At 40.6% G+C, this 288,358-nt stretch overlaps 12 protein-coding genes and 2 long non-coding RNA genes across 20 annotated transcripts in view; 7 read left to right on the top strand and 7 right to left on the bottom strand.

The window, feature by feature from the left end:
- The window catches only part of LOC134859183 (putative leucine-rich repeat-containing protein DDB_G0290503), an 8,306-nt gene extending 3,204 nt beyond the window's left edge, over positions 1 to 5,102 (bottom strand). Inside the window, exon 1 of the mRNA XM_063875526.1 lies at positions 57 to 5,102. Coding sequence (XP_063731596.1) covers positions 57 to 5,102 — 5,046 coding nt within the window. The remainder of the gene's footprint in view (positions 1 to 56) is intronic.
- Positions 5,103 to 36,468: 31,366 nt separating this feature from the next.
- On the top strand, positions 36,469 to 52,164 carry atl2 (atlastin GTPase 2). Its single transcript, XM_063875433.1, has 14 exons — positions 36,469 to 36,646; positions 41,487 to 41,653; positions 42,289 to 42,501; positions 44,562 to 44,693; positions 44,868 to 44,972; positions 45,073 to 45,123; positions 45,220 to 45,276; positions 45,651 to 45,743; positions 45,988 to 46,126; positions 46,237 to 46,364; positions 47,099 to 47,155; positions 47,241 to 47,312; positions 47,494 to 47,925; positions 49,877 to 52,164. The coding sequence occupies exons 1-14, from the start codon at positions 36,574 to 36,576 to the stop codon at positions 49,994 to 49,996; spliced, it is 1,839 nt and encodes a 612-aa protein (XP_063731503.1). The 5' UTR covers positions 36,469 to 36,573; the 3' UTR covers positions 49,997 to 52,164.
- An 800-nt stretch (positions 52,165 to 52,964) lies between these two features.
- On the bottom strand, positions 52,965 to 85,098 carry LOC134859111 (equilibrative nucleoside transporter 1-like). 6 transcript variants are annotated; one of them, XM_063875435.1, is made up of 14 exons: positions 72,163 to 72,289; positions 71,809 to 71,907; positions 63,617 to 63,686; positions 63,349 to 63,430; positions 62,460 to 62,674; positions 61,415 to 61,554; positions 60,471 to 60,605; positions 59,200 to 59,297; positions 58,786 to 58,867; positions 57,847 to 57,932; positions 57,469 to 57,577; positions 56,734 to 56,819; positions 54,819 to 55,018; positions 52,965 to 54,632 (listed from the first exon to the last, which is right to left on the bottom strand). In XM_063875435.1, the coding sequence occupies exons 3-14, from the start codon at positions 63,643 to 63,645 to the stop codon at positions 54,521 to 54,523; spliced, it is 1,374 nt and encodes a 457-aa protein (XP_063731505.1). In that variant the 5' UTR covers positions 63,646 to 63,686; positions 71,809 to 71,907; positions 72,163 to 72,289; the 3' UTR covers positions 52,965 to 54,520. The 6 variants fall into 6 exon arrangements, with proteins under 6 accessions (XP_063731505.1, XP_063731506.1, XP_063731508.1 ...); XM_063875436.1 differs by lacking the exons at positions 71,809 to 71,907; positions 72,163 to 72,289 and adding an exon at positions 84,934 to 85,098; XM_063875438.1 differs by lacking the exon at positions 71,809 to 71,907 and having other exon boundaries at positions 72,163 to 72,255.
- Positions 85,099 to 89,115: 4,017 nt separating this feature from the next.
- On the bottom strand, positions 89,116 to 113,617 carry pgbd5 (piggyBac transposable element derived 5). Its single transcript, XM_063875556.1, has 7 exons — positions 112,884 to 113,617; positions 106,823 to 107,253; positions 102,123 to 102,257; positions 99,232 to 99,406; positions 96,862 to 97,059; positions 95,562 to 95,667; positions 89,116 to 94,865 (listed from the first exon to the last, which is right to left on the bottom strand). The coding sequence occupies exons 1-7, from the start codon at positions 113,260 to 113,262 to the stop codon at positions 94,670 to 94,672; spliced, it is 1,620 nt and encodes a 539-aa protein (XP_063731626.1). The 5' UTR covers positions 113,263 to 113,617; the 3' UTR covers positions 89,116 to 94,669.
- A 692-nt stretch (positions 113,618 to 114,309) lies between these two features.
- On the top strand, positions 114,310 to 123,011 carry cog2 (component of oligomeric golgi complex 2). The gene is made up of 18 exons (XM_063874607.1): positions 114,310 to 114,474; positions 114,870 to 115,031; positions 115,556 to 115,621; positions 115,707 to 115,787; positions 116,163 to 116,266; positions 116,485 to 116,593; positions 116,748 to 116,927; positions 117,031 to 117,155; positions 117,690 to 117,816; positions 117,929 to 118,068; positions 119,129 to 119,190; positions 119,272 to 119,423; positions 119,542 to 119,718; positions 119,855 to 119,927; positions 120,409 to 120,551; positions 121,351 to 121,490; positions 121,688 to 121,871; positions 122,017 to 123,011. Exons 1-18 carry the CDS (start codon positions 114,418 to 114,420, stop codon positions 122,107 to 122,109), a joined length of 2,175 nt encoding a protein of 724 aa, XP_063730677.1. The 5' UTR covers positions 114,310 to 114,417; the 3' UTR covers positions 122,110 to 123,011.
- A 6,089-nt stretch (positions 123,012 to 129,100) lies between these two features.
- Positions 129,101 to 133,462, bottom strand: agt (angiotensinogen). Its single transcript, XM_063874608.1, has 7 exons — positions 133,213 to 133,462; positions 131,428 to 131,873; positions 130,931 to 131,297; positions 130,715 to 130,839; positions 130,449 to 130,597; positions 129,737 to 129,893; positions 129,101 to 129,649 (listed from the first exon to the last, which is right to left on the bottom strand). The coding sequence occupies exons 2-7, from the start codon at positions 131,833 to 131,835 to the stop codon at positions 129,473 to 129,475; spliced, it is 1,383 nt and encodes a 460-aa protein (XP_063730678.1). The 5' UTR covers positions 131,836 to 131,873; positions 133,213 to 133,462; the 3' UTR covers positions 129,101 to 129,472.
- Positions 133,463 to 135,728: 2,266 nt separating this feature from the next.
- Positions 135,729 to 142,475, top strand: LOC134858424 (CUB and zona pellucida-like domain-containing protein 1). Its single transcript, XM_063874289.1, has 19 exons — positions 135,729 to 135,812; positions 135,913 to 135,966; positions 136,061 to 136,153; positions 136,495 to 136,533; positions 136,618 to 136,716; positions 137,384 to 137,425; positions 137,646 to 137,744; positions 138,526 to 138,558; positions 138,653 to 138,751; positions 139,256 to 139,288; positions 139,399 to 139,497; positions 139,576 to 139,611; positions 139,690 to 139,834; positions 139,997 to 140,202; positions 140,795 to 140,970; positions 141,075 to 141,305; positions 141,382 to 141,542; positions 141,969 to 142,213; positions 142,302 to 142,475. The coding sequence occupies exons 1-19, from the start codon at positions 135,761 to 135,763 to the stop codon at positions 142,346 to 142,348; spliced, it is 1,989 nt and encodes a 662-aa protein (XP_063730359.1). The 5' UTR covers positions 135,729 to 135,760; the 3' UTR covers positions 142,349 to 142,475.
- A 124-nt stretch (positions 142,476 to 142,599) lies between these two features.
- Positions 142,600 to 146,611, bottom strand: ikzf5 (IKAROS family zinc finger 5). The gene is made up of 3 exons (XM_063875604.1): positions 145,911 to 146,611; positions 145,298 to 145,471; positions 142,600 to 145,218 (listed from the first exon to the last, which is right to left on the bottom strand). The coding sequence occupies exons 1-3, from the start codon at positions 146,041 to 146,043 to the stop codon at positions 144,272 to 144,274; spliced, it is 1,254 nt and encodes a 417-aa protein (XP_063731674.1). The 5' UTR covers positions 146,044 to 146,611; the 3' UTR covers positions 142,600 to 144,271.
- Positions 146,612 to 146,671: 60 nt separating this feature from the next.
- LOC134859228 (uncharacterized) lies at positions 146,672 to 160,933 on the top strand. Its single transcript, XR_010165060.1, has 3 exons — positions 146,672 to 146,903; positions 147,535 to 147,639; positions 159,991 to 160,933. It is a non-coding gene; the product is annotated as an uncharacterized LOC134859228 (long non-coding RNA).
- A 3,370-nt stretch (positions 160,934 to 164,303) lies between these two features.
- hmx3a (H6 family homeobox 3a) lies at positions 164,304 to 167,461 on the top strand. Its single transcript, XM_063875110.1, has 2 exons — positions 164,304 to 164,945; positions 165,913 to 167,461. The coding sequence occupies exons 1-2, from the start codon at positions 164,657 to 164,659 to the stop codon at positions 166,527 to 166,529; spliced, it is 906 nt and encodes a 301-aa protein (XP_063731180.1). The 5' UTR covers positions 164,304 to 164,656; the 3' UTR covers positions 166,530 to 167,461.
- A 5,928-nt stretch (positions 167,462 to 173,389) lies between these two features.
- hmx2 (H6 family homeobox 2) lies at positions 173,390 to 175,511 on the top strand. The gene is made up of 2 exons (XM_063875191.1): positions 173,390 to 173,865; positions 174,531 to 175,511. The coding sequence occupies exons 1-2, from the start codon at positions 173,595 to 173,597 to the stop codon at positions 175,076 to 175,078; spliced, it is 819 nt and encodes a 272-aa protein (XP_063731261.1). The 5' UTR covers positions 173,390 to 173,594; the 3' UTR covers positions 175,079 to 175,511.
- On the bottom strand, positions 175,305 to 257,048 carry LOC134858949 (uncharacterized). Its single transcript, XR_010165022.1, has 4 exons — positions 256,817 to 257,048; positions 236,105 to 236,179; positions 176,702 to 176,782; positions 175,305 to 176,295 (listed from the first exon to the last, which is right to left on the bottom strand). It is a non-coding gene; the product is annotated as an uncharacterized LOC134858949 (long non-coding RNA).
- A 1,159-nt stretch (positions 257,049 to 258,207) lies between these two features.
- LOC134859002 (G-protein coupled receptor 26-like) lies at positions 258,208 to 262,657 on the top strand. The gene is made up of 3 exons (XM_063875270.1): positions 258,208 to 259,342; positions 260,043 to 260,156; positions 261,041 to 262,657. Exons 1-3 carry the CDS (start codon positions 258,672 to 258,674, stop codon positions 261,309 to 261,311), a joined length of 1,056 nt encoding a protein of 351 aa, XP_063731340.1. The 5' UTR covers positions 258,208 to 258,671; the 3' UTR covers positions 261,312 to 262,657.
- Positions 262,658 to 273,867: 11,210 nt separating this feature from the next.
- Positions 273,868 to 287,189, bottom strand: LOC134859235 (carbohydrate sulfotransferase 15-like). 2 transcript variants are annotated; one of them, XM_063875615.1, is made up of 8 exons: positions 286,954 to 287,189; positions 279,626 to 280,241; positions 278,509 to 278,848; positions 278,109 to 278,246; positions 276,759 to 276,915; positions 276,422 to 276,578; positions 274,411 to 274,558; positions 273,868 to 274,300 (listed from the first exon to the last, which is right to left on the bottom strand). In XM_063875615.1, exons 2-8 carry the CDS (start codon positions 280,064 to 280,066, stop codon positions 274,110 to 274,112), a joined length of 1,572 nt encoding a protein of 523 aa, XP_063731685.1. In that variant the 5' UTR covers positions 280,067 to 280,241; positions 286,954 to 287,189; the 3' UTR covers positions 273,868 to 274,109. The 2 variants fall into 2 exon arrangements, with proteins under 2 accessions (XP_063731685.1, XP_063731686.1); XM_063875616.1 differs by having other exon boundaries at positions 278,154 to 278,246.
- Between the last annotated feature and the right edge of the window lie 1,169 nt (positions 287,190 to 288,358).

The raw sequence follows: 288,358 nt of genomic DNA, 5'->3' as shown, positions 1-288,358 counted from the left end.
CTAGGTCAAGCTAATATAACATCCTAAAATGTGAATTTAGAGTAAATCAATCATACCTGTAGCTGCCTTTTCACTCTGATTAGCCGCTGGATCTCCTCCTCAACTGCGCTGGTCCTAGGTCTCTCCTCTGCTTCTCTTTGGAGAAACATCTTATCCATTTCGTCCTTGCTCACCATCTCTGCCACTCTTATTTGACAGCTGTTCTCCTTCTCTGTCAGCTCCTTCTCGTGGGTTTCTTCCACGGCCTGATATTTTCTCTCAAAGCACTTCTTGCTCTGGGAAAGCTCTAAATCTTCTTGGCTCAGCAGGTTCAATGTCTGCCTTTGACTGGCTGTAGCCTTGGTCTGAAGTCCCATTAGCTCCTCGAGGGCTTCAGAGGTGCTGACTTGGTTCTGTGTCAGCCTGGCATTTTCCTTGTTCAAGTGTTGGTTGTGTGACTCAGAAACCGACAGCTCCGTCCTTAAGCTTGTATTCTCTTCTTTGAAGTCCTCCTCAATCTCATTTATCTTGGCCTCCATCTCCTCCTTCTCCGTCTTTGCCTGGGTCTCAAGGCCCATTAGCTCATCGAGAACTTCAGAGGTGCTGACATCCTTCATCGTCAGCTTTGCATTTTCTTCCTTCATGTGGTCGATGTATGACTGAGCAACCGACAGCTCCGTCCCTAAGGTTGTCTTCTCTTTTTTAAAGTCCTCCTCTGTCTCATTCATCTTGGCCTCCATCTCATGCTTCTCCTTCTTGACCTGGGTCTGAATGTTCTGGAGCTCTTCCAGATCCTGAGAGGTGCTGACTTCTTGGCCCATTATCTCCTCGAAAACCTCAGATGTGCTGACTTGGTTCTGTGTCAGCCTGGCATTTTCTTCCGTCATGTGGTCGATGTGTGACTGAGCATCGGACAGCTCAGCAGTTAAGCTTGCCTTTTTTTTTTTAAAGTCCTCCTCCATTTCATTTATCTTGACCTCCATCAGCTCTTTCTCTGTCTTGGAGTGGGTCTGAAGGCCCATTAGCTCCTCGAGGGCTTCAGTGGTGCTGACATCCTTCATCGTCAGCCTGGCATTTCCTTCCTTCATGTGGTCGATGTGTGACTGGGCATCCGACAACTCCATCCTTAAGCTTGTCTTCTCTTCTTTGAAGTCCTCCTCAATCTCATTTATCTTGGCCTCCATCTCCTCCTTCTCCGTCTTTGCCTGGGTCTCAAGGCCCATTAGCTCATCGAGAACTTCAGAGGTGCTGACTTGGTTCTGTGTCAGGATGGCATTTTCTTCCTTCATGTGGTCGATGTATGACTGAGCAACCGACAGCTCCGTCCCTAAGGTTGTCTTCTCTTTTTTAAAGTCCTCCTCCATTTCAGTTATCTTGTCCTCCATCTCCTCTTTCTCCATCTTGGCCTGGGTCTGCAGGCCCGTTAGCTCCTCGAAGGCTTCAGAGGTACTGACATCCTTCATCGTCAACTTTGCATTTTCCTTCTTCTGATGGTCGATATTTGACTGTGTATCCAACAGCTCCATCCTTAAGCTTGTCTTCACTTCTTTGAAGTCCTCCTCAATCTCATTGATCTTGGCCTCCATCACCTCTTTCTCCATCTTGGCCTGGGTCTGCAGGCCCGTTAGCTCCTCGAAGGCTTCAGAGGTGCTGACATCCTTCATCGTCAGCCTGGCATTTTCTTCCTTCATGTGGTCGATGTATGACTGAGCATCCGTCAGCTCCGTCCTTAAGGTTGTATTCTCTTCTTTGAAGTCCTCCTCAATCTCATTTATCTTGGCCTCCATCTCCTCCTTCTCCGTCTTTGCCTGGGTCTCAAGGCCCATTAGCTCATCGAGAACTTCAGAGGTGCTGACTTGGTTCTGTGTCAGCTTGGCATTTTCTTCCTTCATGTGGTCGATGTATGACTGAGCAACCGACAGCTCCGTCCCTAAGGTTGTCTTCTCTTTTTTAAAGTCCTCCTCTGTCTCATTCATCTTGGCCTCCATCTCATGCTTCTCCTTCTTGACCTGGGTCTGAATGTTCTGGAGCTCTTCCAGATCCTGAGAGGTGCTGACTTCTTGGCCCATTATCTCCTCGAAAACCTCAGATGTGCTGACTTGGTTCTGTGTCAGCCTGGCATTTTCTTCCGTCATGTGGTCGATGTGTGACTGAGCATCGGACAGCTCAGCAGTTAAGCTTGCCTTTTTTTTTTTAAAGTCCTCCTCCATTTCATTTATCTTGACCTCCATCAGCTCTTTCTCTGTCTTGGAGTGGGTCTGAAGGCCCATTAGCTCCTCGAGGGCTTCAGTGGTGCTGACATCCTTCATCGTCAGCCTGGCATTTCCTTCCTTCATGTGGTCGATGTGTGACTGGGCATCCGACAACTCCATCCTTAAGCTTGTCTTCTCTTCTTTGAAGTCCTCCTCAATCTCATTTATCTTGGCCTCCATCTCCTCCTTCTCCGTCTTTGCCTGGGTCTCAAGGCCCATTAGCTCATCGAGAACTTCAGAGGTGCTGACTTGGTTCTGTGTCAGGATGGCATTTTCTTCCTTCATGTGGTCGATGTATGACTGAGCAACCGACAGCTCCGTCCCTAAGGTTGTCTTCTCTTTTTTAAAGTCCTCCTCCATTTCAGTTATCTTGTCCTCCATCTCCTCTTTCTCCATCTTGGCCTGGGTCTGCAGGCCCGTTAGCTCCTCGAAGGCTTCAGAGGTACTGACATCCTTCATCGTCAACTTTGCATTTTCCTTCTTCTGATGGTCGATATTTGACTGTGCATCCAACAGCTCCATCCTTAAGCTTGTCTTCACTTCTTTGAAGTCCTCCTCAATCTCATTGATCTTGGCCTCCATCACCTCTTTCTCCATCTTGGCCTGGGTCTGCAGGCCCGTTAGCTCCTCGAAGGCTTCAGAGGTGCTGACATCCTTCATCGTCAGCCTGGCATTTTCTTCCTTCATGTGGTCGATGTATGACTGAGCATCCGTCAGCTCCGTCCTTAAGGTTGTATTCTCTTCTTTGAAGTCCTCCTCAATCTCATTTATCTTGGCCTCCATCTCCTCCTTCTCCGTCTTTGCCTGGGTCTCAAGGCCCATTAGCTCATCGAGAACTTCAGAGGTGCTGACTTGGTTCTGTGTCAGCTTGGCATTTTCTTCCTTCATGTGGTCGATGTATGACTGAGCAACCGACAGCTCCGTCCCTAAGGTTGTCTTCTCTTTTTTAAAGTCCTCCTCCATTTCAGTTATCTTGGCCTCCATCTCCTCTTTCTCCATCTTGGCCTGGGTCTGCAGGCCCGTTAGCTCCTCGAAGGCTTCAGAGGTACTGACATCCTTCATCGTCAACTTTGCATTTTCCTTCTTCTGATGGTCGATATTTGACTGTGCATCCAACAGCTCCATCCTTAAGCTTGTCTTCACTTCTTTGAAGTCCTCCTCAATCTCATTGATCTTGGCCTCCATCACCTCTTTCTCCATCTTGGCCTGGGTCTGCAGGCCCGTTAGCTCCTCGAAGGCTTCAGAGGTGCTGACATCCTTCATCGTCAGCCTGGCATTTTCTTCCTTCATGTGGTCGATGTATGACTGAGCATCCGTCAGCTCCGTCCTTAAGGTTGTATTCTCTTCTTTGAAGTCCTCCTCAATCTCATTTATCTTGGCCTCCATCTCCTCCTTCTCCGTCTTTGCCTGGGTCTCAAGGCCCATTAGCTCATTGAGAACTTCAGAGGTGCTGACTTGGTTCTGTGTCAGCTTGGCATTTTCTTCCTTCATGTGGTCGATGTATGACTGAGCAACCGACAGCTCCGTCCCTAAGGTTGTCTTCTCTTTTTTAAAGTCCTCCTCCATTTCAGTTATCTTGGCCTCCATCTCCTCCTTCTCCATCTTGGCCTGGGTCTCAAGGCCCATTAGCTCATCGAAAATTTCAGAGGTGCTGACTTGGTTCTGTGTCAGCTTGGCTTTTTCTTCCTTCATATGGTCGATGTATGACTGACCATCTGTCAGCTCCATCCTTAAGCTTGTATTCTCTTCTTTGAAGTCCTCCTCAATCTTATTTAACTTGGCCTCCATCTCCTCCTTCTCCGTCTTTGCCTTGGTCTGCAGACCCATTAGGTCATTGAGAACTTCAGAGGTGCTGACTTGGTTCTGTGTCAGCCTGGCATTTTCTTCCTTCATGTGGTCGATGTATGACTGAGCAACCGACAGCTCCGTCCCTAAGGTTGTCTTCTCTTTTTTAAAGTCCTCCTCCATTTCAGTTATCTTGTCCTCCATCTCCTCTTTCTCCATCTTGGCCTGGGTCTGCAGGCCCGTTAGCTCCTCGAAGGCTTCAGATGTACTGACATCCTTCATCGTCAACTTTGCATTTTCCTTTTTCTGATGGTCGATATTTGACTGTGCATCCAACAGCTCCATCCTTAAGCTTGTCTTCACTTCTTTGGAGTCCTCCTCAATCTCGTTGATCTTGGCCTCCATCACCTCTTTCTCCATCTTGGCCTGGGTCTGCAGGCCCGTTAGCTCCTCGAAGGCTTCAGAGGTGCTGACATCCTTCATCGTCAGCCTGGCGTTTTCTTCCTTCATGTGGTCGATGTATGACTGAGCATCCGTCAGCTCCGTCTTTAAGGTTGTATTCTCTTCTTTGAAGTCCTCCTCAATCTCATTTATCTTGGCTTCCATCTCCTCCTTCTCCATCTTTGCCTGGGTCTCAAGGCCCATTAGCTCATCGAAAACTTCAGATGTGCTGACTTGGTTCTGTGTCAGCTTGGTTTTTTCTTCCTTCATATGGTCGATGTATGACTGACCATCCGTCAGCTCCATCCTTAAGCTTGTATTCTCTTCTTTGAAGTCCTCCTCAATCTTATTTAACTTGGCCTCCATCTCCTCCTTCTCCGTCTTTGCCTTGGTCTGCAGGCCCATTAGGTCATTGAGAACTTCAGAGGTTCTGACTTGGTTCTGTGTCAGCTTGGCATTTTCTTCCTTCATGTGGTCGATATATGACTGAGCAATCGACAGCTCCCTCCTTAAGCTTGTGTTCTCTTTTTTAAAGTCCTCCTCCATCTCATTTATGTTGGCTTCCGTCTCGTCCTTCTCCATCTTGGCCTGGGTGTGAAGGCCGATTAGCTCCACGATGGGTTCGGAGGTGCTGCCACCTTTCATCGTGATTTTTACAGTTTCGTAAGATGGACCACTACTTTGACCAGGGAAGATGGGAAGCAGTCTATTGGAGGTAGTAGCTCTGGCTCGACGTAGCTGCCTCCTGAGGTGAAGTCGTCTCTTCCACCATTTCTTTTTTTGCTTTCTGCTGGTAAGCGTCTGAAAAAAAACATAAATGTATTATTTTTCTGCTTTCTGATTTTAATTAATTTAATAGCACTCTGATACAACTAGCTAGCTAGTGAAAGTGTGGTCCAACATTTTTGTTTGTCATCAATCTCACATAGCACCATTAGCTTATCCGAGGGATAAAAAAGCCCTCGGATAACTGGTTTTCAAAAGCGGGTGATTGGGCTAAAACCGCGAGCCTAGCTTTTTACAACCGTCTTTTTTTTAGAAAGGAATTGTTGGGCAACTTAGGACATACACTTATTTGCATTTTAGCCAAGTCTTCAACACTCATGCCTGTTTGTTACAGCTAGAATTTGAGATTAGCTTAGTTTAGAATAGTATATGTTTGACAGCCTTTCTGTGCAGCGTCCACTTGTCTGACTGTGAAGACAAGAGGCTGTAAGGTTATTGCTGCATTTATCAAGGTATATTCCCTGTAATTCCATTAAAAACTATGTTTTTATGAGTTTGTGCATACAACCGAAATTAGACATTACATGCAAGCCTTGTTTGGAGGTGTGTATTTAAATAGAAACTCAAATAGCTGTTTCCCCCTACTCTAGGTCAAGCTAATATAACATCCTAAAATGTGAATTTAGAGTAAATCAATCATACCTGCAAATGCTTTTTCACTCTGATTAGCTGCTGGATCTCCTCCTCAACTGCGCTGGTCCTAGGTCTGTCCTCTGCTTCTCTTTGGAGAAACATCTTATCCATTTTGTCCTTGCTCACCATCTCTGCCACTCTTATTTGACAGCTGTTCTCCTTCTCTGTCAGCTCCTTCTCGTAGGTTTCTTCCACGGCCTGATATTTCCTCTCAAAGCACTTCTTGCTCTGGGAAAGCTCTAAATCTTCTTGGCTCAGCAAGTTCAATGTCTGCCTTTGACTGGCTGTAGCCTGGGTCTGAAGTCCCATTAGCTCCTCGAGAGCTTCAGAGGTGCTGACTTGGTTCTGTGTCAGCCTGGCATTTTCTTCCTTCATGTGGTCGATGTGTGACTGAGCAACCGACAGCTCCTTCCTTAAGCATGTCTTCTCTTTTTTAAAGTCCTCCTCCATCTCATTTATCTTGGCCTCCATCACCTCCTTCTCTGTCTTGGCCTGGGTCTGAAGGCCCATTAGTTCCTCGAGGGCTTCAGAGGTGCTGACATCCTTCATCGTCAGCTTTGCATTTTCTTTCTTCAGGTTGTCCATGTGGGACTGAGCATCCGACAGCTCTGTCCTTAAGCTTGTCTTCTCTCTTTTAAAGTCCTCCTCTGTCTCATTCATCTTGGCCTCCATCTCATGCTTCTCCTTCTTGGCCTGGGTCTGAATTCTCTTGAACTCCTCCAGATCCTGAGAGTTGCTGACTTCCTTCAGCGTCAGCTGTGACTGAGCAACCGACAGCTCCATCCTTAAGGTTGTCTTCTGTTTTTTAAAATCCTCCTCAATCTCATTTATCTTGGCCTCCATCACCTCTTTCTCCATCTTTGCCTGGGTCTGAAGGCCCATTAGCTCATCGAGAACTTCAGAGGTGCTGACTTGGTTCTGTGTCAGCTTGGCATTTTCTTCCTTCATGTGGTCGATGTATGACTGAGCAATCGACAGCTCCGTCCTTAAGGTTGTCTTCTCTTTTTTAAAGTCCTCCTCCATTTCAGTTATCTTGGCCTCAATCTCCTCTTTCACCATCTTGGCCTGGGTGTGAAGGCCGATTAGCTCCACGATGGGTTCGGAGGTGCTGCCACCTTTCATCGTGATTTTTACAGCGTCGTAAGATGGACCACTACTTTGACCGGGAAAGATGGGAAGCAGTCTATTGGAGGTAGTAGCTCTGGCTCGACGAAGCTGCCTCCTGAGGTGAAGTCGTCTCTTCCACCATTTCTTTTTTTGCTTTCTGCTGGTAGGCGTCTGAAACAAAACATTAATGTATTATTTTTCTGCTTTCTGATTTTAATTAATTTAATAGCACTCTGAATACAGCTAGCTAGCTAGTGAAAGTGTGGTCCAACATTTTTGTTTGTCATCAATATCACATAGCACCATCGGCTTATCCAAGGGATAAAAAAGCCCTCTGACAACTGGTTTTGAAACGCGGGTGATTAGGCTAAAACCACGAGCCTAGATTTTGACAACTGTTTTTATTAGAAAGGAATTGTTGGGCAACTTAGGACATACACTTATTTGCATTTTTGCCAAGTCTTCAACACTCATGCCTGTTTTTTACAGCTAGAATTTGAGATTAGCTTAGTTAAGAATAATATATGTTTGACAGCCTTTCTGTGCAGCGTCCACTTGTCTGACTGTGAAGACCAGAGGCTGTAAGGTTTTTGCTGCATTTACCAAGGTATATTCCCTGTAATTCCATTAAAAACTATGTTTTTATGAGTTTGTGCATACAACACAAATGAGATATTACATGCAAGCCGTGTTTGGAGGTGTGTATTTAAATAGAAACTCAAATAGCTGTTTCCCCCTACTCTAGGTCAAGCTAATATAACATCCTAAAATGTGAATTTAGAGTAAATCAATCATACCTGCAGCTGCTTTTTCACTCTGATTAGCTGCTGGATCTCCTCAACTGCGCTGGTCCTAGGTCTGTCCTCTGCTTCTCTTTGGAGAAACATCTTATCCATTTCGTCCTTGCTCACCATCTCTGCCACTCTTATTTGACAGCTGTTCTCCTTCTCTGTCAGCTCCTTCTCGTAGGTTTCTTCCACGGCCTGATATTTCCTCTCAAAGCACTTCTTGCTCTGGGAAAGCTCTAATTCTTCTTGGCTCAGCAAGTTCAATGTCTGCCTTTGACTGGCTGTAGCCTGGGTCTGAAGTCCCATTAGCTCCTCGAGAGCTTCAGAGGTGCTGACTTGGTTCTGTGTCAGCCTGGCATTTTCTTCCTTCATGTGGTCGATGTGTGACTGAGCAACCGACAGCTCCGTCCTTAAGCATGTCTTTTCTTTTTTAAAGTCCTCCTCCATCTCATTTATCTTGGCCTCCATCACCTCCTTCTCTGTCTTGGCCTGGGTCTGAAGGCCCATTAGTTCCTTGACTGCTTCAGAGTTGCTGACATCCTTCATCGTCAGCTTTGCATTTTCCTTCTTCAGGTTGTCGATGTGGGACTGAGCATCCGACAGCTCTGTCCTTAAGCTTGTCTTCTCTTTTTTAAAGTCCTCCTCTGTCTCATTCATCTTGGCCTCCATCTCATGCTTCTCCATCTTGGCCTGGGTCTGAATTCTCTTGAACTCCTCCAGATCCTGAGAGGTGCTGACTTCCTTCAGCATCAGCTGTGACTGAGCAACCGACAGCTCCGTCCCTAAGGTTGTCTTCTCTTTTTTAAAGTCCTCCTCCATTTCAGTTATCTTGGCCTCCATCTCCTCTTTCTCCATCTTGGCCTGGGTCTGCAGGCCCATTTGCTCCTCGAGGGCTTCATTGGTGCTGACATCCTTCATCGTCAACTTTGCATTTTCCTTCTTCAGATGGTCGATATGTGACTGTGCATCCGACAGCTCCATCCTTAAGCTTGTCTTCTTTTCTTTGAAGTCCTCCTCAATCTCATTTATCTTGGCCTCCATCACCTCTTTCTCCATCTTGGCCTGGGTCTGCAGGCCCATTAGGTTTTCGAAGGCTTCAGAGGTGCTGACATCCTTCATCGTCAGCCTGGCATTTTCTTCCTTCATGTGGTCGATGTATGACTGAGCATCCGTCAGCTCCGTCCTTAAGGTTGTTTTCTCTTCTTTGAAGTCCTCCTCAATCTCATTTATCTTGGCCTCCATCACCTCTTTCTCCATCTTTGCCTTGGTCTGAAGTCCCATTAGCTCCTCGAGAGCTTCAGAGGTGCTGACTTGGTTCTGTGTCAGCCTGGCATTTTCTTCCTTCATGTGGTCGATGTGTGACTGAGCAACCGACAGCTCCGTCCTTAAAGTTGTCTTCTCTTTTTTAAAGTCCTCATCCATCTCATTTATCTTGGCCTCCATCACCTCCTTCTCCATCTTGGCCTGGGTCTGAAGGCCCATTAGTTCCTCGAGTGCTTCAGAGGTGCTGACATCCTTCATCGTCAGCTTTGCATTTTCCTTCTTCAGGTTGTCGATGTGGGACTGAGCATCCGACAGCTCTGTCCTTAAGCTTGTCTTCTCTTTTTTAAAGTCCTCCTCTGTCTCATTCATCTTGGCCTCCATCTCATGTTTCTCCTTCTTGTTCTGGGTCTGAATGCTCTTGAACTCCTCCAGATCCTGAGAGGTGCTGACTTCCTTCAGCGTCAGCTGTGACTGTGCATCCGACAGCTCCGTCCCTAAGGTTGTCTTTTCTTTTTTAAAGTCCTCCTCCATTTCAGTTATCTTGGCCTCCATCTCCTCTTTCTCCATCTTGGCCTGGGTCTGAAGGCCCATTAGCTCCTCGAGGGTTTCTTTGGTGCTGACATCCTTCATCGTCAACTTTGCATTTTCCTTCTTCAGATGGTCGATATGTGACTGTGCATCCAACAGCTCCATCCTTAAGCTTTTCTTCTCTTCTTTGAAGTCCTCCTCAATCTCATTGATCTTGGCCTCCATCACCTCTATCTCCATCTTGGCCTGGGTCTGCAGGCCCATTAGCTTTTCGAAGGCTTCAGAGGTGCTGACATCCTTCATCGTCAGCCTGGCATTTTCTTCCTTCATGTGGTCGATGTATGACTGAGCATCCGTCAGCTCCATCCTTAAGGTGGTTTTCTCTTTTTTAAAGTCCTCCTCCATTTCAGTTATCTTGGCCTCAATCTCCTCTTTCACCATCTTGGCCTGGGTCTGAAAGCTGTTGGGCTCTTCCAGATCCTCAGAGGTGCTGACTCCCTTCAGCTTCAGTCGTGACTGAGCAAACGACTCCTCCGTCCTTAAGCTTGTTTTCTCTTTTTTAAAGTCCTCCTCCATCTCATTTATGTTGGCTTCTGTCTCCTCCTTCTCCATCTTGGCCTGGGTGTGAAGGCTGATTAGCTCCACGATAGGTTCGCAGGTGCTGCCACCTTTCATCGTGATTTTTACAGTGTCGTAAGATGGACCACTACTTTGACCGAGAAAGATGGGAAGCAGTCTATTGGAGGTAGTAGCTTTGGCTCGACGAAGCTGCCTCCTGAGGTGAAGTCGTCTCTTCCACCATTTCTTTTCTTGCTTTCTGCTGGTAGGCGTCTGAAACAAAACATAGATGTATTATTTTTCTGCTCTTTGATTTTAATTAATTTAATAGCACTCTGAATACAGCTAGCTAGCTAGTGAAAGTGTGGTCCAACATTTTTGTTTGTCATCAATATCACATAGCACCATCGGTTTATCCAAGGGATAAAAAAGCCCTCGGACAACTGGTTTTCAAAAGCGGGTGATTAGGCTAAAACTGCGAGCCTAGATTTTGACAACTGTTTTTATTAGAAAGGAATTGTTGGGCAACTTAGGAAATACACTTATTTGCATTTTTGCCAAGTCTTCAACACTCATGCCTGTTTGTTACAGCTACAATTTGAGATTAGTTTAGTTTAGAATAATATATGTTTGACAGCGTTTTTGTGCAGCGTCCACTTGTCTGACTGTGAAGACAAGAGGCTGTAAGGTTTTTGCTGCATTTACCAAGGTATATTCCCTGTAATTCCATTAAAAACTATGTTTTTATGAGTTTGTGCATACAACACAAATGAGATATTACATAAAAGCCGTGTTTGGAGGTGTGTATTTAAAAAGAAACCCAAATAACTGTTTTCCCCTACTCTAGGTCAAGCTAATATAACATCCTAAAATGTGAATTTAGAGTAAATCAATCATACCTGCAGCTGCCTTTTCACTCTGATTAGCTGCTGGATCTCCTCCTCAACTGCGCTGGTCCTAGGTCTGTCCTCTGCTTCTCTTTGGAGAAACATCTTATCCATTTCGTCCTTGCTCACCATCTCTGCCACTCTTATTTGACAGCTGTTCTCCTTCTCTGTCAGGTCCTTCTCGTAGGTTTCTTCCACGGCCTGATATTTCCTCTCAAAGCACTTCTTGCTCTGGGAAAGCTCTAAATCTTCTTGGCTCAGCAAGTTCAATGTCTGTCTTTGACTGGCTGTAGCCTGGGTCTGAAGTCCCATTAGCTCCTCGAGAGCTTCAGAGTTGCTGACTTGGTTCTGTGTGAGCCTGGCATTTTCTTCCTTCATGTGGTCGATGTGTGACTGAGCAACCGACAGCTCCATCCTTAAGCTTGTCTTCTCTTTTTTAAAGTCTTCCTCCATCTCATTTATCCTGGCCTCCATCACTTCCTTCTCTGTCTTGGCCTGGGTCTGAAGGCCCATTAGTTCCTCGAGTGCTTCAGAGGTGCTGACATCCTTCATCTTCAGATTTGCATTTTCCTTCTTCAGGTTGTCGATGTGGGACTGAGCATCCGACAGCTCCGTCCTTAAGCTTGTCTTCTCTGTTATAAAGTCCTCCTCCATTTCAATTATCTTGGTCTCCATTGCATGCTTCTCCTTCTTGGCCTGGGTCTGAATGCTCTTGAGCTCTTCCAGATCCTGACAGGTGCTGACTTCCGTCAGCGTCAGCTGTGACTGAGCAACCGACAGCTCCATTCTTAAGCTTGTATTTTCTTTTTTAAAGTCCTCCTCCATCTCATTTATCTTGGCCTCCATCACCTCCTTCTCTGTCTTGGCCTGGGTCTGAAGGCCCAATAACTCCTCGAGGGCTTCAGAGGCGCTGACATCCTTCATCGTCAGCTTTGCATTTTCCTTCTTCAGGTTGTCGATGTGGGACTGAGCATCCGACAGCTCCGTCCTTAAGCTTGTCTTCTCTGTTATAAAGTCCTCCTCCATTTCAATTATCTTGGTCTCCATTGCATGCTTCTCCTTCTTGGCCTGGGTCTGAATGCTCTTGAGCTCTTCCAGATCCTGACAGGTGCTGACTTCCGTCAGCGTCAGCTGTGACTGAGCAACCGACAGCTCCATTCTTAAGCTTGTATTTTCTTTTTTAAAGTCCTCCTCCATCTCATTTATCTTGGCCTCCATCACCTCCTTCTCTGTCTTGGCCTGGGTCTGAAGGCCCAATAACTCCTCGAGGGCTTCAGAGGCGCTGACATCCTTCATCGTCAGCTTTGCATTTTCCTTCTTCAGGTTGTCGATGTGGGACTGAGCATCCGACAGCTCTGTCCTTAAGCTTGTCTTCTCTTTTTTAAAGTCCTCCTCTGTCTCATTCATCTTGGCCTCAATCTCCTGCTTCTCCTTCTTGGCCTGGGTCTGAATGCTGATGAGCTCTTCCTGATCCTCAGAGGTGCTGACTCCCTCCAGCGTTAACAGTGACCGAGCAACCGGCAGCTCCATCCTTAAACTTGTGTTCTCTTTTCTAAAGTCCTCCTCCATTGCATTTATCTTTGCTTCCAACGTCTCTCTCTCCTTCTTGGCCTGGGTCTGACAGCCCACTAGCTCCTCGAGGGCTTTAGAGGTGCTGACTTCCTTCAGTGTCAACCTGGCAATTTCGTCCCCCATGGCCACGTTCTCCAGGCTCAGCTTTTTGAGTTTCCCCTGAGCTGAGAGAAGAAGTTCATGCAGAGGATGCAGCAGGTATTTAGGAGACATTGCAAGATGTTCTCCATTGTTGTGACCCTGCACAACATCTATCTTTGCAGATGCAAACACTGGTGCATGCCACTTGCCAAAAAAGGGCCGAGAGAGTTGCCTTTGGAAAGGCTGCTGTTTGGGAAGATGAATAATATGATCAGCATTAAATTGATGCAATGTTAAACTTCAAATTACATTCTAAGGTCGCGTTCACACCAGCCCTCCTTAGAGCGACTGAATCTAATCCTGGAGCGTTTCAGCCCTTGATGCGGTTTGTTTGGGTTGTTGTGAAAGCAGTCTGAGACCTCTGATGTGAGCTAAATAACCGTGTGTTTTTTATTTTTTATTATCCAGGCTGTGTGCAACCAAAATGGGCTTTTGTGATCACCTCACTGGTCCCCTTTGTACAGCAAAAGGCAGTGGTACAATTTCATCATGCTTCACATGAAGCATCCACCTTCCTGTAGAGCGTCTCTCATAATACGCATGTGTTATAATGTTTTAAACGCACGTTGTCTGATTTTATAATCATATGTGCTGCCCGCTAGAGTCTGTTGGTATGCTCTCCGGATTAACAGCAGCATGAAATTAACCTGCTGATGCTCCACGGTGGGGACTAGGCTAGAAATTGCAGGAATTTGCACTTTATGTCTGACATATTGTTGAACAGCATTTCCGTGCAAATTACTTTAGTTTACAGTTCATTGGCGAACAACAGAAGCAGTAGTAGTATGAATTTTAGTTGAAATATAGCCAGTGATGCATGATGTCCAATTTAGTGGACAGATGATTAATTGTAATTTCCAACCAATATAAAATCAATACTTGGACAATTAATGAATTATACAATTTTTATACCTGCAAGTGTTGCTCTCCATAGAAGGATTGGATAGATATTAAAGAGTGACTAGGTCCATCTGGCTGTCTGTCGTCCATCTCGGTTTTGAGATATTTATCCGTGAAAGGGTTAATCTGTAGAAGAGAATATCTTATTAAATAGATCAATTATCTACTATGAGAGCAGGCATTCAAAGATTTGTCTCTGTAGATAAACTCAAACGCTGAAACATTTCAGCTCTCAAGACAAACAGCAAGTAGACGCTTAAGGATGACTCAAAACAAAAAGTCTTACCTCTTGTATTAGAGTCTCACTTTGCATCTAGTCTGACAAAAGTATTCTGAAAAACTGTTGTTTCCTATGTCTTCCTGTGTAACTAAAGATTCTGTAATGAAAGCAAGTTGACCTCTGTGACATTCTATGTTCTAGAACAAGTTTCTAGAATCCCTGCCACGGAATTATCGGATGAGGGAATGCATGTGTTCCGTTAAACACTCTAGGCAGTTGATAGTGATCAATAGTTCCAAATCACTGACTACAAACTCTGACACTCAAACAACTCAAAGCTAGCATTTCATTTATTGATTCATTCAAGTTCTGATTGAATAAGCAACAAGGAAATCAAGAAACTGTGATCACTACTGTGTGAACTCTGATTTAACCATAATTCACCAATCAGTAGTGTCTTCACACTGTAGCTTAAACATTTATATTTAATTGAATATGCTCATTCTTGCACACTTGATGTAAATAATATTCTACGTTTAAATGTTGTTAGCTGTATGTTGGCCCTTCATAGTGTATATCTGACAGATAGTCTATAGATATATATCTTTCACTGTCATTATGTATATATTTTACTTTTAAGTTACATTTTATGTTGTATTTTCAAAAGTTTATTTTTACTGTTTAGGTTTTTTTATTTTCTACTCTTTTCATTTTCACATTATTTGCAATGCCTGTTCTGTTATTTCTCGTCAGTAGTCCCTGGACAGATGTTTTAAGTCACCCTAAAAAGTCAATTCAATCAGTAAAAACATGCAACATACAATACTGTAAATACAAATAAAAAACAATAAATCAAAACGTGCATATTACATAGCAAGGAGATAGCAACAGGTTAAGGCACAGGCAGTACAGACAGACAGTGGGTTGTACAGTAAAGTGCAGTAGGTTAGTTGAGTGTTGACAGAGCTGATTCCTCACTAACCATGTTTTTAAATGGGATTTAAATGAACTGAATGTCTGATTGTTGCTGTACCTTCACAGTGGCCAGTTAAACAGGACTTTAATTTGTAACAAAGCCTTCTTACTGGAGAGCGGTATTATACTTCTATAGTTAATCAAATATCTTTAATACTTGACCAACCACTGATAGTACACACTGCATAAACACTCCAAGCATATGTAACCCATTTGAAATATAGGGCTACCAGACCTATCTATGTCATTTAGATGTGTGTATGAATACATGTTGCTTATGCACGGAGCATTCTAAAATGTACACCCAGGGTGATGAGTGGCGCAGATCACTCCGCCTCTCTCTCTTTCTCCCTGCAGACGCAGACAACTATCGAGCAGCTCTGAGCATAGTTGTGCATACTTAGAACTATGATAGTCAACAAACTATAAGTTGAGTAGAAACCCTGTGAGAATCCAAAATAGAAGACGACAACCAGTCGTTTTATAAGAGTGGAAACTTCGGTTGTTTTTTTGAGATGCCAGCAAGTCAGATCCAATCTGGCTTGGGATTGATGGCGAGCCAAGCCCAGTGAGTGTGTGAGCTGTCGCAGAAGCGGTGTGGCCTACCGTTGAAACTGCCTACAGAGGACGTTGGCTTTGAAGAAATCCTGCTGTACACACTCTAACACATTTCAGATAAGGACTAGTACACTATTAGCTCCACCCGGGGAGAAGGAGCAATAACAGTACACACACGCAGAACTGAACTGAATTTATTCTTAATACAAGGGGAAATACTCTTTCATTCATTCTACTTTTATTTTTATATTGTTGGCAAAATCTGTTGTGAATATTACGTGATATTGCTGCCAATAAAACTGTCAACTGTTCAACTCAATCTAACTCTTCCCAGTGTTGTTCACGGCATACCACTATTCGGGCCTTGGTAGATGTTAGTGACTCTGTTCTTGTTTTGAGATAGGACTAGAGGTGCTACACATAGGAGGACATTACAATGACAATGACTTTTTCTTAAACACAATAATAAATGGGCTGATGCTTTGGCACTGGTACCCCTTTTCCAACACTGTGATAAAATGTCATTGTTGGACATTACAAAGACACTCCTTGAAACTACTGTACACATCAGACTGAAGCAGCTGTGCAATATTATTTATTCAATGTATTTATTATTCTAGTAAACCAGCAGATGTACTGTATCTCTGTAACTGTTAAGTTATTGGTGAATATGTTCCCTTTATAGGCCACATGAAGCTTAGCGCAAATTCAATCAGGGAGATTGTCTCTATATCCTTTCATTCACATACAGTATTTCTTTCTCACTTTTCCCCAGCCTAACCTAACACCTTTGTCTCTATTCCCAAAAGCCAATCATAGCTCATAGTCAAACCTTTAAATCTGCTATCTCTCTTTCTGACAGCTGTCATTTCAGGTTACTCAATGCAGCCCTCCTCCACCCCTTCCATCTCCCTTTCCTCCTAATCCAGGGGCAACACATCAAGCTTCGATCTCCATCAATTCCCTCATGCTTCCACCACCACCAGTGTCTGGACCCCAGGGGGGCTCTATTGTGCTGGTTTCCCCCTCCTGAAATATACCTCGGCTCAACGAGGACTAATCGCCAAACACTATTACATTCATCTGTTTATTCTTGAAAATAAATGCAGTTCTTCCCTGTTATGGTGGGATAAAAGAATACATGTCTTCATATCTTTAAAGCAGCATTAACTGATTGTTTTGGAGACCTGGGGGCATGTGTTGCGGCTAATGTGTTTGCAATTGGTAACATACAGACACATCTAGAAAATACGACAGCAATCATTTTGACTCTGGTTTGAAATAAACAGATTTATGTTGTACAATATTCATTCAGAAATTTGGTCTCCACCAGCTCTTGAGTAAAGATCTTGCCGTCCATTTTGTTCTCATTTGACAGTCTTTTACTGGAGTGTCTAGAGTTAGTTAATCAGACGTTTCCATTGAGACCACCTGCTTGCTGCTGAGATTTTTTGCCACAAGGTTTGTGAGGCTGGAAAAACAAACACAAAAACATTTATTGACCCTGGAACGCAGTGATGTAGGGAGTAACAGATTGCATGTAACTGGATTACGTAATCAGGATACTAAAAAAGGCAACTGTAGTCGCTAACAGTAACATAAAAGGTTACGTTTCTAAAAAAGAGGGATTAATTGCATGATAACCAAGTTACTCAAATACAACAAAAAAAGCATATTGTGTTTGTTGTGAGAAAGATTGTATCTTTGTGAGCTGTACTGTTCTGTAGGCTAGACTTTAAGTGTGAATCTACGTCTACTGCCTGAATTTGCTTTATGGTATTCACTTTCCTTGGTTCATTTCTTATATACTGTATGTATATTCAGAAGGTGAACCTATATGTCCATAAAATAGTGTGTGTTAGCTTAACTGTATCTATTCAACTAAAACGGAGTATTTTCTGTTAGCTCAGATTTTATTTCAGCTTTTTTAAACTTTACTTTGTGCTCATGTGTTTCATTGTTTGTGTTTAAGTTACTGCCTGAATATACTTAATGAAAGGCATATTTTTGATACTAAATATCTTGATTTCTTCTTTACCAAGGTTTCATTTGTTTGCAATTCATATGTAATTTTTCTTAAATGGAAGATGTACGGGTTGATGATTTGATATGTTGAAGAAATACACCTACAGTATTCAAATTGGACTGTATCGCTGAAGAAAGAAAACAATATAATGAGCTACTTTGGACTCTATGCTGTTTGAAGCAAAACAATACCTCAGTCTTATCTGTTTTTTGTTAAAATGCAATGTCTTATAACTTATTAAATACATTTTTTTTCTCATTTGTGTGTGTGTGTGTGTGTGTGTGTGTGTGTGTGTGTGTGTGTGTGTGTGTGTGTGTGTGTGTGTGTGTGTGTGTGTGTGTGTTTGTTGCTGTGGTGGTTGGGGGGTCCACAGGATGGGAAGGAGCTTCAAAGCCCGGGGAAGAGGTCCCTTGCCCCCCACTGCATCCTTGTTCACATGAGAATCAATCTGGTGCCAGTGTTTGATGTGAACCGCAGATAAAAGAAACAACACAAAGAATGACAGCGGGGAGATATGGAAAGATGGGGCACAAACAGAGAGGGAAATTAATGGGTAAGGAAGATTAAAAAATGTAGAGGTCTGAAGATGTGCCAGTGGGCCACATTTAGGATACGGTACCAGTGTACAGAAAGAGGTCGCACACAGACTGAACATTATTACCGGGAAACACACTAGAGAGGCAGACAAACAAATCAAACCAATTGATTGACAGAAACATGTCAGTAGGAGGACAAAGTGAAAGGCAGACAGACGCGATCTGTCTTCGAAGGGCGAAATAAGGTTCAAAACCAGCGTGGTGGACACCAGTGATGCGTCTCCTCGCACAGTCTCCCCTTGGGATGCCAGAAACTCACATTTGCATCACAACACAAACTGCATTATCATCATCGCCATCAACCATTATCACGAAAAATCATATTGAGTCCAGAGCAAAGCCAGCTTTTGATAAAGGGTTCACCCCTCTGGTATGTGGAGGTTATCTCTCTGTGTCATCAAAGAGTTGTAAAAAATAAATGTTGACATTAACATATTGTCACTCACATGCTTACATATTGTGTGAAAGTTAGCATAAAAGCACAGTAATAAATCAGAAACACCCTTTTTAAAACCACATAATCAGAGTCGGGAACGCCCCCCTTTGCTGGTCCATCAGCCGGTCGTCATGCTCCTCATGGGACAGTGTAGGAATGTTGTTTTATTTGTATTTAGTTGAACAGAAAAGTCAGAGCTCTGTTATCTCAGGCCACATGGGAACAATGAGAGGCGGAGAGAGCAGCTTTTTGGTCTTTTCTTGTTTTTATTTCAGTTGAAACAGACTCCGACATTGTTGTTCTTTCTGCTAATTAAGCTGTTAGAGAGAGGGGCTGGTCGGACAGGGCCCTGCTCGGCGGGGAGGAAAATAGTCAATGGGCCGAAGCCGAACAGGAGACATTTATGGGCTGCCTTAAGCCATTGTTTCCCCCCACCGAGGATCTTTTCAGGCCGGCCGCCTCTGTCTCGGTGACCTGTACAATGAGAAGAATGCCACTCCGAGAGCCCAGAGTCGGCCACAAAGAGTAGCCCCGCCAAATGAGGATTTCACGGCACTGGGTCAAAACCTGACACTGCCAAGATTCCACGGATAGTTTTCACTTCTTCCAATCCTCAGACGCTCGCACTGTGTGTGTTTGTTTATCTTACGAAGGTGGAGAAATGTTTTGGATGTAGATGTGAAAAAATGTGTTATTATACCTGGCCAAAAAATCTTATTCTTTTTCTGATAAAGTCAACATGTAGATGCAGCAAAAGCTCATTCAAAGCCCAGTTTGTAAATGTATTCGTTAATAATGAAACTAAGAAAAAAGTTGTATCAGAAAAACACCCATGGTAGGTTACTTAGAAGTGTGAAACTTTATTTTCCATCAAAGTATGTCTCCTCAAGATTATAAAAATGTTAGTTTCCAATTAATATGCTTAAAAAATGAGATTGGTTTCTTTGATCAACTTTTTCCGAGCGGCCTCTGTATGTTAGTCCAGCAGCAGTTGTTGTAGCCACCTGTTCCTGTTACAGAAGCTGTCGCCCAACCTTGCAGATTAAACAGGTGAGATTAAGGCAAAGCTCTGGGCAGCTTGCAGAACATCCCCTAACACAAGCTCCAAACACCCCGTCTGTGAGTGTGTACAAGTGTGTTTGTGTGTGTATGTGATCCTGCTCTGGTCCATTTGATGGTCATCCAAGCGTCTCTGTGTTTACTTGGACAGCGAGGCAGATCCTTCCTCTCTCTCTCTCTCTCAGTGTCACACAGCTCTGTCGCTGGCCTGGAGATACATTTTTGATCTGCTTAGTCGCGCAGAAAACTTTTTTTTTTTTCTTCAAATTGTGTTTTTTTTAGTGACTTAAAACAAAACATTTCTGTGTCAACACCACCTGCTTATGTCTCATCATTGTGCCAGTTTCTGCTCCTTTAGCAACTGCCATGTGTTGTCATAATGTAACTCCATTTACCACAAAGTGTTGAACAGCACTTTCAGACGAGCCAGCACCTCGCATATCAAAGCGGCCCAATTATAGAGTCATTTATGTGTTTGTCAGGGGCTTCAAATGGGCACTGGTTTTTCGGGGTAGCCATATTGGCGAGGTCAGGCGCAGCATCTGAAATGGCAGCTTTATTATAGCAAAAGCCATCCCTCTCTTAGATGAACACCCAAGAAGAAAAAAATGAGGAAAAAAAGGAAGAAATAAAAAATGACAACTTTGTTCTTTACAACAGTTTGGCTGAGCCTGCCTGTCTGGCTGCTCTGCGGAGCGCAGCAGCATGTGTTTCAGGGATTGTTCTGGAAGCGGGAGTGCAGAAACAGCAGGGAGCAGAAGACAAACAGGCAATTCGTGACTCATTAAACACGGTGACGGTGGCCAGCACAGTGGAGGGGTGTGAGGACCCGCGATCCAACCGGGCGATAAACCCCCCCTGTACCAGCTGGAGCAGGCATCTGTCAGCCGCACGCCGCACAACGCCACGCCACCGATTATCAGCAACAAGCCATATCTGAGTGCCGGCCACAGCCATTTCCCAACACCCTACACTTACATAACAGCCCTGATTGGCTCACATGGGACCTGCAGGTCCACTGACAGGCCTCAAGGTAGAAGGTTGGTGCAGGCCGAACCTTGGCGGAAGGGAAACCATGTCTCTCTTTCTCCCTCTCTCATATACCAGAGGTCAACCCATGTCATTTTTGTCATTTCGTTATGAGCAGCAGGTTGGCAGTTTGGTTTGGACGTCCGTCTGCTAACAGTGGCCCATGATACTAAAGTAAAGAAAAGACTCCAAACCCAGTGTAAAAACCTGCTCCCAGGACCATAGATGAAGTCCAAGTAATATTCAACACATCCTTATGGCAATGTATACAACTGAGAGTTACTTGACGTTGGCCGTTGTTCTTTAATTTGTCCTTGAAAACTAAAAGAGATGCATACACATTCATTATTGAGTTCAAAATATCTTTAAAGCATCTTTAATCAATAATCTTTAATAAACTTCTGGACAAACACACCGTACACTACCTTTCTTGCACCAAACCACATAAAAGTCATCAAATACCATGGTGAACAAAAGTAGCATGGAGTATTTAGCTGCCAAAAATGTAATTTGGACACAAATTTATCAGGGCACACACATCTCAAAGCGAATGCTAACGTTTTCCTCGTCTGGTTAGCAGTAAACTGGTTTGTAAACAATTTTTGCCATACAGTAATGATGTTAAATATGTAACCTTGTCTTTTTGGAATAACAATTTAATTGAATTCAACTCAAAATCCTGCTCCTGTATAGTGCACGCACAGATGTTTATAGAAGCCAGGTTAACTATGGACAAATCCACTGCTCCAGTTTTTCCTTCAAAGCGCTCCTGTGAGCCGAAGAACAAATTGTTCATGTGGATGAACCAAAAGATAGGTTGTGTGTCGGTTGTGTGTCGGTTCACTAGTGGCGAGTCTTCTCATCATCAGTATATACTCTGAAGATGATAATATGTCCTTGTTGTTTTCAGGATATTTCTGCTGCCCCCAAATTGGCCAAGCAATCAGTTATTGCAAGTTTAATTATTGCATACTATTTATTTCTCCATCTGTCTCAATAATAATAAGAATATGAATATCAGAAGAGAATTTATTTTCTGAAAAAATAAGGTGCTAAACCACGAAGACAACATAACTCAAAAATTACTTATGACACTGTGGGTGCAAGGTAATCAAAATCCTCCGTCGCCTTGAAAAGCTCAACATCAGCACAACTTTGCTACGAGGTAAAAGTTTGCTCTCAATAGAATTTAACGAGCCGCTAACTGCCTAATTAAAAGCTGAGAGCAGATAAAAGCATGAAATATAGATAAGCTGGAAACGCTGCCTATAGCTCCACAGTCCGTGCAGAGGAAGACAGTGATGTCTCCTAAAGCCACCATCAGCAGAGCAACTAAACCAAGTCTCGTCCTCCACCCGGTTGTGAATGTTTAATAAGAACTAGATGCTAAACATGCTGCCGCACAAGCCATGAATTAGTCCGAGATGCCTGCCAATGGCACAATGTAAAAAAGTGTCAAACTTCGATGAAAAGCCAGAGTTAATGTGGTACTTCAGAAGCCCATGGTACTTTCCAGGACTGAGGGAATGGGGCTTTAACAGCGCTCGAGGTGTGACAGAAGGGGCCTCTCCCTCTCCTCACCGGTGGTAGCCAGGGTTGTAATTCTGACTTTAGCAGCCTTTACGACTCCCTCTTCTCATTTCTCTGGAATATGAAAACATCAGCATATGGCCACCGACAGCACCAGGGCTAAGGAGTCAATTTCCCCTAAGTAACATTGGGACAGGGGTGACATTCATTTTGATACTGCACCCCTGGCTAAGAAAAAGGACAGAGGAGGGACAGTAAGAGAGACGGAGAGAGAGATGGAGCTACAGAGACAGATGGTGAGACACACAAGGACAGAGAAATTCAAAGAGAAAGAGAAAGATGGTTTGACTTTTATTTTCTTGCACCAGCAGGTCTTCATTGCCTCTCTGTCTCGTTGTGTTCAGTGTGCAGTTCACAGAGTTTCATGTGGCTACCAGGAACAGAAAATCTGTCCGTCAGCTGCCAAAGGTTCCAGCTCTGCTCCGTTCCTCAGAGCGCTCTTAAAAACCCGCTGTTTCACACCCATGAATTACACTATTTATGGCCCCGGTTAAAATGGGCAGTTTCTGGGCACGCTGCATGTGTGTGTGTGTGTGTGTGTGTGTGTGTGTGTGTGTGTGTGTGTGTGTGTGTGTGTGTGTGTGTGTGTGTGTGTGTGTGTGTGTGTGTGTGTGTGTGTGTGTGTGTGTGTGTGTGTGCATGAGCTTGGGTGTGCCATGTGGCAGATGGGAAGCAATATGGCACACCTCTGCCCGGACAGATGTGGCACAGCACATCTCAGTGAGCCGGGAGAGGAATCGAGAACCTCATGAACATCTGGACCTGTGGCAACCTTCACCCTCAGCCAACAAGCTAACTTTACCTAGCTGCTAAGGACCAAAGGAGCAGAGGAGGAAACAACGACTCGTCACATGTCACCAGGCACTGCGATTCCTCACATCGCGTCTTAATATCCAGCGGCTTGTTTTGACGGATGAGGAATCCCACCTCCCTCAGTGAGAGCTGTCAATCATTTGCTCTGTGGAGTGGAGCGCTGAGGCCTGTCCCAACATGGGCCTGTCATGGCCTGCTGCACAGGAGTAAATTCCCACCACTCAGGGGGCCGCCAGGCTGGGACAGACTTGGGCTTCTACGATGGCCGGGTACTGAGAAATATAAGCCAGGAGAGACGGTGGTAAAAGCAGTAAAAAGGTGTCTGCCTTTGTCAGCCCGCCAATCGGTGCTGACTCAAATATCTACTGTTAAAGGATTGGCACACATGTTGTAAAGTCATTCATGGTCAAGTCAAGTGTTGGATGGATTGTCTTGAGATTTGGTAGAGTGAATTTCAATCACTTTGGGGACCCCTAACTTTTCATCTATGAGGTCCATTTTTCTTATTTGAGAAAAAGAGGGCGGACAATAGATAATGCTCCCATGACAGGCTCCAAACATCACCTGGTGGTAAGTGTATGTATGATAATGGAAGCATTAATGAATAAAAAGGAGGAACACTGAAACAGGATTTAGTTTAAGGATGACAAAAATGGCAGCCTAGATGAAGCAGTAGTAGGCCACAATAATTCTCAAATGCATCTTTTTCAGTTCTAGTTAAATCGCAGTTTCTTAACTCTATTGATATCAATTCTAAAAAGTCATTTTGAAAACAAGTTTCCCTCCTGCCAAGGCTGTGATGAGAAATACAAAAGTATTTTAGTGCAGTGTGTTTCAGAGATTATATCCAACATTAGGTAAACGATAATAACCCACCGAAGCTCAATTAAACAATCAGAGAACAATTTCACAGTAGAGCAGACAACAGCTAATTAGCTGACTTCCCAGAGTAAAACAAACATTTCCAGTTCGACTGTGAGCTGTAACATACAGGACACAGAGACGGGACAGCAGTGTGATATGGTCAGAATAAATATTAGTTCATTTGTTAAATTACATTAAGAGTGGGTGTTTTATTAGTGTTGTAGTGTAAGAATGTCTCATTATGTCCATTTAAGTAACATAGCTAGAATCACATTGTTTTAAGTTTCCACCTGGATGAATAAACAAAACCGTGTCTTGAAAATGAATTAAAGATGTTGTTTCTTTAATGCACTGAACAGAAATGTTTCCTTGTCTTCTGAAAATCTTGAAAAAAAATCCCTCAACAGCAGCAGTAAGAAAGAGTTTGTTTACCTCAGAGTTCAGATGCTTTGCTTTGTGACTCAAATGTTATGTTAAACTTTCAGTGGCACAACTGGGTCTGTGTTTATTGGAAAATAAGATATCATCAAAATAAAATAAACTCCTGGTGAATTTGTTCTTTTCTGTTCTTTACAATTCAAACTCCTGCATTATGTCAGTGGTCAAAGATCAAATCATTTATATTGTTTCCCGCGCCATTAGGAAGCTCCTGTGGGAATAAGATCAGACATATGTTGGACAGAGGTGATCCGGATGCCTCTAGACTGTAGCCCAGATGTCCTCACGTTCACACAAAGCAATCAATATGGATCACATCCTCTCACTCTCGCTTTACAAAAACAAAACAACGAACTTTATGGACTTTATCTCTGTGTTGCTTAAAAACAGACAGATGCACAGTGATTTGATATCATCTTGATTTATCACCCTCTGGGGGTCCAATCCTTTCATTTGTATATACACTGAGCATGTTTAATTAACAGTAACATAACTTTAATTACATATCATTTACAGACAAATACAACATTTTCACAAATATGTTGTAGTTTTTAGTGATTTACATCCTTAGACTCTATCAATTTACAACACACAAAATAAGTTGGAATAAAATCATTTTACATGTCAAATGATGATATTACATTTAGATTTTATTTTGCTGTATTCAGTGTACAAACAATATATTTCTTTCCAAGCTTGAACTGTTCTACTTTAATATTTGTATTAACTAAAGATTCTTAAAGTGTTTAACCGCATCCCCATGAGATTTCCTGAGTTCCAACTTTATTTGGAATAGAAAGTATCCCATATATACAAGATAAATAAAGTTTAAAAGGTGCTAAACAAAAACACAAATGAAGGAATGAAAATCAACCTGGAGGCTCCTTTCCTGTCTGTGTTATAGGTACTATTCTTTCTCAGTTTTATAAAGCAGAGTCTAATCTCACATCACATTACAGAGGGAAAACTGACCTCCTTCCTCCTCAGCTCCCTCTCCCTCTCAGTCAGCTCTTTGAATAATTAGTGATGTGTGTCAATATTGCGGCCCATAGTAACCATATGGTGGGTGCAGGCAGACAGGCCATTGTTTTGAGCTGTGAAATATTGTGTATCCCTGCGAGGGCTGGAGCCAGCAGAGGCAGGAAGTGTTGTCGGGACTGACAGGGACATTGTGCGCCTGAATGGACGAGTCCTCGGTGGCAGGGAGCACCGCGGACCCAGACAGAAAGTCTTGACCCTGGCAAGAAAGGCTGATTAGGCATGGTGCTGCAGGCCTCTCCTTCATCCACCCCCAGCTCCACCTCCACCAACACCACTCTCACCCACTACCCCCCGCTGGAAGCCGTTAGAGCTCAGGCAGAATACAACAAGGCCACTTAACTCAGCGGCGCCTTTTCAGTGCACACATAAAAACACTCATATATTCATGTCAGGGGTGGAGAGCAGAGGAGTGGGACAGGGGTTTCGGGGCTGCACCGTCAGTGTGTGAACCCAGGAATTATTAGGGTGTGTGTGAATACAGAGCTTAAACCCAGGGTCAAATGTAAGTTAGAGGGCAGGTTTCTCTTTAGAGATCAAGATGTTATGTTAAATGTCTGTTCCCTAGTTTCTTGACTTAAAAAAATGTGTCCTTGGTGATGTTGCGAATGGAGCTGCTGTCAAAATGTTGGGCTTGATCTGACAATAAACTATTATTATATCGCATCGATTTGTGGGAACGACAGTGTAATACAGAGAGTGTGAACCAAACAATGCTTCTTAGGTAGCTCAGAAGTATAACGGGCTTTTTTTGGCCATTTCCTTTCAGCACTTTTCAACATGCATCAATACTAAATGATGTCATTAGCGTGCTGTGTGGAGGACAGATTGGAAATTATGCTCAGCTTTTGTTTTACACTCCTCACATTGCCACAGTGTAATCAGACAAACACATTAGTTCAGATGTAATCGAAGGAGGCCAACATTATCCTGCCACATTAACAAGCTGTGACGCGCAGGAAAACCGAGCAGCGAGTGCATCCTGACACTACACAAAGCTTTAACACACACATACAACCCCCCGACAAGTATGTGACTCTTAACTCTGCAAACATTTAAATTCAGGAAATCCTTCAAAATGTCGAGGAGAGACATTTAATCGCGATGCTTCTTCTTTGGTAAACATGTAAGCTCTATAGCAAACATTTCATTTGTTTTTTTGAAGCAGTTAACAAATGAAATATTACAGCTTTATGATGCACAGAAAAGTAAATCACAAAGCCACTCAATCAGAAATACACTTTTAAATGATTGCAGGACCAAACAATAAAGACTAACTTGATCTTATTTTAGATTTTAATTATGGATGTAGCACTGTTTTATTTCTTCTGCAAAACGATCTGGGTAGCTTCAACCAAAGAGGAGTCTTCATCTACTTTTGTTTCATTTCAACGCAGAGTCTTCTGCTCCTCTCTACTCCATAACTGCCTGATCAAATGCGCCTCCATCAACATCCCCTTCTCCTCCTCGTCTCTCCATCCTTCTCCTCTTTCATCCCGTCCTCCTTTCCCCTCTCTGCCAATTACCTCTCCGTCAGTCTGTCACACTTTGTAGTCCAATAAAGGCCTCCTAAATTGATGCCCATCCTGCCTTTATCCGCCTGATAAAGAACAACAATTAAGGCTCATGTCTCTTTGCTCAGGGCCTTTTGATGGCGCACAAAGCTGCACCCAGAAAGAGGGAGAGGTGGTGGAGCCGCACTCGTGTTTGTTAGCAGCTCTTCCTCTTATTCTCTAACAAATGTATGCACACATAATGCAGGTATGAAACAAGGACAATTAAGTCAAAATCATGCATTTCAGAGGACTCTTCAATTACTGATGAGTTTAAACTGGTCTGGACTCGACAAAAGAAGACACCTATCAACCTTAACTCTATTGACCCGGGAATTCACTTGCAATTTAGGCCTTTGATTTGAAATGACTTGACATAATTGAGTGGGATCTTTACTGCCACAAAGGACAAAACATGAACATATGGGTGTGATATTGTAATATGGGTGAGACATGGGTGTACAGGGTCGTTTTTATTGTCATGTGTTTTTCATTTATGTCATTTGAACTGATATCAATATCTTGAACTGATACTGAACTGGAAAATAAGATATAAAGTCAGTGGGTGAAACAAACTTAAGTTTGACACAGCACCTTTTAAGGTCTTCAGAGTAACAACACATAAAAGGCATGTTTTATGAAGAATATGTATCTTGTAAATGATCTTACTGTCTTCTCTGCACCTCTCGGGTCCTATGTTATGCTGCTACATGCAAATAAAGTAAATTATTCATAAGACTCTGTGTAATCTCCAGGTTGTCCTTGTGACCGGTTCTCACTTGTAAAATGTATCTTAAGAGACTCCCCTGTTTAATTAAGTTTAAATAAACCCTGGGTAAAGTCTCGAAAGCATGGATAATGATGTTAGTTTATATAGTGTCATAAGAGAATAAGATTGTGATTTTGTTTATCAGAGCTGTGCAATGTGAAAAATCTACAAACAGAAAAGTTTCTGTTTTTGAGGAAAAGAGAAAATAGTTTGAAAATGATTGATGGGATTTGAAACAGCAAAATGTGGTAAACAATCATATTTACTCAGGGTATTTCAGATTTGGTTGATGAGAATTAAAGCATAGATAATTACTGAGTGAATGCTCAAACATTTAGAACAAAAAACTGGAACATTTAAAAAACACAGCGTGATTCCTGCAAGGATGTTCAACATGTTACCGTGTTGTTTATTGAGGACTTTTTTTCTGTATGCCATGACACCAGGGGGTAAACAATAAATCTGAATCGTCAGTGGAAGTAAATGGAAGAGGTGTGAAGGAAAGCAGAAGACGCAACTTCGTTAAAATCCGTCTTTGGTGTGTGAAGGATTCAAAATCTGCACCCTGTTATTAAATGGATCGGAGGGGAGGTGAACACCAACTTTTCTACTCAAAGAGAGAAAAATGTTTCTCCGAGGAACTTAGATGTTGGATAACCTGTTTTTTTATTCAGCTTTGACTATTTTGTAATATTGAATAGCACATGTTTCCTTGTTTGATGGCTTTTTTATGGTCAAAATGTTATAGCAGATCATAAGAGTAACACAACACCATATGTCTCAGACAACAAGACAACATATGATCTTTCCTTTCAAATACAATTTAACCATTACGTTTTTGGAATTTAGCCTTTTTCTTCCAACATGTGTGAATCTTTACCTCAAGTTATTTAGATCATCATAAATGTTTGTACTTGAGTAAATAAAGGCTACTTAGCTGCATTCAACGGCTGCTTATTTGTTTTTAAGAGCTGTTCTTCGGCAAACTCCTAACAACTGTCTTGACATGGCAATAAAATACTGATTTGAATTGAAATGAAAGGGTTTTTTGTATTGGTGTATATTGTTCTGAAGTGCCTGACGGGTCTTCGTGTTCCCTGACTCGGATGTGTACAAGTCCTGTTGTTCTAGTATGTTTGTATTTACTCTGGCTGTTGCTTGGTTGAGGCTAATTTTGTGAGATCATGCCGAGGCTGAGCTCAGCAGTGTAGTTACCTGGGAGGCAGGGCTTTGGGAGTGAGTAATGTTGCTGAAACAAAAGCCCTGACAGCAGAAGTGTGGAGAGAGTGATGAGGCTGGTATGTTAGCTAGCCTGGGCTCAGAGTCTCCTCCCAGGCTTTCCCTTTCAGAGTGCTGCCCCTGAAGGCCGGAGCCCTGGAGACACTGGGTTCCTGCAGAGGCCCGGGACCTGTTTTACCTCTGGTCACCCAGCAAAATGTTGGAGCCAGCTTGTTCACAATGTTTCTGATTCACAAGAACCTGATGTTGAAATTCTCAGGTTTTAAACATTATAGCATAAAGGCAATGTGAGGAATTGAGAGCTAGTGCAGATATATTTTAACTCAGCTGCAAGTACAGATTTTAGGTACTTTTAATGGATTTCTTGCTATGTGCTATATAAATATATAATTGTACTTGCTTATGTACAACAAACATGTAAAAGCTTGTATAACAATAAACAAAACTGAACAGGGACAGGTAACATGACAAGTGCTTTTGATACTCTACTTTTAATACCTGAAGGAACAATTTTTAGCTAAGTATAAGGAGGAAACATTAAGTAATTCATTAAAAGAAACCTGCCAAATATTGTGTAATGCTACATTTATTGATCATTTTTCTAGTTGCCATTGTCTACTTACTGTCAAAAGTAGTTTCAAAACCTATCAAGACTTTTTTTTTCCTGTGTAGTTCTTTGTGTGTGTGAATACGAGAATGAAGAAACTCACCCATCATACAGTTTATTCTGATAACAATACATGACTTTAATTAAAAAGTCTCCCAAAGTTACTTTGAGAGACTTTCTGTTAAACACTACGTCTATGACATGAGATGACACAACACAGCTTCTCCTGGCTCCTTCATCTTTTCCAGCCTTCGCTAAGGTAAACGTCATGCAACCATGGGATCGGCTGCAGGCTCAGTGGGGCGTCCGGCTGTGACATGATACTCAACAATCAGACACCATGACAACCTGACAGCAATGCTGTTGATTCAGCAAGCAAACTGTATGAGAGAGCGGACAATCAACACGTTGCTGAGTGGAGGAGACACAGTGAGGTGAGCGAGGGTCAAAGGTTGTAAGTTAATACCTGCAGAGAAATAACAGGAGTTTGAAAAAAAGGTCTCTTGTCAAAAATTATGAGGTTGTTTAAACTTGTATGATGATAATGTTCTATTCAAAATCAACTATATTACTAATGCGCAAGTGTGAACATGTGCAAACTATTAGACGTGTATTCAATACTTTCTAATAATTGAATGCACTGAAACTCCTATTTTTGGGGAGACCTGATAAGAGACTAACAATCCAGCCTGCTGGGGGGAAAAAAGCATGAACAAGTTCTGCTTAATCTTTTCTGGACATGATACCTCTCACTCATTATATTTGTTGGAGATGATAAATGCTGATTTAGTTTTTTCTTGGATGTGTCTGTTGAAGCTAGGACCTGCGACTAAATGGTCTAAGAGAGGAATTTCAATATAACTAGGCTGTGCGAGATTTGCTAAATAGTACAAGTATAAGTCATCTTTACCCTCTACTTACTTGTACAACTGTGGAGCCTTTACGTTATACCTGACTAAATATGCTCTAACAGGCCTACACTGACACCTTGTGGTTGTATAGTGGAAATAATACACCTTACATTTTTGAGTATTTCTTTGCATTATCTGCAATGTCAAAGAGATAGCTTTACTGTAAAAGTATAATACTTAGTACTCTCATATATGAACATTTATACAAAAGCATCCAATAACTGATGGTGGCCATTGACTTGTTAGACAAGAAACAGACTGAAGGGGTGGGAATATATATAAACACTTTGAACATGCATAAAATAAATAACATTTCTTTAAATTCTAAAACGTAATGTATTACATGCACATCACAATGCCATACAATGTGCTATATTACATAACTTAATGCAAATATGTTCAACTAAGAACGTTATTTTAGCTACTGTAAAACCAACCATAAGTCATTGATTGAAAAACATTTGGGGTTTTCTGTATTTTTAAAGGAATGTATAAAAAATGTCCAAATGAAGATACAATTAAGAGTGTTGAAATATTTTAATCATATGGCTTCGTGTCTCTGGGTGATTACTATTGGAGGTTCATCAGCTTCTGACTCTGCAAGCATTGTTTCGGCCTGGGTGCTTAGTGTGAAGCCCTCATCCACAAATCCAGAAATGTCAGATGGGGGAGCGTAGAGGTATCTCCGATTGAAATTCTTACAGCTGTAGATGGATCTGAAAGTGACCTGATGCAGAGTCCTCAATATCCAGCTGGAAGAAGGATCTTCAACACCTCCGCTCAGGTTACATGACTCATTCACTAGAGGAGAAGAGCCTTCCTTTGTGGAATGAAAGTCAGCGCCACTGCTGTCTGGCTCCCACATCTGGAGACCTTCAGGTCCTGGTGTAGATTTAGAGGGACCACATTCAGATGAGCTACAACCCAGCTCAGAGAGATTGCAGGCTGGATAGTAAAGGTATGGCTTTTCCCCGAGGAGTTTTTTTAGATTACGTGCAGCATATTCATCATCACTATTCAACGCATCAAGGCAAGTGACTGTTGGCATTCACGCTGAAAGACAGGAGATAAAGGAAAGCTAACACAACAACAATTGACAATCAAAATGCAAAATGTAGGTTTTCTGATTTTGTTATTGTGCCTTATTTTGCCAAGATATTCATCCTGCTTTAAGTTAATATTTGAAGCAGTTGTTGAAGAGGCATTAAGATTCTTTACTTTGGTAAAAGTGTTATGTAATGTAAAAATCCCTTAATTACTCCACATTTTATTTACACTGTGTATGAAGTATGAAATGTCATTGTATGGAAAGTAAAGTAGCTCAAAATGATACTATATTTTACAACACCATTTCGTTAAGAATCTGGGAGCACTATTGGATTAGGAAAAAACAATACTTAAAATATTGCAGCTATTGGACAATAGCTACCTGGCTTCCTGTGGTATTCTACACAACAATTAGTCTTACTGATCCATAATAGATCTCTAAAATGCCTTACTTGGTTGGGGGTGTTTCTCCATAATTGATCTTTGTATCTTTATTGTCTTGTCAGGATGACAGTTGCTGCTCACTCCTCGCTGAGTCCAGTGTGGACATGAATTCTGTTCAAAGAACTTTAAAGCATGTTGACATTCAAAAAAGTCATTCTGTAAGTAAACAGAATATAAACGTATTAGTTGTGTGTCTCTTGTTGTTTTCAATGACCTATTAATTATGAAAATAATTCAAATGTGCAACAGACTCGTAAGTAAACAATGTCTTAAGGATGTTCTCATTATTTCTCATTGTTTAATGCAGACATATTCTGTTCATTTTTGTATTTTTGTACCCCTACTGTGATATGTTTGCATGATTTAATGTTCAAAAAGTGTCTTTTTCCCCTCATACTTCCTGTGCTGCAGCACCTCTTTTCACCCTCAGTGTGAAACCAGAGCCCAGTCTACACTGATCGGTTAGCTGGCCAGCTCTGTTGTGATTGGTCAACAGCTTAGAGATGTCCCGCTCCTTAGCCTATCACGTACAATGTGTTGGAGCACGAGCCAATTGAAGCGCTGGTGTTACATAGTAATGCCATAATTTTACAGGAGTAAACAATCGAGGCGTTTCAGGCAATATGTGGAGAGAAACCCTTGATTTTAACTTTTGCAGAACATTTACAGACCATTGACATGGACAAAAACCTGTATAACATACAAAAGGTATAGGAAAACATCCCAAAACTTAAAAGGGTCTCTTTAAACCAATTCAGGTAAGGACAACTTGTTCATAAAGATTGCTATGCAGCTTGTGATATTGGTAGAAGCAGCCTGTATTTTAGGTTGCAGACACTAGAGGGAGCCCTCTTTTCAATCTTTACCATTTCATGAGCTCAAATAGATGTGGATGTAAAGCTTCTCTAAACTGACTGCAACATGACTCTCAGGGACTTGTTTTCAAATATGATATGAATTTTGATGGGAGGGGAAAACATTTAAAGGTAAATAGCCAATAAAATAGGATGCATGGGAATATACAGGGGATTCTTTAATAAGAACAGAAAACTTTGCACTCCTTAAGCTCCATACCATCCGAACACATATACTGTACTGTACACACATCTGGAGTTTATTGCTGGTCAGGGGGCTTGTCACTGTTCACTGACCCTCTTTCTAAATTTATCAGGACCTGGGTCATCACGTGTGTTTCTCATATTTCTGCTGGCCGATGGGACTGGCTAAGAATAGAAGAGCAGTGACACAGATTAACTCAGCAGGTCTCTCTTTACTCTCACTCTTTCTGGAAACCAATTATTTTCCATCTGTTGCTCTTCTTCTCTTTGTGTGTCTTGACCTTTTGTGTGCTTGACTGTTGGACTTATTTAGGATAGTTTTTGGAAGATGGGAGGCCAAAACAGTCCCTAAGATGTGATCTGTTTTAGGAAGCTCAATGTATGATTTTGAAATGTGAAGAAGCACAGGAAAAATAGGAGGGTTGTTCAGTGACTCCTAAATGTCAGATCTAATCCCTGGATGGAGCAGGTTCTCCAGGAAATGTGGGGTTGTCCCTCAGAGAGAGGGAGTGTTGATCCAGCAGTCGTCAGACACCCAATCCCAGTTAGCTAACTAAAATCTGATAGGCACATGTGCGGGGTTACTTAAGGTGCCCTATGAATGCTTTCATGTGTAAATATAAATGTACTGTGTGGTTGTGTGTGTTGAGGTCATATCAGTGTAGCAGAGTTTAGAGTTGGAAATTTACAACAGTATCTTTGATTACTTTCTCCAAACAGCAGCTTTGTCAGGAAGCATTTAGATTAGCTAAATGGCAATGCAAACAGGCCAACTCAGAGACAGACAGAGCCACTGGCATGGATAGCAACATTGATCTTTTTCAAATTGAAATCTACATCAACATAGTTAATGTAATTACTCAATTAAATATATTATCATATCTTCTCATGCAGCAAACTGAAGCCCAAGTTTTTTCCAGCCGAGTGTTATTATGCCATGGGATTGCAAGGCTTGAAGAAAACTGCCCTCCTATTTAAGCATCCCTTTCAGCACATCATCTTTCCACAATGTCAGGAAATAATTTGGGGATGTGAATGGCTGTGTAAATACATGAAGAGAGTTTACCCAAGGTGAAGTGCTTTAATGACTCCTTGCTCCGCAGTCATCACTGACAGCAGTTAAACACCATAAAGTTACTAAGCGGAGAACAACATATCTGCACTGTATCACAGATATTTGGTTGGATATAAGTCTTATCTTTCCCGAGGACAGCTCTGCCTGTTAAAGTTAACCTTCACCAAGCTACACATAGGCAGGAAGTGTGGTTCAGTGTGTACATTATCAGGCCTACTGGTGACCACAAGAGGTTGGTGTTGTGAGTGAATGGATAAATTAATGAATATTATCACATTAAACAAACTAGACATGCTAGCTGCTCTGAGCAGTGCTCACACACAGCGGTGCTTTGAGATAAAAGATAAATTTCAAGGTTTCTCAACGTTCAACGTTTTATTTGTACAGATGCCCAGCAGATCAGCTGCACTATGTTGTGATTTGAAATCTTATGTCCGCTCTCCTCCAACAAGACACGAGCAATGAGCGTGGTGTTACAATAATAAATTTACAGATAAACAATAGTTCAGGCAATAGGAGAGAACTATTTAACTATTGCAACATTAAGACTTGACATGGAAAATATCATACAAATATAGGAAACATCCAATTAAAAGGTTTTTAAACAATTCGTAAAACTGTTATAAGATGAGAGTGTATAGGTAAGAAGCAGCTGTATTTACGTTAACACAGTAAGGCTTAATTTACTTAAGCTAAATAGATGTGTGTAACTTTAAACGACTAGCAATGGACTAGATTGTTGTTAAATATGATATAATATTATGTATGTGGTACTAAACAATGTAAAGTAGACATCACATAAGGATCAGGAGTATACAGGAGTCTTAATACATGAACAAAAACTTTTGAGTCTTTAGTCCTGCCATGCGCGAACACGTATACTGACTGTACACACACTGATTATTGCTGTGGGGTGCATGTTGGACCCTTTTAATATCGACTTATCCGGCTTTTCTACAATTCGCTGGGATGTAGAAGTGGCATCCAATGACTGGCAGCTCCTACTCCTCTTTCGGGAGCATTTTTTCACCACTGGCTCTTATGGGTCTTACCTTTTGTGGCGTGACTGTCATACTAGGAGTTGGAATGGCAGCCAGTCCCAAGATTATCTGTTGTGGAACCATGATATGAATGTAGAAGAGGAAATTGGAGGTTGTTCATGACTCCTATTCGCTATCCCTGGATGGAGAAGGTCTCCGGACAGTTGGTTGCCCTGAGGGGATGTGATCCATGCAGGTCTCATGAGTACCCACCGAGGAACCTAAATCTGTAGACTGCGTTCCAAGGTCCCTAGTCATGTGTAGATGGGTGTGTGTGTCTTGAGTCAATCGTGTAGCAGTTTAAGTTGACAATACAACATTCTTTGTTTTTCTCAACGTTTGTAGAATGCAGTTGATTTGGGTCCTGGCAACCAGAGAAGACAGGGCCTGACTGCCCTCTGTAGCACGATCTTTCGACCAGTCCTGTGATAGCCGATTATCGTCTGTCGTCAGCAAACTTGATGAAGTGTTTTCAGCCGAGTGTTTTGCCACTGATGCAGGCGTGAAAGGAAGTCAAAGATCCTTCGACCACACAACCCTGAGGGGCTGTGTATACTGAGGGTTCAAGGGGGAGGATGTTGTATGTTCCCATCCGCATGCTGGATCTGACAGCAGGTAACTCATGAATCCAGTCACAAGGGAGCCTGTTGACTGACCCAGATGTCTGAGCTTAATAGTGAGCTTGGAGGGCACAATGTGTTGAATGCTGAACTGTAGTCAATGAACAGGCAGATTCTCCATAGTGTCATCTGGTCCACTGGTGGAGAGGAGTGTGGAGGGTGAGGGAGATGGCATACAATCTGACTGATGTTTATCTTCTCAAAAGGCCAAGGATAACATTTTTATGTTTATAATGTTCAACATGTAGACCATTGCAGTTTAGCATTTGCGCATCATAGACTGTAGCCAGAGTAAGCATGCTAACATCATTAAAAATAAAACCAGCACACAGCGAAGGTTAATGAAAATGTAATCAGTTTTGCAGGTATTAGAATATTATAATCCAAAGTATTTGACGGTTAAAATTTGAAGCTGATTGTTGCAATTCTTATAAATAATAATAATAATCAGTTTTCAAAACAATGTTATAAAGTGCTTTAAAAGACCAAAAGGAAAATGGTTAAAGAGTTATACAATATTGGATTTAGATAAATAAACTATAAGTTTGAAATAATTATGTATTATTTATTCAAACAAATAAAATAAATAATAAAAAAATCCTTTGGTATCTCATGAACCCAGTGAAAGGTCATATCCTGGGGTAGACATCTATACGAAAATAATATGTTTTTAGTTTTTAAATGTTTTTACATAAACTAAATCTCTAGTCCCATATCCGATATTTTTCATCACAATGATCGTATTGGACTAGTAAAACCCTGTATAAAAGCGTTGAAAACACATGATGTTTTGTTTTCAGCGAATTTGAACATAGTTTGCATTCTGCTGCGGTGTCTCTGACCCAGCAGCAGCAGCCTCGTGGAGGCTTGAACTTCAGCAGACGTTAGGAGCGTGAAGAAGAAAAAAGCTCCTCTGACGTCACACACGTTAGATTTCAGCAGTCCAAGATGGCGGAGGTGAGCGGGTTGAGGAGTAGAAATCACCTCGAGCCCAACTGCAAAAGCCGAGTCGCTGACGAAGGTAAACCCTGGTTGATTTTGTCAAATACATGTATGACAGTGAGTCGATTAAGCAGGGTGAAGTTAAGAAGCTTTGGATGAACATTTAAATTGTTTTTTTCCCTATCGTCTTTGTGAGTGGCAAACTCGCTTTTCCGTTAGCTGCTGTTTTCAGTTTGAAAGGTGTTGTGGAAAATATGGTGCCCCGTGTCAGAATGTGTCTCCTCTAACACATAGTAGGGAAACAGTACAAACTGTGCCGAAATAGGCTTAAATAAGTTACGTGTTGTTAGTGTGTGTTTCGCGCTGTCAAAACAGGTTTTCCCCTGTGTAACTTAAGCTGAAAAAAGTGCTGTAACGTATCCAAGTACTGTACTTAACTACAATTTCGATGACTTGTATTTTAAGTCATTACATGTTTTGCTACGTTGAACTTCTACCTCACTACAATTTGGAGGTAAATCTTGTGCTTTTACACCACTATATTTATGTAATACCTTAAGTCACAAGACATTACCTGGAGTAACGTTCACAAGCTACCCTGCAGCTTACAAAGTAATTAAAGTGATTTTATATTTACCAACTTTGATAAACACTTTAATATATCAATATTTATAATCAAAACATTTAATATATATTATTCTGAGAACTGTGATTGCAGGACTTTTACATGCAATAGAGTCACAGACTCTAGTACTTTTACTTTTCCCTCCACTGTGTACGAAAGAGATTCGGAGCCGGATACAACATTATCCGTGACACCTGTCGGCTCATTTGTCCAGGCCGTCACTTTCACCTGGCCCTCAGAGGACCAGCGGATTATCTGTTTGGTATCTTGTCTGAAAACCTGCATGTAGATTGCGTAGTCACCATGATTTGGTTTCATGTGCATCGTTTTTAAACTTTGAAACAGTCCACTTTGTGCAACAGGGGTTTCTGCCTAACTAACAACACATAGGTTAATCTTTTCATCCCACTAAAGACTTGTGTATTTTTAAAAGCCCTATTATTAGTCTGTTATGTTCACCAGCAGATTTATCCACGTAATTGCGAGGCTAACTTTGTCCTCTGAAAACAGCGTGTAGCTGAAGTGATAATGAATATCTCACGGTGTTTATAAGTTGTTCACAAATGTGGCCTACATGAATTTCTCTAGTCTCAAGCTTTTTAAAGTAAATCTGTTAACTATTTCCCTGGCATTAATTCTTAAACTTGAGTTCTAAGGATGCTTTTTTTCATATCAGGATCCCAGATATTTTGTTCGTTAACCACCAAATTAACATTTCGTATTTGTAAAAAACGATTAATTTCCCTATCTGTTTCACCAGTACAATGGATTTAGAGCTATTATGTCATCGATGCTTTCTTGGCAACCTGGAGGAAACTAAATGACTGACCTGAAAAATCACTATTGCCATTTCAAAAGAGGAAAACACTAGCTGATATAATTTTGCTAATCCAAAATAACAACATAAACAAAATGGTTAAAGCAAATGTACTCCAGCACACCGACAGTTATTGTAACCTTTCTCCAAACCTTGTAAAGACGGGTAGGCAAACAATAAATCATCAGTCTCCAAGGCTCATCACTGAGATATGACCAGGAGTCTTTTATCATGATAACCTTTATTTGTGCTTTTGGTATTAGCCAGCTGACTCTGTGGCAACAACATTCACTAACTCCTGCTGCTCTTAATCTGCACTTTGTACGCGCAGTGTCCCAATTAGTTTGCTTGCTGCAATTGAACATTTGCCCTCTTTGACTCTTGTCCAAGCAGGCCATGAAAGGTTGTCTATTGCGGCTGGTGTGAGGAGAAGTCAATGTACCCGCATCTTAATAGGCTACAGTGGATTCCTCATCCTCATTTCACAAACTTAAGTTCCTGCAGTCTTGTTGTCTTGATAATAACACAAGTTCTTGGTAGTTTCTTTCAAATCATTTGAAATGCATAGCCTTAATGTCACCAGACGGTGTTAAAGTCTGCATTTGAAGCACTGGTATTATAATCAGTGTGGCAACAGTAGAGAGAGAGGATTTGGCATCAATTTGCCCTGCTTTCTAAACAGCACCAGTGTTCACTCTTACGACTCAAATGTGAAATGTCAGGACAAACGACATCAGCAAATAATTTACATAATCTTGCTTCCAGAGCATTTGTCACTGACAAACTTGAAGTAGGGCATTTTCTTTCACTCAAGGGTTTCACTGGGTGTTCATTCCTACACCGATAATGAAATTGGCTCATCACTAAAGTATTAAAAGTCCCATATTTAGACAGCTGGTTAAGTTAAGTGGACCATGCCCTTATCACGGTCTGCCTCAGATATAGTTCAGGAGTCCAGGGAAGGGAGTGCTGGTTTGGGACGCAGTGCTGAGATGTAGGCTAGCTTACGTAGACACACTCTATTCTTGCCATGCATAGTTAAAGATAGACCCCCACTTAAGTGTTTATGGCTAATGCTTTTTGCTTTGTGTAATTTACAAACTCATACCTTGACAACTTTTTGGTTGGAGTGTGCACTATGCAGACAAACATGTAGGTCATTTAACATCTGCTCAGTGTCTCCATAAGATAAGAAGCAATGTGGCTAATTTTAGTTCTGCCCTCTTTTCTGTGAGCGCAGGAGTGGGACAGTGCATTAGCCACTTTATCATGAAGTGTGAGTGCACCCGTGATCGGCAAAGATAATGGGTTTTCCCTGGCTGTTTGCATGCTTATTGTGTTCTGTCTCTCGCACACATTTCTGCTGCAGCACAGACTCCTAGCAGTCCCAGCAGAATAGCGTCTTTGTGCGGGTGAGCAGTGTGTGCCTCTTCATCCTGCTGAGTGCTGCTCTGGACTACATGGGAACCTGCACTGCCACACACTGATGAAATCTGCTGGGCTAATTTGTGTGCAGAGCAGATTACTGTAACGGCTCTGCCCTGAAAGCGTTGCTGCTGCCGTTTGGGAGATGTTGCACTTCCAGGTTAATCTGTAAATGCCCCACTTGTTTGTTTGAGCTACAATTTCACGTATTGTTACTGCCCTGTTACCACTTTGAAACGGTCAAACTAGCAAGTACTTTAAGAAATGTACATATAAGAAGCACAAGATGTAGAATTCTTTGTAGTATGAAAGGAAAATGACACAAATATATTTGCTGTGGATATTTCAGTTTTTGTTTATTAATGATCTGAATTGCTTTTGTTTTTCACCCCCATGTCACTTGTTTTTTGGCTTTGGCCTGCAGATAGAGAGCTTCCATTTTTATGATAGAGGCACATTTGTGGTCAATGGAAATGCTTATTAGAGAATGCTTAGCTATCTTGTACTGATAAAGGAGGTGTGATCTCTGGGTGTTTTTCTTTCTAAGTTGAGTACTGGTAAATCTAATTTGTGTTCTCACTGCTAATCAAACTACTAGGCACTCTCGTCTGGGGCCCTGCACGAACGACCAATTTGTACTAAACCAGTTTCTACAGCATAAATTCTCCAAAACTGCCTCCTTAAGCCCAAGGCACACTTTTATTGATATCTCAATCAAACACACTGACTGCAGGGAAAAACAACAAAAGCAGCTGACCCAGGACATTCATATTCAGGTGCTTCTGTTTCTTGTCATGTGTCGTGTTTGATTTCAATATCTTTGGTGGTTTGGACTGTTTTTTTGAACGCCTGCGCAAAAGTCACCTCATCTTTTAGAACTGAAACGATAAACCGATCAGGTAGATCAGGTCCTGTGCTCATCAAGGATGGTATTCGTGGAAAGGATGTGTCATGTTGGTTTGCCGAAACCTTATTTGAATATGGAGAGACTTAATCTCGGGAGAAACTTGGTATGGATGAATGGCTAATCATCATTGAAATATTTGAATGAGCAATGCTTGATAATTGTTGTCCTACCTGTCAGGTGGTTTTCGGCCAAGGGTTTGCCACTGTCCTATTTACCTCAGGGAGTGTCGTCTTAGTCCTGCACCAGGCATTCTTTTTAGGCTATACGATTAGGCTAAAGGAGGTTTTAAAAAAATGAGGATCTCCTTCTGTCTGAAATCCCAGAAGTAGGCAAAACAGGATAATGCAAAACAGCATTTTTTCAGGCTTGTGTAAAATTCTACATAAAGGTCTGAAACGGCTAAAAGTAGAAAACTGTTTTATTTGGTCTCTACAAAGATTTCATTTAAACTTAATATCTTGGCTGTTGGACTGTGGTCACACAAGACAAGACATTTGAAGATGTCACCTTGGACTTTGTGACAGATCCATCAGTTCTTACATTTGACAGTGCCAACAATAAATTGATAATCATAATCAGATCAATCAACAATAAATCAGCCTTAAAAAAATAAGGCCACCAACACAAGCTGCTTTTCTGTCATGCCTTACAGTTTGTGGCTCAGCAAACTTGCTTATACTGCACTGTTTTTAACTGACAGGAAGGAAGGAATCCTGTCATTTTAAAGGAAACGTGCTTTACATGTAAAGACTTTCACAGAAACATCAAAATGGCTGAGAATATAAAGTGAAAAAACTGCCCTATCTTTTTTTCTTGTGTCCCTTTTTGAAAGTCCTTTGTGATTTTCAGAACAAGGCAATTCTTGCGCTTGACCTAGATAGGAACTCCAGGGTGGGTAGCAGCATTTAGCCCAGCACAGAGAGCTGGATAGATCCACCCAAAGGCCATTTCACTTGCCTCAATCAGTCTCTCACGTAAACTACATTATGACAATCAAATGTATTCCTCAGAAAAATTCCTCAGATAAGTCTTACTGCTTTACCGCTCCTCCACATTAATCTCTTCCTCCTTTCCTGCACTGACACGATGTTATCCAGCCCCTGTAATTTAATCTTTCTGTCTCGACTCTGTCCGGTTATCTAAAGGCTTGAGTGGTGTGGAAGATGTCCCCACTGTACGGCAAAAGAAAAGGCCTCCTTTAGCCCAGCCTGAAGACCTGGAGGATGATTTTCTCCCCAGGACCTTGGCCTCAAACTCGGGCAAAAATGCGCTCATCAGCCCCTCACCAGCTGAGGAGACTCAGGAAGAAGAGGTAAAATGTTAATGTATTTCCTGCCATATATGTATATTCCTGTCTATGTCAAAAGGATCTATCTAAGAGAAACAATTCCTTATTTGGGGGGAAATACTGTACATATTAAGGAAGAGAATAGGCAAGTGTAATACCATTAGGGCTGCACAATTAATGGACATGTTATCAAAATCACAATACGGAATAGTGCAATAGAGGCAAAATCTGTATTTAAAAAAAGGATTTTAGTATGCAGTATTGAAGTCCTGTATTCCACACGCATGATTTTTTCATGCAGATCTAAAATCTAAAATAAAGTAAAACATGATCATTTTAATCTATATGTGAATTACATTTCAAAAAAGATAATTCCCTCTAATATTGTTACCTAAATAACAATTAGAATATCAATCAAAATGATCAAAATGAGGTTTTTCTTTTTTTCTATTGTGGCATCTTTAAATCTAGCCCAGTCTTTTCTGTTCGTCAGACCTCTGAAAGTGTCCGTCTCGCTCTCCCTCAGACATTTTGTTTGCTGATCTCAGCTTTCACTTCCCCGTCTCCTCCCTGAAAGCTGCCTGCTCATCACTGTAATCACTTAAATGCTGTCTCGGTGCCAGGGAAAGCCCTGATTGATTGCAAACTCATGTCTTCAGGCCGCGGTGGAGGAAGATAAGGCCAGGCCCATCCAGATCGTCGTGGCCAACGAGGACGAGCACAGCTTCGAGCTGGACGCCGCCGCGCTGGAGAGGATCCTCCTGCAGGACCACGTCAAAGACCTGAACGTGGTGGTGGTGTCCGTGGCCGGAGCTTTCCGGAAGGGCAAGTCCTTCCTGCTGGACTTCATGCTGCGCTTCATGCACAGTCAGGTGAGAGGAACGAGGGGTGAGGATTTCATTCAGTAAAAGTTAATCAGTCAAGTGGGCACTTTGTGACCCTGTCATCCCCTCTGCCTCCCCCCTTTCAAGACTCAAGTATTAACTTGATCAATTGAATAAACCAGTAGGCCTTGGATGGTCTCTTTTTACACCGAAATGACCTATAATGAGAAATCAAGTTGATGCGATATATTATAACTCTATCCATTTTCATCTGGAGAACAGCTTCAGTTAAATTACCAACAGAACTTGTTCACACTTGTAGTAATTGTGAAATAGCTCTGCGGACGGTGTGTTTACATGAGCTACGCAAACACGACGACTCATCCTTCTTGTGGGTTATTATTGTGTAACGTTCACAGTGAGTGGAAACGATGCAGGTAGGCTGAATGAACAAAAGCCTCCTGTGGTTTTACTCCCCGTACTGGCATGTGCAGCAGAATATGACGAGCATACACGAGCGTTTCCGGGTTTGGTCTCATACTGATATTCTTACTCAACCAACTGAATAAGAAGAGCGGTTTAACTGGTTTCCACCTATCGTTACCCATCATGATTAGATTTCATAATAATAATCATTTAGGTTCATCAGAGGTTTCGGTCCAATACACATATTGCCCCTGAGTTGTAGCCGACCTTTTTAAATGATGTGTAATTATGAATTATACAAAGTTTTACATTGCAAACCCACACACACATTTCCAAGCATGTGCATCAACAGCTGTGTGCTCTGACACAAGTATCAACAACTAGTCCTTCAGAAGGAGCCAGGATCACCTTACACACACTTGCACTTAATCTCTTCATCTCTCTCTCTCTTACTTACTTACACACACACACACACACACACACACACACACACACACACACACACACACTCAGGAAAGACGGAGAAAGGTTTTTCCCACAGCTGTTGGGCAGCATGAACGCAGGCATTCATGCAACTCTGACCAGATCTGCACATGTTCACATATCTCTCCCACAGACTGATGCTTTTTGTTCAGACTGTTGTCCATTATATGCAACTCGTATCCAGAAGTTGATGTTACAACTCGCAGTGGGATGAGGTTAATATTATTGGATTGCAGGTATTTGTTGTTATCAAATGAGATTGATCATCACATTGCTCAGTCACATGATCCTTGTTGAGTCACTCGGCACAGATCTCCTGTTCTAGAAACCAAGAATCAGTGTTCATGCATACTTTGCATTTCAAATCAGGCATTTGTTTGTGAGGCTTGTTTACACATCGTATTTGTGGTCAGCGGATCTCATTACATGTCCACATTGTTCATCTTTTGGGCTTTCAGTGACTAAGATTGCTTATGAGTAAAGCACTTGTTGTTGGCTTCAGTCTCAGATTGAAGCCTTGTGCTGCAGTGCTTGTTATTGTGGGGCTCACATGTCATCCAGTGTGTCCTAGAGTAATCTCTTCACACCTGTTACTGTGTACACACCATGCGCATTTAACCATGAGGATGACGGTATAACTTGGGTCAATTGTGATGCTACGGTGCTGCAGATTAAATCAAGAGTACGTTCCTTTTACAGCGATCTGATAATGATTCCAGTGAATGTTTTTCGCTTAACCTACATCACACCTTTACATGACTGGCTTGTTATGCAGTATAAGTCAGGCCTGATGGTGGGTTAGGGTTAAAGGTTACAGAGTCACAAAAAATACTTTGATATGTCTCACTAATCGGGTTGGGAAATATTTTGTATAGATAAAAGATCTCTTGTGAGCATAATTTAAATTCAGTACAATTCTACAGTACCTTTTTTAGCACAACAAAATAAAATGCATTCTCTCAGCTGGTAGTCCAAGCCAAATGCTGATGGGACTTCAGACCCCCATCCCTCCCTCTCTCTTTTACCATTATCTCTTCCTTCTCTCAACAATCTCTGCCTCTTACTCCTCTATCAATTTACCATCTGCACTTCTATCAGTCGATGAGGAATTTTCCACCTTTTCGCCACCTAGGGAATCATTTTGTCGTTCTTCTCGCCTCACCCCCTCCCTGTGTCCTCCCTCTTCCCCTCTGCAACAGGGTGAGTCGTGGATGGGAGGAGATGATGAGCCGCTGACTGGGTTCACTTGGAGAGGAGGCTGCGAGAGGGAGACCACAGGAATCCAGATCTGGAGCGAAGTGTTTGTGGTTGACAAGCCTGATGGCAACAAGGTAAACAGAAATGAAAACACTCATAACCAACCACACAATAAGGCGTTGGGAGAATCTGCTCAATATCGATGTGTTTTCTCTTTGTGACGTTACATGCACAAACAAAGCAGAAACCCAGGCCCTGCCAAGCTGACGGTTGCAGCATGTTACATTTGTCCCATCTCGTCCCAACAGGTTGCTGTGCTGCTCGTTGACACTCAGGGAGCATTTGACAGCCAGTCCACCATAAAGGACTGTGCTACTGTGTTCGCCCTCAGCACAATGACCAGCTCTGTGCAGGTGAGACTCCAAAGCCTGTCTTGTCTGGGGAAAACCATGCTTTTTTTTTTCATAAAATGTCAGCATTTATGTCTTGTATGTTTGTCTTCCTTCTTCTCAGGTGTACAATCTCTCCCAGAACATACAGGAGGACGACCTGCAGCACCTGCAGGTTGGTGTTGTGTTTTTCTCCTCTCAGAGAACAGGAGCACCAAAGCGACTTTTGTTTGCTGATCATGATTTTGTGTTTTTATTCTCCCATATGTAGCTCTTTACAGAATATGGCCGCCTGGCAATGGAAGAGATCTACCTGAAACCTTTCCAGGTACTGACTCCTCTGTTGACTGCGCACTCTTGAACATGCCTGTTGTCCTAATCTATTGATATAAACCATTGAGAATGATCCTAGTCCATGAAATATACTATAATTACAAATGTGGCTCCACAGCAGGCCATGCATTTATATTGAATGGAGCATTACTGCTGAGAAATACAATTTGAACTGTATCTGTAAAAAGGTTTAGTATGGACAATAACAGTTAATAAGAAAATCATAACATTTGTCATTTAAATCAGTTATAATTTTAACTCATAAGGCTTAGATCAGGCAATTCTTATACAGCTTATTATTGTAATTATTTTCATTGTCATCTCAGCTGTCCTTTTCCTTTCCAAAATCCATTATATCTGTATTTTTAGTCCCTGATGTTCCTGATCCGGGACTGGTGTTATCCTTATGAACACAACTATGGGCTGGAAGGAGGAAATCACTTCCTGGATAGAAGACTACAGGTGAGAAAACACAAGATATAAGCTATATTTGAACACATCATTAAAGGTTTTTATGCAGCAGGACAAACACTCACTGCTCCTGTCAGACACACCACTCCACTAACATGCTTAGCAGCAGAGTCTGTTTGGCTCCGTGTAAATTTGCTTAGTGAGAGCTTTGTGTACACACTCGTAGATCAGTCAATGACGAGAGGAAAAAGCACACACTTTCACTGTGAGAGTAAACGGTTTTCTGCTGACTCAGGTGAGACAGAATCAACACGAGGAGCTGCAGAACGTGAGGAAGCACATCCACTCCTGCTTCTCCAACATCGGCTGCTTCCTGCTGCCACATCCGGGGCTCAAGGTGGCCACCAACCCCTACTTTGACGGCAGGCTGAAAGGTGAGCAAACAAGAACAATAACACTAATCTAATGATGAAGAGTGACGGCTAAAGTGAGCTGGACTGATGTGTTGCAGAGGACAATCAAGGTGTGTGTTTGTGTGTTCCAGACATCGATGGGGATTTTAAGAAGGAGCTGGCCAGGCTGGTTCCTCTCCTGCTGGCCCCCGAGCACCTGGTGGAGAAGGAGATCGGAGGAAACAAAGTCACCTGCAGAGATCTCCTGGAGTACTTCAAGGTGCTGCAGGATTTTATAAAGTGCCGTAGATTTCACACTGAGAGCGACCGGTTGATAAACATAAAGCCCCTCATTATATAGAATCATAATCAGTCCCACAGCGGGGACATTTACACGGCCTCTGCATTTGACCGTTCCTAGTGTAAGGGGCAGAGGGCAGCAATTATGTACGGGGCCCGGGGAGCTGTGTAGGAAGCCATGCCTTGCTCAGGGACACCTCGGTAGCACTTGGTCTTGTCGGTACTTGAACTGGTGACCTTCCGGTTCCAAAGCCAAGTCCCTATGGACTTTTGCCAACACTCTGCATCCTGCTCTGCTGACGTCTATTTAAACATTTAAAATGACAAAAGATAAGGGTGTAGTAAAAGACATTGTTGTTGTTTTTAATAGTATTGTCCCGTAAAGAGAAATGAGATCATAGGCACGTCAAAGTAATAGTTTGTTCTTTTTGCTTTTTCATTATGACTTGCCGAGTTTACACATTTTCTTAAATTGTGTCCAAAAAACAGACACATTTCATGATGTAGGTCACAAGTCCTACTTAACTATGTCTCAGTGCATAGCAGTTTTAAATCCTTTTCCTTTTTGGTTTAAATCTTTTTTACACACCGCCCATTGTCCCCCCCAGAATGAGTCCTAAGAAAGTCCTTACCAGACTGTTGATTTTCTGTCAGAAGGTTAACACTGTGCAGGAAACACTGGTTCGATAACATGTGCTATATCTCATTCTGCAGGCTTACATAAAGATCTACCAAGGGGAGGAGCTGCCTCACCCAAAGTCCATGCTGCAGGTCAGTTACTGTCTGACGGGTCTTTTTGAAGTACGGTTTTAGGACCGTTTGAATCTTAAACTCATGGTCTGCTCCTGTTTGTCAGGCGACGGCAGAAGCCAACAACCTGACAGCTGTGGCAGGAGCCAAAGACATGTACGCCAGGAACATGGAGCAGGTACAGACAGGTTTTATTTCAACACTCTTCTGTATTGCATTCAATTACACAACCCAAGGATTGCCAAAGGTGTCATTTAGGGAGACTGGGGTGCAGTCCTGGTTTAATACTTTTTACAGGACGAATAAAAGTCCTGTCTTTCTCTTCTGTTCGTCACCCTTTCTTCCTCTGTCCCACTCAGGTGTGTGGTGGGGACAAGCCATACATCGCTCCAGCCGACCTGGAGCGTTTCCACGAGGAGTTTCGCGAGCACTCGGTGCGTCACTTCCGCTCCGTGAAGAAAATGGGCGGCGAGGAGTTCTGCCAGCGCTACCAGAGCCAGCTGGAGGGCGAGCTGGACGAGACTTTCTCCAACTTCACCAAGCACAACGACGGCAAAAACATCTTCTACACGGCACGCACACCCGCCACGCTTTTCGCCGTCATGTTCGTCACCTACGTGGTCTCCGGGGTGACGGGCTTCATCGGCATGAGCACCTTGGCGGCGCTGGCTAACCTGGTGATGGGCGTGGCGCTGATGTCGCTCTGCGCCTGGGCGTACGTGAAGTACAGCGGAGAGTTTCGGGAGGTGGGAACGCTGATAGACCTGGTGGCCGAGACGCTCTGGGAACAGGTGGGTCATCCATGTGAGAGGAGGGAGGAGTGTGTGTTTGGTCAGGTTTATATATCTGGAGTAAGGATAATGTGTAGCGGAAAAGCTATTTTTGTAATTGGTGCTTTAGCTTTAAGCTTGAACTCCGTAACTGACTAAAAGGAAGCTGGAATGTTGTTGATGTATAAAATAATCAACTGGTTATAAAAACAGATTTTGAAAAAGGTTTTATGAAACATTTGAACAGCCCTAGATAATAATAGTGATAATAATACACTTTATTTATATAGCACCTTTCATGCTTGACACAGCCCTTGTGCTTTACAGACTGACAGAAAATGACAATAAAAAGTGAGGAACATTATTAAAAACAAGGTATAAACAGAAAGAGTTGTATCACAGAACAATAAAACTTGAACAGTGATACTACTGAAGTTACAATTCCCCAAATGAAAAGCCAAATTAGAAAGGTCTTCAAATATTCCAATGGATGTTGCTGTGGCGTTGTTAGTCCACCAGAGGGCAGTAACTGGTTTATTTTTCAAATGTAAACTTGATACATATAAAGTTTAGGATGTCTGTTTGTTTTCAGATACAAATATGATCTCATATTCAGTGTATGATTTGTATAACTATTACAAATGAATCAAATCTAAACCATTTTAAAGCAGGTCAAATTTAATTTCAACATAAATCTGTTTTCTTTTCTCCAGGAAGAAAACAATATGAACATTTAATTAGTGTTTTACTGAACTTTATGCTGCTAGAACGCCAAAATGTCCCAAATTGGGAGCAATAAAGTACTTATCTATCGAACGTTGTTGCTTGTGCACTTTACGTTTTCCCTGAATTGTGTTAAAGACGCCTCAGAAACAAGAATCCTCTCACTTTTTATCTTCTTCTTTCCACTCCATGTTTACCATTGTTTTAACATCCATCTCAAAAACCTGAAGCGTCCTTCCAGCGGTCCCTCCTCACTGAAACTCTGTCATTACCTTCTTTTATTGTTTTCATTCCTCATCAGTTCTGTCCTCAGACCTGGCTCAGCAGCACAGATGTGAAGTGTGATAATCTTCCGTCTGTTTTGTGTTTCATAAATGTTTGGCATTCACAGCAAACCCCTCCCTCTCGTTTCCTCTGACTCTCCCTCCTCCCTCTGCTTTGTGTCTCTTCGCCCCTCCCTGCTTTACAGGAGACCCTCACAAAGGCGTACTATACTATGAACTTTTTTGCCCTTTTCTTCCGCAGTCCTTATTCCTTTCCTCCAATCCTCATCCCGTATCTTCCTCCTCCTGCTCCACTGTCTTTCTTCCTGTCCCTCTTGTTCCTCGTTGTAACTCTCCCGCTCCTCCCTGCTCTCATCTCAGGTGTTTTCCAAACTGTTGGAGCCAGTCAGGAGCCGCCTGGCTTGGCCCGTCTCTCTACTCCCTTCACTCCAATCAGGAGCCTCGCTGGGACTCGGAGCTCTGACTCCTCTCAACAACAACTACAAGAGGAGGATCTAGCTGCGGGACACACTCTGTTACAACCCCCTTTTCGTATGGAAACTCCTGCAGCCTGCTGCCTTCTTTTTGCTAATATTCAGTCCGAGGGTGCTGGATTATTTTAAGCTTTAACCCCTGGACTTCCTCTGAGCTTCACTGAATGTATCTGATACGACAGGCCAGGCCCATCTCAGGATCTCAAAGACAGGAAGCCGGCCCAAATGGTTTTTAAAAGTCTTGAATTTCTTTTTTCTTTAATGTTATTTTCCGTTAAGATTAGCTTCAGTTGCGTTGTGAATCCTTGGTTGTGTTTCTGTGGTCTCCAAGTTGGACGCTACACTTTGTTTCTGTTACTTTATTTGACTTTAATCTTATTTTCTTCCCTAACCTTTAATTTTACTTTCTTTGTCCCCTTTTAAGACCTTTTTCTGGACACTTTAAATGATGTATTCTCACCCAAACCCCCTCTCTCTCCTCCTCTCCTGCAGGTTTTGAAGCCGCTCAGTGAACATTATATGGAAGACAGCGTCAGACAGACGGTGGTTAACTCTATCAAAGCCAGCTTGACAGAATCGGGCTCGCACCACACCAAGTTAAAGACTCACTGACGCTCTTCTTCCTCCTCCTCATCTCCCCCGCCATGTGCACCGCCCTCGTGCCCACTCGCTCAATGTAATCAAACCTAGAACTGTGGAACTAGTTCAACACCAAAGCTGACCCTCTTTTAGCCCCTCCCCCACGAAGTACATCATCATCATCTCATCGCTGCCACCGTCTCTGTTTGCTGTCGTGGACCTGTAGGCTCGCTGTCTGCTCTTCATCGCCCCCCAGTGCCTCAGAGCAGACGCTGCACCTTATTAAGAGGACCGAGCAGAGAAGCCTCTCGCCAAAGCAGGACCTGAAGGCCTCTCCTCCGGTGTGCCATGCTGTAATAGATGCGTGTTGTACTGTAGGCTGACACACACACACACACACACACACACACACATATTTGCTGGAAGCGTACTGCACTCGCTTCAGGATTGAGCTGTAATTCAGGGAAAACTGACAACGCCGTGGGCAGCTGTAATCAACAAACGGATGCAAAATGAAACTTTTTTTTGTCTTACAGGCGAGAGCTCAATTTACTTCAGTCTGTTTATTAACATTTCCTACAAGCACAAGTAACGTAGCGACTAATAATGAGCTGATTGTGTTTATTACTTGTTTCAGTTAAATCAGGAAACGGATTTGATTGATTCTACAGAAGTGAAAGGACATTTGAAGCCATGTCATGTACAATCTGGAGAGACTTATACAGTCATGTCGGTCCACACAAGAGTGCAAAAATCAGACACATTTTCTGCATCATACATATAACGGCTTCACCTGCCTGCCTCCACTCATTCACAGCTCACTAAGTTTGTAAACAGGTAACATAACCACACTCTGAGCTCAGGTTGCTTCTGTCTTTATGTTGAATATTTTCTGAATGTAATCCTGAAGAGAATTGCCTTCTCGGCCGATTTTGACGTGTTTTTAACTTTAGGACTGACGTGTTTTATCTGGCCTTTAGCGTCCCGCTGCGAACCTGCCAGTGTTTGACCCGCTGCATGGTGTTAGGAGCTACTCTGTTGTAGCATTAAGCTAGCTAAGAGATTTTAGGCAGCCGGGGAGGACTGACATGTCAAACCATTTCATGAAAGCTGCACCAGCTCTAAATGTTAGCCGTTGCATTTTTAGCACCTTGAATATTGACTTTTACTTTCAGGAAGTTAGAGATATATTTCTTAAATTAGCTCAAACTCCTATTACACATTTGTTAAAGGAATAGTTTGCCATTTTTGGACAATATGCTTATTTGCTTCCATGAGTCCAAGTTAGGTGTGAGTATTGAAGCCATTTATATCTTAGATTGATTATAAAACTGCAGCCAGACAGGTGCTAACAGGGTGAAACTTGTGAAATTATACCATTTGAAATTAAATAATTTAGCCTATACCAGCACATTTAAAGCTCTATAATTCAAACTATGTGTCCTGTTAGTTGAATTTACCATTTAAATGTGTTAGGCGAGCTTTAGAGGTGTTGGTTGAACATTTTTAACTTATTTTTTGAGCAGCATCAGGCTAGCTGATTCCCCTTTTCCAGTCTTAATGCTAAGCTAACTAGCTGCAGTTTCGTATTCACCTGAGGCAAGACTAGTATCAATCTTCTAATCTAACTCAGGAACACAGTGAATAAGTGTGAATTGCAAATATTGTGAACTATTCCTGTAACCGACTAGTTAAGATTGTATCCACTGCCTTTTTCTCTTTTTCTGGAGTCAGAATATTTCTATTTCTCCAAGGCTGATCAAATAGACCTGAAACCCATCTTTATATCTGACTTCAACAGCTGCATCTCTTCTCTCTCAGCTCTTTCGTTGATTCCATCCACATTTCTGTACTGTAGTCTCTCTTTCTGTGATCACATATTACAAATCGGGCATGTGTGTGTTAAATAAAGTTTGTATACATTTTATAGTGAATCAGTTGACAATGGCTGTTTGTTCCTTGATCAACCTAACGCCAGTCTGTGGTTTAAGATGGATAAGTTGCTGCTGTAGGGTTTACATAGTTTATCTCCTTCCTGTGAGGACGGACGTTATGTGGTGTGAATATTTGGATTCTGATAGGAACATGTTTTGATTGTGGCGAGTGGGTCGGAGACATGTCTGTCTGCCTTTTAAAATATCTCCGGTAATTTATTTTTGAATAAAATGTTTACCTTAAGAATAAATCATAAATTCAATTTATTTTGCCTCCTTTTTTGTCTTTCTTTTGGGAGCTTATTTCTTGGGAACCAAATGAACAAATAATAATCTCAATGTTTTGTATATTGCATCAAATGACAATGTGGAAACAGTGCAGGGTTGGCACACAGTTTGGAATTTGATTTTTTTATACATTTCAAAGAAAAGAAACAAAGGATAAATATTGGAAAACAATATTACTCTTTTAATAATAGCACTAATTTGGGGTTTTAGATTTATGTTCTATGATTATGTGAAATACGTCAAATGTCTGAAAGTTAGTTTTTTATAAATATGCCATCTTTGAAGAAAACCTGTAATAAATTATACTTAATCCCAAATTGGGATTTTTTTTTGGTGGCAGCATGTACAACAGCACATAATTAGAAATATAAATAAGAGTAGAAAATAAACATCTCAAAATAAAAGATATAACGGAACAAAAAGAGTGAAAATATGTTATGTGAATATAAAAATATGTAGACTGACAAATAAAACGCTACATTACAGCTAACACAATAAAAGTAGATATTTGATCAATAAGGTCTGAGATTTTGCCTTTTTCTGAGACTGACATTAAGACGTCTCTGGAAAGTTAACTTCATTACTCCGTCACATGCAGAGGATTAGCTGTTATCAGAAGAGGGACGCAGTCACTTTGTTACATTCAAGCAAATCAATTAGCTGAGTCCAGATGTTTCATTAATATTAGCAGGCTGATTTGTTCATTGCCAGATCACCTCATTTCATCTGCTGAATGTTGAGCAGTGCATTTCTGTACATGACCAACAGGGGGAGCCATATTCTTAAAAATACAGTTTTATTTTTATCACAGAACTGTTTTAAGCTGCAAATATGATCAACACTTTCTGATCCATGACTCCCATACAAACTACTACACACAGTACGGAAGAACAGACCAACGTTGAGCTTTGAAACAAACAGGCAGTTAGCATGTATACAGCTGGTGTTATGAATAATAACGTGTAGAACTAAAGCAGACTTTAAAAAGAGCATCAAAAAGGCCACAAATATATAACACTGATAGGCACCTCCCAATACATGAGAACAAAACTCACTCTGCCAGAGCCGAGTGATGGAAGTTTGACCAGAATACTAAAAACTTCTACTGATACAAAACATATCTTGCATAAAAAAAATGAGAAAACTCAAGGGCTTGAGAAAACCAAAGAATGACCTAAAAACTCGTCCTTATCTCACTCAAAAATGGCACGTTTCACATCTTTGAAGGCTTAACATTTTGTCTTTGCTGCATTCAAAAATACATTGTGGCAAACGCCGTTTAACAGGAAGACACAGTAGCAGTATCAACGTCATCCTCCGGGCGGAAAATCTAGAAAGAAAAAATTATTTTGAGAACAACCAAACAGTCCCACGGTGTTGCTTCTTCATCTAAATCTACAAACAGACAGACAGCCATCTCTAAGACAATGAATATTCAGTAGTGGCTCAGATTGTTGACTAAAACCTCGTCTTTAGGATTTACTCTATGCTTACATTCATCGAGAATGTGTTTATTCTTTAATAGGAAGTTTACGGACTAAGGTGACCCGAGGTGACACTGAAAGCAGCGCGAGGGAGCGAAGGGGTTTGCACACGGCACGCCAATGAGCAGTTTGATGGGTCTAACCTCCATTCAGAGTTCATCATTTTCCCATGTCTTCATGTATTTGGTTTGATCAGAGTTAAAAGCTGCAACAGTACAGAGTGAAGTAATTATTTTCTAAAAGTAACGTTCAGGATCACAGTTTACAAACTGATGGTTAAGTGTACTGGTTGATGCAGACGAGCCGAACACCAGAATCTTTGAGCCTCATTTATAAAAGTGTTGGAACTTTATTTACACACCATCATAACTTCATGTGATTTCCAAAGAATGTGACTGATCATAAAAATTAATTGTAACTTTACAAAACATATTTGCTATCGAGCATTTTGTGCAGAATAACCTTTTATGAATGAGGCTCTATGATGCTTCGTGTCCAGTCTTCATTACGGATTTGTCATATCTTGGAAAATTAAAAAACATCCTATCTTCTACAGACGAGTCTGCTACAACTGGTTTACCTACACTTTTGGTTTTTGTCAAGTTGCCCTCTGAACTTCAATTCATCTCAGAGGAACAACATGTTTGATAAATGGCATCGAGTCTGGAAGGCGTATACTCAGTAACATGTTCAGTTTATATTGGATGAGACGCGCATCTACTGTACATCTGAGAAGACCGAGGGCCTCTAGTCTCCCAGTCTGCCGTCTCCTCTCAGTCAGTGGTTGTTGGCGGGTGTAAACGGGCAGTGTTTGAGGGTGGGGTCGTCTAGTAAGGGGTCTTCTGGAGCTCTTAGACCAAGGCCCTGAAAGCAAATGAGGCCGCGGCGCCCAGTGCCAAGCCCAGGGATAGGAAGAAAGCCATGATAGCTCCCGCCGTCTCCGCCTCATACTGTGGCACCTTCCTGCACAGAGACAAAGGAGGGACAAATCCATTAGGAAGGAGTGGTTCACCGTAAAGACAAGGGGAGACAAAGGAGTTAGAGAAAAGGGGATTTTAACTGACTAACTGGCCAATTATCAGAAAGAATCTCCCAGAACTAATATAATCCCGGCTCTGTGTACGCGTTTTGTCCAAGTGTAATTCTTACTTGGGTCCGAAGCACATGCAAAGACTGGCCAGGTATCCGTTGGAGAAGGCGAAGAAGATCATGAAGATGATGTACCAGGCGTCGTGGCCGAACAGCACGGGGAGTGATTGGCGAGGCTGGACGTTACACAGCATGAAGAGAGGGATGAAGACGACCCGCAGACCCACCAGGACGGGAAGCCAGATGCTGTCTTTCCCCGGCTGCAGAGAGAGAAACACTAACATCAGCCACAGGGACAGACTGTGATCAATGAGAACACTGGAACATCATTGGGGTCTTTTTATGTCCTGCAGACGCTGATATATATAGAGCATGTGTGTTAGTGTAGGGTGATTAGGAAGAGAAAACCAGCGTTTGGCTCAAATTGCAGATCGCTTTTTGGAGACCAAAAATCATAATTGTATTTTACTTATTAAATTGTCCCCCCTTTAAGAGTCCTTGCTCAGCAGACAGCTAGAGGAACAAAGATTCTACATATCGTCCAACCCTTATGTCTGCACGGACAGATTACTCTGGGCGCTTTGAAGGCAGAAAACGTTGTTACGATCACTTTTTGGGCTTTTCTTGCCTCTATTTGGAAGGACAGCTGAGGATAGGCAGTACAACTGGAGGAAGAGAGAGAGGGGAAGACATGATGCAGCAAAGGGTCACGGCCGGATTAATTCTCAGTCACACATGAAGCGCCCACTCTACCAGGTGTGCTCCCAAGGCCCCCTTGTGGGTGTCTTTCCCTAAATCCTTATAAATTCTTCTTCACTTGACGTTTCCCTTTGAGGTTAAGGAAACACGGTTAGAAAACAACAGGAAGTAACTGTCTCACTATTCCACGGCAGCCTTGGAGCCACCAAGCACCAACAGGATCCTGATCAGTGTAAGGATAGTAAATGCACTCACATGGTCTCGGAGCAGCTGACTGCAGTTATCCGACTGCACGCATAACAAGCGGCATTCCTGTGCAGGTCAGACCGAGCTAACTGTACAGAATGAATTCATTCAATTCTGGTTACTTCCTCTGGAGCGCAGGAAATTAGACTTGTAAAGTATTTGGTTTTTAGGGGTCTGTTCTAGAAGGGAGGCTACATTTTAACAGAGCAAAGAGGACAACGCATTCTAATTGAGGCCAAACAAGACATTGGTTACCAAGTGGTGACGGAGACAGCTGAAGTTGAACCTGTAAACATTTATAAAGGCAGTATAACAATAAAAATGGATGACAACAGACACCCAGTGTCTCAGGCTTCTTTTCCAAATCTGCCACCGTTCATGCAGCTGGTAAGACGGAGTCAACCGTCCCTTTTTCCTGACTCTAAACCGCTTCCTTTACACACTTTCTGCCAAATTAAACCTCTGATCTCATCAACAAACTCTTCTCCTCTAAGTGACTGATATTTTTACAACCACGACTCAGGGATTTATTTGTGTGTAAACATAATATGCAGCCAAAGGATTCTACTAAAGTGGGTCTGTTGTCCAGAGCCCCACTCTCCCACTAAACATCAGAACATCACAACTAAATATTTTGAATGCGGTCAATCAAAAAGGACTCTGAAGGAAATGTGTTTAAAACAGAATGCTGTTTCTCAATGGATTTGTTGGCAGAACTTGGTGTGGAGACAGAGTCGATGCATTTATCACCTGTATCACTACTAAATGTGTATTTTTGGAATCTTCTCAGGTGGTATTTTACAGTTGTTAGTAGCAGCATAGATGAAGTAACTGTGGGACCTTGGGAGAGACTAAGCATGTGTGACGAGTTTTGATATACATTTTTTGTCTGAATATATCCCCTAAACTTGCATTAGCTGCGCTCGAGCTCGAGAACAGCTCAGATCCCAAAGACGAAGAGCAACCCTCCAGAGAAGGTTAGAGTGCTTGTTGGTAAATGAATTATTTGTGTTGCCGGGTTGTTACTGACCCACATACAGACGGCCGTCAGACTCCTGCCGGCCCAGTCCATCAGGTTGAAAAGGAGGAAACACGACACGGGGATGAAATACATTTCTGAAAAAGGGACAAAAACAAACCAGCTGTTGTCAACAACAAGAAGCCCGCGATGTATGGAACTAAAAAACCTTAATGGAGTTAGACAGCGTGTTATGAAGTCACAGCACACAAAGTATCAACAGCCTTAGAAACATCTCAAAATACGTTGACACTTTGTTCTGCTTTGACTCCGGGGCGTGTGTATCCAAGAAGGCAAAAACTTTCTGTGCTCAAAAGCTGATAATGTTTCAGAGCTACATTGCTATCTAAACAACATACTTAACCAATATCAGAATGTCCAAAAGGCTGCTGTCAAATTTGTTAACTCTTAGTCCACTGCATTTTACAATTTAACAATGACAGTAAAAGTCTAATTTAGGGTTTTATGATGAAAAGTTAAGTTCAGCCTCAAGGGGAAAAAAGTGCAGAAAGAGATCCAAGTCAGTCTAAACTAATGTAGAGTTACCTCCAATTCTCACAATGCGGATAAAATATCTTCAGAAAAGAGATTCTCGCCCCACAAACACCCCCTTACTGTCTGAGGTAAGGAGTTACCTCTCCTAAGGAAATGTGTGCAGATAAATGCCGTCCCTTCTTAAATGTCCGGTTGTCAGAGTGACTCGGTAGCTCCTGCAGCTGTGTACAGATGTTAGAAAAGGAGACTCACCCCAGGCTCCTCCGTTTGCTACCGTCGACTTGACGTCCACCGTTACCGCCGGGAATGTTCCGATGGTGACGGTGAAGATGAAGCACACGGACAGAGCCAGCAACCAGATCTGAAAAACAGCCAGACAATACACACGTGATCAATATGTTGTACCCTATGTTTGTCCTCCTGGGTCCTACTTTTGATGGTGTTTTATTTGATTGTTTTTATTGTCCCACCGAGACAAACGCTGTATAAATAAACTCTGATTCAGAATGAAACTGGTTATGTTTAAGTTATGGGATGCTGAATGGCATCTAAAGTTGGTCAATCAAGACGTTTTGAAGAGGGAAAATTGTCCTCCATTTATTTTTGTGACAATAGGGAAAGTCCATTCACCTGTTTGAAGATGTTCACAACAGACACAGTGGGTTTGGCCTCTTCCTCCGTCAGACTCACCTCCGGCCGCTTCTCTTCTGTACTATCTGAGAAACAAACAAATAAACATCTGTCATTACGTTGGAGCTCAAACCGTCAATCCACATTTGGTGTGTGTTGGCGTCGGATCTCAATTGTAATGCAACATAGGGTCCCAATTACTGGGTTTCACACCCCAGTAATTGTTTAAAGCCAGAGTCACGCTAGTTCAGATGTGGCGAATACACAAAAACTAAAAACAAACACACTCAGTGGTTTTGGCTCCCATGGTCAGTCTGTAGTAAACAGAGCATACTGTGGGAGTAAGGGAGGGACCAGAAATAATCCAAATGGCAGGTCTGACGTGTTGGTTCAGGTTTTTTTTCCCCCAGGAAGTATAAGTGATGATAGTTTTCCTGTTTTTATTTGTGTTTGAAGTATATTCACACTTTTGAGGTCCTGATATTAAACTCTCATGGTTGAATCACCCATACAACAGTTAATCAACTGTGTTACAAAATGTGTGATTCTTTGACAAAAAGTAAAAAAGGTACAAGTCTGAGTGTATAGAAAACGGAACAGAAACAGAAGTATAATTCCCAAAGACGATTTCCTTTAAATACCTACACACAGCATAACATCAGTTATGTCCCTCAATAACTGCAAGCGTTAAGACAGAAATGACTGCTAACGCAAATTATATACCGTAAAGAACCATCAAACACACCTCAAAAAGCTAAAAAAATATATCTAGTTTTATAGCATATCAAACTAATGTTATACTTGGGTTTCGGCTTGATAAAACAAGGCCTTTAAAGAAATCCCTTTGGACATAAAGAAACTGGGATGAACCATTATCATAAACCAATCATTAATCCTATATCCTGTGGTGTTATCCGATTAGACCGTAACTGTCAGTACCTTTTTTGAGTAAGTCCATCTTGTTCTCCTCATCAGCAAGGGGTCTGGATCCATTACTCTCCATGAAGTACTGGAAAAACACCTGGAAACAAAAACAACAACATGATGAGCTGATTCCACTGAGTCAGTCCGCAAAATATAAGAGATACAGCACATCACGCTCTCTGAGATGCCGTACGTTTTCTCTGACAGATGTGTAAATCCATCACCTCACAAAAAGAAGGTTTTGGACTGATATCAACAAAAGGACACTAACCTTCAGCTCTTATCACATTTATGCAAAATATTTTCCAAGGCGGTATAAAGTGAATGACAGACAGATGGAAATGCACTGGAGGGGTTTTAAACATTGCCATGGACAGACAGTAGAAACAATTTCACAACAAATTTCATTTAGAGAAGACGAGCTCTCACCAGCCTGGGCAGGACGATGTAGGACAGTATGGCGAGGAGAATAACAACGCAGGCTGTGATGAAGTAACCGAAGGCGCTGTCCTGCAGGGCGGATCCAGCTGCACACAAACACAAAATGCACAGAATCATTAGGAGTTTTTTTCAAGACTATCATTAGTGATGATTTCACTTTTCTAAAGCTTTAGGCAAATGCCAAGGTAATCACAAGAAGTTATTTTCATTATTGATTACAATAAGCTGCTGGAGCCAGATAAATGACTTTCTGATCAAGTTTAACTAAGCATTTAAACGACAGCTCTAAATTTGTATGTATTTTAGACCAAACCATCAGAAGCACCATCTATATTTATATATGATTTGTTTGATTTGTGTATTTTCTTGTTTATTGGTTTTCATTATTAGGTTGTTAGTGTTTACTGTAGGCAGCTCTATAGAGTAATCAAACTGGAGCATTTATTCTTTAAAAAACATAACCAAACCGTAGTTCTCTAGCACGAGCGGTCAGGCTGAGGAACCGGTTAAGGGTTCTCACTCCTTCAGAAGAATAGGAATGAACAACGCTTCCCCCTCACAGCTCCATCAGCTAATAGTCAAGCATGAGAAGGAGGGATTTGTCTAATTTGATAGAGCACACGGTGTTTGGAAAGCCAAGCAAATAAATTGTTGTTTTCTTTCGTGAGATTTTGATAACAAGCTAGATGTTCTTGATCTAATTTAAGACTGCATACACGTGTTGGGAGACACAGCACAGAGGAAGCCAAATCTGTGCGCAACAATCCCGTGAGCCAAAAACCTTCCAAGCAACTTATTCTGTTTTTATAATTCTGTCCAGAGATTGAACATTTGGCTGACATCTTACCAAAACAAAATGTATGACTCAACACATTTAATATGGAACAACAATTAATACATCAGAACGTGCATCTTGAACTTTCGGTGAAGAGCATAAATAAATAAGCTACAAAAATTTATTTTCTGTCATTAAAATGTTTAAGACTAACAATTTGTTCAAGAGTGCTACAACTCCTAAGTAAATGTCCAGTAATGGTAGGCGTGTAGAGTTGTTATTTGGGGTGAACGCTGTGAAGCAACATTAGGATTTGTTTCTTCTCCCACATTCCTCATTGCAGAGATTCCAGAAATATGAATCATAATTCATCCACATTTAATGAGTTCAGCGTCAGCTTATCATTAATTGCAGTCTCTAGCCGTCACCCCCTTGTGCATCAAATTCAATGATAGGAGAAGAGCTGTGTGTGTGTGGGACGTACATGCCAGGGCGCAGATCATGGAGAAAGCGGCGAAGGTGCCGGCCAGCCCCTGTCCGCTCATGATGGGCGTAGTGTAGGAGGCGGGCAGAATCCCTGCCAGCCCAAAGAGACTGCTCTGGAGAATCGCCCCGAACGCTGGGAACAAGACAGAATGTTCAAGAATTAGCATACTTTCAAGAGTCGCTGTGACATGGAAAGCGACCCACAGCAATAAAAACATGGCCCATCAAATATAAACCACAGACCCCGTTTCAGAGCCAATTAATTGTTTTACATTACTGTTATTTTCCTTCTCTCACTTTACATTAAGAAGTAAAAAAAAGAGGTCTTTTCATATAACTTGAATCTCGCCGGTGGATTTAACCGCTTCAACATCGACTTTGGAGTTTAATGAGCTGCAGATATCTTGTAACATGTGTCCGCTGAGAGGAATGTCCCGACGTCGATATGAAAGCTTCGAGGTCACGACGTCCTCCCCTCCAAATCAAACACGATGGGCTGTTCCTCATGAGGACCTGGGGGTCAGGACCGGCCCAAGGGGTATGAGGAGGGGGGTGAGCTTATCCCTGCTGCTTACTGAGTCATTGTAAATAAACAAACCCAGTGGGATTACAGAATGTGTTCTGAAGCTCAGTGTGGTATGAGAGAATGTGTGTGTGTGACCCTATGAAAAGGCATTTCCCACACACACTTGATGCAGATGATGTTGATTAAAGACCAAAGACATGTGGAACTAATCATTTGCATTACTTCAATATAGTAACAGGTCAAAAAACTGTTTTGTCAGCCCTGTAATAAAAGCCGCCTTAATGAGGGTCATGAGGTTTAGTTTCCTTTTGTTTTGTGACTGTTGATAAAAGTTTAGACGGTCTTTTCAAGAAGGAAGAGAGACTCTCCTTGCAGTGACTTTTGAATGATGATTAGATCTGTTTTGAGAAACTCACAGTTAATGCAGATGATTTTGATCATGGTGATGGTGAAGAAGGGGAGAGGAGCCATGTCGATCTTCACTAACACCGCCGTCAACAGGAAGACCACCAGGATGACGGTCAGACTGCCAATGATGCGAATCTTCTGAGGAATCCTGAGAACAGACACGCAGAGGGAATGGAATGTCTGTTTCTGCACTACTACAACCAGTCAGCAGCATCTGCCACATCTATTGCTGTCACAATAGGAGTAAATCAAACAAATAAATGCCATTCATTAAAAGAAAATCGAATGTTAAAAGTGAATAAATATGCAACCCCACATATTCATCGCATCATAGAACAGTGTTTGGAACAAAGCGGGAGAAAAACCGGATATATTTTTGAATCTGGTAGGAAAAAAGATGAGGGACATATGGAAAAACATGGAGAAACCTTTTCCTGTTACGATGGGAAGAGGGTCACGGCTTTTCTAAGTGAGTTAAGTGAGGCTGAAGAAAGTGGATAATAGAGTGCACCGGGTGGTTATTCAGAATTAGCAGGCCTTGGTTTATCAGAAGAAGGGAAACACGACGGAGAAAGCAGACAAAAAAGGTCAACTGAATCTATATACTGTTGATGAAGTGAGGTAAAGCAGGAGAAAGAGAATACGGTAAAGAGGTAGAGTAGATGATGGAGGAAAAGTAGAGAACATAAATAGCATTCCTGGGTGTGTTTTTGCAGAATCAGCTGTGGTTTGGGTCCACCCCTGATCTCCCTCAATCCCATTCTAATTAAAGTAAACACGGCATAGAGACAAAGACCCACATAACAGGGTCTTGTAACTTATAGCGGCGAGGTAGGCAGAAAGAGAGGGTGAGCCAAAGTGCAGAATTTGAATGAACCGAATTTCATGTTTTTCCCTTGGGTGTAGCTTGTTGCTTCCTCTGGGTATGGGAAGTGAAAATGCTAGATGCAAGGCTGCAAATGACAGATCCCTAGAGTAGTTTTTTGTATGCGTGTTAGAGGAAAGAGAAGGGTGGTAGCTTGAAAACTGTGTAATGAATGATGATTATTGTACCTCTGGTGCAGGAAGGAGTTGAGGCAGGTGAAGATGAGCAGAGGCACCATAGCGCAGAGCGTCATCACGTTGTTGAACTTTGACTCCAGAACGTTGCGAATGTCTCCATTATCCAGAGTCATATTTCTATGAGTGGAGGGGGAGTTGGTGATTGTGGAGGGGGCGTCGGTAGGTGCGGAGTCGATGACTGATTCCTTCAGCCTGCTGGTGAAGAACTGATGGAAAGGATGGAGGGAAGCAGATTTGTTACAATGGTTATGAGCTCCTGCAACTTAGCAGCAACAGTGAAGGATAATGCAATGAGTATGGAGTCACAGGTTTGCGTCACAAGCATGTCATTTACAGAGAAGGAAGTAGCATATACAGTACAGCCACGGAAAAAATAAAGAGATCACTTCAGCCTTGTCATTTTCTGGTCAACGTCTTAAAGTGCATCTTTTTTTATCTAAGTGGCATTCCAACAAACAAGTGCTAAGCTACGTGAGCTTTATCAGAAATCCCCCTGAGGGTGGGGGCAAATGAACTCCCCCAGGACAATGAAATCGAAATTCCTCATTTAAGAAGTTAACCCCTTAAAGCTGAGAAAGAATGATGGGGAATTAGAGAGGCTGTACCCCTGGCATGCATACCCACCTGGCTGGAGTCAGGTCAGCCGTCCTGAGTGAAACCAGGTGGTATAGGAGGGAAATATAAACAAACAATCTTTCTTTTCTCAAAGTTAGGTGACCTTCTTCTCAGTGGACTTTAACCTCTTAATAAACTAATGGGTAACCGCACGGCCAACAACAGGCCTCTCCCTCTCACGTCCCTGTGTTATGTTATGAGGATTAACTGCATTAAGCTGAAAATGTTTTCATATTTAAGGATTGAAATTGGCCCTAAAGATTACCATAGTTGCCGTCATGAAGAAATTCCATGGTAAGAGGGTTCCCAGGCCAAGGATGAAGAAAATGATCCATACTGCATTGTATCTGGGAAAGAGACAAAAGGATGTTTACATGAAAGGAGTCATTCAACTTTATATCAAAAAAAAATTGGCTTTCATCCAGACCTAATTTTGAATATACTGCAAGTTAAACAGGAACTGAAAATAGTGTATTGACTGTAATGAGATATAAACAGAGTGTTTTCTTGTCTTTTCACAGGGTTTCTCTTACTTGTCCCGAGGTGCATTGAGGGCCGTCATGTTTCTTGTTAAGCAGTCAGAGGCACGTGCTCACTCCAGGTCTGAAATGCACAGATAACAAATATATGTTTCAAACGTGATAGAAGCAACGGCGACATGTTTATCATTGGCAGCCATATGTATCTCCTCTCGATATTATGATAGTTTAAATAGCCAGGCCATTTGTGAACAATTATTGATGGGCTGCACAATGTCATTTAAACAGGAAAAATAAAACAATTCAACAACGCCGTTAAATTTGTGCAATTCAGCTTTAAAATCAGCTCCAAATCTAGTGGAAGCATGCAAATACCAGTGGCAGACAACACCAAATTGGATGACACAGAAACAGTTACTTCCCATTTCTGTGTAGGCATCTGAGAAGCAGCGGCCACAAGAACAATGAGTGGTTAAAAGGCCCAGGCCAGCAAAACATTCAAAGAAATGTCTCCACTTCTTGAGCAAGTTACATAACAGTTATGAAACCCACAAGACTACTTCACATTAGTCAGAAATAGTCCTTTACCTCACAGAAAATTCCTCGCAAATGTGATACAACGTGCAAAATAAATGCAAACACATGACCATTTTCTAACCTTAAAGGAAAACCAACTTTTAACAAACTTACTTCACTCAGGAAAGAAAAAAGACTCCACTGGTCAGATGCAAAGCTAAAACAAAGGCTGAGCGAGCTGTGCATGCTTTATACCACGCAGAGGTTTTGTAGGTTGACACCCCGCTGTCTTCTGCTCATTGGACATGCCCCTGTTCGCATCTCAGTGTCCATCCCTCCCTCTTCCGTTCACCTCAAACTCCCTCTTCTCTTCGATCCTTCCTACACACTCTTACATTCCTGGCATACGCTGAGCATTTTGACGTTATCATGTCAACTCCTACATTTCTGTCAATTTCAAGTAAACAGGTTGAGTTTAAAGTCCTCACGATTGAAATGTCTCTTGCCTTTACATTCCCATCTCTTCTACACTTCTAGTTTTCAATCTATTACACCAATGACCTTCTCCATTTTGCCCCTTCTACTGCTTATAATTTCTCACCTCATTTAATCCGCTGTTCCTCTCCTGCATTTCTATTATTAATATTTTCCCACCTGTTGCTAACCTGGCTTTATTTTGCAACTCACATTTTGTTGTCCTGCTTTCTCTGATGCCCTTTCTTTACTTATATTTGAGATATAGTGATTCACAATTACATAGACTCAATGAATAATAACAGGCATGGCAAAAACGTCTGATTTGAAACCAAATGAATACATCTGATAACTCTGTATTTGTTTGCAAGTGTTTATATAGTTTACATATTTTATTCAGCATTATCATTTTCTCTTGATGTATTATTTATAGATATGTCTTTGAGTTCAATGATTTTTTTAAATATATATTGTCTCCTCTAAACTACTGACACTTTTTCTCTGTGTTGAAATTCAACAGACACTGGAATGGCTGCCGTACATGTAGAGATTAAGATTTAAGAAAAAAATTGGGAGTGGTCTCTTGATTTTTCCGGAGCTGTATGTCTGTAGAAGATTGTGGTCCTACGGCGCAGCCGTACTCTCATCTCCACCTTTTACTTCACCGCCAGCATCTCCCCCTCTCTAGCGTCTTCCCCCAGTGATCCTGACAGAAGACATGTGCTGAAATAGCTGGGTGACACCGTCTCCAAACAGAACAACTTCTCCTTCAAGACACTTCCTCCATAAAAAACACAGAGCAATTTGGCATCAAATCAAGCTAAACAACACAAGGCCAAGTATGTGTGTTCTCGGTAAATACATGAATCCTGAGCACAACTGCTCTGAAGGAAATGCACCGGTTGATTGGAAATTGGTATACAGTGATGTTTAAAGTACGTCAGGTAGAGTTTTGTTTCAACGCACACAGGTGAGCTGAAACTTCAAAGGATTTCTTACTATTCCACTTATCCAAGGGGGGCAGTAATCCCCCAAGAAACACAGCATTGCTTCAGAAAAAAGCTACGAGAATAAAACCTACATATAAATAACATATAAATAGCTGTCTGGTTATTGTTGACAACTATTGTGTTGTCCCAAAAAATCGGTATAATACCCTATAGTGATTAAACTTGTGATTTAAACCAAATACAGGTTTCACAGTTTTACAGGAAATCAGCTTTTCTGCATCATCCCGTTTCTAAGACCTTCATGATAGTTTTAGACTGGCAACTCCAAGGTGCCCGGGCTGCTCCTCCTTCATGGAGATAACAGCACCCCAAGGCCGTTAGCCCATGCCATGGGAAAATACACAGTGAGAAAATGATGAACTGTGTAAAAGTTTTAACTACCTAAGCCAAAAAATCCCTAACAATGAGGAAGAAGGTCTTCATGGCATGTGAGATGGGACAAAGCCCAACAACAAGAGACTGTTAAACAAGTCCATATGTGTTTGCTAACAAAGCACAACAGTAAATGTACCACGAGACGAGGCATACACAACAAATAAAGAGTAGAACCTGACTGATAATCAGCATGACCAATACATTAGCTAGTATTTGCCCATCACTGATAAATCGCAAATATATTGGTTGATAGGAAACAACGAAATGATATGGTACCGATTTGTGGCCAATGCGATTACCCATAAATACTTTGCTTCTCATGGTAAACACTGATGAGATAAGGAATCATTTCACTCCTCCTTTTTTCCTCTCTCTATGGTTGAGTTAGACAATTCCTAAAGCATTGTTAGAAGTTTATCACAGCCAATGGCATTACAATCACCACTATGAGTCACAGTTAAAGCACACTGGCTCAACCATGTCCCAGATCCCTGAAGTTATTCCTCTCTTAACCCAACGTGCCGTCAGATACGGCCAGCTGGCATGAGATGCGTGGTGTTGAAATGCTGCCCACCACACACGCACACGCACACACACACACACACACACACACACACACACACACACACACACACACACTTTGCAGTCTGTAGAGTGGTACAAAACTCCAGTTTGGCATCAGTCGGACACTTTAACTACCCGGCCTCTTATGGACGTCCAAATCCAACAATCAGTACTCCAATGGAAAAAAGATTGAACTGGAGTGAAAGTAATTTATGTTTTCCTCCTCTAATGTCCAGGGTAAGTATATGGGTCACATTTTGCCAACTAGGCTAGCCCTGGTCACAATTGTGTTCAAAGTTTTAGGGGGATAACTTGAAAACCTGGTCACGTAATGGTATAATTAGCTTAATTTATATTTCCTGTTTTGAGGATTCTTGTTACCAGACCGTTCCGATGATTGAACTAAGCTCCAAGTTTCTCAAAAACAAAGCTGGCAGATTTGTATTATCAGGTTGGCTGGTCATTATGTGTTATAATTCATCACTGTTTTGACCTATTTCGGGAAAATTAAAGTAGCCCCTCCCTGTGTACAGGACTGATGCACTTGCTAACCAGACAGAGAATTCCATTATTTACAAGTACACTCTTATAATTGCAGCTTTAACCAATAATTGTTTTGCAGACAACTTGGATGTTAGATGTCATCAGAAGCCTCACAAATGGGATACATTGGGAATCAACCCTTCCCTGGAGCTCAAAGCTGGCAAGTAAAAAGAAAAGTGGTTGGTAAGCCATGTCACTTTGAAGTAACACATTTATATCTACAACTTTACCCGGACACACAGTGAGGGTATCAGTGACACCAATTAGAGAGGCCAAAACAAATGAGATAACCTGAGAAAGAAAATAAATCTGAATTTGTTTTAGGTCTGACCTATACCTTACAGCAGGGGCATGTCTTGATAGAAAGGGACATTTTTCTCGTCTCGCCAGCATACCTCTCTTAAAGGGCAGGCAGACGGAACAGTTTGATGCTGGTCATATGATGTAGGAAGAATAACCCCGTTCCTCCAGGCTGTTTCTCATTGATTAAAGATGGCGAAGACTCTTATCAAAGTCATAATGTTTCCTCTGCTTAGCATTAAGACTGGAATGCTGTTAATTAACCAGTGAATGGATAACTGGGGAGGTACTTCTTTTTAAGTCATCAGTACTGACAATTAGTACCGGCACGACGAGCTCACGCTAAGAGTTGCGCTGTTTGGTGTCAGTGAACCTCCTTAATTGCTGGTTTCCATTTTAGGAATTCTAAAACTCGGAATAATGTTCATTGGAAGTATAATATAAAACATAAGTATTACATCACAAAATGTAAACACATGTTCCACAGAGCTATGAAATCGAAACCATGCGATAGTGTGAGTGAATTCAAGTGAAATACAGAAATTGCTTATCCAGCAAAACAATGACGTGTAGGGGTTTTTCTAAATCACATGAGCTCCCCTGGTTGGACTAATCCCAGGCTAGCAGGTTTAGATTACAAATTAGTGCACAAATTGGACACAACCTGAATGAAATTAACTTCAATTAACTAGCCGGTAGCAGAAAATGGAGGACAGGGTACTAAATGTTATTTCTCCCATCGGTAGCTGCAAAGCGTTGGTCTTTAAACCGTCTTGACCATCCTTTCAGCATGTATAAAACAGGACAAATTGGACAATGAATCACACGGTTTCTACTTCAGCGTTTGCATTCCATTCATTTGTTTCTGAACATCTGACTTCCTTAAATTAACAGAGGCAGGATGCAGTGTAAACAACAACAGATAACATAATTAAGATAATGATTACTCCCTTGCATGGAAAGCCATACATCAGGCTCTTGATTGTGGGCTTCAGTGGCAACAAGCTTTAAGGACATGGGATCAGAATAAACCTGGATCAGAATAAACCTGGAACTCTTGCTTCGTGTGCACGGCCAGTAAAACTGTTCCCTGGTGATTCATATGCTGTTCACATCTGTACATGACAGCCAAGTTTCCAATTTCACACCGTTCCTAGAATGACCAACACACACACGCATATAAAACGGAGCTTGCCTAACAGCTTGAGGACATCCAAGAATACATTAGTTACGACACAGTACATTGACTTTTACCGCCTTTATTTCCAATTTCACACTGCGTTTCCTCCTGCTCTGCTTTCAAGGACAGATTTACTGATTTTGTCTTGGGCCTGTCTGAACAGAATAGATTCATTATTTCAGAAAAAAACCTCCATCAACAGATCTGTTAGAACAACTTTTGTGCAGACACATTCCTAAATAAACTTGCAACAAAGTCCATAATCTAGTCTACTCTGCAATTGAATCCAATTTGGATATTGAAAGCCGCTATCCTGCATCTACACCTGCACTAATCTACACTAATCACATGTTGTGGGTCCTCTTTTGAAATGGAAAGTAGGGCATTTGCAAAGAGTCACCCTGGCAGCAAATGCACCGCAGCCTAAACTCTTAACAACTTCCTATCACATGCCCACACTTTGATTTACTTGGAAACCTGTCTCACAGTCAGTACTCGTCGCTTCAGACAGCTTGTCCCCCCCAGGTCTTTCTTCTCAGCCATTGGCTTCACACTAGAGGCTAAGTTGCATTCTAAAGAAAATAAATAAGTTAAACTCAACAGAGTAAACAACTTCTCTATCTGAAGGAAGGCTTACTTTTAGTTTATTACGTCACACCAAGCAGAAACAGCAGTTAACACAGCAGGGATCCTCATGATTGACAATGGGGCATAGTTAACAATTAAGTTAACTCAAACAAAATTCAAGGATTGTAGGGGGTCAGAAATCCAACTGGAGACTCTTTCGATGGGAGGTAATCAATTCACAATATTTATCTTTGCACAGGTTGCTGTTTTCATTCTAGTCTCTACAAGATTGTTCATCCCTAAGAGACACCATTGATATTTGAACAGTTTTAAAACTCCTCCATGTTTTCAGTTCTCACTTCAAATTATTAACACATTAGTCCCTTTTTCTTTGTGGGAAAAGTGGAATTGAAACAGTAATGTTCATAAACATGTCCAGCTGGAGTAGTTTTAACAATTACATGGTATAAAAGAATGAAAAGTGCTCACCAACATTTGGACGCCGCCAACAGAAGTACAGCTTTATACCAAACAACACTATTTCCAGTCCTTGTGTTCCTATTATATTTAAACTGTTTCCCCTCAAACAATACATAGGTACAGTTGGTTCTCTGTTTGTTTCTCAATGCAGTGAAGTTAAGGGTGTTATATGATTCACATCCGTGAGCAACTTCCATCCAAACACAAGACGGAGCAGGGGTGTGAACCCCAGCGATTGTCCTGCTTCGTTTAAGCGGGTTGTGATTAGGATGATACAAATGCAGGATGCAATCGCAGAGACAGGAAAAGAGACCTTCATGAAACACTCGGGGGGGGGGGGGGGGAATCTCATCCAAGCCAAAAGAGGGAGGAAGATTAAAAGGTCTCCAAACTCATTGTCTTCTTAAAGACCCACCCCTTTACGCCCCAAATGGTTTCCCGCCACTCAGCGAGAAAGAGAGCAGGAACAAAGCCTCTACCCAGCTGCCTGTCTCTTTGGTTAGTTCAAGTGGTTTGGATAAGGGGCTTTCTGATGAACTGGCAATAGTAAATCCACTCCTTATTATGAGTAATCTACAATTAGCGCGGTTGGGTTAGATGAGTAAGACTAGGGTGGCAACCTTTTCCTTTGACGAGTCAGTTCTTCCTAAGATCTTCACATAAGGTGTTGCCACCTGCTTCATGCTAAACACACTTTATTCTGCCAGCATGGACAACAGTTGACGACATGTTGGTTCTTGCTTTGCCATTCAACTCCAGGAAACAGATGAGATAACTTAACTCCCACTCCTATAAAACACATATGCTCAACCAGAGGAGGTCGATCCTGCTGTCCCATCAGCTGTTCAATAGAAAACAAAGCCTCCATTCTGGTGCACTCTTCTTCTGGCCTCGGGGGCAACAGATTCACAAATAGCATGGACATGTGTGAAATGCAGGCCAGCCAGGAAATAGTCAGAGTTATCCCTTGTCATTAAAAGGATAATAAGAATTGTGTAATGCATTTTAGGAGAATGCAAAAAAAATGTGCCCCTATAATGATTCAAACATAATATTGCCCAATGTCAAAAATACTAACACCAATGTACTAAGTAACTTTAGTCAGTACAACAGGAACATTTTAAATAATATTAGCAGAGGTGGGAAGTAACTAAGTACATTTATTGTAAGTCCTGTATTTAAGTATTTCACTTGAGTATTTCTATTTAATGCTACTTAGGGGTTCAATTATCTAAAAATGTCACATTTATAAATATAATTATAGTCACACATAAAGGCTATATTTCTACACAATGATTACCTTGACTTTTTACACTTTTGTACTTTTACTCAAGGATCTGAATACTTATTTCACCACTGAATATTCGAGTGACATAAGGGACCATATTATACACATTTGTTATTTAGATTGATCTTGTTTTTTGCCTTCGACTACTGCAGTAATGTTAATGTCTAAAGTCTTACCAGCCATGCTTACAAAGCTTACAATGAAATCCATTCTTAACTTGTTCTAATGTCTGGTCCTGTGATACTGTATCAAACCACGTGGGAACTCACCGCTGCAGATTTCATTAAATGTCACACATCGCACGTGCGGGCGTCACATGATTTATTATCGCTTGAATGAAGACATAAGATGTATTTTACTTCTTCAATTTAAAACAGAACCCTTGCTTTCTAAGGGTAGAAAATTAACCAAATATAAGGAATATCATTCAAGACATTTTAGCTCCTGTTTGCCATTTATAATACAGCTAATAAACAATATATTTGGTCTTGTTTTTTCACGTTGAGCAGCTATTTCGCCAACAACATTGTCACTCATTAATAAGTAAATCCCCACCCGGGTAGATAAACTAGTAACCATTATTCACTACACTGTCTGGTTTGACGCAACATGCTTGAAGTTGGCGCTTAATTTAATTCCTTGCGTCAGTCAACAAAGGAGGCATGCGTCCAGCACCAATACACAAGCACAATTCCTGGGGGGTTTTATCGTCCAGGACAGTTAAACACATACAAACGTGACACAAAATCGTACAATTTAGCAAAACAAACCCGAAAAAAGGCAGACTTCAATCCGAAACGAGTAACGGTAATGTTGTTTTAACAGAAAAATCGACTGTTTTGAATTAAACCTGCCACCATTACTCACGGATAAACGGTATAAATCACTGTCAGTTTACTTTAGTCAGGTCACACTGTGCTAAATGATCATACTGAGATTCTCTACCTACCGTGTTGTGTCTGATGAGCCAGTCTGTCCTCTCTCTGATCAGTGGGGTTAGTGGGGAGTATTGCGTTACCTTCACTGACTGCTCGGACAAACTAGACTCCTACCGCAAAAGCGAACACCGAAAAGTTATATTTCGAAAATTAGATCAAATATAAATCGTTTAACAAAAGTCAGTACATTAAGAATCCTCTACTGAATCATCAATTACATTTTCAGACAATCCTTAATTGTCTTAAAGTAGATTACAGAAGATTATTCAACAAATAAAATAAAGCACAACCAACAAAATCCTCTTATCCATACAGTACATGCTAATACCTAATAGCTGATAATAAATCCATGTATAAATCCGTACATGTATACTTCCTTTAAGTGTCCTGAATCGAGTGTCCTGAACTCGAACATATAAAATCCCGACTGTCCCGAACAAACCCCATCAGAGGCGGAGAAAATGTCATATAATCTTATTTTGATGTGGGGACTTTCTTGAGGTTTCCCAGTCCTCCTACTATTTGCTCGCTTCAGAAACGTGTATTGTGATGAATAATGTTTGTATACACCCATCACCACTGATATATTGAAGGTGCAATGTAGCCAACTATGACATTCAGTCAGTTATTATATATCATATATAAACAATCACCAACTGAAAAATGTAAGGACAAGAAAACTATTATTTAAATACATATTTTATTGCACACTTCCAATCTGAGTTGATAAGCCCACTAAATATCACTTTTTTATCATACATCAATTTTTTTAATATATTTTTTTCACCATGATATAAAATGTTTTCCTGGAAAAGCTTTCTTACTCATTGATTTGCAACATTACTCACACTGTTCTGATACAACCAGACCGAGAAAATACCTCTTGATACTTTTTATGGGACCCATCTTAAATCTGGATAGACTGAAAAAACCAAGGTTTCTGGAAGTAATTTGCTGTTCTGAGTTGGATTGCAAAGTATTTTCCTAATGCAGGAGGCCATATGTTTGGACCAAGAAAAAGCTTACACAAGACCATAACTAAAAACACACTTTCAGTGTATCAGATAGACATCAAACGTTTTATTTCCAAAAAAGCTAAATGGAAATAAGCTCCAAAGTTGCACTATGCAATATATGATGAAAAGGTGACTCATTTTCTACACAGTTGTACTCTCTCTTTGTGTGAATGTAAATGATGAAATTGTGTGTGTAAACAGGCATTAGGGAGCTGAATTTAAACTGTGACCTGAATCATATCATCAATCTAGCATTATTTGTGTGTCACCCTTAAACACACAGTTTTTCCAAATGCAACACAGCATTTGTTTCCAGGCTGAAGGTCAATGCTGACTGTGTTTAACAGCCTCAGGCATTAGTCAAGGACAAAACAACACAAGCCAAGGATAAGAAAGTCAGAGTATACATGAGAGCTCCTGCCTGTGTGCGAAACCTCACTTTAATCGTTAAAACTTCCCACTTAAAAAAAATATATAGTGAGTGGTTTTCCTACTAAGTAAGGCGAAAGACTTATTTATGTTAAGACGAAAAAATATGCATTCATTTGATGCTAATATGTAACAAAATGCCCTCAGTCTGTCTGGAAAGGACAAAGCAAACATGTTACAATCCTTTCTACTGCTTTAGGAGCACAGCATGTTTTTTTAAGAGTCTGAGAGACATGACACCGATGTATAATTTTATGAACACTTTGGCCTGTCTGAACTGCCATGCGGAGGCGTTGTTTACGGTCTGTTTTTGTGTGTCTGGACAAATTAAGCTATGGTCACCGCTGTTTGCTCATATAGTCGCGGTAGGTACACAGTCATCCACACCCTGTCTCCCCAAAGGCTAAAAAAAGCCGGCTGTGGTTCAAGACAGGAACCATGTGTGCTAGTTTGGCTCCGTCCTCTCCTACCCGAACCTGTCAGCAGGACTGAGGAAGCACTGTCTCTCTCGACTGGTGTCAAGACACTAAAGTATATTTCATCACTGAATCAATCGGATATCTTTATCTTCCTCCACCTAAATATGCCTAGAAACTTCTCTCTCTCTCTCTCTCTCTCTCTCTCTCTCTCTCTCTCTCTCTCTCTCTCTCTCTCTCTCTATATATATATATATATATATATATATATATATATATATATTCTCTCCATTTCTCTGACTTTTTTTCTGGCGTGTGGAGCTAAAAATTTGTCAGCAGCCTTTTAGTGCAACAGGCGAAAGCCTTGACTGGGTTTTTCCATGGAGATGAAAAATACAGAGAAAAACAGAGAGACAGTTAAATGGAGATAAGTTGAAGTTATCTACGAGACAACTTTGTCATCAGACAATAACCAACACTGTACAATTGAGATATTTAATGGAAGTTTAATAAAGATGATGAGGAGTGAACTGCAAATATTGAAAACAGTTTCAACAGGTGCATCTGTGGTAGAGGTCTTTGCCACAAACTGCTTGATATGAGGCAAATGTTCAACAATTTATATCTGCCATTTACATCAGCCCGCAAAAGCCAAAAACCGAGTATAACTGATATACAGTACGTATCATTACACAATGGGATGTGTAATATCTTTACATTGGTTTTCCTATAAATATATTTCATCTCAAGCGATTGGTGCAACTCCAAAAGCCCTTTTCATTAAAACCGTTCCTTACGTACGTACGTTTTGTAACAAACGAACTTCAATCCAAAAGCAAGTTCAAAAAGTCAAAATAGATTTTTGGTTTACATGGGACACAAATAGCAGTCTGTGTTTGTTTGACCCATGCATCGACCCTGACCGCTGACTTTGTCCCTTTTACTCTTTTGAAGCTAATACACCTGCAACCTAAAATGGTTTGGTCCTTGCAGGATTCCTGTTGGTCTGATTAAGTATCCTTCACAATACCTTAGGTTACATACACATTATTGTGGATTGCTTTTCTAGGTATAAGTACAAAAAGTGAATGGGTTTAGCCTGACCAGATATTAACCCTGTTCCCTCACAGTAGCTTAAATCACAATGTACAGAAGAGTCTAGAGGAAAGTTCAATGGCCTCCTTTATGTTGTATATTTGTATGCATTTCTATTGTCATCCAGACAATCTTCTGTAATTGAACTCCTTCACTTCCTGCTGACCTGAGACCGTTCCCTCTAATGCCATTTATAGAACACAGGTTTATGAGCAAATAAACATCAAACATGTCTAATTCAAGGACATCCTGTGAATTCTGTGGCAAAAGAGGCAAACTCGTGGAGAGGAGGAGGGCATGACATGAATGGACTGGAAGTGGCTTTCTGACCACATACTGAGATTTAAGAGGACAGCGGTAAAAAAGGAATTCCAATGGATGGTCTCTTAAAACCCTAAATGACTCAGGAGACACAGAAAAAGTCAAGTCAATCCCAATTAGGATTAAGAATGTCAAGGCTTGACCCAATTTAGGAGGATTAAAGTTTCGGGCTGAAGTGACGAAGACAGGCAAACAAAGAACTAACTTCTCAGGGAGGTCTTGGAGAGAGACATCCCTCTTCATCTCTGACCACAAATTCCCAACAGAATGCGAGCGGTATGCAAGGGTCAGGCTCCAGTATGAAATCCTTGTCACGATGGATGAACCACAAAGCTGCTATCTCACAGACAATGAATTCCTCTTAATCCAGTGGTGCATTTAAGGACAAGTGGTACATTTGAAACAGTCTATGATAGGATTCACTCCTTAAGCCCAGCAACTTCAAAATGTGCCAACAAATGCTGCTGCATGGTGGATTGCCACCGTCTCCCCCACATTACAAATATTACAACCTTCAGTCTTTACAGTCCTCCTTTATCAATGTTTGTTGTAAGCCAAATGTTGCTTAATTTTATATAAAATATGAAGCCTTATAAATTGAAGTTGAAATGTTTATTGCTCCGTGAATTATAGATTTATCACATAACCTTTTCAGGAACTTGCTTTGGTTAATACAGCTCAATAGCATGTGTTGGGATTTTGTAGGATCAACAAGGGTGATCATTCATTTGATGTAAATGAAAGAAACTGAGCAAGGCCTTGATGCAATGTTCACATCAATCATTTTGGCCAACAGTGAGAGACAAATCTTCTTCGAGTGAGAGCTCATAAAGTTGAACAATTATACAAAATTCAGATTCGGTTTTATGAAGAGGAGGATTGTGTGAGCGTGCATTCCTCTCATTTCCACATTCTTGAATTTAACATGTTTGGTAACAGTGTTGTCCTGATGAACAGGGTCAAATCCTGCTCCCTTGAGAAAGTTTGTGTTAAAGGTTAAACCCACACTTCCCCACATTGGCAGAAAACCACTGCCTTCTTTAGGGGCTGATTTGTGAGTATTTCTTATCTTCATTCCACACCCTGTGGAAGACTGAAGTGATGATGTTTTCCAATAAATATTAAAGAGATAGTTTTGAAATTCTGCAGTGGGGTTGTTTGAGGTACTTTTTTTAATAGTTTGTATATTACCTACAGTAGATGGCTTTCCCCTAGTTTGTAGAAAACAGACTGGAGTAATAAAGCAAAGCAATGTTCTGCTGTGAACAGTGGCAATATCTTATTTTTAGATGCAAAAATACAACATCAGTTTAGATGTATGGTATATTTAGAATATTTTCACTGCTTAACCTTGCTGTTAGACTGCCATTTACAACATAAAGTGAATTCATTTAATCAAGCTGCGCTCACAAACATTCGATCCATCCCTTTGAGAGGTCAGTCCAAAAGAGTTTTAAAGCAAGGCCTGATTAAAAAAACAACATATTTTTAAATCACAAGTCTTTATGTGAGTTTAACCTTGAACCACTGCACCTAACTTCAGTCACTCCCAATTATAGAGAAGAACACCACCGTTTAGGTCTGACATGTAACAGAGATGCGAAGTTACCAAAGTAGGAGGTAGGTCTGCACCCAACCCTGGATGGGAGGAGGGTCGGCATCATCGGCTTACACTGAGGCTCATGACTGTAATATAGGACTGAATGGCAAGCTTTGCATGTTTACTGTGAAATGAATACGTCTTCAATTTAAAGTTTGACAGGTTCAGGCTTTTCTTACTCCCTTAAATGGAGAATGAAAAGTAAATCAAACAGAATACACTAACTGCTAACTAACTAACTAACTAAAATCTAACTAACTAACTAACTAACTAACTAAAATCTAACTAACTAAAATCTAACTAACTAACTTACACTTTTCACATTAATATTTAGTTATGTCTACAATTTAATCTGCTCACCCCTTAAAACTGTTTCTATTGTTTTTTGCAATGAGTTGTAACAAAAAAAGGGCATAAATGACAATGAGCTTTTCAGTTAAGTCGCGGCTAAATCTATGGGCAGAATACTTTTTTGACTTAACATTGTTTTGCAAAAAAATCATGCAAGATCATTCTGGAACTGTGTGATGCAATACCAAAACCATAGACTTGCACAAACGTATTTCTCATTTTTTAAGTTTGTATTGTGCATATAACATTTACTGAAGTGTTTTTAAGCACTGTACATTTATTTTATTTTTCTAAAATGGCAGAACTGTAACTTAATTAAGTTCAGAGGAATTCCATAACATTTAGTGGATATACATAAAATAGCACATCGTGTTACACTATTGTTTATCATGGTACAATCTGTACTAACATTGCTGTTCAGGGGATTTACGTCAGTTCATTCCTTTGTTTAGCGGGCACTACATTTACAAATTACAAAACATCTACAGTTGGGTGTGTATACTATATGTGATATTGAGTGCACATGCAATCAGATGTATTTGTTTTTCCTTTGTATGCATGTACTTTATGTTCCCCACGTACGAACGTCTGTTACATCAATTCAGGAAATGTGAATTCCCTTCCGACAGTCTCAGCTGTTTAAATAATCTTCTGTAGGCTCAGTTTGTTTTTTTTGTCAGACGTCTATAGATCTCCTCTTCTATTCAGTGATTTTTTTTCAAATATCATCTTTATAAGTCCTAATCCTGACCCATCCCTTTATCTTATCAGAAGCTGTCAGCCATCCTGTTGGCCTGTTCTGATATGGAAAGCGATTTATCATGGGTAAGTGAGGGAAAAGTCTTATTTGTTTAAGATTTTGGAGTGTTGCCATTGCCATGTTTGCTGTGGTGGAGTTATGTGACGTCCATTACACATCCTGCTTGTCCATTTGAAATTCATTACTCAATTGTTCTCTCTCTTTTGTTCCATGAGACGGTATGTCTGTATTTCCCAGTCTTACTGAAACCAGCTCATTAAACCTTGATTATTTCCAAAACACTCCTCTTGTTTGCGTGACTCTCTGAACCCTGGAGGCCATCTGCTGAAACCATTAGATCATACTCAAGGTAACATTGTTAAAGAGAACTTGTACAAGAATGAAGGAGTTTGATAATACTTATTACAATTCTTGGAAGGTGGTTTTGTAACCGATGACTTCAGGATATTTATATAGACTTAACTCCAATTCTCCAATGCTTGCATTTAGGAATTTTCAAGAGGAAGGGGGATACTGTTCCTGGAAATCCTGTTTTGTGTTGAATTACTTTTCCTTGACGTGAGCACCACCAGTGAAATAGAGCAAAAAGAAAATACATCCGTAACGTTGGCAAAAAAAAAAAAAAACAGCAGCTGTGAAGTGAGTCTAACTTTAAGCTTTAGAAACATAATATAGGGATTTTTGATGGCAGTTGGCAACATGAAAAACTTTCGTTTGACAGGTGCAAGTACAGTAAAAGAAGACTGAGGGAAGTGTCAATCACTCAATGTGTGTTTACACCTTCACAGTCCTGAAAAGATGTCTTATCAGCCATTAAACAGGAAAACACCTGGTGCACTTAATTTACAATATTCTGTTTCTGAAACCCCATGTTTCTGAGATAAAGTAATTTCAATAACTGTCACTAGATCCCTTAGTTGCATGCAGCGTGCATAGTAGTCTGACACGTATATGATTGAGTGGGATGCATCTGCCATATGCGTGTCCCAACAACTGCGTGTGAAATGTGTCACTTGCCTCAATATCATTCAGCGACGGGTTCAATTTCACATGTCTGGTGTGAAAGATCCAGCAGTCCGATTGTCATATTACCATTAAAAGTAATGGATAACTAAATATTACATTTTACTGAGCTAATTTATTCAGCTCTAATTACAGGACTAAAAAACGTGTGGGGAGATATGAATACATTCATATGCACGCTCTTTTGTGTATGTTGTAAATTAAATCAGAATATGGTGCATACAAGATATATCAATACATTTGATTTTATGTTGTATTTTTATTTTAGATTTGTTTATTTAGTCATCCGATTTGTTGCCAAATTGCAATACACGTTCATATTAAGCATCAAACGAATACTTAATATACACTTTACTATAAAATATGTTTGCTTTGTTATAAATAAAGAGCTGATTTAAATTCAAATGACTCAATTTAAATCCCAGTGTTTTCACAGCCCTATTTTTAGTTGTACACTTTGTCCTCACTCAGCACCTACATTATACAACACAATGAACGGTGAAACCTCGGTTTACACACTGAGACCTGGCAGTGGTTGGTATTTCCACACAACAACAAACAAAATAGCAAAGTAGCCTAACAATACTGCAGGCAGCGGGATGTCACTTAATGTATTTCTGTGCTGTTTACGTGACACGTCTTTAATTAAGGTCATACATTCAGATTAAAGTCACACTGTGGAGACTTTAAACACAATCAACAAGTAAGGGAGTGATGTAATAGTACGGCAGACTGCATGTATATTAATATATATTTACACGTATCAATGGTTGGTGGCAGCAATGTGCAGCAAAGGGTAGCAGAAGGAGTAAGAGAAGAAAGAATGCAACGAGCTGATGCATGTAGCTTAACACTTTTTAAAAATACCTTTTGAAGTAGCAAATACAATTGATTGTTTTGTACGTCATTAAGGTTACATCAAATGCACTATACAAATTGGGGAAGACATTTTCTTTACATTGAAAAAATCCACAGGGCATCATTGAAGTCATTGCATTTAAATGTTAAAATGTTAATAATAGCTACCAAATTAGGCATATGAATTTTCTGCCCATTGATCACTTCATTTAATACCTAAAACGGTTGTTTCGAAGATGAATTCACAATGTATAAACATGGTTGAAGACATGTCTGTACATCTGAAAAGACTGACCCCAAATATTTTAACACCAAGTATTACAAATAGCAGAGCGTGAAGCCCGCCCTGCCCTCTCACAACCGGGTTGGCTGACTAAACTGAAGTGAAGTGGTGGTTGTCTACAAAAAGCAGACAACCCAAGTTGAGTAATGCCATCTGAATTGACCAAAACCCAGACAACAGAAAGTGTGTGTAAATGTGTAGGTCTGCACCCAACCCTGGATGGGAGGAGGGTCGGGATCATCGGCTTACACTGAGGCTCACGACTGTAATAGGACTGAATGGCAAGCTTTGCATGTTTACTGTGAAATGAATAAATCTTCAATTTAAAGTTTGACTCTCGCATATAAAGTAGCTCAACCAGTCTTTATACTGTTTGTTTTTCCAGTCCACTTAATTTCATTGATCCGTGTAAAGCGCTTATTAGAAAAAACGTTTTAATGAGCTCTCTGTGTTGTCTGGACTCCTTATCACACAGCATTTATCTCCCAGTAACAAAGGAAAAAACACCATCGTTTTTCTTTGGGGAAATCAACACCTATGTCAAGCTCACATAGCATTAGCATGCCAACCCAATCCTCTGCCAACAAGTGTGCTATTTGTCATAAAATCACAATAGCTTAAATCCTGATGCTGATCCTGAAATGATCCAACAAATACCCAGATCATATCCCAGAATAGTGAAGCTAAACGTTTAGCAACATCCTCACAACACAGATGTCATCAAACATGACAAGCTACAAACTTTGGCACCACAATGAGAAATATCACAGCCAGGAAAAGGAACAAGGCGTAGCTTATATTAGCTTTGTCTTATAAGGAGTAAAAAAAGATGTTGCCATGGCTCCAGCACTGGGAATAACTTTCCTGTTTTACGTCCAAAGCAAATGTTGAGTTCAGGCAACAGTATGACCTTTATGTTGTGAGGTGAGGGTGGAGGTAAGGCTGGTATGCATGGGCATGTAGCGTTACAGGCATTTAACTACCGTCACCAGGATCTTTCCTTTAATGTAACAATACCATATTCCGTGCACATGCTTTGTTAATATTGAAATTATGTTCTTTTGCTTTCATTTATTTGAGAGAAGTAGTGCCACGTATCAAGCACCGTCAATACCAATCACAGAGTTAAAAACATCTGGAAATCCATGGCATTTAACCAAACAGAAAACATAGATATTTTGTTGTTAACATCTGGAAAATGTGTTCAAGTTCAATTGAAATCCTCATGTCTCATCATATTCCCACCGAAGCCAAACAGATACCCAGCAGAGTTGTAATGACTCCTGCAAAACACATGCAGACAGAATAAAGAAGCCTATTATCTGTAAAAAATATAGAGTGACTTCGGATTTGCAGCGCTTTCATGGATACTGTATTTCAATTTCGAGTTCTTTGTTATTGTGTGTAGGTGGTTAACTTTGTAGACGCGAACAGCAATGAACATAGAGCCAGAGGCCAGAGCAGAACGATGTTCCAATGTTATTCGAAAGTTTTTAATGGCTAACATATGTTTCACAGTGATCCTAGGAGTTTCTCTGGACCAACATGGGGAGGTTATGTAATCTAAACCGAAAAAGGCTTTCTAAGACTCTTTCAATCTTTTGTAGAAACATTATGAGTTGCCCACATTCTTTTATTGTGAAATGTGCTGCTTGACTTTACATGTGATAGAAAAAAATACTATGTAAAAATGTTGTTTAAAGCCAAACTGACCTCAATTTCCCTCAACTGTGCATGTGTGCGTGTGTGCGTGTGTGTGTGTGTACAAGATGTGTGCAGTAAAAACAAACCTAAGCTTATTTACTTATGGAAACTTAATGAAGTCACATTCCAATGTCTTTGAACTAAACTGACCCTTAGCAGAACGGTCCAGAACAAATGTGTTCAAAGTTTTATATCCGAGTAATATTAATAAAAATAACACATTTTATTTATAAAGGCGCCGTTCAAGGCCGTCGGTATTACATAATATTGAGATTCAATATTTTTTCTGATAACTATAGGAGCTCTCGCAATTCAAACTACCCTGCCTCCCTCCCCTGCATCATGTGAGAGAACGTGACCTTGCAAACTGAACATCAGGACAGCAACACGCGCACACACACACACACACACACACACACACACACACACACACACACACACACACACACACACACACACACACACACACACACACACACACACACACACACACACACACACACACACACACACACACACACACACACACACACACACACACACACACAATTAGGGCTGAACCCATTGGTCGATTAGTTAGGGGACAAAATAAATGTAGCTTATTCCTATTTAGCACTCCACACAAAAAACATACAGTATGAGGGATTTTAGTTTGACGTTGTGAATTTTTCTATCCAATTCCATGTCTGTTATTTTTTTAATAACTATAAAGGCAAACCTCATGCCGGCAAAAGAGGAATCAGACAATTTCTGTATTTTTTAGGATGCATCATGAGAACCATCAGTGTTTGAATATTAAAGTTGATGTATTTGTTCAAATAGTTCAATCTGGACAAAAAGTGCTGGACCGGTCGATAACGCCATCCACAGAGCTTTGATGCTAGTATGCCAAATATTTTCTTTTTGCAGCATGTCAAATGTGAGTATTTTCATCATTGATAATTCAATGTTTGAGTTTTGGTCAAACAAGAGATGCTATTTGAAAAAATCATCTTGAGCTCTAGGAAGCGGTCCTTAATTATTTTTCCCATTTTATAGGCTGAGCAATTAATCTAATAATTCATTTTTCAATTGACACAAAATTCAACAGTCTGCAGGTTTCTACTTTCCTGCTTTTGCTGTTCCCCTCAATAAATCCCCCGGGTTCATCAGTATTCATGACGTTGTGTATCAGAGGGCGTCTGGTTGTAAACACAATGACGCTTTTCATTATCCAATCCTGGTCACACGGTTGCACTAGATTACATTTTAACGCTTTACATAGTTATGGGTTAATCACCCTGTCTGCTTTTCATAGGAATTTCTAATCATGGTGGTTTAGTTGTCTTGAGACTAAGGGTTTGGTCTGACATTATGTATTTGAGAGAGCTGTAAAAAAGGATCAGCATACTCTGGTTATGGTAAAGCCTTCAATGTCCTGCTCCAAGACATTTCACTAAGAAACATGGTGTCCAACGTCTAGTCTGTGACCTCAGTTATGGGATACATTTCATGTTCTATCCTTTTTATTTCTCAGAATAATGTTTGAGCTTCGTCGTGGCTGAGAAGTGTGTCACTAGGTCGTCAGGCGGAAAGGGTTTGGGCTTGAAATTTCAGATCGAGTCCCTGCTGTTAATTGATGTGCAAACTAAATTGCTCATGCATTGAAGCAGAAGACATTGGGACTAATCATTCTTTCAAGCCAAAGTTGCTTATTTTGTAATAAAATGGATCTGGTGTCTAATGACGTAAGATACTTTAACATACAATTGAATACAATAATACATCAGAAAGGTCTTGTTTTGAGAGTCCCAAACCCAAAATTATTTAGTTTAATATGACAAAAAACTAAACTGAAAATAAGCAAATTACAATATTTGAGAGGCTGAAAACAGCATTTTATTCCAATCTTTAAATGTTTTACCTCTAGAAACCAGTAATCAAAAGGATCACCTATTAATCTTCAAATGGTAAATGGCATTAGTGACAACAGCAGCCGGTCCTGAGCCGAGCATCTTGAACTTTCTCCTTTTTACGTGCCCAACGCTGCTCGCTGCATGTGACGACTGACATCAACACAGCAGCTTATCACTGTGAGAATAGCAGCTCCAGGACTGTTGCTAAGCAAGCAGCTTCAAAAGTTATCAAACACACTTCACAAACAGTGTATCAAGCACACTGAGGAAAATGTGTGTGTGTGCAATGAAAACACAGTTGTAAAAGTGTTTTTTGGTACAGTAGTGACTTTTAGCTCAATGGGGTCTTTTCTTGGATCTCTTTCATGCTCTCCCCCGCTGTGAGGTGTGTGAGTTTGTGTGTGTGAGGAAGATCTATATTCTCACACTCTCGCCTGCTGTGATGCCTCAACTCAGACTGTGTACAAGTCTCAACCTCTGGGCCACAACAACTTTGAGTCCAAAGCTAGTTCAGCTTTTAAATTCCTTTGCAGCTACAACAACATGCACACTGGATTACTGAGAGAGACAGAGAGAGAGAGAGAGAGAGAGAGAGAGAGAGAGAGAGAGAGAGAGATTCCTGGTCTTAATATAGAGTAGCATATCTGATATCACATATCAAGTAGAGATATCAGCAAATGCCCTTGGACTCACATCAGACACTATATATATTATATCGAAGCAAGTGCTATGGTTTGGGAAGCATGCATGTCCTGGAAAGAGGTCAGGTGCACAAAGCTGAGTACACTCAAAACCTTATGACTAACGACTCTTCCCCCTTACTGTGATGTGTAATTGATGGAGAAACATAATCTAGGGTTACCCATTAATTTCCTATGGTGGTCAAACATCATAGGTGTAACAAAGATGACTAAACCAGTACAATTCTATAAAAGTAATGTCCAGCAATTGTTCAAAAGCCTACTGTGGAGGATACCATAAGGCCTATCAATCAAATATAGAACACAGTATTTATGATTGATGAAAGTAGTAAATCGGTCAGATTTGACCCCAACACGACAATAGAGTGAATGTTACACCAACACTTTCAGGAGCTATGGGGGACATTATGCTCCTGTCACGTCCCAAATCAGCACACTGCGACCTGGTGACCATTTGACCTTGTCACCATTTCACCTGGATCACAAACAGCTGCACACAATCGCCTGAAACTGAACATCTGCATTAGCCTAGCAGCAAATAGCAACGTGCTCTTTGTTGACATGCCACACACTCTGTCTCCTCCCCCACCCCCCATGGGCTCAGTATTTTTGGCAGCCTTTGTCAGGAGTATGCACACATAGTCTATCAGCGACGCATGAGAAGCACACCCTAGTCACACTTACCCTCACACAACCGACCTGCGATGCCCTCACATTTGAGCAGCACGTAGCTTCGTAGGCAACGACGCTCATGCATTCATTCAGTCTGTTTTTTTCGCGTCTATTTCAGCAGCAAAACTCCACTAAACGTTCCGCAGTCCTGCAGCTGGCACCCGGAGAGCTGCAGGGGGAGTGGTCTCTCTGACTGGTCCAGATTCCGACAAATAGCAGGCCAGCTGGCTACTTTGGGTTTTTTACACACAAACCAGCAGCATACAATCATTTTTACACCATGAGTCAGAGCAGCCAAACACTGGGTCAGAGAGAGAGAGAGAGAGAGAGCATTTTGTGAACAGCTATTCTAACTAATACTCACTGGTTCTGTGACAACAATACCAAACACAGCTCAGGTATTGTAACATAACAGGGTCTATGATGGTATGGGACTCTGGGACTCCACCATCTGCCACAAACACCTGCATACTATCACCTACTCATACATGTATTGATGAAGCAATTGGCCCTATAATATAATTTTGAAGCACTATGTTTTGTTCTGCATGCATGTCTTCTCAGGGTGGAATGTCGGTGCATTTTAAAGTGTATCACTAAAATACATGTGCACCCTGCAAAGTCCTGCATCTGGTTGTGTTAAGGAAACAAAAACATTTTGGTTATATGTCAATATTGAAAAGATGTTATGTCTCATGACTCAATTCACTGACTTATTCAATGTTACACATTTTCCTAACCCTAACCAATGCTGAGAGCAACCATACGTAGCCAGTTGGGTCATGCACTATTTGGTATGAGCAAAAAAACACATGAAGATGTTGTCAGCAAACATGTTGCAAATATGTTCTGTATAAGCTTTTGTGAGCACTTATGTTCCTGGTTAAAATAATTTAGTATTTCACAATGTGTGATTTGTGTAACAAATGCAGTCGGTATATCTGTAAAGGATGGATGTGCAGAGGAAATGTGAGGAAACATTTGTGTTGGAAATCTTTCCTCAGCAACAACTGCAACAGCAGCACGGTCCGTCACTCTCAATGCTTTTAATAGCGGCCCACCATGTGATTTATAACTACTGGGATTAGCAATAGAAAGTAAACAATTAGGAAAATGTATCATCTGGTTTTCCTCAATATTCCTCACAAAATAAACTGTCTTTGAATTTACAGCTTCTACAACATCCTCAGATGCACTGCAAAAAATGTTTTTTAATTCTGCATAACATTAATATTACGATGAGGCTGGAAAAAAAAACCTTGATAGATAGCTTCATTATTATAAAGTGTTTTGTTTTTGCAAACTCTGGCTATCGTAAAAAATAAACAAAAATCCAAGAGGTGGTGATTCACACGTTGTATCCAGTACAGACCTTTTCTCTCTATGTTCTCTATGCATGTTCATGTGCATTAATCACTTTTCTGATAACACGTGTTGTCTTTCATTTAAATTAGTACAGGTTATAACTGATAAAACACCTTTCTTGCGACAATATTAGTGTTTGAGTATCTAACCGATACACTTTAGAGTTCATGCATCGTGTATCCTCCCATTTACTCCCACATTTATTCTTGCTTAACACCGTGCTTTTTGGTTTGCATGCTCCAATCTCTGGAGGATGTCCACCAGATGTTGGCTATCATCCTCCTCCTCCTCCTCCTCCTCCTCCTCCTCCTCCTCCTCCTCCTCAACTCATGAGGATGATCCTGTCATATCTCATCCATCTCCTTTGCAGCAGAGACTTGGATCACCTCCATCCTCAGCAGGGTGCAGATGGATCCCTCTCAAATTCTTCGGCTCCGCTGCAAAGACTTCCCTGGGTTTGTGGGTTGGTGAGTAACTGAATGACCCAGTTATGCAACTGAAGACCAGAGGAATTCCCCACGATTGCCAACCCGCTAGCAAAATTCTTTGCAACAACTTGTAAGTAATAAAATGTCACTTTTGCACACAGCCCCTCTTTCCATGTGTTAATCTCTGAGACAAAGTCTGACCCATATAAAGGAAAATCCATCCAGTCCCCTTGAGTAAGTTTCACAGAAGATTAACCTCTCACCCTTATTTTTTTTCAGTAATATATGGGCACTTTTCTCAAATAGCTACAGTCTGGGTCAAATACCACTGTGAGTACATGCTGGTGATCCTAAATCTTTAGTTGGAGTTTTGTAACCAGATTAGGGTGGTTGGTTTCAGGTTTGAAGATAACTGAGGCCTCATTAGCCCTTTAGCTCTAAAATCTAATACCTGAATCCCCTGAAGCAGCTTCCTAAACACAGAGATTCCTGAAAGAGCTCCTGTTTTGTGGGAGATTTTCAGGCCACCTGGGAACTTTCCAAGTTGAACTTTTTTGTTGTTACCTTTATGGTACATTAATCACACAAAAGTAATGGATGAGTGGCTCTTAACCAGGTGACTGTGTGAATGTAGCTTCTGCTTCTCTATAAAAGTGAGAGGTAATATTTAAGCTTTGGACAAACACTAGGAGCATTAGGTTGAGAGCCTTGCAGTAGAAGTTGAATTGGATAACAGATCGCCTTGAAAACATCTTCACTTGGCTGCCCTTGAACAGAATTCAAGATCTGATTGAGCAAGATGTGCAAAATGTCAGGATAACAGTGTTGCACAGTGACTTACTTCAACATTCTGTTTAGACACTTAAGTTATGTGATTTAAAAAGGGAAAAACCTGCAATTTTATAAAACAATCATCACCTCAAGTAAAGAAAACTAGTAGTTTGTGTAACTTGTGATGAGCCCTTTCTGACTTGCTGGATAGATGGATGAATAAAGACTCTTACATCTCCCCCTAGTGGTAAACCATGTTCATCATAGACCAGAAACAGACTTACTGTTAAGAGAATGTAATTCCTGAAGAAATTGCGCTGTGAATGCTAAATGCTTAAAGGCTGAACTGCAATGCTGTCTATAATGTGTAAGAAGAAAGTGAAGCAGCAGACACACACACACACACACACACACACACACACACACACACACACACACACACACACACACACACACACACACACACACACACACACACACACACACACACACACACACACAGAACCTGACTGATAATCAGCATGACCAATACATCAGCTAGTATTTGCCCATCACTGATAAATCGCAAATATATTGGTTGATAGGAAACAACGACATGATATGGTACCGATTTGTGGCCAATGTGATTACCCATAAATACTTTGCTTCTCATGGTAAACACTGATGAGATAAGGAATCATTTCACTCCTCCTTTTTTCCTCTCTCTATGGTTGAGTTAGACAATCCCTAAAGTATTGTTAGAAGTTTATCACAGCCAATGGCATTACAATCACCACTATGAGTCACAGTTAAAGCACACTGGCTCAACCATGTCCTAGATCCCTGAAGTTATTCCTCTCTTAACCCAACGTGCCGTCAGATACGGCCAGCTGGCATGAGATGCGTGGTGTTGAAATGCTGCCCACCACACGCACGCACACACACACACACACACACACACACACACACACACACACACACACACACACACACACACACACACACACACACACACACACACACACACACACACAGGCAGGCAGAAATAATATTTTCACTGAAAGCTTCTTCCGTACTCTCCAGATGGGATAACATGCAACTATGTGTCTGGGAGATACAGTGTGTGATTTGTTGCCCACATTACATCTACAGTTCGCATACTGTCTGATGTTTTTGTATTGTTAGTTTGAGCTGTTAATGCGGAACTGCAGTTCAGCCCAAACAATGTGTATCTCAAATTGACTTTCAAATTAAAGCAATTTCATTTCACTGCATTCTTCCTTAATCTGTGTCACAAACCTGTTCACGAAGCTGCTTCTGTTCTTACAGTTCTTATATAAATACAGATATTTTTCTATACCTTTCTATAACTATACGTTTTTTGTAGAAAAACAACAATATTTCATTTTCTTACATGGTGACGGTGTGCCTTCATTTCCTTTAATCGCAACCCTCTTCCTTCCTAGCATTCTGTGTACACATCATAGCATTTTATAAGGAATGTAGTGACATTTATATGATTTTGTTTTCGTTATCTTTTGTATCAGACTCTCTATGTGTCCTGCATTCAATAATGGGATAGTCCCATGCTGTGTCTTCATACAGTGCAAGTCCAACAAATGAAATGCTTTTCACAAACCCTGAACACAACAAGGGAACCAAACCAAGAACATTTATTAGATACTGTGGGCAAGAACCTACAGAGCTTTTATAAGAGGTGGGTGAGACAGAATACAGTGAGTTTTAGCTGCTGAAACGCTGTCAAGGTTCACACACAATGTTTAAAAAAAATCTTTAGCCACATATAGCTCATGTTGTAGAGGTGAGAGCTTTTCATACTCTCAGGGAAGCAGAGCTTGTACTCATACACGTCACAACAGCAAACACAGTGAGGGAGCTGTACACAGCAGAGTCAGTCCTTTATAATTCAGTTTGTAGGTCAAACAAGGTGAGAAATGTCCTCAAGACAAATAATTACCTAGCTCTCACTACTCAGTGATGCAGGTTGGCCTTGTGTTTTAACTGACAGGTTTAATTTGGTGCTAGAGGCGAAACCTTACCACAGTCAGAGGCCTGGAAAACATCAAATGGGCTTTTTACAACAGTTTTTAAAGTACCTACGCCTCCAGAACATTGCAATAATAATAATAACAGACAAACTTTTTTCAAAAGAATTCTGTTCCCCATATGTGCATCTTATTTCAGCGTTTCCTTGAAAGTTTTATCATAGCCTAAATAAATAAATCAACTGATAAAGCTTGTATTGCAGACGCATCATTTTTATCTGAATCACTTACATACACTCCCCAGCTATGGCAAGGAGATTTGAGCGCAGAATTGAAGGCTATTGTGAAAAGGTTAGGCATTGCTAAATATTTTTGGGAATAACTGAGGCTTAGCAAACACAGGCTCACCACTTTGAACCAGGAAAAGAACCATGATGAACACCTGACTGTGAATCTGTACCTTGATTGTGACTACCAATCATTTGCTATGTAGTACTATGTTTGTTTTTTTGCTTTAATGGTGGCCAGTTTTTAATAAAGACACATTTACACGACAACCTTGTACATCTCATCACCGCACACACAAGTTATTCGGTTCAGCATACACCACTTATCTTACAGAAATGATTCCACTCACGTTAACAATACATGCACATATTGTACACACATCTTTTGGGCGCTTCTGTCAAACTACATAACACTTTAGCCCTCAGAACTTAACATCCTGCAGCCAACGTTACAAACTACAACCATATGAAGGGAAATGGTTCTACCACTTTTACAGGAAAAAGGTTGCTTTTGGTGCTTGGTAACATAAATATTTCAGAAATTTCATTGGAAAAACTGTAAGTTAAATGACCCTGGTGTTAACCTTTGGTTGCTGAGCTCCCAACAACAACATATCTAACTCTACTATTACTGGTACAATGGTTTGATAGCACCTGATAAGGCTATAGAAGTACATTAATGTGTATTATTATTATTGTTCAGCAGTTAGTTATGAAGCCCTGAGGTCAGCCATTTAAATCCTACAGTTAATTACTAATTCAATATCTTTACTCCCTCTTATGACAACTGTCTCGCTCACGGGATATAAACACAGACAGACTGTAAAGAGGATACACACTGACACATACAGCACTGCATACATCTTATATAACACTGCATTTCTTTACCACAGAACAACTGACAATGAGGGTGATTTATTTCATGACATCTTTTTGATTTAGGGATCGTCATTGGTCTGACAAAACAAATACTTCTGTTGTAGCGGTTGCTATGACAGACATTAGACACATCTGATATTCGCGAAAAGGTAGAAAATGGAGAGAAAATGTCCACACTGTTCTACCAAAACATATCAAAGTGACATTTAATTTAGCTTAGCTTTAGGATGTTCAGACTGTAGGGGGGCTCACCACCTGGTGTATTAAATTGCACTCTATGGTTCACGAAAAAATGTCTATCATATTGTTTTTTATTGAAGTAAATTGATCCATTACACAACGACATGGTAATATGTCTGTGAGATGTGTTCAAAGCTCAAAACAACGGATGTAGTGTTGACTCCAGTGGCACTGTTTATGTGAAAATGTGAAATATTACTTGGAGTGAAACTTTACAGCTATAGTACAATAGGGCTGCATAAATCATTTTCAGCTACTAAAACTCTACTGTGAAGGTCTCTAGTTTCTATTGTTTACACCACGCAGGACAGGTTCTAACCTTATTACATTTAAAAGAAATTGAATCTAGTCTTCTTTAAATGAACTCCATTTACTACTTACATTTACTGCAATGACGAAAGAATGAGCAGAAAAGGCACTATAGAAACATCTGATTCATGACTGATCATTGGAGCAGGCTGGAGAGAATAATAACTTCTGAGTTCAACCTGAGAATTTAAAAATGAAGCCATGTTTTTTATCTATTTCGGTTAAAACACAACCCTGTTTTGAGCTACATGAACAAAAGCACAGGGGAGGATCTTCCGTCTTTCTTTATGATAGTGGGTAAAAAGGGGGGTAACATAAAGTTGCTAGCTCGGTCTGCAGTTAGGATGATAACGATTTTCCCATATTGGTAGAAAAACTTCAATACTACCACTATTTCTCCCTCTTACACTCATATACAATTTGTGGCTAAGTAACCATGGCCTTGCAAAATCCCTGGTGCATAATTTCTTTCATTTGTGATCCGAGCAGAGTCCAAGCACTAAAATCCTGGCCTCATAGGGTGTGTATGTTGCTTAGGTCCAATTTTGATAGACATAAGACACACTTTAAAGGAAAAATCACCCTAGGATATTGTTGAAAGTGATATGTGCATCAGCATTTTGTGACCAGTTCGGGGTTGTTTGCTTTGAGGAGCTGCATCCCTGCCTCTAACTCAGACCAAAACCTGCAACAAGGCCTCCTTAGGTTAGTCTCGATGGAGAAATTGGTTCCTCTGGTTTTAAATTTGATGGATTTTTCTCCTCTTATGAGTGTTAAATGTTGATGTACATTGGTGGAATGTAATGCAAGTTCTATTTTTCAAATTTCTTAGTGATTGTTGATCTTAAATAACCAAAAACAATTCTTATGTTTAATATCACAGAATTTACTTTTAACAAATTGTTGGCGAAACATCACGTTTGTTATTGGGAATATGAAGACTACACCATTAAGTACCATTAAGAGCTGTTTTGCTGTAGAGAGCAACCTAACTCTACTGCTTTTCACCGAGATATTCAATTACTCTTTTCAACTGTTTTAAGACTTTTTCAGCAGTGTGGATTTTTCCTTTATTCACAAACAAAGGACATTTGCAGTCTCACAGACATGAGGTGTTTCTAAAATTGCAACACCTGTTCTTCATTTCATTAATACTATCCAATCAACTTCATACTAAACATCTGTGTAATTTGTGGACGTTGAGCATATCACGTCATAAAAACCACAATTGACAAACACAGTACAGGACGGGGGGGTGCCAGTGTTAGTTTTAGGTGAACAGTGATAAGAAGACACAAGAGCAACAATGACAACAACAATGCTTTGGGTTAGTGAAAAAGTTAAAAAAATCACAATCTTGAGTCTCAGTGACAGAGTGATAATGGACAAACACTCAGTGCAATAATTTGTAAACAAAATATACACATACATACTGTACTTCACCTTGTACACTAAATCTAAAGTGGACACCTTTCTGTTTTGGTTATAGTCAGTCATTTTCAGTCCTTGCTCATTTGCATTTTTTTTTATATAATCCATTTATCTATGTATATTTACAGAAGTTATCAATCCATTTTTTTTTGTGTGTGGTGTATACTACCACAGGGTTCAAAAGTAAAAGGATCATCTAGTAAACATGTTGTTATCTTTACAACTCTCCTCAAAGTGCACAACTGTGATTGGAAAGTGCATGAGCCTGCCAGCAGAAAGGCCGTCATCTCACTGTTATATCTATTCACACATCGAACCATGCTGATTAAGCAAGCACACATCAAAACCCTTCACTTCAAATCTTCACAGCGCGATGCCAGCACTGCAATAACATGTGTACTGCATGACACGTTGAATAAAGCACGGCGGACTGCGGAGCCCTCGTTAAAGCTACAGACAGCAGTGTGGTATTATATGGTCTGAAGACAGTAAGTGCAATTTAACGCTCGCCCCTCCACTCACACTTCCATTGGCTCGACTCGAGGTGGCAGGTGTAAATCTGTTACTTGGCAAGAAATGGGCTGCTTGAAGAAATAAATGTTTCCTTGCTTCCACTTCAGAATTGAGAATGTGAATAATATTCATATGTTACTTTCTGGACTACCTTTTGGGATTAGGGCACCAATTTCTGACCCAAAGGCACATTAAAATTTGGGTTTGGGTTTTTTCTTCCTGTACACAAATCTTGCCAAGCAATATTGTCCAAAGCTCTGCCCATTCGGCCAGATTGTAGTTGTTGCTTAGCAACACAGGCTTACATAACCTCAAATCAAGGCGATTTTGAGCTTGTTGTGCCACACAAAGCACGGTTAACTACTTGATTAATTAAACAGACCAATTAGAGTTTGTCTGTCTTTGGAAGTGATGATTCAAAAGTAGATTGCAGATGTAGCATTTGTTGTTATATATTTGACTCTGAAACCCTTTTTTTCAAGGAGGGATTTGAAGAATTCATCAGGACTTTTCAATATGACTTTATGTTGTCAGTCAAATCTGATAAAACACCAGCAACAACATCCTAATGAAGCAGATACATTGAGATTTTAAGTGTTAAACTCTTAATAAATAAATCGAAGGACTGTAATTGTTGCCTTTTAGTCAAAGACATTAACCATCATAGCGATTTAAACAAAAATAAATCCAAAGAAAAACATTTTGGCTCTTTTGAAGCGGGTTTTAACACTGCTGTGTGTGGCTTTATGTCACCTGACAGTCTTCCTCTAGCGAGTACAGTATGCAGCAACACGACACATCTGGGTCACAATAACCGAACATTTAGATCCTCAGGACCAACGTCGAGCACACAAATGGCAGTTCCACTTGCTAAACACACACACACACACACACACACACACACACACACACACACACACACCCCCCCAACCAAAAATCTATCCCACCTCCAGCAGAAATCATTTTCACACCAAACAAGAAAACATCACAATCCAGATTCTGTATGCATGCAGCGTGTGAACACACTATTGTCCTGGTCTACTTCGATCACAGGTGTTTTTTGCAGAGTTTACATTGAGATACAAGTAGCCTTTTAGCCTGACAAGTTCATGTTTGAGCCCTCACAAGGGACATTCAGGCTCATATCGACAACTTCACTCTTTAATAAGAGCTAAAACTGGAAGCTGACATCATTTAATGTTGAATTCCTCTTTCATTGTTCCCATCGGCTTCTCTGCTTGTGAAATAGCTCCTGGTGACACATCCTTAGTAAATCTGAGTGATTAAAAGTTGCATTTGAGGCATGTGTACTGTCCCATGGCTCATTATTTTGTATTGTGTACAGTGCAGCTGTGTGTTAATGACTATTTACAGTACCACAGAAAACAGCTAGTAGAAGAGAGACGAAGGCTTGGCACCGCTTCAGTATTATCACATAAAACACAGACTGCAGAGTCTGTACAACCGTTATGAAGTGTGTGTTTGTGTGTGTGTGTTTTTGTTGCTGCCGTCCTCATCCTCCTCCTCCTCCTCCTCCTTCTCACTGTGTGGGGGAGCAGTCGTCTAAATCCAACAGCTCCCTGACCAGTCTCTCACCAAACTGCGCTCGGCTGTAGCGTTTAACCGTGTAGGCGTCTGACATCTTGTAGAGGATGTACGCGTTGTTGATGGCGATGCTGATGCTCAACCAGAACACCTGCTGCCAGGTCTTGTTAGGCTTATGAAAGATAAAGTACCTGTGGGAGGAAAATAGATATTTCAGCCTTTCTTCACAAAGATGTTTTATTTGTGAATGAATAATGTTACCACTACACTATTGATAATATGCTTCAAAGCGGGATTGTGTAACTTTGTGTAAAAAAAAATGATAATGTCAAGTAAATTCTTGTGAGTCAGTTACTTTAAGACCTCAACATTAGGCTCATTACAAGCAGAAAGAAATAACGGTAACACTGGCAAAAGAGCTATTTCGGTAGCTGAGTATTGTCCGTTCAAAGCAAAACCTATTGTATTGCTATAACATGCCAGAAATACCGAAGAATTACAGTTTCTGGGGACAATTGTGATCCTTAAATGCCAAAAAAGGAAAGAAAAAACAGAGAAAAGCCTCAAATCATGAAATTGGATAAGTTGAATAGTATTTTTTAGCTTGAAACATATCTTAATTGATTGTCGAAACTAAATATGGTCAATCAACTAATTGAGCTTAAGCCAAAATAAATTGTTATGAGGAGGGAACTGTACCAACACATTTGTATTCAAATACAGCATATCTCTCCACGTTGAGGGTCTAAACATTGGTCACGTTAAGCCAACGGTCATAACAGAACAGGTCAGGATATACAGTATATGTTGCTTTAAGGGAAGTATGTCATATTGTGTCTAAAATAGGAATGATTTAGGCAAGAAAGCAGGTTAAATGCAGCACATACTTGCTGTACTTGTCATCATATTTGCAGATATAGCTGAGGTGCGCTGCAAAGGCCTCAACAGCCAGGGGACATGGGATCTCCCCACTTTTCCTCTTAATGATGATACCTGCCACAAACAAACACACCACAAAATGACAGTGACACATAGAGCAGATCCCGCTGAAGAGACCTGTTTACTCAAGATTATGGGGCCAGTCGAAGGTAGAAGAAAAGCAAGGGGTTTCTTCATCCTTTGCTCCCTGCAAGGGCTGCTTTGTTTACACAGTAATGGGTCTTATTCACAGCAGGACGCACAGGGGTAACTAATAACGTTAACAATGGCTCCGTTCCATTTGAGTCACAGTAAGCCGTGACAGTGAGCCGGCATGCACAATAATGGGGAAATGTAAATGTAATTTTGGTCATTAGTACTGTTAGCGGTGACACGTGTATAACTAATCACATTTCCTACATGACTGAACGCTCCACTATTATTGGTGTTTATTTCAGATTTTCTTTTACCAAGGACAACAGATCAGCTGTTCTGGAGTCAGATTTTATGGCAATTTTGTACCCAAGCAGTATAATGACCCAGTAGACGCCTCACTAATTTATCTCCTTTGTCCATAACTGCCTGGCAAAATCCCTTCCTAAGGAGAGTTGGGGCAAGAAATTCACAATGCAGTTGCAGAATATACTATATATTTTTTCCTCAACACCTAGGTAAGATGTGAACTAAATCCATAACAAAAGGCTTTCCAATTCGTCTTTAAATGTCTGACTGACTGATATAAATCATATGATGAAAATCAAACAATCATGTTATTTTTACTCTTGCCATGGTTAACGTAGCAAGACAAAATTCTAATTTGCAGTGGTAACCTTCATAATGTAATGTGTGTCATCAAAAGAAAAAAATGCGTTTATTTGTAAGCGTTATTGAATGGATTGGAAACTCATTTAATTCTACAGAGTGAAATTCACTTGCAACATCACACACACACACACACACACACACACACACATACACAGAGAGAGGGGAAAATCAATCATGGATAATAACAGTTCAATCGATCTGGGGCTTGCCTTCCACATTCGGCATTCAAACACACTGCAGCCCTTCAACTCAGTTTAAGACCGAACAAAACGCTTCCAACGAGGGTGGATCAGACTATGAGAGAATATCATGATCCCGCCGCTCCTGGAAATGGATTATCATGAATTAGAAGCTCTCATTGACTTTCCCTGACACGAATACTAAATTTGCCAATTTCAGTGAGACACATACACCTTAAGTTCTGGGTGCAGGAGAGCAGTTTACCTTGTTTTGTGGGGGGATAAGCATTGGTGAGGAACCTGAAGTGTCCCTTGTTGTACCAGCTGATCAGCGACATGCTGCCCTTCATCATGACTCGTGATTGGCCGCGCTGCGCTGGCGTGGAGCTGCACACCAACATGTTCTGTGGTAGGCCTGTACAGTCGCTTTTCCTGGTGCTCAGCAGACCACAGCAGTAGATATCTGGAGAGGGATCAATGCAAAGACATCTTGACATCTGTACGAGAGACATTCAACAAGTAATACCTCCCTAGAGAATGCCAAGAATTCCTGGTTGCACCTTCTCAAATATTTGCTGCTTTTATCATTTTTCCATGATGTAAAAAAATACATCTTTAAATTTCACAATGTTTGGTCTGAGAAAACAAAACATCTGATCATGTTAACTTGGGCTTTTTGGAGTTTGACATTATTTTATTTGAAACTAGTTTGTGACATTTAAAGACAAAATTGTCATACCAACAATTCAATAGATGAAATTCAGATGTATATAATTGTTAGTTAAATGTATTTATTCTCAAAACACTTGTCAATTAATCAATTGGATAGATGAAAGCAAGATAATCCGAAGGTATTTGGATACTTATTTAAAATATTGTTGAATAAAAAAATATATAAATATTGGCAATTGCAGATTCTCAAATGTGAGTATTTGCTATTAAATGAAAATTGAATTGATATTTTGTTATTTTCGTCCCTGCCTGCAGAAAATCCTGAGCATTTATTGTACTTTTCATTCATTCTGCTTCTGAGTTGAACAATAACTAGGTGGCAAGCAAACTCCTGCAGAGTGCTTATCTCTCTCACAGCTGTACTCTGTCCTTCGCTCGTCTTTTGTCTTTACACCCATTCAATTTCTTTATTTCTTACAGCAGTGGCAGAACAATCATGTGGCTGAATGCTGTCTCAATTTGGAGTTTGACTCATATCTGTATAGTACATTCTTGTGTGGTCGCCCGAAGTAAGTGATATAGAGAGAATTAGCTCTGCTCATAAATCCAGTATGACAAATTTGAAAAAAAAAAGGCAAAATGGCGTTCAATGCCTTCAAAAGCTCAGAACAGTTGTCTGGCTGAATGCCTCATGGTAGCTAATTATGATGACAAGTAATGATTTTATCTCTTGGCTTGGTTTTTCTTTACTTGGTGTACTGAGGCTCTGCCCAATTGAGTTTGAAATGGCTCGTCTCTAAATATTTAGCGAAAGAGCTTTTGTGATAACGGGAATGTAAAAATGTGCCCTGATGATATCGTCACAAGAGCCTCATCTGTTATGTGGATCATTTGTTCTATGGCTTCCCTTTTCACTCATTTGTATCCTTTTATGGTATGTTGACATTGTCCCGTATTTGCTTTAATTACAATAGGGGTCACTAAAGAGTGTTTAAATGTGACTAGCCCTCCCCACAACAGGATTATACTGTCATATTAAAAAGTGCCTTTGGTATAGTGAGCATGAAAATCAGAGCTTTGTGGTAACGTTCTTCAAAGATGAATTATCAACATGAAATATCACAATTTGCTCCAGAACTGTGTCTTGCAGAAAGAAAAAACCAAGACGTTCTTGTCGTTGCTCTTGTTTTTTTGAGCTATGACAAAGCAAAATACTTCTACCTGAATCTTCCTTGATGTATTGTGCGTAAAAATACAATTAACAGTATGCAGCCATCCTGACAAGTCCCCAAGTGTAGGATTCAGTCTTCAATATGGATTATTCTTAACAGAAGAAGAAATTATCGATGTTATTCCACTTCTTCCCAGTTTCCTAGACACAATCCTGAATATTTTGCGAATAGATTTGTATCAGAACAGTGTCAAATTGCTTGGATGGTTTTTGGGGAATTACATGTCAAGAAATTGCCTATTCTTTACAGTTTCAAGCATCTTTCTTAAAACATTTGATCTGGTTTTAGAAATTTTAAGGTCCCTGTCTGAAAGAAAAAGGTGAAAGGAGTAACCTGACAGACAGATACAACACTGTTAACTAGCCTCTGTTAGCATTGACATAAAGATGAGTCATGCTTGTGCTTTTACACACTCCCCATGTGATAGAGGTGTTTCACCTGGGGCACAGGGACAGATGTAGAAAAGAAATTGAATCATTCTAACTGCCTACTTTAGTGCTGTGATGTCTTGTTTGAAAGGGAAATGCAACAGTCTGTCTTCTCTAACAACATGACTAAAAAACAAACAAAGTATTAAGGTCGTAAGGGACATCGACTACACTCTGTGCAGCAAAGCAGAAAAGGTAGAGACTGAGAGATAACAGAGGAGAAGGAAGACAGAGAAACTAAAGGTTTTTCATTAAAGCAGCATCACAGAAACAGATTTCCTCTGTGGCAACTTGTTTGTGTACCTTGTTTGCTGAATTCGGTGAAGAGTCCGAGGCTGGTGATGGAAGGCCCGGTGAAGATGATGGTGTTCTTGCCAGAGATGTTCTGGCAGAGCTGCTTGGCCACCAGGCTGTGGAGCTGAGGCTTATTCTTCAAGGTGGCCAGACAGTCTGTGCCTTCCTTCAGATGCACTGAGATCTGCAGCGTGGGCAGACAGGACATGTCGATAAAACAGATATAGAACCAGAAATCTTATCTAGTTTTAAGCACCATTTTTATTTTCCTCTTGACGAGAAAAATCTGCAGCTATAAGTCTTAACTCTCTGCAAGGCTCCTGTTTTATTTTACAATGTGTGGTGTAAAAAAATATGTCCTGAGTTGCACTGGATAAACCAGTAGATTTAGCTGAAATTAAAATCTATTTGGACACAAAAATGCATTGGGGATGGTTCTTAATAACACGCCAATACCATTTATGATAAATATGCAGGTTGAAATAGAACAGATTTTTCCTTCAAGGCAGCAACCTTGAACTGCATGCTTATTTGAGTCCGGAGGGATGCATGCAAATACTCTCTCTCAGCATTTTCTATTATCTCTGCACTTCCCTTATTTTTCACTGGGGAGTTTACTTTATAAATAATTCATTGAATTTAATTAAAGTACATATTTATCCTCTTGAGAACATGAACATGCTAAGCTAATGTCATCTGTATTTTACCTAATAAGATTTGGATATTGAAAGCTAAGCCTTTACACGTGAAAGTTTCCCAAACTATCTCCTAACTGTGAGAGGATGGCAGAACTAAGTGCCCACTGGAGCTGTGAATATGAATATTTCATGACAATATGGCCAGATGTTGTTGTGATATGTTGCAAGGCAGACTGAGCAGACCTTCTTAGCACAACACACTAATGCCGTTTAAAGATCTCCAAATAAACATTGGCTTCCAAAGAAAGCAAATATCAAATATACACAAAAGTATGTCCGGTATCCTTCTTGCACTTATATTCCTGCTGTTGTTTCACGGGTGGAACGGCATTAGCCTGATTAGCCAGCATCTACATCGAGCCTTTAGCTATAACACTAAGTGCTCAGTGTGTGTGTCTTTATATGTGTGTGTGTGTTTGTGTATTCCTGTGTGGTTCACTGGCTAATGGAATCTCATTGATTCACTCCATTAACCCGTTTTATTTCTTGGATTTTTTTCTCTCCCTCGACACAATTCATTTAAAGAGGGGAAGATCTCAGCGCAGACACACATCATCGGACTGGTAAAGACTAAGTGACTGCCAAACAGCCACAGCCAGTGTGAATGGTAATGCTTATTAGTAAAATGGATTGGATCATGGGACATAGGCTTCTGTGATGCTTATGCACGTTTTACACAGTGGATTCGGGATTACAAGAAATATCATTAATTGTTGTTTTATTTGATATAAAGAGATGATAGTAAAAAAGGAACAATTAAAATTCTGCTCTTGTTTGTTCCCCTCTTCACCAATGTAGTTCTGGATTACGTCCAGATTAAAGAAGGAAGCACTTCTCCTGCAGTCTGCCTGACCTTTCTATTTATAATCCTCTGCAGTAAAAAGCCTTTTTTTTTACAAAGATGTATTATTTTATTGCTGTTTTCCAGCCAGATTTCTGTAAAAGCCGAGTTAAGTTTGTCATTGGGCAGGTCATTTACAAAACTGAACAGGAAATGCTAAATTCTTCTCCTGATCTCATAGCAGTATCATATAAATGACTGGATTACTGATTACTGCTCACTGAAAGAAGACCAAATCTCTTCCCATTGTGCCACTATTGCTAACAATGGGAGACAGAATCCAAAGTCCTCATAATGTGTGACCATCAATACAAATGTTTATCTTTAATTCAAACAAAGCATCGACAATCTTGAAACAAGATGAGAAATTCAAATGTTTATATGCTGTACCAAGAGATCAACACAGATATATAGGATTTATTTTCTAAAAGTCTTCAACTCCAGAAGAGAGCCACATGATTTGACTAACTGAGACGGCCAAAGCCTCATCATAGATTAATAAAAACTTCAAATGTATTTAAATGTAAAGAAGTCTTGCTTCATAGCTATAAAACCACTGTAGGAAAATGTGTTTTGTTCGTGAGCATCCTCTTCAGTTAGCGGTGAAAACTTATGTGTGTGCATGCTTCTGTATTAGTCATGAGAAAAAGTCCCTTTAACAACCTGCAGTCTGGTGGAAAATTTCATATGTAGTCTGGCTGGGCATCGTGTATCACAAACTCAGGCTCCGTTAGCAGGTTGTCTCCATCATTTGTCAGCAATTAGGAAATTGTTGTGTTTTCCTCCCCTGCAATGGTCAGATCTGTCAGTCCTCCTGCAGTCTCTGGCCTCAGTTAAATGTCTGTGTTACATAAGCGAGCGGTGCAGTAGTGGCAGGTTGCAGTAAGGACAAGGTTGTTAGTGAGCAGAGCAGACCTGCCTGAGATGTAACACAGATGTAATCCTGAGCCAGAAGCTATTCAAATCTAAAACACCAAGAAAGAATCTGACAGACCGTGTTTTTGACCCGAAGATATTTATCACTTCTAGCAGAGTTTGATAATTCAAAAGAAAATCCAAACTTGCCTTCCATGCTTTTGAAGTTTGCAAATGTTGTCATTGAAAATCTGATTCTTTGTGCTGAAGGCGAATAATTAGCTGAATGAAAAATTATGCAACAGAGACAACCTGGGAATAAGATTTGAATTTTGGTTATTTTTGGCTTATTTGATGTAAAAGATTTCGACCAAGAGTTTTGAAAGCACCACTTTAAAATACCCTCAAAGCAAACACACAATCCTCCCACTTTTATCTTATTACACTGAAGTCAGACCCAGATTTGGGATGGATGAGTACACTGTATGAATATTGTTTGCTGCTACCTGACAGATGAATCCGGTGGAGGTACACTGTCGAACCCAGAGGCTGAACTTCCTCTTCTTCCTCTTCCTCAGCTCTCTTTCCGTACAGGTGGTGATGAACACTGGATCCTCATCTATCAATGGCTCATGAAGAACCTGGAAACACACAGAGGCAGTGTTACCGTACACTTGTTTGTCTTGCTTGATTTTTATATAACCCTGTCAGAAGTAAAGAACAAATTGTATTATGGAAAAATAGCGGTTTTGTTTGAGGCATAATAGCGAGGTTGTGTATGATGTAACTTTACAGTGAGTGTTAGAGAGAGAGAAGGCAGCGAATCGAAAAGCTTCACAAGTCTTTTATGTGTTTGGGTGCAATACTGTAGAAAGAAAAACACTGTTCTTGGCAGAAACACGCAGACAAAACTGTGCAGAACTGTCTGCAAAAACCCTTCAGAGGAATGGCTTTCATTTGTTTTTATTTGTAGGTTTGTCTTTAATTTTTGCATATTTAATCCACTTCAGTGTTCTTTTCCGTCTGTTTGACTACATATTTCTTTCCATTACTACTTAGAAACAAAATAAAGACAGAAAGACTCCCAAAGAAGCAATGGGTAGTTGTTCTGTCTCCTAAGCCTGGTGCAAGTGGATTCAAATAAGAATACAAATAAACACATACAAATATAACAGAGACATGTAGGTTTAACTTATACAATATTTTCCACCTTTAAAACAAGGACTCCAGAGTAAAGTGGAAATGAGAAGTCAATAATTAATTGCCACGGTTTTCATAATGAAGAGAAGATCATTAAAGCATTTTAAAAAATCACTTCTTCCTTTTACTGCTCAAATTAAAAATCTACTCGGAAACTGAAAAACTGAAACAATATTTGCCGTTTGGTTTATTGTTCCGCAAGTTACTGCAGATAATTGCTGTTATAAAATCAATGAAAATACTGGAAAACGTGTCAAAGAATATTTTAAAACTAGGGTGAACTGTGCCGTCTTCCTCTTCATGGATTATTTCCTGGGTCTGCTCACTGTCTCTTGATAAATTGGGATGGGTCAAACCAAACAATGAGGAGGAATTTTCCAACGGGGATTAGACACTGGCACACATTCACAAATCCAAACACACCCAACAGGGCATTAACAGAACACTCACACAAAATCAAACATTATCTAACCCTATCTTGGATGATTACAAGGGTATGCATAAATCCTGACCAAATGTTTCCCAAAGACACACACAAACAAATATTTGCATTTCAAATCCCTCTTGGCTCTCCCGTCCTCCGGTGTCTTCCTCCTCCCACACCGACAGGATTTGACTACAGCTTAAGCGAGCAGTGACCAACAGCTGTCTCCTGCACTAGGACAAAGAACTACAACTCATTTCCAAGTCAAATATGGAGTTATGGATTTTTACAAGGGAAAAATTAATGAGGCTATCCAGCCACTGGATGGATGACATCACCCAAACCATAATGGCCTATTAAAAATGATCTCATCCGGTCGCAGCATTTGCTACTGCAGTAGTTTCTCTTGGTGTGCAGATATTCTCTACACCTTATCCTAACCCATGAAAACAAGGTGGTTACATTTGCACATTAATGCTGCTGGTAAATCATTTGCACAGATTCACTGATCCTATATTGGACACAGAAAGGAGGAATATTGATCTATTCAATCACTGGCTGTCTAGCAGTGGATATCTACGACAAAGATTTTACACTTGCAAATCAATACAAAGCCGTGTCAACAGATTATCTTAGCAACTGCAAAACTGCCAGACTGATGCAGAAAAGCATCCTTTTCCATTGATGTCAAAAGGAGCTGACATGACATGCTAATGTTAAGCACCGATGTTGATCACTCTTATTCACACACAAACACGCACACACACAATGTTGAAGGATGCTTTGTGGCAGATAAATCCAGCTCACACTGATTCACATCCTGCAAAGTTCTTGTCATTTAAAAAAATGGAGCTGAATTGATTTGCAGATAACGCTTTTAAATTGATCGGCAGAAATGTACAATTTACATCTTAATCCAAATAATCTTTGTTTTTTTAATTCAAATGCACCGAAATCTCTTGTTCCAGCTTCTGAATTGTAAATATTTGTTCGTTCTCTTCTATATCAACCTAAATATTGGTGGATTTTGGAGATTTGGCAATAAATACGACAATTTAGGGTTTGGAAATTGTAACGGTCATTTTTCACTATTTTGTGAAGATGAATTGATTCATTAAGAACATAAACAGCAGATTAAGTGAAACACGAATCATGACATTACCTTCTGTCATTCCTTCTGTGTCAGTCATTAAATGACAAGATTACTTTTCCTTCATCTGGGAAGCAAGAGTTTTATTCTGCCATTTTCACAATCTGGGCCCGATTTCTGCCCCTGGCACAAAAACCCAACAGATAACACAAACTGGCCTAGATACACACGCCCCGTTACTGCTTACGCACACGCTGTCTGACAGTCTGCCCTGATTCCTTTGAATTTAGTTGTTTTTAAGCCCAAAATGGATAGAGTGCATTACAGTAAAACCCCTTAATTGCCTCACATTGAAATAAAGTCATTATTGTTAAGATTTTAAGTTATTTTAACAGAAATATTCATGGCTAAATGTGATGTGTATGTGATATGAGGAGGGCCATTGCTGTTAAGAGCCTTCCTTTCCGAATGGATCACAGCACCGGCATCAGCTTTCATAATGAAGATGATGTTATAGCACTCATCTAGCAGAAAACCAATTAATCAACTCCTCCCCAGCAATTCATTACATTTTAACAGCAGGGGCAGGGGCGGCATAAGATCCAATTGGATGTACAAATAACCGACCCGGGGGCCCTCCTTCTAACCTGCTTCTGAAGATGTCAGGTGATTTGTATTTGTTATTTTTTATGGAAGAACAAGCCATAGGAAAAGCTCCCAACTCTGTGTCCTGACTATTATGAGAACCAATCGCATGAGTCACTGCTAAGTAAAATTTTAAATACTCCTTCAGGAGGAAATAATATGCTATGCATGCTTTTCCTACTGTGAATTGCCACAACACAATCTATTAACTACACACATTTAAGCTCAGGTTGAAGTTGACAAGGCTGATGATTGCTTGTGTCTGTATCTGAGGACATGATATGATGGATGACATAACACTTCTATCAAGTTGCGTGTCCGCTGTACTTTTGAAATCTTGCTTTTCATCTACAGGAGAAAGAAAGCGAGGAACTGAAAAAAATCCAGCCCACCAAAAATAGAGTAGCAAGGCTGGCGCTCCACTGGCCCAGTTGCATTAATGTGGCTGTGATGCAAACACTGCAATTGAAACAGAAGGGAGGCCTCTGAAAGGAAAGGTAAAAATGACTGCCTCACCATTACACCTGCTTTGTTGAGGGTTTTCAAACTGCGCCTCTTTGTAAGAGCTACCTGATTGCTCTACATGGGGAGGATAATTCCTTTGCAATTGTATTTCCCAAGTCAATCAGGGAACTCCTAAGCTACTGTATTAAAGGGGCATGTATATAACTATACCCGAGGGGCGAAACCTGTGCTACTAACAAGAAAACTGTGATTTAAGAAAGTGTGTACCTTTCATGTCTAATATTTAGGCTTAAAAAGGTCTCTGAACATATTGTCTGCTGAAGATGACCTCTGGACGTTTCATACTTGTCATATGTCTTGGAATACTTAATGAGAAATTAAAAGGAAAGGAGAAAAGCTTAATGTCAACTGTGCTGTTAAATCTGATTGATCTTTAGGTGTCCGCTTATAAAATGTTAAAAAAGGCATTGAAGGGAGAATCATTACGAAAGAAAAAAAACAGGAATATATATGCAGAATATATCACCTAGCTGTCTGAAAATGTATGCAATGCTTAGGGGCAGTGTTGCCACAGTTACTTCGAAAAAGTAATCTGATTAGTGATTACTCGTTTAAAAAGTAACTTAGTTACTTTACTGATTACTTGATTTTAAAAGTAACTAAGTTAAATTACAAGTTACTTTATTAATTACTTTCAGCAGCTGCCGACCCCCCGCCCCCCCTGCCGCCTCAACATAAAAATGAGTCCAACATACTGCCCGACCAACTTCTTCATCTCTCCCCCACTTACTGGTTTTGCACCGAGGTCCAGCTTTTGTTGTTTGGGTGGTGGGGGACCTCCTGCTTTAGTTGCAGCTCTCTGCTTCGCACCACCTGGTGGGACTTGCTCTGCAAATTTGACTGTGCCGTGCTGCGACTCCAAATGTTTCTTTACAGTTGAAGTAGTGTTTTTGAAGCTAGATAGCATTTCGTCTCCAGCACAGAGTGTACAACGAACCTTAATACTGTCATCTTTAGCTGACTCAAAATAGAGACTGTATTTCCAGCTAGAAAAAATGCTCTCCTCCCTCCATTGTTCTTTACGTTTGTGTCTCTGCGTGGTAAACACGTGAGTTGTCCTCGTGCTGAAAACGTGACTTAATTGTCGCATAGACGTAACTCCCCGAGACGCAAAAACAAAGCAAAAATATACCTTTTTACTAAGGAAAATGACAAAAATAGTAACGCACAGTGACTAGGATAAGTAACTTTAATCTGATTACTGGTTTGGAAATAGTAACGCGTTAGATTACTCGTTAATGAAACAAGTGGTCAGATTAGAGTAACGCGTTACCGACATCACTGCTTAGGGGAGAAGCAGTCCCAAGGGAGAGTGCACACACCTGTGTCTGCGATGGTCTGAAGGTGCAGCTGAAGGACTGCTGCAGCGAGTCCAGGAAGGGCTGGATCTTGTACAGGCCCTGGTTGCTTCCCTGTGACGGCCGGAAAGCCACAATGTGGAAATACTTGAGGATCTTCTCAAAGCGCGCCTGGCTCATCTTCAGGGCAATGCTCCGGTTGCTGAAGAAGCCGGAACTCCAGATGCTGAGCACCGACTCACAGCGGTGCACACTGGTGGAGGTGACAAAGCCCAGGAAGGCCTTCATCTCCTGGGTTGTGACGGGACGCCAGCCTTCATCTGAGCCAAAGCGCTCCTGGAACTTCTTGGCATACATGTTAGTCTGGGTGACCATGTTCTGGATGCAGTTGTCAGGGACGAAGAGCTGGAAGAAGTCCAGAGCTGTGGCGCTGGCCGTCATCTTCTGAGCAGGGCCTGAATCAGGACAGGAAGGGAAAAGAATGATGCTATGAAAACAGACAGATTGACAGAGAGAGAGTCCCATATGGGCTAACTCACAGACACAACTGTCACTTAATCCTAGTGTTCAACCTTTGGCACAATGCGTTTGATTTTGACAATTTGATTTTGTTGAGCTGTCTCTGTGTGTGAGGGATGCATACAAACAGTTTCTTTCTACATAAACTATATTGTCACTTCATTAGAAGAGAGGACGGAGGGAACATCCATTAATACTGTATAAATATTCTTAAAATACAACTTTCACAAAGAATTGCTGTGATTTCTCACGAATCAGCCACAGAAGTCTTTGGGTTTGAATGTCACAAGCCCAGGGCAGCCGTTAGATCATTTACACAACATGACAGCCGCCACACTGTAATCTGTGACTCAGCGTGGCGTTATACGCTTGTCGAAGGTTTCAGTGTCTCGCTTCTTTATTGTTATGTCAGGCATTGAGCCAAGATCATGATCTGATCCGATAGTCGGGTCAGGAGGGTGCCCCGAATGAAAGACATCTGAAGAGTCATACTGTCAGTAAAGCATCAGCTGATGATGAAAGTTTTTTTAAACAGCTTCTTTTCTTTTTTAAAACAAAAGATGAATGACATAGAGTATGCATGTTACATAACAGACATGAAAGTACTAATGAACAGGGAAAAGGGAAAATGGTGATCTTAAATTAAGGGGTAAATTGTAAGCTTCAGCTACTTAGTGAAATGTTATCTTAAGTGAGTGGATAAAGAAATAATGGAGTAATTTAGCTTATATTTAGAGAAAAAGTTACAAAAAAACTAGATATTAAGCTATAAGTTATGGATGCATTAATAAAACAGATAGCTAAGAATAATTTATTAATAATACAATAAATTGCAGCATGGAAAAAGTACTTTCATATTCTAATTCGCTAGTTTACTGAGGGGAAGGTGATATTTACCTCCCATTTAAAGCAATCTATCTGCAAGCTCCTAGGTGTTGCATTCAAGCTACACAATCAATACACAAAGCAACAACTGGCTTGATGTGTTTGCTCTTGTAATGAATTAGAGATTTTCTCTAAGGTTGTTAGATCTGTGAGAAGGAATTTGGATGTCGAGCAGAACAACTTCAGGGTAAATTGAACGGCACGATCTCATTATCCCTGAACAGCGTAGAACAAGGTTTCTCTCTCCAGCATCTCTCCATTCCTGAGCGGCTACAACCACAACAATGATGCCTTCAGACGTTTATTGTTGAGTTAAAGATAATATGAACACAGTTTAAACCTTAACTGTTCAAACAACATGTGGAGGAGGACAACAAGAGGAAAAAGGACAGAGATGAGTACAAGCACACCCACAAAGCTGATGCTTCGCTGAGGCCGAGACAGCAGAAGTATTAGGCCACGGGCTGAAATCCACTCATTTGCATACCATTAGACTTGAAAGCTGAATGAAAAATCAAGCATGACTTCCTCGGAGCAAGCCACTCCTTCATCAAAAACATCAGATGTGAGACCTACCGATGCACAGTGACTCAACTAAGCTCATTGCAGCTGTAATGCAAAAATAAAACCTGAGGAAGAAGTCATTATTTTTAAGGATAATGGGAAAGTTTAATTCATTTCCTCCATAGATCTACCAGCTGATCTGACATACACCATGCTGGCAAAACAGGATCAAACACTTACATATTTCTTCTTTCAGACTACGAATATTAGCTAATGTCTTTTAAGATAAAACGCTTTGAAATATCAATTTCCCACATTACACGACTCCTGCTATGTTGCACCTACAAACCCAAGTATAATCCCTCATGATTATCAGCTGTTGTAGTATTTGTATTTGCCAAGGGACAAACGTCTGCCTGGTAGAGCTTTTATAGCCATGGATTTGAGAATGAGAGATTAATGTGTTTAGTAGATAAATCCTTCCTGTAGACAAAACATGTTTTAACCTAGCGGAAATTACAGAAAGACTGGATTTGAAAGCCATTTCTAATTAAACGAATCCCAGATATCGCTATACAGTATATAATGAAATGCAATGTCAATATAATGCATGTTATATTAAGATTGAAAAGGTTTCTGTATTCATTTCGCTATCTTTTACTAAAATTAATTTTAGAACAGAATCATGTCAAATAGTCACACAACGTGACCCTCACACTTTCTATTGTACATACTGTGAGGATTTAAGAGTGAGCATTTAGCATGAAATGGCTCAACAAAATCCTGAAATATTGTAGTGTACATAAATGTGTAAATAAATAGAAGATGGTTTCAACTCCCAAAAGCCTTAAAAAGATGACCAGATGGCTCTTGTAGTTAGCACTTATTATGAAATCTTCAGTAGCATACTGTACGGTACAATTTTGTCAGTTATACAGTATGTGAATTAGATATAGACAATGCAAACAAGAGCATCTGATTGTGATTTTGTTCCTCAATATTTAATTTACTTTTTGTAGCATATATTTTTAATACCATTTCAATACAGTTCAACTGTCAACAAACCACTACGAAAATAAGTTATATTACCTCATTCAGTGTTTTCATTCCAGCTTTATGTTGGACTAAATGTGTGTCTTTTGCTTTGGTTGAAATCCTTTTTGTTTTGTTAATATTTGGTTTTGTGTGTTTTAGAGTCAGACATGCCTTCTTGTCAAACAGCCAGTTAATATACCTGACAGTAGCTCTCCATTTAAATATTTATACACTGCCCAGCCAAAAAAAAGCCCACAAGCCTGTGGGGGCAGTGTTATGATCTGGGGTTGCTGCAGTTGGTCTGGTCTAGGTTCAGCAACCTTATGTGCCCAAAGAATGAGGTCAGCTGACTACCTGAATATACTGAATGACCAGGTTATTCCATCAATGGATTTTTTCTTCCCTGATGGCACGGCATGTTCCAAGATGAGAATGCCAGGATCCATCGGGCTCAAATTGTGTGGTTCAGGGAGCATGAGACATCATTTTCACACATGGGTTGGCCACCACAGAGTCCAGACCTGAACCCGATTGAGAATCTTTGGGATTTGCTGGAGAAGACTTTGCGCAGTGGTCCGAATCTCCCGTCATCAATACAAGATCTTGGTGAAAAATGAATGCAAGACAGAAATAAATGTTGTGACATTGCAGAGGCTTGTGGAAACGATGCCACAGTGAATGCGTGCCGTAATCAAAGCTAAAGGCGTCCAACGAATATTAGAGTGTGACCTTTTTTTTTGGCCAGGCAGTGTATGTATATGCACTATTATCATGCATATATCATGCACTATTCACTTTGTCTGTACATATTTTTCCAAATGACTCTGCCATGAGGCAACGGCAGACAGTGCAAACAGTCATAAATATGCAATCATGCAGAGAAACTGACATATGGAGAGTACCAGTGATCTATTAGACATGCCTAGCAAAGTAAATGAATAAATAGCTCTTTAATCCCCTTGAACACCAGGATAAATTGTTATATAATCTCAGATGTGGAAGTATGCTTCATAATCCTTGGCTTGGGCTTTTGCCTCAACCTCTCAGGGGAAAGAGTCTCTCGCTGAGAAGAACATAACACCTCACCTATTAACCTGACCTTGGGCGAACCACACTTTTACGCAAGCGAAAATAAACTCAGCCGGCTTATAAACATCGCAGCTGGTTCAAAACCAAGGAGGGGAGGCTGCTTTACTGTAAACAAACCAAATCCACTTCAAGAGTTTGTATGAAGTTGACTAGATGCTTTCTGACGGTAGCTGATGATTTATGTACGGGTTGCACAGTGTTTAAGAAGGGGAGCTCTCACATTAGCACTGGGACTGAATCCACCTTAGGGGAAAACCTCATCTAGCTTAAGCAGTTTACCATCCGGTGCCATTAAAATAATTTTGATGTTGATATGCAGATGCTCAAGATGCAATCAGTCGTTACTGCTACAGCCGATAAAATCAGAGTAAGCCCTTGGCCACTTGAGGTCCGAAGTGTGATTATGCTCCTTGGCTGTCCTGCTTCTATCCAGGGAGGCAGCTCTTTATCATCTCCACCCTAATGCATGATGGCAAGACCACACCTATACTGGCCTTGTGCAAACAGACACAAACTCTATCCTTAAAAAACAGACCAGACTGTACAAAGCAGGCAGACACACCTGCTGCCTCACGAACTTAGGTCAACAAAGCAAAACATGTTAGATAAACCAGGATAGAGCTGAATATGTGAGTACAGAAAATCCTCTAGCCTCGCCCAAATACTTTTTTAGATACCCAACCTCGACAATATTTGGTTTGGAATATTTTGGAAGTTAAATAGGCACCACTATATAACTGGGCCCTGTCTGGCAAAGAACGATTACTGAAGTTAGCTAGATAACTAGGCTGGCTGAAAACAGAGCTGCTCTGGGCTTTGTTTGGTGTCCTGTCCGGTAATCCGGCTTTCTGGGACAGACCAATACCACCAACCCAATTTGGGAGACATGACAACAGTAGAAACAATGGTATACAACTTTTATCTGATCTCATGATCATATCAGGTCTTTTATTTTGAAGGTTAAGGCTGTACATTTTTTCCTTTTGCATTAAAACAGCTGAAGCACAAAACAAATGTTTGCATACAACCAATGCAGTTTGCATGATTTTAAGTGGTTTCCTCACCATTTTACCTACAGCCAAATCTGTGCTTTTATACATTTTATATGAATGCTGCAATGTTTGTTTCTATGAGCTAAAATGGAGCTTGGGCCATATCTACTACAGCCATATGCTGATTCACCTCCAATGGTGCCACAGTGCAACATTTCACAGTGGATATTGGTTGGCCTTTCCACCCATTGAATGCTTCAGATGAGGCAGAAGTGTCAAAAGGGGAAAAATCCAAGGAAAGTCTGACAGAAGGCACTGCTCTATACACCCAAAAGCCCACTCCCTTATGCATGCTGTATAATGTAAAGTGATACATAAATGGATAAAAACTGTTCTGAGAAAGAGACAGACAGTCTGACACATGTTTGCTAGCAGCAGCATTTAAACAGAATGCATTTGGACATTTGGACATCTGGACAGAACGAGAAGAAAAGAGACAAAGCATTGTGGGTGCACAGCACTGTTTAACGATTTACACGTGTTCAACCAAACTTAAAGTGCCTTGAGTGTGTGACTAATGTTAATATAATTATGAGCTCTGTCAACTATCTTGATGCCAGCATTTGTGCATGTTCTCTGTATACATAAGCCTTTACTACACTATGCCTAATGTGTGTTCATGTGTGTACAACCAGGATACATCATGCTGATTCTCTGAATTAAACAGCATGTCTTCCTGCCCAGAGACATGAACACGCCCTCACACAGGAGGTGAGGTATCAAAGGCTAAGCGTTGGTTATTAACCCAATACATCAATTAACGATGCAGAGTCATGCACTGTCTTACTGTCACTCACTAGGATGCACGCACACACACCGACAATGAAACAAGCATCCAGTTGTTTCAAAGCAATAGCCTTTTGTGTGCTGTTTTGGCACCAGAGCCACAGAAATATCCTGTCTGACCTGACATGAACGTGGACTGTACTGTCTCTCCATCCAACACACACCCAGTTCTACAACACATTACCCTAGTCGTGCTGTCATGCATCATGTCTCACCATATGTTTCTTTGAACGGCGGCACCGTGACATCCTGCAGAGTCTCTGTCCAGCCTTCCTCCTCTGCCTGACTACGGGACAGGGCACCCGGGGGACCCGATCCACTGCTGCCACCACTGGACCCCCCACGGTTTCCACTACCCTCCTTTTCGCCCCGTTTCTGGTGGTGGTGGTGGTGGTGATGCGGCTGCTGCTGGTCCTCCTCACCCACCTCGGCTATGTAGTTGTCGGAGTCGGAGTCCCCGGAGGTGCTGTAGAAGGGATTGTCACTGCTGTCATCCCCGGACTCCCCGAACACATCGTCGGATATCTGCAGGCTCTCGTACCGGGAACGGGCCGCTTCCAGAAGAGACAGCGCCTTCCGCCCGCACTCCGCCATCTCTCTCTCTCTCTATGATGCTCCCCTTTTTTCCACTACAGCAGCGTGCAAGTGTCACGATGTTGCAAGAGCTTTACCGTGACCGCTGCACCGTCCCCTATCTCCGGTATGAATTGTGGTGGTGCCTGCTCTCCAGGCTTGGACGCGGAGCCCGTTGGTCAGAAAGCGTGCAGATCCGGGGAGAGCTGTCTGCTTCAAGGGTACTGAAATATTTCCGCCTCCTTGCTCTGCCTACAACGCTGCGCACTGGGCAAAAATTATCGATAGTAGTGGCACAGCATCCGGGTTGAGAGACCAGTGATGTCCCTACAAATACAGCAAATAGAGAGAGTAGTGGCTGCCGCTGCATCACCTGACTCCTCAGCCCTGCCCTGTCGTCCAATAAGATGCATTTTCTCATAAAGAATTAAAAGAGGATGGTACTGATGTAGATACAATGAGGAAAAATTATGATATAATAATGATATAAAATGATGATATAATGCTGAGTCACTTATACATACAAGGTTTCAAGGTTTCAAGGTTTCAAGGTGAAACAATGCATGACAATGTGATTAAAGTTTATATTTTTCATCATGTAATACTGGCCATAAATATTATAAAACATGTTTAGTAACCTAAAGATTTCTTTCTTTCTTTCTTCCCTTTTTCCTATTTTTCCTATGTTTTATTTTATTTTTTAAAGAAAAAAACATTGTTCATCATATAAACGTTTGAACTGTTTAACCTCTGGTAGATTGCATTTACTGGTCAAGCGTTTGTCTTTGATCAAATTATGTTAAGTAAAGTACAATCAGTCAAAAAGAATACAACAATATAATAAAATGATAGCAACATTTAAACTTGCAATCAAATCACCATCCATTTAATGGAGTAACTTGCACTTTGAACTTTATCAGAACTGTATACTTGCAATAATTTATTTATTTAACATTTTAATGTTACATTTGTTATGGTGAGAACAGGGTAAGCAGGAACCTCGCCTTGCCTCAGTGTGTACCCCGTCGTGCCTCCAGAGGGTGCTGTGTTGTCAGTGGTCCTCCAGACTCTTCTTCGTTGGTGCACTTGCCATGTTTGCGGAAGCTTGTTTCTAGCAGCTAGCTGGAAGCTTCTTACATTTTCAGTGTATGTTGAAGCTATATTTTATAATCAAATATGAATCTACCAAAGGGACCAGATTCGTTGTGCTTCGATAAGGATGTTTTTATGAAGGTAAGAGAAAACGGCATGTTTTTTAGTACGCTATATAAAGATTATGCTGTTAAAATCGAATGTTCATACTGGTTACTGGAAACAATTACTCTTTATTTATGAATAAATACAACTAATCCTCTTTGTACATGTTTGATACATTCATGATCCTAGCTCATGTTGTACATTTCGGACATGTCACATGTTACCCTTACAGCAAACGACGTGTTTCATGAATACAAATGTGATCGTCAGCATTAGGTGCCTACATTTGTATTTTTTGTCCGTCATTCTGTAGCTAAAGTCGACTTTCTCTCCATTGGTAATGCTCATTGTTGCATGCATTACTGGCTGCTTTGATATAACCCTTGTATAAACCTGTACACGACTGCTCTGTCTGGTGTTGCTTCCTGCAGGATGACTTTGACGTCGACCAGTTTGTGGCGGAGTGTCGGAAGCAGGTCCAGCTGGAGGAGATGAGGGAGGACCTGGAGCTCTACTATAAGTTGCTGAAAACAGCCATGGTGGAGCTCATCAATAAGGACTATGCCGACTTTGTTAACCTCTCCACCAACCTGGTTAGTAATTACATTGGTTGTGCATTTTGGACTTGGCAATCAGCAGCTTCTAGTCCACAGGAATGAAAAATGGCAATTTAGTTAGTCTACTATTAAGAATGATGATCTATGTAATGTCGAAATGCTAAGCTTTATCTTAAATGTAAACTGTCATGATTTTAACCTACTCATTCAAATAATTATTTTCTTTAAGTGGTATTTTGTTTTAACTGAAAATAAGTGTGATTTACATTTAATGTGCTAAAACATTTTAAATCTATATTAACTGTCAACTTTGCTAACACGATCATTGTTCTACTGTAAACTGCCTGCTACAACAAAATAATGTAAAAAATAAAGAATATCTGTTGATTTTTACCTATTTAGTTTTATTAACTATCAATATTGGCCTTGAAAGTTTGGCTATCTTATGATCCTGAAAAAATTAAAGGCAGCACAAGGCAGAATTGTTCTTTTCTTTAATAAATCTGATAATGTGAACGTATACAGTTTCTAATATCAGACCTCTGCTTCCCTTGACTCAGGTGGGGATGGACAAAGCCCTCAATCAGCTTTCTGTACCGTTGGGACAGTTACGAGAGGAAGTTATGGTATGTTTTCTTGTTAAGTTTACTGAAAACTTTGATTAAACCCTGTCACAGAATGTTCATGAATGTTTCTGGTGGTCTGTTTCAGAGTCTGCGGTCCTGTGTGAGTGAGGTGATCCAGGCTATTGACAACCAGCTAACCAAACAGGAAGATCTGCAGAAAAAGAAGGTTTGGCTCTTCCTCTTTTATTGTCTGACTTCATAATTTTTTTAATTTTAATTTTTTAAAGATTTTTCTGGGCAAACAGTGCCTTTAATAGAGAGATAGATATGAATGGGGGAGACAGAGGGGATGACACGCAGCACATGGTCCCAAGCCGGATTCGAACCCGGGTCCTCTGCTTGGGGACCAAACCCCAGTACATGGTCCGTCAACTGATTATAAAGTCATGGCCGTCGTGGCAGTTCATCAATAGATATACTTTATTATCACCTTTACCAAACTGTGAACCCAGTGTTGCCTCAACAAAACAGATTTAGTCCAATATGGATGATAAACTTGGTTTTCAATCTTTTAATAACCTGTCAATATCCCATCCATCAGGTGTGTGTATTGAGGCTGATTCAGGTGGTGCGCTCAGTGGAGAAAATTGAGAAGATCCTAAACTCACAGAACTCCAAGGAATCCGGCTCTCTGGAAATCAGCAGGTAGGACACTCACCTGCTTTACTGGCTTTAAAAGCCACTGGTATCACTTAGATAACCGATTTGAATGTGAGCAGGCTATTAAACGAGTGATGAGAGTTTCAAATGCACCTCTATATCACCCAGCCATATGCCAGATGTTCAAATTGTTTAAGCCATTGAATCCAGGAATGTAGCTCTGAGCCATTGTTTCTGAACTTTGTCTCTCTGTCTCTGTGCAGTCCCTTGTTAGCAGGTCAGGTCCTGGAGAGGATTGCTACAGAATTCAACCAGCTGCAGTTCCATGCTGTACAGAGCAAAGGCATGCCCCTACTGGACAAAGTCAGACCTGTAAGTGTTTACTGGGTAATCAGTCAAACAGGAAATACATGAATAGCCATTCACTGAAGGACTTGGTTCGGCTGCCTATATTCTTGTTTGTTTATCCATCATTGATGTTTGCTGGAATATACTGTGTTTGATTCTCAGCTTTGTCCTCTGTCAGCGTATCGCAGGGATCACCTCCATGCTACAGCAGTCTCTGGAGGGCGTGCTGATCGAGGGTCTGCAAACATCCAACCTGGACATGGTGCGTCACTGCCTGAGGACATACGCCACGATAGACAAGACTCGAGATGCTGAGGCCCTGGTGGGACAGGTGTTAGTCAAGCCATACATGGACCAGGTAAACATACAACACATGTTTCTTTATACAGTAGACCCAAGGGAGTTTCTACATAAACTGATATGTTAAACACAATATCCTCTCCTCTCTTTTCCTTTTTTAGGTGATAGTAGAAGAGGTGGTGAAGTCCACTCCAAACGGTCTCCACCTGATGTACACTAGACTGTTGGAGTTTGTTCCTCATCACTGCAGACTGCTCAGAGAGGTGACTGGAGGAGCCATATCAAGGTATGGATGTTATCATGGAGGCAAATTAATTCAAACCATGCATAGATCAAGCGACTCTTTGTGGTTTCTTCAATCTTCAATGTAGGGTTTGTGCAAAATGAAAATTTTACATGGCAAGTTTTTGTTAAAATACCAACGTTTGGTCTTTTCCCAAAATGTTGAGACCATATTGCTCTTGAGAAACAGAATCAGAAAGCCTTTATTTGTCCTACATAGGGGAATGTAGCAAAACATCCAAAGAGCACCTGTATGGGATCACCACAAAGACCCAGCAGCTCCATTGTCCTCCAAATGTTTGCTGTGCTTTGAAATCCTCTTGCTCATATTAGAAAAGCAAATGAGCTGCTTTCATGTGTGGAACTGTTAAATTCAGTATACTGTATTGGCCGGGCTGCTCGTCTTTCTATTTGTAGCACTCTAGCAGTCTTTATGATGCTTAAGTAAGTATTAGATATGACTTTAGAATAGAATAATCAGGTGTTTTGGTCACATCATTTAGTACTAATAATGTGCTGATGTTCCTTCTCTCCCCAGTGACAAATCTGACGTAGTGCCAGGGTATGATTTCCTGGTGAACTCAGTTTGGCCTGAGATGATCAAAGGGATAGAGGAGAGATTGTCCTACCTCTTCAACCCTGGAAACCCCGAAATTTTCTTTGAGGTACAGACATAGGGACACGATTTGTGTGCATAAACATTCACTTCTGTGTGGCATTACTCAGTGTTGAGTGGCGTCACCTATGCGTGTTTTCTGTTGTCCTTTACTTTTCTAGCGTTACAGCGAGAGTATGGAGTTTGTGCGGAGGTTTGAGCGTCAGTGCAGCTCACAGGCCAGTGTGAAGAGACTGAGAGTTCACCCCTCATACACCACCTTCCAGAACAAATGGAACCTGCCTGTCTACTTTCAACTACGGTGCATATTACCTCATTAAGATCTATACATACCACAACCTATAGATTACACAGGGTACACACTCTTTTAAGAGCACATTTGCATGCTTCACCTAACATCATATTGGATTTCAAATTTCAATACATACTTTGAAATGGAAAGCTATACAAATGCTAATTGTATAGAATAAGTTGCTCTTCTCAGAAATAACAGATTCCTTCTTGTAAAAGTTATAAAAGAAGATCAATGTACTTTTTGCTTCCCATTTGCTTTTTTAGAAATGCTTGTCACATTTTCAGAAATCCTCCTACCCAACACCTTTTTGATATTAGATCAGGGGAGGCTGTGTCTCAACCGTTTATGTAACTTCTCGTATCCTACAATCAATATTTATAGCATTTTGTTATGTAAAACTATTTTTTCAAGCTATTTTGGTTTAGAAATAACCAAACATAATAACAACCTCAGTGTTCATATGTTCTACTTGCAGGCAGTGGATAATATGTATGTTTTGAATGAATGCAGACACTTTAATTTGAATGAGAGTAGTCAGACGTTGGGTGGGAGGGTGTATTTCCTGTGCAGCATGCCTTTTTAAAAGACTCAAGAGACAAGCTTTGATTAAAACTGAGCCTGCCAGCATTTTTAGTGGAAAAACACAAGTTGGCCAACGGTAAAGAATGCCTTTAGAAATGTGAAAAAATGTCTTGAGTTTCATAAAGAATGATGATAAGAAGCAAAATGTGAACTCTAGCTTATGTCAGCTTATTATTAAACATTTCCCATTAACATGACATTGGACCTTGACTGAACAGCTATTGATCTGTATGAAAAAGTAGAGACATTTCTACTGTGTCCACCCCCCCCCCCCCCCACCCACCCACACACACACACACACACACACACTGTAAAGATTAGGCCTGATTTCACAAAACAAACCTGCACAGTTCAGCTTTTCTGGAAAAAGTCAATTTCTCTAAAGCACACAGTGTTGTTACACGTCATGAGCACTTGCCTGTCAGAGCTGATACAGGATATAAGCCAATGGCACATTGATTATTTTGTCTCATTGTTTGTTCAGGTACAAGGAAATCGCAGGAAGTCTGGAGAACGCCATCAGCGATGGACTTGAAGCCGCACCAGGTAGGAATAATTCTCTGTCATAAACGCCAGTGTGTACCCGGTACTCTACCTGCTGTAACTTCTGTGTGTGTTCATGCGCAGCTGGCAGTGCGTACCACCTGCAGGTATCGGAGGTGTTGTGGTCGTGCCTGATGAGATGTTGGTCAAACAAAGTCTACCTGTCGCCTCTGGCACATCGCTTCTGGAAGCTCACGCTACAGCTCTACGCACGATATGCCAAGTTTCTTGATGAGGTAAGCCTAAAAAACAGAGGTCTGTTTAGGGGAATAATTCCATAAGAGCAATATGTAAATGAATAGACATGTTGCCATCTCCTCCTGTTGTTCCTCATCTTGATCGGTGTGTGCACAGGTGTTGACTAAGACTCCAACGCCCGAGTTAACTAAAGAGCCGACCAGGCCTCTGCCTAGCTCCGCCTCTTCCACCTCCAGCCGGACGTCAGGCGGCAGTGAGAGCGGGAGTCCTGCCTCCCTGTCCACCAAACAGCTGGTCTACATTGCAGCTGACATCCAGAAGCTGCAGGAACAGGTGCACACACGCACAAACTAAATACATATATTACATGCATCCTTACATCTTTCAAAATTGTTATTCAGATAACTCAAGGTTTTTCTTAATTAACTTAATTGATTCCACACTGACAGCTTGCCTGATTTTCTCTTAGATACCAGAGTTGTCAGAGACGACGAGACAACGCTTAGAAGCGATTGGATTCAAAAACTTTGCCGTGGTGGAAGGTAGGCTGCAAGCGACTTTGGATTTTTAGTTACTTTGCATTGTTGGCTTGATCTTACAGTGGTTTATCTGTACATGAGAATGAAGGAGACACTAATATTTAATGACCGGCTTTAGTTTTTCAAAATTAAAATAAGACTTAAGTCCCCCAGAGGTTATCATAATCTTACAGAACACATCATACATATTAAGCCTATTACTTAAAATAATGTATTTGAGTATTTGCATACGCCTATATCAAATTAGTTTTTGTTGTTGGTGGGAAATTATTGCATTATATCTATATTGCTTTTCTTATTTATAAAAATAATGCTGGCACTGACATTTAAAAGTGTATCCATTCAGTCCCCTTCAGGCTTTACAACATGACATCTTCAAACACTGCATGTCAGTCACTCAAATGAATCACTCCTTGGCTCTTGGCTTTAGCACCAGGGCAACTCAGACCATGTTTGAACTTTAAACTTCTCCTTTCTATGTCAGACGCCTTAATGGATTCTAAGATTTGCCTGTCGAGTAGCATTCCCACTTTAAATATCAAGATGACCCAGCATCTGACTGAACGCTGTTGCCGCTTCCTGAAGAGTGCCTCTGAGGTCCCACGACTGTACCGCAGGACTAATAAGGTCAGTGAAGCTGCAAACACGCACACCAACACGTTTCTCATGGATTTGATCATGTAACATTCTCTGGGATGAACTGTTTATCTGATTCAGACACAACTTTGATGGCTAATGTACTTGGAACTGTGGCCTGCGTATATGTTTTGATGTACCTTTCAACCCTATTAATGGAGGTTAATACAATAATTCAAGCTCTTTTACTGGAAGTCCTTTCCAACATCATTCATTTCTCTACTCACTAGCTCACTCACAGTCGGTCTGTCTGTCCCTTTATAGCCACTAGCATTACCTCCTTATTTCAACTCTGCTGAATTGTGTTTGTAAGCATCTACAATATTGTGTTTCCTAATAACCATCACTCTCTGTGGCAAAAAAACAAACACAATTTGGGAATCAGTAGCACAGAGTCAATATAAGCATGTATAGTAAACAGCACACTGACGCATCTATACAACTATTGAATAAGTATGCCCTAATCAGGTTTTACTACCACTGATTGTGATCCAAGTCCTTGAAGGATCTGCTGAATCTCAATATTTGATCATATGTTACTTTATTTACTTTACACCTATATTGAAATTTGGTAGAGCAATGTCATCTGACAACTGCAAGGCTCTACATTGAATCTTTGTAGCCGGAAAGAAAAGTTTACTTTAACAGAGAGAAATATAAATCTGTAGCTGTTGGAATGAAAAGCTCTAGTAAGGAATCTTAATAACTGCAACATAAGAAAAATACTTAAAATTCAGCAGTCATTAGGTCAATCAGATTTTTGATATTTACTACTTTACGTTGTGTTTAGGATGTGCCGGTGCGTGCTTCTGCCTACATGGACAACGCCTTGCGGCCGTTACTTCAGTTGCTGACTGACTCAACAGGGCTGGTTCACCAATCTACAGCAAAAGAGTGGCTGCGAGTGGCACTGTCTGACTGCACGCAGAGGTAAGACACACTCCTGCAAACATAAATACACACTCAGATACATTACCAGCTTTGATGTTGACAAAATGAGCTATTACATTGATATAAATGACGATTCTTTCTTTCTTAAAGGTTGTTTTACTGTCCTTTTTTAATAAGAATTTCCAGCTGTAACCGACACATTTACCCGCTTTCATTTCCGTCTGTCTTGCGTTCAGGTACTATGAAACCATCTCTGAGGTGCTGAGCTCGGTGAGGAAGATGGAGGAGAGTCTAAAGCGCTTAAAGCAAGCCAGAAAGGGAGCAAGCATGACCACCACAGCAGGAGCAAACGCTGGACTCACAGACGACAGCAAGATCCGGCTACAACTGGCACTGGATGTGGAGTACCTGGGGGAACAGGTATGGAGAGACATATTAAATATGATACAAACAATTCACATTTCTCGGGGAACAAACAAATATAACTAAAGTTAGAAAGTGCACCAAATTAGGTCGAAAACTTGACAACTCATCTGAAATGTTTCCGATTGTTTTCTCATCTCAGATCGAGAAGATGGGTTTTCAGCCATGTGACATCTCCATGTTCACCACCCTGATGGACCTGGTGAAAGAGGCCCGGGAGCTCGCTGAGCAGTAAAATGTTGACTCCATAATAACTAAAACCCATTAACATGCTGCTGTTCCTCAGCACTAATGAACGAAGAGTCAACATCTGGTTACAGTTGATGAGGATCAGGCCACAAAGAACGAATGAAAATCACTGACTTTATGGGGATATTTTTTGTACATACAAATCTAAATGCAGACTTTAAAGCCACCGAGCACAAACATTCATCATCAGGAATCTGCCACAGGTACACTAGTTGTTCAGTCATCATTGGTTCTGCTGTAGTCAATGTGAATAAAAGGGACTGCATTGTACAGGAAATGTTTTTATACAAAATGCCTGATGCTAGTGATATGCACTGCTCTATGGAAAGTCTTTGTACAAGTTGGGTCTGAGTATTGCGAGAGTCTTGAATCTAAGTTGTAAAATGAGAATGTCAATCAAACAATATTTATATCTGTTCTGGACCCTATTCTTTTTTAAGCTGTGGCTTTTATTTTATCGAGTCGCATTTATTTGTTAGTACTTCCGGTCAAACCGGAAGTGGCTATTCAGGAAGTGATTCCAATGTCTACTTAGCTACCGTAACACTAAAAATCATATCTTCCACCATCCTCGTCTTGCTAGCTGTATAATCGCAATGTTTGTAAGTACTGCAGCTTGTTAGGTCCTTAGCTACGCATCAACAGCATTGTTTTGGTTATTGGATGGTCGATTTGTACCACTTTATACGGCACTAGCTATGTTTTCCCTATCTGTTTATTGTCTGTGGAGTGATACAGCAAAGCTCCAACCTTTGTGCACTTAGTTATTGCAATATGTTATATTGTGTATTTGTATTTTTAGTGCATCCAGTTTCGTAACTGATATATATATTTACATTTGTGTTTCAGTTTCACTCTTTGAATTTGAGTAAACATTCATAATCGGCACCCTGCTTCATGGAGTTATTCATTGACAATTAGTTTAGCTGAACTGGATAGTGGGATTGCTGCTCAGATCCACCCAGACCAGTACAGTGAAAAAACAGCATATCATCAAGCTGTAAGAAAGGAACGGCTGGAAAAAAGACCGAAGGACTGTCATACAGGCCCCGAGCAAGCCTCCACGACACCCTCCCCTGACGTCTTAACCTCAGTGAACACACACATCTCGCCTCATCATGGCAGAAGGGGGCTATGCATACACCACAGTGCCTGAAGAACGTTTCCAAGAAGAGGACCACAAGTCAATACGGTCTCGTTCCTCAAAAGCATCACGCAGTTCTTCATCAACCCAGACCGCCATCAAAGCCCGAGCCAAGGCAGAAGCAGGACGCTCCAAGTTTGCCTACGCTCAGAGGGAAATAGAACTCAAAGTAGAGAAGGCCCGCCTCGAACTAGAGAAGGTCCGCCTGGACGCCACCCTAGAGGCTCTACAAGCAGAAAAGGAAATGGATGCTGCACTGGTAGAAGCAGAAATACTGGAGTCAGGTTTGATAGACTCAGACCATCAGTCACACCGCAGTAGAGGTTCTAACTCTCTCTCACCCCAGACACGACTCCAGCGTACAGAACACTATGTACAGGACCAACTCAGCCTGAAGTCTAACTCACACAATCCACATGCCTCATCTTATCAGGGGTTACCACTAGTTACGAGCGACATAAAGCAGCCTATTACACCCATGCTTTACTCACCCCTGCCTATGAAAACAGAGGCGCTCTGGCAGAACGATCGAGGGATGGATGGAAGAGGTCGACAGCGACCCCTTGACGATCGCCATGGCAACCAGGGCAGAACGGTCAACCAAAGCAACCCTGACACCTCCATCACCAACGACCTTGCCAGGTATCTCGCACGGAGCCAGTTGGTGACCTCAGGGCTAACCAATTTCGATGACAAACCAGAGAATTTCTGGGGATGGAAGTCCACCTTTTACGGCGCCACCACAGGTCTGGGCCTGTCTGCAGGAGAAGAGCTTGATCTCCTCATCAAATGGCTTGGCAAGGAGTCCTCAGAACAGGCAAGAAGGCTCAAAGCAGTCAACATCAGGCACCCCCAGGTCGGATTGATGATGGCTTGGCAGAGGCTGGAAGAGTACTATGGCTCACCAGAGGCAATTGAAAGGGCTCTGTTTGATAAACTGGAAGACTTTCCGAAGGTGACGTACAAAGACCCTCTCAAGCTCCGCGACCTGGGCGATCTGCTCCTAGAACTCGAAGCTGCGAAGATGGACGGCTACTTACCTGGCCTGTCTTACCTAGACACCTCCAGAGGAGTGGCTCCCATCGTCGACAAGCTTCCATTCAATCTCCAGGATAAATGGGCTTCATTTGGGTCCAAATACAAGGAAAAGAACAATGTGGCTTTCCCCCCCTTTACTGTGTTTGCTGACTTCATCCGCAGGGAAGCCAGAGTTAAAACAGATCCCAGCTTCAACCTCCCACCTTCCCGCACAGCAACCGAAAAGAAAGAGAGGTTAGACAGACATACGAAGACAGCCATATCAGTACACAAGACGCAAGTGTCCCCCACAGAGAAACCTGTAAACATCGACCCTGGGAACCACTGCCCCATCCATGACAAAGCCCACCCACTGAGGAAATGTAGAGGCTTCAGGGAGAAGACCCTAGAAGAGCGCAAGCAGTTCCTAAAAGACAATCACATATGTTTCCAGTGCTGCTCCTCCACAGCCCACCTAGCTAGGGACTGCGTCACAAAGGTAGACTGCAAGGAATGCGGCAGCAACCGCCACACCTCAGCACTCCACCCAGGACTAGCTCCCTGGAAGTCCAAGTCGTCTCCCCCCGCTTCAGAGAACGGGGAGGAGGGAGAACAAGCGGACAACCAGGAAGTCACCACCAAGTGCACGGAAGTATGCGGAGATGGAATGAGTCTCAGGGCATGTTCCAAGATCTGCCTCGTCAATGTCTTCCCCGAAGGACGAAGGGAGGAGTCTAGAAGGATGTACGCTATCTTGGACGAGCAAAGCAACCGTTCCTTGGCGACGTCGGAGTTCTTCAGCATCTTCAACGTGGCGTGTAGTCCATCGCCATACACACTCAGGACATGTTCAGGACTCAAGGAGACAGCTGGGAGAAAGGCCCGTGGTTATGTTGTGGAGTCAGCCAACGAGAAGGTCAGTTTCCCTCTCCCCACACTCCTCGAATGCAACCAAATCCCAAACAACCGTTCGGAGATCCCAACCCCCAATGCTGCTCGACACCACGGACACCTGAGACGGATCGCAGATGAGATCCCACCTCTGGTTCCAGATGCACACATACTCCTGTTGCTCGGTAGAGACATTCTGAGAGTACACAAAGTAAGAAGCCAAATAAACGGTCCACATGACGCCCCATTCGCCCAAAAGCTGGACCTTGGATGGGTCGTTGTCGGCGACGTGTGCCTCAGGGGAGCGCACAAGCCGCCCCATGTCGGAACATTCAAAACCTCCATTCTGGAAAGTGGACGGCCCAGTTTCCTCAGCCGATGCAACAGCAAAATCCAGGTGAAAGAGACGTTCGCCCACAACTACTCAGCGTTGGACACCACAGACAGCACACAGACACTCGATGGAGAAAACCTGGGTCAGTCAGTCTTCCTTCACACAGCCAATGACAACAAGCGCGCTCCTTCAATGGATGACCTGAGGTTCCTGCAGATCATGGACGACGAGTATCGACAAGACAAGTCCAAAAGTTGGGTTGCACCTCTTCCTTTCCAGTCCCCACGAAAACGACTGCCCAACAACAGGGAGTACGCCAAAAGCCGTCTCAACTCTCTCCGCCGCACTCTAAGCAAGCAGCCACAGATGAAAGCCCACTACCTAGAGTTTGTCGGGAAGATGCTTACCAACAAGCATGCAGAGATCGCTCCACCTTTACAGGAAGGCCAAGAGTGTTGGTATCTCCCATCATTTGGAGTATATCACCCAAAGAAGCCAGGACAGATCCGTGTGGTGTTTGACTCCAGCGCACCTTACAAAGGAGTCTCTCTCAACGACGTACTCCTCACAGGCCCTGATCTCAACAATACCCTCTTAGGGGTGCTCATGAGATTCCGGAAGGAACCCGTTGCCATCACTGCCGACATTCAGCACATGTTTCACTGCTTCATAGTGCGTGAAGACCACAGGGACTTCCTCCGCTTCCTGTGGTTCCACAACAACGACCCGGACAGTGACATTGTGGATTACAGAATGTGCGTCCATGTCTTCGGCAACAGCCCATCCCCCGCCGTCGCCATTTACGGCCTGAGGAGAGCAGCCAAGGAAGAAGAAAAGAACTTCGGCAGCGACGCAAGAAGGTTCATCGAACGAGAGTTCTACGTAGACGACGCACTAAAGTCCTTCCCTACCGAAGCAGAGGCCATCAGTGTCCTCAGACGTGCTCGAATGATGCTTGCAGAGTCCAACCTCAGGCTGCATAAAATAGCCTCCAATAGACCTGCTGTGCTAGAAGCATTCCCTCCAGAAGATCGTGCCAAGGATATCAAGGATCTCAACCTCCTCACCGATGACCTCCCTCTACAACGCAGCCTCGGAGTGTCCTGGAACATTGCTTCGGACACTTTCACATTCCAGGCCATGGACGACAACAAACCATTCACCCGTAGAGGAGTGTTGTCTACGGTAAACAGCCTGTATGACCCCCTCGGCTTCTTAGCCCCTGTCACAATACAAGGCAGGCTGCTCCTCAGAGACCTCACCAAGCAAGCCGAGGACTGGGACTCACCCCTCCCCGGAAACAGGGAAGCTGAGTGGACCAGGTGGAGAGACTCATTAAAAGACCTACAGGTGCTCCAGATACCCCGCACCTACACATCTTTCTCTCCCTCTAGTACTCTCCTCAAGGAGCTTTGTGTCTTCGCGGACGCCTCTACTACGGCCATCGCAGCAGTTGCTTATCTGAGAGCCACCACTAAAGAGGGACAGACTGAGGTCGGTTTCGTCTTTGGAAAAGCCAAGCTGGCGCCTCAACCAGACCTCCCTATCCCTAGACTGGAATTGTGCGCAGCAGTGCTTGCAGTCGAGATTGCAGAGTTGATCGTGGAAGAGATGGACCTGGAGGTCGACCGTATCACATACTACTCAGACAGCAAGGTAGTCCTTGGGTACATTCACAATCAAGAAAGGCGGTTCTTCGTCTACGTGAACAACAGAGTTCAACGGATACGACAGACCACATCCCCAGACCAATGGAGGCATGTGCCTACCGACCACAACCCAGCTGACCACGGGTCTAGGTCTATCCCAGCGGCCTTATTAAGCAGCACAACATGGCTCTCCGGACCAGCCTTTCTTCGGAATCCATCTCCCCATCCTCTCCAACCTCCAAGTAGGAGACATCGTCCTGATGAAGGACAATCAAGCCAAGAGAAACCAGTGGCCTATGGCTATTGTCATGGAGACTCTTCCAAGCCAGGACGGGGTCGTGAGGAAAGTGGACATCAGAGTCGTCAAGGAAGGCACCCAGAGAGTCTTCTCCCGTCCCGTGACCGAAGTGGTCCTCCTCCTTTCTCCACAAGACTAGTACTTTTGGTTTTATCTGGGCTCGTTAGAGACCCCAGGGGGGGGAGTGTTCTGGACCCTATTCTTTTTTAAGCTGTGGCTTTTATTTTATCGAGTCGCATTTATTTGTTAGTACTTCCGGTCAAACCGGAAGTGGCTATTCAGGAAGTGATTCCAATGTCTACTTAGCTACCGTAACACTAAAAATCATATCTTCCACCATCCTCGTCTTGCTAGCTGTATAATCGCAATGTTTGTAAGTACTGCAGCTTGTTAGGTCCTTAGCTACGCATCAACAGCATTGTTTTGGTTATTGGATGGTCGATTTGTACCACTTTATACGGCACTAGCTATGTTTTCCCTATCTGTTTATTGTCTGTGGAGTGATACAGCAAAGCTCCAACCTTTGTGCACTTAGTTATTGCAATATGTTATATTGTGTATTTGTATTTTTAGTGCATCCAGTTTCGTAACTGATATATATATTTACATTTGTGTTTCAGTTTCACTCTTTGAATTTGAGTAAACATTCATAATCGGCACCCTGCTTCATGGAGTTATTCATTGACAATTAGTTTAGCTGAACTGGATAGTGGGATTGCTGCTCAGATCCACCCAGACCAGTACAATATCATTTCTGCTACTTGGTGAAGGATGCATCTGTTAGTGTGTAATATGTATGTTTTTGTTCAAATCAAAGTTGTGTAATATAATTAACTTGGGAATAAAATTAGATGATGAATTTTGGAGACTCTTTTGAACATGTATGTTTTGAATGTACAAGACATTAGCTAGCCACTGGATTGCAATTGCATAGACTATTTCCCCTGAGCACTGCTTACAAATGCTACAGGTTGGTGAAAACACAATTTCTGAAATCTAAGTTAAACTTTGGTGCTGGAATACAAAGAGTTGGCTTTGAAAAACTGCTTTTAGTTTGTCTGAGCCTCAAAAGTTGCTTTCCTGTCCCCATTTAATAATCTTAATATGCCTATTTCCATATTATATCACGCTTAAAATCATGTTTCTATTCATCATTTTGTAATATTTATGAGTAGAAACAAAAGTTTACAAAGTAAAGTATATTGCTTTTACAACAACTATGTTTAAAACATTGAATCTTAAAAATTGTGGGTCGGATTTTCTAATTTGCAAATGGCTATATTGATTAAAATACAGATGTGGGGCAACACACTCCTCTTAATGTTTACATAACCTCAGTCTACACTCATTTTTGTGTATATGTGATGGTTTGTTTGTTAGGGTTAGGGTCTTGTTCTACATCGGAGTAAATATGAGAGGCAGGACTATTTATCATCTGAGAAGCTAATAAGTTGTTGAACAGTAGTTTTATTATTGTGCTTATCAACCCTATGTTCACACTGCCAACAACACTGGAGCGTAATCATTAACTGGAAAGTTAAATGACCTTTTGCGCAGCATTTCCCTGTGTTCCAGTTTAGTTAGCTGATAACATTTGACAGTAATTTAAACACTAAAACTTGACACCTTGAAGAAAGAACTAGATTTGGATACAAATGTTTTATTTCAGCAATCACAAATCGTAACAAAAAAAAAATAAACTCTTAGTTACAATATACAACGTATTAGTCATTCGTCGTGGAGAATTGTGGTTGCTGTACCTACTTATTGTACAGAACTCCGCTATAATACAGAAACAGACAAATTAGCGTTTTAAACAGGCTGCTTGAAAACAAGTTAAAGTAACAGCTTTTCATAAATACTGAGACAGAAGAGATCAGCTAGGTTGAGAGAAATAACACTGTTGAATGTTGATAGATCCTCCTGAGCGAGGATGTGCTTCATTATTCATGTATATAAATGTGTTCAACCGAAAAACAAAATTATGATCTAAATTATTTTGAGTACTATCACATTTTACAGAGTAGGGTTGGTGATCTTGCCCAGCATGAGGATGGCGCTTGAGTCTCCCTCTATGACGGAGAAGAAGAACGGCCGGTTGATGGACAGTTTCAGAGGGACGCCCGCCTCCTGGATCTTATCCTGAAGTTCTGCTCCTTCCTCTGACATCTCAAAAAGCACCTTGTTGACCACCTGGAGGACACAAAGATGCATTGATGATGCGAACACACACAGTGAGTGTTTCCTTTTTTAATGATATGATAGGATTATTTAGTTTACCTGATCTATAGTAAAGGGTTGGGTGTTGCTGAGTCCACTGAACTCCGCCTGGGAGCCCAACAGCTTGTCTTCGACTTCCGGAGACATATTGCTCAGAAATTCACGGAGATCATTCTCAGAGGACAAGGAGAACTTTGGGAGGGACAGCTCCAACAGGCTGGGGATAGAGATACTACGTTTTTAAAAGTTTGAACTGAAATGGGAGTGTACGTGACTCTGTCATCCCTTGATATCTTCACCCTTATTTGCTCTTCATTGAAAAACTCTTGATTAACTGATAGACATGTTTGTACCTCACTTTAAGGAATACATTTAATGTATTATTTTAACCTTTCTTTTATTTATCTGCTGTAATATTTTGTATATTTCATGATACACTGTACTGTATGTTTTGACTTTGACTTTTATTTTTTGTTCGGGACATTTTTCCACTTCTCTGATTCTGACTCTGCAATTTTTAACTAATACACAATTATGAATTTGTAATTCCACAAAATCACCATACAATTATAAATTAAACTATTCAAATCAAGTGACATTCTGAAATGCTATAATCAAGCGCAAGTCTCATGATGTTGATGAAAGAAAGTATCATGAAAATAAAACACCACAGGTGCTTGAGATTTCCTCGTCAATCAGTTTGAAGTGCTGTGATGGGAGTTAATACATCCGTACATCTTTATTTGACGTTTAAAAAAAGCACAACACTCACCCCTCCTGGAGGCTCTCGTGCCAGCCGGACATGACGTCTGTGAGCAGCTTTGACTCAATGTCCTGCATTTTAACACCTTCATGAGGCAGGACCAACAACATGTAGGAGCGCTTGCTCAGAGACAGCTTCACAACTGTGCACCGCTGTACCTTCATGGTATCAAAGGACAATTATTGTGGTTAAATACTCATCCAAGTCGTTTTATATTTCAAACACACAAATGAACTAACAAAAAGCATAACAGAATCTCATGAATTAAGTTTTACCTGATCATTGTAGTACTGGTACTGACCCGTGTGGATCATCATGGGAGCCATCACTGTGGTTGTTTCATCCACATAAAACTCTTGCGGGGCGGTCTTCTTTAGCTGAAAAGCTGTCCTCCATTTACCTTAACAGACACAAACAAAGAACACAATCAGGTACCACAAGGTGGTGCAGGTTAAGGTTAGGGTTAGAAGAGAGGAACTGAAGATACATACCTTGGAAGTTGAAGGAAGAAACAAATAGCAGATTACTGCTGGAGTTCACATCTTTGAAGATGCCTTTCAATCTCCCTTCTGACGTCTTCTCCACAAAGCTATTCACCAGATTCTCGGCCTCCAGAGGTTGCGAGAAGTCCACGCTGCGTGTGAAGGATGTGTCGGAGCACTGCTGTGTGCCTTGAATAAAGTCCTCAGACAGTTGAGCGTCCTGGCGAGTGAAGGTCCAGACCTGGGTGGTGATTTCATCTTTTGGTCCATCGTCCACCAGCGAGTTAATGCCCTGCATGGTCTTGAGGACCTTGTGTCCATCCATCAAGGACACACAGTCCTGCCTGTCGGTTTGTCTGCCAAGGCTTAGTAGCGTCTGGAAAGAAAGGAGTGAATTTAGAAAGACTTACTTTTCTGAGTGAATGTACAACAGATCAGAAAAAAACTAAAACAGGATCTGCATGCTCTTTGGTCTATCTCTACAAAAACAAATCAAAATCAAAGACCAGGTATAGCTTCGCTGTCTTCTTGGAGGCTCCCAGGTAGAAGGTGACTAAGGACCCGAAGGTGTTGACCGGAGACAAGAGAATGTTGGTGCCTTGCTGCTTATTGCTGACAGCCACGTACATCCTCAGGCCCAGAGTGTTCACCAGCTTTGCCAGGACCGCCGTCCTCACTGTGATGTTATGCCTCTGTGCGTCCACATTCGACTGGTCCCTGTTGTCTGGTGTCAGTACTTCGATATCAAGGGGGGCCACAGGGAGCGTCTGCAGTTGCTTGGACGTCTCGTTCTGTATGGTCTCGCAGCTGACATTATCAGAAGCAAAGAGATTGAAGGGGTGGACGTATACACGGTTGGCTTGACTTCCTAAGAGGTAGCAGCAGAGCAGGAGGGCTACGAGAGGCGACCACATTATCCCTTATGTTGATAGTCCCCTTTAACTGGATTCTTCTGTGGGAGACAGATATTTTTAGTTAGCAATGAATAACCTTTATTATATCTACTGCCTCCTGAGTCTAAGTGCACACTGAGTTTTACATCATTATTAGTTTGGCTTTCGTCCGAAATCTGGCTGGATCTGGTTTTTCGTCTCTGACAGGATTGGCTGGCAGGAACATTGGACACAGAGCGGCATGTCAGTGATGGATTGATTTCTCTTTGTGTGTCCTCTCTCCTGCTGGCCAGTGAATGAGAGCAGGCATTACCCTCTGCAAGAGAGGTCGCATAGATAATGAAGACGCATCTACGTGAGTCTGTGTGCAAATTCGTATGTGTTCACAGGCTAAAATAAGATGGATGTCTCATTCGGATATTGTTTTCTTTCTTTAAATCCTGATATAGCAGCCTTTCGATCTGGGATGCCAACTGACGGTGTACATTTAGTCATTTAAACAAAACTGTCACCATACACAAGACGGTGGGCAATATTATTCTGACCATTTTAGATTATAATAACGGTACAAAACACATCTAGAATAAATGAATGGATTCAGGTTATAAAATAAACTTTGACACACATGAAGTACATTTTAAGAACATTGCTCACAAGTTAGTTGAGATATTTCACACTCTTTTTGTTACTTTGTTTTGGGAGCGCCTCACAAATGCAGACTAATCAATGTTTTAAATACTACGGCTGGCCTTGTAAGTAAAACTGACAACTTTCGCTCCTTTATTGTGAACCTTTTATGCGGTAAGCTACAATGTAGAAGAGTAGCTTCGGTGAAGGCTCTTGTGCAAATATAGGACTTTATCCTGTGAGTTAAATGTGCAGAAATGTGGACTGATGGACTCTTGGAAGACGTGAACAAACACTAGATTTTCCTCTATTTGGAAATGTACCACAGGACATGGCCTTGCTCTCTAATCAATATTACCATTGCACTCAAATGTTCTTATAAACAACCAACACACCTGTTTACCCGGTGCTTTCTTAATGCCAGAGGTAAAAAAAAAACACGCCTTATTTATTAACATTGATGTTTTCTGTAAAATGTAGAACGTCGGACCACATTTGTTCTTGTGATCTCATAAAACCGTCAAGTAGCAACTTTACAGAAATAAGTTGCACTTTTTTATTTTGATGAAGATAAGCCGCAAATTGAATCAAACATTTTTTCCAAGAGAGTTGGACAAAGCCGTTTTAGAATATTTATTTTAGTTGTGTGGAAAATAATGGATTAGTCCAATCAGTTATAGGGTACTAAACATTACCCCTCATCTCTGAAGGGTTTGTATATTCACTGCACAATCAAAAGGCAAAGGAAATCAAATCAAAGCTTGCTCTTACCGTGTGTGTCTGCTGCTGCTGCTGAGTGAGATGCTGAATGAGGTCCAGGCTCCTCGGCTCCCTCATTTTAACACAGCCGGCCAGCCTCGCTGCTCCCACTATGGTTACTGATTAACCAAAGCAGCATTGAGTCAGGGGCTCTGCTGTCATGACTTATACCCCGCTTTGTACTGACGCGCTGCTACTGCTATAGATTAAGAGGTCTGACAGAGAGAGACCACACAATGTCCCTCTTCATGTTGACTTTAGGAAAATTATGCAAACTCATCATGGAGGGGAAGAAAGCAGAGCGAAAGTTTCCACTAAAGAGGAATAGGAAGCAGGGGGACAGCAGGGCTTGTTTTTATTTGAGAGTGACTCACTGGAATTTCATCATATTGAGGGGATACTTTTTTGTGTAGCGGGAAATGTGGTCATAGTCGGGGTCAAATAAACATGCCCCAAACCTCAAAACTGATTCAACTTAAATACTGTACAAGCAAAAAGAGGACAGCTTAACATCTTAACATTCAATCCTTTTATTCTGTTATCATTCTCTCTCCATAACTCATACTGTTACAGAAAGTACAGAAAAAAATCCATATGAATCTCCTTTCGCATTATTTATTCCATGCCATTAATGCAAATACAGAAATGGTTATTCAAACCACAATAACTGACTGAATAATCAATCATTCTATAGACACCCCACATTTTTAAAAATCAATAAACAACTGCATCTGAGAGAACACATGAGATTTATTGCATTTTACTGTTCTATTATCCTATCTCATATCTTCTTGTCTTTCCTTCTTTCTTCTCAATTAATGCTTGCGATGTATTGTGCTTTTAGAGTATCTATTATCATCTTGCCGGGGACAACAGCTGGAAATTAGCCATGTTGGCTAAAGCTGCCACATTTATAGTTTTTGTTACAGTTAATAGTGGGGACTGTTGCAAAACCATAAGCTAAAAAACTAAACTAAATTTGATGCAAATGTACAAATAAAACAGTACTGTGTCTCTTATCCTCACTTTATGGTGTGAAGCTGCTGTAAGTTAGAAAGATAATAAGCTAGTTATAGTTATTGGAAAAGTGAAAGCACCTCTCAGATGTTCTTTATAGGCTGATAAACATGTTATCAAGCTGATTTTTGAATATATTAGCTAATAATTAGCTAAAGTTCAATATTAAAAGGCCACATCCGTGACTCAAATAAGGAAAACCCTTCACACACACCTGATTCAACAGGACAGAGTTCACTGTTTCTTCTCACCAGAAAGAGAAACACTGGTTACGTTAAGTGTTTTACATCCCTGTTTTATCCTCTTTAAACATTGTAAATGATTATTTATAAGGGGAAGTTAAGTCTATAAAGCACAAATTAATCAAGCTGACAATTTGACAGATTGGTATCCAAAGTTACTCAACTTTCTGGTGTCAATGTCCAACTGAAAAGCAACATTCATGCTTCTTCTGTCCTCTTTTCAATCAGTATGTAACACAATTACTGTATTCATACACAGTGTGTCTTTGCGTATACAGCTATTAACTGTATAGGTATATTGAAAAACATATTGTTTCCAATGTTCCCAATTTACAAAATAAATACGTTAAAAACATTTGAAAATGATCACATTTTTCTGGGATAATATACTTGAAGAATAACATTGGTAATCATACATGACAGCAGAGTATGGGATGGCAGTACATTTTCAGAAGTCATTAATAATAATTTATATTTACAACCACAAATATAAATATATATAAATTAGATTTTTATTTTTTTATTTGTATTTTAGATAAGATTTATATACAATCCAATTAATAAACTATTAATACTGCAATATTTTTGCCAACAAATGCAACATGATTTTAAAATGTGGACTTTCAGCAAATAAAAGGTCTTTTCACTTTGTTCACCATCTTGTTTTAGCAAGTCAGCATGCTAACATTTGCTAATTAATTGACATTTACTATGAATAAAGCTAAGGTTGAGGGAAAATACTTTGGTTTGGCAGGTGTTTTACTGCTGATAACGTTCTGCTTCAATTGTTTGCCAGAAAACATATGCAAATAAAGATAAATTGATTTTGTTACGTGTATAAGTTTCTGTAATATTCATGAAACATCATCAGTATTTCACTATCGTTTTTCCAAAGAAAAAATGACATCAGACTATTTACAGTAAAACCAATGCAACGGATGCAGCTGGATTTGTGTAGTTACAATAGTCAACTGTTCAGATGTCACTTACACATATAAGTTCATTATAGTTGATATTTCATCATCCGCCCATCTGTACGTTCCCAAAAGCCCTTGTGAAGTCGAACAGTATTGCTGCAAACATCCTTAAACACATCCTGAAACCCGACGTGAACAATCTTTATGTACACTTTACGATAGTTATCCATGTGCTGTCTTTCTCATGCATAATGATAAATGAGTAATCAATCAGCATCACTATTGGTGTTGTTAGACACTTTATGGGTGCTACATAAGAGTGTCTGGCTATATAAGCTGCAGTGTTCAGAATGTGAAGCAGGTTGGCAGGTAAAGGAATTCGCCATGTGGACTCTTTTGGTTCTTTGCAGCGTGATTGCCTCACTTGGAGTGCAAGGTACGGTCCACCATTTCTTTTTGTAGCTTTTGTCTCTGGTTTTGGATTTGGGGTTTTTGGTGTATATGATTTTGTGTGTGTTTTTCTCTTAATTCATCAGGTGCTGATCAGCTCCAAAAAAGTGAGGAAAGGAATCTTGCAAAAGGTTCTCCAGGTAAAAAATGTAAATCAATAATGTAAAACAGGTAAAAAGGTTACCACCAAAATAAGCAGCATAATGTCAGCTCATGGTTCTGGGTTTTCCGCAGATTCCTGCAGAAACAGTTGTGGCAACCATGTTGGAAACTGCTCTTGCTCTTCAAGCTGTGGAAACGATGGGAACTGCTGTCCAGACTATAAAGGTAAGCCTATCACTGGGGTGAATCATTAAAGGATCTTTGTTATATTTAATAAGAGTAAACAACAAAATAGGGATTAAGGTTCATACATTTATACGGTTTGTGTAAGTGTTAACTCTGCATCATCGTACCATTGACCTACTGTTTACAAAATGTTTCATTTGTGATTTTTTTTCTGATTACCTTATTTATATTTGTTGTCTTTGTTTTACCTGCAAAACAAGGACCTGCATTTATTTGTTTGCACATTGATAGCAACAAGACAAATCCCTTGTACACACATTGGCCAATAAAGCTGAATCTGATTCTGATACACCAACCGATCTACTTTCTCTGTTTGACAGACTACTGCTCTTCTACAGCAGAACCACTAGCACGAACAGGTATTGTTCATTTCACTCAGGTAACGTTTTATTAAAAACAATGTCAAGTTTTCTTATCTATAAAGTACATTTTGTCACCCATAGAGTGGTACTCGTGTCGTTTCAACTGTGGCTGGGACCATGGAAGCTGTTCCTGCAGAGACTCTTGTCAATACTATGGCAACTGTTGCCATGACTACAACTGTAAGTGCCACGTCAAACCAAAGGAGAAATCACTCGGTCAAAACCCATCGAAATGCAGCCGAGAATAACACATTTACCCTTTTGTTTTAGACCTATAGGTGTATTCCAGAAGTGTAAAGTACATTTACTCAAGTATTGACTTGAGTACGATTTTGGGGCACTTTTACTTCACTTGAGTAACTTATTTTATGCTGCTTTATGCCTCTACTTCACTACAATTTGGGAGCTAATATTATACTTTTTACTCCACCACATTTATATGACAAAATGAGTTACTTGACAGATTCAAATTATTAGCTAAAACAAACTGTAAATAAACTAATACATAAAATATCTAATTATTGGTTCATATATCCAGCAGCAGTAACACTGAAAGTAACTTCACCTTTAACAGCTTAATGCATCAATGAAATAATCCAGTAATGTATATATATGATTCTAAAATGGGACTTTACACACAGTAAGTACTTTTACTTTCGGTACTTTAAGGATTTTTTGATTTTGTACTTTTACTTAAATAAGATTTTGTATGCAGGACTTTTTATTCACTGTAGTATTTCTGCTTTAGTTTGTTACAATATCTGACTACTTCTTACAGCACTGGTGTATTTTAACGAACTATGCAGTAAGACGAAGATTACAGTTTGTTACTCTCTGTGTCATCTAGATTACTGCCCAAGCTACACTACCGAGGATCCGTACATGACAAGTATGTACAACTCTTCGAGCTACGAAGAAAGAAAACTTTGACTTTTATACAAAAAGTTATTCTTTCCAGCTCCCAGACCTAACTCTGGAACATACAGACTGAGCTACCGATGCCTCTTTACTTATTTTTACCCATTTACCTTCAGGAACTTTATATGTAACATTTCCTATATAAACACTGTATATTCTGTAATGTTAACGTCACCCTGTGTCTCCTACAGCTCAGCCCTCTTGTTATAACAACTGCAACCAGCACATGGGAATCTGCTCCTGCACAAGCTCTTGTCAATACTATGGCAACTGTTGCTCCGACTACCACTGTAAGTGCTAAGTCTCACAAATCGGAGCATTAACAGGTTCTGCATCCCTCTTTCACTGAGGGAGTTCTGTTCAATTCTAAAACAGACATGGTGGAATAGCTACAATGTTTTTGTTTTGCTGTTTTTAGTCTGTTTATTCGAGATTTGATGTCCAGCTCTTCTGCCCACTGGTAGATCCTACAGGTATATCAAGTCTCGTACAAACAGACTCAAAAGTGTTTACCTGAGAGCCATTCAAGAACTGAATACCGTCAAAAAAGGATCTAGCACCAAACAGTTACAAGTCACAGACATACAGGAAACACTGGGAGATCGTGCTGTACTCTTAGCAAACAGGAATATTTAAAGAAGAGAAGAACTCTATAAATTGATGTGAAAGAACTAAAAAGAACTATTTAAACTGTGTGGTTTCTACAGCTCGCCTTTCTGATTGAGTATACTTGCACCATTACCTCTCTGTGAAAATAGCCGTGATTAAAACAACTTGGGGTCTCGGGGGCATGTTTCTTTTAGGACTGTCCACACAGAAACCTGACCACAATCTCCACTTACAAAATATATCTTAACCAAGATCTATCTGTCAAAGTCAGATGTTGAAAAATAACCTACAGAATCATTTTTAGTAGAATAGACTTTTGCAATTTCCTCATTACTGGTTTACTTAAAACTTCTCCCGGCTGACTGGATAACAACATATTTTATGTTCACACTTGCAGAATAAAAGACAGGTGTATTATAAGGTTTAAAAGATGTTAATGGTTTTATTTTCCTCTCTTTGTAGCATACTGTGATTCAACTGCTGCACCCACCACAGGTATGGCCATTTCTGAACAACCTGTATGGGAATCATGTATTCTTCTGACAGGAGAGATAACTGATATGTTTTATTACTCTCCTGTTTCTCTAAGATCAGCCCTCATGTGTTAACCACTGTGGCTGGCACATGGGAAGCTGCTCCTGCTCAAACTCTTGTGAATGGAGAGGAAACTGTTGTTATGACTACTACTGTAAGTATCATGTCCCACAAAGCTCAGCAGAGAAGCTGCTGTATAGTAGAATCTACAAATTCTACAGAAAAGCATCTTGTATCACACTGAAATGCACTGCTGTAATATTGTTCCTCAACTAAGAAATCCATAAAGGGGTATGACATACTTGGAGATCTTTCTGTACTCGTACGAAAACAGGAATTATTCAAGGAAAAACGGAATGATTTGATTTGAAAGAACTATAAAAACAATTTAAATGCTGTAGTTTCAACCATCAGACAAGCACATCTGATTGAGTACACTTGCACATTTACCTCTCTGCCAATTTAGCCCTGACTAAAACAGTTCCCTAAAAACTCAAAACAACATTTTTTTGTTGTTGGTGCCAAGGATTTTAGGAGCAGGAAACATGTCCTCTTTCAGCCTGACGACACAGGAACCTGACCATAATCTCCACTAACAAAATATATCTACAGGTGTATCAAAGATTGTAATGATTTTATTTTCCTCTTTGTCATGTAGCATACTGTTACGCAACTTCCACACCCGTCACAGGTATGAATAATTCTCAACAACCTATACAGTTTATGGGAATAACTAAGCCCATCATTTATTCTTCTAGCAGGAAAGATTACTGATATGTTTTATTACCCTCTGTCTCTAAGCTCAGCCCTCATGTCTTTACAACTGTGGCAGTCACATGGGAAGCTGCTCCTGCTCAAGCTCTTGTGAATGGAATGGAAACTGTTGTAATGACTACTATTGTAAGTATCATGTCCCCCAAAATTAGCACACAGTTTCCACACAAAAAATGAAACTGAAAATGTTGTTTTTGTCAACAGCCTACTGCCAAATCACAACTGACATGCCAGCTACAGGTATGGCCCTTAGTGTGCAATATGAGCCTTTTGGACTGTATAGTTTACTCCAATGACACTTATGTTTTTCACGGTCAGCATCGCCCTGTGGAGGCTCTCTGTATGGCTCTGGTTCCTTCTCCAGCCCGAACCATCCCTACGAATACCACAATAATGCCTACTGTGTGTGGCAGCTCAGGGCTGCAAATGACCAAAGAATCTTCCTGTCTTTCGCCTACCTGCAGTGAGTGAAGAATACACTCCCTATTGGAGAACATTCGTATATATTAGCAGCTTTTACGTCTTAGGGATATTTTAATTTCTAGGGAATTTTTGGAACTAAATGTGATATCATCAACTCATTATGCAAGTCAATAATTTATGGCTGTCATCATCTTAAAAACAGAATGGAGAACTGCTGCAACTGTGACTATATTAACGTCTACGATGGGCCATCTACTAACTCAAGATTTTTGGGGAAAGTGTGCAACGGAAGTCTGAGTACTTTCTATTCCACCTCCAATTACATGACGGTGCTCTTCAGGACGGATAGTTCTGTGGTTGGCCGAGGGTTCAATGCTGACTTCATGAGCTCTCTGCCACCAAGCGCAGGTACTGTTATGGTAGTTTTGTTATTATGATATTAAATTTGGGTTAACTGTTTCCTGTGGATTGACAAAGATGACAAGGTTTTGGCATGATACTGTATATGCCAGGTTTACCACCTTCATTTAGAACAACACAAGGTGACACAACATACAAGTGAATCTGATGTTAAGGTAATTACCAGTATTTGATCAAATAAAAAAGAATGGGGAAAAAAAAAATCAGGACCTGATGCTGGCGCTTTATGGAAAGTAAAGGACCAACGTTATTAAATAATATATCCTGACGGGAACATGTATACAAGCACGACATGTCATTGTAATCCGTACAGTAGATGTTAATGTATTTTATTTGAAACCACAAATGTTAACCTCCTGGTGGCACACCAGGAAGAACAAGGGGATCCCCACGGTCAGAAGGTTCAACCTCTGGGGATCATGAACATCTGCACAAAAGTTCATTTTAATCTTGTTAGTTGTATTATATATATTTCAGTCTGCATCAAAGTGGTGTACAAACCAACCATGTGTAAAGTTGAACCAAAGTTAAAGCAATTCAAACTGATGTAAATATCCTGTGAAAACGATTGCTTTGTCAGGTCGAGTGGACTGTTCTTCAGACAACATGAACATTGTGATCGAGAGGAGTTACCTTAACTCTCTTGGCTACGATGGCCGTAGTTTGTATCTGAATGACCAACACTGCAGACCCAAGGTTTCAAGCCTCCAGGTGGTCTTCAGCTTCCCCATTAACACCTGTGGCAACATTCCAAAGGTACACAACTCAGCACTTTCTGGAAAACATTAGCAACATACAGAACTCCCTGATACAAATGAATGTCATAATAAGACTACTCTCCAATATCTTCTGTTAACCAGTTTGAGAATGACAGAATTGTGTACACCAACTCTCTCCGAGCCTATGCCTCTGACTACGGAGACATCACACGCCAGTCTCACTTTAAGATGAACGTGGGCTGTCGGATGGAGCCGGACTCAGTGTCCCAGATCTTGTACCTTGTCCGTCACATTGATAACAGCAGCATAACAGGGACAGGCAGATTCAATACCAGCATGGAGTTCTACAAAACCAGCAATTTCTACTACCAGGTGTGTGAAAACAAAAAAGAAAATCCTTCTGTTACTACCTAAATACCATGCTGACGTTTTGCTTTTCAAATTTAAGGTGACGGATGATCCATACATTGTGACACTCAACCAGAACATGTATGTCCAAGTGGACCTGAGGAGGGGGGACAACAACCTGGTCCTTTATCTTGACACCTGTGTGACTTCACCATCACCCAATGATTTCCAGAACAGATCTTACTACCTGGTTCGCAATGGGTGAGATGACAGTGTGCTTTGTTTCAGGGACGTTTGTGTAAAACCTGCCCTTTGTTCTTGTGCCTGTTTTTTTTATAAAAGAACAGGCAGAGTTGTGTGATTTAAAAAATGAGTGAATTACATCTAACGCCATTAATGGAAATGTACTAATCATATTTAGTGATGTTTTGTTCTTTGATGTACTTGCCTATTTTCATTTTGTGCTACCTTTGTACTTTTGTTATACATTTTTGACAAATATTGTACATTTTTAGCAGATTGAGTGCATTTTCATACATCAAATTCTGAATCTACCTTTCTTGCAATGGATTATTTCTAAATTGTTTAAACATATTTTCTTTAACCAACTGAGTATTAACATACAGAAATACTTACCAGACATAGCTTCTTCTGACATCCTGACACACCGTCTTTTCTTTCCTTTAGCTGTACTGTGGACAGCACCTACTATTCCTACGTATCTGGCACCCATCCCTATGCCCGCTTCACATTTAAGGCCTTCCAATTCCTGCGAGCCACAGAGTCGGTGTACATCCAGTGCAAGGTACTGGTATGTTCAGCCTCTGACAAGAATTCCCGCTGCCGCCGTGGATGCTACAACCGTGCCGCCAGAGACGTGGGGTCAAAACATGACAGCCAAACTCTGGTCCTGGGTCCCATTCAACTCAAAGGTCTGTAGTCATCTGTACTTGGGTTTGGTTCTGATCATAATCTTAAGAAAACTATGCAATACAACAAAAGTCCCTTTCTTTTTGACAGAACCTGAGAAAAAGGAAGAAGACACTCCTAAGCAGGAGAAGGCTTAACTTGATTCTAGCGGCTTCAATCATCTTTACTGATCATTATAGCCCATTCTCTTCATTGCGACAATGAATTATACTCACTATTTCTTTCCTTTCATCACAACTTATTAAAAGCATCATCAAAAGACAATCTGTTTTTGTGTATTTCATTATGTCATACTCTTAAGTGAATTGATGATAAAAGTATCAGTTATTGATTTCCGTTCTTGAACAAAAATAAGATGACGAAAAAGGACGACAACAGCCACAGTGCAGTAAGTTAGAAAACACTTTACTTATAAATTAGTAAGATTAATCCATCTCACAATTAAATGATTTGCCATCCCGGAGGGAGAGAGTGATCGCCAACAGGCTCAACATTCACTGTTACCTATGAACCTACGACACAGAGAACATAAGGCATTATTACTGGATGCTCCCAGTAGTGGTGAGCATGGCAACATGGAGGTGGTCCTAGAAACAGTAACTATGTTCTTCACGCATGTTGCTAAGCAACAAACAACAGTACTCAAGACAAAGAACAATCTTGCTGAAGTAGCAGTCTCACTGCAACATTTGCTTTTTTGGACACTGAACAACTACCCAACGACTCAGAATACAATACTCAGTAAATATTCAGAAAAGCACTTTAAAGGAACCGTATGATAAATGGGAAATCTCTTTGTCTTATCACAAAGGCTAAAACTTGGCATTCCCTGTGCTACGTGGCAATTCTGAAAACGTGTTCACATGAGACACAAGACTTGGTGATTCTGTCCTAAACACGGAGATACTAGATATTAAAGTGACTTCATACAATATCAAAACATCAGATTGTGACAGGATGTAATTCAAAAGATATACAAAAACATTTGAACAAAAACAAGTGATGTTACCGTGATGCTGGTCAAGGAAGGGCACTGTGTGAAGGAACTCCTGACGTCTACAAAATGTTGTTTGACAACTTAGATCAAGAACCACAGGTACAAAGTTTGGCCATAATTTACTGTGAATGCCATAAATATAATCCAAAGTTTCTTAGCAGCAATCTTGGAGCAGAATCTTGGCAAAAAAGATCATGGCTACCAAAAAATAACTACAATGGCCCAAACTTTTTTTAAAGTTCCAGGCCCTTTACGTTACAGTAGAAAGACGATATTGTAATAATATCTATTAATATTTAAAGTAACAGTCCTCTATATCTTGGACACATTAAGGTGACTATGTCAGGCACTGCAAAGAAATAGTAATAATGCACTAAATAATTTCAACAAGGCTTTAGTAACATCACTCAAGGCCAACAGGTTCACTTCTGTGTCAGTAACAACAGAGCTACCTTTAGAAATAGATCCAGGAGGGTTGATAATTTATTTTAATTTTGTATTTCTCTAGAAGGGACATGCTGTTAAAAGTGGAATCCTGTTTGAAATGACTTCCTATACCAAAAAGGTTTACACCTGTATTCTGTCTGTGTTTTAGCCATTTTACTCTAAATCCCATATATATTTCTTTTCCCCCCCCCCATCATAAGTCTTTTTTCATCAGCTACCATAGTGTTGCATGGTATTGCATTGGAATGACATATGTGAAAGGTTAAGGTCACAAGAGTTATGCATTTTAAAAACATCTTTACAAATATTAGGAATTTGGTCATCAATTACATAACATAATGTGAATTCGTTTGGCTATTTTTTTTCTGATTTACAACAGCATGTAAATCCCTCCTTTACCACAAATAAATTCTCAACCAGTGGAAAACACTGATCATCCCTTCATAATACACTTGAATGGGCACCTACAGGTATACAAAATGAAAACATTTGAATGTTGACATTTTATAAGTACAACTTTCAAAGGCTAGGCTACATCAAGGTCAAGTCAAAGACCAATAAATAATATAACTATGGAAATAATAAAACAAGGCTGTCCAATAAAAGTTATTTCCCATCACTTGTGCTGCCCGCGGGCAAAGTGGCAGGCGAAGTCGTACTTGCTCTTGCACTTGTGGCCGCAGATGTTGCACTGGAATGGGTTCTCGTAGCCGTGGCAGCCCATATGGATAGTGTAGAGGATGTTGTCGGGAAAGTAGATGTCACAGTGCTGGCAGTGATGCAGCATGTGGTGGTCCTGAAGTGGAACAGAAAGACCTGGGACCGGCGTACTGGGTTGGCTGTTGGAGACACTGGGGGTACTGGTGCGCCCACTGTGCTCGCTGCAGGGTCCCCCTCCAGGGCTGCAGTTGCTGTGGGGAGGAGCCCTGGGCTCTGGGGTGATTGGGGACGAGGAAGAGGCATGGGTCATGCTGGCTGAGACAGCCACAGGAGTTGTGGCAGGGTGAGGCTGCTGGATGAGGAAAGGCTTCTCATCAACGATAGACTCTGCTCCTGGAGACATGGGAGGTTGATTCTGGGACTCAGAAGGGAGACTGGCCAGCTGGCCTGCCAGGGTGGACAGCTGATTCAGAGGGTTATCCATAACCATGTCTTGGTGATTTGTGGTGTGACCGTCCTCCACTGTGCGACCCTGATTATCATATGACTCTTGACGTAAGTGGGGCAGCTCATGGGAGAAATCGTTCACATTGTCAGCCTTGTGCACCACCATGGAAGGGGGGCTGAAGTTGATGAGCAGCCGGCGGCCATAGCCCAGTGAGCTGGCTTTCTTCTGTAAAACACTCAGCATCTTCTTGTGGGAGAGTGAGCGAGCACCTTTCATTGGCAGCAGTTTGTGGCGTCGACGGCGATGGTGCGACAGGTTGCTACGGTCACTGCAGCGGAAAGAGCACAGCTCACACTTGTAAGGCTTCTCTCCCGTGTGTGATCGCATGTGGGCCTCCAGGTGGCGCTCATAAGCCGAAGCAAATGGGCAGAGATGGCAGCGATGGGGTTTTTCTCCTGTTTGAAAGAAGAACACAGGCTTAATAACAAAACAATGTCAATGACATTCCCTGAAAAAGAAGCTATTAACACTTACCTGTGTGAATTCGGATGTGCTCAATGAGTCTTGCTGTACCTCTAGTAGCATAGTTGCAATAGCGGCACTTGAGCTTGCCATCATAAGTCCTCTCAAAACCATCCACTAGGATCCCTGAGCTGTCTTCCAGAGACATGTCCACTGAGGGGTGATCCAGTCCATTCTGACCACAGTCTGCAGACAGGAACATTAGCAGGATGTTTTATAAAGATGAAATGTCACCCCATGCAACATCTGATAATATTAAACTCTCTATTGAAAAGAATATTATTATTATTTTGATGACCTCTATAACTGCTTTAGACTCAGTCATACAGCTGTCCCTCCTGTTGGTTGTAAAATAACATATAGTATTCCACCTTAGTTACATTGTTGTTGAGCTGCGTTAATGAATTGAAACCCCGATTTTTCACAGATTTATCGAAGGAATATGTGGATGTAGAAGATCAAGTCTAACAGCTAAATACTTGAAGTCAGAAATCCCATAATACCTATTGGTGTATCTGTCAGCTGTTGGTCTAAGTGAAACGGTATACAATCCCAACAAATCCAGACGCCTAAAACTGCAGAATCTTCCACAGATGGGAACAATAATAGACAGATAGCTGGTTACCTGGTGGCAGCTCGTCCGCCTCCTTGACGCCGCTGACAGAGCCTGAGATCATGTTGACATGCTGGGTCTGCTGGCTCAGATACTCCTGGAAATCCTTCACAAAGTCAAGCGTGTCCGGCTTTTCCTCGCCCATTGAAATAAAGTGATGTAAATGTCCAACACTACAAACAGGTTTCGACTTGAATCACTGAAGAGCCACAGTGAATTGGCATCAGGTCAGAGAAATGTGGCTTAGACGTTATTTGAAAAAGTCAACGTATCACAATATCTGAATTTTAAAGACCTCCTGCAGATGACTTGGTTAAATTAAGCCAGTGTTGTTTGTTTTTGGTTTACAATGCCGTGTTGACCGTATCCAGACACAAAGACATGATAATCCTAGAGATGTGTGATTGACAAGCAGGAAATCGGGGCGATCCAATGTCTGGTCGGTCGCTCCTACACACCGCTCCCCATCACCGTCATGTTGTTACCAAAGATACGTACGCTACCAGACAGCTAGCGTTAGCTTATCTTTGAGAGAAACGTATCTTTGTCAACAACAACGCCGCTATCAAGTCGACACGGTCATTATTATAATTGACTCTACGCGTTTCAGTAAATCCCAGAGAATGCCAGTTATTTTACGATGTTTTCCACTCGAGGCGCTTGCTTCCGTTCACACGAAAAGACAACCTGTTAATCAAAACAATAATGTGGGGTGAAAGTTCATTTAGTGTGCGTCGGTGAAATCATTCCCGCCAAATTCTCGATGTAACTGCGAAGAAAGGTTCCGACCAGTAACGCTGCTACTTGGCTTGACATAAAACAGTGACAACGTTCAACATATTGTATGAAATCGACAACATATTATTATCCCAAGTTGGTGAAGCAGGTACAATGAATCGACAGCGAGCTTACTTACTTACAGGGTTTCTGTGTTTGGAGTCCGAAGATATCGATGTTGCTAGTCGTGAAGTCCTACAAACGGGCAGGAGCAGGCAGCAGGAATTGGTAAGATACAGTTAGTTGTTTATTTATGAAGGAACTTCTTGTTTACTTGTTTTTTGGAAAGCATATTTAAATAGCGATTTAAATATTGAAACTGCACCCAGTGGCCTTTTTTAAAAAAATACATGTTGATTTGAAACACTGCTCTCTTACAAACTAATGAAGTTAACTTGATAGCATTTCTATTCACTTCAGTGACATGACAGACTTTCAGATATGCAGTTTGCAATTATGCACTAGTGGCAAATGAGGTACAACAATTGCATTACTTTCAAAAGCTATTGGCTCATTCATGTTTTATTATAATCAATAATTTACCAGTAAGCGCTTGGTGAAGATCGCATTGCCCCATTTGTGTCAAAGTTGTAGGGAAACCATTGAGGAGAAAATGATAAACGACCAAGCTCTGGTATCTTTTTACTGCGTTACACCTGCTACTGTCAGTGCACTAGTATTCCATCACTAATGTAGACCAGGTAGTGCTTTACCCTGTAACATGAGTCATGTTGAAAATCTATCTACTTATCTATCTACATTTCTTTTTTAGCACACTGGGCTTGTGTATGAGCTGTTTGTGTCTCCATTTAGATAATTTAAACCGTTTTAACTTACTATTCTTACATTCTTTCAACAGGTAAACTTGGTCCTGCATGTAGCTACCCTGCTATGGCCTGGCTCCATGTGTGTACACTTCCAGATCTGCACACTAGATGGCGCACATGTCTCAGTGGTGAAACAGGTACTTCCCATTCTGCCACACACTGTTTTGAGGCTCCACATGATACAGGATTCAAAGCTTAGACATGTAGGCTTAAATTGTTCATACTGTAGCTCTTTACCCTGACTTATCATGATGACACAGATCTTGGCTATCACTGCACAGAAATGGAGAGCTCCATGTACAGTAAGCGTGTCCTGTCTGTGTCAGCTTTCAGTCCCTGGGAACAGCATGTACAGGAGCGGTGGAAGACATGACAGTCGACCCCATCAGTTGAACCATGACCACAGTGAGCGGCCAATTACATCCCCTTCTAACAGCCTGTCCACACTAATGTTATTTTATTGCAATTTAATTATGCTCAGGTTTCCACCAGGGCCAGATCCTGTTGAATAATTTACACACAGCCACTATGATTTGTCTGCTTAAAAAGACAGAGTGCACACTTCCCTGGGCTCTCTTATGATTCAATAGTTTTGTTTTATGTTATTTTATTATTAATCATTAATACAATATTATTATGTTGTATTTCCAACTATGCAGTAAGAACTGATGAAGCTTTTATTTAGAATGACAGATTTATTAAGCCTTAATATACTTAAGGGGAATAATTGGTTAAACTTAATTTTGCATTAAAGGCATATCCACCGCACAATATATTAAGCTGTTCTTTTAAAGGGCAGTGAGTATTTATTAATGAGACTGAGAGCAGGTAATACTCTAATAGGGCTTACTGAGGCTGGCATTTACACCCAATAATGCTGTGGTCACACTGATGGAAACCTGCATATAAATGACTTCAGCTGTGTGGAACAACTGTAGCTGTAGTATAAATCAAACACCCTAATCCAACATTTCTGTCTATGTTGACACAATTACTCATATACTTAACATTTTGTAAAGGCCTGACTTGAACTCAAAACCTTCACAAGACTAATCTAAATAATATGAGCGAGTTTGAATATACACACAGGCTCATGGAGAATGGGCTCTGGGACTACACCTGTCTTTGACAAGGTTGCAGTGTTATCCACTTGCTCTGATTCACATTTAAAAGGCCTGAATGAAAAGGTTCCCTTCTCCTCTTAACCGCTTGATTTACAGGCTGTTTGTGGTTTAACGCCACACAAGACAATTGATTTGCTCCTCCTTTCTTGAAAGAAATTGGAATTTCATTTAGAGAAGGCCTTAAGCAGTTTTTAAAGACTTGGTGTCATTTGTTGGGCCTGTGTAAAAGCTGCATTAGAGATTACCCTCCTGGAAAAGCTTTTTAATCCTAGACAAGTGCAGCCATAGTAACGGCAGACAGGAGCCTCTTGGAGGCAGAAAGGTGAAGGGGGACTTTGACAAGATTTATTCTTCTCCTACTGAGACTGTTTCTTTCTTGAGGTCTCCTGTTCCACGAGGAGCATTTGAAAAAGAACCAAGAGGTGGGGGATACGATAAAGGAGGTATATATTAAGCTTTTCTTTCCTCTCACCACTTAATATCCTTGCAAGCGCGCCTTGCACCGTTGTAATGAATGTAATTGCCGCCTTTGATGAGAATGCTATTATCTGGATCACACTTTACATGGGCAAACAAGACTGCCCCTCCCTCTACCTCCACCTCCCATTTAACTCAGCAATGAGACCCCCCCAATTATGCAGGGAACAAGTGGCTTTTCATAAAGCCAGTGTGTCGCTCTTGATTGGTGAGGCTTGGAGCCGGCTACATGTGCACAAAGGATAGATTAGATTTGATATAGGCACACCAAAAACCCCATTTCCTTGATTAATTTCCTGCATGCCTCACAGAAAGGACATACTCTCTCCCTGCTGAATTCTATCTCTCCTTTAAAGCAAACTTTCATCTTTTGATAGATTTGGCAACTCAAAGGACAAACAGATATTTTATTGACCTAAGTTTGACCACAGCTGTCTGGGCTTTAGGACGGAATAGCAGTGAGAAAGAGAAATGCTTCACTTCAGTGTGGGAGGATGGGTGTATTTTTCTTACAAGAAGCACAGAGTCTTTGTGGTGTTACTGCCCCCGGCCAGGATCAACTCACTTTTCAGGCTGATCTTTTTGTGCTCTCATGTCATTACGCTCGGCAGACACACAAACACAGGTTGTTCACTCATCCTCTATCTGTGGCTTTCACACACCCACACACGGACACACAGACGCACGCTAAACACCCATTTGATAATAGTGGTGAACAGATATGATGGGACTTTATGAGGCGATGCGCGATAAAGCTGCTGTCACCTTAGGAAGTGTAAGTGTTCTTCTGACTGCCTTATTACCGTATTAAAGCACCACTCGACGCATCCACACACACCTCAACTTGGCTCTGACAACTCGTCATGATTCTGTCCAATATTCCACCATGCTGAAATATCGAGAACAATCAAATAGACTGTCACAAGTGACAAATTATACTATTACTCCTCAAAGATTGTCATCCTTGAAATGTATTCATAGCCATTTCTTCTTTATCGGTGAGTGATTACTCCTCTAAGCAAGCAATTCCCCAATGATAAATTGGTAATCAATTCATTTGACTATTATGCTTTGTGAATGGCTCAGAGGGATTGCCGGCATTGGTCACTCTTATTCACATGCATATATATCCAAAACTAACACTCATAGTGCTGCCGGGCTTTATGGATACTGGCTGGCCGACCACCTGACTCTTAAAAAGGTTTATACCATTGGAAACAGGTTGCCATCTGGGCCCAGTCACGGCAGTCAAAGAATTGGCCAATATTTTTGACTGAAGTGCCATTTTAGCAGTATTTATTTGATAGGCTTGCTACCAAAACCACGGGCCACAAATAAAGAAGATGGTATGATAGCTTTTGACTGGCCAGCTCGCTCCCGACTCGAAATGAAGTGTCCAGTTGTGAGTTATCGTGGCCAAACGTCATTTGTACAGCCTGAAAAGTGGGGACATTTTTCTAGCTTGTCACTCTCTGGCTATAGCTCATTGTCCTGAATGATGCCTCTGAACGCACAGTTGCCCTAATACGAGCATTTCACTCTTACCGCAAGAGGGCCCATAATGGATTAGCCTGTCTATAGGAAGATAATATAGTGCGTCCACTGGCACATCTTTAAACACCAACGGGTCACAGGTAGAGTATCAACTCTCCGCATGTCTGCTCACATCTCGTACTGGTCATATTTTCAGCCGTGTTCTCATGTGTTCTGACTAAGTCAAAACATAGATCCTGTTTGTTTTTCGAGATGCATCTGATGATTATTTGTACAGATTAGTCTGCCAATTAGTTTGTAGCTTAATGAATGAATTGTTTTATATTGAAAATAGCAGGAAAAAAATACATTTAATTTGTTATTTTTTAGCAAATACAGTATAAAAATGCAAAGACATGCACATCAAACATCCATCAAATCCTGCATGTTTGGCATTTTTTGCTTAGATGTTTTATTGTTTTTTTTTCACATTTTATTTTGGCTGAAAGTCACCAAAAATGTGAAGTAAATAAAGTAAACTCCAGAACAACTTCTGTATTTACTTTCCATATCTGGTTGGAATGCATTTTTATATCTCATGTCAACAGTTTACAAATAATGTATTGTGTATTTGGGTGATTGGGTGTTATTGTAAATAACACACCTCCTAATTTTTCAACTCCTTCATGTGCATACAAATATTTAGAAAAGGTACTGAATAGTTGTTTTTTGACCAAGCTAAATCATGTTCATAGTGATTTAAAAAAAAGGAAATATATATTTTATCCCTAAAATAAACCTCATGTATCAATATCACAAATAGAACTGGTCTCAGTATTTCTTGGAGAGCTCACAGGTTTCAAAACTTGCTAAAATAGCTGTTTTGATATGGAGTAAAGACGGGCCTGAACTGGACAGTCTTGTTAAGTTTTAGATTAACGAGACTCCTTTGCCTTTTGAGGGTATTGATCAAACTCAATCTGGCCAGGAACAGTTTGCTCCCCTGCTGTAATATTAATAATGTATCAACATCGGGAACAAAACTGGTCCCAGTATTCCTCGGGGAGCTCACAGCACTAACAACTCTAGCACACTCTAAATTAGCTGTTGAGTTTTGATCTCTGTATGGATCTGCTGGAGTGGCTGTTGAGTCTGGGTAAAGAGCGGTCTGAATTGGACAGTTCTGCTAATTTGAGGGAAGTTTTAGATTAGGCAACTGCCCTTTTTAAGGGTATTGATCCAACCCAATCTGGCCGGGAACGATTTCCCATGTTCCCCTGCTGTGATATTAATGATTAGCAACAACATGAACAAAATGGCTCGCTGTATTCCTCGGGCCACCTACGGGATGAAAAACTCACAGATCCAAGAAATGTGAGACCAATTAAAATTAGCCGTTTCATTTTGATCTCTGTATGGATCCGCTGGAATGACTATTGAGTCTAAGAGACGGAAATGGATGGTGTTGCGACTGAGTTTTAGATTAATGAGGTTTAAAAAGGTTTCAATGATTTGAGTGTAAACGTACTAAGAGTTACATCCACGACTGAAATATCAAAATACATTTTAAGGTGTCAAATTCTCTATTATCAAAATACATCAATCGTGTTTGGTTTGTCCAAACAAAAAGCATGTCAATAGACGCACAGTTAATAATTAAACCACAAAGACCAGAAGCACTTGCTGCCCTGCTGTTCTGTTTGGACGTATCAACAAGAGTCCGTGACTAAAGATTCTGTTGATGTGTAGAAGTTTTATGATGGATATTTAAAAAAGGTGCCAATTAAAAAATCATAACAAACAAACAATTGAACATAATTAATATATTTATTTTTATTTCTAATACATAATTTTTTCTACTGAAAGTCAAAACAATACCTGGTTTAGATCCCAATCCATTTATTCAGAAACTGATTCATATTGAAATCTTTGAATGTGTGCCATATTCTCTTTTCTCTTCTGAAATTCCTGATATAAAGCCAACTGCACTTGGAGCCAGAGAAAATTGTTCCGTCCTGACAGCAGTGCAGGGCCTATATTCTGATTTAAAAGCAAACAAATGCGTATTATTTCCACTGTGATTCGATCAAGGGAACAACATTATTAAATACCAGAGCATGGAGAGTCTCCAACCACAGTAAAGCAGGGTGGGGACTCCCTCATATGCTAATATATGCACATTAACAATAGGATAGTGACAAACATAGAAATGAGTTCCAGCCTTCAGCCACAGAAACACAGCAGCCTCAGTTTGAAGCGGCTCCATCTCTAGCCCTCCTGCAGGCATCGTTAGCCAGACGATGATGGGAGCAACCGGGGCCATAATGGGAGGGTTGACTGACCCCTGACCCTCTATCGATCCGCTGGCTCTGTCCAGCTGGGCCTCCCCAAACCCAGTCAGCTGGAGAGGTGTTTAAAAGCTAACACCCTGGCTCCCATTCACTCCGCTACACACTCATTAATTACATCATTTACCTGTGACAGTGACAAACCTGCCTGGCCACGCCGTTGTTTATTAGGGTCACTGTATAAAGCCCAGGCCAAACCCAGATCAAAAGTGTGTGTGTGTGTGTGTGTGTGTGTGTGTGTGTGTGTGTGTGTGTGTGTGTGTGTGTGTGTGTGTGTGTGTGTGTGTGTGTGTGTGTGTGTGTGTGTGTGTGTGTGTGTGTGTGTGTGTGTGTGTGTGTGTGTGTGTGTGTGTGTGTGTGTGTGTGTGTGTGTGTGTGTGTGTGTGTGTGTGTGTGTGTGTGTGTGTGTGTGTGTGTGTGTAATGGGGAGTGAAAGACCCCATCTCTTACTGTATGGGATTATGAGTATAGATGCATGCTGCAAAGGGGAGTGTGACTGCTTTGTCCTGGCCTGTCGAGCTCCTTAGTGGGGAAGTTTATTTTGATTTATTTGATGTGTTGAAAGACAAAGATTGCCAATTTTCTTGTACAGACAAGAATATGAGTATAGATTCCAGAAACACAGTGGGAGAAAAAAATCACAAACAAAACCCCCAGCAAAGTATATCATTGTACACCTTGTAAAACACCTTTCAGGCAACGGCATTTGACATGTTTTTGGATGTAATATAAAATCTTGCGGATTTAAGACCGCTTTCTTTTTTTATGTCTTCTCTGTTTTTACTTTCAACGCCTATTTGCTGACTCAGTTCTTGGCCGGTCTTTGTTGTCTTTGCTGCTGAGGAGCAGCTGGATGTTTGTTGCCCATTCATTCCTCAACTTTTGTTGCTGCCTTTGCATTGCCTCTTTATTCTGCAGGTGTCTCCATTCTACATCCACCTAAAAATCACCTCCTCTGCCTTCACCCTTCGATCGTTTCCCCTCTTTCTGCTTCCCCTCCCTTTTCTCTTTACTGTAACCCTCACCACAATAAAATACCTTTGGTTTCCTCTTGCCATACCTTTCCCACTACACACTGGTATTTCAATCTCGACTCAATCGAGAAGGCTGACCTGCAGATATAAAGAATTGGCTTTAAGGCTTTGGAAATGGAACTAAATCTGCTGCAGGTCACACTGGGGGAAAATAAGCGGCAAATGTAAGTAAGCATGAAATAGTTTTTCATAAATAATCCAAATGACAGCAGGCTTTCTAATGGTGCCAGGGGGCTGTAAAAGAATATGTTGCCAATTTCTCTCCTATTAAAGTGAAATAGAAAGCCAAATACATAACGGTGCTAACGGAAAAGTTGCATACCTGGGCCCGTTCGAGTGGAGATTGAGGACACATTTGGGTGTTAGAGGTAGTTGTAGTTGGAGGAAAGGTGGGGGAGTGATTGCTAGCCTTACAGTGGAGGTCTTGCCGCTGCAGGAAAAAGAATGCCCCTTCCTTACATCAGATCAATTGGTCAATAACTGCCCCTTTTCCTGCGTGTGCACCGGTAGGCAGCTCTCATCTGTTTCTGTGCAATGTTGATTTGATTTGCACTTATGTTTTTACAAATAATCAATGCTCCATTTTGACCAACACCGTAACAGTATATGTCATCGGAGAGGGAAAAGAGGAGAAAGCAGTGAAGGTATTAGAATAGGAATGCCATTGACAGAAAAGAAAATTCCGGGATGTAACAACCCCGCAGGATTTACAAAGACTTGAAAAGTGAAGAATCATTTTCGTAGGGATCCAAATCCCTCTTGGAAAACCAGTGAAGGAAGTATTCAGACCCGTTTCTAACATAACAATGTGTTTTTTTCAAATCCAGCGTACTTGCTATATATACCCTAAAGTAAATAACTGCTGTGATTTTCATACTAGAATAATCTGAATAATATTACGGATTGTATTGCTGTTGACTGTTGAGCTAAATCTAACTTGATCTATTCTATACTGTTTATGTAGTTTAATCTATATCTTATACTTCTTTTTATTTATGAAATAGTGAAGCTGTTCACATTTAAGTAATAACAAATATAACCTTCTCTCTGAAATGTTTTGGAAAATAAGTAAAGGGTACTTTTAAATAGGAATACTAAAGTAGCTCAAATTGATGCTAGGGTTTCAAAAGTCAAAAATGAGATTCCACCATGAAGGTAGGCCTGGTATATCATCATAGGTCGTTATCATTCTCTGATTGAAATGCTTTTTAATTCCGCCTGAACAAAGTTGAATGTTTGAGGAGGAGATTAGTTTTTCTAGCTGTGTAATTGGGGAAATAATACATGCTACATATTTCATTCATAAAACAAGTCCATTTGATTTGGCTGTTTGGTGTTAATTCAGCTATGTTAATTATAGTGTGTGTGTGTGTGTGTGTGTGTGTGTGTGTGTGTGTGTGTGTGTGTGTGTGTGTGTGTGTGTGTGTGTGTGTGTGTGTGTGTGTGTGTCTGTGTGTCTGTGTGTTGTGTGTGTGTGTGTGTGTGTGTGTGTGTCTGATTTGAAGTCCCCTTGAGTCAGAATCTGTTATTTATTGCTATTAAATGGTTAATTTTCCCTGGTGCCCTGAGGACCTTGGGGTGCATTAAGATGTGTGGAATATAGAGTTGTCAGGGCCCGGTGTGAATGCTTGATGTATTACCAGCAGATCCATTAGGAAATGATGCTGGTGCCTCGTATGTTTCTTATTTTTACTTAAACAGCAGGAAAATGATGATATCACTCAGACGAATTGTATTTAATATTATGTTTGGATAGCATTTGATTTAGCTTCCCGGTTCGATACATACTGTACCATATATGTTCTATTCATATTCTGTCCAGATAGGGCCCCTATTTATCGACCTGTTTTAAGCTTAAGTGAATAGCCGCTACTCCTACTTGCAAGCATAGGAATAAAAGTTGTTTTGACTTGAATATGCTCTTAAAAATGGTCAAGTAAGGCTCTTAAATGGATTACAGAAACAAATTCCATCATGTACCTCCTGAGACATTTGTTCTGGACTGAGTGTAAAAATATAATTGGTAATGATGATGTTCAGAACAGGGTAGTCTGAACTGAATTATAGTGTTCCTTTTTGAAAAGGCTGTCTAGAATTGTGTTTATTTCATCTGTGGATTGCTAAAGAATATATTGTTTCAGATTTTCGACTGTAGGAATAAAAAAATCTCACTACATTGTTTTATCAAGAAGGACAATGGAACAGATATTAGTTCAGTCTATTTCTGCTCTGTGCATAATAATCCTTTCTGTTAAATGTGCCTCTAACACTTAACAGGATAAGTTTGGAGGGAACAGACTTCTGCCAAGGCCAAATGTTACCTAAAGTGAGCAATTAGACTTGTATCCACTTCTTCTTCACATTGGCTTCAAAATCCGTTACCTTCCACCAATTTGAACCTAAATTGGGCTGTTTTTTCTGTAATCCTGCTGATAAAATAGACAAACTAACAAAAGAAAGGAACCAAAACATAACCTTCTTGGCAGAGGTAATGAGACTAGTTCTTCACACTCTACGAATAACATATGTATGTCTTTGTCTGTATGTGTGTGTGTGTGTGTGTGTGTGTGTATGTATGTATGTGTGTGCCTCTCTTGTCACTCTGCTCAAGTTTCCTCTAATTAGGCAGTCCTGACAGCTGCTGTAAGAGGCATACTAATCAGCTGACAGTAATAGCGCTCTTTACCACCCTGCGACACGAGAGGGAGAAACGAGAGCAAACAAACACCAATTACTGTCCGTCATGAAGAGGGGAGCAATCATGTTTGGGCACTCTTTGTGATCATGTGCTCTTTGTTACACTCGCAGACCAAACAAGAGGGTCAGCGCAGTTGCGTCCACAGGGAGGATCCAAGTATTAGTGTCAAGTAGGAAACATACCATTTCTGTTCAGGGTTGAGTTAAATTGTCTTGTTCCTGTTCTGTTTTGAGGGGATTTCCTCGGTTGTCTTCTTCAATTCTGGATTATTTTGAACACTCTAAATCAGATAGCTGCAGGGTTTCTGCGATAGCCAATGGAAAAGCAGAAACGGCTAAAGTGCTATTAGTTTTGATTGGTAAGTAATGTGACTCGTATTCATTAGCCAATCTATTGATCTATCAGAAATCAATTTTGTCCCATTTCTAACCCATGAGCTGAATCTCAATCCATTTCCTGAAGTGTGGGAGCCGGGACAAAAAATTGACCTCAGACCTTCCCATGCTTTATTCAGGCGAGAAGATCTGGTTCCCTTTTTAATGTGGAGTTCTGTCACATTAAAGTGGAGCGCACACATCAGTCACATACGATATGGGCCACCCGCTTCAGAGACTGTCTGCTGCCCGTGGATGCACCCCGTCTGGTTCCCACTCGATTTAGTTCCTCTGATCTGCTCTTGGGGTTCTAAGGTAACACTTTCTCATCCCTTCAGGGTCACATCCTTGATAACAACAGCTCCTTTAATTATGCAGTGACGCAGATAGATCAGCTGTCGATGTGGATGTAGACAAGATAATATGGTGACACCGAGTGTGCATTACACTAGTGTCCTGGGTCAAAGCTCTGGGTTTGTAGCCAAGCTCTTAAGAGGACAGTATAGTCGGTTAACCTTCCAAGAATGTTTGAATTTCTTTCTGCAAGGCCGGCAATTTCACATCCTTTGATTTAAATGATTTCTTTAATTTCAGATAAAAAAATTAAGATTCAGACACCATTGTTCAGATGCGCTTCAGTCTTCAGTAGGATGTTACATTGAGTTCAAACTGTAAAGGTAACCTGTGAGAGAACTGATTCAAACACTGCATTCACACACACGACAACAAAGTAGTGAACAGTCTATGGACGTTCATAATTATCATACAGATATTACTTACTAGGTTGATAATTACCATTTCACAGTACAGGATTACCTCGTTAACGTCCTTTTTTACCTTCTGTTCAAGTTGTATCTGCTTATGAAGCCTGTTTGGGTTTTGCCTGGATGTTGTTGAACATTTTCTTAGAGTTAGACTTTCTGAACCTTTCCTTGGTGTGGTGCTGAGCGACTTTTAAGTCTCTGCAGCCCAGAGTCAGAGTAAACAGTACCCTGTCGCTGTCCCAGCGTTTAAGTTATCACACCATAATTCAGTAAGGGTTTAACCAGGCTGAGCTGGTTACGCTGCTCTCAGTCACCAGTAAGAGGAGCTCCACTACTAAAACCTACTGATTTCTTCCCTGGGAATCAGGATTCAGTAAAATCAGTTTAGTTTAAAAAATGTGGTGTTAAAGATGAATTTGTGCATATACCAAACACTCCTTATTCATTTATGTCAGGTTACAGTACATGGTATACAGAATTGACAATGATCTGGCAAACTTCATGTAAACAAATGTTGCATACAGCAGACCAAAAAACCTGTACTTATGAAGCATTTCAAACATTTCGGTAAATATGCTTTTTTATTTTATTGCCTAGGGTCAAATGAGAAAATTGATACCACTCATTTTTCTGTACAGTAAATATGTAGCTTAAGCCAGTAGAAATGTAGCATAGCATAGCATAGCATAAAGCAGCTGACAAAAGTCTATTGCATCCACATAAAATCCAATTTGAATATTTGTTTTTGCACAAAGTAAATATACAATATATACTATTTCAATTGCACATTTTTTGAAGTTTTGGATAGAAGCATGCAAGCAATAAGCCCCAGCTTCATGTCTTTATGCTAATCTAAGCCTCCTTGCTGCTGGCACAAGCTACATCTCTACCGTAAATACACAAGTGGTATATTGGCAATTATGAGAATAACTGTATTTACCAAAATATCAAACTATTCCTTTATTTGTTTGTGCTAATGCATTTTCATGAATGAATTATGTGATTAATAACACATGAAACAAACAAGTTCCTCTTTTTCTTTAACTACATTTTGGTTGAATGGGTCGCCCGGGTCACATTTAGATATTGTTAAGTGGCTTTGAATAGCTCCCTTGATTTCACAGTTCCAAATGACCCGCGATAATCAGGTCATTAAAATGAGCCCATTCTCCACATCTGACACACTTCCACTCCCGCCTCATCTGAATAACAAATCAGCTGTGGAGTGCTTTCTGAAACAGGAAAGAGAAGAAAAAACAAAACCATGAAAACTGAATTTCTCTTTATTTTCAACTTAACCTTATCTCTATATTCAAGAGTAAAGATGGTAAAAAAAAAAAAGCTAGAGGGGGGTAAAAGGTCCTGTCAAAAGTGCCAATGCCTGTGTGAAAGTACCCGGTTTTCTTAATTCATCCCTTAGGACCGGATAAGTCTATCAATCTGTTAAATTGGAAAGCCATTAGGTGCCCTGGTTTATGTGTTTCAAGCTGTTAACTAGAGGCTGATTGATTGTTGTTCCTTTGATGGGATATGCTGATCTAATCTCACTGTGTGCACGTTTGCAATAAATTACACAATTCATTTCCCCCATTTAGAGGGGGGAAAATCACACCTCCAGGCATGCCTACGCTCTGCAGGCAAAGAGCAGGGAACCTTTTTTATGGTGCCATTTAGCCAGCAAGCTTTCAGCAATCCCAGCTTTCTTTCTAACCCCCCTCCCTTGCCCTCTACCCCTCCAAAAAATCGAAGCATAATCAAGGTGTATGTTTAGAAAATTTATTGTTATAATTTTCCCCCATAATCTCTTCCATTTTCCAGGAGCCGTGCTGACATAGATCATCATCTAAAAAGAGAAAATGGATAGCAGTTTAAAATTTATCGGTCTTTGATTCTCAATTATACGTGTTTATGACTTCATCTGTCTTCAGTGACTTCAACCTTTTCCATTATGGTGGAATATTATTTGTACGGAATCCATTAAATTCACAAGGCAGGACTCTAATGGTGGGGCTGCAGCGATTTGCAGAGGGAAAAGTTTTGAAAGGTTGGCTTTAGGAAAAGCGTGGCTGTTATGACACAAGAAATTGCTTTATTGATGGTCTGCTCTGCTGCCTGTGCATTTGGCCATTTGTTACCCGGCCCATATCTATATCTCAGACTGACACTGATGAGAACTTTTTCTGTTGCCCTCTCCAGATTACCGACTTGTAATGACACATACAGGCAGGCTGGGTAAAATCTGACGATCCACGGCAGAGTTTCTGGAGGTACAGATGCTGGATATTGAGGCTGGGTGCCTGGAGGGCTCGGACGATGCTGCTCATAATAGAGAAAAAAAGGTACATCACTCCTGTGACTGTTCCCATCCAAACCTTACAGAGGTCATCATCTCTGCTGAGAAACAATAAAGGAAGAGAAAAATGGGATAAAATGTGGATACAATCAGGACAGGAGAGATATAAAAGAGAATGCACTTCTTATATGCCTATCTAAAAGGTGCATGCTCAGTAATGATGTTTCTCAAAGTGACCATACAAAGAGGGAAAATGACAGCGAGACTAAAGTACATTTGCCAGAAGATCTGTCATTCCCCTCCTTAAATACATGTTGTTTCCTGTTTACACAGGAAGTAACCAGATTCCCTGTAGTCAAGTGTCTACTGAAGTGTTCCAACCTGAATGACATTGAGCTCTTCGACAGGCTGATGCAAAGGGCCGACTAAAAGCTAATCAGGCTGTAATTCAAGATTCGCCCGGCCACTTACAATCAATACTCGCACAATCCCAATTAAAGCTTGCCGGGTCAATGGAGGGCCACCAATTCCTTTACAAGTTAAATGCAATACTTAAATCTAAAGCAATCTCAGTGTGGCCTTCGATGGTTTAATGGCTTGTGCCGACAGGAGTGTCCAGTTAAAAGTGCAAGAGGGATACAGGGTGGACAGGTTATAGTGATTAATACTTCCTTACCCCACAAATGCTTGCACACTTTTTAGGTATCATATTAAATGCAGTATCTCTACTTGTAATTCAGTATTTTTACAGAAGAGTTACATTTTCATTCTTTTCTCCAAAAATTTGACGTATGTCTGTTGACATCCTGAAACTGTGTTAAAATGTGTTATATTCAACCAGAACAATAAAACGCTACTTTAACAAGATGTGTCCTTTTTATTTTTGAGACTTTAAGTGCATTTTCTTTCAATAATACCTACTTACCCTGGGGTGGGGTATTATTTTAATACTTATAACAGATCTGAATGCTACCCCTTAGAGCCTGTCCACACCTCTAGGCCACCAATTTTTCCATTTTCCCTCCAGTTTTTCTCCCTCCTGTGCTTTTGCCATTGCATCCATGTCTTCTATCACAATTTTGACCCACAGAAAGGAATTCTCACAAGATATCAAAACAAAAATCTATATTTAATATGGGAGCAATTACAAAGCGAAGTTGGCTGCACAGGGCCGTTGTCACCCGAGCGCGTGTTTTTCATCAAATAGGTCATTAGACGATGATGGATGTAAACCTATAAAGTATCTAAACTGGACCTTTTAACAAACCACGAGCAACACTATCATTTCTCTAATAGAACCTGCTGACCGTGTCATTCCCTCCTGCCATTTGTCATTTTTCCTTGTGAAATAATCAATATCAGGGCGCTTTGAAATAAATAATATAAAAGTCATAGTAACCTACCCGAGGAGCAACAAAAATAGACTTATGGAGCATTCAGAAAGACTATGTGGCTTCTGGGCAAGGTCCACTGCATGTTTCTAATCAATGCATAATATTGTATTTTTTTATTACAGGATTTTAGTTTTTACCGGGGTTTTTTTTCAGGGTTAGCAGATGTTGTGATTTTTTTAACCCCTGTTATGGAGTGCTAAAGCATTGCGGTAAATTATTATTTGTCGAGTAAACCTTAACAATCTTTTGGACTTTCAAACGCAAAACCTAGGGAAGAACTCAGAACAATAATAAAGCTGAGGGTATATTCGCATTTTATGCACTACTTTAGTCAAATAGACTCTGTTTGATTTCCTATACATTCTTCACCTGATCCCACCATCCTTCTTTCAAAACATTACGATTGAAATGATTAAAATGATTCACAGTAGTCTTAATTTTGAACCATTTAAGTTAAAACAACAGATTTTGTCAAGAATAGGTAGATGATTGATGTAAAGGTAAATCACAATTGTTTTTAATGCTGCTTTGCTGACGCATATTTAGCAATGTTTATTAGTCTAGTAAAGGTTGTCAATAATTATAATACATTATGAGGTAAATAATCAAAACTCATAAAGGTTCTACGAAAAAGACACTTTTTTGTATTTGCAACATGTGAGCATTTTTAAAATAGCATTGTTAAATTGTGTATATCAGATCTCACATGAAATGAAATTCAACAATAATCCTGGGGTGAAATACATGTGAAAAGAATCGGATATGTACAAATTAGGAAGTTAACTAATGTTGACTTCCCAATATTAGTTCAGGAAGTCAAGCACTTACAAAATAATATTTTTTTAAAGATCCAATACATACTGTCAGGAAGAATAAGCAGTAGTATATTTGCTGTGTATAGTTGTGTTGTGGAAGAAGAATATAAATACATCAATAATGTGAGTCAAATTGCTGCCAGTAAGACCATTCTGTCCCAGTGTAAATACAGCAAGGTGATCTTTAGGGTTACAAATATAGTTTAGAAAACTACTGCAACATAAAATGTGTGATGATTCAAACCTTCATATCAATGTTCTAAGGCACTGTTCATGTTCACAAATAAGTGTCACACACATTTGGGTAAATTCTTTGCATTTTATCCTAATAGAATATCTGAGCGTGCCATCAAATACCTGTGATGATTAGTCTGTAAGGAAAGGTGGTAATTACATCACAGTAACAGGATATCTCCACTATGCAGCTCACTAAATGAATGACACACGTTAATTATACAGACATGTTTCTTCTCCTAAGAACATGTGCAGATGATGGAAAGAAAACACAGAGGCACCCAGTGCAACCTTTACCTTGTCACTGACACCCTGTAGTATGACTGCATATCATATGGCTAATGAACGTCTTTAACAGGTGATCATGTTTAATACCTGAAATGTGTACATCTCCATTAGCTAACCCATGTGATCGGGCGGTTGTATTGGACACGTGTGCTGTATTTAAAATATAACAGTCAATGTATTTTGGTCTCACACAAGCTTGAATTTGTTTTGTATCACTTTGGAGGCCAATGCGATGCCTTGCATGAACTTCCTGTAGACAGATTACATTCCTAGCCCCCACAATAGCCCTAACTAAAACCTTAATCTTTACCTAAAAACGTATTGTACTTTTGTGGAATCGGTTTCTGCCTCCAAATGGGATTCCCAAAAACGTAAAACTCTTGAGATTTGTCTCCCCACAACGTGATAAATACAAGCATGCTTCGCAGTCAACACCTGAAGCACCTGCATTTCCCTCTTCGGACCCACAGAGGTCGCTGTCACCCCGTCCTTCTTCCACAGCAGCTTCCAACCAAAAGGCTGCTTTTTTACAAGTCAATTAATATCAATGAGTGAATATACATAGCACATTTACAAAGAGTGCAATCTGAGGGATGAATTAACCAAATCGATTAGGGAGGAATAAATGGCTGTGCGACCCGCAGTCAGAGTGGAAGTGGCCCTTGTTGAAAATCAATGAATTAGAAATATAAATCTAATCGACCATTGCTGATGCATGGAGTGGCTGTAGCCTGATCTCAGGCCTTTTCTCTCATGTTGAGTCTAGAAGCGTTGAGAATAAATATATTTTGGGAGTATTTGATAGTTAGAGTGCTGGTATGATGATCATACACTTAAGTTTCATTAAAAAAAATGTTGTCAAGTTAGCACCGAAATCCAAGACTCTTCTGCTATTTGTGTTTGATTATTTCTTTATTTTATTATATGAGATTGCATGGCAGTGGGATCTTGTCTGATTGGACTCACTATTTAAAAGCATTACATTTGGGCCTTGATTAATCAATGCAAACGTTCACCATTTAGATATACAGGCTATTAATAGTGTTTAGTAGCATTAGGGCTCCTTTTAAATATAGTATCACAACTCATAACATATATTCATAAATAGCCAATTAAAATAAAAAGAATCAACCAGGCACCTGCTGCCTGACTGAAAGTGGTTAAAAAAAATGTATCACCAACTATTTTTTAACTACTATTTTAACACTGGATTAGTAGTAAATCTGCAGTCGGCTTGTGTCTCTTGGTAATGTTTAGTTGTTTGATGAGGCGCTTATTCCAAACCTTCCTTTTTGGCGCTAACAGCCCTGTGTTCATTTGCTGCCTAATTGGACTGTATGAGACCAATAACAGGCGAGCACACACAGCCTGCAGCCACAGCACAGTGGGAGGACGGTCTCTCTCTCTCTCTCTCTCCCTCCCTCTCTCTCTCTCCACCGTCTTTCCCTTAATCCCATTTGCCATTGTACATGCCCAATCGCCTATACTTTCCGCATTTAACTTGGATGACATTTTTATTTCATCATTAGCATCAGACGCCAGACTGACTGACACGGTGGACACAGTTTGCGTTTTGACGAAAGAGCCCGGAGTGAGACATCTCCATGTTTCTACATTATTTTTTTTCGCTCAAACATTTGATTCTATTATTTTCTAGCCTAGAAGGACGCGTGTTTTGACGCGTTCTGCAGTTGTGAAAGCGAGTCTCCGCGTTAAATCATTGAGAAGAATAAAACAGGGAATCCTTGCAGCCAGGATATCGACTGTTTAAGTCAGCCTTGCGTTTTTCTCTTTTGATTCCTGCTTCCGTGGTCCTCGTTCAGACCACAAACACAGCGATGCCAGAGACAACGCAAGAGACGTGCGCTTCGGCCAAGGACTCTCCTTTCTTTATTAAGAACTTGCTCAACTGTGATAGCAAACCGTCCAAACCTAAGCCCGTACTGGCTGCTTCTAAGGCGGCCTTGGAGGGAGGATTTTCCCTTTCCCAGGTCGGAGACTTCAGCTTTCCCCGCTTCGACCTGCCCGCACAGAGGTTCAGTCTGCCGGCTCACTACCTGGAGCGCACCTCGGCGTGGTGGTACCCTTACGCCCTCAGCCAATCTGCCCACCTGCACAGAACCGAAGGTAAATAAAAAACTTTATTCATCATATTTTATAGGCACACACGGACTCGCTTATGTGCAAGTAATTCTCTCACTTTTAGCCATTCAATTCTTTTTCGATGTTAGTGTTTTATCTGTAGAATAGGTAGGGCAAACTTAATTACTTTAAAAAAAATACCAATCCCAGCATATTTCAGAACCATGTTCCCTGTACACATTAAAAGTGTTATCCGACACAACTCATTTCACTTCCTTCTAACAACTGTTTTCGATACAAGGGGAATTTGTTGGTTTTGGTGATGTGAAAATAATATGACGTGCATTGAATTACCACACCAGAGGGTAAAGTGAGTTGACGCGCTGTCCTTTATGAAGGCCGATTTTGATATGCCAGGATGCGGGATAATAGATCAATAAAGTGACACACTGTGCATAAAATGAAGTAGACATCGTCAAATCATCGGATGAGGGTGACGATGCGCAGCGTGCTTTTGATTTGTCTATTGGCGCTCACTGCGAACATCTTACCCCAGAGGCTTATTGGTCACTGACAGCATTTTTACCTGATTCTTTCAGTGATTCATACACCAGGGATTTAAAAGACGCTGATATGAATGGCACTATCATGCCTTCATGCAAAGAACACATGATATATGTTTTTAAAAACTGCAATTAGGAGCGTGATTGTACTCTGATTTGTTCAAATAGAGCAGATACACAATGAATTACAGAACTACTAGTTTCATTTCTATTACAACATATTATTTAAAAAAAAACATTTTAATTTAATAAAACACTAAGTGTGTAAGTGACTATTAGTAATACAAATGTTTTATGTGTAAGTTTATGTGACAAGTCATATTTTGTGGAACTAGCCTATTTATAACCACTAGTTGATGCAAAGACCACACGCTGTCCAGTGTCAATGCTTTAATAAAATCCCCCCAGACCCCAGTGTTTATGACTATCTCCCTGTCTCTTTATTTCAGTCGCAAAACAGCTTGGAGCCAGAGACTCCTCTCCCACCTCGGGCACGGATAGAGACTCGCCGGACCTGGTTCTAAAATCTGAGCCGGATGTCAAAGACGACGACGAAGACGATGAGCACAACAACAACAAAAGTGGCGACGAGATAATCCTGGAGGAGAGCGACCCAGAAGAAGCCAAAAAAGACGAGCTGGAAGAGTGGAAGAAGAGGGACGACGACAAGAAGCCGTGCCGTAAGAAGAAGACGCGCACGGTGTTTTCCAGGAGCCAGGTGTTCCAGCTGGAGTCCACCTTCGACATGAAGCGGTACCTTAGCAGCTCGGAGCGGGCCGGTCTGGCCGCGTCTCTGCACCTGACGGAGACCCAGGTAAAGATCTGGTTCCAGAATAGGAGGAACAAGTGGAAGAGGCAGCTGGCCGCAGAGCTGGAGGCCGCCAACCTGAGCCACGCTGCGGCGCAGAGGATAGTCCGGGTGCCCATCCTGTATCACGAGAACTCGGCCTCAGAGAGCGGCGGTGCCAGCGTGCCCGTGAGCCAGCCGCTGCTTACCTTCCCGCACCCCGGCGTCTACTACTCCCATCCCCTCATCACATCCGTGCCGCTGCTCAGACCGGTCTGAAAATAGAAGCGTTTTCAAAATCAACCGAAAAGTAAAAAAAGAAAAGAAAAATAACTTAATATTTTTGTACAACAGACTGAATGAAGAAAACAACAAAGTAAAGAGACACACTGTCAGGCCTATATGGACCTTTTTCGTGGCAAAAAACATTGTTTCATTTTCCAAAAGGGTGCCGTTTACCCGTGATTCGACAACTCAAATCCTATTATTATTATTACTATTATTATAATCATCATTATTATTATTATTATTATTATTAATAATGATAAATATCACCTCAGGATTCCACCTGCTTACACTGCCTGCAGCCTGTTTATTTTTAACTATAGTTTTCATGACTGTTTCTGGACCGGCCAACTCTACTACTATACACGTTTATTTTTTTACGTTGTTTACAAAAATAAAATGAAATGGTGGCCTAGAGGCGCCGGCTTTGCTTTCAGCTGACAAAATTATTTGACTTTATTCACATTTTCAGAACTCATTACTCGGTGATGTGCAATACACTGACGGTGTGCTGTGAATGAATGAATCCACCACACATGTTTCATCATCTTTTGACATTGGATATTGATGAGGCTTTTTTCCCCTTTTTCTGGTTCCTTTTTAAATCGATTGACGGAGACAATCAGGACACTGTCAACTGTAAAATACCCATGTAGCTTTGTTTGGTTTAAGTGATTCTCACTCTTGTTTCCTTCACATGGATACAAACTTTCAAACACAAGTGTGAGCTCAAAATGTCTCTTAATCTACTTTGTGTTTCTAAACAGGAGTGGAAAAATATCGAATACACTGATGTAAAAAATATGTAAATGTATATATTTAATGAGGCCCGAGGAGAGGAGCTGCCACTTCTCCTTTGTACAGTAAAAACGTTTTGATATTGTATTGCTGAACCATGTTGTGAAATAAATGGAGAATATTCCTTACATTTTAGGTAATGTTGTATAACTTATGTGGATCATCAGTAACAACCCGAGGGGAATGGAGTCACACTATAATCATATTTTCAATAGTTTTTAAAATAGATTAAATGTATTTATGTACTTATAAAAGACACATTGAAACCTACACACACATATGCACACACACTTGTTTGAGCAGGCATAGATTTCTATAATTATCTTGGTGTTATGCACTTTAAAACGTCATTTTACATAAAAAGTGCCTCGGTCAATTAGATGCGTAATTGCCACCATCCCTAAAATGATGGGTAATGTAGTCAGAAGAGGACATTACACACTGAGCTGCTGTCTTTCAAAAAAAAATGTTTTTCTCTCCCTCTCGTGTGTGTGTGTGTGTGTGTGTGTGTGTGTGTGTGTGTGTGTGTGTGTGTGTGTGTGTGTGTGTGTGTGTGTGTGTGTGTGTGTGTGTGTGTGTGTGTGTGTGTGTGTGTGTGTGTGTGTGTGTGTGTGTGTGTGTGTGTGTGTGTGTGTGTGTGTGTGTGTGTGTGTGTGTGTGTGTGTGTGTGTGTGTGTGTGTGTGTGTGTGTGTGTGTGTGTGTGTGTGTGTGTGTGTGTGTGTGTGTTTTGTCTGTTCAGTGTGAGGTGGAAGGTGAAATGTTGTCAGGATCTATGGCAAGTATCTCCACCTTATTATTCAAGTGTTTTATATGCTTCCATTTAACTGTTATTTCATTCAAATTTTATTTTCTTAATTTTATTTTAAGCACTTTCTGAAATTCGTTTGATTTTGTGACGACTTAATGAAAGCGTCTCTCCTTACAACAATCACTTGTGGTGTGGTGCACTTGGGCAGATTATTGTAGGATATAAAAACAACTTGTTCAGTATAACAATCATGTCCCTAATCTCTTATTAGGATTTAAATCTTAACAGAAACATAAAATTGCTCTGTAGTAGCGAAAGTTTGAAATTAGAGATAGATGATTGAACACCTTGTGATGACCACAGGTGTCGCTGGACACGTGATCCCTCTTAGGGAACACATGCCCAGTGATGTAAATAGCAATACAATACATCAAATAATGCAGTTTTAAGGTTAAAAAACCTACAAAATACATTTACACAATTATGTTTTGTTTCATGCAAATGAACTGACTAAACATTTTTAAACAAGTAACTTCTGAGTGAATAGGGAGACTTTAATTGCTTCCAACTTGTCCCACAATATTGCATAATTCGAATCAATGGAACTTAATACATGTGCACTGCACTCCAATAGGCAGCGTTCCTAAGATGATGGTACGTTTTAATTTAAAAGAAGGAAGTGTTTCAGAATCACATTTCGATAAAGGTGTTATTGACGGGATCAAGTTAGTTGATACTTAATCAGATCTTGTATAAAGTAGTTACTGTATGTACTGTTATTGCATTTAGTTTTTTTAAGTTAGTTTTTTAAAAATTTGTATTAAGCATTTAAGTATGTTATTTCCTTTTTTACGTGAATTGTGGATGAAAGCAGTGAGGAACACTGCCCCCCCCCTCCCCCGCCTCTTTTGAGCTGGGCACATTTCATGTTAATGATCAATAATACAAAAACAAAAAAGATGGAAAGTAGTACTTCAATAAACGTTTTAACAGGCTTTTAAGAATGAAAAAACAGGCCCAGACTTTGATAGTGTAACAGAGTCTATTTGGGCACTTTGACATCTGCAGAGAAAATTAATATTTTTAATTAAAACACAAACACTCAACAACACCGATTAATTCCCCTGTAGTGAAACGGTTGAAAGCTTCAAAGTTTTAGGACACTCATACAAATGAATTTACCTGCATAAATACATCTAATAACAAGATGCAATTTGGTTTGCCCAAACAAAAAACATCTAAGAAAATAGTTGAAATTCAAAATATAACAGCTAATGATGCACGTGTTTTTTTACATTGACTTTTCCCCAAAGGTCATTTTCTGTTTTTATCTGTAGGCTAATACAGTTATTGAAAATGAATCAGTCTGCTATAAACTTTATATGATGACCTCATCAAGAGACAATGGGTTCATTCAAATATCGTCAGATTACCCAAGTATTGACGTGCACCTACGCACACTCAGCACGGCCCCATTACCGCAAATTAATAGATTGCTATGGCATTATTCCTCTGGCACATATCGATCCGTAAACGTCTGCATCATATTGCGTCAAGTAAGAGCAACGTTCACGTGCTGCAGCGTATATGACCTTGATTTGTGCGCATAAATTGAAAAAATTACCACTCGATAATATCCATTTTTGCGACATCTGCATGCAAAGCAGTGAGGGAAGCGAGGCCAAAATCAGATAGGCCTAAAGTACATCTGTGGGAACGGGGGCAAACGCACGTGACCGGGTAGTGCGCTCAGTGTGTTACATTAAAATAGAGAGCTGAATGGGTCATTTTAAGCTCTATCGTGGGTTTTAGTGCCAGTTTGGAAACACACAAGTGGCCCGACCACCTTGCGTAACGCTAGACTCTTTAGCCACTGGCATCCGCTTACATGTGTACATATTGAACAGTGGCGGTTCTAGACCGATTTTACTGTGGGGGCCATGCTGGGGCCATTTATGTTATTAGAGGGGCACATTTAATTCAGGACAAAAGAGACCAACAATGTTGATCATTTTAATATTTTTGTATAAAGTCATAGCGCACAAAGAAAACCTAAAATACATACCATCATTGTTTTTTTTTTTTAATAACATAATTATTAGTTCATTAAATGACCTTACTAAAAAAAAATTAATTCCATTTCACTTTCAACACAACGCTACAAATGTATTATCATTATAAACTATTCTTTTGGAGGGGGGGCCACGGGGGTCAAAGTTCATTGTTACAGCGGCATGGCCACAGTTGCCCCCCCCCCATTAGAACCGCCCATGCTATTAAAGTTGGTCATAGAGGGATTTGAAGGAGAATAAAGCATCAGTATTGAGAAATAACATTGGCTTTGTCATAGCAGAGGTCCAAAAAACATTTCTGCCAGAGGTTCTATAAATTAGATTACCTGATGTCCTTGAAGGTGTTGTTAAGGCTTCCTTCCAAGATTGAGATCATGATTGAGTAATATTTTGATGCAAAAAATTATGTGAGGATTATATACTCTTCTTTTACTTAGTGTAAAATATAGAGTTTATTCTTTTTTTCTAACAAATCACCAAACGATAAACATCCTCATTGATGGCTACCTTGGGCCAACTGGGCCAATGGTGAATATGTGCATGAAGTTAACCTAAAACGCAACTCTTACGATGTTCCTGTACTTCAACAAATGCATCCTGCTACAGATACTCGCGTATTTGAACAATCAGAGGCCAAACACAAGTGATGTCACGCATCAGAGCTCGTGTGTTGGAACAACTCTTTTGACACTTCTAGAAGAGGAAATCTTGTTTTAAACCCATCCCATTTGCTTTGCTGATTGAATGCGAGCATCAGATTTTGATCAAAGTTCTATTAAGTGAAACATAGGTTGTGGGGCACCGTCTGATTGGAACAGTTTAAATTTTAATTGTGTTTTTAATTTGACATATAGTTGCTGTGAAGAATGACACTGAAACGCCGAGGGGCGGTCGATTTTCTTAATTTCTCCCCGAGGAATTGATGAGTCTATCAGGGCAGTAGATTGGAAAGCCATTAAAACTCAATGGTTAGGTTGTTAATTGGAACTTGATGGATAGGAGCCCGTGGATAGGCTGTACTGATCCAATCTTCCTGACTTTGTGTTTTCCAATAAATTACCCAGTTCATTTCCACACTCAGATTACATAAATTGTACACCTCCAGGGCTCGGCTCTGCTTGCGTTTACAACTCTCTCTCTCTCCCCCCCTCTCTCTCTCTCTGCACACATACACACGTGTGCGCGCACGGACGCACACAAACGCCTCCTGAAAAAAGAGCAGCCCACGCTTTCTTGAATGAAAATCGAAACGTAATCAACGTTTATACTTAGAAAATTTATTGATATCATTTTCTCTGGTAATTTCCTTATTCTAGACTTGGACACGCCATATATCATAATACACACGTGTAAAGGGTCTTTGTTTAATATTTATCGAAGCTTGATTCCCGGATCAAAGCGCCTCATAACTTCATCTGTCTTTCTCAGACCTTTCTCTGCTGCTAAAGATCTTGTTCTGTTATTGCGGTAGGGCGGCCATACACCACCTATCATTTTGATAGAGCACGAACTGGCCCGCTGCTTGGCTTTTGGGCCTTTCCAGAACCCTGGTGTGACGCGGAAACACGAGTAAGGGGTGAACATTTACATACTAACATTGATCTGGCCTGCACGACTGGCCTTTAAACGCCAACTCTGACACAAGAACAGCGTGTATTTCATTCTGTGCAGCACAATAGGTCCACTATCTCTGTGATGAACTAATCTCACTTTGCAAAAGTCGTCTGAAAGTGATGAAGGCGGCACCACTGACAAAGGTCTTTGTTTGAAAAGAGCGGCATATAAAATAAACCCATTTAACTGTCATTGCAGATTTCACGCCTTATGTGTAACCACCATAAATCCAGCATCCGCCCTGACTGCCCTCATATATTTGCCCCCCTTCAGTAAAGCCTCCCCTGCGAAAGCGTTTTGTTAAGATCGTTTAGCAGCTGCTGGCCCCGCTGCCATGTCGACGATATTTACGCGTGGATCCAGATGCTTCTGTCTGGCTGCTATGAGGCAGAATCTGTTGTCAACATCCTCCTCATCACCATGGTCCATGGCAGTCTTCTTCTTCCCTCTTCCAGCCTGGCTTTTTAACACCGAATGCCGGTTTTGTGGCTACCGGGAAGGACGCTGACATGATGATTAAAGCTGACCATTTGTAATGTGTCTGGGGCTCCCTTACAAAGCAGTAAAAGAGGGATAATGTGCCCGAACCGCCAGCTCAAGCCCCGCAGCTGTCCCACAGCCAGACACAACCAGAGACACACACACACACACACACACACACACACACACACACACACACACACACACACACACACACACACACACACACACACACACACACACACACACACACACACACACACACACACACCATGGGTGGTTGGGATGGGAGGAGGGCGGTAGTGGGATGCGCCCCCCCCCCCTACTCACACACCACACACACGCGTGCACGCACTCAGCCCCAACCACCTCCAATCAATTAGTCAATCAATTAGCCGGCCTCCACTCCACGCGCGGTCATCACGAGGCAGATTAGCTCAGTAATGATCAAATTAATTCTTAATCGCTGATAATGGACGCCGAATGAGTTTATTATTTTCAGGAAAAATTAGTTCGGCCTCTGTATTAGTTCCAAGGCTGTACGTAGGTTTTACCGTCAGTCAGGACAATTAAGCATGCATAGGATGATCAAAAGCTCCTGCATGAGGTCATCCTCAGTTGACTGAAGCGGTTGTACAGGTTGCATGAAGGATTGTTGACACATTGTCTTTTTTATGGATCAGAAAAAATCATTATACATTACATAAAATACATTATTCTGGTTTTATAAATGAAGACAATGACAAATAACAGATTAAAAGAAACATTATATTTTTGTTATCTTTTTTGTTAGATTTATATTTTCATAATTCTCAACATAAAATCATCCGATCCCATGAAAATTCATTCCAACATTTAGAAAACGTTTAAATTAATATCCATAAACACAGGTTTTATTTAACTTAAAACCACATTATCCAGTGAAAACACATTATGTATGTATTTTTAATATGCACAATGCAGAAATGAGCACCCTGACTCTCTCGCTATCCTCATCCCATCTCAAGACCCTGACAGGAGTTTGAAATTTCCGGGCTTATGTTGAAGGCTGCCATTGGCCCAGGAGGAGCTTACCTACATGCAAATGAAGCAACGAAACCTTGCTGCCTCTGGTCCAGAGCGTGAGGAGGAGGACCAGGAATACACTCACGTTCCCCGAGCTCTAGAAAAAACACCTTCAACTCCTTCAATGTTAAAACTCCACAATTAAACCTGCTAGAAGAAGAAAAAACAGAAGACAAAAACAGCTTTCGTAATTTCTACGCACCAATCGTGTAGATACCAATAACGGAATACAAGGGTGCAGACAGATTCAGGCAATACTTCAATACTGTTATGAAGCGAGAATGAGTAGCGCAGAAGACAGCGGGAGCAAGTGCTCGTCGGGCCCGATTTCCAGCTTTACCATCCAGTCTATTTTAGGGACGCCGTCCGATGCACCGCGCTCCGGTAAAAAGGAGCTCTCCAAGGGACCGCCACCTCCGCCGCGGAGGCGCTCTCTCTCGGTGTCCTCGGAGGAGGAGTGCAGCGGTGGGGAGGACTCCGCGGACTGCTTTTGCTCGGACACGGTTCACAGCGAGCGGTGCACCCAACATCAAGCCCACAACTTTTGTTTAGGTGAGTAATATTTTTAAAATGATATTACACTTTTTACTTATTACCTTAAAAAAGGAAAAACCTATTCAACAGGATTTAAACGTCATGACACACATGCAGCCTGCACAAAATGCTTTACTTATTAAAATGCCATGACAATAGGCCTACATTAGTTTATCTTTATTTTTTTAAAGATATAAACATGTCTCCTGTTTCCTTTTTTTTTGCACTTCAGCTAAAATTTCATTAGCCCGTGTTTGTGACACACTCATCCTCTGCCACTTGTTTGTTATGTGCAGACTATCATCGCAGCAGCAGCAGCAGAGGAGTGAAAGGTCGAATAATTATCCCTCTGTCTTTCCTCTCATTTCAAATTTAATTGAGCCTGCTAATTGATGAAACATGTTTCTAAAATGGCTGCACTACACGTCGTCAATTGAGTGTTAAATAGAGCAGGATTTTATTAATAGCTGACTATACACCGAGCGTTCTCATGCTGAATTGTTTATTTAAAAGTCACCGGCTTTCAGCTGTCGATTTAGGAAGTCAGAGTTCACACTTGACGAACTCTCAAACTGAGTATGCTGGGAAAATAAGTGATTTTTTTCCCCAGTCGTGTATATATATAAAAAAAATGCAATTTCTCGGTTATGATATCAACCACCACCTTCTCCTCGCGCTTATAGGTCCCGCTAAAGGACTTCTGTCTGGGAATGAGGGACTCGCGCGCCGGCCGCACCTGCCCCAGCCATTGCTGCAGGACTATAAGGAGGAGCAGGAGAGACCGTGCCACCAAATGTCCCCTCTGTCGGAGGACAGACACACGGACGGGGCGGACAAGCAGGGAAACTCGGCCAAGAAGAAGACGCGCACGGTGTTTTCCCGGAGTCAGGTGTACCAGCTGGAGTCCACCTTCGACATGAAGCGCTACCTGAGCAGCTCGGAGCGGGCCTGCTTAGCCTCCAGCCTGCAGCTGACCGAGACTCAGGTCAAGACGTGGTTTCAGAACAGGAGGAACAAATGGAAACGGCAGCTCTCAGCTGAACTGGAGGCGGCGAACATGGCACACGCCTCCGCACAGACACTAGTGGGGATGCCGCTGGTTTTCAGAGATAACTCCTTACTGCGTGTTCCGGTTCCCCGGTCTATCGCCTTCCCGACGCCCCTTTATTACCCGGGGAGCAGCCTGCCAGGGTTACCTTTATACAACCTGTACAACAAGATTGAGTACTGAAGACTCTCTGTTCATCACTGCAGTAAAGGAAAAACAATACAACATTCTTATAAGTGTCTCCACATAACCCCTGTATATTAATTGTATCACTTTATTTGTTGAGGAAATTCTTATTATGCAGCATATCACATGAAAGCAACCAAGCTTCCCTAAATGTATAAAATACACCATGTGTATAATTAATTACAGTCATTTTTTTGTACTTTTATTTCCTTCTCCTGCTTTAACTGATTAAATAATGGAGTTTAACGTTCATATCACATTCAAGAAAAAATGGGTTCCACATAAAAATGCTTTTACACACTTTTTATTCATAATTGTTTCTTCAAATATATTGCAAAGCATCAGTCTTTTTATTTCACCTGAAAGGAAAAACATAATTATTCCATTTAAGGAAGAATATCGTTGTTTCTATTGTAATTTAGACCTTCAATAATAATCTTCTCATTCAATAAATTTTCTATTTCAGTGAAAATTGAGCTTGCTTGGTTTTATTTTGTGTAATGTTTTGTGTAATTTAATTAAACTATCGACACATTTTCAACACAGAAGGGAAACAAACTAATGCACAAGATGTGTTATTGTATAATCAGAAATTAAAGGTTGATTTCTTTTATTGTGGATCTGCAGGAGGATGTTATCAGAGGTGCTTTAAACAAAGAACACCTCTGCTTTAATCATGACTAAAGTGAGGAAAAAACGTGTAATATTCTGGCGCCAATCAACATCCCATTACTGTTTATACAACATTGCTGTTGACTCAGATTTTACCGTATACTTTCTAATATTAAATCAAATATAACATTGTACGCTTCTTGGCAGGTGCATTGTAAGTGTATCTGTGAATACAGAAATGGAAATGGGATGCACATTTTCCTCACACTGTAGCTTCCCATTTGTTTCTTAAGTAAATAAGCCAAAAAGCACAATATCAAGCGGTGTTGTGAACTGCAGATTACTATATAATGCAACGATTTTAAAGCCATACTTTTCGATTCATTTTGAATTTATAAACACTGCTTGTCACTGCTGCACTCTGCTAGGAATAACGAAGCGGATAACCTGAGCAAGATGCCTTGTAGAGCTAACAGAAGTTAATAAGAAGTGGATGCATTGCAGGGTGGAGAAGAGATGCACACCATCACAGGCCAATCCTGCCTCTGGGCTGGATCTTCTCTCATTTGAAGTCTGCCTCCTGTGGCTCTCTAGCATTAGGCCTTGAAAGGAGAAACATAATAAAGAGGCATATTGTCAAAGTGCAAGACTCATGCCGTTATTAATCAAAGCTGTTCTCGTCTCCAAATGTGCAATGAAATACTGTATGAGTTACACTTAGTATACAAGTATACTATGCCTTTTTATTTCAGAAGCTAGTTTATATTTTCAAAGGTCCAGCTCACATTAAAGTGCAATTTACGTGTTCATAACAATTTAATACATGGAAATACTAAACACAAGCATGGAGAGAATCGCTCACTCCTAAATGCCCATCTGGTTGATGGAGAGCGATAAAACCGTGTCATTTGCCAGCTTTTCTTGGGTGTCACATCATGTACAAGGGACCACCAACACTCAGCTAAACCCTGCTACCCATCCCACCATGTGTGCTAATGGCTACATTACCTAGCAGAATCATGACTAGCCAGGCTCTGCTGCCCTGCAGATTATGCCTGACCCAATTTCTGCAACAGCCGCCCTGTGTTTCTGGGAAAATGGATAGTGTTAGACAACAGCAGTGATTTATGGGTAACTCCAGCACCAGCGAAGAGGTGAGGCGCAGGGGGATGAATTTGTGACAGATAGGAGAGGGAGAGAAAAGAGAGATAGAGAGAAGGATGGGGGACCGTAACGCTTATGAAAAGGAGCAATAGCTTTGGTTGAATGAAGCTGTTTATTAGTTTCCAAGTGGTCATTATGTCATCAGGTGTGACGGCAATGCGCTCCTCTTTTGGATAGATGTTTGCACCCCACTGACTTGTGGGAAATCTGCATGACCTGTCACCTGAGGTTGTTTGATTTACAGGACAAGGAGAGAGAGAGATGTGTGGAGATGTGATGACGAGCAAAGGAGAGAATAAGTGAAAGAGAGGAATAGGTGGGGGTGGAGGGAAGGGGTTCGATGTAACTATGTATCACTGCAATGGCAGGTGTGAATTACAAATTTTAATAGCAGGGCAATGAAAATGATTTGAAGTGGTTTAAACTGCAAAGAGACAGCGACTGGCATGGTGATGAAGATTTGTTGAGATGATGTGTTGTGCCTTAGGATTCATCAAACCTGCCTGCTAAGGTGAAAAGCAAGTATAATTCATTCTGAGGTATAATTTATGATGGGAGTAATGGAAACTGTGGGCTACACAGTGTGGAGAGGGAGAGGCGAAGACAGAGAGCACAGGGCAAATTGATTCTCAGGATAGTTTTTAGAGCATATTTACAGGATCGTAATGAATTATACTAAAACCCCCGGATATCACTTCTTTTACACCTTGAGATAAAAGGATGAAAACTAACTTAAGAGAGACCCCATTAAATTTAAACAGGCTGCACAAACATTTATTTTTTAAATTTATAAATCTCTTCTAATATTTGAAGATCTCTTTTTCTTCATCATTTATTTGAGGGCTTTTTAACTGCCTAACATATTTACAGCTATTTGATTTAAAGAGGGCATGTGTGGCTTCATATTAGAGTGGAAGGGTTATGAAGTACAACACCACGAGCAGATGCACAGCCTCGGGTCTGCCTCAAGACAAGAGTTTTAAAAGCGATCGCAATGCATTAAGCCAGACAACTCTCAAGACCTGTTTGCTCCCTAAATGAATTTGAGGGGAGCGTAACAAGGTTTTTGAGGCAGGCCCTGTCATCCGCTGGCTTTACCAGCTTCTGTATTTATGGGTTAATGGTTAAAAAGGAGAGCTTGGACCAGAAGTGATTTTTCATGATTCTGTTTTATATCAACTGGAAATGAACGAGCTGAAGGGAAATTGTGTTTGTCCCCCCCTCTGCAGCCCCTACCCCTTCTCCTTAACAGCAGTGCATATACTGAACCGGGATAAGCCAATATTTAGTAAATTAAATTACATATGGTAAAATGTATGGATTGTAAATTATTTGATCAAGACACATGAATACACCAAGCTTTGACCAGATATAGGATTCCAATTGTATTTCAGTCTAGAATACATTTTCTTAATCTTATGGCTTATTTTGAGATGTCTATAATGGAAGGTCAAAAACAAGAAGCTCTGAAATTGTAACTCTCCAAAAACAATATTTAACCAAAAGTGTAGATTAGGGCTGTATTGCCAAAATGCATTATGCTTCATTGTTAAATTACTAACCTTTTCTTGAAGTGGCCATTTTGAAGTGCTATTTCGCTGTCCAATATGCATCAAACTATTACGGGCTGCAGTACAGCGGGGAGAACTCGGCTATTACTCTAGAGATAAGTCCATTAGCATTACCTTTGACACAATAATGGATGTGAGATACAATTCTCTGCTCTCCATTTTGTATTTGTAAGGATAATAGGGGGATTATCTTGAAGGCCTTATGCTACACACTCAAGAGTGAGACCACACTGAGGAGAGAGAGCTCTGCAACAGTTGTTTTCACATCCTCCCCTCCCTCAGCCCTCCCCTCTGCTCCAAGACCCTCTCAGAGAGCGGCAGGGAAGATAAAGCATGTCATTATTCTATTAAAGACCTACAATTTTTGTAATGGGACTTGCAGCGGTCGGCAGAAGTGCAGGCAGCTTCTTCAATATCCTGGACATTATTTGCTCGTTTAGTTAAATGATGTTTCTAATTCCCTCATAATTACTTGTAATGAGGCTGTCTCCCTCGTTTTGATGCGGCAACATCTTAATACAGCTTGGCATTCTTTTTTAGGGATAATTACCTCTCATGAGGCCGGGCAGCAAGGCTGGGGTTTGTCGTGCGCTGCACACGTGGCAAATTGGCTTGTTTCCTGCCATCTTGTCTTCCTGCAAATTGGTAAATTAAGTTTCTCGGCTGGAGCATTAGAACTGTTAAGTTTGCTTTCTCGGCTCCTTCAAATGATTGGCTTCACTGACAGAGAGAAGGCTGTGTATTCTGTGTTTTGTCTTGTTAACCTTGTAGACTGTTTATCTACAGGGTAAACAGTACATGTAGGAGGGGAATGTTAGAGCATTATAGAAAAACAACTTAAGGAGGGGCAATTATTTAGAGATGTATTCCAGATCAGAAAGCTTAAAAAAACATTCATAAAAAGGAATTGTTAAACCTTAATTATGTTTGTCATTCCTATAATAATCGTTTCAAGTACCTAAAAATGATTAGGCAAATAAATGAACTCTTGAATCATACAGTACAAACTGAGTTATTGTAGTGAATAATGCAGACCAGTTAATTTTCCAATGTTATAAGAAGGAGGGCTTTAAAAGTGGATTTTTGTTGCTTCAAAAGCATTATACTATTGTATTATTACATTTTTAAAACTAAAGCAACTGAGTATTGACTTTGCCTGACCAAAATGAAAGCAAATTTACCAAATTTATTGTAGTGTAATAGATAACAGTAGACCAATAAAACACGGCCTCTGTGTCAACAAAGTCTTTTCTAAATCATGCTAATTATAAAAACTTTTTCTTTATATTTAAAAGTTCAGAAGGTTTCAAAATTCTGAAATCTTTGAACGGATTTCCCCTCTCCTGTTTCCCCCTAGCAGCAGATCTGTCTGTGCTGTCCCTCTGAAATGATCCAGCTGCCGTACTCCAACCGCAGCCGTCGCAGGGTTGGCTGAGGGGTTTTTATTTCTAAGTGCTGATGTGTCGCAGACAGTTTGGCTCTACAAGGGCCTGTTATACGCCGATTAAAGAGAGGGAAGGAGTGCTCCCGCAGGGCCGCCTTGTACATTTACCCTGACCACAAAAAGGTCTAACGTTTACGCCCCGGTGCTGACATGACCTTCAAACAAGGTCCCACTGCTGCCTGGGTGGATACTGGAACTGTCTGGAGGAGACCCGCAGTGAAACCAACAGACAGACAGGAAGAAATCATATCTTTTATATCAGGAATTACCAGTTTGCCATATCCTGTGAAGTTAGGAGATATGGCTTTTATTGGGAAATACAGGAAAGGATAGTTTTTTTTTTGTTGTTTTTTTCGCACGTATATGGCTGAATGTGATTGTGACTTCCAGAAAGCTTTTGTCAGTTTCATTGAATGTTGGAACATGATATAATGAGTATCTTTTCTCCATTAAAATCATCTACATTGAACAAACTGACAACCACAAAGGGCCACTAAATAATTCATTACCAAATCCAGTCATCAGTCGTCCAATGGTGGGAGACAAACATATCACTTCTATTGTTTTTATTAGTGAGAGCACAGACAGAATCTCAAGTGATCCTCTTGTCTTTGCTGGGTCTGTGATCTGTTTGTTATGAGATTTGATATCGAGTTCTTGGTAATATGGAGAGTTGGGATCTCATTGTAAGGACCAAGTGGTCTCTTTCAGCTGCAGGGGTCTGGTGTATAGAGAGATGATCTGTCACTTCAGTGTGAGACTGACTGCTGACCACATAGCCTGCAGCGCAGCAGCATGGAGCACAATGAAAGCAGCACACTATCACCTGACAGCTAATTAGGGATCACTCCCCTGGAAGGGAATACATTCTCTTTGAGGGAATGAGAGAAAGAAAGCAAGAGGTCGCCGAAATCCGTGTGATGTGTCAGTCAAAGCCACAAGCCACCTGCAATTTCTTACAGCAAATCCTGATGTGTTTGGTTATCACTGTACTAAATTGTTAATGTTGGTAGTAAAAATCAAACAACCTGACATCAGTTAAAATGTTAAGCGTTTGGTTTTTGTCTCGTTACCCGCAAGAGTGAACTAAAATAAAAAACTGATATCTCAATATTCATGCAGTCAATTTTAAATCTTCCAGATGAGAAACACCAATAGTCCCCAATTGTGTAAGCCAATGTGCCCACATGTATGCGAAATGACTGTGTGTGTGTGTGTGTGTGTGTGTGTGTGTGTGTGTGTGTGTGTGTGTGTATGCCTCTCCAGCAGTCTAAGTCTTTGGTTTGTACAGGAGACCTGGGATTTCTTTGAAAACACATTTGTAACCATTAGTTGAGTGTTGGGTTTCATGTGCAGAGTGCATCCTCTGACTGGTGTCAGAGTTTCTGCAAGGCTCTGCAGCAGCCTCTCTTGGAGGGACAGTGCTGAGAGGAGGAGGAGGATGGAGGTGCTAGTGGTTGAGTAGGAGGAGGGGGAGCACTGGAGCCTAGGCGTCCCACCAACAATGCATCCCGGCAGCCAGAGTGTAACCTGATCCTCCCCTCTGGCCCTGGTGTGGCCCGCCACAGCGCACTCCCTCTTGGTCCCCATTGCACCCCCAAGATGCTTTTAAAAGGGATTTGGTCAGCGAGAAAACAGTTCTTCAAAAGAAGCGTTGTCACATTAGAAAGTAATTAGCCTGGCCTGAGGCCAAGGATTCCCTGACCTGACTAATTCTGCACCTCTAAACAACCCATCTCGGTGCGAGGCGGCTCGCGAGGCACGTTCTCGGTGTACTGGGGAGGAGGTTTTTTTGCAGGGGGGATTCCCATGGTCCTGCAGGTGAGCAAACCCTACAGAGGTCATCGGGAAAGGTTACTGGGTAATCCATCTGAGTAACGCTCTGCAGGTATATTCGAAAGATGTCTCAAAACACAGGTACAGGTAACTGCTGAAGCAAACTGTAGCCAAGATTTAAGTGAACAGGGAAAATGATTAATCCTCTTGCAGAATAACAGTTAGCAGATACACAACACTGTAATTATTTAGCAATTACAAAATCAAGATAAATGTGTTAAAAACCAACATTTGGGCCGTAGGTACTATGGTATATATCTGAATAAACTCAGGGGACTCAGACCACCACATTGCTTTTGCAGATCAATGCAAAGAAACCATTTCAGCACTTGGCCACCTGTTCTTCCAAGCCTGCAGGGCCCACTGGCCACAACCTTTCCTCTCACTATTAGACAAACTAATCTGATTGGGAAAAAGATGGAGCTGGGGAGGGGCAGAAACTTACAAACCACATGCTGCAGGGTAGGACTCGACACCGCCAGTCCTCTCTTCCAATGTCTCTGATGGTTTAAGAGCTGCTATAGCCTTCAGCATTAACAGGCTAACACACAGTGGGAGGTAGAGTGAAAGAGACAAAAGAGAAAAACATGTGGGAATCCCAATGGAATACACAAACACATTTCAAGCAATTGATATTTACAAGATTTCCTGTCTGTTTTCATCCATGATTTTGACCATATTCACCCATGCATAAGGATCCTGTAGACTTCTTCAGTAAAGCGGATGAATACGTATTGTGCAGGAGTAAGACTCACTCCGAAGATGTAAGCACTGACGTGGGGGGAAATTGGAGAGTGGGAAGGAAAACATACACTTGTTAAACCAGCAGGACCTAGAATTTGCACTGAGCAATTGGCCAATTAGGAAGTGGCCCATCATGTCAAACTCATTTGCAAAGGGAAGGATTAACCCTATGGGTTCGAAGGTCGGGATCAAAGGGTGTCCCCCATGGGATCGCACAGAGATCCTTGAAGAAACGCTGATCCCTAGCTTTTTGTAAAGGAATCTTCTAATTACAATAAATCTCCACTGCAAGGTAAAGACAGGAGTGCTTGGTACAGTGGCTATATGATAGCTCTGGCCTGAGGGCCTGCAGGTAGCCTATAGATGTCTGGATAGAAGACTGATAGGAGATAGTTGATGCCACGAGGGTAGTGGCCTCTCCTTTGCTCAGGTCAGAACCTCAGAGAGTGATCACAGCTTTGACGGCTCAGGCTGACCAGCACCTCAGAGCCTTTATAGCCTCTGGTGTGTAACCGGGTCTTTGACCTTGCCCGCAGATTAGTATCAGTATCAGTATTAGTACTGGATTTACCTCTTCTATTCTTAGCCCTCTTTCTTTTATTGTCCTGTTTTCTCACAAAGGCGTGTCACGGTTGGGTTTCTTTGAATAGATCACAGCTGTTCAAGTGAGGTATTAGCCCTCTACTAGGAACGTTTATAGGAGGTTTAATTGTGCACTCTTTGGTCAAAATGTAACACTCATTTCATAGTGGATTAGTGGCTGTTTGTGCATTTCAGTTTAAAATGTTTTTTAAATTTCTCATCTGCACATTTATAATTGTTGATTGTATAATGGTGTAATTACAGGTAACATCCTAAACATTTAGATGTTCTGTTTCTTTAGTAGGTAAAACCAGTAGCACCTTGTGGGAGAGTGCTTTCATAGGCTGCCCCTTGAGAGGAAGCCAATATACATGCAGTTTAGGTTGAACTTACAAAAAAGTTATATTTCCCCCCCTTGTTGGATGAAATTTAGTATACAGAGAACACTTTTCCATCAAGCGTTCATGACAAGAAAACACCATATGAAGGCCATGGGGAAATGACCGGTTGTACGCTCAACAGTGTTTTCCCTCAACATATTGAATCTCGCCTGCAGAACAACCTTCTTTGTTCCAGCTCTAAGTAAAGCTGTATGACACTCTCTGTGCTTCTCAGCGGGCTCGACTGTTGGCCAAAGGGGGAGGAGAGAGGAAAAGGAGGGGAGACTAGTAGTTTGTCCTTCCTGCAATTAGCATTCACGGTTAGCTAAGCAGAACTAATGCAGCGAATCTTTGAGTCTCACGTTACCTGTCCTCCACCGCCGGAGTACCTGTAGGCCAGATTAAACTGTAGCGAGATGACAAACCCCCTCCTATGTATCCGTTACAAGCCTTTTATTATTAGCGGTGTTATTGGTAATTCCCTTTCAATGGCCATGACAAAAACTTTGCATTGGTTAAGGAGGACTTAAAAGAGGATACCGCATGGGTGTGGGCAGTGTGCTACTGATACTGTAATTTTGAAAACAAACAGAGTGAGAATTACGCCTGCATTAGTGTTGTATTGTTTTGCAGCGCTGACGGAAGGCATAACTCCCAACGGCACATTTTGATCGGACCCGTTTTAAGTGATGGGCTTCCCATGACAACAGTTAGCGCTGTCACATGTCAACAAAAGAGGCATCTGCCCTCGAGCATCCCTCCCTTATTGACTTCATTCATATTTCATGCACCCACATCTTTTTTGAACCAACCAATAAAAGGTTGTCTTCATTCATGTTCTGCGCCTCCATTCAAAATTGAACCTTTGTGTCTGGCAGGGTCATATCCAGTATGTTCTCGAACATCTAGGTCAAGACTGAATGATCTCATGCCTGCCTTTTCAACTGGGGCCGGATCAGGATATGGGCTCACCGTGTCACCATTATGGGATGTGGATGAAACTGCAATGATCTCATGAGTCTTAAGTGACAGAACGACATGGCCACTTAGTAGTCCTTGTCACGCAGTCACGAGCCAACACCGCACTGTGGTTTTCAGCTGTTAAGGTTTTTGTTGGTTATGGTAATGCTTTGCCACAGACAAACATACCAATATATAATTGGATTAATAATTATGAATAGGGAAGTAAAACTATATGGTACTCCAGTCATGTAAAACTGAGGAAAATCTATTTTCCAGGATGAATCTTCCATATTTACATGCTAATTTGTTGTGTTTATCCTCAGCTAATCATTATCAGTTCTCTGAAGTGTTGTCTTATCAGTTACAAACAGGTACAAGCAGCGAAAGTGCTCCCGATTGATCCACTAAAGACTCCCACAGTGATGAGGCCACTGTCTAGTCACACAGAGCCCAAGGAAGACACTGCTCTGAATCAATAAGTCTTACTGCTGTGACACTGGCTCTGCTAAAGCCTACACTTCTAGTAGCTCATGCCTGTGAATGTGAAGCAGTGTAAAAATCATTGAAATAGAAGTGGAACAATACTGCTGCATTGATGATTTTAATTGCACAGGCTGTTTTCAAGAGATTTGAAACCTGCTGTAACACTGAAACATCTTAAGTACATTTCGAAAAACTGTCTGGATTGTGACATATGTACTTAATTTTTTAAAACTTTTACGTGACCATGCAAATATAAATGTTCTTACAAATGTATACTTCTTGGCTTACCTATGCTCTAAAGCAATGGCTGTTTGAAGAAAAAGAAAATAGTGTTAGCAATCTATGCTTGGTAATTTCAGGAAAAGGTCAAGGCACATTGTTCCAAATGGTTAGAAGACATTCAATTTAATCCATGTTGTATGTCTGTTTTAATCTTCATGGTTATAGCAGAAATTCAATAATGTCGCTGGACATCTAGGCTCAGAAAATCACAGCTATAAGGGAATTACAGGGGAATATCACTGCAGTGTATGGATACAATTTGATTTAAACATATTTTTTTTAGTTTAAATCAAAGCCAAACTGAATTGTCTTATCAGATATTTTTGACAGGTTTTAGACAGAAGTATTTCATGAATATATCTCAGCTTTAAATCAAGACTGAGGTACAACTCCAAGTGCTCTAATATTTCCGTTTGTATCACCCTGTATCCTTGTTGAACCACAGCTACTTGCCTCTACTTGATGTCCAATCTAAATAAAAAAGATTGTAATATAATAAAGGACCCATAGTCCCTACTTATGCAATACTTATTGAGTGGAACATTGAGATTTATATAACTCCTCTCAATGAGAGAGAAAGGGAGAAAAGGAGAGAAAGAGGGAAAGAGAGTTTCTCTATGATTGCGAGAGGGGGTTTAAGGTTACCGACTAATTTCCCAGTCGTTACCTGTCGACAGCGCCACATCCGGTCTCCTCAGTGTTTTTCAACAGGGAACAGTACAATCTGTTATACTGTAGTGATCATCAGCTCTTCCTCGACCAATGATTACCAGTAATTACCTGTTTTTCTGTCCTTCCATCCACCCCCCCCTCCCTCCCTCTCTCTCTCTCTCTCTGTCTCTCTCTCTCTCGCTCTCTCTCTCTTCCCCTTTCTCCCTTGAGCTATTACCCTAACTGGCTGTTGTGGAGCAAAGAGGAGGTGTGTAGAGAACAAGGCAGGCTTTTATGGACTCCCCACCAGCACCACTCCACACCGCTCCATTTTGAAATTATCGGGTCCCCTTGCTTTTGAAGTCTCTGTAAGCGCACCCTCCTATTTACGAGATGGCTATGTACTTAAAGGTCACAGATTGATCAAGAGGTCCTAAAGATGGCCTTTTCCCTGAAAGCACCGTAATACTGTGGCTTCTACAGGCCACATCTGTGGGAGAAAGAGGGAAAATAAAATGCATCACTCCCCCAAAGTCAGGCATATTCAGACTTTAATGCACCATTCCATTTACCCTGGAAAATGCCACAATTGAGTATGGAATTCACAATGAGCACAGCGATTTATCAGTGCTTTTTTGTCCATTTCTGTTGGCTCAGGCTTAAGCATATTTTACTTACTGATTACCCACAGGTCAGGTTATGAATGTGTCAGCCTCTAACTTTGTTGGAACAGGAGACCTTCACTACATTGTTTTGTCCTTTTCAAATAAATACATTTGACACAAACACACAAAAACAGGAGCAGCAATATTTTAACTGCATCTGCTAGAAAAAACAACAACCAGCCGGCAGTACACAGTACCCATCAGCTCTCAGTTAAACATCTTAAAATAGAGTTTATAATAAAGGCCTTTATTATTATTTACTTCTTTGTGTATATTTCTGCACTCAAAAACACATCTTCTCACCTTTTTATCTGAAAACATTGATTTTGAATAAAATTAATCACTCTGATGAAAACAAAAATATATTTATATAATTTATTTATTTTTAATCAGAATTGTTTCCTTATAAAACTTGAATGTATGGCCGGTTACTTCTACCACTAAAGCAGACCATTTGCTCTGTGACTTTTAAGAGATCATTTTCTATATGTTATGGATACCTTTTTCTTTTATTAAGACACTTCACATCACATCACTCCATTGTTTCTGCAAGGAACGTGTGTGGTTTTTTGGTTTTTTTTCAAGAGGTTTTACTGTTTTATACTGAGAGAAATTGTGATTACATTGGATCAAAGTGAGAATGTAGCATTTTGTAATTAAAGTAAAAACATAAAACACTTTCTTTCCCACGTTTCAGTTATAGAGTGATGGCACAGCCTTGGAGTTGTGCAAGACGTCATGCCTTATTGTGTCAAAATATTATAAGCATAATTATCCCCCAGTACTGATAATCCTCAAGTTAGAAGAAACCCAGTGTGCACTTTAATCCAGGACTAGGACATGACAAATAACACTATCCCTTTATACTGTACAGTCCCACGTTAAAATGTTGAATCAGTTTAATCAAAACCTAACAATGAGGTTATGCAAATATAGTCTACAGTGCTTTATATTTCACCTAAGCTTAGGAAATGGAATAAAAAAGATTGATGACATATTGTTTTATTGCCTTATTATTAGGATACCATGTCAACCAATATGATACTGTATGGGTATGGATGGACGAAAGAAAGATTGCCTTGATTCAGTTGGATATTTGTTTAACTAATGTAATCCCCTGAATCAAAGTGTTTGTCTTAGACTTACTCTTTCAGAACAACAATGTGTCAGCCCCAAACAAAGCTGTACCAAAGCACGCCGGCTTCATTCATCATAGGGTCCCAAACTAAACTCGCTCTGTTATTAATATTGATAGTCAGTGCCTTCAGCCTGTCTTATTTATTAGCAAACTGGGGATGAATGGGAGACTGCCAGGCGGCGTATGCGATGCCAATTTGACCCCTTTGTTTTAAAAATATGCACATTGTGAACACCAGGACGGGCAACTTGGCAGCAGCACAGATTCAGACATTTTATTGATTGCATCACTCGCCAATAATATGAAGTATGTCACATTTGACAACATTATAAGAAGAGGGGTCAGAGCGCCAGGACTAATGAAACAGCTTTGAGAAGGGGGAGCGGAGAGATGGATGTTGTTTTCTACAACATTAACCTTGCAAATGGCTGCCAGAGAGCAGTGATGCCTCACCACACACACACACACACACACACACACACACGCTGTCAACTCTGGCAACTTCCTGATGGTTGACATTAACACCAAGCTAAAAATCTGAAAGCATTAAAAATACCTGTAGTCGATGCAGGGAGCTAAGATGAAGTAATACATTTCCAAATAAATGAAAGTCTTATTAGCATCACAACAGCGCTCATGGCAAAACACTGGGTGATTTGAAAAGTGTCCCCTGCTGTCTGCTACTGGGGATGACAGATGAGGTGAGGAAGATGTAAAGGGATTGGTGTGGAGCACGGGTGGTGTTGGGGTGTTGGGAGCGAGAGTTAAATCTCTCCAAAATGAGTAATCTTACATAATAATATCCTCATGTGTCTTGATAAGAGCAAACCCTGAACAAGCCGACAGTATCCGTCAGCGTGGTCTATGAAAACTCACTAACAACGTTATGGATCCTGAAGGCAGCTATTGCCCCGGCAAATATGCTCTGTGAACCTCTAATTTGACAGCTATATCTTCTTTAACGACACCATTACCAGTGGCTATCACCATAACCGCATCCACAGCAACAATCCTCACAAAACCCATAATGTGAAACCAGGTTAAGATGGCTCCCGTGGTCTCGTATTGGAGCGCTGCTGTGCTGTTACACATGAACAGGCTACAAACCCACACAACCACAGGCGTTAAATGCTCTCTACTGACTACATTAGCTTTCTGCTATTGTTTTAACTGCGAAGTAATTAACTGACTTGGTCAATAGGTGGGATGGAGAGCCAGTCTGCGAGGTGTTTAAAGGTCCCAAGAGTCATGGCGGGGGTGAGAGGGCACAACAGAGACCATCTAGCCAACCTCAATGACCTGACAGATCCTCCACTAATGGCTCACACTTCTATCAATTATTGATAAGATAAAAGAATACTGCTTTTACCCATAACTACAGATAGGATGTGCCGGTATAGCTCCATGTTTGTTTGAGAGTATGTGTTTGAATGTGCAACCGTGTAGGTGTGTGCTAATCAGACAAGCTGAATGTGCTCCCTTTTTATTTTTTAACACGCTGTGCGGAAAGAAGCCGCGGATCGGTAAATGGCTCCCTTTGCTAATCATCTCTGCTGTAGCAAGGGAAAAAGGGAGAGATAAATGTTTGAGTGGAGAGGTTGAGGGCGTCTCTTTCAGACCTGCCCCTACTGTCTGCGAATAAAAGCCTGAAAAGGAGCCACAACGACAGGCTAGAAGTGAGTCCAACTGGGCTTTGAAAACGCTGCCTCTTCTCCAGGCCTTGGTGCTAATGCATCTGACTCAAAGGCTTTAAGCCGAGGAGAGAGAGAGAGAGAGAGAGAGAGAGTGGCGGGAAGAAAGAAAAAGAGAGAGAAAAGGGTAGAGAGACAGAGGACTGGTGCTACAGAGGACAAAGAGCTCCAAGGTGTGCACTCGGTATTCAGTAATTGGTAAAAGAAGCTTCATTTCTTACAGTGATTTCCTGTCTTTTTACCGTCTCTGACAATCCTGATGCTTTTAATAGGGGTATGAGTAGGGGCTATTCTGTACGCCTACACCCCCCCTCCTCCCCCTCGAACACCAACCTGTCTGGCTGCTCAGCTCGACCACCCCTCCCGTCTCCTTCTCTCCTCACAAAATGGAAAAAGAAAAAAACCATTAACCATATTCTTTCTGTCGTTCTCTCTCTTTGAATACCTCAAACCCCTTTAGCTTTAATCATTTCTGGATCAGGCTCAGTCCAAATAAGCCAAGCCATTTTCTGCACTCAATTACTCCCTTAACAGCATCAAAAAGAGAAAGGATTCAGGTATAGTGAGGAGAGAAAGGGGGTGAGAGGGAGAAAATTGTGAAGCATCTTCATCCGCCGAAATGCTTTGAAAGCTTTGAAAGGCTTTCTTTTTTAATGAAAAACCAGTAATAAGAGATGGTTCCGACTATAACAAAATGTTTACTGTCTGTTCGCTAGCTGTGAGCTCTTCACTCTCCCTAGATAAATCGTTGAAGAGGGAAAGGGTGAATAAAGGCTTGAAGAAATGGGCCTTCTAAAATTACTACATTTTCACCGAATCTTGCTTTCATTAAGGAAAATATATCTGAAAATACTTCACTCTGAAAGGTATTTTAATAATACATTACTTTTTTCTCATAACTACTCTTAACCTTTAAATACAATGCATAACGGATGAATGCCGCTGTCACGACTTGGTGTTCAGATAATGAGACATCTGACTCTTACTTACTGTTGTCTGCATGAGCTACAGAAGGTTTCACACATCATCTGACTCCTATGCAACCATATGTATTCACTGCAAGTCGGTCCAAACTGTAATATTCTCTGATGGGCCTAAATAAGGGCAATGCTCCAGCCAACGCTTTCTGGGTATTTTATAAAATGTATGCAGAAAGTGCATCTAAATAGGTTGCTCTTTTTCATAGAGTAGCACTCAATCCATAAGCACGGGCTCCGGGCTTGTAAATGCTGCCCTGTTTTTCCTCATTGCCCAAATTGCCCACATTGTTCTAAACGCCCGCCAGTAGATACAAATCAAGTATGAAATGTGTGAACACCAACAGAGGTCAATAAAGCATGTCCACAGTAATATAATGTGATTGATTTTTCTCTGCAGCTCTTTCCATACGGGATTCTGCTGTGTGCACATTGCCGATGATTACACAAAAACTGCTGATGGTTAATCATAATGGCTCAGGGTGAGCACTTTACTTTGGTGCTCCCTCCTTCTCATACCCTGCGCTCATTTCCCCTCTTAGCCAGCCGATGGTCAGTAAGGTCACTGTGACACGCATGCATCCCAAAACGCCATCCATAGAGTGGAAGCCACTGTTTGGTAGCCGCACCAAGAGCCTCTACTGGCATCGGTATAGTTTCTCTCTACAGTCTCTCATTATATCAGTAGTGCTACAGTGGGTGTCGGGGTTGAACACAGAGCGCAGGGTGGCTGCTTTACTAGGGTCCTCAACAGAGAAATAATATCTTTGCCTGCCAGAGGAATGCAAACAGTAAACAGAGAAAGTAAACAGGTAGATGTGAACCTCTTGTGTTGCAATAAATACTCAGGTCTGGACTGCTGAAGGAACAATTCCATGAAGTGTCAACATATTCTGATTGAAGCTTTCATGCTCTGCATAAATAGATCCAAGAGGATGTTATTCTTGGCAAGAGCATTGCAGTGTCATTAGAAAACTTTGCTATCCTGTTATATTTCATATCATTTATGGAGAAAATAACGTGTGTGCTTGTTGCTAAAAAATCTCTGATAACTACACAAATTCTTCACCTAATGAAGGCGAATTACAAAAAGTATGCGGTTGATTAAAGACGAGTTGTATTACGGACTCTAAAAGGTTACTTTTGGTATCAAAGTGGACAAAGAGAAGTCATGCATTTGGGCTTTGAAAAGAAAAATGCATCTGCAGTGTCTTTACAAAGCACCTTTTAAAACATACTCAAAATTATAACTCTGCTCTTTGCTAAGATGATCATTTACAGCACATGAACAAAGCTGCCCACTAACTACTGTGTTAATTAAATCTAGATGCCTTTTAATGCATTTAAACACCCACTTTATATTTTCCACTTTTCATCTGTCCACAACACATTTCGATTATTCCCTTATTATCCTCTCTAAAGAAGAAAAATCTGTGCCAAATGAATGTTCGCAGAAAAGAACAGAAGCTTTGACTCTTAATGGGCACGTTAGCTCAGCAAAGTCGCTAATGGACGATGCTAATTATCATAGGCTTGGAAGGCCTCACAAAGGGAGTGGATCAATATGTGACGCGGCCCGCTCCGCTCATTCATTCGATGTTGGATGATGACATTCGCTTGAAACATGGCACAAGACGAGAGCGCATTGTAGGGGTAGGGTGGTGGTAGGAAACAGGGAGGACGAGTACCAAGAGTGTTCTTTTCTTTCATTTCCCAATACGTGTTGGCTCAAAATACCTAATGCTTTCACAAAGACGGACAACAGGCGAGGGGAAGAGCAATGTGTGCTGGTGGATAAAGGAAAACAAGAGAGCCTCAGTGTCATTGAATCTGGTTGTACTGGAGGGTTAACAGGTAGTTTCTGGAGAGGAAAGTGGTAGAACTACTGTGGAAGAAAAGCCACAGTGTACTACAAAATGCTTTCTGAAAATGTAAATTGTTAGGAGTGATTCGGTAATTCCGAGCTGCAAACAGAAAACAGCACACGTATTATGTCTGAATACAGAAGGAAGGTACTCAATGACTACCAAAACACACAGTTGTTTATAGGAGCAACTGTTTAGATGGATTTGCGCTTGCAAAAATTTGATTGGCCCACACAGTGTTTTGTGATTTAGCATTTTGATGCGATAAAAGTTGAGCTTTTTTTTTTTGGAAAGACAATCATTTGCTGATTTGTGTGAATTCATTACAATAAATAAGCAGGCCCTAATGTCAATCTGAACACAGCCATAATATTTTCCATTCAATGTTTAAATTGTAATGGCGATTTAATTCACTGACAATTCTGTAATGACGCATCTGTTTGAGTAAAATGTAATTGAAAAAAAACAAACAGATTCTGGTGATAAACACTGAGAGTTTGGTGCCTTTCACAGGAATATAACAGTCTCCAGCAATCACTAGTACAGTTCTGTAGCATAAGAAGAACATATTTTAGAAACCAAAATGTTTTATCGATAGACACTTCCATTCAGCCCCAACACAAAGTTGTGTAATTGTCTGTTAGGTTGGTTATTTCTTAATCACAATGAATTTGTTTCAAATGGCTAACCTGCAAAACCATGTGATTTTATATGGGTTTGGTTTTTAGAACATAATTATCTGTGATATTAGCAATTTCCTCTTTAATTTTAACCAAAAAACATGCAACGTACAGGTAAATAAGAGCTCTTCAATAGTATTACAATTCATTTTGTTTACAAACTCTGTACAAGCCCAGCAGCTTTTTTTCCAGCTTGAAAATGTGGTGAGGTCGAACAGAACGAGCTTGTTGGGTAACTCTGTGCCATTGTAATCTGTAATACTAGTTCCAAAGCCAGATCCTTGGTAGGTGTGGCATGGGCATAAAGCCAAAACAGGCAAGTGAACATTCAAACTCAAACATCTGAACAGGTAACAGGATCCCCCACAACTTTGGAGGTAATTTGGACACAGCGTGGCACACTTTCTTTGGTGCAATATCCTGCTTTGGACCCCTCCTCCTTCCTTCTCCTCCCCGGAGAGACCCATTGATCCGCTGTCTGGTGAGCACTGTGTCTCCAGTATCAGGATAATTCCAGGAGGGATTGGTTTTCCCTTGTTACCTTGTAGTTGGGAGCCCTGTTCCTGCCCCTTCCTAATTCTCCCTGCCTTCACTTCCCAATGGCACTGGGCACGATGGCAGACAAGGGTCTCTTTGTCCCCCGTTTGAGGCAGGAAATGGAAGAGATGTAGCTGAAAGGTCTGAAGATGCGTCTCTTCCTCTATCAACACCATGAATTAAATAATCACATGTAACATATAAAGGCATGCTTTTGTACATTTTCATCGTGAAAATACAGGCTCCATCTCATACTCCCCAACATAACTCAGGTGGTCTTTTATGTGCATATTCATTACACTCTTTGAAAATAACTATATCTCCCTCCATAGTGTCCATCCACGCTGTACTGTCTTAAAAATCTTTTCCATGCCTTTAAAAATCATTTCAAATATACCATTACTTTGTTTATAACAACGTGTTTATACACCCACATTATTTTTTTACTCTTGAGGTAGCATGTATGAGCACAAACACGGCAATAATACAAACAATAACAAAAGCGTTGTATTATTCAACTAAATGAGAAATGTAGGCTATCTGTGACACTGGACATCTCTTTCATACAGCCCTGCTTCCCTCTTGCCCTGAAATAATGCCACGAGAGCTGCCTCTACAAAAGTTCCCAGCACACAGGCAGTTCTTATTTTCCTTTCATTGTCCATGCTGGACAAGGCAAACAAGCAAACAAGGCTCGAGAGCGCATCATTTCATTTCCATATAGATGAAAAGTGTGCAATGAAATAAGCAAGTGTCCATTTGTACACAAGGCACAATGGTTTTCATCTTGATGCTTCTGTATTGTTCAAAGTGCTCAATGAATTACCTGAACAAAACACGCGATAGGATGATATTACCTGCATTGTAATTCTAAAAGGGTACTAATAGATTTTACCAGTGTCCAAGCACTTGAGACGTGAAAGAGGTTAATGCAACATGGGAGCCGAGATGATACTGCCCCTCTTCAGTCTTATTCACACCAGATGTCATTATTATCAGAACCCACACTTGTGACAACATCCTGTTTCTTTTGGGTCTTGTAATGTTTATATAAACAACCTTAGCTGAATTCTGTATCGAGCACATTGTAAAACTTTACGGCCAATAATGTGTGGTTTGTACCTTACTTGACACAGATGTAGCACATACAGTATAACAGAAATGAGAAACTGCACAAAATAATGTGACAATTTGAGACTTCCATCCCAAGATAGAACAATCCCGTGTTTTTTCCGTCAAAGGACCAATCAGAACAAGTTGTTAATATTGTAACAATGTCCACTGAGGTCCTTTTACCTAAACAAAGTGGCACATACCAATCCATCAAACTTAATCTGTTGAGCAACTTTGGAACATGTTTTTGCATTTCAAAGACATTTTGGGAAATGATTGTGAAGCAGAAAATAAGATAGAGGAGAAACTAAAGATAAGACAATGAGATAACGCTTATCTAACAATTTGAGATCAATGCACAAAATGCGATTATAACCCTTACAAAGTAGATTTGGTGCTTAAACCTAACCATTCCTTATTTTATGGCCTACTAAATAATATGTGTAGTTCTCCATAAGTGATTTGTTATAGTTTTGGTAGCCACAAACAAATGATGACGCCATGTGGTGCTGGATCAGAAAATGCTTGTATGTGTTGTTCAAAAGGGCGATGACGAAGAAGGTGTTTAAATTTAAGGGAAGTGCATGTCTGAGATATAGCAATTCAAGTTCTAATGTAGTGGTATAAACAGTGAAATTGGAGGCCTTAGTAATGGATACATTTGCAAATATACAACAGAGTAGAATAATGCAACCATTTAAGCACTTAACCAAAGACCTTGGTGGAAATTTTGATGATGATGTTTCTCAATCCCAAGAAAACGGCAGACTCTGTTACCTATGAAAGGCGTCTTTAATCTGAAAAAGTTCAGAGTACAGGGACCCATACGGAGCACTGATAGATGCAATGATCAAGGTTTGTATTCCTTTGATCTAGACAACCCCAGTTCTTTACCAAACCTCTCAAGACCAGTTCCCGGGATTACACACATCAGCATCTCTCATCTTCTGATGAAAAAGCTTGTGCGGTGAACACAGCTAAATAATATTTCACTCCCAGGTTCCAGGTCCCATTTGAAGAGATCACATCGGGACATGAAAGCATTCTTTTTTCCTTATATCCAACCCCACTCATGTTCGCCTGAAGCGTCGATCCTCTGATGGTGGTAAATGAGTTAGCGACAATCCAAGTCTTGGGTTAATGGAGTAGTGAGCTGTTAATGCTGCTCGAGTGGTTGTAACAAAGCACTGAAGAGACATAAAATGCAGAAATTGAAAAAAACCATACTGTCTTAGACATGTTGGATGATTGGAGATAAGCACAGACAACACATTTGCAAGATGTGAGGAACTGAAGAAAGCCAACCTGCGCTTCATCCATTACGACCAAACCTGAACTTACTTTGGTTTTAGGATCCGAATGTTAACAACAGTTGTTAGTCGGTTGTCATGATTATTGTGGCAATGTCTAATTAAGCATGCCGGGATAAATTATGCTAATGTCACCGTTGAATAACTTTTCTCCTCTCATAAGAGGTTAGTTGTTTTTAATCTCGCCCAATTAGCACATTAAACACAAAGTGCTACAGAACCGAGCAGCACTGGAGCAAATGAGCCCACCAATCTAATTGGGAATTAATGACTGCTTTAAAGTGCTAGCAGCCAGTGCAATTGTAATTCAAAACAAGAGAAAATTAATCACAATAATTTGTGGGAGAGAAAGTTAGCATTAACATAATTGAAGCAGAGAGGATAAAAAGGCCATGGCAGCGTTGGGGAGCTTGAGGAATCAGTAATCCACCATGGAGGAAATTGTTTGTTATTCCAATTAATTATCCACTGTACTTAATCACCTAAATTGCAACCGAAAACAATTTTTAGCCTTTTCACTAGCTTTCATATCACAGAAGATAAACTGTCCAAAGGTTTTTGTGGGTGGGTGGGAGACGGGCCACTGAAATGGCTTCAATGGGTGCCAAGGGAGTACTGGCTGTAACAAAACCCTGTTTAAGCAGCAAGCTTTAGATTTGGAGTTCTTTTCTCACTCGTTTCCTGCAAAGAGTTACTGCCTCTCACCATTGCATTGGGTGAGAGACCCATTTTTACACCCCTGGTTCATGAATAAATGGCTTGAAAAATTGGAAATCATCTGCAGTGATACGGTCTGCTGTATATCTTTGTGTTTTACAGTCCCATTGCAGGTATGATAGTCCTGAACAAGTAGAAACATTTATCCTGGACATGGGCATGATTGTAATGATGTTGAGAGAGAATGAATCTGTTGCTTTCAGAGCATCTGTTGCCAATGCAGGCACAATGGCATTAGCAGCAAAAAGCCATGGAACATTAACCGCTCCCAACAGAACTTCCAGATGGATTTTGTTCTAATGGCATCATTATACGCTAAATTAAAAGGCGAGTAAATGGAAGTGCAAAAATTTAAATGACTGAAAAAAAATCTCTCAAGCTTGAGCTGTCTTTAGTGGAGGGCCTCCGACAGAGAGATTGGGAGCTGAGCCACGCAATGAGTGTTAATCATACGCATATATAAAATAGTAATGAAGGAATGAATAGTACAGTAGGGTGGCAGTACACATTACACTCTGTTATGTTTAACGCACCAGCTGAGACTGAAATGGCTGCTTTGTAGACGATGCGTTCAGCTTACATCTCACTTGTTAACTCTTGAAGTGATTTCTAAAGCTAATGTGATGATTTTTATGTAATAATAACCCGTGTGATGGTTGACATTGGCTACTCTTTCTCATTGTAATGTAATGACGATACTTATTGGAAGTTAACTTTTATTTTTCTTCAAATTATTATAAATGTTTTAATCAAACCTGATATATATAAACGTTTTGAAGCTGTAACCTTTCTCTTAGATTCAGAATTAGCTTATGTGTTTAATAAAAGGTAACAAAATATAATTATATGCTTTGTTATAGACCAAACAAGGAAATGCTTTAATTGTAGGGCTATGTTTGAACAGATTTTCATTTGCTTCCTTAAAAATCTCTCAACGACAGACATAAGCAGAAGTGAGAAGAGAAATGTACAATATGTGACGTTTGGAGTCAGGTCTCACTCTCTATAGCTTTTTAAAAAACAAATGTTTGTAAAACTCTAGTAGCAGAAATTCAACTTGCTTTACCCCTTAAAATGTTTTACTTATTATTAAATGAGACTGTGCAATAGTCCTGTCAACACCATTCATAGATATAGAACATAATAGCATGCAGAGTCCAGCATCTTCAGGACACCAAACAGAACATAAGGGTGTCTTTCAAAGTTGTCTACATAGAGTCTAACTCACTTTCTCCTAGGGAAACCACACTGGCAGTGGTGCACAGTGCACAGAAACATGATTGCAACACGCAACTGTGAACACAGACTTGGGGTCACCTGGGGTCCTGACCCTAACTGAGACCTTCTGACCCGCGTCTGGGCCTCGACAGACAGTCGTGGCCTTAACCTCTACCCTTTGACAAGCTGTTGTGTCCAAAACCATCCATGAACTCCCTGCGTAAGGTCTGCTCCTCTCCTGGATCGATCTAACACAAGGAATGAACTTCAGCGAGGAAAGAACAAGGTCATTGGCATATAGGTCATCAGATGTTACGTCTTGCCTCATTTTCTTATTTGGAGAAATCAATCTCTTCAGATAAACATTTATTTTTTAAACTCTAAAAGGGCAACTTGTTGGTTGAGAGACATATAATTACATCAAGCAACACCTGATTTATATTCTTTGATGCTATCATCGTATTTCTTTGTTAAAATTGCTCTCCAAAAAGATATTCAACAGAATTAATTGAGGCTGTGTTTTACACCGGAGGTACAGAGTGTGCTGTTTTGCTGTGTTAAGGGTCGGCAGCACTCACTGCTGTGAAGAGGGATGAAAGAGAGGGAGTTTGAGCTGCTACCCTCTGACCTGATAATTAAAAAGCAGAGATTCGACAAAACGCTATTATCAAAACAACTCTCCTAAACCCATTCAACATGACTTATTTCCTGAACACATAACAGCTAATGTAACTGAGCAACCCTCTGGGTAATGATTGCTACTAATGTGCATATTGTCTACATTTAGCATGTTTTTTCTAATTGTGTGGGTCACTTTTTACTCACCGCTCTCATGTGCCAATGACTGCTATCATTCCCTCTTTATCTCTCCCAATAGGCACATTTTAGGTTTAGTTTTTTTTCCCTGAACCTTGCATTACAACTCCGCTGCCACTAACATTTATGTGAATTTAACTTTTATATAAAAGATAATTTTAGAATTATTTCGCCTTACCTCCTGCTCCTCATCCTCTTTTGATTGTCCCTCTACTATGTTTGTCCGCCTTTACAAAAGCTTCATCGGAGAGTCCAAGCCATCACGGTAATTGGACCCATTTATTTCAAAGGTATATTTAATGGTGTCTCTTATTTTTTGGCAGCGTGCTGAGGATTTAAGTAGATCACAATGCCCCCTTTCTCATGGTTGTATTTTCTTAATTTTAGAGGTGGTCAATTATTGAATTATTTTTCACTTTTTCTTTCATCTGAAACACACAATACATTTTTCAAAAACCTCTTTAGCAAATGATGGAGGTGGCAGTAGGTGTCCATGTGAGTGTGAGTGTGTGTGTGTGTGTGTGTGTGTGTGTGTGTGTGTGTGTGTGTGTGTGTGCCTGCCCTGCAGCCATGTGTATAAGCATGCAAACTCATGTATGTATTTGTGCATTTCATTATATGAGTCTTCATGCATGTTATGTTTGTATCTTGTACCTTTACTTTTCCTGTGTGTGCGTGTGTGTGTGTGTGTGTGTGTGTGTGTGTGTGTGTGTGTGTGTGTGTGTGTGTGTGTGTGTGTGTGTGTGTGTGTGTGTGTGTGTGTGTGTGTGTGTGTGTGTGTGTGTGTGTGTTGAACGGGCATTTCCATATCTACTGTTCACACTGCAGCAGAGGGGGGCTGTGCCAGACACCCTCTCAATCCTTTTACTACACACCAAAAACATCAAAAGCAACATAAGCAACCAAGGTGGAGAGAAATTACTTTGTGTGTGATTTCTCTGCCTCGGACTCTCATGTCAGCTCTCCCCTTTATGTCAGTAATTGCGGGTGATTATTTTAACTGTGAAAAGGGTAGCAGGTAATAGAGGCTGATTAAATCCAATGGACAGCAGCCCAGACAACCCTTAAGACACAGGCGTGTAATAATAGTGAGAGCCAGCATCACCTACACAGCCCGTCCACTCACCTTATTTTCAGTGACATGAGGCCAGATGCAATTTAATGCATTTATTGTGGTGTTGGTCCCTATATTGACAGCTGTAAACAGTTGTGGTTAAATTGAATCTTGCAGCCCTGCTATGGTTCTCTATGGAAAAGCTTATGTTTCAGTGACAGAATGTGCTGGTGTACTCTAAAATGAAAAGAATGTACACACACACACACACACGTACACACAAAGATGATAGACTATCATTTGGCAACCACAGACTGACACAACAGGGATTAGTGTCAGTGCCGAGACCTTTCTTTCAAAAAACCTAATATGAAAACTATCTCTGCCAAGAAGAATGAACTCCTCATTTTTCATTCTTAAACAAGACGCCTTGTAATCTCAACTCAAGATATCCAGTTAAAAGGCCTGTTGGAACAAGTGCAATACAGTCCTAATAGATAGCCAAAAAACACCGTCATGCAAGCTGCTTCTGTACTAATTTGTTTATCTTATTTAGGGGTAACGTTTACAGGACACATTACGCATTTTTTCGATTCACACTGCGGAATATGAGATTAATTATTGACAAGAGATTTAGGATAGTTGTGAGTTTAGTTGTATGTGTTTTTTTAATCAAAACGTGCAATTAATAAGGACCTATTAAAGCAGAGTTTTTTAAATCAAATTAAAACAGCAAAGTGTTTTCTGGAAAGCTTCACATTTTGGGCTAAAGGTGAACCGATCACATTGTCTTATTCACCTTTAGTCCACATCTTTGTGTGAATGATTAGTTGATATGCTTTACTGTATTGTTGGTTAAAGGGATTAAAACAAATTGCAACTTCCTATAAAATTCCCTCTCAATGTTCAGTTTCCTTTCATGCCTAAATATCCAAGACCTAAAAGGCTTAACAGAGTTAGTTTTATCTATCTCTTACTCATCGCATCTCTAATGCAAAAGTTTTACACCACTAACAGTGAAATTTCAGTCATCTAGCCTGGAGGTATTTCTGACGCGTGGGTGACCATTTATTTAGAAAAACTCTCTAGAAATTAAATCACACACTGAGTTTGGAATGAATTCTAAATGTGATCTTTATTGATGAACAGTACTAGTTGAAACGGCCATGAGCACAAAGAAGTCAGTCTGTTGGTGGTGGTTCCAAGGCTGATATAAATCACATCTCCTCTATGCTATTAACTTTTGGAGCTATAGAGAGGTTAGGAAGGAGGCTGCGACAGGAACATCCCCTACAGAGACCCTTGGTGGATGGGGGACTTTACACCCAAGTAAACAACTCTCCCTGCCCCGAGGGCAGCACCAACAATAGCACATCCATTACAAAGAGTAGAGAAAGAAAGAGGGTGGGAAGCAAGGAAGAAAAGAAACAACAAACATTCATTTACTGTCGCTGGTGTCACTTTTTCAGCCATTTTTTTCATGATTTACGATTGGCTCAGAAAAGCTTGAGGTGAACTGATTGGGTCAGGTAAATTTAAGAAAGAGGTATTGGTCCTGGTGTGAAAGCAGCTCAGAAGTACAAAGAGCTATAATAAACAAAAGAATAAGAGATTAAACTTACATCATATTACATGACAAAATGTGAAAAGTCGCTTTGTCAAAAGCTTGCAGCACTAGGATACAATAAACAAGAGGGAGAAATGCTCTCTAGTATCCCAGGTATTACCTAGAAAGTAAAGACTGCATCATCAACACCTACTAACCATAAATATATGCGCTTTTACAACAACATCTAACCACAACTATCATTACAGAGAGGGAAAGCCATCTTAGAAACAAAGTTCTCGTTATTTGTGCAAACAAAACTCCACAGAATTCCTCAATCAAACACAAATCTTCTCTTTCAAAAAGGAGAGGCACCTGTCATCTCCTGTGGCTCATGTGAGCTGTGAATTATGTCTCGGCTCCTGTGGGTTTCACGATAATGGGAGTCTGATTATTTTAACTACGGCTGTCCAACAACCACCTTTGTCTGACAAACTGACATTCCAGAAATGTCTGTACATATACCACAACTTCTCTGAATAGCTAAAAGCCACAGTGACATTACATGACAAAACATGGATTAGTCATTAAATTCATGTATTCCTTTGCCTGAATTAGTTGGGGAAACTAAAGCTATATTAACAACCACGTACATACATTCATAAACTAACAATACCGTTATACTTAAGTTTCTTCCCTTTTTAATAAGAGGACTTTGATCTTTTCGTCATGCTTGGCGAGTGTGAATGAGGAGATTTAGATGTCTGGGTTCAGTATAAGGTCACCGAGTCTTCCAGCTATGAATTCACCTGGATAAAATGACCTGATGCAGCATGTATCATCTTTGCCTTCAAGGACAAAGGAATATATCTTTTAATATTGGTATAAAAGTATCTCTAGTTCAGGACTCTGGCTTTAAATGTACTTCTGCTTTTTCACACTTGATTGTTTGACTTTATTTCAGAATGTATTCTTTTAAGGGCAATCTTCTTCACTGTTTTATTTGAAACCATGTGTTGGTACAGACATACGAGACAGGGTGCTCATTTAAAAAAATGCAATGATTGAGTAAGAAACATATTGGATAATCAAGAGATGCTTGCCCCTATGACTTCACTCATATCTCCAGATCTTTTTCATCATTCAGCGCTAACGAGAGCAAATTCCACATTGAATGACAAGGCATTAACTGTGGGTCTTAACTGAACAGTTCTTTTAGAAGTGCTTTGTAATACATTCATTTGTTCAGCAGAAAATATACACACAACACCAGTATGTAAAAAACCCATTAGAATGACATTAGCAAGGTGCACGTCTGAAGAGGGCCTTATTGAAATTTAAAATTGAGTAAAGGTAACTTATTTTTTAATTATTTTTTTCCATTTTGACGCCTGAAGAAAATTGATCTATGAGCCAAAGTTGCCGAGAGGATTGGAGAAGTAAAGGCAGAATGGCAGTGGGAAGAAAAGGAATGGGAAGAAGAGGTACAGCAAGTGATTATTGAGAAGACAAAGACCCCGCTGTCTTGGCCTTGACAGCACCCTCTACATCAGGTGCACCCCATCCCTCCCTCCAAGCTCGCCATCCAATTCCATCCAGACAAGGGAATTTCCTCCGACCCAGCACCCACTCATCATCCATTTATCCCTCCATTCTTCCCATTTTCCCCCAACGAATAGAAATAATAACACATAACAAAACAACAACCAACAAGTTTGCCGACGCTCATTTCTTCAACATTGCATCCAAATCTCAGCTCTTCAGTATGACAGCTCTTTTGATCAGACCTCTCAAGTCGGTCCCAATGGATGGAAAGAGATATGCCTGAATCACGCAAAGAATGTAACTGGCAGGTTTTGGTGTGGTCTAGCCATTCTGTCTGCCAGCGAATTCCGCACAGTGCAGGCCAGCAGGCGAGACGCCGGCGTTAACGCAAGTATTCGGTGTCGCAGACAAAGCTGGTTTTACATTACATTAGATTAATCAGACACTTTGAGACAACCGGCCAACTCACAATAGAATTACAGATGAAGCGCTTGCTTATAGAGGTTTACATTCTTAAGATAAGCAAGGACAGGAGTTGTTGACTGTGTGCCTAAACATTGTCTGGGTCGCTTCCAAGGGACATGAACTTGATGGCTTGCTGCTCTATTACCTGTGGATTTCCCCATACCTTCAATCACAGCTCGGGCTGTGGTTATTGAGTAACGTGTTTATGAGGCGTGAGTCACAGGAGAAAGAATTTTGACTCAAACACAAAGTTTAAAAGGTGAATGCAGAAAGACATTCGGTAGCAACAGTCAACGGCACAGGCAATCTTTAGTAAGAAACATCTGGTTCTTCATCACTCCGCATGAGGCTAGATGTAGACACATGTATGCATACTATGGAGTCAAATTTCTGCTGTTCTGCTTTGTTAATAGACTTCTTTGAGACAAGACTGTTAAAATTGTAAAAATGCTTATCTTCTGTGGTAATGCTTGAGACCCTCAAATTGTGGATAATTGCAAATGCTACAGGAATAAACAAGTTTTTGTTTGTAATGTAATTGCAACAGATCGGTTTACAAATAAACAATGATCCGTACTATGATGTCTTGATACAAGACTTTTTGATTATAAAGTTTGAGTCTTTTTTTCTTTGTCTGTTCAGGTATGTTTTTTTTATGGACAAGCTGCTGCACTTTCTGTACTGCTGATCATTTTTGCAACAACAAATGCAAATTGTTACAAGCTTAGAACAAAATTATGTTCAAAAACACCAAACCCTGGTGACATCAAACTAGGATTACTGCTGTGAGGTGTTTTTTTTAAAACCAGCACGGTTAAGATTCAAAGTGAGCTAAGGCTGTACTACAAGTGAAGTTATAACACATCAGGCTAAAGAGAATTGTCACTTGTGCATCACAGAACATCCTGAACAGACCAACAATTGTGATTGCAGTTCTTTTAATTCACTTGACAGAACATTTCTAAAATTCCTGCCAGCAAAACTACGTATGTTACAATTGATACAGGGAAGTGCAGACGTGTCTTTGTTGTGTTGCAAATGAAAGAATTAAGTGAATGCCAAGTTCTCACGGCCGTTTCAATCACTGCGGCTTCGGCAATCACCTGATCATCGCAATCACACAAAAGTGTAAAAGTGTGACTCACTGTTTAATAGTTTTTGGACAACAATGGAGGTGTTTGGCACAGAGAATAAGCTTTACCAGGCTTTGGCTACACAGGAAATACTTATTAGTAGGATCAAGTCATTGTTGGTTTTGGTCTTTTTGGGGGGATTTATTGACAATAAGAAAAGCATACAATCTGACCGGAATGATCCTTTAAGTAAAAAGGGTTACAAAGATCACTCCAGTGTAATTCACTAGGGCCACAGGCAATGTGGAGGTAAAATAAAGTTTTTTTAAAAACTAGAGCATTGGGATATCTTTCCCTGCCAGGAGTTGTGGACCCTTGGGGCGCAGACATTGCACAAAAGAGTTTTAGCTCACGCTTGTGACCCAGTGAGCTATGTGCCCCGCAGCGTGCAACACAAAGGGAACAACACAGGTGATTCTACACATGCTCCTGTCCTGCTTTTTCAACACTTGCACTCTCTGTCTCTGTCACCCTGTGCTACTTAGTGACATCAACCTCTGGCACACTGACAACCAAGTCGTGGTTTCCATTTACAGCAACAGTGAACATCCAAGGGGTCTTCTTAACTTACTTTAAAGATTCACAGGTTCCGATTAGTGCAACTCATAATGGTGTCTACAGTAAGAGAGTCACGATCTGTTCTGTTGCAATCTACAAATAGGGCCTTAAGTTGACAGACAGATGCTTTCGCATTCAAGCGGATTCCTTGAACAGCGGTGTCACTTTTCTTCTACTCTAATTCTAACTCTTCTAATTTAGTTTCAATTGTATCGATGAGTACAATTGATCTCTACATACAATACAATGATCTCTGTAGATATGGCGATAAAAGGTCGGGACCTGAAACCAAACCCATGAGCATAGAGTTTCAGGCTAAGGTAATCTTTCGCTTTATTTTCATCTTCCACACCCAAACAAATTCATCTTTGGATCACTTTTGCAATGTCTTAAATGCTTCCTCAACAGTTCATTTCCTAACTCGATTGCGAGTTAAAAAGCCATGCAAGTAATGACAGGACAACAGTTAACGTATGAGAGAATGATCAGGTTGCAGAGAAATATCACAGACGGTTGTTGGACTGACAATTCAACTGGCACTGAGTAATGACACATACTTTGTGTGTGCCGGGGGATGTGTCATCACCTGCATGTTTGCCATTCAATCCACACAGCCTTTTCCTTGTTAATTTACACAATAGCTGAACATGAGCATGCATGGGGCCGCAGTTTTACCTCGAGCCAACAGTGCCGAGTTACAAGTGAACCCAGGTTAGAAAGGTAAAGCCACACCAGCAAGCTCTTAGAAACAGATAGTTCAAGGAAGGAAACGTGTGTGTTATGAAGTCAATGTATTATAACATCTAAGGTATGTAGTGGGACATTAAAGTTGAATTTCAGTGCATCAGGGCGGAAATCTGCAGGTAATGTTACAGAGACAGGCAGATACGTCACACAGAAGTGCCCAGAACTGTACTTAATCTTTTTAATATCATCATGTATGATATATAACAACATTACACTGTGTGATATGGACACTGTTTTTCCCCTCAAGCCTTTTGTCAGATTTTGGGAAAGACACTTTCATAATTTAATCCAGGTTTGGGAATTCCCAGAGTATTTACGGCTATCATTACCGTCTGGGCTGTGTTGTGTGATGAGCTACCTGATGCAACCAGACAAACAGAGAGCCTGCACTGACAGCATTAAGAAAACAGAATGAGGCACACACATGGGTGGGCTTTACGTATACTCACACACAAGTGGGAACACACACAGATGTATACATTTTTGTCAGGCTAAAGCACTCATAGTCCACATTCTACTGCATTGTTTGATCAAAAGCCATCCACTCCATCCCACACCTGCTCTGCACCACGACTTAGCATGGAGAGCACTGCAAGTCTCTCCACAAACATCTGTTTTCAGCAAAAGCCCCATTAGATTTGTAACGTGCACGTGGTGACATGCACCCTTTGGCTTAATCACCAGATTTGCAAAAAGTTATGACCTCAATCACCGATTCCAACTTTAAAATAGCTCTGCCTTCAGCCCGACTTGGCTAACAGGAAACCATTAAAGCACCACCAATTACCATTCCCATCCATCCACACGGTCCCTATTTTATTTTAATCTGTTTAAGTGCATTTTCTACGCAAGGTTAAAATATGAATCCCCGCCGCCCCCTCCTCTCCTCGACGAGGCAGGGTTTTTCTGGCTTACTTGAGAGCACAATTTACGACTGATTTAATTTAGCCTCCGCAAACATTTCTAATGACATTAGGCCCGGTGCATATACTGACTGCCTCTCCCTCTTATTCCATTAACTCCTAAATCAGGTTTAAAGACCATACTGATGCTGGATGCTATTATGGGTGATTATCAAAACAACAGACAATGGGGCAAAGTGTTTACTAACTGGTTTAGCCATAATTTTGCGTAACCAGAACAGATGGGAACACTACAAATTACAAATCAATCTTTTCAATAATAAAGGACCTCACAGTGTGCTCACTCGGTCACGTTTCTGTCGCACGAAACATCACAACATGTACAGTTTGTACCATTTCCACCTGAATTTTGACTGATTGATTAAACAACCCATACAAAATGATCCTGGTTTGACTTTGTGAAGATGAGTACAAAAAACAACACCCTTTTTTGAACTGATCTCAAAACAAGCTAAATGTTAGACCTTGCTCAGCTGTTATTCATTCATGAACAAAACCTGAAGTGCTCTCTTAGATCACGCCTATTCAGCTTGTTTGACAAGGACTAATGACGGCCGTCCATCTGCATACATGCTTACAGCTGTCTCCCATCCTCATCCAGGTAATGATTGTGTTATTAACCCTGAACCCTTTTTCAAATTGTTATTAACTGCTGAGGGAGAGAATGAGACTCAAACTGTCTCCGCTCACCTGCCACCGAAGCAGCACGGAGGATGGTTTGATCCCGGCTGGCTATCAGTCATTGTCAAAGACAGAGCTAGGATGGAGAGGGATCCCATCCACACACACAGATCTCAAATATTTTTTTCTGACTCAACGTTTTTTTGAAATCTTGATTTCAGAGGGTCATATTTGGTCACATAAACAATAATAGACAAGTCATCAAAACTTTGATCAAGTGCATTGACGTCTTTTCTGCATAATGGTTCAACATTGACATACTTCTGCTTGTTACCAGTTGCTATGATCCCTAAGGCTATACTCCAGTTGTTAAACAAGATTTCCCTGTTGCGTAACTGATTGTTCATGAGTGACATGTTGTTTAGGGTATATTTCCATATATTTTATACCCGAAATTGACCTTAAATGCCTTTGCTGTAACTTTGTCAGACTAGTTTAAACTAAACAAACGTTTAAGGAAATGAAGTATTAGCTGAGCTTCGATGACTTTAGGCCATTACTGATGCCTACAATTTTACAGCAATTACTTATTTACATATATATTTTTTCACTTATGTTTCCTTATCCTTTTTTTATGCTTAAATACACATCAATACAAAATTTGCCAGTGCAGAAAAACAGCATAGGGAACAATGTAGTTTCAGATGAAAGTGGCTAATTTTAAGCACCTATCCCTTAGAAATGTTATGTGCTACAACATCTAAATGCTTACCTCTTTTGTCATGCTTAATCGTTATCATTCTGAACCTGTTAAAAGCGTATTAATATAATGTGTCTTTGTCCATTTTCTCAAACCAATAATTCTGTAAACTAGAAACAGGTCAAAAAAGCTAATTGCAATGTGCATCTAAGTGTTTTTACTCTAATATCAGAGAGAGAGAGAGAGAGAGAGAAAAATATCAGCACAATATTGTGTTGCCTGAGGATTTGAAAGGTTAGAGTTGAGGTGTACAGCCGCAGGTTGGACAGGACCTTGTGGCCTTTCCCTGTGATAGATATGCTAATGCCCTCCATTCACTCCACTTCACTCCCTTTATTCCCCCAATTAAAGCAAACGCCAGTGAAACTGTAATTAAGCCGTGTCCAGGCAAAAGACTGCCTGCTGCTTTTAATGAAGCCCTATTGATTCTCCCTTTATTTGCTATTGGTCTCCCTATAACATCCACAGGCCTGATATAAACAGAAGTTAAAAGTGCAGCTCTTCCCGTCCAGGCTGTACATTGTACCAGACTGTTTAATTACGCAAAACAAGTCGATTGCTCTAAGCACATACAGCATGATGGATAGTTTCATGTGTAAGTTTGTGCCCCTTTTGCTCTTGTATGTGTGCAAATGTGGCTGTGTGTTTGTATGTGTGTGTGTATGTGTGTCTGTATGTGTGTGGCTGCAAATCACCATCCAGCTGGTCTTTGGGCTAATGAGTAGAACTACTGCTCCCCTCTCACAAATCTGAGTGAGAGTGAGAGCTATACAAGTTTCCAAACAAAAGCAAGGCAGACTTTAGTAATTGTGAAACAGAGATGACCTCGTGTAATCAATACCTTACAGTTTAAAAAAATGCTGAAACCAATTAGCCAGATTGAGCTCTCGCTGAGGGCAAAATTGGTCTGTTTGGAAGTCCAATGCGAGCACAATTAAAGATAAAAGGTTTGGTCAGGCGGAAGGGCAGAGTCAAACTGTCAATTGACTAGAATCACAGCTGGAGATACTCCGATACGGCAAATGTGTAACTAAACAGTACTTTTAATTTAAAGAAACACAATATGTATTTAAAAAAAAAAAAGAGGTTGGCAGCTAACAGTGAGAAACAGATGTTGTGCTGCCATTGATTGCAATGCTGATGATATACTAGTTACGAAACTAGCAGCATGTACCTGAAATACACAGATGTAGCAAATGCTCTGTAGTCTCTGTTGTAGTTTAAATGCACATAAAGTTATGAAGTGCATATTTTGTGTAGTGAATAAAAAGGCAGTGCCAACATTATCAATCAGAAATAACCTCAATGTTATAATACAATGAAAAATTAAGGCAGTATTTAAACCCTTTCCTTTAGTTTGGGACTGCCTTTATGTTTTCAAAATCTACCAACAAAACATTACCTTTCGTTTTGACCTTTTTCTTCACATGACAGCCTTTTGTTGCAGCAGGTACTTGTGTCAACTTGACATGAAAGCTGTAAGTGTAAGACCGGTGTCACAGTGAACTTCAGGCTCAATTTGAATCTTTTCACAGGAATATAAGTGAATGTGTGGAATCATTTGAAGAACTTGCTTACACCTGTCAATGAGTCATTCAAGTCCTGGTGACAGTGTTGAACAAATGGAATTAATAGTTTACAACAGCAATTCTAACAAACATATTCACAAAATGGTGTTTGCTTGTTGATTGCAGGTAAAGGGAAAATGCTTCAGGAGGCAAACAATCCAAAGCATTGGTTCTTATAAATGATTCAACTTTCAACCAGCATTTCAATTACAATGTTTGGTAACAATATCAGATTCAGGCACTTTCAAAACTCCAATTATTAACTGCAAATTCAGTGACATTACAGACAAGCTATTTTGCATTGGAAATATGCCTCAAGCATTTTGGCTGCCACTCTGTAGTATCACAGCTGTGTTAGTGAGTGAAAACATGCACAGCACCTCATGGAGGCTGGACTAAAATGTAAATAAGCTGCACAAACAAGCATTTATTACTGACAATAACTAACCATAACTTTATTGATTGTGTGCTTATCAGCTGTATTTATCTAACTTGAGACCATATATTTCTAACTTGCAGTTCATTCAATTGAGTCTGACTTCTGGACGTGTTCAGCTCTTTACTCGTTAATATGTAAATACAGATGTTTGTTTGTATTACTCAAACCCAGGTGCGTTTATATTGCCTCAAAATAAATGATCACTTACAGTAACTGTTCCAAGCAGCTTATGTGTAATGATTATTTCAGTGTTGTAAATGTATAATGTTGGTTTTACTGTATAGTTTCCATCACTTTCATTGACCGTATCACAAATTCTTCCTCAAGCAAACATTTGTGTATGCAAATCACTCATACATGTTTGCAAATTAGCACAACAAGTAGTGACTTTCAGTTACTGTCACAGTGTACACAGTATGCTCTATATATAGGGGCGTGCCGCTGCATTCAGTAAAAGACTGTGTAATAAAAAATAACACTTCTTTCTGAGACTGTATGACAGAACCAGTTGTTTCAGAAAATGCCCCGAAAACTGACCAACCTTTTGAAAAAGCCCTGTTGTATTTTGTAATGTTGTTTTTTACTACCAGTGAGGAAAGTAGTACAGTAGAACTATGTTATAGCACCAAACATATGCAGAGAAAGGAAGAAAAGGGGTTTGGAGGAGTCAAAAACCTTAAGGAACTGAGCAAGTTGCTTTAATAATGAGTTATTATTTGAACCATGAACCCCAAAGATAAACCTTTAAACCTTAAAGTCATCTTTTACGGCAAACCACAATGTTCCCTATCCTTAACCAAGTAGTTGTTCTGCCTAAGGCCTTAACAAAACGCTGTGTAAGATAACATATTGTTTTCACTGACAAATGGCAACAGATTAGGAAACTTACTCCAATTTGTAATATGCTAGAAGATACACAAAAAGGTTTCATCGCAAATAAGTGACCATGCTATACACCGCACAACTTATTGCTGAGGTAAAACTCACTGAAACCCTCCAAAGTACAGACCTTGCAGCCAAATGACTTTACAAATCTAAGGACCACTCTCAATTTCGACTTATTTTTCTCTGCTTGCACAAAAGTAATGAAGTGTGAATGTGGAAGATACATGCACAGAGTGCTTTGACCATTATTTTTCTTCTTTTTTTATTCAGTCAACTGGCATGTTAACGAGGCCAATATTAAAAACACATTTCTCAATATGCCGGCCTGTGTGTAGCATTGTAATGGGTATCACATCAGAATTGAAGGCACATTAGTTTAAATGCAGTACAGAAGCTTCTTGCTCATGCCTCCTATGCCTGAGATATGGACTGAAATTACCCCAAACGAATATCAACCTCTAATGGATTAGTAGCAAGATTTGAAAAAAAGCTATTATGAAGAGTAAACCAACAACAAAGGAAGATCGGGATGGTGGAGAGAGAGAGAGAAAAAACAGATTGGTGAACCAAGCTTAATGGTTTTTCCACCTGGGGGAAAGAGTAATTTAAACACGTATATTGTGGTCCTATTGAGTACATTTTGTCTCGCTCACCATAGAAAATGGCTCGAGCCTTTTTCTTTTTACCTTGATTAACAAAAGAAACATACAAAAGGAACAGATTTTTTTTAAAAGCTGGCATTATATCTACACCATCAACAAGCCCCCCCTTCTCCCCTCCTTTTCCGCCATTTCCCTAGCCCCTTGTCCCCCCTTTCTCTTCACTAAGTAACCACTCTCGTTATATAATTAAAAGCACAAGTAGTTAATGTAACTGTTGTCCTGCAAGCCTGTCTTCCTTTAGAACAGAGTAAACTGATTTGGGTGCTAGCCAATGTGAAGAATAAGCAAAAATAACAAGTGTTATCCAAATGCAAACCTTGGGAGATGGATATGAAATGCATTTTCAATAACAAGAGGCTGATAATATACTTCTCTGTCTCTGCAAACAACTCCTCCTCTGCTGTTTTTCTCCTCCTTACCCCCTTTTATCCTCCCTTACAGATCTTCCGATAAATTAACTGCTTTTTAGTTTGCAGCTCCGGTCCCCATTAATCCATATTGGGAGAAGTGTAGTCAAGTTACACTAGAGAAAAGAGAACTGGTACATTTTAGCGCTGCAATTAAGGCCCATTAGTCTTGGCTTTAATTAGAAGGCTGGAGCGTTGATATTTCAAGTGCTGGTTTGTGCTGGTGTTGTGTTTCCCCACTGCGTCGCTCGTCTCCGTCCTGGAGTAGGAGTCTGTCTGGCGCGCGTGTCTTTTTATGCATTTTTAGCCCTCGTTCTATTTCTGATGCTGTAACTGTTAAAGTTCTGACTTTTTGTCTGCCTGTCATTTAAAAAAACAGACAGCTACCATTTCTAATAATGGGAGAAGACAAGGAAAAACAAAAGTGTGAAGGAAGGTAATGGATGCGGTGCAATTGAAGAAATTAGATGTGATTATGTGCCAAAAGTGTGAATAAAAAAACTGTAGCAGAGGAAAAGAGAGCCGGAGATCAGGAGAGAAGAAAGTGAGTAAGAGATGAGTGAGAAGTTAAAACCTGAAGCCTCAAAGTCAAATTGATCTGCTTGAGGTGCCACATTTAATTGTTAGCCAACAGACAGACATGACATCTTAGCTTCGCTGCTCTCTCCCCGGCCACATTAGCCGACCGCACCGCTTCATGTTCACAGAGTGGAGGCAGACTGTCTGGAGGAGGAGCAACTCTCACCATCCCTCCATCCTGACTCATCACTGACTCTCAGCCCACAACAGGAAAGGTCACAGCAGACCAAAATCATGGGGCGGAATTGACATTTCTCCCTTGGTTTATATGGCAGATTGTCAAATTTATATATAAAGATGTAAAATCTTATCGTACAAATTAAATGAGGAAAATGCATAGCCACCCTTCTACACGATAAAACGTCATGTAGCGTTTCAATTAAAAAGCATCAGCAGGATGTTTCCACTCAGATACTCCGTCCTGAAACTCCCACCACTCCACTCGTTCACTTTGCTAGGAATACTTTATTAAAAACAACTGAGCTCATTACAGCAAATTAAGTCGTGATTCATCTGTCTAGATAAACAAGCGGTGGCATGGCATTAATGTGATAAACAGTCTGTTTAGACTGCAATACGCACCCGTTAGACAAGTGCACATTAAAACAGACAGACACACAAACACAAACACAAACACACACACACACACACACACTAGGTGAAACAGACCCATTTACATTTGAGAAGAGAAGCTAAAACAAAATGACTTTTAAAAAATGATCATGATGACACTTTTCAATTAATACTCAAAATTAATAACAGCTTTATTAATTTATCTGCTGTGTTTGGTTGTCAGTTAAACAACTGACTGTAATTACCGTGATAATACGAGAATAACACATAAAGGTGTCTAATAAAACAGTCTTATATCTCAGCTGCATAAGCCATAAAACATAGAGCCAACATGAATATTATAATTAAGCATGAGTTACATCGTGCAGGCCAAATGTTTTTTAAATTAAGTAATAAATACAGTAAAGCTATGTCTTTTATCTGCAACTAAAGTACATTAATATTCATATATAGTAGTAGATTTCTTTGAACAGAACTTGTTCTAAGTGAAGCTGCTGTGTTTCATTAAAGAGGTATCCTTAAATATAGTTAATTCATTAATTAATATTAATTATGTTAATTAATATTAATTAAGTGAAGCGAGCTCGCCTACTTCTTTGTTATAAATTAACTTCAAAATTAATCTCTTTAAGCTCTCGTTATACATTGCTATTTATTACCAGCAGGGTTACATTACATTAGTGGTCAATAATGAAATAATAATTCCTTCTTTCGTCCTTACACTCGGATTAATCAACGCAAATGCCAAACTCTGAATAATTAAACTGACTATGAGTTGGTAACACACAATAAAAGTACGAAGCAGTCCTTACAGAGCTGTTTTACATATGAAGCCTCGTCTCAACGCAGAACCTGTTCGGTAAGAAGTGTAACAGAAGTTATTAGATACTGCCCTCGAACAAAACATCTGTAACCTTTCCTGATAAAAACATACCCTTGACACTTCTCTATCGCCCCATCTAAAACTATTTTCCCATAGAGGTTTTATCTTCCTCTGAATATGTTGTACAATCTAATCAGACTTCAATCTGCGGCGGGCAGCCCCCGGCAGTAGGCTGTCAGTGTGTTCACGGACCTGTCGTGGCCCTCATGTTGACAGGCCAAGAGGAGGCCCCAGGGGAAGAGGGAACCCAAACAACAAGAATCTATGGTGTCTCAGTGTGAGTAGGAGTGTGTGTGTTTTTCAAAAACAGGCTTGGTTCTCAGCAGGAAACCGATGGACTGTCCACTCCAGGTAGGGAATGAGGCCTTACCCCAAGTGAAGGAGTTCAAGTATTTCGGGGTCTTGTTCTCGAGTGAGGGAACAATGGAGCATGAGATGGGCCGGAGAATCGGACAGCGGGAGCGGTACTGCAGTCGCTTTACCACACCGTTGTGACGAAAGAGAGCTGAGCCAGAAGGCAAAGCTCTCTGTCTACCGGGCCATTTTCGTTCCAACCCTCACCTATGGTCATGAAGGATGGGTCATGACCGAAAGAACGAGATTGCGGATACAAGCGGCCTGAAATGGGATTTCTCCGCAGGGTGGCTGGCATCTCCCTTAGGGATAAGGTGAGAAGTTCAGTCATCCGGGAGGGACTTGGAGTAGAACCACTGCTCCTTTGCGTTGAAAGGAGCCAGTTGAGGTGGTTCGGGCACCTAGTGAGGATGCCACCTGGGCGCCTGCTAGGGAGTTGTTCCAGGCACGTCCGCCTGGGAGGAGACTGAAGGGTAGACCTAGGACCAGGTGGAAGGATTATATCTCTTCGCTGGCCTGGGAGCACCTCTGAATCCCCCAGTCAGAGCTGGTTGATGTGGCAAGGGAAAGAGAAGTTTGGGGCTCTCTGCTGGAGCTGTTACGTCCGCGACCCTGACGGATAAGCGGGAGAAGATGGATGGATGGGTGGATGGAGGCTTGGCATTATGAAAGAGAAACTAGTGAAGACTGTCTGAACATTGTTGAAGGACAACTGGCGGTTAGGAATATATATCCTCACTAATAATTAGTGCAAAGATTTTTGATTACCGCACAACCGCTTCATAAGTCATTTAATACGGCTGTGTTAAAAAAAAAAGTGTCAAGAGTCAGGTGTGTCCATTTTTCAGCCGGGTGAAGCTTTGGCAGCTCTGAGCGAGGCTGAGACCAGAGCTGCTTCATGTCTCTGTCTGTTTACAGGGCAAGCAAATCAAAGATGCGTCTCATTTCAGAGGCTGTAAAAGTGCGCCTGGGGATGGATCAGGTGTCTCTGATACACCCAATCCTCCCCAAGCAGCCTCTACTTACAGGCTACCAATCCATGTATCCTCCAAATGAACACTGCAAACAAGCAGTATAATTAAGTGTTCTATGGATAAAGCGTGCTATCTTTTCAAGTAATCTTAAAAATGGCTTCCCGGTCATCATGACAGGATAATCTGCTTGTGCTTTGTTTGAAGAGTGTTGAATTCCTGTCTTATTACAACCTCAACTGAATAAGGCGAACACTGATTTAGATTACTCAACAAACAACATTGAATATTGTGAAATCATAATCGACTGAACCTGGAATATTTCCGGGTTTACCAGCTATGACATTTTAAACTACAGGAACACAAACAAGGCATATCAGTTTATCATATGCAACTCTATTAGACCTCTTAGTGCATCACAGCTATGGGCTTTTCCCCCTCATTCTATATAGGGGGGAAAAAAAGAAAATCAATGGCTTTTCTGTTGAGTTTCCCTTTCAATATTTTGTTTCTTGTGGTGTATTTGTTTCCTGAGTGGTCACAAATAAAGCCCATCTAATCGAAACATCAATTTATTATCTGAATGTGCTTGTTCAAAGAAAAAAAAGAAAAATGGTCTTTACTGGAAATTTCACAGCCTCACATCCGCTGCAGTGGTCCCTCCCACAAGCTGCCTGAAATAAAATATGACTTATTGTTATCAGTGCACTTTGGCTCATCAAGCTTCTCTGCGATTTATTTCTTTGGCAGAAAGTGAAGGAGCTGTTAGTTTGTCTTTAGTTTGAGTGATTCAAAGATACGTAGTGGACGTGTCTGCTGACTGGATGAGACAGTAGGGCTGAAGCTAACGTCTCCTGACATTCAGGCCTCCTGGTTGTTTTTTCGGGCCCTCTTGCTAAAAAATGGCAGGGGGGTGGGAACGCCAGCATGGACAGGCCCATTACAGACTGCCAAAAGGCCTCCATTTACAAATATTTCTTTGTAAATACCATATCATGTTCTTAACAAAGCAGGTCCCCTGGGCTGTGCAAAGAGCCCGGTGAGAGTATGGGTGGATGTCAGTTTTGGGGACTGTATCGAACAGCAAGCATCTGGAGGCTGGAGGTGTCTGTCCCATGTTCATGAGGCCAGAGAGCCTCCATGGATAACGTCCTGGGGGATCCTGCCTTCTGCTGCTTTAAGAGATTAAGAGAAGCAAGTGAGGCCTTGTACACACACACACACACACACACCACACCACACCACACACACACACACACACACACACACACACCCCCCCCCCCCCCTTGGTGGCTCCCTTTCTCTCCATCCTTTCCTCCCCCTTCTCAATACATACATGGACACACACACACACACACAGCCACACAGCCACACACTCCCCCTACTGATTAGCTCATAATGGACGACTGATGTCCCCGAGACTCTCAGGACCTCCCTGGGGAGCCTTCCAACTCTGACCCCTATCTCCAACCAGCACTCCGCCTTCTTAAAACACACTAAATAATCTTTCATTTGACAGGGGCTTGAATGAAATTCAGCTTAGAGCCGCATCATTTGCCCTAAACCATAGAATATTGATAAATGAATCATTGTCGTGCTGAACCCCCACCCTTTGCTTCTTTTCACCGATAGAAGGAAGGAGATGCATATTGTTCTGGTCAGATCATGTGATTATGTAATACTTATTATATAATTAAGGGCCATAATTAAGTTGCTGCTGTCTTGTATATCCTTTGAGAATCTAAGTGCCTTTTTCAATGATTCTTGGCTGTAAGGTAACATGCACATTAGTCGTCACCAGCTCAGGGTAAAAGACTTGAATATCAGTTAAAATTGTGTGCTAACTCCAGCACATTCCATGTTGTAATTATCCACAAAAGGCAAATAAACATGCACTCATAAAGCCTGTGCGATTGGGCCCGTGCCACCATGGAGACAACATCCGGCAGATTCATCAGTGCAGGCAATTAATCACCTCACTCTAAAATAAACAAAACAGGGATCCTAGACATGCACCTATTAAATCTGCAAGCGGGCTGGATGGCTGCTTTTAGATGCGACGTTTACATGTAATTATCTTCTTATATAATTAAGTGCATTCAGTTAACAAGCATCTTGCTAACGGGCCACATTGCTTACCCAAACGAGCGACGGGCAGCCCAGAACGCTGAGTGAGTGAGTAATTAGAGCTCAGTATGCCGGTGCTAATGGAAGTGATCTAAAAAAATCATCGCAAGAGCCAGAGAGAGGGAGGGAGGGAAGGAAAGGAGGAAAGGATCAGCAAAGGTGAGGCAAAAAGGAAGCTTCAGGATTTATGAATATTAATAGAGTGGGTGCAATGATTGAATTTTTTGGTTTGATGACCCCAAATTTAAACACTACTGAAATTAATATCACTCAACGTGAAGCTTCATTTTTATAATTAAGTTGTAATGCACTGCACCAACTACTTCAGGATGAGCAAACATGCTGAACCTTAACGCTTGAGCTCAAATTGCAATAAAAACAAACAGGCTTTGAGAGCTGATGCCTTTGGCTTGATTTAGAGTTTGAAAACAAAGTGCTGAAAATTAGGTAAATAGTAATCATGACCAAGACTAAAAGAAAGATTATCTACCACAGTCAAAAGGGTATTTTGGAAAACTCTCTTATTCCATTTTTGGCTAAACCTTGTCTTTTAGAAATCACATTCCCAATTTTTGTAGAGACAAAGGTAATATGCGATAAAAGAAAATAGCTGTAATATGTGTTAGGTGTCAGGGTGCTGGTACAGTAGGTGGATTTGTTTTGTATCTATATAAAGAACCAGCATGGAGTTTCTCCCTGGTGTCAGTCTATGCTAAGCTACGCATATCTAGCATTATAATTCATCGATAAATATGAGAGCCGTATCGATCATCTGATGAAACATGTTGAGCTATGGTTATGATAAATTAAGTGACTGAGATGTGCGTTTTCCAAGACCTCAGCCATTCAAAAATAAACAATGGTGACCTACGAGCGTGTGTGTTTCACTGATGTTAGCGCTAACACATGCGACACCCAGGTCCACCCTCTGTTCAACTTTTCTTTGATTACATACTGCACAGCCATGAGCTCATCCAGCCCGGGGCAACATGGAGGACAAGAGAGTGAACTTTGTCACACTCTACTCTGATATATCACTTACTTATCCGTCTGGGAGAGAAATGTATGGACATGTTTGAATCCAGGTGTATTACTGATAAACATAAACCTCCATAGTTGAAGATTTCTGTAGAATACAAATTGGGTGTTTAGAGCTGTAGAAGCCAGGAAATATTTTGACTATTGTCTCATTAACAGATTAAAAGCATGTATGTCTTCAATATTTTTGAAGTTTTAACATCCACACTAAGGACTATTTCTCTAAACAGTCTCTCCAGTTCTTAGCCTGCAGCTCCACATCCCAACAATGGAAAAACACCCTTACATGTCATGTCAAGCAACAATCCTCTCAGTGCTCAACCCCACCACATAACCTCCTAATTCCATACATGAAACCCCAAATACCCTCAAAGTCACCACCACGGTTCGGGTTAATATTCAAGAGTAACCAGGTGGCACCCACAATACAACCAGGCCAGCTAGGGTTCAAAGAGTCACATTGAACGGCTACCAAAACTCCTCACACTGCACCGATTGCAGCGGCTCATAGGGAAATTATGATACAAACTATGCGGCAAGTGAGTAAGGAATATCAGGTCCCTTTGTCCCGGTGCTTTCTATTGAGTTCAATAAACACTTATGGACTCTAAAGGACTCAAGCTCAAGAAGGGACAATGGCTCCCTTCAGAACTCGACACCAGACCTTTAACAATACAAAATACTCTATCCTCTAAAGACTAATTGATGTTATTTGCCTTTTGATAAGTCAGAGGTAGGCAGACGTAATAGTAAAGAATATACGCACTGCTTTTATGGCCGTAACCCGAGAAACTGAAGTACAAAGAAGGAAGGACAACAAAAATTCTCAGCTTTTGGTTCTTATCACCGAAGCTGTGATCATTTGTGTTTTCAGGGCAACAAGAGTGTAATCTGAATAAGGACAAGCTTTAAAACAGGGAATCGCCGCTGTGTGCTTACAGGACTTGGAACCATCGTCCACTGGCCTGTGAGCATATTGGTTATTGATATTCTCTCCCTGTGTCACAGACACTGCATCTGGTCTCCGAACACAACGGCTGAAAAAGCCCTCAGAGCCAGAGTGAAACAAATACATTTGCACTTTTTTCTTTGGCAGCAGGAGCTGGCAGGTGAAATCGGTGGCTGTGTAGCTGTGATGACTTGGCTGCAGTGCCATCTGCTGGTGACAGACTGTGGGGCTGATATGACCACACTCTGGAAGCAGAAAGCGCAAAAGGTTCATATTTTTGCTAAAGAAGTTTCAGATTTTCAATGTCTTTCTTTTTTCCTCTTACAGTCAACCTGCCTAAAAAGGTAGCGTCATTTTGGAATTGTGTGGGCAAGACAATAATATCCCCCAAACAGCTATGGTGCACATACTGCAATAGTGCATATGCCGTCAGGGACTAAAAAGGGAGGGGGTTGCGGTAGAGATATGCGAATGACAAAAGGATATAAACTTTAGTAAACTGCTAGCTCTCCAGGGAACCAGAGCAGTTTAAACTTCACCAAACCACAATGCATGGGGAACTGCAACACAAAGCACCATTTAAAAAGGCCTTTCAATGCGGATGACAAGTCTAATTGAGGTTAGTGATGCACCTGGCAACACCTGACCCCCCCCCCCATACAATTCCAGCTCTGTCTATGCATAATACAACATGATTCACTTAAAAAAAAAAACTGGGCTTCATAAGGAGACTGTTGACATATTACTTGTGGTAAACAAATATTAAAAAATGTAAGGATAAGACTCAAAGACACTGCTATTTATAAGCATTTTTTTTATATCTTTATTATCTCTCAGTTATAAGGCTTACACATTTTCTTCTCAGTGTGCAAAGACCTGCAATACATCAATCAGCACCACAATGAAATGGGACGTTAAGGCCATGATGACATCATGCAGCCAGCCTCAGGGACAAATATAGATCATGTTTATCTTCAAAAGATGATTCATTTGTGACATGGTAAAGAGATCTCCACTGACTGTTGAGGAAATGGCTCTGCAATCAACGGATCTACTGTTGGACGATCAACTCCAATGCTGCTATGGTTAGTTCAAAAAAAGTCCAAAATTCAGATTTTAATGTTACTTTCTTCTCGAATATTTTAAATAGATGTTTGTACATGTTCTGTCTCGGGTTGTTGGCAACACAAAATTGTCCATTGATTAACAATTAAACAACCAAGCTGAGAAAATAGATTATTTTGAAACTTAAACTACAAAAATAGATGAGGAACAAAAACAAAAGCCATAATGCAATCTTTCTTTTACCTCCATTTTTTTCACATAATTTCTCCCTCCTCATCCCCCAATTCCTTGGGAAGCAGCACTCCAAGGTCTTTCATTTGAGCTTGTATTATGCCCCTGTATCTCTGCTCATTTTTCATCCGCATTGCATTAAGTATTGATATTGATTTCTTGTAAATGGTGGCGAAATGGATGGCTCGCACTTTTTTGTGTTATTGTTCTGCAGCACTTGTAGGTAATTTATTATGGCTGAAGGTCCGGTGAGGCCTCCCAGTTCTGTGTCCCTCCTCCTGATGGAGCGTGCCAACCTGACTAACAAAACAGAACAAGCACTGAAAGGCCACTCATGAGGAGAATGAAGCATGAAGAAGGTGTGTATGCACACTAGCACCAGCGTGCACATGCATGTGCATTGTATCCCTCTCACCCTTACCCTCAGCATCGCTCACATTCATGGTCCACCATAAACCAGCACACATAAGAGGGTCCCTTGGAAAACACAATGCAATAAACTGAAAAACACTAACTTTACAGGCATTTCTCAATCTTATCATGAGAGTTGTGCAGTGGGCAACTATTTTATTTCTCCTTTCCTACTATTTTTGAATATTATTCTTTTTAGTGCTGTAGCAGCACTTGTACTGAAATCCATTCCCAGTTTTGTGACAAAGCGTGGCCTTCTTGACAAACTGGAGTGGTTTACTTGCATTGTCATCCTGGCCAATTTCTTTTCCCTGCTGCCGCGGCCCCAGCAGTCTATTTGCATTTCAATAGCCTCTCTGTCTGCCTCTATATTGCCTGATATTATGTCTGACTTGTATGAATTCGAATTCAATGTCTGCATCTGCTGTTCCACTCCCAAGCAGTCCTCGTAAAGGGTGAAACGTGAAATAAGGCTTGCAAGCAAAAGCATTGATGGTGTGTGATGATGTAAACCAAGACAAACACATTATGTGGGCGTGTGTATGGATTTCCTTTCTGTTTACATGCATGTTCTGTTTTTGTATAAATCTGCAACAGAGCCAACTTAATATACAAGATCATTGTATGATTTCCATGATCCTTAATGAAACTGTTATTACCTCCACACCTACCATTAAGAATGTAAGTTGCAATGTACAGCATGTGCTGTGAGATCTGTGCTGAGGTAAAGAAAAAGGCGCTGCGGTAAAACCGATATGTCCCGTTTACCGTCTCTGTCACCACAACAGCAGCATTTGGCCACAAACCCTGGCTGGTGCCACAGAGTCGGACACCATGGGGTCACATGACCCACACCAGAGTCCCACAGAGGTCCCTCAGGTATCCCAGTATGCCCTCCTCTCTTTCTCTCCCTCACTTTCTCTCTCCTAGCATGGGATATATGGGATGTCAGAAGGGCACAGGCAGCTACTGTGAGAGCCAGGAGGATTTACTGGAATTTACGCTTTTAAAAAATAAAAAGCACCAATAGCTGATTCATCTCTTTTCATGGGATATTAGGAGGATGATGTTAAGAGGAAAATATCAGTTGAGCCGCACATCCTGTGCTCCCTTTGGATAATTGTGTTTTAAATTTCACCCAGGGTGACAGGTGCTAAAACAAATCCTTTTTTATTTTTTGTTGTACTCAAAAAACATTAAAAAGTTTAAAAAAAACTCTACCCGTGCTTCATTTTTAGGGAAAGGCATGTTTCCGCCCCTCCTCTTAATGTTAACCTCTGCCAAATGTAGCTTCTGTTCAGAAACAATTAATGCCAACCAGTGTTGGGGTGCGCAGGCAGGCTAACAGCTGTGTTTGGGCCACTTGTTGTGCCTCCAGCACAGATAATTACAGCAATCCAAAAGCAGAGCAGCCGCTCGGGGAGTTTAATAATGTACAAGTAGTCGCTATCTCTTTATAGATCATGTTACTGCAGCACTTACTGACGTGTAATTTAGATCAATCAAAAAATATGGCAGGGCTATGAAACCAGTGCCTTTGATAATAGTTGGCAGGTAGTAGTCACCCCCCTGTTGTCGAAGCATCTGATATAAAAGGCTTCAGTCCGCCCTCCATCAAGGGGCCTGGTGTGCTAGGATGTGTAACCCAGGCAACAGATACATAAAGCATTATGGGACTTGATTTAATTTGTCTAAATGGGACCTGGAGTATCTTGGTTCTCAGTTCGAATGTCCCTGTTAACCACCACTACAATGTAATGGGCTCCTCAACTTGGGAGCTGCTGATTGTATCCTGCTGGTATAGGAGGTTTTCCACTATATGCTATTTGGTGACTGTGTGTATACATGTGCAAGCATGCTGCAGGCACACAGCCACAAACACAGACACACACACACACACACACAGCAGGCATGCACATCTATACACCATTTTTTGTAAAAAGAGAACATTGGTACAATCAACATTTTACCAAGCTTAAATTGTGACAAAGGTCCCACTAGTATAAAATATAATATGCATAAATGATCCTGGCAGGGCTTTGTTTTCTTGAAGTTCCCACCAGCTGCCTTAACATATTTTGGGGCCAATAATTGAACTGGAAGCCACAGCTTAATTCAGCATTATTTATATTTATTTGGCATTTTTTGTGCAGTATGAACTTCTTTGATTCAATTTGATACATTGTGTATGTTCATGCTGACCCATTTTGTAAAACTTTGAACCAAGACAATTTAACCGGTATTACCTAGGTATCATTTCCCACCTTTGCATGGGACTCTCCTTGCCTTTGGCTTGTTTTAAACTATCAGAACGGTTCATGTAGCTTCCTCTCCTTGTCTTACTTCCAACTTCCCCTTTTCTCCCTCCTCTCTTGCTTTCAACCCATGGGTCTTTGTTTTAAATGGCAATTCATCCCATTCGTCTGCTCAGCCACATTAAACATCAATTTCCTCACCGAGCACACATTACGACCCAATAGAAGAAATAAAATCTCAGCTATTTATTGTGCAACTCCCTCCTCCCTTTTTTGGCACCGCTATCCACCACTGGCACCCTCATCAAAGCAGCCCACATCCAACAACAAGAGGGCAGCTACACAACAAAGCCGATGCCATTCGACTTCCTCTTAAGTCGTTTTATACTTACTGCAAAACAGTAACGATTTCAAGGGCCCTTGAATTCCTCCAAGAGCCACCGGGTTTATAAAACATGCATGAGGTGTTCAGTAAACAATGCCCAATGGTCTTATTCCTTTTAAATAAAACTATTTCCATGAGATGTAAGAGAGACTTTAATATTGCCTTAAATATTAAAAGAGAGAACTGAGCCTCATCAATTTTTCATTTATTGGGCCCGCGTGTAAGGAGTCATCAATCTCAAAAGAAATTACTGACATTTTCATTTCAAATAAAAAAGGGTACACTTTATCCAGCGGTAATAGGGATTGCCACTCTTACACAGGGAACATTAAATGGCTTCTGGAGTGCTGAAAATGAGAAAATGTTCTTTTTTTGTCTCAGAACTGATTGTGGTTTTTAACCTTGTGAAGCAAACATGCATGAAATTGCTAAATAAAATGCAACATATTACCCTGCTAACACTCTAGCTTTGTTCAGGGGGAATGCAGTTCATTACAAATCAATAATAGTCTACCTTAACAAGTGCATATTCCCGTTTTCCACAAGCCCTGACTCACTGTGAAGTAATAACCACCTGGTTGTTTTGCTGCTCGTAGATATTGATATCCCGTGACATAAATTCATTGTTTGATGTCATTGCTGTTATGATATATTGTTATAAATGTCTCCATCATTACAGCGGCTCTTTGCCTGTTTGCCTTTAGGCTTGAAGGTTTGTAATTACTGCACAATAAACAAATGGTTTGGGTAATGGACGGGAAAAGAGTCTGGGGCCTACAGGCACTGGGAGAGGATTATGGGAAAGGTGGCCCACTTTTCACCCCCAAAAACCCCTCAACCCTCACTACAAGGCCTGTCCCACGTCCCACCACAACTCCCCCTATGGAATCACCCTTGCTGAATTATTAATCACTGAGCGGTGTTGATATATCATCAACCGTGTACATACGTTGCAGAGGGGGAAATAAGGCTTACAGTAGGCCAGGATTTATAACAAAAGCTTGACATATGCTGCTAATTCACCTTGACAACACTGTCACTTCCTGCTCGGTGAAAAATCGTCCGACAGAAGAAGAGTTTGTATTCAGCCTCACTGCCAAGCACTTCCCGACGCACACTGCTCCACCCATAATGGATGAATATTTGTTTATAATTTCTGTACACAAGTCTGGTTGTCAGTCCCCTGCTCACCCCGCGCGCTGCTGTCTCATTTGCATAGGTAGATTGAGACGCCGCAAGCGTAACGAGGTCGGCCTGCGTGTTGGTGATGGAGGACGCTGATGAATAGACCTTTCTCCCCATCATGGCACCTTTGTAAATGTTTGATTAGTTTTGAATGGATTACTGTTAGATTATCGGGTTTGGGGCCCAAACCTAGACATGGCTGTGCTACTCTGAGACAGTCCCTTACGGGTGTCCCATGACAGAGTGGTGGCTGCGTGTTGACAAAGAGCAAGAAGGGAGGAGGGCGGAGGCCATGCTTGTTTATATGAAGTTGTCAAAATGTTTGATAATGTTGTTCCTCACCATTGTAAGACCTAAAATCTTGAAAATAAATGGCTGAAGCATCGTGAGGTTAGAGATATCACATACTGAGGTGAGAGTTGACACAGTATACAAAGACAGAAATAAAAGACTTAGAGGAATGATCAGAATTTTTTCAATCTGCAAACTTTTATTGAGTCTTATTCTATATTTCTGGAACCTTTTCTTGTTCCATTGCTCTCATATTGGCTCGGCATTCCAGGGATATTTAACGGGTTGGTGGGAATCTCATCGTCAGACAGCCATAAATTTCCTGCGGCTGCTGTAAGACGCTCTTATATTGCTTGTGTGGCAATCAGACTGGTGATTATATGGGTAATGAAACATGTGCCTCCTCCCGGTGTCTGCCCCTGTCTCTTCCCATCTCATTCTCTAACTTTTCTTTCTCTCGCTGGTTAAAGCCAGTGATGGATGGGGTGTAACTATTAGAGGGAGCAGTAACCCATCAGTTCCAGGGCCTATTATGCACAGTTGAATGCTGGGTAAAGGGGGTACGAGTCGTGGAACAGTGACACTGCAGCGTGGCTGCCTCACGGGTTAACGCCAACCCCGCCGCCCACCCCTGACGCCCCCCCGCTCCAATCCATTTGCTCGAAAAACCTGTCTTGATAGCGATGCCGCCATCATTGTGCTCCCGCTCTCTCAATCTGTTTAGCTTCCTGTTGTGACCTTTCATACAGTCAAATATATTAGCGAGTGGTGCACTCATTAAAACAGTGCATTAACCAAAAGACTCTTTGGAGTCTAAATGACAGCCGAAGGAACTGAAAGCTAATAGCCGTGGGCAGTTGGGGAAACTTAACTCATGAATCAGGGCGCTAATGCCAGAGCAGCAAGCCTGGAGCGCTGTAAGCGTATGGCACAATCTCCCTTGCCTCCCCCTTCACTCTCTCTCTCTCCCTCTTGCTTCCTTGATCTCCTTCATTTTCCTCCGTGACTCCTTCTCCCTCTCTAACTGCTACTTATCTCTCATATTCACTATCACTGCTGTGTTCACATTCCACTTCTCTCTGACACATTTATTCTTTTCTCTCACTCTTTTACTCGATCATCCTTCCCCTGTCCTGCTATCTTATTTGTTCATTTCATTCTCTGTTCATTTAATTCCCCGTTGTATTGTATTTCGTTGGTGCCATCATTTCTATTTTCTGCCTTCCTGCTCTTACAGTTCTTTCCTCTGAGCTCCCCCGAACTCTTTATCCCCTCCTATTGTTTTCAAAGTGGGGAAAAGAAAAAAAAGTATATCGAACTAAAGAGAGATGAAGACAGAGGAATGGGAAAAAAGAGCTAGTATACGAGAGAGTAGAGGGAGACGACTAAAGGAGGAGAGACTAAAAGCTCATTACTTTCCCCTTGATGGGAGAAAATGAGTGAGGGGGCAATAATAAAGCTTGAATTTTTCAATACTGTTAAAAATGGGGCTCTGACAGCTCACCGCCAGGGCAAGGGACAGGCGCCGACAACGCATGGTGAGCCACCGAATTAGCAATACCATAGATCATAAAATCTAATTAAATCAAGGAGCAGAATCAAATTAGTTTTCTGTGACTCAAACCGCCCGCCAAAAGGGCTCTATTAAATGAACTGTAGAGAGGGAATTAAATAATTCACAGTGAGGGATTTTGCATTTATACAAAAATTGTGCACTTAATTGTCCGTGCTATATTACAGATTTGGCCTTATGTTAACAATGAGCCTAAAGCACACTTACTCGTGCGCACTGGGCACACATTAGGGCCTACATGGTCGACAAGGCTTCAAACTAAGGGGATATTAGAGTAACCATTGGCTCGATAGCACTAGTATAGTACAGCATAGGGGTCTAGAGCAGGCAAGGGGTGTACTGATTATACTCCAATATGTTACAATGAGAGACAGCAGCGTCGAAAATAGTGTGAAACAGGGATTTAGATATGAATATTAGTCAAGACATTACATTTGATGCTTCGGAGCTAGTGTTGGGATCTCCGATATGATGGACTTATTGAGAAATCCACAGGTAGACCATTACACTAAACATGTCAGATGAAATTCTGTCATGAAAATGGAGCACTTTTGTTACAGCGCTGTGTGAGCGTTCAACCATTCCAGCTATTCTCTTCGTCTCTAACACCTTTTTTTTCCTCCAATCTCTCCATCTCCCGCGCTTCCCTCCCTGGCATCAGAACAGCACAACTTTATTATAGTCGCTGTCAATACCGTAATAATAAAAGAACGCGGAGGGGAGAGTCTACCATATTACACTTTTAACGAGAATATAGCAGATGCACATTGAGTGAATATTGAGTTTTAAAACTTGTCGGCGTGTGATTTGTGGCCTTGTCAGTACAAATATTTTTCAATGTCATGGCAGCACGACGGGGCTGTCACTTCGGCGGTCAGCTGGGACGGGGGGAGGCAAAACACAATGATCTGGCCCTTAATGGAGAACCGCTGGGACTGGCATGGAGGTGATAAAGCACTGTTTAGTTTGCGGCTGCCATATTTCTGCTTGGGGACGCTATTATAAAACATAGTGTTATTTTGTCAGATTTCAATCATGAGGCAGGGTATTTGTCACCTGCTGTCACATTGTTGGGGCAAGTCGGGCTGACAGTGAAATATGACCTGTCCCAGCCCAACCCCCTGCGCTGGAGAAGACCAGAGTTTTCTTTAGTCTAGAGGTAAAACTAAAAAAAATCTTTAGAAGATTTGCTCCAATTCTTTGTCTCTTTATACGAGAGGCAAAACATTTGTGAAAATCCCCTCCACATTACCTCCACACATCATGATATTTTAGACGTTCCTGTTCTTGTGCTCTATCATTGTCCAGTTATCCCTTCCTTATTTCCACTTCTGTTATTTTCAATTCAGTTATACAGCTGCAGGGAGCCATCTTTTAGAGTAATCACAGGGCTTGGCGCATCTTTGTTCAGGAGGAGTGACAGAGTCAAGTATCCTCAGAGTTAGTCCCAGGGAGCCATGCTTTAATTCCTTCCAATAAAAAGTGCTATTTAGGTGGGCTTAATTCACCTATGACCTTTTTGTGCTTCTGTATAGGGTAGGTATTAAGATAATTACAGTGTTCACCTGTTGTTAACACCCCTGTTGATAACAAGAGGTCACAAACGTCCAGTCAGACACAAGAACATCCAGGTGTGGGTCAAAATCAAAGGTCCCTGTGCTCTTGAGGCGGACCCCTATTTCTATTACTAGTCTTTAGATAAATAATTATTGCTAATCCCTTTTGCAACATTTCGTAGTCTAACGATACCTTTCTTAATACTTTGGGGAATGTATTCATTTTAGTTTGAGCATGGATCCCAGCATGATTTAATTAAGTTCAAGCATGCAGTTCAGGGACATATGATGAACATTAAGCCCCTGCACACTTATCCCTGACAGATACCATGTAGAATGCTATTTCATTTGCTATTTAATTTTCCTTTTCAGCGGTTACATCTTCTACGTCTGAAATGTAGAGGAAAACAAGAACGTTGCTCTGCGATTTGCTTATTGACATTGAAATCTGCTATTCAGTTCACTGTACATGTCAGCTACTCAGACACCCCTCGGTAGCTTCATTTTCCAATAATATCAGTTTTATTTCCTTGTTGCCCTTGTGTTTGAACTTCATGGCCTCTACCCAAACACAGAGCATCTGTAATTCCCAACATTTGAATTAACTGCTCGCATGAAACATCGCTTTAGACTGTTTGTAAATTCTGTTGAAAACTAACTATCAGCCGATATAAAAACATGCAAATAGATTTTGATGTTTAACACTGGCTTCTGTTGGTTGAGAGACAGGGCTGACATTGTGTACTTTCCAAGTCCCTCAAAGCTGTTTTATTTCCTTGCTCGCTCTGCATGCTCAGTCTACATTGGAACCTTTAACAAACCGCTTTTATGAATTAACCGAAATATGTAAATCGACAAAAAAAATTTCCTTGTTGCCTGCTTTTAATGTATCTCTCCATTTCAACTCCTAAATTTGGGATAGGTTGACTAGTACATGTCATTTTACCTCATACATCATTCTTAACCCCATGCACTGACATGTATGACACCGTATAAAACACATACACATGAAGAAGAGCTCACATAAGCAAACACACACAACAACCATTAGCTTTGGCTGACACGATAGCCATTAGCACACTGTTTCTAGTTGTGTGCGTTTCATTCCCAAAGAAGAATCATTAACATAATGTGTGTTTTCCCAAAACGGTGTGAACAATCGGCACTCTGTGTAGGTTTCCTGCTGGCAAATGTTTCAGCTGACCCTTGGAAACGGTCCATCCGCAAACACTACGCAGTCACATCCATAATGGGCCTTTTACTTGTTTTTGTGTATATGTGCATGTCCGCAAGCATGCAAATGTGCGATTGAGAGTGTGTGTATGAGCGAGTGCACACTTAAGCATTCCTATGTGTGTCTGCCTGTGTCTACAGCTGATGACTCTGTGCCAGCCGGACGGCTTTTATACGTATTAATATTAATATGTGCCTGAGCTGAAGCCCATCACATCCCTGCCCCCTGGTGCAGAGTGTCCAAGGGCGGCCATTATCATCCTGTTCTGACTGTCAGTGAACCTGGAGGAAAGTAAGGTAGGAATGTGGATTACCATGGCGGGGTCAAACAGTCAGGCCAATACAGCTCAAACCTCCAGTATTGTGGAGGATTCTCTAAAATATGCTTGGATGACGTGCATCTATTTGTATTGCAATTCAAATTGAAACGCATCCCCATATAGATACAAGCGTAAGGCCTACACACTGCCTTACACACACATTCACATGGTCTGAAAAATGCACCCCCGCCCTCATATACACACACTTACATAAAAAAGGTATACCATATGTGTGCTGTAATAAAAAAAATCCCTCCATACTGATGTTTATAAGGCACCTTACCATGTATAATCTATGACAAGTACTATTCTTTTCAGAATAAGTTGGTGTCTTGGTTCCTCAGGGCAGTATTGATGATAATGTTAACCATGTCCCATAAAATCAATCAATCAATGGAATATTAAATGTATATGTCTGGGAGGTTGTCAGTGGAGCGCTCAGGGGTGAATCTCCAATAGCCTGTCAAGGTTTATTGCCCTTTATGGGGGATCCACCAATGCACTGTTTCCGTGAAAATACACCTGTACAGTATATCAAAGAGGCTGTGACATCAGAGCTACAGACAGAAAGTGAAGACAACCAAACACTCCCCCATCTCCCTCTCTTTCCTCTCTCTTCTATACACACAGACAGATACGCACCCAGCCACTACACACCAAAATAGATGAATTTTGCTCCAACAAAGGCAGTATGGTAATTAAATGTAAGATAAGGCCATTCAGAATGCCCAAGACTGTGCCAGGCAAATATCCTGATCAGCTTAAAATCAACCAAGTGGGACAGAATAACAAAAATCCAAATTGGTTGGTCTAGATCAGCTTGATAGGGCTTTCAATATAATACACAACAATGGCCAAAATGAATAGGAATCAAATTACAAGAGCTGTGATATGGCGTGAAACTGCATGGGGGAATTCAAGCACAATCACTTTTCAATGTGGCTTCCAATATTGCAGCCAATCCTCGCACGATTCATATCCGATCACAAATAATGTTTATCACCCTCATATCTCTCTCCCTAATGGAAAAGGCCTAGTGTTGGGGTTTAAGGAGTGCATTCATTTTTAATGAGGTCTGGGCATTGGCCAGAATGAAATGAACAGGCAGAGAGTTTTGGGCCACAGTATAGCAGCGGCTGGCAGTAAAAGGTCGATCCATTCCTTCTCATTTGACCAGGTTATGTGCGGCTATAAGTTGACAAGTTGTTTATTACATCCAAGCAGCATTTCACTATAATGTTACAGAACTGTTTAGAAAAAGGTGTGAAAACTGAGTAGATCTTAAAGATGATTTTTTTTCTCCAAGCAGGAGCTTTCAAAGGGTTGAGCCATGATAAAAGATTAAATACTTCAAAAGGCACAAGAGTGTTTTTTAATCGCTAAGAAAAGCCTCAGATGTTACTATGCATGTGCTAAACATAATCTGTGTTTATAGGAATTATAAATTATAAATGTTCACCTGATTTTCAACTAACAAAATGTTCTACTTAATGTACAGTGCTGAAAAATAAAGCTATATCGCCTGAGCCAAGTAATGCTCTACAGTGTTTATGAGTCAGAAGGAACATCAAATTTCATGTAAAATAAGCTCTTACGCAGACACTCATATTTTATGTATAATTCTGGAGGAGAAGATGTATTTCCTGCTTCCCCAGGAAGCATGATTGGTGTGTGACTGCGTGTCGTGACGAGATCACTTGGCGGGGCTGAGGATAAAATGTCGCTTAGGATAATGTGATTGCCCTTAAGGTACAAGGAGGTGAATTATATTCCCTGATTTATAATCTGAAAATTAAAGACTCACTCATTTTCTAATTTAATTCCACCTTCAATGGAACAATGTTCACTCTGAGCCAAATTGGCGAATAATGTTACTAATTCAGATGCAGATGTAATTTCTATTCGGGGGGCTGCGGCGCATGGTGATGAACGAGTCCCGGATGGATCGTTGCCACTCCTATCTCCCCGTCTCGACAATTCCCCAGCAGTTGTGATAATAACCTGAGCAATAAAGGAGGGAGAAGCAGTGCTACCCTGTTCCACTCTTCATACCCCAAGTCATCTGATACTTCATCTAATAGTATTTCTGTCCTTTCCTGTGCCACTCCGTCTTAAGGCAGCTGACATTGTGCTCTTCCACACAGGAAAACAGTCTATGCCGAATGTTATTGATGTAAAACTGCATTAACAGGAAGACTCTTAATAACCTGCATAATTACTGCGGCCTTCTGCAATACAAAAAAGTCATTGCAATAAATCTGCTGTTAAAAACTTGATTGAATGCAGGGTAAATGTCAAGGTAATTATGAAGCGGTGAGGGTTAAAAGCAACGTTAAATCCTCCTGTAGAGTGGTGACATTCAAGCGAAGCAGGAAGAGATAGCGAGGGAGTGGGGAGGTGAGCGACGGAGAGAGGGCCGAGTTTGTAAACGTATCAACCAATACGAATCCAACAGTTCTCACTTGTCACTGGCCTTACATTTATGGCAGTGAACCATTTAAGATATGACCTCTGTATGACTGGTTTCTTCCTGCACGCTAATGGGTCCATTAAGGACAGAATTCATCATGTAAAACATCATAATGACACAAACACGTTCATCTGCACATGTCAGTGTTGAATTGCAGATTCCTGAATTGAGCTATTTCCATGTTAGCTCACTTGACCTGGCCAGGGAACATTCAACCTCACGACAAAACGGTCTCCAATTGCATGGTATCCAAATAGGAGGTCTCCAAAGAGACATAAAAGGGAACAAAAGGAAACGGGAACCCCTCGTTCTTTGCCCGTTTTGCAGCCTACGCGCTATACTGGAGATTAGCAAGGAAGTCTGCTGCCTGCGTTCATCCATCTCAGCATCAAGCAGCCATACAAGTATTTAGCAGAGGGGCTGGCAGAGGTCAGGTCATTTACTCACCGTTCAGTCTTGGTGAGTAGCTTAAGGGGTCGGGGGGGGGGGTTTGGGGTGGGGGTTGGCAGCACAGCTGAGAGATTGTGGGTGCTGTGTCGTGTGCCTCCTCTTCAGAGCCTAATGATCTGCCTAGCATAATGACCCCAAGACGACCGAGACTCTACAAGCCCTGACTAGGCCTCCTCCAGCCCCTGCTCACACTCACTTCACTTCAGAAATAATGTGAAAGAAAGGATTTTTTTTTTCTTGCCGTTTTGTTCTCCCCCTCTGCTATCCACCCCCAGCCACTGTACAAGCCAAGGCTCCATGACAAAAAGCCAATAGAGTTAGCTGCCAAGGCTTGGAGCTCTGAGAGGGATAACTGGCGCAGAAGGTTAAAGCAACAATGTGCTCAGCCCCATTGAGCTGAATCTTCTGTGTTGCTGCTGAATGTGTGTGTGTGTGTGTGTGTGTGTGTGTGTGTGTGTGTGTGTGTGTGTGTGTGTGTGTGTGTGTGTGTGTGTGTGTGTGTGTTGCTCAGAATCAGTGTGAATATGAGGTGTCAAGGGTTGTTAAAATGTATATGCTGTGCTGCATCTAAAAGAACACCTGTTCACTTGTGAGCTACCCAAATAATGAGGACCTCATTTGATTTCAATCAAACCTTAGTTATGAGTTTTGGAGTTTAGGAGTAACTCAATGCATTTCATGTGTAGAATTAAAGAAGGTGAAGAGTAAAGCACACACACAGGCTGCGTAATTGCCTCAGTAGAAATGCTAATTTTATGCATTTTTCATTTTGAAATGCTGAATAAAATGCAGCCATTTGACAGACTATATAGTGAAAAGCAAATGTCTGGATTTTCAGATTACAAATGGCTTTCTCTCGCAGGTAACAATTTCAAGGCTACTGCTTTTCCACAGAAGGGACACAGCTAAATGAAAGGTGTGATATCCCCTCTCTGCAAACCATAATGGTGCCTTGTTTGAAAATGACAGGTGTACGAATGAGGCCCTCTCTTTTCCTAAGTACGGCAAAGCGTGGTCATTCACTCTGCTTTGTTTTTAGCGTAATAGCCCCATTTACAAAATGTCGGTGAAATTAATGTGGGACAAACGCGGCGGTAACCGAGCCAACTAATTTTTGCTCATTCAACTTGAATTATTAATAGGTGAGAAATATACCATATGCTTTCAGAGGAACGGCATACATTCATTTTATACAGAATTGCTGCTGTTTTGTGAAAAGTATAAGTAGCTTAACTGCTCTTTTCAAAAGCGGTGACTTATATGGCGGCCTTAATGATGTATAAATCAGCCCGTGTAATTACGCTTCCAGCTGCTGCCTTGGGCCGGGCTGAAACTATAGGCCCTCAGCAACAAGACTGGAGCCTCCATCACCTGAATCCTTTTTCATCAAGCAGCACTAGTTTTCTCTCTTCAGATCACATTATTATGAGTTATGAGAGAGAGGGTGTGGGGAGAGACAGAGAGAGTGTGTAGAGTGTACAGAGCTGTATGCACTTATATGTGTGAGTGCATTATTATATAAGTGTGTGTGGAAGTGTGTGCGTGGTTTGATTGTGCTTATATGTGTGAATATATAGTCACATATATCAGTTTTTCCTAGACAACAACAAGCAACCTTTTGTACACATTTCCTTGGTCCGAAAAATATAAAAGAACAAGTTGATTGAAAAACTTGATATTCTGTCACTTGCGAGTAAAGCTTCATCACTCTGCTTGCATGCACAGCGTGGTCATTACAGCTTTAGTGTAGGATTTAGCTGAGAAGTACCACCATGTGGTTTTGTCTTGGTGAAGAGATGGGGCACCACCTAGTGCACAGTCACTGCCACAGCTTCCTCTCACGGACATTTTTATTTATTTACACGCAATATATTCAATGTAGATATAGATACCTGCAACAACCTCATCTCCATTTTTGCACCTGTAGTAAAATGCTTTGTTGTGAGCCTTTTCCTCTTTATTAAAGAAAGCTGTGAGGCCCAGTCTGCTGTGACTTTGCTATACTGTAGATGATGGAGTGGGTTTTATATGTATATTTAAGAAAGGAAACCCTGCAAAATGAGTTACTTCTTCATCTCCACCTCGAATTCAGTGGAGGCAATGCTTTAATGATGGCAAAAACATAAATAATGTTTTAACAATTAGATTAGGAAACAGTGTGGGAGCAGCTGGATGTTCAGGAATACAGTATGTTTGATGTCTTTGTTTGCATGAAGTTCTATCTTTGAAAAGCCATATCCTTTGCATATACAAGCTCCATTTGTTTGGCAAAAGAAAGAGAGAGAAAAGATGCAAAGCACTGTGGTCACAATGGCATGGAATAAATGGCACTGGAGAAAAACAAGGGCCAACAGTGACTTACTGTAAATATAGAACAATGTGTTTCTGAACCATCCCCTTCCTGGGAATAAGGTAGGTAAATACATTTTAATTTAAATTGTGGGTACTGGAAACCTTTCAGCATCCTTTTGTTGTGCATCAGGCTACATCAGTTATCATTTACATGTGTACCTTGTTCTGAGGTATCATAAGACTAGTTCATGCAAATAACTTCTTTATAACCTTGACGCATACTGTATCACTGTCATTGTTCAAGTGATTAAAAACAATGTTTACGAGTCAGCGAGTAAATATCAAGAAACGTATGACAACACTGAGTTTGAACCATAATGTGCGACTCACAAGTGTCCCATCTAAACAACTCCAACAGTCCTGTTTACACATCATTCAGGGCGCATATTCAATCAAATGACTATTATCACACTATATTTAATATTAATAGTCACACACAACTACAAAATCTACCACAAGGAAAACTAATGATGAATAGGATCTGCACACGTGTCCTGAAACATACAGATTTTTGTAACAAAGATGGACATCGTAATAATGAGCGGAGTGAAACCATATTGGGATTAATGAACGAGCACCTCCTTGTTAATTGTCACATCAAACAAACAGTTCCTAATTGGCAAAGGTTCCAGCTTGGTGCTAAGTGTGTGTGAGGCGCAGAGTGGGCGCTGCCTCTAGATCGCTCTCTTTGTCCGCTTTCATTAGTTGGTCAAGCCCCTACATTAAGAAGCCCACACTGGAGTCGTGTTTTCTTTGGTGGGTAATGAAACACACACCTGCTACTCTCAGCCAATGAATAGAAACTTGAATCTAATATCACCGTCATGTGGCTTCTATTAGTGTTCACAATGCCTGTGTTTTGTGTTGATTTTGCATGCGCCTGTGTTGCAGTGCGCAGGCTTATTTCTCAATTTTTGCAGCAGTTTTAAGAAATAAAAGGCGGAAAAGAGAGATTTATAGTTAGGGAGGAGAATAAAAGAGCAAACAGGAAGGGAAAAGATTTGAAGGGATGAAACTTACTTTCAAGCAGAGAGGTCAGTCCTGGGTTCAACTTCTCTCACAATCTGCAGTGCATCCTCTCTGGCCTGCAGCTGCCTGAGGGAAAATAACATTGAGACAAACCATGAGTCATATTTAAGACATCAGATACATTCTTTAATTTCACAACAAAATATAGTCATTGATTGTGGCATATAACTGCAAGAACATGGCACAATCAGTGGAAAATGAGAAAAAAAAGGATTAGGTGAATATGTCTTCAAATACTGAAATTGATTGAAGCGGATAAAAAGTTAAAATGAGTTTGCTTATATTTACTTTGTCAAATGTACACACACACACACACACACACACACACACACACACACACACACACACACACACACACACACACACACACACACACACACACACACACACACACACACACACACACACACACACACACACACACACACACACACACACACACACACACACACACACACAGAAATGCTAATTTATGATTAGCATCATTATGCAGAGGTGTAATTTCACAAAAGCCTTCCCACAGTGGTGCACAAAAGACTCATTCACCGCCAGAGCTGCTCTGTGTGGGGAAGAATTATGGCACGCAGATGAATTCATTCATGTGGGAAAGGATTTATTCGATAATTATAGACCTTCACAGTTTTAATGCCACTTAATGAGGAGCTTGCATAGTGTGATTCCTACTTGGCCTGACGAATGAACGTTGGTTTTTATTCTGGTGTTTTTTGTTTTGCTCCGCGCAACATCTGTTAGCCTTTCTGTGCTGAGAGCTAGCAGAGGCAGTGCTTGTGGGGCCTGATTTTCCTCTCTATGGATTCTCAAATAAGTCACATTAAGTACACAATTAACTAATAGCATGGTGGTCAGTCATGTAAATATTATAATAACAGTGGTAATATAAAAAGAAATACCCCTACTCCCATTCTACTTCCATGCCTCTTATATATACTTAGTATCTTAAAATTAATTATAGCAATTTGGGATTTTTTTAACCTAATTAAATGAATCATTTTACAAAAAAAAAGGTTAATTTAAACCTGACATTATATGCTTTGTTTATTCCCGCTAGCAGCTGGTGATAAACACAGACTCATGCATCACCCAGTTCAAGGCCGTCGCTCTCTGACAACAATGTTTACCATAATGCCAGTCTTAATGCCTCATAGCCATGTTGTTGTGAAGAGGTAATTAAGTTGCCAAAGTTTAATTGCTCAATCACCGGCAGTTAACAAAGAGGCGTCAGCGGCCCCCCTATACTTTCCACGTACTATATTTATAATGGCTAACAATTACAGCAAGGGCCCTTTAGCTGGGGTAGCACTAGTAAAAGCTGCTGGCACTAATGAAAAGCTATAATCACTCCACCCACAGCAGTTATTAGTAGCAAATTATGGGTCAGTTGAAGGGCTCGCAGTTATATGCATTAAGATAAATAACTCTGCTGCTTGTGGCAAGTGCAGCAAATGAATGAGCAGCATATGTACCTCTACTTCTAACCATAATGCCTTTTATGACTTTTATTCTTAGTGTCACTTTTTTTAATGATTGCTTTTTTCTGCTGTTATTTGCATGAACAAAACAAAACAATTTCACGGGTTGTGTTAGCCGAACAAAAACTAACAAGGTACCCAGTTCATCTTTTTACAGCAGCAGATAAAACAATACATTTAAAGATATAAAAGCAAATATATATAATGTATATATTATAAAAACATGCATTCTGTATTCACATTTACCCAGTTTTTAACCATTAAAGTTGGCCATCGCACACCAACCCATTTTGTCGAGCACTTTGTCAGTCTTGATGGCCAGAACTATGCTTGACAAACACTCTAATTGCAGCATTGCTATGCAGAGTGGACTATCACCCCTTTCTTCATATCGCCCCCTCTTCCCATCTATTCCTTTCTCTCCTTGTCTTGCTGTCAGTCTCTCTCGCTGCCTTGCTGCCTCATCCTGTTTGGTTGCTCGGCCGGGCCCGCTGGAATGCTGCATCTCTTTGATCACGTCTTCATTATCGGTGACTCTGTGATACTCGGCTGTGTGAGTCTATGGGGGCTATGAGGGAGAAGCGTGGCCTCCATGTGCAAGAGGCCTCTCCACACAAGACTGAACAATTGCCAGGCATCCCGCCCCCATTAATGAGAAGCATCCCCATCCACTGCGGTCCCCAGGCAGGCTCCACCAGGTGGAATGCTCGGCCCCTGTCACTCACGGCATTGCTGAGGGCTATTAGCAATTCATTAAGTTACTGACTGACCGCCTAGCCGTATCAATTAGGAGATAGTTGATATGTCTGTTATTGTCAGACTCTGCTTGAGATTGCACTGCTATTCATTCAATGTCTGCTTTTGCTTTTGTGTCGAGGAAGAACTGCTAAATTTGTAGTTTGTGTGTTTGTGTGTGGTCTTGGCATGGCAATGGTGGTCAAGAAGCTTAAGATTATAAAGACTCAACTAATGAATGGATAAATACTGATAAAAAGTTTAGAAAAAATTAAGCTTTTTGCATCATAGATTAAATAAATGTATGCATATTTAAAACGGCAAAGAAACCGTTTGTTTTGTTTTGGTCCCTAAAGTTATTTTCTGAAAAACAGGAAAAGGAAAATTGTTGCCATCTGGAGGTAAACTGAAGTATTGTCAGAATCAAATGTATTTGACATCATTACAAACATGAGTTTCTTGTGATGCAGGTAAACTAAAGTTGCAGTTTAATCTCAAACTGCCTTTGTCTTATTAAAACAAAACCCTCTATGTAACTGTCATTTCAGGTAAACAGGTAGTTTGGCTTTCCATGGTACCAACTGGCACCCGAAGGCCAGTAAATCGGTTATTTTATGCATTCATGAATGAACAGGAACAAGAAAAAAACAGCAAGTATGCCAACATCTAAAAGCAATTACTGTTAATATTTTAACAAGGTGTCACACAGTATATATAAAATTTGTTTAACAGCCAGCATGCTTGTGGGCCCGCCTGGCTAATATATAAAATGTCCCCAAAGAGTTGACCGTTGTTTGGAGCCCGCTAGGCAAATCTCAGGCAAATTCCCCTTGTTCAAAAACTCGATTCCTCATTTCACAATATGCTTTGAGATAAGAGCATCCTTCTTTGCATGGATATCTGATCAGTCCATATGTAGATTCAAACTGTGATGACCTCCATCACTGTTGTCCCACAATAAAGTGTCGTTCGATGAAAAAAATAAGATACAAGCGCTGCAGGTTTCGTGCACATGTATATTGACTCACCTAGGCCTTATTTGCATTAAAAACAGCGAAGAGGTTCAGAGTCTCATTGGAGTCAGAGTTGCCATCTCCTCCCTTTTATCCACCTTCATGTGACATTCAGCTCTGACTGTGCTTTCAGTGTCACACCAAACATGCCAGTGACACTGCAGGTGCTGAACATAGGCTTATGTTACATTTGCTAAATGCCTAAAAGTATTGTAACCAAGTAATGGTGTTAAACTTATAATATAGGAGCTGTATGTTATGTTAAATGCGTTCTTATCTATATTCTTTATCGAGTGTTTTCTGTGCCCTGTGGTTGATTAATTTAAGTTGCTCCACATGCTATTTTGTTATTAATTAATTAAGTCTGCAATACACATGTGGGATAAAATCAAGTTCAACTATCTTTTGATTATTTAATGCATAGAATAAGGCAGTCAATAACAATCTACAGCAAAAATAACATGTGTTTAAGGGTTAAAAATAGCTTTACAATCCTTTGCATTCCCCAAAAATATGTGTACAAACATGTCACACTCCATTGGGTTCAGTCTGCAGTGTAAAACCACTTGGGTGGGTGACAGCAGAGCACAATCGAAAACTACATTCTGATCAGAACGATAAAGGAAAAAGCAACAAAAGACATGCTGATGATGATAATAATGCCAATTATCACATTTTGCTCAGGGGTCAGAGGCAGCAGCATTAAACCAAGTCACCATTACATGATGAATGGCTGAACAAAACTCTCTTCTCTGCTGTGAAATTGTTTGGAGGCCATTAGCATTGCAGTGTAATGCCAATGATTGACGTCGCTGTCTGCATCGACAAGAGATGTGTGTGTGCGTGTGTATGGGGAGGGGTGAGTAGGCTGCTGGGGGGGGCAGTGCAGGGGATTGATCGGGGTCTGCGTTGTTGCCAAACGGGGGGCGAGGGTGTATTGGCGCGTAGACAATGAGCCTCGGCCAGCGCTGAAAGGCCCATTCTGCGGATCCCTGTTAGCTGTCTATTATCCGCGGTCTCCAGGGGGCTGCTAAATAGAGGGCATGTGTTAGGCAGACATTTATCATGTAATTACAGCACTAGGATCCGTTTCTGATGGTGTGTGATGATTACTAATAATTACTGTGCATTTCACGCCTCCAAAGGGCCCAGATGGGGTCCCAGGGCGTCAATACAATGGAAGGGAGGAGGGCAGGGGAAAATAGAGCTCTGAGGGAGGAAAATGTGAAGAAATAGAAAGACAGATGAAGAGAAAGAGGAGCGATAGTGTCTTGCCTTAACCATTTAGAGGTGCTCATTAGCTAAATGAATTGAACCATATGTGTCCAATTCCTAATTAACTGCACGAAAGAAAAAGGAGCAAAGGAAACAGAAAAACAAAACCAATTGAACACACATATTTATTATAGCGATTGTTTTACACAGCACAATATTTCTTAGTTCTTAGACTTTTTTGATCTACTTTTTCCACCTAAATTGGCATGCATCTCTCCCTATATATATATATATATATATATACACATATACATACACATGCCAATTTATATATGTATATGCTGAATCTTTAAACACAGAAAAGCCTTCTCCAATGCCAGTAGACAAGTATGTTTTTATAAGGTAAAGATTGTGGTATTTCTAGAAATTTACAAGAAATCGGATCAAACAGTAAACCAAGCAAACAATAGTAGAGGTAACAACAAAGTTTGATATGGGATTTCCAGTAGGCACCCAACTATCACCATGTCGCTTTGTTTCATAAGCAGAATACACATTTACACTAGACAAAAATAATAGCAAGTTTTCCTGTGGCTTGATTTGTGGTACCGTGACTGATATACTATGGTACTCAAAATGTTTCATAGCTATAGCAGGGACTAAACGAATGGGCTGAGACCGGGGTTTAAATAAAAAAGAGAAACACCCTCTTATGAAAGCAGCCATCTTGCCTCTGTCAAAGTGGGGGAATGAGTCTGTGCGGTATTGGAACCAATGCCGGTGAAATACAGTGGCTCACTGTTATATTTCTGCCCTCTGCAGGAATCCGGATAAATCAAGGAGGTCAAGCTGCCACTGCTATGATGTAGTAAGGAAGCATAGGGATGGGTTATGCCGTAGAGTGTATGTGCTTTTAGCGTGTGTGTGTGTGTGTGTGTGTGTGTGTGTGTGTGTGTGTGTGTGTGTGTGTGTGTGTGTGTATGTGTGTGTGTAGTAGCTGTGCATCACTGAGACCTGCAGCCATGAACTGAAAAGGACAGATCAACAGCAGTACGACATTTCCCTGAATGCTGCAGTCATGTTTCCATTCTCTGAGCAACCTTAAGTGTTCATTTTACCTGAAGCCCCCTGTGCCCCCCATAAATACTCACATTAACCTGCCCAACAAAATGAGGGGGTCCTCTTTATTTCCATTCAGGGGGCCCCTAGTAAAGACTACAAGGTCTCCACCTGGTCAAGGTGAGCTCAAATGAAACCAACTGACTGGCAGGGTTTTACCTGCAGCACAAAAGCCACCCGAATCAATATGGGTGGGGAGGGGAGGGGGGGTCGATTGGGGAAGATGAGGACAGTGCTGTTTAATAGAAACAAATTGCTCTCCACTTCCCAGTGACACAGATAGCAGACCATTTGTACCTGCTGGCCTTTGTTGGGAACAACAGAAAGGAAATGTACTCATCCTGGCGGGGGATAAAGTTCGGAGCTTTTTGTTACACGCCAGTTACCTTAGCCTCCGTGCCCACCCCCTTGAACAAGCACAGCGGTTAAGTAGTTCAGGTGCCTGCTACATTCTGTTAGATTAAAGGTCCCTGCTTCTGGCCCGAGTTGAATTGCCTCAGCTGGAGTTGAAGGGAGAGGAGGGTGGTGGTGGGGGGGGGGGGGCGGCGAAGTTGTAGAACCATGGCACATGAATGGACATCTTGTGCGTGCTCAGAGAAGCGAAACGCTTTGGGACAGCCGGCCGGCCCCTCTCTACACCAAGAACCTGAAAGAAAGTCTGTAGGGTGGGTTGGTGAGGATGTGTGGAGAGGGAGGAGGGGTAGCCCAGCCCCTACTCACCCTCACTCACTCTATATCTTCACCCACATTTTCCCCTGGTTAGTGGAAAGCTGTACATTTGTTTGCAACAAGGAGTAGCACAGGTGGGTAGGATCTCAAAGGCCTTTCTGAAAGCTTGAAACACACATACTGTTGCCCCTATGGAACATGGACCTAAAGAAAATGGACACAAAGCACACAGGACATGAAGGAGGGGTCTATGTAACTGTGCCCCAATGTGCACCTGTGCTACCCATTCACTTACACAGAGCGGCAGTGGATGTAGGGTTCGGAGTGGAGTGGGTTGAACCCCCCGAGGACATAGAACAAAAGGTGATTGACATCTGACACACTGCAGGTTTAACTTACACAACAGATATTGATTGGCAGTTGTGTGTTTGATTCCTCTAGATTACACAGCTGTGTTCAGAGACGGCCCAGAGTAGATTCATGTTTGACTTTCAAAGATCAGATTTGATCTATGGTTTGGGTGTATCACATTATGTGTACTGTAAGGCTGTGTAAACAGTCACAGTTATTAAAATCTCCGCCACACATCACATACACTGCGCTGTTCCCTTTCAGCAGCCATATCTCCCAGATCAAGCAGAGATTAGTCAAGCAGAAATGCATAACAGTGTTTGAGCATGTCTGACTTCCACAAACTCATTCCCAAGGTACGGGGTCAAGTACAAGAGTCAAAGGTGAAGTCTGCCCCACAGGTTTAGGTTCCAGTCTGTGGGGAGATACTAACAAAAGAAAATTGAGTGTGCATGTGAAAGAGTTGTCTTAATGATCCTAGAAATTACTTCCTGAGCTATATGTTTGCTTCTAATGACTAAAGTCCAATGTTTAAATGCAGTGGGTCACCCCATAATTGTTAGATATACAGATATTTAAATGGTTTGACTGCTACAAACTCAGTGACAATCAAATGCACAAAAATAACAAATACATCCCTTTTGGATGATTAGATCACGTGACAGGATTGCTAGAAGGTCAGGGTGCCGTATCACTTTATAGAACAAACCACATGCCTCTGTCTGTGTGACATGAAGTAAATGTTCAGTAATCCACATCTTAATCTTGTGCCGCGCTCAGCGCAGCTTAAAGAAACTGATACTCCTGTGACTACTTTAGCGGCTGATTGTGTTACCTTTACAATTCGGCTTCCCCTCCTTCCTGTTTTGTACCCTTGGAATGCCCAGATAAAAGTATCCCCACTGTGGCTTTCCACCTGCACAGAGGAGGATATGGCAGTGGTCTGGGGTCACAATTAATATGCAGCACCATGGGGAATCCACGCAATATTACCCTCTTACACAAGTAAAAAGGTAATTGATGAAATTAGACGATCATTTCGGGAAATTATCAACTTAAAAATACTAAAAGTATGCAAATCAGTAAAAAGGTAGAAAATACCTTTAAGTGAAAACCAGCAAAGTGTAGCGTTTAGCAGCTAAAGAAACGTTGGTGGAAACCTAAACTAAAAAGGAAGAAAAATAATAAATGTATTGCGTGAGACAGAAACACTATTCCAAATGATAAAATTGCAAGTCAAACTAAATCAAAAACATTCGATATGATGCTGTGAAATATATGTATAGGCTTATAGGGACTGGCTGTAAATATGTAAATACAAAACACATATTGGTGTTCAGGAGTGTTATGAGATGGTCAGTTGATAAAAATAAATTACTATCTGAAATTAATATATTATTATGCCAATAAAGTGTTTACTTTCAAGTTAAACGGGAAGAAAGTGCATTTGAAGTGTTTAGACTTTTTCTTTAAAAAAGGTACAAAAGAAATCACTTTTTTTGTTGTGAAGTCTGGAACATGTTTTGTGTTACTTTCTATACAATAAAAACTTTTCAGATGCAAAGACTGTAGTTTCTGTTGTCAGCAGACGGTAACATATTTCCTTTCTTCCTCTAAGTTCTGTTTCACTCTGTGCAGGGGGGAGGCAATTTATCTGTCATGGCTTCTAAAAGAGGCAGCTCACTTTGCCCCCCTCCGCCCCCATTACACTGACAGCAGCCTTATTACCCACAAGGGAAACCGACCGCCACATGAATTTGGCCACTGTTCACCTCTGGGGCCAGGGCAGGACTCTTTTTACAATAGCGCCAATGACGATGAGATTTTCTGTTCAGTTATTAATTTGATAAATATATTAATTATGACCTGGGGATGACAGTCAAATCAGATTGTCAGGCGCCCAGTCGTGGGCCCCCACCCTCCACTTCGGTGATAAGTTCTCTCAGGTTTCTAGAGCTGTCATCCATTGGGCTTGGACTTCTTATCAGCACTGGGTCCATTCTAGGGATAATTTCCTGTGTGTCATAATTAAATGGTGGCTCTCTCATGGCGAGCGACTCCCATTTTAAAGCAGGAACCTCTTAACGGTTGTTTTTGTGGGGATGATCTAGGGTGGGGCACACTCTTGATGGGGTCAACATGATGAAAGTTTGATATGTTTTATACTTTCTCAAATGCTGTTGAGAAGGAGTCTATGGTGCTTTCTGTACCTTTTTAGCATATTCATATGCCAAAAAGAGAAGTACAATGAAAAAATATGAATTTGACAGATTTGACCGGCCTATTTAACTAAGTCATTATCGTGACATATTTTGGACAGGATAATGGTGTATTGAAAGTTGAAAATATCATGAAAGCTTTTACTCGTATGTGTTGTAGCATATTTTCATTTTGCCTGGATCTTTTTCTAAATGGAGACAGGGAGCAACACATCAAAAGGTGGCTGCTTTTCAAAAAGCCCTCTGCAATAATGTTGGCAAAGTACCTCTTTTGAAAAAGTTGCCTTCTTTATTGTAATCAAAGAGATGTTTTTATTTAAAAAAAAAAAAAGGAACCACAGGGTTTAACCCCATGGACAGTCGAGACAGACCAACACATCCAGTATCTGCTGGGTCACACCAGTGTGCGTGGACAAAGATGGGTGCACTGCAGCTTGGTTGTTAGTATGAGCAATGATGGAAAGCCCAACAATTAAATGTGCCGGTCATAAGGCAAGAAGGTGAACCCCCTAGCTGCTCTCACAAGAGTGTGAAGGATGCTCAAAGGAAGGCGTCATAATAATCTGTTATTGTCTTATGGTATGATACATACATGGATCATTTTTGCTGACCTTGCAAGGGTCCTGCTGTGCTCAATTCTTGAATAATCTTAAATATGAACAACGAAATGCTCTTTTAAAAAGGGTCTACCATTATTGTATCACATCTGTGATAGAATAGTCTAGGAATGGTCTAAAAATTACAATAATAAAGTATTTCACAATTATTTCTGCGGCAATATACGGTCAAATAAAACCAGTTATTGTAAACGGCAATTGTGGCAGCAAGAAGAAGGGTTGCAGTTACAGAGAGGCTGACCATACTTTCTGAACTCATCTGAGTCACCATCTAAATTCAAAATTCAGTGTGGGGTCTATTTTTGGACTGATAATACAGGAAACAGCACCCAAATACAGACACACAATGACTCACACTGGTGAGTAAATCAGTGGATCACTAAAGGACGAAAACGTATTCAGGGCCTAGAGTGCAGAAGCTCAAAAGGAGGATTATGGCGTCAGAATGACATAACAACCGGGAAAAATAATATTTGTATCAGGAAATGAATCAAATGTATCAAGTAAATAAAAAGGAGACTACTTTTTTTTATAAAACATGATTTTTCAACTCATATTGCAACTAAATACTCCTAAGTTTGAAAATAAAACAAGCCCCACGGCCAGGTCTTATTTAAAACATCATTCAACAGCAAACCATTCTTGAAACACATGTAGGAAGCAGGTATGAGAGGCAGTGCTAGTGGAAAAAAGAGAGGCTGAGCTTCCCATGTTAAGCAGCTAGCTGCTGGAAGCATCACATCTTCCCCCGTGCTACTGGGCCTTGTCTGACAGCCGTCTGGACTTTAAAAAGGGGTGATAACTTAATTTCTACTCATGTCAACACTGCTGCAGGGTCCAAGAGGAAACTGTGGGCCTATTGTGTGTCTGTCATATCATCCTGCATTTTGTGGCCCCAAGAATGAAAAATATTTAAGTGGCTTTGATGTCCTGGATCTTGTTGAACTGCTCTGATGGTCTGAAAGCATTTTAGTTTCCTTGATGCGCATCTACCTTGGGTCCTTGTAAATGGTCAGAAATAGTTTGAGGGTGAAAATGCACTGCTTACTTGTTGTATGTTAAACTTTCAGGAGGACTTTCATACAGCCAATAATAATGCCACGTATCCTAGCTGAAGCAAACACAAGTGCAGGGCTTACTCTGCAACAACCCTGAGCTTGAGGGTGTTGACAGCAGCTTCTATCTGCCAATCTCCCTGTGGATATTGTTGCAGTACTGGCAGACAGACAGCCAGAGCTTGTGGGCTGACAGACCTTCTCTGTCAGCAGGTTATCATTTCCAATTAAACCCTTTCATCTAAACGTACAGTCAACTCCTTGGCAAGCCAAAAAATGACCTGAATAAGACGTTATTACTCTATTTCAACAGGTCTCCATTTTTTCAACCCCCGCCCTGTAACTGGGGGGGTGGGGCAATGTTTTAAAGCATTACGGTTCTAGATTCTTCAGCTATCTTGATGCAAATAGCTCAGAACTTCAGCCGTCTGCGGTGGTCACGTTCTGTTTAGAGATAAACTTTCATAATTGCGCTGGATTGACACACCGGCATGTCCTCTCTAACATGTGTACCAGCACAAGGGCCTTTTTGTCTTAGCTTTGTTCTGTCAGGGCCCACTGTGGACAGCGCTGTTCCTATCCACTGTGCAGGAGACACGAAGGAATGCACACGGAGCTCAGTAACTGTCTGTTGAAAAAGGCCTCACAACGTCTCATTTCCTTTAATAAGATGGCCTCTAAGGCATCCGGATGGACCAACTAAATACAGATTAACCCTCAGCATCATCAGCAGTCACTCAATCAACATGATTGACTCACTCGTGCATGTGTGTGTGTGTGTGTGTGTGTGTGTGTGTGTGTGTGTGTGTGAAAACATACTTAAACACAGAACTTGCACTACTTGAGACTATACAGTCTTCAGTCGTGATAAGTACTGACATTTTAAAAGGGGATTTTATATATGGTTCAGTCATAGAGTTCATGAGCACTCGATTGTTCCCTGTTACCAAAAGATAACTTGGTTTAAGAAATCCCTCAACCGGAAGTTATCTAATACCCAGATTTTACTATACATAATCATTGTAGGCCACATTATTCCTTATTTCAAGCAAATATTCAAGTGAAATGTATATTTAATATTCTCAAGATTGGATCAAATTTGGGAAGCCAAACGACCCCTACACACCAAAGAAAGCAACTCTATCACCATATGAGAACAAAAATCTTCATTATCAACCTTTTTAACATTCTTGCATGCTACAATATATGTGGCAACTACTGAGTGACTAGGGTCAGAGCACTCCAGTCTCTTGCTTTAAAGTCAGACTTGTTACACATTCATCTCCCCACACTAACACACAAGGTGACTCTTGCCAAGCTATTCAAGGGACCAACTACTTCCTGCATAGGAACTGAAAATTGGCAGTTCATTTAAAACGTTAGATGCAAATGTGTCAAATATTAACATAATTCCTATAGGACACATTTATAAAAATTCCATAAGCAAAGTTTGTTCATTTTGACCTCTGAAGATCTGACCCCAGCTGTCTGCTGGTTGAAGCAAGTAAAAGCCTGCTCATACAGCATCAGGTCAAAGCAGCTTGGCTATAACCTATACACTTACCTGTAGATCCTGGCCAACGGCTTTGGCAAGCGAGTTTGCTGTTCGCTTCGTCTAGTTTTACAAAGAGGGGTTTTAAGTGCAATTCAATTCACAATTTCCTCTTTTAGCTCTACAGTGAGATACACTCTCCGAAATGCAGCCCCGCTAACCCACACCAACTTCCTGCTCAAAGACACAAAAGTAAAGAATTAAACCCAATTTCAGATTGAACCCTTTTCCGTCTGCTTAATCTGCTTTAATCAGACAATGATACTTTATTTATCCAGAGCGGGGGTAGAGTGGTCCATTGGTGGGATGGAGAGGTAGCATTTAGAATCATTCAGAGGTAATCCTTGCAGAGACAGGAAAGTTGAGAAAGGGAAAGAAAGTGTAAACAGGAAAAGAAAAGGTAAAAAAGGAGGGAGACTGAGAGGAGGAATGGAGGAAGGAGAGAGAGATTGAGCAAAACAGAAGGAGTGTTATCGGGGCACCTGTACCCGAGGTAAAGAAACACCTTCAGAAATACTAGGATAATCCTCTTGGTTTTAATGGTTCTGAAATGCTATGAAAGATTAGGTAAACAGCGCATTTGATTAATGGGAAAAGAAGTCAATTGGCCATGGAGCGTGAAGCGGCACACAATGCTTCTTTCATTGCAGTGCTGCTGAGAGCAGAGATGCTCACAGGGTTGTCTTGGCACGAACAAAGTTGTGTTCATCCCTCCCGAGGAGAGTGTAGAGTCTCAAACTTTTTCAAGATGTGGAAACTTGAGTGTGCATGAGGAAGAATTAATGTGCAGAAATACGTACACAGAGAAGTTTAAGTGGATAAGGAAAAGGATGGAGGGTGATTAGGATTGATACAATTCCGGTTTGGATAACAGGACTTCATTTGATGCTAAATACTTTACTTAGTCATCCCTGAAAGTCTGAAACACACTCTTGACAAAATGGATCTCTGCATCCTCCCCTCCTGATGCCTCTCTCTTTCCTCTCTGCAGGTAAAGGTCAGCTAGTCCAGGTGCTTGCCCTCCACTTGACTCCTTTCCAGCAGACTGTGGCTAAAGCAGAATCTGCAGTGACCCATTCTAACTCAATGTCATCTATGCATGATCAAATCCCCCCAAAACAGCTTAGCTGGGCCGAGCCAAGGCCTCGGGTCTAGGACATTAGTCATATGGCAGTCAGAACAGTGGAGGAGGGGACGGGCAGATTAGACTGAGAAGCTCAAAGTGTTTGTCATCTGTAAGGTCTTGGAGAGAAACCAGAAACGGTTGATGCAACTCACTTAATCCACATACAAAATATGTCTTGGTAACCTTACATCAGCTTGTATTTAGCACGCTGATATACAGTATGTGTATAAGCTGTATTATCATTTGACCAAAGTCAAACATTGCCAAAGAAGAATGTGAATATTGGACGATTCAAACTCTTATCACTGTCCAATGCCAGTGGTTACATTTAACGAAAGATAAAACGGTTTGGCATATTTGTATCACAAAGAGCCAAACTCCCCTACGGCCTAAGAATGTGTAATGCTCTGTGGGACTCTTTCAAGGTCACAATGCCTGTTTAAGAAGCATTTGAGTCGGAAGCAGGTTAATTGCTGAACACCGTCAACAAGGTATTTTGTTTGCTTATTTTGGGACTCTTGACCTCGACCCATGTCACATTCTTTACTGAGTCCTAGGGATCAGAACGAAAAGTTAACCACGAGAAGACCAGTGTTGCATTAACTACTTACTGACCTTGAGTGATTTGTCTGAGTGCGTTTAAAAGACAGTTCAATATTATAACAGCTTCTTCAATGCTCACATGTGGGAGAAGGGTTTATTTTTCCTATATAGATCAAATGCAAACAATTAGAGAGCTATGACTCAACAAGCTTCAGGATACCAGAGAATCCACAGTGGATACTAATCCCTCTCCATAGCCAGAGGCAGCACAAGCAGCATAAGCTCTCCTGTCCTCCCTGCTATCACCTCTCTATTTGCTGCCATGCCATCCCTACGGCGCTCTCAGCCATTCTCATTCTCTTTCTCCTTTCCATCCGCTAATCCTCTTTAAAGACATTACCTGCTAATATATCCAGTCAGAAGGTATAAAAGCCCAGCTATCTCTTTACTGCCATCGGCAGGACGCTAAATAGGCCATTAATGGGGAAAGGCAAATGGGGGATATCGTGGTTTTGACCCCTAATACCAATTAGATCCTGGTCTAGCCGAGTGGCTGTCTGAGGTGTAGCATGTGTCGGGTCACAAGGAGCCAAGGGAGAGGAAGTGGGTGACGGTTAAAGAGCTAAAGTGAGGTTGGCTTTCAGTGTATGAGATGTTTCAAAAGATCAAAAGCTTTCTGTGACATTTCTTGCGAGGGGTTTGTTAAAAGCACATCAGGGACTATTACCATTGTCAACATTCTTTTTAAAACATTTTAAATCAAATTTATTTACACTAACATTGTACATGTCAAAGCCAAATTCACACACTGGTGCCCCCACATGGCAAAGAGTGTCTACTGTTCAAAATCATAACGTCAATATAAAGCGGTCATGCAAACTAATCGAGTTAGCTGCATATGGTAGACATAGTCTAAATCTATACAAAAAAATAAAATAGATAGAGATAAATAATACTGGAGTCCTTATGTTGGTGTTAAGAAAGAAAGTGGATTTTTCTCTTAAAAATCTTTGTTTTATATATATGCTGTCATTATGAACAACACAGTAGGAGTTTTACTCACTGCAGTGCTGGTAAGATAGAAAATTGAGATCAGAAACATAAGCCAGCAACAAAGTTGTTATTGAACAGTTCTGTCACTGTTTGAGAAAAGCAAACAAATAAGAGGTTGTTTTCTGTTCCTGCTCATTGCCGGTTAACCTGCAGACCTCCCTCACCTGTCGGTGTCATTGACTTGGCCCCGAGGCAGGGCAGCTGTTCATTTAACTGGTAAATGAGTGCCACTGACATCACTTTAATGAGACAGTACTAATGAGTGCTGACAGCTCAGACAGTGGCATCAGCTCACCTCCAGCAAGTTCAGCTGGCAGAGTGTATAGAGAGTGCCCTCCTCTGGTTAACACAGGGAAGGACCACTACAAAGACCAGATGTGCTTCAACAAATACATTCCCCCTGTCATTTCCTGTCTTTGTAATCTCTAAATTTAAGATATTAGATAGAGGGATATTGCCTGTGAATTATAACATGTGGAAATCAGTCATTTTAATCACTATGACAACTTCATAAGAATGGTTGAAACCTAAATAGTTGATGCTAATTGTCCTACTAATTAACAATTTGAAAAGCTATTGCATTTAAATGATTGTATTTGTAATAAAACCATAGCATCTAGTAAAGTTACTATTTAAAAGCAGTTATTTATTGCACATCTTTTCACATCCACTAGAGGGAAGCATCATATCAAAATTCTTTAGCAGGTTCAATAATTCATAACGGTATAAAAAGACACGAAAAATGCATTTGCTACAGTTTATTCCAACAGGAAAGGCTGATTTCTTTTTCTTTTCTGTCGCAGAACCAGGAACTATGTGCACTGTTACCGGAAGATAATTTAAAAAGATGTAAAAAATAATTCAAAGCTTTTCTGCCTACTGTCAGCGTGTCCTTAAAGGCTGCATGTGAGTGTAATGAAATGTAGCAGCAGCAGTCCAAACTGTGAGAGTGGAGCAAGGGGGTGACAGATCAGCACATCCACCCACCCACAGACAGTGAGGTGTAATGACTGGAGCCACTGAGACTATGGTTCAGGAAGTAGAGCTGGTCTAATCGTACGTTAGGCTCCTCAGTCAGCATGTTAAGTCTCTTTTGGCAAAATAGTGAACCCCAAATTGATCCCAAATGGACAGACAGCTGTTTGGCATTGTGTGAAAAATGAGGATTAGATACAGCTTAAAGGGACCTTTTATCCATGTGAGTTTGTATGTGAATGGGTACATGTTGGCATGTGGTGTGAAAGAGCTTTAAGTAAACCAAGCAAAGGGGTTGCAGTAACTTTCTTCCACCACGCTGAGGCCTCAAACTGAGATTTCCATTAGGTGTGATGAGTCAGTGAACCAGCAACAGTCAGCCGTTCGATCACATTTAAACTCACGCTACCTTGATGACTTTATATTGCTTCAGTGTTCAGGGGTATGGAAGATACTGACTTGTGATGTTTTGTATTGACTGACTGCTGAACAGCGAGCCCTGCAACATTATTAAGGTTTCTCTCTGTCCAAGTACTAGCTGTACCGCTCTGAACAAATATGTTCCTTTAGGTTTCTGCGGGAAAAAATGCTTCTCTTTCCCCACTTAATCCCATTACTTCTAATGCTGTGTAGACCAGAAACCATCATTCCACATCAACAAGTACAGAAGGTAAACCATTTTCTTATCTAAAAGTATACAACCAAGCAAAACAGAGCAGAATATTTGCCTCTCACAAGACTGTTTGTTCCGACTTAGCTGGGAAAGGAAAAGGCGTTGAAAGGTGATTTCTATAAGTCACTTATAGCCTGATGATTATGCTGATAACTGAAAGCATATAATAAACCTTCTTATCAGAGATATGACCCCCTGTGTGGAGGGCAGATCAGTCAGGGATGGAAAGGTTGATGTTTTAATTTAAGGGTCAAAAGCCTGTCAGTCCAATTTTTCTAAGGTGTATTATTTTAATGAGGAGACATGAACAAGGCCACACTTACATTATAAAAGCTTGGGCTCAGACAAGCTAAATTATACAGTGGAATAACATAGTATACATGTTCACTATTTAAAAGGGTTAGTTGTAATACTAAGACAAAATGAATAACCTTGTTTGTGTGCTACTAGTAGTTGGACTTTCAGAGTATGCATACAGTATAACAGAAATGCAGAAACATAGGCTACTTGCACGCTAAAGATGCATCTGTTGCTCCTCTGAGTCACCAGATCAATGTATTAAAGTATGAATCATGACACGGTCGAGCAGATGGGCCATGTATGTGAGAATGGGGAACCTTGCTCTACAGAAGAGAGACGGCTGTCCAAGCACTAAACAAACAAAGAATAATATGAAAAGACAGCCTCTGAAATTGTGCACGAGCCAGTTGGGGATGCAGCCAGGCGTGTGTTTATTCAGCCACAGGCAGGAGTCATCTATTGCTAGTAATGCCCTGCATATATATGCACACACTACGCAGTATTTGCTTTACCATGCTCATGAGGATGTTTGTCTAGCTTGGTCCTCTTTCTAAATCAGGAGCTTACGGTTATCTTGTCCTTGTAGAAAATATTTCCCCAAATAATTCAAGTCTACAGACCCACACATATACATCGTTAAGAAGCAATACTGTGAAAATAGATGTCAGTTTAATGAAAAATTCAGCACATACACAAGCATTTAATGACCGAACACACATGCCCAGTTTATGAAGGTCCTGAAGTGCAGGATGATGACCTCTCATTAGGACTCCCACTTCATTAAACAAAATCACTACAGTCAGTTGCTCACTGTCATGCTTGTATACAGCAATGTCACACTCATTACCAGAAAAAGGACATCAAAGCAGATGGGCAAACACGATTAACTGAGCCTGGAATCGCTGCGAGAGTTTATGTACAGCCAAGTTATATTTGAGGCTCAGCCAGGAGAAAAAGACCCAGCCTTCAGATCTACAGTAAATACAAGATGAAAGTTACTCTGTATATAATAAGAGAAGAACACCGAGTGTACAAAGTAGCTAAGCTGTTTACATGTATATAGGGTTAGTGACATCTTGTTAGTGAATAAATAGAGCTTAACCCACACAGATGTTCGAGGAAATAATCATGAGCTTTGCTTCAGTGATAACAACCATGGTATCAACTTGTTTTTTGGGCAGAGAAATTGAAACACTCCTGCAGGATCAGGAAGGAGCAACTATGCGAATACTAGGTGAATTTTTCTCAAATTCCTAAACAACTTTACGCTGCTTGTCTTTGTGCTTGTAATCCCTGACCCACGAAAAAGTGAACCCTCTTACATATCGATGTTTAAGGAACCAACACAAACAGCCTTGCTTTTAGCTTGACCATTTTTTAGGTTATTCAAACAGTTTGGAAAAGGCTTCATAATACTAAACAGGAGTTGTCATCTCTGTTCTATAACATTTCCAGTATCTGTTTTCAATGAAAAATATTCTAATAACATGTTGTGCATAAATAGTTAGCAACTATAGAAGGTAAACGAAGTGGAAGATCTAGTAGCTAAAGTAAAACATTTTTTCAGGTGCTGATGGAGCTCAAAACATGCTAAAAAGGAGAAATACATTCATCATCAGATCACCTGCAACATGAAATGAATGACGATGTTCCTTAATCTCTGCTACATATAGGTAAAAAGGCAAAGTTTTTGTCATGTTCACCACAACAAATGTATGGGGGAATATAGTATGTCAGAAATGTGCTGCTGCCCCCAAGCAGCAAAATAATTCTAATTCAATCCGACTGCTTTAGTTAATAGAAGATCCCCTCAACTCCTCCAAATCCCCCGTGTAAAATGGCCCAAAATTAACCAGATCATAATGTATTGTTTTAAAATGTATCACTTTAGACAGAAGATGCACTGCTCAAAGTGTACCACTGCAAATGAATACACAGAGGTTGCCCATATAGAGATGTAGCACCAGAGCAAACAGCCAGCTGCACATGGCCAGCATGCATAAGCCATAAACGGCAATAACTCCTATTCATCTTGAACTGAATATGAACTGTGAAAGCAAAAAGCAGAACACAAAAGAATTCAATACAGCCACATCAAGCTTACCGGCATCCCTTAGCAAAAACAACATGTGGCGAGTCATAACAAAATATGTCCATATCAACCAATGAAAGCCCAAGCAGTACAGCAGCATGCACAATAGTTTCTATGTTTACATGTTCCTAATCTTTCATGTGGAACAGTCATAACAATTGCTTTTAAAAATAAGTGTATAATAAAAGGATTCTTCAAGGAATCATGATTTACGATTACTTCTGGGTTTACTGAGATAAAAATAGAAGTGCTGTAAATGTAAATAATTAAAAAACGTAGTGTCTGCAGAGCCTTTTTGAGGATTATACATAAGGCTGTGTGTATCTGTAACCTTTCACCTCATTAACTCAAAGTCGGAGAGCAAATTAAGTTGAACTTTATCCTATTTAGGGGAGGACTGCAGAGACTTTACGCTGTGTAAAAACATCCAATGTAGTTTCCCTGTTCCTTTACTTTGTGGAAAGGGCAGAAATAAAAGGGCCTCTCTCTCTGGAATTAATTAGAAAATCTACGCAGCCATTATTGGCAATTTGTCATTACTGACAATGTATAGGATGGCTAGACAGCTGCACACATGACTACTGTTATAACAGATAGACTGCTTTCTCTTATCCTTGTAGCCAGACGGAGAAGAAGTCTCTTTCCATCAAACACTATAGATCATATCCATGATTTTGGTCCTGGAACTAATCTGAAGCAAATCACATTTTGCATATGAGTAATTTTAACTTTCATCCTTTCTGGGTGGTCCCATTGGGCATGTTAATTGAAATATTTGGAGCTGAAAAGCTATAGTTGTCTGTGACAGTGTTAAATGAGTCTATCCTGTATTCAAAGAAAAGGTGGGAGCTTTTTAACTAATGTAATTGCTCATGTAACTCAGTCTTCACATAAAAGGCTAATTTTGTGAATTCTGTTTTGTTTATCACCATCTACTATCACAGCAAATTACAGTGATAACAGGACAACAAATAATGACTTACTGCTACTCCCATGACACCTGATCTGGAACAAATGCAAAAATACTTTTACTAATCCGTGGCAAATTCCCAGTGAATTAACTTAATTGTGCATCCTGTCATCTTGCATCTTGGTTGTTGTGTTTTATTGGGAAAAGTATGTTAGCAGCGTCACCAGACAGCACAGTTACTGAAACCACTGAATCTCTATTTGCTATTGCACACAGGGCATGTCTTTTAAAAAGGGGGAATCGTATTATGCCAGAAGCAGAGTCATTTGAAGTATGCTTAGAGCATCACACTTTAGAACAGTTGTTTAGCTCTCAGCAAGGATACTGTGAAGGATGAATGTGCAACAGAGCCAGATTTGTTATTATCTGTGGCATAAAAGTACCTAATGTTGGCAGTACTACTGCAGTTATCTCAACTCCCACCTCTTGCCTTAAACTGCTGGGGGCTGAGTTAGGAAAGATTCTAATAAAAAAATAAAAAATAAACTAAGACACCTAATTGGTCTCATTCAGTTCATTACTAATGAGTTTTGGATTTGTTTTACATGAAAAATACAAAAGAAAAATAGACTTTGCATTAGCGTCCATTTGGCAGCGATTCAAATACCGCGCTGGAGAGTCAGTACACACCTCTTCATATTATGTTATTGGAAGAAATAAATTCCATTAAATCACCATATTATGTAAGGAAGCAATACAATTCCATAGGAAGAGGCATGCTCTATGTGTCTAGTGTAGTTATTAAGATAGTAATGTTATATAAGTATCTGTTTTTAAAACAGTTGTAGCACAAAACGGTTTTGTGTTACAAATGCAATACGGTTATGATATCGTTTAACGCTACGATTGGGTGTGCAAACCCTGAAAATTTCACATATTGACATACTGACCCATTTCGCATGTTCTACCCAGGTGATAAATCTTCTTTGCACATACCTTTTCTCCTCACCGTGGAGTCATACGCTGGCCAGCTCCATGTTTGAATGCGCTCTGAGTTAGCTAGCTGTTTGGCTGCACATGTTCACCAAACTTCACCACGTTGTCCATGCTGCGTTCATGGACGGCTATCTTGTCAGAAAGATGCTTAAGATGTCTATTGTTGAACAGTAGGCTACCATCCCCTTCGACAAACACGTTTGTAGCGTCTTATTGACAAGCAGTTAGCCATTTTTTTTTCCGGAGAAGCACTGGTTTGATCTGAGACTGTTAGCTAGAGGTTTGGTTGAACAATATCCTCCCATCGAGATGTCTAACCTCAAGTTTTATTAAAAAGGCAGACTTTTAAATGTGTGCCGAAGATGATACACTTTGTTCAGTGTAAACACTAACTGTCTTCTTTAAGAACAGTGACTCATGCGAATTAGCCAATCAAGACACCTGCGTTACAGGTAAAGGACAGTCATTCGCTTTCAATTGCTCACATTGCAGCGCCCCCTTGAGCCAAGCGCGTTAAAAACAAGATTTATAAATGATACATTTCAGCCACAGACCTTGAACTGTAAAATAATGATAACTAATAGAATACTTTATGCCATGCATTAATAACAGAATTATGTTAATGAATTATCAAGTGTCACAAAACCATTTTCTTGTCTTCTTGCCTGCTTTGGCTGGTTCAGGGGCAATTTATCACATTTAGTTCATAAAAGCCCACTTAGTGTTGCGCATGTTGTGTAATATTTTGAATACAGGACTTTTACTAATCGCTTTTTCCACAACTGGTTATTTGTGTCCCTATAACCGCCAGCATACTGACCTTTACACTTTAGTCCTCAATTTCACTGGTACACACGCGCGCGCGCGCGCGCACAAACACACACACACACACACACGTGTTTGGGTCATGGGCCACAAACCAGTATGACCTCCCTGCTGGGGGCTGTATGAATCTGTACACATAATGTACATAATGTAACCTGCGGTGGTTGTACAGCTCTTCTGTGCTCTAATGAGCTACATGGGGAACTCCAGCTTCATTGCATCCTTTTAAATAACCATATAAGGCTTTGAACGCTGCACTGATGAGGCTCTGGGTCTCCCTGTCTGTCGCAACTCGCAAGGATATCTGAGTTTTGGATTAAACTGTACATTTGCTGCTCGGACGTTTTACAGTACTGGATGGATTATTTTTTGTATCCAGACACTGCCTTAAATAAATGCAAAATAAACGAGATAGAATTGTCATGACCTGGATCTAGGTTATAGTGTATTATTTGCACTCTTTACATCAAACTGCTGTGTTCAACGTGATGTTCGTGACATCAGCCTTACCAGATACGCAATCATGCGTCGTGCTTCTATTTATTGCACTAAAAGGCTATTTTTAAACAGGGGTGCACCAGCGTGATTTTTACTCTGACAGAAATACAATATAAATAGCTACAGAGACCGTAGGCTTGAAGTACTTGCATGTCCTTTTCAGAGATGCCATCGTGTCAATGCGCAATTGCGCACCCAGGGAACCCTGAGCTGTGAGACCAGAGGCAACAGAGGGGCTTCAGGAATACTGCAGCGACACACACAAAATCCTACTGTAACCCCATTCCCATCAAACAGACTTCCAAATCTCGTTTTTGTGATCTTGTGAGCATCCTCTATGAATTCCCCTGAGACCTCGTGGTGGAGGCTGTTTGGGGGACCGCTTCATTTGTTGAAGACATTTGGAGCCTGGGGAGGGTAAGCATGGCTATGTATAGGAGACAAATATGTTGTGACTGCAACTCACGATGACAGTTTGCGTCAGGACTGCGGATGTTCTCATGAAAAGTCTGGATATTTTAGAGGAAGCACCATGGACGCAGCGGACATAGTTGCTTCCGTTTTGGTTTTGGGGATTATTGTCGTATCGTTGCTGTCCAACGTTGTGGTGCTGATCTGCTTTCTTTACGACCCGGAGATCCGCAAACAGGTACCTGGTCTTTTTATTCTCAACCTGACGTTTTGCAACCTGTTGCTAAGCGTGTCCAACATGCCACTAACTCTGATTGGGCTCATCACCACGGGCCATCCCGGAGGCAGCGACTTCTGCCAAATTGTGGGTTTCCTTGACACTTTTCTCACCACTAACTCCATGCTCAGCATGGCAGCTCTCAGCATCGATAGATGGGTGGCAGTGGTGTTCCCTTTGAGCTACCACTCAAGAATACGGCACCGGGATGCAGTATTAGCGTTGGCATACACGTGGATACACTCGCTTTGCTTCTCCACGGTGGCCACCTGTCGCTCCTGGGTCGGGTACCATCACCTTTACGCATCTTGCACTCTCTGCAATGTCAGGGCGAGGGCAGCCGGAACGCAGTTCATCATTTTTACCGTGGCTTTGCACTGTCTCACGTTCCTCCTCACGCTGATCGTGCTGTGTGTAACCTATCTGAAAGTGTTGAAAGTTGCACGGTTTCACTGTAAACGCATTGACGTGATCACCATGCAGACGTTGGTGCTGCTTGTGGATATTCACCCCAGGTAAACATCACTAGAAATCCATTCAGTGTTATCCATTTTACCTTTTGATGCAATTGTATTTCCCTCGTGTTTTGTTTCTGTTCCCTTTTTTTCCTCCATGTGAAGCATTTCAGAAGGAATATTTTGATCCTTTGTTAAAATCAGAACATACTCCAGACATAATGTGTGCTTAAGACACACAAAGTGCACTTATTCAGTTTCGCAAACAGCAGATGATGTTGTTGTATTTTCTCTTATTTGTGTGGCAAACAGTGCTCGGTGGATTACTTGATAGATTGAAAAATGTGCATTTTGATAATCCATAAATGCATCAAAACATTTTCTGGCTCCATATTATCTTTCAAAATATATCCTTTTTGGGGACAGCTTGTTAGACAAATCATCATAGAAATGAATATAAATACATACATTATCATGTACCATTAAGGCCAGCTAGACCGTCCTCATTTCTTTGCACTTCAATCATTTGCCATCCATCTTGATTTAGTCAAATAATTAAACTTTTAATTGCTCTTTTACATTTACATAATTTATATCTCCGCAGTGTGAAATTCAGTGTAATCCTCAGAGATAACAGGGCACAGTTCACTGCTTTCTTTACGTCCATCCCACATGTGTTTCTCCATGGACTGCTTCATTATTTCTGCATGTCTCTGATCATGCCTCCTGGGTAGATAATGGTGCACATGTGCTTTGGCAGTGTTCGCCAGAAATGCTTGGATGAGCAGAGGCAGAGGAGGCGGAGGGCCATCAAGAAGATCAGTACTTTCATCGGCACATTTGTGGTGTGTTTCACCCCCTATGTCATTACAAGGTGAGCAGAGATTTATAATATTGTATACAGGGTATGTGTGTGTTTTTACAAACAGCCTCAAAGGGGTTGAACTACTTTGATTCGGTATATTTCATCTTTCCTTTTATGATTTATCTTGCTTGTTCAGCTTCAAAAATAACTCTCCCAGGAGTCACTGTGGGTTTCACTTACCTTGTTCTTGCTAATATGCTTGTCTTATCTTGTAAAAACAGAAGCGGATAATGATTTTCTATGCTGTCTTGTTATCTTGTAACATTTTTAACTGCCTCCTTTTCATAATCTCACAGTTTATTGGTTCTACACACGTTTCTAATCCTTGTCACCGAGTCTCCAGAAGTGGGTAGATGGGTGGGAGAGAGGCAGGGAAAGAGGAAGATAGCAAATGGTTCAGAGATGGTATCACTGGCTCTCATTAGTATTAGTCCCAGTATTAGTGGTGGCAACCTGTCAGAAGCTGTTAGAATTGTGATTTGGAAATGAAAAGGAAGCGCATTAGGAACTGTGTGGTGGTGAGACACGTTAGACTTAAGGAGATCACGTTAATTAAGAAGACGGATTAAAGACAAAACAAAGCTCCTGTTGCTTTTCACTTTGTCCTTAATTTGATTTAAGACTTAAGAAGTGTCAGGCACTGAAATTGGTGTGAAAGGATTTTAACAAAGAAGGAGTCCAGAATCTAACACTGTTCAGTTCAAATTTCCCTCAGAAGTGGGGACATTTCAGTGAAGTGAAATAATGACTTTTACACAATATCACAGCACCGGGGAGGGTCATTTGCTTTAACAGTCTTCCACACCACTTGCACGTATCTGAGAAGAGGCTTGCATTATGTGCATGGATAGTGTTTGACTTTATTTTTCTCTTTTTGTCTTTTTTTGAGGTAGAATTGTAGAGCTCTTCTCCCCGTGGCCTATAAGTCCTCACTGGGGTGTGCTGTCCAAATGTCTGGCCTACAGCAAGGCAGCCAGCGACCCGTTTGTCTACTCTCTGCTGCGTCACCAGTACAGGAAGACCTGCAACTTGCTGGCTAACAAAGTCCTCAAGAGGAGTCCACTCAACTCCTCCTCACTCAGGACGGAGAACACTGCAGCGAGGAGCCAACACAACTCCATCACAACCAACAACATCCAACCAACTGCCAACAAGTCAGTGTGACTGTGAAGATCATCGCTTTCAGAGACACAAATAGTGCTAAATGGGTTTTTGATGTTAGACGTTACTTTAAGTTGCACTCAGTTCATGAGACAATCAACATATTTGATCTCTTTTTGTTGGTGCAACATCAGGGCAAACTTACCAAATTATTTGTTGAAGGAAATGGCTTTTAACATTAAAACATTTTCTCATTGTCAACAAATCCAATGAAAATATCAAAACCACCGACACGACATTCTAAACAGCCTGTTGCAACACAAGCTAATGTGTTCCTACAGAGGATATCATTCGGATCACAAACAAAAACGTGGAATGAAAAATGCTTAATCTATAGAAGATCAACTCTAGATAAACTACAATGCACAGTTTGCAAGGAACAAGGAAGTAATCTATATAAGGCAATATATATCCTTTAACGAAGTATGGATGAACCATTATAGGACGTATGTGTATATTGTAATGGCATAAAGTGTAATACTGTCCGCAAGGAACGAAGGTTTCTAATGATATAAGTTTGTAGCATACTGGTAAATGTGTTTCGAACACTTTATGTTACATGTAAAGCAACCCTGCAGGATGGTAAGTATGGTAAATCCAAATGTGGATCAAGTTTGGAGTGTAGCCCCACCTCCAAATGTCTAGACACAGGAACTTCTTATCCCTGAATATTTTAGCAGGTCTTAACAAAGTATTACCATTCTCTGATTCTTAAAGGTTGGATTAAATCAGTAAGGTATTTACATGTGAATAAACCCAAGAGTATTTTCATTACCTCAAGTACATAAGAATATTCACATCATATGTAAAAAATGTTTTACATCCCACCTGAACAGAATGGCTGCATATTTAAATTAAAGTGTAACCTCTGACCTCAATGTTGATTCTCTGGCTGGATAAAGGGAATGGATACTATACAAATAGATGGTAATTGTGCAGTAGAGTCATGTTGTATGCACTGCACTGATGGTTTAATTGCAATTACTGTCCTTTGTAGCTGTGGGGTCTGAGTTCTAAAGTGCCTTTTAAACTATGAGCTCTCTGATTTAATCCAAACACAACAGAGCAAACCTTCACATTATGTCGTTTTCTTGCTATTCTGTACTGTGGTTGAGAGTGATGATATAGTCTGTTATGCAGTTTGGTCATATTGTAAGAAAGTTATAAGTAATGTTTCTTTTGTAATACTCCCACATTGTACTGTTGCATCGGGCAAAACAGGGTGAATATTATTTGAATGTTGTAGCAACTATTCAGTGATGTGTAATTAACATTCCAGCTCATGCCGTGGGAGCGGCTGTGCGATGTTTGGGGTGTAAAAGTGATACATTTTGACAAAACTGGCAGATCAGGATGTTGTGTTTTTATTTTAATGTGACAGTGAAGCCTTTAAAAGGCTTAAAATCTATTTATTTTTGTCAAAACTGTGTCTGATTTTTGCTAAATACATTTGTGATTATATTTCAATAAATGCTGTGCATTTTGACATTTCAAAAGCCTACGATTTTCTCCTTATACATTCATTAATTATTGCTATATGACTTTAAACAATGCATAGACAGTTCAGCTAATTTTACGTGAACAATGCTTTCCAAAAGACAATGTACCAAATCTTAACACCTTAATCCTCCCACACTGATTAAGTCAAGAAAAAAGGAATAATTAATTTGAAAATAATTTAAGATGTGATCCACCCACCACTGCTGCTGTTGACATGGCACCAGAACAAAGACTTTTTACAAAAGCAAGGGAGCTTCAAGTTGAAGGCTTTTTTAATTGTAGAGCTCTTATAGGGAGTGGGATACAAAGAAAATGAGCCAAGAAAAAGTGTGGAAAGTAGGCCTTATTTAACAAAATCTGTTGAGTACTAAAAGAATCTCCATCCTTTTCATGTTCGTCATAAACCACATTTATATCCTTTATCCAACACAACCTCTCTGTTAAACCCACAACTCCCATTTAGCCACTTTGATAAAAGTGCCAGAAGGAATACTCATTCTGTGTTCATCAAAAACGTGAGACAATCATGACTTGTCACACATCAAAGGTTTCTTATTATTCACCAAGGAAGGCAAAAGCTGCATTTATTATATCACCGTATTCAGTAGTGCTCGCCAATCAAGGGCAATTAGTGGACTGTCTTCACAAAGTTTGGAAGGATCCCCAGTCTGGAGATGTGCGCTCATTTAATCTCCTTGGGAGACTCAGTGAGTGGGTGAGGCAGACACAAACCTGCCATACACAAAACACCCTGCACAGACCTTGTGATTAAACCACAGCGCGTAGGAAGAACAAGAAAGCAGACGAAAAAGGCAGAGAAGACGAGTGCAATGGCTGACTTAATACAACACCCATGGCAGGGAAAGTGTGTTTTCTCCCAGACTCGTAATGGTAGTCCTTGCAAAACATCGCAAACTGTATGAAGTCAAATGTCTCAGTTGAGATTTAATGCCAGGTATCTGTTGTGTTTCATGAGCTTTATTTACAGAATTATATGAACAAAATCATATTTTCTATATAATTTCCATCATTTTCTTAAATAACATGCAATGCTACCACAAAGTCTTTATGTCAAATTCGGACTTTCTGGCCAGAAAGAAAGATACTTGTGTTAAAATGAGGGAGGAGGAAATAACTGGCTGGAGTTCAGATGCAAACCTCAGACAATACACACAACCATGTCCTGGCTTGAACAATAAATAAGTAAATTGATATTTTGCCTATATATTTGATTCTTTTAAATATCTGCGTAGAAAGTAAGTGGCTGTCAAATTAACATCCAGATTAAGTGGACTCACCCATGCACGGCAACTTCTTTTAATTAGTGGCAGCGACACTGAACTGCATAAGTAATGAATCCTCCATAACTCATTGGGAAAACAGAAATGATTTATCTTATTTTAATATCTTTATGCCAGCAAAAGAGCAAACAAGGAGTTTCACTGCACGCACACTCACATTTGCTCATTAATCATATGAATACATAGCAGGTGTTAAACATCAGTGGTTGTTCAAACATCACAAATCACTTGAACACAGAAACCAAAACATGAAGTGGTAATGAATACTGCAAATTTGTCTTTCAATTTTGTATCATTTAGTGTCAATCACTCTCAGTCTCTCGTTTTCTTCATCTTCAACCTCCGACAGGCTTATCTATAACTCTGCCAGGGGACTCACTACAGGCATGAAATGTGAATCATGGGAATGTTGGACCCAGATGTCATGGTATTCCCGACCTCTTGAGCAAACAGCCTGCTCTGCTCACAGGAATAATAAAAAAAGAACATCTATTTATGTTCAGGAATGCTGTTTTGGTTTTTGTGGCGGTTGTAAAAACATTGTTTTTTAAGTCTGAAATGCATTTTTAGTATCACCGCCTTCAAGGGAAAATCTCCGACCTCTTCGACTATGGTTATTAATCCAACATGTTTGAAAAAAGCTTTGAAAAGCGCAATTGTGTAAATTACAGAAAAGATAAGAACAAGACCTGATTTACCGGCAAATCCACCTTAAGGGTAAGGATCTGCTCCAAGGCTCCATGTCAAAGCAAAAAACATGCCTGCATAAAATTGCATTAGTCCGTCCAATAGTCGTTAAGCCATTTTCTTCCTAACCACAAATGTCAACCTGCTGATAACACTAAGGGAGGGATCAGTAGACAACCAAAGAGATTGGGATTCATCCTTCAGGGACCATGGATATCTGCTCCAGATGTGTTGGCAATTTAGTCAATAGATCAAAGATATCTCACAAAAAAACAAAAATGGCAACCTCAAGGTATCAATGGAGAAAAGGTCAGGGGATCATTTGAGACGGTACAGGCTTCATCCTCTCGGGACTGTGACTGTCTCTGTACAATTTCATGGGAATTTTGGGGTTTTGATGATGTGGGTTAAAAAACCTGACCTGACCACTTTGGACCTAAAGCTTCTGCTAAAACATACAGTACACTCCAGTAACACTACAGCACATTGCAATCAACCCTGGTTAGGACCATTTCTTTATCCTAAAGATTTGTCAGTCAGTGACAGAAATTCAGGATTAAGCACATTCACTTGTGGTGGACAAATACCCTTAAGAGTATGTAATTGATCTGAGTTATCCTGATCTCCATACAAGCAGCAATCAGCCTGGCAGCACTCTGCACACCCTAAGCACCGCACTGTTCCACATTTAAAGCATTTAAGTCACTTAAGAGCCGAATCGAATATGGCCTTTACGTGAGTAGATTAGTGCCCAGCCATAGGATCTATAAGGTCCAATTTCCAGGCAATTGGTAAATAATGATCAGCAGACAAAACTCTAAAAGTAAAATATATGCATTGGAAGATATAAAGGGTTTTGCATAGATGCTAAATATTGGTGTCTTCTTCAAATTTAGAAACAGTTTTGACTGTAGGTTTTGTGTGAGTTTGACACTAGATACAGACAGCGATGGATAAAGAAAGACATACAGAATAGGAAAGGCTTTACAGAGGCACATTACTTACAAGAAAATATACAAACACAGAGTACTTTTCCAACAGCTGTATTATATATTTCAGTGCAGAGACACTGGCTGTGCCTACAAGTGTATCTTCGCGTCTTATATTACATCCAAGGCTGAGCAATGCCGCTTTGCCTCAAACAAGAGAGAAAATCCAGAGGAGGATTATTCAGCAACATGTTGTGGGATGAAAAAATGCTTAATTTCTTTGTAATCTTATCTCTAATCAAAATTCAAGACACAAAGAAGATGTAGGCTTTTATTTCATATAACGCCAAGTGAATCAATTGGCATTCTTGCTACATCATGAGTGCTTATAAAGAAGACATTTACTAGACCGTGTACTGTAGTAATACGGTTCCTGCTGCCGACAGTAATATAGAGCATGACGTACGTGGTGTCACTCTTCACAGTGAGTCATCTCCAACCATCTGTTAAATGATCTGAGGACACGGTAACTGGAGAATGAAGTTATAGTGAATTAGTCATTTGGAAGTGCAACAGATGGTTCCCCGTGAAACTTTTGATTGGTATCAAATAATTAAAGCACCATGATACATAGAAGAGACAAAGGGCTTTATGAAGATTAGCTCAAAGGAATTTAAATACAAACCAATGATGAATAAATGAAAAATGGTATATCTTTTTTTTCAATCACATCCTATGCTGAATTAGCTTTAGGAAAACAATCTTCACAGTTTCTTGTACCTCCGTCACTGTTTGCAAGGATTGCGTGGGTGGCATTATGATAAATATTCTGCTGTAGTAGAAAATACAGAGGGAGGAATAAATGTATATATTAGAATCGGTTGAGTTAAAAACAAGATTCCCTCCATAGACACATGAAAAAAAAACCACAACATGTAAATCTGCACACAGCTGATCAAACAGTTCACACAAACTCATATCAAACTTAGTGCCACAAATGCTGTCTTGTCTTTTTCTGACCTTCATTTCTCCAGTTAGCATGCTGCCCATGTTTACCAGTGCTGCCCGGTATACAAGGCACGTATTCACACAGCCGCCTCCGACTTCATTGATGCAGCGCTGCATGTAGACTCCCAACTTGGTAAAATCCATTTACTTGTCCTAACAGTGTAACATTGACACTAAAATCTCTTTATTTTGCCAAGTACACACCTTCATTTGTCAAATCAATACTTGGAGTAATTAGTACTACATTGGTACCACTACTACGACTTCTATCCATACACAGCCACGTTCCCCAACATCAAATGCACACGGTGTTGCTATGTGATGCTATGAGACACATCTGACAGGTGATTCCACCTTTTTCATTACTCTACTGTCAGCTGCAGTGACGGCTGGGTGTGATAAAAATTTGGCAAAATGATCCACTCTGACATGAGGTACCATTAGAAATCCCATCAGACAATAATTGAGACCAAAGAGGGTCACAACTGAACTGACACAGGGAGGACAAATCCTTTTTTAAGGCTTGTTAGCGCTCAAAGTAGGTTAAAGGTAAAGCAGAGCAGAAGACACCACTCAGGTTGGTGTTATAACAAATGATATTCGCCATTACATGCCCCAGTAGGAGTGCAAAATGTCAACTGAATTTATTCTGAATGGCATAATGTGCTGAGTGGAGTGTGACTTTCAAATGCAGCAGGATGTGATTTTAGCTCAGTGACCATATATGTCTCTTCCCAGCCTCGCTCCACTCAGTCAATACCTTCAACCACAGAGGAACTCTGAAAGAGAAATGTAAGAAGGAGCCATTATAAGGAACGGAGAAAATTCAATGGGAAGGGATTGGGAATCTATCAGGAGGACGGAGAACAAAACTGATTTATGCAATTATTGTTTCAGCCAGCTAAGAGCCCATGGCTTAGGGAAAATCCATCAAGTCATTTTCTCAGACCTCAGCAGTGAAAAGATCTGGAGACAATAGAGCTATTTTCTGGTTATACATGAACAAGCCCCTCTCACAGAGGTCAACCGAACAACCAGGGTCAAGTCCTGTGAAAAGGAGAATTACTGTGAAGTGAAACACTCGCCAAACGTGACCAATGGAGACGTGGGACTGCAGATGCCTTTCGTGCAATTAAGACTAAATCAGGGAGGATGTATTAAGAGAAATGTTAAAGGTTTGTTACTACTCCTGCATTTTTTATTTGTATATTGTTGTCAGTCAATGCTAAAAGGCAAAGTTTGATCTGTGGCAGTAGAATTTTCATCACTTGTGCAACCAAGTGTGCTCTGTCGCTTCACAGCAGAAAGATCCAGAGGCCTGGGGCGCTCATGTTCAACAGTGTCTGCATGCGTTTTCCTCTGAGTGCAGCAGTTTCCTCCCACAGACCAGAGACATGCAACTCAGGTGAACTGGAAAGTGTAGGTGTGATTGCTTTGTCTATGTGTCAGCCTTCTGAGACTGCCAACCTGTAGGGAGGACACTCTGCCTCTTGCCCATTGTGTGCCTGGATAGGCTCCAGAATAGGTGGGCACAGATAATTCAGAGATGGAACCAATTTCAAGTTTGAAAACATCACCCAATGCTAGAGAAAATGTGATTGTGTCACTATCTCTCTTGTGTTTCCGTTTTTGGTGCATCTTTTTACATATTCTAAGCCATTTTTCTACACTTTGGACCTAGACTAGGAAAACTCAGATAGCTAATCATGTTACTCAAAAGATGAATTTTAATATCATCCTCATGATTTTCCTGTAGCATATCCAAATGTTGGCTGGATAGTCATAATATTTTGTTATTTCCTGGATTAATACTTCTCAATTTGGTGATGCCAGTAATGATTTGTTGAGCGTCACTAAATCTTAAACTTTCATTTGCTTTGTGTTATGTCCGAATAGCAACAAAAACTACTGGTATCCTTCTCAACCTTAGCTAATTTCTGAGAAGCATAAACGTGTTCGTATGAATGTCCCCCCTAATGTGTTATTCACAACCTCGAAGGTTGACATTTTTTCTGGAAGCTCAAACTTCACACCTTGTGACAAATTTCCTGACGTTTTTCCAAAATGGCATTGAAGCAAATTTGTAGGAGGACATTTTCTCCAAGGAGATTTAAATATGTGTCAGTTATTACTCTGAACACAAAATATTATCAGACTTGACAACTGTGGCATTAGCAAATATCAAAATGTAAATGCGGATGTGATGCTATACAAATAATGAATTTATTTTAAGATAATTGTTATTTGAGACTAATAAGAAGAAGGATTCAGAAATCAACACAGCAGTTTACATGACAGATGCAGATTAATATTGACAGGAAAGTGTCATCCTGCACAACCCTAATCACTAATCCACGAGACACCAAGTTGCCATGGTTTCAGGACCATGTCACTTGATGTGTGTATGTGAAAGAAAGGTTATACATTTAAACACATATGTTTAGAAGTCTACGTGAACAGAAATGAGCCAAAATGCCACTTAAACGCATGTTCATGTACCTCAAAAGCAGCCAGGCAATTTTATCAACTTTAGGTTTGATCCAGATGGTCTTTAAGCAATCGCACGATTAGAAAGAGTTTCAAGGATCCAGGGATCAAACATTCAACATGTCCATCATGCAGGGAAATTCATGTTTCGTAAGGTTTTCCTTTGTTGGGTACCTTCATTTTATTTGACATTTTGGTCTAGAACTGTGGACAAAGTGTTTCCTGGAACTACTTCGATGTATAATAATATTAAGTCCAATAAGGTACTATTTTCAGTCACTACTTAGCCCTCTAAAGACAGCAGTGTCTTCCATCTCTCCTCGAGTGTTAAAGCAGAACACTTGCCACATCGACCTTTAATTAAATCTTAATTAAATCTTCACACATTGCTCGGCTCTCGTGAACGTCACAATATCATCATCACTGCGCAGTGACTTGCATGTAGCACATGTGCATCACTGCCATGGAAAAATAATAAATTCACCAAAATGGTTTGATGCCTCAGTTCAACAGTTGCCTTAATTTACAATGTTTTTCAAAGAAGGAAAACATGAGCAAAAGAAAGAAGTGACAAATGCGAGCAATTATGAAACATTAACACTGACTCACAAAGAGCACGTAATAATTCAGCTTTGGCCAGTGGGACTGTTATTGATTATTTGCCTGTTTATTCTGATAGTAGAAGGTAAAGCATAAACAAGTGTAGGCATAAGTGTGTCTTTTTACAGATTGCCCTTCATACAGTATAGTGTAGCATATGTAAATGTCTTTGTTACAAAAGCGTTTCCTTTTTCTATTTTAGCAGGATGAAATAAACAGAGCCCTAGCAGCGGGCCTCTCTATTGTGCAATCAAATGAGATAGCAGGATGAGTTTCCTTTCACCGGAATTGAAGTCATAGTAGAGTTCAACCATGAACTGATTGCCTCTGCTCAGGCCCAGTAGTATACAGGGATTTGTCTCTATCATTCTTTCACTCTGTCTCCGCAAGCATGAAACCAGACATGTTGCCTTCAGATGCAGCCGACTGTTGTTGCTGCTGCTGATGGGTCACCGTGAGGAAACACAACAAATGCAGGGCGGTCTGTGCACATCTGCGACACAGGGCTGGTTTAATAGAGGTGGGATGTTTGTTTTCTGCTATGTGCAAAGCAAAGATTTAGACGCCCAAATGCCTAACTGTGTATATGAACAACGCAGAAAGATGAGCTGTTCCATATATAGAAACACTCCTGGGACTCCATGACAGCCCTGATAATGTCTTTCACCTTTTCTTATTCAATGATTTCCTGTAGGAAAATTAAAGCTCTTTGAAGGTTATATTTAGAATGGGTGTAAAAGTGTTGCCCCTCTAATAACAGTTTGCCCTTAACATTAAACAATAATCAATCAAGGAATATTAAATGTAATTTTATACTGTATCTTGAAGGGGCAGGTAAAATACGATGTTCTTCTCCCTGCTCCTTTCCAAAATTAGTTTTAAAATAACGGCCATGAGGGGAATAAACAAATACAAAAATTAAGAAATATTACAATATATGGTTGATTTTGCCTTTGAGGGTTTGTCTTATCTAGTGAGGGTTCTGGTGTTAATGCGAGCTGCAGTCTTGTGTTGATTCACAATGTCCGGCTATGAACTAAGAAAAAATGTTTTCTTTGAGCAAGTCATGCAAGGTTACATGTTCAGTCAGCAGTTTAAGTGCACGGCACCTTGTTGACATAAACAAACACACACACACACACACCGGTTCAAAGATTTTTCGATATTTCTTATCTGATTACAGCCAGCCAGTGATTATGAAAAGTGGTGTCCCTTTAATAGCAGCCTTCTGTCAAAACTCACAATGGGTCATGATCATGGTTTAAAAATGACCATGTGAATCTCCAAATGTTTGTGACGTTTCAATTATGAGAATGATTCACAATCAGGTCTGATTAGAGTAGAGTCAGAGCATCCTATAATTGGATTAATTGGGCCGAGTACCCTCTGAATCATAATGACAGATGTCTGCAATTTGCTGATCTAGGTACGGATGACAACTCATTTGCAGCTGCTTTACACTCAATGTTAATGTGCTACCTCAAACTACCTGTTGTTATTTATTTTGAAATGGTTTTATATTTTTAAAAGGCTTACTATTTTTACCACGATTGTCGGCAACAAAATTTAAAAAATATTTTCCAGGCAACATAAAACCACTGTGGACTTTCATTGAACAACCAACATTTTAAAAGAGGACAATGAAGAACTCATTCAAACACAGAATTAAGGTGCAAAGTTAAATGGACAACAGCATCATTTGTTCCTACCTTGTCTGTATAAAACCTATTTTCCAGTAGTGCAGACTTTAATGGTTGGAGTGGACATGTCCTCTGATAAGTGGGTTGTTTTTGACTCATCACTAATGTAAAGCTGGACCAAAGTATTCGGCCTCATGTCGACGGTAACTCCTCGAAAGCTCAGAGAGATTTTTTTTTAATATTTCTTTTAAAGTTTGCTCTGTTGAAAACCCAAAGCCAAGCCTAAAAATTAAAATAAGAAAACATGTTGCTCTTACTTTGATCAATTATCTGTAACAAATACTTTCAGGAGGGAAGATTTTATTTTGGTTAATACATTTAGTTGGCATTATATGATGCTGATAATGTGTTTTATTGTCAGTTCTCTGGTGTGAAACTGTGAAGCTGGGTGTGAAGAGGAATAATGGGTGATCAGTTGACCCTAACATCACCTTCCTGAAATACATCCACACATATTTGCACCCATGTTTGCAAAATAAGATGTCTTACCTCCTTGACAAAATGAAGGAATGTCTGAAGACACTTCATCGTTTTTTTCCGCCTGTGAAAATCCTGGAGAGGAGTAACATCAATATCACACGAAGAGGGCAATCATGCAAGACTGACTACCTTTCTCTCTCAGCGGCTCCTTATCTGTGAGACCAATCACATTGTAAATGCACATAATTAAAGCGCTAAAAAAAGGTGATACTCTGGCACAAAGCCCTCCTCAATCTCTTATCTTTGATTTCCTTTCCTCAATAAGTGCATGTTGAAATAGAGGGACATTTCTACCTGTAATCTAAATGTTAGGAATAGGAAATCAACCCTTCAAGCGAGGCAGTAAAGGTTTAAATAATGACAAAACAATAGGGAAGTTTTTAGAATTTGAACTAAAGATCTGTTTAATAAAAGACAGACCTGATGGCATTTTAGACACTTTACAGTAAGTAAAGTAGTCAATAAAACAAGCAGATTATTATATAACACACAATCTTGTCCATAAAAGCAAGAGTGCTTGGGATCACAGGCAAGAGGATGAAGCTAAAATTGTATTTATTTCTCAGTCTTTATCATAAACCGTTTCCAACTCACAGTGGGCACAGCCAGTTTATATTATCAACGTACATCTAGACTTACACTATAGACACCAGGAAAACACACCTCAGATGCAAATGTACTTCTTAATCAATTCCATCATAGCAATACATCTATTCAGTTTGCCTGAATTTGCATGTCTGTTTTTCTCTTCATGTCATGGGCCAAGGCTGATTTATGAGGAAAATACTAGAACAATTATTTAAGCAAATGATTCCATCCGTTCACGAAGCGTTTCATGAAAGCTCTTTAAAAGCCATCCCTGGATAAGTATGACACATTTTCACATAAAAAAAAAATATGATTCAATCATCATGTAGAGAAATTATATCATCGAATATGGATAGTGTTTTTGCTATCAGAGGAATTGACAAAAAAATATAAGATCTTGCATATATAATGTTTCAGTTGAATAGCAGGTTTCCACCCACAACCAAACGCTCTCTCTCAAATTCACTATAGCAAAGCTCTGACCTCTCATCCGATACTCTATGGTGTATGATTATACGTATTTGGTAGTCTGAGTAAATGTTTGAGACTGATTGTAAATACATACAATTATTTTAATCACCTGGACATATTTGATTTCCTGATGGGATCAGTCTGGTGCCTGCCGGGTGGAGTCGGGTCATCAGGTCTGATTGGCGGCTATACAACTGTTTTGGTTTGATTATACTGTATTTGATTTGTGTACTATACAGGTTTGTATATCTGATGATGTGTACCCTGGCCCTTAACAAATAAAAGCTACATAACTGAGAAAATAATATATGATTTTTAAGTCTTAATGGTTGTTTTGACTTGTATTTGACATCTAACAGTGTGAGATATCATGGTAGGAACAAGTGTTTGGGTGATGAGTTAGTGAAGTGTTGTATTTTGCTGCCCTCTTGTGATTAATCCTAGAACATGAACATGATGTCAACATTATCGGGTCAATAAGGCTTTATAAATGCTCCTTGATGGCCTACTTTGAGGTACAACCAGATCGGTAAAATCACTTAAATAGTATTTATCCCTTTCCTACGACGACTGTCCATTTTTTCTTAGATGCGATGACAAATAAAGTAACAACTAAACCTTTTTTGAGGATCTTTCTTGCAAATATGAAGGGGAAATCCCAGTGTCATGATGTATCACATATATACATATATATCACATGATGTTCAACCTGTTATTTTAAGCCATAAATGAAGCAAAAACTTAATCCAGAATGAAGATGAATGAATTCGTGGTGCATTTGAATGGATTTTCAACACAAAGCCTCAAATTAAAACATCAATTCATCTTATTTTATTATCATCATCTTGACTCAATGAGTCACTCACATTCTTTCAAGATCAAATAAATATCACAATTAAAACCCATACGCCATTTCCGACCTTCATGTGCCTCGATATACCTCTGTGTGTCTGTGTATGAGTTCTCCAGCTGTACATTACCTTATAAAGTCCTGCTTTACCTCTTTTCTGTTTGCTCATTCACAACCATCAACAAATGGTTCATGCTCCTTCAGGAGTTACTCCAGAGGAAGGCTTTGTTGTCCAACACACTAGCCAGTTTTTGGTTGAAGGGTTTGTGAAATTCCCTGAGAAAGTCTTTAGTGGCTGGAAGCATAGGACCCAGGTTCCTGTCTGCTGTGCGCCGGGTGTTAGACAGGGGCCGCTTGGTCAGCGCTGCCTCCCCCTGCTCAGACAGAGGACCTGCAGGGAGGATGTCAGAGTCCTTAACAATACCAAGATAAAGGCATGAGGTAAAGACAACCACATGAAAAACAGACCCTGAAAGATAAAGGTGCTTATTGGATACGTACCTACTCTCAAGAAATCAAAAACTTTCTTGATTGTCACTTCAAGGTTAGCTGCGTAGTCCTCCAGTCGAAGAACTATAATCTGCTCCCTATCGAAAACTGTCAGCCAGTCCAGCAGGAAGATGATGTACATCCCTAAATGTAGCCTGACCTGTGAGGGGGAAAAAATTAACATTGTGAGTCTCTTGTGGTGAGAACATTTGCTAAACTTTTTTTTCCAATACCAAAAGTGAACTTCAATGTAAAATAGTAAATAAACTTGACAGAAAAGTCCTTTAACTGTTGTGTGGTGAGGAAAAAGTCAACAGCAGACGCACATGTGTTGGTCAAAATAATGTTAATAGTATAGCTTGAGAAATTGAATTTTGAGAATAAAGCTTGTGGAAATTGTTAGTTTTTGATTTGTTAACAAAACCAATGGAAACACACAAGAAACATGATTGAATGTGCTTAAATGTTTAAGTTTCAAACTGATTTTACAAAATAAAAATACATTTGTTCACAATATGTAAAGGGCTGACTGGATATATTCAGTAAGGTGAGACCCAAATACTTGTGTTTGTTACTCACACTAAGAAGTATTGATCATTTATAGATTTGAAATTCACAAATCAAGATGTTCCCGACAAAGTCCTCAAGAGGATGAAGCTAAAATAGTATTTATCTCTCCGTCTTTACCAACTCACAGTTTCGGAGCACCTTGCCCAACACTCATAATTATTTCCTCTTCCCAGTCTGCATCCCTAACCTTCTTCTGTTTGGCATTTGGTATCGTTTTCCGCTTAAAACATCCCACCCAATATTATCCACGTACATCTAGACTTACACTATAGAGACCAGGCAAACACACCTCAGATGCAAATGTACTTCTTAATCAATTCCATCATAGCAATAAAACTATTCAATTTGCCTGAATTTGCATGTCTGTTTCGCTCGTCATGTCATGGCCCCCAGGCTGATTTATGAGGAAACTATTAAAAAATGATCTAAGCAAATGTTTCTGAAGAGATTCATGAAAGCTCTTTAAAAGCAATGCCTGAATAAGTATGACCCATTTTCATATTATATCATGAAAAAATATGGGATACATACACATATACGGATACAGTGTTTTTGCTATCAGAGGAATTGACATACAAAGAATTATTAAAAAAGAAGTATTGATCATTTATAGATTTTAAATTCACAAATCAAGATGTCCCCGACAAAGACACTCTGAGTCCTCAAGAGGGCAGCACAGTGCCACAGCAGACGTACTATAAAGCGTTGTGGATTTTGAAAGCTCTCCTCTTCGTCTCCTCCATGACAGTAAACAAAGTCAAGCAAACAAAGATAACTTGTTGATGTTTTTCTGAATGTTTTTTGTTAGATTTGATGGATTCTGTGTCTGTTCCAATGGTTTCAGGTCGAGACGATTGCTGCTTTTACTGTAGTAAATCTGCCTGGATAACAGTGCTGTCACTGACAGAGCTCATAACTCAGCTTCCTCCTGAGGGAGCTCTGCCTGATAGGATATAAACTGAGGTGACTCTGGTCAGCAAGTTGGTTGTATTTCCTCCTGTACAGAAGAATATGCTGTCAATTTAATTTAAAACCACTCAGAGTTCATACAGACACACTTGCCATTTTGGAAATTGATTTACTACGAGACCTGCTGTTGCTATGATGAGGTTAAGGAAAAGAGGAGGATAGGAGGAGATAACTTTATCCTAACTCAAACTACTGCCACCCATACTACAGTACACCAATGATAGGTAAATGGTTACATTTGGTACTCAATGGAAAAAGTTACAGGAAAAATCCACCAAAGGACAGACTTATTATACGATTAAGTTTTGAATTTGGACAAAACCTGAATAAATATTTTGAGGTATTTTGATGTATTTCCTTTCCTTAGATATAGATATAAAAAAGAAATTAAGTGATCTTAGTTGTTAGCTTTAAATAATGGATTAAGGTTTTCATATGTATACTGATATTCAAACAGTGAAAATTGAGAATAATTTCAGCTAACCGGCATGGAGTTGGAGAGGCTGGTGTCGTAAACGCAGGAATGAAGAGACCTGTCGGACAGGCAGGACTGAAACAGATGTACAGAGTCCACGACCTTCTGATGGAAGTCCTCTGCTGACTTGTTGGCCATCTTGAAGTACAGATAGTCCGAATAAAGTCTGGGAAGACAAGGGAACAGAGTTCTCAGCCAGTTGGAACTGTAAAAGGACATTTTACTGGAACAACAAAAGGTGTTATGATTTAAAACAAATATCCTCAGAAGGAAAATCATTTTGAAGGAATCCAAAATGGAAAATCAGATCTGCATATACACAGACAGATGGATTTCTCCACAGTACCTTTCTACTGGATCTCTAAGCATGATGATGATTTTGGCACCAGGCTGGACTGTGTGAATGAAGTCCTGGGCCAGGAACGGGGGCTCTGTCTCCTCCCTGTCTGTGTGAAGGTAGCTCCAGGCCTGGTTGTCCCACATAGTGGAAGCACTGGCTTCACCTGTGAAGACATTGGCAGTCTGAGCATCACCTCGGGTCAAAAACTGTTCATTTAATTTCCAAAGAAGTGCTGCCACTTAGGCATAATACAGCAAAATGTTAAACACATGAAGATAATTACTTAACTAAGATTTGGGAGCCACACCTCTGATAACCTGTTAATGTACTTATACGCGGTCAACACATCCGGACATGTTTGTCTTAGATTTCACACTCCCTTTTCTTTCCATTGATCCATTTTCCTTCCTACCTCATCTCTAGCATCATCCCTTTATGCATTCATATCTTGGACCCTTCATCCTTCTATCCTTCATAACCTTACTCCCTAAATCCTTTCACATTCCCAACATATTGTTTTGGCAAGGTCCTTACTAGTGAAGCCTTACTTATCTGAAAGAACTATGCCCTTCAAATGTACACTTAAAATGATTTGTGATCGTGTAGTCGCACCTTTTAGATTTCCTAAATGAATGAATTTGTTATCAGTACCATTAAAAATACAAAAGACAGTTTGATTTACTTCAGAAACCAAGGCTAAGAAGCACATTTTTAAAGAAGAACACCTGCAAAACTAAGTTCATATAAAGGATTGACCTTCAGAAAATCTATACCACTTCAGTCTGAAAATGTTATTTCTTTAAGTCATTATTTATTTAGGAGTATTATCTAGTGTCTCTCAGGGCCAGAGTTTGTGTGAACCTGATTTATAATCACAGATGCATGAAGAGTCAATAAAGGTGGTTGAGGAAGAAAGGGGTGTTTGAGAATCCTAGACCACAGAATATCTCTAATAACGTGTGCGTCATTGAAGTGCTCATGAGGTCAGAGACTCTTATGAAAGGTCCACTGAAATATAGCCTGCCGATAAACGGAAGGAAAACAAAAGAGACCTGTGATTTGAATCATGGCCAGGATCCAATTGTTGGTCAGTTCAGGACTTTAAAGCCTACAGGTTATTCCATCTGCACAAAGGACAGAGATCACACACACACACACACACACACACACACACACACACACACACACACACACACACACACACACACACACACACACACACACACACACACACACACACACACACACACACACACACACACACACACACACACACACACACACACACACACACACACACACACACACACACACACACACACACACACACACACACACACACACACACACACACACCTGTTATTAGTGCGCGGTGGTCTCCAGATGAATTTCCACTGATACCTTCTTGGATGTTTTGGGCTGCCAAGTCAAACAGATCCAGATAATCTTCCACAGGGAAACTTTCCTGGAAGCCATCTTTGAAACGAATATAACCTGAACCCCAGATTACACAAACATCAAATGTATTGTTATGCACCATTCTATAGACTTCATCCAGGTATTTGACTACATTTCGCTAAATTATTACACACACTCAAACAATTTACATTCATCCATTATATATATTATCCAATATTAGAATAGACAAATACCAATAACTCACATCAGTTATAACTTTCTTTCAATCCAGCTAGCTTCCACCATCATCATCATAATATTAAGAAACCCCCACCCCCCTCCTATCCTGATGACTTACCGAAGCGTTTCCTGGTCCACCAGTGCGGTTCCTTCATGGTGTTGAACTTGACCTCTGGATGCAGCAGCAGCCGGTGGAACAAGTCGGTTGTGCCGCACTTCGGCTGTCCGATGATGTAGAAGTACGGTAAGCAGCGTAGGCGAAACACTTTGCTTCCTCTGTGATACAAGTGCTGCTGGAAATTAGTCCTCATGTGGTCACACACAGTCTTGAAGGTCTTTGAGCGCTGAGTGAAGAGGTTCCTCCGGTACAGATCAGTGCTGCGTTCACTGGAGAACTCCTCATACCAGCAAGGGCTCTTAATGCCGGGCAGGAAGTGGCGAGGAATTACAGAGAACAACTGCAGAGAGGAATTAAAACCAAATCAGGCTCCGAAGACTTTCCTGCCCTCTTACACGAAAAATTCTAATTTCTTAAGCAGCTCCTTTGATTTCATGTCATTTAGACTGTTCGTCAACAGTAACAAGTCATCATAAAACACATCCATAATTAAATGCCAAATGACTTGATTGTGCAGCTTTTAGTAGCTTTAAGTTGATTCTACATTACATATTCATGTGTGAAAAACGAATTGTTATCATGACTTAATGACTCACATGTGTGGCTATCTGTAATTGTAATTTCAGTGTTAACATCATAGTTGCCTTTGCTATAAACACTGTAAAATAATGGAGGGTAATGTGGAGAAGCATGATGAGAACATACACTAAAACACAGGAGAATTACAGCACATTAGCACTTAGCAGCAGCACTCCTGAGCAACACTTAGCGGGACATGAAACGTGATATTTATCCAACAGCTGTACGAACTTTGGCTCTAAGCGTAATCAACGCCTCTGCCAGCCTCAACAAACACTGCTCATTATGAGCTTCACTCAACAGCAGGGTTAACTCTACGCTGTTTGTTATTTATCAGTCTCTTGCAGTTCAAAAATAAAACAATCATAGCAGTCACTGATTAACATTTTCCATTGTGGCCTTAATCATCATTTACCAGCATGTTTTTGAGAGAAAGCATTGCATAATTGCAGCGTGGAAACATAACAAACACATCCCTTATTCAGTTGACTCACTCTTCTAGAGCTAAATGAATCAGACCAATTTTCGTCAGACTTACATGAGAGTCCGTTCCAACAACATCCTTTTCATCAGGCACCTTCCTGGGTGTGTATTCCAGTTTAGAGCTGATCATTCTCGCCAGGAGTAACATGTCTATTAAATTATTTCCAGAGGGAGCTTCGGCTGTGCTTGTCAGTACGACCACAGGCCTGAGCTGAGAGGGTGAGGGGGTGAGCAAAAGTCCCTTCCTGTCCCACGTTAGGATGTAGGAAGCCATGATGAGGAAGGTCAGAGTCAAACCCATCAGGAAGCTAACCACTTTCACTTTCGAGATGCTCCTAAAGTTTGTCAGTGACCACTTGATGTCCAGATGTTCAGACACGTCAAGCAATCTCCTGATGGGCCTTTTCCCATAGTCATCAACCATGGGCAAGCTGTGAAGGCTGTGAGTGTAGTCCGTGTGGGTGTTGCTCCCATATTTGCAGTCCGATAGTGACATACTGACATAGGAGCGGAGTAGGCATGTAGAAGAGGAGAAATTATTCCCTTAAAAAGTTCAAGTTTCACCTACAGGAGGTTTCGTGTCCTGATGTGTCCATTCTTCAAAGTGTTCAATCTGCAGCTCATCATTTGTCTTCATTTCTTTCTGGCTCTCCAGTCTTCAGGAGGGCCTCCTGCAAATCAGAAACAGTTGTTAAAAAACGTCAGGCTTCTTACACGAACATGCAGCGGTGTAGCTTCCTTTGAAGTATTTCAGTCATCTAGCATAATTCATAGAAAGGTGGTGTGAAGATTTGTAATATTAGGGTATTTAAGGGAGCTTAATGCCCCTCTGAGGCATCGGTAGGTACATTTCAAACTATATTGGGAAGCATGCAACATGTTTGAGGTCAGTTGCAGAGTGTGTGTGGTCTCGCTGCATGGAGAGCCCTTGCTTTATGATGAGGGCTATATAGCATACGCAAAGACAAGCTCTATTAAGAGACTTTCAAGGTCAGAATAATAGTTACTCTGTAATTCAAAACTGAAAACACATGATTATTCTGTGTGAGCTAAAAACCTGCTGAGAGCTTTATTTTGTTAACCTTGAAATACAATTTTCAAGATCAAAGTTATTCACAGAGAGAACCAAGTGAGGTATTGATACAGGTGGACACGCAATGGATGCGTTTTGTTTTCCTTTCCCGCAGCATGAATAAAAAGAAAGTGGGCATTGTTACTTCTAGGGCCCAGCACAAATTAACTCTAGACATTGAAGTGTAAAATGTTTTTAAAACACTTCTCAAACACTTCCTCAGCCAGCGATGTATTTATTTTGTTGCAGAGTTTTAACAGTCCCATAGGAGCTGTGAATGAAACCCTGCACCAGTTGTAGTGAACTCTGTAATTTAACAATGTTTTTTTTATGGCACAACCAGGGCCTGTTAAAGTGAGGCCAACATTATAGGTCTCAATATGTTCACACTTACATCATTAAAGGTGCAAATTCAGAGTAAAATGAAAGTCTACTCTATCTCAGTCGCATTAGGTGACAAAACTAGATTGAGTTCAATGAAAGAAACTATAAAGCTGCATTATGGGCACTATGGGCTTAAAGCACTCTATATATATATATATATATATCTCTGTCCGTGCTAGTTTGAATTTTTATCTTATTAGTCCCAAAACGTTATGGACGTGCAACACTGAATTGCCGGAGTTCCCCTTAAAGAAATGTTCAGACATCATATTCATATCATCTAAACATTCATTGCATGCTCTTGACCTGTGTGCACGTCAATTATTTCTCACCAGCCTTAAGCAAATTCTGCCTGAGTGCGGACCTGTGTGCACAAAGGACTTTCAAAGGCAGATTCCATAATGGGGCAGCTCTGAGCCTTTGCAGACATACAAGGAATGCATGGTAATATCTGCTAGCCTGCATCGGATTGGACGAATAACCTTTTTGAATCCCTCTAGTGTGCTATGAGCCTCATTTAAGGAAATATCGGCAGACAGCGACGGGCTATTTAAAATGCCACTGACACACTCGCTAAACACTAATTTGACATCTGGTTTAGAGTTTAAGTTATTTGTAAAGGATGCTGCTGCTAGTAGTAATCCTGATATCTGCCCTAGCCCTGTTTAAATGATCCGTTAAGCATTTCCCTTATAAGTATCATATTAATGAATGCTTCTGTTCTCTAAACTCCTTTTGATCACGCCTCTGCATATTTTTATTTCAACAAATCGAGGAATTTGATATCCTTTTTGTTATCTGAAGCCATCATAAATCAAGATTAATGTCTAGTAAGAGGAAAATTCAACATGAGAAGCATAAGAGAGAGGTTTAGAAATGTGACAGAGCATGAAGAGGATACAGAATCAAGGGTAAATCACGATATGAAGAAATGAAGGAGCAGAGATGAAAAAAACAGTGTGAGAAAGAACATGAGATATAGCCTTTTAGACCTCTTAGGTCTAAAAATCAATCTGTGGCAGGAAGAAAACAGCAGGTGGGATTGACTGAGGTGAAACTCCATCATGAAAATCCTGCTGACTCAAAATAAAAGCCTGCATCCTTCATTGCATTAGATGCCTTTGTTGTTCTAAGTGCACAAAATGTCAAGACTCATTTATCAAAAACAGAATGAGATATTACTCGTGTTGCTAATGCTATGGGTTAGGATGTTTGTTAGGTCATAGGAAATCTTGACTCAAGGCAGACAAAAAGGCTAAAAAAAGGCAAAATGATTCCTATCAAGCACAACTGAGTCTGAAAAAATTACAGCAAATGAAAATCTGAATCCCTGCTGAGCTCTTCCAGAGACAAAATGCTGTATGAAGACGTACAGCTCAGTTTAGCATCTTTTGTATTACATTTCAGGATGACATAAAGCTTCTACAAATGTGAAGAACACCTTGAGAAAATCCAACATGACCACAGAATCAGTAAAAAGAAAAGAGGACAAAATCCGTTACAAGAACCGGTACTCAGTAAACGCAAAGTCTCGCAATCTCCTGAACAGGTTTTAATTATGTCTTCATGTTTGTAACTGTGTAGGCCTAAACACATCCTGACCTTGTACAGTACACTCTGTGACTGGGACTTGGCTGAATCCCAGCATTAGGAAATGGGAGGTAAAAGAGAAACTAATGCCACAAAAGGGAATAAACCGGCCTCCCTGTTGATGGCGAAGTCAAACAAAGACGGATGGGATACCAAACTGCAGTGATAATAGAACCTATCTGTGTGGATGGAGAAGAAATCGAGAGTCAAAATGATTTGAATTAACTTTTACTCCAGGGAGTTACTGAGAAATCTTTCTTAGGCCATTTCCATAATCAGATAATGAACACATTTTTGGCAAGAAACCTAAAAGCTTTCTAAGAGCACAAATATCTCAGGAAGTGGACTTCATCCCTCCCCTTCTTTTTCATTCCTTACTAAGAGAAGGTATGAGCAGGTTGAGTTTCTGTCACTGGAAAATGACGGTTGCCCTCTCAGGAATTTGAGTTCTTAATCTGTTAAACAAGCAGGCGGTTGAAGCATGAGGACAGTCTAAACAAAGCAGAGGTGTGCTAAGAAAAGCTCTAGAAAATATTAAACCTCTTGTGTCTGTCTTGATCACCCAGGTCACCACAGTCCACACCAACATCTGGGGTGCAGATGTTGTCCTCTCAAGCTAAACGGTGTATTTGCCCATGCATGTAAGTGTGTATACTTGCATGCATGTGTTTTTCTAATGGGAACACGTTGTTTGCTTTAGCAGCGCTTTAAAACCGGTGTGACATTAATAACAAGCAGGGAACACTTGAAACATCTTTCCTACTGTTTAAAGAGTGTGAGGGAGAGGGGATGGGCGGGTCTAAAGGCAGGAGGTGGTTCTAAGGTCACTCAAAGAGTAATTTCAGTTGATTTGTAAGTGATTCCAGCTAAAAGGCTTGCAAATTTCCCACATGGCAAAGGAAAATTACAGCAACTATGGTCTGTAACTGTGTGGGTGTTTTAGGAGAACATGTTCCAGGATGGTGCTCCATTCATACCGATGAAAGTTGCACACCAGGCACTATACACAAAAAAGATTCTTTATGCATGCATGTAAGATTTCTTCCCTGGCTAAACTGGGTGACTTGCTGTTGATACTCTAAACACATGAAAAGTGTTAAGATATTGACTTACATTGCTATTCAAGAATTTGTGTTATTGGGCCATGGGGTAATTGTTGTAATACAAAAACTCACTACCAACCTGACGTTCAGAAATGTAGTACCTTCATTTTACCTTCACCAAGGAGGTTAGGTTTTCAGTTGGATTTGTCCATTTTTCAGGAGGACTACTGAAAAACTACTAACCTGATATTCATGAAGCTTGGTAGAATGTAGAAGCATTGGCCAATGAACAAATAACCCACTTCTTGTAATAGATCCTAATAGATTGAATTGTTGCTATTTACTTCTGGCCACAGAGTACTTCCGTACTGTATGTCAAGACCCAATTTTTCATAGGAGAACATTTTATAAAGCGTTTTGGTGGATAAATAGCAAATGATTTTTGTTGATAAAACTATAATTCAAGTATAAAAAGAAATTAGATTTTATTGCTTGTTCTAAACAGGGTCCCTTTTGTGCCTGTTCACATTCTTTCCACTGAATTGCCTAATCTGAAGGTGGAACAAAGTGTCAAAAGTTCAGCTGTAACTTTATCTAGTATACAAAGTGTAATGCTCTTCTTAAACCTGTCATGTTTTTGTTGACTAGCAACCACAAGTACATTTGGCTGTAAATTCAGCCGTTAAAAAACGCTTGAAGACAGGATCTGTCAGCACGGTTCACCTGCTTCTGAGACAACCTACTTCTATAAATCCTGTTAGCACACACACAACATGACAGTTTGACATGTAGCAGCTTGATCAGAGGATCTATGTGAAAACTTAAATCTGTTCCCACACTAAAAATCTTCTTGATGTTGTTCGGAATATCTAATAAGTAATCACAAGTTTTAAATCTGTAATTACACTGTAATTTTTGCAGCATTAACATAATTACGTGTTATTAATCACCCATGAGTTTTGTTTCACTTCAAGCATCGCTCGATCTCACGTTTTAATGCTTTAAGACAGGGGTGGCCAAATGCGGCCCGCAGGCCATTTTGAATCGGCCCTCTGCAAATTCTAAAAGTATAATGCAATGTGGCCCACAAATTAAACTTTTGCTTGTCTTATATTGTACTTCTCAAATATATTAATGAGCCCAACTTTCAAATAAATTCAGTCATTAAAATGTAAAAAGAATTCTAACAAATCTTAGTTAATAAAAAAAAGCCCAATAACTTATTTCTGTAACAAGCTTGAAATTGAACCTTCATATTTACTGTTGTTGTCAGCAATCCGAAGCTTCTGTTTTAAGGAATGAGCTGCCAACAAAATAAATGAAACCCTAAAGACAGATGGGATGTAGGCTGTTTTTTTCTGAAAGCATTTTCAAGTATTGCGCACTATTCACCTACATTTGATTTGTTTTGCTAACTTATAACTTAATGTATGAGGCAATATTCACCTCTATAAGTGGCCCAGCTCTCCGTATATTTTTCTGTATGTGGCCCTCGGTGAAAAAAGTTTGGGCACCCCTGCTTTAAAACATTAGGGAAAATATTTGTCTTTGCTGATGACTGTTCGGGGCTACAGACTACAGACTCTAATTAAAGATGTTTTCTGTTTGTTGAATTTTACGAACTTTTACTGTTGATTTTGGTTCTTTGGAGATAACGTCTTTAACATTAAAATGTTAACTGAAGTGTTATAAAAAGGTTATCCTGTGTAAAACCAATGAAAAATGGCATAATTGCATAAGAGATACTGTTGAAACATACATCATCGGAAGAAGAAGAATCCCGGAGAAAAACATCATCAATCAGGAAAATTACTCAAGACATGTCAAGCAGGAAAACAAGGGAGTGACTTCTGCAGATAAGACTTGGACATCATTGAATCATTTATTTGAAAACTAAAATAATCCAGAGCCAATCTTGCAGTACTAAGCAGTATTAATCTCAAGTAAAACACTAGCAACTCTTGAAATAGAAACTCTGAGTTGTTGCCAAAACTATTCAGTATCATGCAAACCTCCCACATTCCAAATGCGCTCTGCTAGAGAGTATTTTTCTTCCATTTGTGGTGGACCCCCAGATCCCAGTCTAAACAATCTGATATGGCTCAACCCTCTCGCTCTCATACTTTTAGCATTACCTAATCCTTCGAGCATCAACTCTGGCCAAAACAGTCATGGCTTTGACATGTCGGCAGCTTCAGCCTGACATTTGTTCCGCAAACTCGGGAGGTAACCTAAAACCATCTTGCCAAGTAAACCTGACAGTCTGCAAGGCAGAGCGCAGATGCAGAGTCAGTGTTTAGCATGTGGAGAGTTATGGAGGGTGGAGAGGGGCTACAAACTATCTCCAAATCTATGTCCTCCTTTACACTCCCTCAGTTCTTTCTCCTTCAAATAAACAATAGCTGAACTGATTAAGAAGAGTCCACAGAGGCTGGTTCCTCCTAAAGGTCATCTTCATACCTGTCAGGAGGACCACTGTGCTGTAGCCCCTCAATAAGCTAGAATGGTGGAAAGCAAGGGGAAGAAAATGAGCTCAATGTCAAAAGGAAGCTGTGAGTGTGCAAACATCTCACACATCAACACACAAAACCATAAATAAAAAACGTCAATGAGCTGCACAAATCACTTGTTTGCTAAGAGTAATCATGTAGGACAATACAAAAACGATCCAGGCTCTCCTATCAAATATTTAGATGTTTCGATTTGTTATCTTACAATAAACTGAATAATAATTACAAGCTAAGCGCAAGATGTTGGGAGTTGGTGTACAAATGTTTACAGCAAGTTTATCTTTGCCTCATAACACAGTCCTGTTTTTGGTTCAGTGTTCTAGACCAGTGTTTACCCCCCTGGAGACATGACACTAAGATATTCTGCAGCTGTTCACTGAGGGGGAAAAATGTAACCAGGAGGACATTAGTTTCAAGCATTACACAGTCTTTAACCCATAGTATCACTTTAAGGGACTTAAATAATCTGTATGCAGTGTTTTTATTATACAGTATATTTGTCCTTTCTAATGTTTCAGTAAAGTTTAGGCTATTATGGGCTGCATATACAGACTATCAATACATGAACAGAGCAATGATACTATCGGTCACAATGTCTGATAACAGACTACTACAATGGGATTTTTTTAAATGTATGATAAAAACGAATGAAAAGGTGAAACAATAAACAACAATTAAAAAAACAGAGTGATTAACTATTGAATAATAACAAACAGACAATCAAATACATCCAACCCATGTTTTTTTTTCTCAATCCTTTATGTTGTTGAACGTAGATACTCACACTGGAGTCGAGTCGGTTCAATCCACGCGCCTCTTGTGTAGCCGATTGCGAGCCATGGTGAGCACCAATGAAGGCGATGCAAACCACATGACGGGCGACTGTTTAATACAGTAAGTGAAATAAATGTGAAAATATCCTTAATATCAACGGTGTTCATGTTGACAGAAGCCGGCAGGGTTTGCACGCGGACTTTCCGGAGTTTCCATCTGACTGAGCTTCGCTGCGCGCCGCACACTGTGTGGAGGAGGGAGGGGACGTGCGCGTGAGAAGCAGCAGAGCCAATCTTATCTACATTTCAACATCGAAATGATGTTTTGAGTAGGTTAAACGTTATGATGAAAACGATATCACCTTTAAAGCAAATCCATAAGTAGGCTACTTCTGCCAGGTTCGCTTTAGGGGGTCTTTCCTAGTCTCCTTTTGGGCAATACTGGACTAATACATTGAAAGCTATCCTAATTAGAGAAATGCTCAAACACGCTTCCGTGAATTTAATAACCAGCAACAACAACAATCCATTTGTACAAATGTGTGACATGAACTGCATTGGGGTGCAGTATTAGGCTACATATTGATTTTAGAAACCCATCATCTCTAGCGTTTTAAACCAGATTATGATTCACAATGCTTCTGTGTCCTCATGAAGCCCCACATAAATCAGAAACATACCCTAACATGCACACCATTCACTGTAAATGGAGCATTTTATTTAATTTGGCTGCAGCACAGCTGTATCTTCTTTATGGACTCTGAGTAAATATCAGCATTCCAGTCTTGTTATGATCACTATACAATTAATTAATCTCTGTTTCAATGACAAAACATTGTTCGGTATAAAACACAAATAGGGAGTTACATACTGTGGGACTGGGTGATTTAATTATTATTATTCTTAACTCAGTTATTCACTAGCTTTATTTAACTTTTTATAATTTCCAAAGGAACTTCTTTTCTTAAAGAAGACGTCTTCTTATAGTGCGATGACACATCTTTTTATTAATCAATATTTAGCAATCAGGGACTGTAATGCTCAATTACAGTAAAGGTTATGATTACTAAAGGCATGAGTCTTATTTGTCATGACTCATTCTGTGTGAGTGGGAGACAGTGTGGTTGTTTCACGATGACACATTTGGCAAAAGGATATAAAACCACAAGCTCTGCTAAAATGCAACCGAACAACAGGTTAACAAAAATATGTAGCAATGGCATTTATTACTTTGGTTCGAAATCAAAGACCATATTTTGTGTCCAATGTTCACATTTCTAACAGCTGTGGATATGTTTGGCTTTTCAAATTTCCCATCGGGTAAATCAAGAAAATGTCTCTCATTAGAAATGATCAGAAAAAACAAGGAGTTACTGTATTTGGCAATACACTGACATTTTACCCTAGTATTTGTCA

The sequence above is a fragment of the Eleginops maclovinus genome, chromosome 22, assembly GCF_036324505.1.
Source record: "Eleginops maclovinus isolate JMC-PN-2008 ecotype Puerto Natales chromosome 22, JC_Emac_rtc_rv5, whole genome shotgun sequence".
NCBI lineage: Eukaryota > Metazoa > Chordata > Actinopteri > Perciformes > Eleginopidae > Eleginops > Eleginops maclovinus.
This window is presented reverse-complemented; position numbering and strand designations above follow the sequence as displayed.

Coding starts and splice junctions, on each gene's coding strand:
- LOC134859235 (XM_063875615.1), bottom strand. CDS start 280,066: ATGTCACTATCGGACTGCAAATATGGGAGCAACACCCACACGGACTAC. Junction 278,849..279,625: donor TTGTTGGAACGGACTCTCAT/GTAAGTCTGACG, acceptor TCCTCTCTGCAG/TTGTTCTCTGTAATTCCTCG. Junction 274,301..274,410: donor TTTTGATTTCTTGAGAGTAG/GTACGTATCCAA, acceptor TCCTCCCTGCAG/GTCCTCTGTCTGAGCAGGGG.
- atl2 (XM_063875433.1), top strand. CDS start 36,574: ATGGCGGAGGTGAGCGGGTTGAGGAGTAGAAATCACCTCGAGCCCAAC. Junction 47,313..47,493: donor ACGCCAGGAACATGGAGCAG/GTACAGACAGGT, acceptor TGTCCCACTCAG/GTGTGTGGTGGGGACAAGCC. Junction 47,926..49,876: donor CCGAGACGCTCTGGGAACAG/GTGGGTCATCCA, acceptor CCTCTCCTGCAG/GTTTTGAAGCCGCTCAGTGA.
- pgbd5 (XM_063875556.1), bottom strand. CDS start 113,262: ATGGCGGAGTGCGGGCGGAAGGCGCTGTCTCTTCTGGAAGCGGCCCGT. Junction 99,407..102,122: donor CCACCGGATTCATCTGTCAG/GTAGCAGCAAAC, acceptor CCCACGCTGCAG/ATCTCAGTGCATCTGAAGGA. Junction 97,060..99,231: donor CACCGAATTCAGCAAACAAG/GTACACAAACAA, acceptor ATCCCTCTCCAG/ATATCTACTGCTGTGGTCTG.
- ikzf5 (XM_063875604.1), bottom strand. CDS start 146,043: ATGGGCGAGGAAAAGCCGGACACGCTTGACTTTGTGAAGGATTTCCAG. Junction 145,472..145,910: donor GGCGGACGAGCTGCCACCAG/GTAACCAGCTAT, acceptor TCCTGTCTGCAG/ACTGTGGTCAGAATGGACTG. Junction 145,219..145,297: donor GCACATCCGAATTCACACAG/GTAAGTGTTAAT, acceptor TCTTTCAAACAG/GAGAAAAACCCCATCGCTGC.
- LOC134859111 (XM_063875436.1), bottom strand. CDS start 63,645: ATGACGGCCCTCAATGCACCTCGGGACAA. Junction 62,675..63,348: donor TCTTCATGACGGCAACTATG/GTAATCTTTAGG, acceptor CCTTTCCATCAG/TTCTTCACCAGCAGGCTGAA. Junction 55,019..56,733: donor TGACGGCCGTCTGTATGTGG/GTCAGTAACAAC, acceptor CTCTCTCTGCAG/CCGGGGAAAGACAGCATCTG.
- hmx3a (XM_063875110.1), top strand. CDS start 164,657: ATGCCAGAGACAACGCAAGAGACGTGCGCTTCGGCCAAGGACTCTCCT. Junction 164,946..165,912: donor CCACCTGCACAGAACCGAAG/GTAAATAAAAAA, acceptor TCTTTATTTCAG/TCGCAAAACAGCTTGGAGCC.
- cog2 (XM_063874607.1), top strand. CDS start 114,418: ATGAATCTACCAAAGGGACCAGATTCGTTGTGCTTCGATAAGGATGTT. Junction 115,788..116,162: donor AAGATCTGCAGAAAAAGAAG/GTTTGGCTCTTC, acceptor CCCATCCATCAG/GTGTGTGTATTGAGGCTGAT. Junction 116,594..116,747: donor TACTGGACAAAGTCAGACCT/GTAAGTGTTTAC, acceptor GTCCTCTGTCAG/CGTATCGCAGGGATCACCTC.
- hmx2 (XM_063875191.1), top strand. CDS start 173,595: ATGAGTAGCGCAGAAGACAGCGGGAGCAAGTGCTCGTCGGGCCCGATT. Junction 173,866..174,530: donor AGCCCACAACTTTTGTTTAG/GTGAGTAATATT, acceptor TCGCGCTTATAG/GTCCCGCTAAAGGACTTCTG.
- LOC134859002 (XM_063875270.1), top strand. CDS start 258,672: ATGGACGCAGCGGACATAGTTGCTTCCGTTTTGGTTTTGGGGATTATT. Junction 259,343..260,042: donor CTTGTGGATATTCACCCCAG/GTAAACATCACT, acceptor GTGCTTTGGCAG/TGTTCGCCAGAAATGCTTGG. Junction 260,157..261,040: donor ACCCCCTATGTCATTACAAG/GTGAGCAGAGAT, acceptor TTTTTGAGGTAG/AATTGTAGAGCTCTTCTCCC.
- LOC134858424 (XM_063874289.1), top strand. CDS start 135,761: ATGTGGACTCTTTTGGTTCTTTGCAGCGTGATTGCCTCACTTGGAGTG. Junction 140,971..141,074: donor CCTGTGGCAACATTCCAAAG/GTACACAACTCA, acceptor TCTGTTAACCAG/TTTGAGAATGACAGAATTGT. Junction 142,214..142,301: donor GGGTCCCATTCAACTCAAAG/GTCTGTAGTCAT, acceptor TCTTTTTGACAG/AACCTGAGAAAAAGGAAGAA.
- agt (XM_063874608.1), bottom strand. CDS start 131,835: ATGTGGTCGCCTCTCGTAGCCCTCCTGCTCTGCTGCTACCTCTTAGGA. Junction 131,298..131,427: donor AGACAGCGAAGCTATACCTG/GTCTTTGATTTT, acceptor CTTTCTTTCCAG/ACGCTACTAAGCCTTGGCAG. Junction 129,650..129,736: donor AACCCTTTACTATAGATCAG/GTAAACTAAATA, acceptor TGTGTCCTCCAG/GTGGTCAACAAGGTGCTTTT.